At 53.7% G+C, this 281,931-nt stretch overlaps 6 protein-coding genes, 1 long non-coding RNA gene and 1 pseudogene across 26 annotated transcripts; 5 read left to right on the top strand and 3 right to left on the bottom strand.

Moving 5' to 3' along the window:
• Positions 1-31,123: 31,123 nt before the first annotated feature.
• On the bottom strand, positions 31,124-115,849 carry LOC148091583 (uncharacterized). The gene is made up of 3 exons (XR_015715630.1): positions 115,762-115,849; positions 38,572-38,751; positions 31,124-31,792 (listed from the first exon to the last, which is right to left on the bottom strand). It is a non-coding gene; the product is annotated as an uncharacterized LOC148091583 (long non-coding RNA).
• Positions 104,169-107,232, top strand: LOC148091584 (aspartate--tRNA ligase, cytoplasmic pseudogene; annotated as a pseudogene).
• Positions 115,850-122,285: 6,436 nt separating the features above from the next.
• Positions 122,286-135,085, top strand: PPP2R2D (protein phosphatase 2 regulatory subunit Bdelta). 2 transcript variants are annotated; one of them, XM_016204130.2, is made up of 6 exons: positions 122,286-122,410; positions 125,861-126,038; positions 127,555-127,719; positions 129,697-129,866; positions 129,939-130,030; positions 133,540-135,085. In XM_016204130.2, the coding sequence occupies exons 1-6, from the start codon at positions 122,381-122,383 to the stop codon at positions 133,817-133,819; spliced, it is 915 nt and encodes a 304-aa protein (XP_016059616.2). In that variant the 5' UTR covers positions 122,286-122,380; the 3' UTR covers positions 133,820-135,085. The 2 variants fall into 2 exon arrangements, with proteins under 2 accessions (XP_016059616.2, XP_087680131.1); XM_087824005.1 differs by lacking the exon at positions 122,286-122,410 and adding an exon at positions 122,857-122,937.
• A 2,233-nt stretch (positions 135,086-137,318) lies between these two features.
• On the bottom strand, positions 137,319-148,872 carry BNIP3 (BCL2 interacting protein 3). Its single transcript, XM_087824004.1, has 6 exons — positions 148,793-148,872; positions 141,946-142,096; positions 141,356-141,440; positions 139,856-139,962; positions 139,630-139,779; positions 137,319-138,214 (listed from the first exon to the last, which is right to left on the bottom strand). Exons 1-6 carry the CDS (start codon positions 148,836-148,838, stop codon positions 138,169-138,171), a joined length of 585 nt encoding a protein of 194 aa, XP_087680130.1. The 5' UTR covers positions 148,839-148,872; the 3' UTR covers positions 137,319-138,168.
• A 27,793-nt stretch (positions 148,873-176,665) lies between these two features.
• On the top strand, positions 176,666-199,220 carry JAKMIP3 (Janus kinase and microtubule interacting protein 3). 19 transcript variants are annotated; one of them, XM_087824193.1, is made up of 22 exons: positions 176,666-176,800; positions 177,594-178,091; positions 182,659-182,874; positions 184,339-184,458; positions 185,020-185,166; positions 185,958-186,089; positions 187,420-187,455; positions 188,293-188,352; positions 189,663-189,791; positions 189,956-190,084; positions 191,087-191,170; positions 191,434-191,496; positions 192,141-192,239; positions 193,245-193,343; positions 193,440-193,493; positions 195,569-195,634; positions 196,469-196,537; positions 196,626-196,703; positions 197,088-197,291; positions 197,731-197,796; positions 198,372-198,413; positions 199,053-199,220. In XM_087824193.1, exons 1-22 carry the CDS (start codon positions 176,666-176,668, stop codon positions 199,218-199,220), a joined length of 2,694 nt encoding a protein of 897 aa, XP_087680319.1. The 19 variants fall into 19 exon arrangements, with proteins under 19 accessions (XP_087680319.1, XP_087680318.1, XP_087680324.1 ...); XM_087824192.1 differs by having other exon boundaries at positions 193,440-193,499; XM_087824198.1 differs by lacking the exon at positions 199,053-199,220 and having other exon boundaries at positions 184,348-184,458; positions 198,341-198,391.
• Positions 199,221-210,888: 11,668 nt separating this feature from the next.
• On the top strand, positions 210,889-225,085 carry DPYSL4 (dihydropyrimidinase like 4). Its single transcript, XM_087824003.1, has 14 exons — positions 210,889-210,947; positions 213,868-213,956; positions 214,510-214,694; positions 216,649-216,813; positions 217,526-217,587; positions 217,686-217,766; positions 218,628-218,696; positions 219,016-219,136; positions 219,864-220,020; positions 220,311-220,452; positions 221,104-221,274; positions 221,666-221,845; positions 223,318-223,483; positions 224,281-225,085. The coding sequence occupies exons 1-14, from the start codon at positions 210,909-210,911 to the stop codon at positions 224,370-224,372; spliced, it is 1,719 nt and encodes a 572-aa protein (XP_087680129.1). The 5' UTR covers positions 210,889-210,908; the 3' UTR covers positions 224,373-225,085.
• A 1,962-nt stretch (positions 225,086-227,047) lies between these two features.
• On the bottom strand, positions 227,048-259,491 carry STK32C (serine/threonine kinase 32C). Its single transcript, XM_016204124.2, has 12 exons — positions 259,215-259,491; positions 234,272-234,327; positions 233,512-233,663; positions 232,790-232,963; positions 231,879-231,916; positions 231,691-231,780; positions 231,277-231,380; positions 230,581-230,697; positions 229,840-229,965; positions 229,630-229,761; positions 228,185-228,252; positions 227,048-227,202 (listed from the first exon to the last, which is right to left on the bottom strand). Exons 1-12 carry the CDS (start codon positions 259,474-259,476, stop codon positions 227,055-227,057), a joined length of 1,467 nt encoding a protein of 488 aa, XP_016059610.2. The 5' UTR covers positions 259,477-259,491; the 3' UTR covers positions 227,048-227,054.
• Positions 259,492-264,854: 5,363 nt separating this feature from the next.
• LRRC27 (leucine rich repeat containing 27) lies at positions 264,855-279,852 on the top strand. Its single transcript, XM_016204120.2, has 10 exons — positions 264,855-265,096; positions 265,798-265,928; positions 269,212-269,270; positions 269,891-270,043; positions 271,390-271,762; positions 272,719-272,874; positions 275,699-275,795; positions 277,189-277,307; positions 278,175-278,304; positions 279,485-279,852. The coding sequence occupies exons 1-10, from the start codon at positions 264,905-264,907 to the stop codon at positions 279,611-279,613; spliced, it is 1,539 nt and encodes a 512-aa protein (XP_016059606.2). The 5' UTR covers positions 264,855-264,904; the 3' UTR covers positions 279,614-279,852.
• The last annotated feature ends 2,079 nt before the right edge of the window (positions 279,853-281,931 follow it).

The following is a 281,931-nucleotide window of genomic DNA, read 5'->3' as shown; positions in this document are numbered from 1 at the left end:
AGCAGCTGAAGGCCTCGAGGGAATATCTCAGCTGTGGGGGTTCTCACTGAGGACTCTGAGGCCTAAACCCCAGGCTGGATTTCCCAGCCAAGAACACCAGAACTGAGAGAGGTGCCCACATAACATCTGGCTGTGAAAAGCAGCAGGGTTTCTGTCTGCCAGGGAGAGGTGGCTGGAAATGCAGGCACCCAGCTGCCGTTTGACCCAGCGATTCCACTCCTAGGAATGTATCCTAAGAATCCTGAAACATTCATCAGAAAGGATCTATGTACCCCGATGTTCATAGCAGCACAGTTTACAATAACTAAGATCTGGAAACAGCCCAAGTGCCCATCAATAGATGAGTGAATATAAAAGCTGTGGGACATTTACACCATGGAATACTACGCAGCTATAAAGAAGAAGAATCTCGTACCCTTTGGGACAGTATGGATGGTCCTGGAGAATATTATGCTAAGTGAAATAAGCCAGGCAGCGAAAGACAAATATCACATGATCTCGCTTATACGTGGAATCTAAAGAACTTAATAAACTGATGACCAGAATAGATTCAATGACATGGAAGCATAGATGAGACTGACGAATGTCAGAGGGATGAAGGAGGGCGGGTGGGTGGAGCGGGAGAGAGTAACCAAAGAATTTATGTGCATATACGCACAACCCAAGGACACGGACAATGGTGGGGAGAGGGACTGGGGAGGGGGAAGGAACGGGGTGGAACGGGTCATTGGGGAGAAAAAGGGACATCTGTATTATTTTAAACAATAATAAAATTTAAAAAAAGAAAAAGAAATGCAGACACCCTCTTAAAGAGCCAACGCACAAAGTTTCGTGTGCAGCCACTCACCTTGGGGTCCAGTGGAGGAAGGGCAGAGTGGACTGGAGCTGTGTGGGGAGAATCTATGGTTGTGGGCTCTGGAGATAGAGCTCAGAGGGCACCCCTCTGGATTCCTGTGCCCATACTGCAGAGGACATCTTTCTCAGGCAGTTTGCTGCTTTTGCCTGGGACGAGAAGCAGTTGCCTCACCCTGCAGGAAAACCTCTCACCCTACGAAGAGGAGTTTCTATAGCCTGAGGCTCATTAAGAGACTGATAACAACCAGCTGTCCCACCCTGTGGAGTTTCCACAGCCTGAGGCTCATTAAGAGAATCACATTAATCAGCCTGCAGGCTGAGGCAGACCTCAGGGTGCTTTGAGTCTTTGCCTGATCTGCTTCCGGACCCGGGCCTTGGAAGAGCAGACTTTGGTATGCATCTTGGTCCTGTCCAACCTAACCTAGCCCCAGCAGAGGAGACCTCAAGCCAAGGGTTGCTGATAGCTCCAAACAGGATACTCAGGGCCAATCACAAACAGCATCTGACATTGGCCTGCACCAGAGACCCTCCAAAAATACTGAGAATCCTAGAAGGCCTACCTAATGCATAGAAACAAACCCAAACAGGCAGCCAAAATGGGGAGACAAAAAAATAAGCCCCAAATGAAGGAATAAGAGAAGAGTACAGAAAAAGAGCTAAATGAAATGCAGATAAGCAATCTATCAAATACAGAGTTCAGAATACTGATTGTAAGGATGCTCAACAGCATAAAAAAAGATATGTAAACTATGAAATAAATGAAAAATGACATAGCAGAAATAAAGAATACATTGGAAGGAACAAACAGCAGATTAGAGGAAGCTGAGGATCGGATCAGCAAATTAGAAGACAGGGTAGAAAAAATCACTCAAAAAGAAAACAAAAAACAGGAGGTCAGTTTAAGGGAGCTGTGGGACAACATGAAACATAACAATATTCGCATCAGAGGCATGTCAGAGGAGGACAAAAGTAAGCAAAGTTTAGAGAACCTGTTTGAAGAAATAAAATAGACAAAATAGACTTCAAAATGAAGACCATAACGAGAGACAAGAAAGTCACCACATAATACTAAAGGGATTGATCTAGCAAGAGGATATAACCCTGATAAACACATATGCACCTAATATAGGAGCACCTAAATTTATTTTTAAAAAACTTCTAGAGGACTTTAGGGAGAAATCAACCACACGACAGTCATACTAGGGGACTTTAACACCCCACTGATTTCACTGGATAGGCCTTCCAGACAAAAATCAACAAGGAAACTGCGACCCTAAATGACACCCTAAGTCAGATGGATTTAATTGACATTTACAGAACATTCCATCCCAAAGCTGCAGAATATACATTCTCAAGTGCACATGGGTAGATGAGTGGATAAAAAAGCTGTGGTACATTTACACCATGGGATACTATGCACCTATAAAAAAGACGGATCTCGTACCCTTTGGGGCAGCATGGAGGGACCTGGAGAACATTACGCTAAGCAAATAAGCCAGTCAGAGAAAGACAAGTACCACATGATCTCACTCATATGTGGAATGTAATAAACAAAATAAACTGATGAACAAAACAGATCCAGAGACATAGAAGCATGGAACAGACTGAGGGATCTCAGGGGGAAGGTGGGGGTGGGGAGTGGGTGGGGAGAGATTAATCAAAGAACTTATATGTCTATAAGCATAACCCATGGACACAGACATTGTTATGGGGAAGGCCTGGGAGTGGGGTGGATGTGGGGTGGAGGGGATCAGTGGAGGAAAAGGGGGACATCTGTAATACTTTGAACAATAAAGATAAATTTTAAAAAATTAATAAAAGTGGAAAAAAATAAAGTCTTTAGTCTATCTCTTGTACAAGGTAAACAATAAAACTTGGAACTGGGCTGAATTTAATGGCTCAAATTGCTGTTGTTTTATTGTTGTTATTGGGGTTTTTTCACTTAGAGCGACAGTGTGGGGACGACTGTCCCAAGGGCAGACTTTGTTTGACAGGAAGAGTGCACTGTGCTTGGCCGGGTACTTTGCGGCCCTAGAGAGATCCTGGCCCTGGGACCCACGCACCTGCCGGTCACCTTGCCCCGCTCCACCTTTTTCATCTTGGGAACGCGTGCATGGGTCAGGGTCCGGGCTCTGAGGCTGCAGGGTAGCCGCCCGCCCGCCCTCCCTGGAAGCCAAGCTCTGTCCCCAGTACGGCTCCTCTGTACCCGCCTCCGGTGGCCCCAACAGCCTGGCGCTCACCCAGCAGAAGGTCCTGGCAGCCCTGGCGCCGAGGGCTCAGGCCCAGAGCGGCTGGTTCCGAGCGAGCCCAGCAAAGGGCCTCTGGAGGCTGCCGAGCATCTGTGTCTTAATCAACAGCAACAAAAATGTCATTAGTCTGGGTTTGTTGCAGAAACTGTTTCCCGCACAGGCCACGCAGCTGCTGGCGAGGGCACCGTGCGGGGACTGAAAGCGCTGCTCTAAGAACACAACTGGAGCCGGGGCTCTGCGGGCTCCTCCGAGGGGAGGGCCGGTGCTGCGGGATCCACAACGAGGCTGATGGAAGGAGGCTTATGAATAAAAAAGGGGCGATCCCGGGCGGGCGGCGTGGGAGGAAGGCAGGCGCCTTTGAAGCAGAGCCACGGGCCTAATGGCTGCGCTGACTTCCCTCCTCCGCGCGTGGGGCCTCTCAGCTTCGGGAAACCGCGGGTGCGTGCTCGTTAGACACGGGCCTTTGAAACCCGCCCGGCGCTGCCTGCGGCTGAGCGGGCGATCGGGGCGGGTGATGCAGAGGCAACCCCCGTGGGAGGCGTGGGGCCGAAATGCCCCCCGGCCTCCCGGTCCACGCTGGAGCCAGGCCGAGGAGGCGAACTTTGCGCGTGTAAGCGAGGAGGCCGAGAGGGCCCTGGAGGGTGGCGGGTGGGACGGGTCCCCTCAGAGGACACGTCCATATCACTCGGGAGACCCCGAAAGGCCTGTCATCCCCAGGCTTGCTTCTGACTCTTTGATTTCCTCCCGCTGTGAAGAGAGGTTTTGCAGAACACTAAGATCGCCTTCGTTTTTAAGTTGCGGTATTAGAGCTGTCGCCATCAAAAAACCATGACAACTGCTAGAGTTTGAGTAAGTTTGGAAATTTCTCAGAATAAGGATGGCTGGCGATTCAAAGAGCCTGGGGTGGGGAGGAGCAGGGGAAAGAGGGGTGTCCAACCCCTCCCCACCCTCCCATCCCATGACCCCTCCTGGGTGCGCCAGTCTCTCACATCCTGGCAGGTGAGCCCGGGCAGGCGGGCACCTCCTGGGCCAGGGGCAGCCATCCCTGCTCTCTAATGAGCCCCAGAGGACTTCCTAGGCTTCCCTGCCTCAGTGGACCTGCACTCTCACCTGCAGGCACCTCGGTGACAAAGAGCCAGCCTTGGACTCAAACTCTCCCTTCCGATCCCTGGGACTTAGATGAGTCCCTGTGTCTCCCCAAGCCTGTTTCCTCCAGGATAAATGGCCGCTCACTACAAATCCAAGCGACGGGCGCTTCAATTATTTTACACCCCTAAATTTAGATTTTACTAAGTGTTCGTAAAATGGTTTCACTGGAAGGCCCCAGAGCCCAGGCCCTTTTTCAGTTAACTCGAAGACACACTTTTCCCGGCCAGCGTGGCTCAGCGGTTGAGCATCGACCTAGGATCCAGGAGATGGAGGTTCGATTCCCAGTCCGGGCACATGGCCGGGTTGCAGGCTGGATCCCCAGCAGGGTAAGTGCAGAAGGCAGTTGATCGATGACTCTCTCTCGTCATTGATGTTTCTGTCTCTCTCTCCCTCTCCCTTCCTCTCTCTGAAAATCAATAAAAATATATTTTAAAAATATATGTTACAACTCTCTTGATCTACAACTTCACCAGAGTGAAATGCTAACAAGATATTTTTAATCAAAAGCCATCTTAAAATGCATGCATTTCAAAATGGAAAAGCGGTAGTTCATGGAGAATTGCTCTCCGAGTGCTGTAGACATACACTGCGTGTGATTTATGTGTAAAACGCACACGTGGTTTCGCCCTAAGACAAGGGCTGGCTTTTGCACATCTTGATATTGGCTTCACCTTGGCGTCCAGGTGGGGCCATCTAGGTAGCTGGACAACTCTCCTAGAAAGACATGGGAACCTCACAGGTTTTCTTTTGCAGTTGAAATCTGAAATAGGAAAGAATGTGCTTTAATGAATTAGCTCGTTTCAAGGGAAGAGCTTTAACTCTGGAAAATGCACCTGTGTGGACGAGTTCACTGTTTGACCTGCCGGTGCCGTCATTGGAGCGGCTCCCAGCTCGGGCTCAGTGTGTGGCCGGCACGTGCACAGTGAGGGGGACACAGACCCACCGGGGTCTGGAGGGAGGGGGGACAGAGCTGTAAACAGCCAGCATCGCGGGGCCGGAGAGCGGGGGCGGGGCGGGAATAGCCCAGGTGAAGCACCTACAGGGAGCTTCCAGGTGGGCACCGATGGCTCCCCTGCTGCTAATGGAGACTGAAAACAGAAATGAAAAAGGAAATATAAAACTGCTTAAATTTGTGGGTTTAGCGCTAACATCCCGTCTTGCATATTTAGCTATATTTTATATATTTTTTTAAGTTAAGATTTATTGATTCCCTGATTTCTTTTCTGCATGGAAGTGCCTGTGTGTGTGTATGTGAGAGAGAGAGAGACCTGCAGTGATGGGTGGAGAGGGGACCCAGGGGTGGGAGGCATCTCCACCTGGGTTGGCTCGGCCGCTGCTCCTGCGCGTCTCCAGGCCGGTGGCGCTCGCGGGGCCGTGGCTCCCGCAGGCCAGGCTGCAGGGTGGGGCTGCATCTTGGACGCTTTGCTCTGCCTCCTCACAGGCCCTTCTGCGTGATGGTCGGATTGTTTGCCCGCTGCGGTTGGAGACGTGGCTCCTCAGCAGCCTTGGCCCTCCCACCGCCTCCCCTTTCTCCTGCGTCCTGCTCCCAGGATCTGCCTGGGAGCCGGTGGCTCCCAGGACTAATTATCAGAGGCTAAGTCTGATCCGCCCACGCCGGGATCTAATTCCTCATATTAAAAACAAACGCAGCTGATTTTATTACTTGGGGTTCAACTTTAATTGGAAAAAGTGTAGCGTCTGGTCGGCCAGGTCCCTGCAAGACGACAACACTGTCATTTAAAGTCCAGCGGCAACCTCCTGTGTGCTGATGACACCCACCTGCAGCCCCAGGTGAACTAATCAGACTCCCCTTTACACTTTTCAACCCAAAGTGGAAAGTTTTAGGAAACAGATTCGGTCCTGTGGGGTCGGGATGACAGCCACCCGTTCCAGGCACACGCCGACTTTGCACAGCCACCACGCCTCCTTCAATTTCCCTCTGGGGGCTGGAAGAATGGAGGCACAGGGCAGGACCCCGGGGCCCAAATGTCCCCATGCCCAGTCCCCGGGGCGGCCAGGGTTCAGGCGGAGCAGGGGGATCGCCTCCTGTGGTCCTCGGGTCTTCACTGATTAAGTCCCCTCTTCCTTCCTCACCCGGACGGACAGGCAGACATAGCAGAGCCGACACAGCTCCTGTGTGACGAACGCCTGGCCGGGAAGGAGCCCGGGCTGGCACAACTGAGATATAGTGGAGACCTGGAGTCCCCCGGGGGCAGCAATTAAAAGAGGTGTTTGTTCTGGAAAGCCGGTTACGATACTTGGTTCAATAAATACCCGTAAGGGGCAGCGCATCGTCTAGAGCTCCAGCGGCGGGCCGGGCTGTTAACACACGCGAGGCTCGACCCCCGGGAAGCAAAGCTCAGAGGACGGGGACGGGGACGGGGCCGGGGCCGGAGCCGGAGCAAGGCGGTCCGGCCACCAGCATGAGGGTGGGGCAGGGAAAGGCCGCCGGCCCCTGGCGACAGGACTCGGCGTGTTAGCGGAGTCACTCCCGCCGTGAAACCCTTCGCCGCCCTGCTGCCAGCTCCCCGCAGCTGCCTTAGGAGGCCCGGGTTCCAGAATGGACCCCCCACGGCAGCGCCAGGCAGGCAGGCAGCAACCAGCACGCGTGGCTCGCCCTTGAATTACATCTCTAGACACGCGGCGGGCTGCTCCGTGCTGGAGAATACTTTAATAATTACCTGCTTGGAGTCCCAGGGACCCACTGGTAGCCGATCTATTTAAATGTCACACCATTCATCTCGAATGAGAAAACAACACCTCTCAGCACTATTAGTCTTCGGAATTATAGAGCCCGATGGGTGACACTCTGTCATTTTTAAAACCAAATAAGGAAAGGCCATTAAAACACTGGATTTCCTATCATTTGCCTGGCCCGGGTCTCCAAGAGCGCGTCGCCACCATCTGTAAGTGCCACTGGTTGGTGAGTGGCGATGTCACCGTCGTGATGTATGGCTCAATAACGCCGTCCAGCTGGCACGACACATTCTGGGGATCCGGGCCCTGTAACTTAGATCAAAAAAATTATCAAGATAGATAGCATGAGAGGAAGAAAGAAGTGAGCTTTTGATGCGGTGCTAGGAATTCAGTGTTTTGTATTGCTTTTTGCCCACGTGGTGGGAAGGAAGGTGCTGGCACTGTGACGGACCAACGGAGCTCGCAGGCGAGACCACGGTTGGAGTAGAAACCCCGCCCGCAGCTGCCCCTCAGCGGCCCTTCCCCCAGGCAGCTCCCAGAACCAGGAATGTGCACCTCGGTGGGGGCATAGGCCCAGCCCCCCGATGACCGGCTTCCCATGTGCCGAGGACTCTGATCACCGAGGCTCCCTGGTTTGGCGCCTGCTTTCCCCGAGATCTCAGATGGGACCCAGAGTGCCTCTCCCCTTTATGTCCACGCCTGTGGGGTGCTCTGGGATATGAACATGCGCCCCGTTACCCTGGCTGGCTGGCTTTCGCCAACATGCATGTTGCTCACTCTAAACCCCGTTGCAGAGGAGAGCGGTGCGGGCCATTCTCGCTCCACACAAATGTTTCTATGGTGAGCAACAGGAATGCAAACGTGGCTAAACATTGTACTCAGACTGTAAGTGGGTCCAATTAACTTCGGTAAAACACGTTCGCTGCGGTGGAAGTTGCATCTTTGCGATAAAATGCCTGTGGGTCGGTCGCCAGGTAGATTATCGAGCCGGGGTTGTGGGAAGTGTGTTGTGGATCGGATAGTGTGGTTCCACAGTTCCCTTGCCCACCAGGAAACTGGCAATGATGCTGCAGAGAAGTTGGGGAGGGCCTCGGGGTGCAGCCGCAGGGGTGGGGGTGGGGGCGGGGGAGGCACTGCAGCCCCAGGCCCATGACCCTCATCTCCAGTACATCCTTTGGAGAAAAAATATGTGTGTTGACCCCAGACTCAGGAGACCACAGTGTCCCGCTGTATCCCTGGAGGTGCCCTAGCAGCACGCACAGCCTGGCACCGTCCCTCATTACCACGCTTCATTTGTAACCTCGGAGTGACTTCCTCTCTGCCTCTTTTCAAAATTCATAATGAGGGCTCCCTGTACTCTGGTGCCGTTTCCACTGTTCACCTAAAAAATATAAGGTCAAAGTGACAGGCGACAAGTGTTTGTGATCAATGAGAATAGATATTTGGGAAGCGCTGACTCAGCAGAAGCCCGAATACTGTTCCGACTGGGAGACGAGGGGCTCTGATGGGAAAGCAAAGGGAACAGTGGCATCACTAGAAGGCAGGCTTTTCTGGTACCAAAGAGTTAAAATTTTTAAACAGAGATTGTCCCATTAGGGCTGCTTCTACTAAAAGGCATCGGAACCCAATCAAAGTGTCTTTATATAAAGCAAGGCAGAGCTCTTTCTAATTCTGAATCTGGATCTCTGAATATTGAGCTTTCCTAAATCAGGGCATATATTTCTTATATATTTAAATTTATACTTTAAAAAATTCTGACAGTGTACTCAAATCATTTTCCTTACTCAAAGATGAACAAGGAGAAGTAACTTAACCTCGACTAAGTGCATTTTTAACATAAAGCGATTAAATCGTGCCAACGACTCAGTTGCTGTTGGGAAAGGTGACTTCTCTCGCAAGAAGGGGCCAGTATCTCAGGCAATCGAATCAGTTTGGCAGAAGCACAGGCATCTCCTGCATGACAATGACATTTCAGAGGGAACAGAAAAAGCATCACTAAGTGTCGCTCGAATAATCTCGGGCACTGAGAGGTTAACGAGCTGGAGGGCTGAACCTCGGGGAAGGGGTCAGTGCAGGAACCACGCAGTGACCCTGTGTGGGCCGGGGTGGGAGGCCACAGTGTGAAATTAAAGGTGACGCATGCTGCGTTACATCCGAGGGTCAGGCCCACCAAGAACACGGCTGCGGGTGGGCACTGGACACCCCACTTGTCTAGACCCGCAGCCCCGTGCAGCTTCCAGCGCCCCCCTCAGAAGCTGTCATCAAACCGTGTTCAAGAAAGGAAACCGAGGCAGCTCTCAGGAGGCACAGGGCACGTCCGCAGTGCTCTGTCCAGACACCACGTGGCCTAGACTTAGCTGAACCCTGGGCGTTGAAAACCCATCTCCTCCCCGTCTGTATATTGTAAATGCAGCTTTTACAAGATGTATTACCTTGGAAGGGGAAAGCCAATACTTACAATGCTTCAAGGTTCGATTTAAATACTAAAAGTGGTCACGAGCAACCCCAGGGGAATCCAGGTGAAGAATTTGAGCTCTTGTGGACTTTAAGCCTTAAATGTGTTTTCAGCATTTAAAAATAAAAAACACCTCCCTCCCCTCCCCTCTTCTAAAGGTTTCCGCCGGCCCAGACAACTTGCAGCCGGGACTCGGTGACCCGGGGGCCAGGGGGCTCAGCACGGGCCTGGGGAGTCGTGGTCGCATTTATCTGAGGTTTGCAGCCCCATGTCTGCACCAGCATCATGCTCCCCGGCTACGCACTAGGGTGGCCGTGCCTTAGCCAAGGGGGATGGGCGCCGTCCTTCCTGTGTGTCTCACGGGCACCTTCCAGAGGCCCGCCATTGACCTTGCTGACCTTCCCACCCTCTGGTAGCCGCTGAGGTCATCACATCCAGGAGGCGGCTGACTGGAGGTAGGGTTTCCGTGCGGCACCTTTTCTGTGAGGCCGCGGCCCACAGCGAGGGCCTGGCCTCTGAGGGGAGCCCGTGTCTCTGCAGAAGTCACCCTCCTGCTTCCAGGTCTCCTGTCAGAGAGGGAGACATGGGGGTGGGGGACACGGGCTCACAGGCTGGTGGCACCTGGGCACCTGAGCTCCAGCCGAGGGGATCCCTGTGTGTCCACCCAGTGGGGTAGAAATACGTGTCCCTGGACTTCCTTGGAGGCTAATGGCAGGTGGAGGTGGGTGTCAGATACAGAAAGAAGTGATGAGAGGGTCTGTCGTCGGTGACACCACCCAGGGCAGGGGTGGAGACCTGGAGCCTTGCTTATTTAACTTTTCTGTCGTTTCTCTCCACGACATGTTGCAGTTCGGGGTGTACGAGCCTTGAACCCCCTTGTTAAAATTACTCCTAGGAATTTCATTCTTTCGATGCTATTGTGAATGGAGTCCGTTTCCTAATTTCATTTCCAGGCTGTTCAGTGCTCAAATATAGAGAAATGCGGTTTTTAGTCTGACGTTGTGTGGCATTGCTAACTTTATTATTTCCCGTGGTTTTTCCTGAAATCTTTGGTATTTTCTTTATGTGGGACCATGTCACCCTCACACACAGGCAGTTTTGCTTCTTTCCAGTCTTATTGCCTCTAGTTTTGTCGTGTGAGTGGGCAGGCTGGACCCCCCCAGCACTCGGCTGAGCAGCGGTGTTGGGAGGGGAGGTCCTGTCCCGTCCCTCGTCTTAGGGGAAACACTGTGTCTTTCACGCTGAGTCCGATGTGAGCTGAGGGCTTCCAGGGAGCGTCCTTCACCGAGCCTTCTGGTCCCAGTTATCGGATGTCCTTCATCCCGCATAGATGATGGGTTTGCAAAATGCTCTTTCTGCCCATCTACTGAGATGGCCAAGTGGATTTTTTCCTTCATTCTATTAACATGATTCACTTCATTAATTCATCGTTAGATGTTACGCCAACCTTGTAGTGTTGGAACAGATCCCACTTGGCCATCAATCTAGCGAATATGTTACTGGTTTGCTTGCTAGAGCTCTGTGGAGGGTCCCTGCATCTGTATTCATGAGGGATACTGGCCTGCAGTTGCTGGCTAGTCTGACTCTTGTCCCAGCCCGCCGGCCCTGAGATCGCAGCTGATGCCAACGGGCAGGGATTTTGCAACTTCTGCTCCAAATCCAGCCGTCCCTCCAGCAGTGGCGCTGCTGGTAACCACGGCCTGTCCTGACCCGTAACCAGCGAGCCACGGTTCTTACCCAGAGATCAGCGATTTGTCCTAAGTGCCTCTCAGCTGAGTGGAAGAGTTGGGGCGGCTCCCAGGGCACTGCGACGGCTGTTTTGATCATTTTGTCCACGGTATGGTCCCTTTTAGGGGAGGGGGTTCAGAGCCCTCCTCCCTCCACCAAGCCAGAAACCCTTGTCTGACACACATTTCCCCTCTACTTCTGTCCCACTGGCTGAGAGTCAGGACGTTTGGGTTCACAGTAGCCCCCCATCCCCACAAAGGCTACATTCCAAGACCCCCGTGGATGCCTGAAACCTCAGACCCTGTGCTGCATTGTCTGCAGTGTAGCTCCCATGGCTTCTTCCCCATACATCAGATCTACAGCTTGTGTTCTTTCAAAAGAGCCCAGCCCCTTCCCGTGGTGCACGAGGCCCGTGCAGCTGACCTTGGCCTCCTTCTAGGCCTCACAGCCGGTGCCCCCCTCCCCCACCCCGGCTCTCAGCTGCAGCTCTGCTGAGGCCCCACCTCACCCGCTGGGTCCCAACCTCGCAGATCTCCCCTGATGTCATCCAACAGCAGGCTTCCTGGTCACCCCTCAAAAATGGGCGACCTCCCACCGTTGTCCACATCAGCGCCACACTGGCTGTGTCCTGGATTTCAATACAGATTCCACTTCTGTCAGTTTCTCTCTTATTTTGTTTTTCCTAAACTCCCTGATGAGGCTGGAGCCAAAGCTCCCAGCACAACATCGAGACAAAACACGTTGGGACCCTGGCGAGGTTGACTTCCTGATTTGGGGACCAAATGCAAGGGTCACCCTGGTTCTTTTCAGGAAGAAACTAACTGTTCTCATTTGACCTTGTGGGTTTGATGTTCTTCCGGTTGCAGGTTACTCTGTCTGTCGCCTGCATTCCACTATAGGACTGATATCACCACCCCCACCGAAGGGTAACTCGTTTCCCATCCGTCGGAGAACGGCCTCATCAGTCCCAGGGCGCGTGAGTGGACGACCCTGTGCTGGGGAAAGGGCAGACGTGGTCCCCAGTGTGCGAGGAGCCTATCCGCAGGGTCCCACTGAGGACCCAGGTGGCGGGAGCCCACCCACTCACTGTGCAGGCTGAGGCGGGTCTTCAGAGACCTCCGAGGGCCCCCACAGGTCCCCCAAGCCAACCACACACAGGCACCCCCTCCCCAACCACACACAGTCAGTGGTTCTGTTTCAAAGGCCCTCTGAGAGGGGTGGGCTGGAACCAACATCCCGAGTTTTCTTCAGCAGGAAATGAAGGGGAACAGCTGAAAAAACATGAAATTACAAATACACCCAGACATGGGTGGGCCACACACATCTCCCATTCAAGAGGCAATGGCAGGGTGGAGGCCCCTGCCCTGGGTCTTCAGCCTTGAGCCAAGGACAGTCTCCTCAAGGATGTCCTTGTCAGTATCAGGGGGCCGGGGGGACCTATGAGCCTTCCTGGGAAACCTCGTGAGCTGCTGGGATAGGAGGCTGGAGCCTGTCGGTGCCCATGAGGGGCACTCATCCCTGTGGGCACCCTGCCCCAGAGGCCGTCCTGGGCGACAAGGCTGTTAGTACAGCGTCCGGCCCACGCAGAGCCCGGCCTGCTCGGTCGGTACTTATGGCAAAAGCGGCGCCTCTAAGCCGGCGTCCCTGGGCCTTCCTGGGCCTGCTCCCACCTCCCGGCTGGGTGAAGATCGCCTCTGCCCACACACCCCGGCACCATCTGCACCGGGCAGCTGGAGCGGCTCCGCAGGTGATGGCCTCCGCACGCAGCCTGGGAGCCGGCCGTTAAGCCGCTGATTGATCGTCTCCTCGCACGGACCGAGTGACATTGAAACCGCACGAAGCACGCTGGCCGGAAGCCTGAACGGAGCACGTGCCTCCGCTCGGTCCGTTCCCTTTCCTCGCGGCATCCCTGCCCCTGGAACGTCGGGAGCTCCTGGGGGACTAACACGGCACTGCTTTCATTTGGCCAGTGAGCGGTTGGTGCTGTCAGGTGCGGACACTGTGTTTGGAGGTCCCAGCGCAGTTGACATCGGCTCCTGGACCAGGCTGCTCAGAGCAAGACGCCAGCAAGAGGAGACACAGAGCTGGGCCCAGGCAGAGAGGTCAGTTCTATTCCTCTTTTCATTTCTGGCCCGTGCGTGGACTTGTAACTCCTCCTAAAATGGGGGGTCTTATTTTATTTTTTCATACGAACACAACTCATCCCTGCGGTGCTGACAAACTTTAACACCTTGTTTTTCTGCCACGAGCCAAGAACCGCCGGTGATGGCCCATCGAAGCGACGGAGAGTGTGGTGACTCCAAGAGGAACCTGCCTGGGAATGTGACCTGAGCCCCCATATGTTGGGGACCAGAGCAGAGTCGCTGCTGGGTCCCCAAGGAACCCCAGGGGCTCAGAGAACTCACCAGTCTCCCCAGGTTGCACATCCCTGGGGGCCCCTCGGGCAGCCAGGCCACCTATTCTGTCCCCTCACTGGGCTTGGCCCTCTCCTGGGAGCAATAGGCCCAGGGCCTCAAAATATACTCGGTGCTTCCTTGCCCCTCACACAACCTTGTAAAAGTTTTCATCAATAATGGCAACCTCACAAGAAACTGTCTAAACCACAAGACAAATGCAATTGCTGTGAGCCGGGCCGGGGCTGCAGGCGGCGGGAAGGACAGCAGGTCACTGGGTGACCCAGCGGCAGAACGCCCCTGGGGCAGGTGCTTCCAAAGGCCAGACACAGCCTGGCCCTGTCGGGTCCCTTGGCTGGCGCTCTGGGGGTGCCTCCGCCCCCTCCCATGCCCTTCATGCTCAGTCCCCAGACAGAGGGCAGGTGGGTCTCCACCGCCTCAGGAGCAAGTAATGAGGCTGCAAAACCTCCCGCAAGCTCCCAACCTCGCTGAGCCTCACCTTTCCCTTCTGTAAAAAGGCCAAGGTGATGGCACTGGCCCCACAGGGTGTGAGCAAGTCCCCAAGGGCTAGATGAGTGGACAGAGGCGCTGGCGCTCTGGCACGTGGCTTATTTTAACAGACGAGAGTCTGAGGTCAGACAGCAGGCCCCGGGCACACAGCTGCTGACAGCAGGGGGGAGGTGAGTGGGCTCCGCCCGGTTTCAGGCTCTGCACTCGGCCTCCTCCTCGTGACGTGTCTTCCTAAATCCACCAATAAACCTGTTTATGGAGACGCTCTGGGTGAAGAAACCTCCCCCAGGCCAGCAGCGCCCAAGGGTCCCAGGTAGGGCGGTGTGTTCACCGATGTCTGGCGTCCACCGTCACGAGGGGTCCGCTCCTCGTCCTGTGTGCACGTGGGTTTTGTTTTCAGCAGTTTCCCCCATCCGCTGCGCCTCTCCCACCCGCTGTGCTGAGCGCCCTGGAAGGCAGAGCTCATTAGAGATGCTGGGGCCCGGAGGCTGCCAGGAATAGCAAGTGTCTGCCCGCCGAGTGCGTCCTTCAGGCCTCGTCAGAGCAGCCGAGCCGGCCTCATTCATTATTAACTGCGCCGCGACCTAAATAAATCATGGGATCATACTTCACTTAAACGCTGCATGTCACACATGGTGCTCATCAGAGCCCGTAAATGGTTTGAGCACAAAGGGAAAGAGAGATTGTCTTTCAAGTGCACTTACAACCCAGCAACTGCTTGCAGCGAGCACAGCCTGCCCTTGCCAGCGAGAGGCCCCCTTCCCAGCCCATCCCCGAGGCGCTGTGGCCCCACTGTCACCAGGAAGAGACCAACCGGCCCATGCTTCACACGGCGATTAAAAGTGACTCTTTTGCCCGGCCGGGCGTGGCTCAGCGGTTGAGCATCGACCTAGGATCCAGGAGATCAGGGTTCGATTCCCAGTCGGGGCACATGCCCGGGTTGCAGGCTAGGCAGCCGATCCATGACTCTCTCATCCTTGATGTTTCTCTCTCTCTCTCTCCCCCTCCTTTCCTCTCTCTGAAATCAACAGAGATATGTTTAAAAAAAAAAAAGTGACTCTTTTGTGGAATCTAATGAACAAAATAGATCCAGGGACATAGAAGCATGGAACAGACTGACGAACCTCAGAGGGAAGGCGGGGGTGGGTGGGTGGGGAGAGATTAACCAAAGAATTTATATGCTTATATGCACAACGCAGGGACACAGACCATAGTGTGGTGAGGGCTGGGGGGAGGGGTACAGGGGGGAGGGGTCAATGGGGGGAAAAAGGGGGACATCTGTAATACTTTCAACAATAAAGATAAATAAAAATAATAAAAATGATTCTTCTTAATAAATATAATTTCCTATTATTTAGAGTGCATTTGTGACTATGAAAAATTTGTCAGGTTATTGTTGGACATTTACCAAAGAGATCTGTTTAGCCAATAGTTAAATGAAACCAATTACAACCAATCACACATTAGTTAGAATAAATGCTGTTTTGGCTGCTGAGCTCAAAAGCCCTTTTTGGACGTGGGTTTGTGTCAGCTCAGCAACCCCATCCACCCCCGTCCACGCTTCCCTGGGACCACGGAGCCGAGGTGGGTGTAGAACCGGGTAAATGGAGAATCGGTACCGCCGATCGCGCTTTAAACGTTTGCATTTTAGACTTTGTCTCTGCGGCCCACAGAAGAATGGCCCCAAAAGGCGAGGGAGGCAGCTGGCCCAGCCGTCGTTTTCTTCTTGTGAACTTTCTGGCTGGTTCCCATCCCTCCTGCCCCCACCTCAGCCTGCACTGCGAGCAGCTTACAGGAGCCGGAAGATTTTCAGCAAAGTGACCAGCTGACAGTGACCTCGGGCTCCAGCTCAGCAAACTCTGTCCTCAGAGCCACCCTGGGCGGGCATCCAGCAGCGGGTGAGTGATATCAGAGATTCCGCTGTGGGCGAGGCTTTCCATGCCTCTGTGAAGCCCTCGGCCGTGGGCAGGAGAGCCAAGGTGGCCTCGGACATCTCCGAAGAGGTCACCTAAGGTTGCCAAGTGGCCCCAGGAAGACAAGAGAGCCTTCAGACCTTGTGGCTTCCAGGACTTTATTTACTGTCTTTGATGCAGCCGTGGCCCTGGACCTCCCAGGAAGCCCCTCCAGTCACCGACGGGGCCATCGGCTCCCAACGCCACACTCATCACCAGACTGAGACACTGAGGTGATGCCCAGTGACTGCTCCTGCCCCGGCGCCTGAAGACCCCGCCCCGCTAAGGGTGACGTTGCCCAGCAGGGATGGTGTTTGGAAAACCGAGGTGTAAATTCATCTAAGAGTCTTGCCGCGTCTTAAAGGCCCTGGGTTCACAGGGCGACTTCCCTGCCAGCTGCCTTCCCTCTTATCCCAGGGCTGGGACCAGCGCCTGCGCTCGCGGCCCACAGGCTACGGGACGGCGGCCCTGCTGAAACACCGAGGAAATGTCACAGCTTATGGGAGCGAGCTTACCCTTTAAATCGGGGTGATGGGAAAGGTTCTGTCATTTTCCGTACTAAGGTTGTGCCCATTTGCATATTTCTCAGATTTCAGGTAATGATGAGCTGCGATTTGTATTGATGGACAGCATTCTCGGGGGAATGAGGACAGTCCTGAGTGGCCCGGGGCCAGTCCCTCGATGACTGATGCCCCTCCCTGCTTGTCTGACAATCAGCCGCCCCTTAAACTGACGGTGTGTCATCTGAACGGTCATTACTGGAACACTCTCCAGCCCTAAGGCTCTCGACAGCTTTCTTACACAGGCGACCGGCTGCTCGTGTTCTCTCTGCGGTGAAGCGGCGATGCAGGAATCGCAGGTTTGCCTGTTGACCTTGGTGTCGCCCCTGCAGGACACATCGTGAGCCCTGGGTCAGGCAGGGCCCATCATCTCCTGACAGAAGCCAAGCATTCGGGTTGGAACAGACCCTGGGGTGGCCAAGCTCTGGCCACAGGGTCTTTACTGCACCTGTTGTGTCTTCTAAGAGAAAAGACACTGTTTTAGATGCTAAAGCCAGTAAACTTTAGACTAGGCTCAGCCACAGACAGGAAGGCCACTCGCTATGACCTGGACGCACCTTGGAAACGTGGCGCTCAACAAGAGATGCCAGTCACAGGCCGCCACTTAGGACGCCGTTCATACGAAATGCCCAGAAGGGGGACATTCTGGAGGCAGGGAGTAGACTCATGGTTGGCTGGGCATTGGGCCAGGTTGAGGGCAGGGGCAACTAAGGGGTGGGGGTTTCTTTTTGGGGTAATGAAAATGTTCTCTAGCCCAGCCGGGCATAGCTTAGCAGTTGAGCATCGACCTAGGATCCAAGTGATCAAGGTTTGATTCCCAGTCAGGGCACATGCCCGGGTTGTGGGCTGCAGCCGATCAATGACTCTCTCGTCATTGATGTTTCTATCTCTCTCTCCCTCTCCTTTCCTCTCTCTGAAATCAATAAAGATATATTTAAAAAAAAAAAAAATGTTCTAAAATTGACCTGGTGATGTTGACACATACCTGTAAACGTACTAAAAGCCAATGAATTGTACACTTTAAAGTCATGAATCGCATGGCATGAAAATTATATAAATAGATAAAAGCTTTTACAAAAGAAAAATGTGCATGTGTATAATTTTTAAAGAGAAGGCAATTGCAGTATGGAGAGAAAATGGGGTAATTACAGCCAAATACGTCCCTGGAGCTGCTACATTTGAATATTAAGTTTAGAGCTGAGCTTGTTGACCTTCGTGACTCAGAGGGGAGCAATTCTTCCTGTCTGAGTCAAGGAAAAATGCCATGTCACCAGGGAAGTGTCATTTTTTTTCTTGTGCTAAATACTGAGATGAATAGAGAGTCGGATGCCGGGTACCGTCAACAAGAGCAGCTTTGCCGAGGAGACGACGTCTATGCCATCAGTGACCTTGGCCTGTTGTGCAAGGACCCACAGCGTGAAACCAGACCCAATTCTTTTCTGGGGTGAGCCGAGCCAGCCGTCCAGTGTGCATGGGTTTCTCAAATACCAGTCTGAGATGAGAAGCCCTCAAAGTGGGGGTGACACTCAGCCAACATGCCTTCAGGGTGTTGGGGTTCAGGACACGAGGAAGGCAAGGGGCCCCTGGGCCTATACACACAGCCCCCAGCAGGCCTGGGAGCTCCTGCCTCCCCCACACATGGGGACAGACCACACCGGTCCCTCCAGGCCCACAGCCCAGGACACAGGTGTCATCCTGACCCAGAGATTGCACATGGATATCGGGTGAATTTCCCTTTGTTTGCACTCCCATGACGCAAATTCGTGACTGATTTTCAGGAGGAGAGAGAAGGCGGAAGGCAGCCACTATTGAGAAAGCTGCTTTGTATACAATATTGTTGCGACACTGATATTGGCTAACTTTAAAAAGAGAGAGAGAGAGAAAGAAAGAAAAGCAATGGTCACGTTCATCCACATTGACAGTTGAGATCCATAGCTACTGTCAAGTTCCTTGAGACAAAAGCCTTCTCGGGGGCTGGTGTGATGGTACCTTGACCACGGGACACACCATCAAAGCACACTTGCTCTAGGATCAGCGACTTAGACGCCTGGGCTCCGTCCTGTGCAGGACACCGGGCTCCCGACACTGTGTCTGGAGATGCCCGGGGCCAGGCCTGACCTCCAGAGCCAAAGAGCATCCTGGGGACCGGCGCTGGGCGTGTGCCCGCGTCCCTGTGCGCTGTTCAAACATAATAACCCGGTCTCCTGCTAATCTCTCTGAAGAAAAAACAATGTTGCCCTAAGTAAAGCAGAGGCTGAAATTATGAAACACTTGATACAAGACAAAGAGCCTGGGTGCCGCAGGTGTGGGGCGTGATGAAAGACAATGACGGGTTAACACGCCTCGCGGGGAGCGGCCTTCGCGCAGCCCGGCGTCTATTCTGTCCCCCTCAGCGGGCTCTTAAGAGTGGCGCAGCCCCAACTTGTTCTTCCCAACATTTCAGACACAAATAATAGAAGATTTCCAATTAAAAGGGATAATCTCCCTTCAGAAGCAAAAGAGTCAGCACAGTGAATAATTTTTAAAGCTTTGGGGAATATAAAGATTTATCCTATCTCCCCGTAAGCAAACGTCAGCGGCTTTGATTAACAATTAAAAAACAGACGACGGGATGCGGGGAGAAGTTGTAAGACGTGGTCTTTTGTCCGTGATTTTTTTTTTTATCGCTGCTTTTCTGAAATGTTGCCATTAACATAAAACATTATTTCAATTAGTTTTCTGCAAACCCCCAAGTCACAGTCAATACATTTTTACTGATTTAGAAAACACAGACTGGGCACCGCAAAGAAAAACATGGTTACTGAGAAAAACAGCAAATATCTTTAGGCTTCGTGATGCCTAAAACGGTATTTGAAGACTTTATATTGTTGCCATTTAAAATTAGGATACGTATCGGTTCATGATGAGAGCAGCACAAGTATTAGGACTGTTATCTGATCCAACCTGGACTTACACAGATCCACTTAACAATATGTCTAGGGAGAGAGGAACTGACTGTTTGTTCTTCACACTAATTCAGAATTAATATATTTTAAATTTCTGAGCCATTAACTAAAATGGTTCCTCATTTCTACCCTTCATAAAGAATCTGATGGTCCCAGACACAATATGAGCAGGAAACTGGACTCGCAGGAAGCTCTGGAAGACTGCAGAGGAATGAATAGGTCTTAGGTGAGTTTCCTCGAGCTTCTGGTAATTTCCAGGATAGTTTTAGGTAAGAAAGAGAAAGAAGGCAGCTGGCCAAGCACACTATGGAGAAAGGGGCCCCGCGTCCTCTGCAGAAATTCATTATCTGCACCCAAGGGACCTCTGTGGAAATACTCCCTGGCATTTGGTTTCGGCTGTTATCAGGCCTGTCCCTGAGCAGGGTGTATGTCCTACATGAATAATAATACGGCACTCTCCTGGATCAGCGCCATAGCCGACGGGCTCCACTCCCTCCCTGGTTATCACAAACCCGCAGTGAGGGGAGGGCTCCTCCAAATTCTCCTGCCACGGCTGCTTTCCTGATCATTTCCATCCGGTCCTGTGAAGGAGTCTCTTCAGAGCTCCTGCTTCTTGGCAGATGAAATTATCAGGAAGGAAATTCAAGTCCATGATTGAATGAGACAAGTCAAGAACCTGCTAAAACCCTTGTCACGAGCTCTTGCAAAATAGAAGGTTCTGCAATGCCGGGGGCCAAGCAATATTCTCTTATTTATGTTAAATATATAAAGTAACCAGGCCCGGAACCCAAGACGCCACAAAGCTCGGAATGCGAGTCCCCGGGTATCGGGGGCACTAGTTAATTGGGAAAGTGAGAATCTCGGCATTAGGCAGGGTCCACATCAGACCCAGTGAGTGAGAGGAAAGGGCAGAGCTCCTTAAAATTAATGAGCCTGCCCTTTAAGAAGATCTCTGTGGTCAGCATTCCTGCTGGGCGGTGAGGCGCAGGGCGGGACCAGAGTCACCAGGTGCAGGCACTGCGAGTGCCGCCCCCGCCTGAGGATGAACCACTGACAGCTGTGTGCCCGGCGGCTCCGGGCTCCCTGCTCCAAATTGCCTGAGAATTACGCACGGCCAGGTTGGCCAACGTCAGCAGAACCTGTGACCTGGGTGTCAGCACACCCCACCTTCTACAGTGGGCGATGGTCTGAACGCACCAGCCCCTTGCTGCCTCACCTGCACGGGGCAGAGGTCAAGGCCAGGGGCGTTACGTTCAGACTCCCAGACCCATCCCAATGCAAACATGTAAGCGTGCAAAATGCAAATGAGAACAGACTCCCCGAAAGGTCTCTCAGCACCACTTAGCTTGGAGGTTACAAGCTCCGCAGGTTTTAGAGTTCTGCCGGGAATTGGCCCAAACCTTCCCACATTAATTCAATGAGACCGAAGGGAACTCCTTCATTACTGGAGGCAGAGCAGGCTGCTAGGCCCCACGCTCCGGGGAGCATCTTTGTGTGGGGTTTCGAGGAGGACCAGGTCCCCTCCAAGCATAAGGAGAGACCCAGAGAGCCAGAGTCTTGCATTCAGGCCCCTGCACTGTGGCCCAGACCCCACTCCCTCCCACAGCTGATCCTCAGCCGTGACTCAGCTCCCTCCTCCGTGGGGTCCTTAGCGCCCCAGCCCCTCACCTCTGGCCACGGTGAAGGCCCCGGGGGCTACTGTGATGGCTTTGAAGTGGGAGGTCCTACAGGCCCTCACTGCTCCCTCCTCCACTCTGAGCAGCGCCAGGTCACGGGGGATCTCAGGAAACACTGCCCACAGAGCGTCTTTAGCAGACGCACCCTGATTTCTCGGAGTAGCCTGGCCCACATTCCCTGGTGGAGCCCACGCTGACGTCCATCTAATTCACAGCCCATTTTCCAGTTGGGATCAGATCTTTCCATTGCAGAAAACATCCATTGCAGAAACGGCCAACGGGAGCAGAGGAGCCAAGGCCAGGACACGGGTGCCCAGACACATCCTGTGTCGACTGGGGCTCCTCAGCAGGGGCAGAGCGTCTCGTAACAAGCAGGGTGCTCTCTGGAGTTTGAGATCTAAGGGACCGAGCAAGAGAAAATGCTCCTATTTAGAAAGCTGACTCCAGCCTGCTCAGTACATAAAACTAATTTCAGTTGACTACATCACTAATAGCTCCGGAGATTAAGTGCTTACAGAATTCATTGTCATATTTCCTGCACTGGGAGAATGCTGATCCCTGCAGATCTGGGGATCAGCGCGGTTAGTCTCCCGTTCTCCGTCTTGTTCCGTTTCCTCCCCTTGGCCAGGCTGGGGGTCGGTCCTTGGTAGCGTCAGTGTGTGGCTCCAGGATCACGCAGCAACAGTGGCCGCACAGGGGACAAGTACTGACCGACACAGATGGACAGAGCCAGAGAAGTGGACAGAGTGAGCACTGGGGTGTCTCCTCTTACAAGGGCACTAATCCCACCACGGGGACCCACCCTCATGACCTCAACTAACCCAAATCACCTGCCAGAGGCCCCACCTCCAAACACCATCACGTTGAGGGTCTGGGCTTCAACCTATGAGTTCTGGGGACACAATCATTCAGCCCACACAGTGAGGAGAAATCTCTCAGGCAGGGGAACTGCACATGCAAAGTCCCGAGGCAGGTTTCCTGAGCAGAGGTGGAAACGCCAGCAGGGCTTCACGTGGGGAGAGGGGGCTGGAAGGAGCCTGGGGCTGGGGCCAGGGGTCCAGGTCATCTGGGCCTTGGGGCCCTGCAAGTTGAAGGGTTTTATTCTGAAGGCAGCAGGAGTCCATGAGGGTTTACACAGGACGTGGAAGGAGGGACATGTGAGGGACTGAGGTGGCTGCCATGTAAAGGGTTGTAGGTGGGACAAGTGAGACTGGACGCCTGCTGGTAGGTAAGGAAGGCATCCGGGCCACAGAGGATGGTGCCGTGAGGCAGGGGTGAGAAGCTGGAGTGGGGGCAGATTCTGCAGGACGTGGGACTGGTTTGGGCATGGGGAGGACCGTGAGACAGGGTGGAGGGAGACACCACATGGCCATGCTCTTTCCTGAGAAGGCAGCTCCCGGGGGCAGGGGCCTGGTGTGTCCCACGTGCCCAGAGCAGCCAATGGCCGGCACTCAGGCCATATCCAGGAATAACGGCAGAGTTTCATCAGACCATGACCCGGGTGAAGCCTCGCCCGGGACCTGCCACGGCCAGGTCACCCCTGTCCCGACCCGCACCTCCTCCGAGGGCAGAGCTCCGTCCTCCCAGAACCTGACACTTCTTACGCCGTTTCTCCCCAGGGGAGGGACTGTGACCAGGACCAGAGCTCAAGTCCTTTCAAATACACCCCAGCGTTGACTGACAGCCCCCAGCAGCCTTGTCTCCACGGGCGGGGGGAGGCCAGGCTGGCTGAGAGCTGTGACGTCGCTCCTCTCGGATATGCGACTGTAAGTGACCAGCTCAGGCAAGTCTGTCGACGGGAAGTTCAATCCAGTAGCGACACCTCACCGATCCAAGTGTGTGAGGTGGACTGAGCTTCCTGCTCGGGTCACGCAAATCAGCCGCACAGTCCAGCAGGGGGGTAACCCCAGAGAGCAGCGGCCACGGAGCCCACTCTCGAGGAGGCCCCTCCCCTTCCGCGGGCCGCCCCGGCTCCACGCTCCCGTAGATGACCTGCCTGAACCCTCACCCTCGTCTCCGGGGGATGCTGCGGCCAGGCCCAGGCTGTTTCGCGAGAGACGGTGGAGTCTCTGGATGCATCACATATGTGAACGGAAACCCTTGTCGATGACACACTTATATCCAGTGAGAGTCTCGTGCTGGTAAAAGGCTGGTGATCGATGTGGGGCCTGAAGAATACGTTTTATTTCCCTCCCACTTCCACTGCCTGTTTGTTCTAAAGGTTTATAGGTGTAATAAATGTCTAGTGAAATCTTTGACTTGGTACAGAATAATAAATTTACAGATAAAAGATGGGCCGTGCAGGGGCACAGTGCTGCCGTCAATCCCCAGATAACTCATTCATCTTATGTTTCTAAATATTCACGTAAGTGCCTGCATTTGAAGCGGCACCTGTAACGAGCAGAGAGCGTTACCTCCTAAGAGAAAAGCGGAAGACCAGGCTTCCCTCGCGCCGTTTTCTCGGGTCACCCATTGCGATCAGCCCCGCGTACTCCTGGGACTGTTTCTGGGCTCTCCGGGCGGACCCCTCGGCCTGTGCCTCTGTCTTCTCGCCAGGACCGAGCTGCTCGGTCTCTTCGCAAAGGCTTCTGGGAAAGCGGATCTCCAGCTGGTCTGGGCACCGGGGGGCGCAGACGGAGGCCGCTGGAGCCATTTCTCCGCCGGTTATTTATCCCCAGGAGGTGAGACGGTTCCACGTGGGAGGCAGTGACGAATGGATCCCCGCAAAACCCCCGTTCGCGTTAAATCCCATCCTTTCTCTTTGTGATTTGTGGCGGCTCTTGCGCATAATTTTTAAACCGGCCTCAGAACACATCACACTGCCTTTCCGAGGGGCGGGGAGAAGTCTCGCGTGCAGAAGGGTGTTGATGGTGCAGCTTGTGCCGCTGAGTCTCCACTCCGCAGGGGATATGTGACCCTCCACGGCGCAGCCGGGACACCTGGCCCCGCAGGCTCAGAGCCCCCGGTCACGGTGCACCCTGGCGTCTCATCTCCCGTCCCTTCACTTCTAGGAGCAGTTCCGAGTGAAGCTGGCACGTCCCCCGCGTCCTGCCCGAGCTCCGGAGGCGCGTGCACAAGGCCCCTGATCCGTCCCTGTGACTCGGCATGTAATTCCTCAGATGTGTATCCACAAAAACCATCAATGTCCGGACACCAACAATAGCACATGTGATGGAAAAATACATCTGTCAAGACAACTACCCCGTCGGCTGTCTCTTAACCACCACGAACTATAAATGCGCTACATATATTACATCTAATACCATCAAGTACACAAGATTTTTAAAAATGTTTAATTCTGTGGAAAATATAATTAGTTGTACATTTCATATTCATAAAACATATGTGAACTATACTTCCCATCTCCTGTCTTCTCTGAACAGGCCAAGCTACCCCGAGATCCGCGTCATCTCGGCGAAGGGTGGATCCATGCCCTTCGCTATCTGTTTAAAACCTGTCTCCAAACCTTAGTCAACCTTACAATAAGGTACCAGACCCCCCACTCTGCCTCCACTGACCTCCCCACAATATTAGCTCATCTGAAGGGCCACAGCACCGTACTTCAGAAAACCAGCATGTTAAGAACAAACACTAAGAGGCAGTAACAGATTATTTTCAGCATTCTACTAAAATCCATCTTACAAAACTGGTATCTGGAAAATTTGGAAACGAAATCCACAGTGTAGTAATAGATCATATCTAAATTAAATTTTTTAAATGTACAAATTACATTTTATTTTTAAGAAAGGGCTGTTCATCCTTTCACGTATTGCAACCTGGGCTTCTTGGCTGACACAGGTCATTTTGGGGATACACTCTGTTTAGTCGAGAAAACCTTTGGATTACTTCACCTCTAAGTATTTTCTCTTAACACCTATTCTGATTAATAAGTGACAGTGACTAGCAGGTTTATGATCTGTTGGAGTAAACTACCCAACGATGATAGCAAAGGACAAGAGGAAACGAGCACGGGGTTGTGTGAACCTCACGTTTTCTGTGACATGGAATCACACGAACGCGCTGGAGACTGTGACAAGCTGTGGACGCCACGCACAGTCTATGCCCTAGAGGCAGGACGCAATAAAAATAAGTGGATTTGTTATAAAACAAGAGAAAGTCTGACCGGGAATACTCTCCAAGTAGCTCAATAGTCCAGAGGAAAGCAAGAAGGAAGAGACAAAGGCAAAGGGACAAACGAGAGAAACTAGCCGGACGGCAGACTCGGTCAAACCACCTTGCCAATAGTCCCATTTAATGCAGTGGCTTAAACGCTCCCATTAAAAGGCTGAAATTTCCCGGCTGGATGCAGAACAGCAGCAGAATCCAGCTACCTGCCGCTAACACGGCAATCGATTCACGCGCGAGGTGAAGGGACAGAAAGGATGTCACCTGCACGCTGAGCACAGGGACCCATCGTGATATTTCCACAAGGCCGAGGCTGGCTTCTGGGCGGAGGTGTCCCCAGACGCAGCGAGGCCGCGTCCTGAATGACAAAGGGGTTAATTCATCAGGAAGAGAGACGACGCCTAAGGTTTATATTCCTAATAACTGAACTCCAAATGCAAAAAGCAAAACTTGGCAAAACTCAAGATTAAAATAGACAAATCACGAATAATGGGAAAAGTAAAAAAAAATTATTAAGGATACAGAAGATTTGTATCAAACTGATCTACGGAGATAAAATCCAGACCCAGTCTGCCTCCGATGGTTGGGTGGTGGGGGTCGGTGGAGAACAGCAGGAAGACTCCTGGGGTGATAGAAATATTCTAAATTGCGACCGAGTTGTGGGCCACACGGGTGTATGTGTTTATCAAAGCTGATGGAGTGTGCACTTGAGATCTATGCTTTTTTTTTTTTTTTGAGATACATGCATTTAACTGCATGTAAATTACAATACATAGGGTGTCCCAGAAAATGCGCACACACACTTTAATTATAAAGGCAGTGCTTATTAGAATACATTTCATTTTCAACATTGAGCCATCAGCTGTTAAAGTGTATATACATTTTTTGGGACACCCTGTATATGATATAACATGGCAATGAGCAATTGGATAAGGTTTTCTAAAATTCATGGTCGGGGTCTGACTCTGAATCTCTTTCAAATCTGAGTCTCTGTCCCCATAGGGATCCAGGTAACATCACCTCTGTGACATCAGGATTCCTGGTAATGCAAGATTTCTTAAAAAAAAAAACAGTCAATCAGAGAATTACACGCCGTTGGCCCTGGGCTGATGGGTGCTCAGTTCTGCCGAGCAGCCTGATTTTGGCCGCTGACCAGGGACTCCCCCCTCCCCCCACACACCCCTCCCGTCCCTGGGGATCGCAAAAGCAAGTGTCCGTGCCTAAGGTTTGCCTCCAAGCTTCTGAGGCCCATTCTGCAGGGTTGCGGGGGGGTTGTCGACACCTGTGGCTACCGCTGGGCCTGCAGCGACTGTCAGACGCCATTGAATTGTCAACACGTCTCACTTTCAAAGAAAGGCAGAGAAAAAAGGCTCTGAATCGATGGCACGCTGGAACATTTTTTTAAATCAAATGGGCTTTAACATTAACAAAGAGACGGCTGCCAGATGGGTACTAGATTATCAGGGTGATCACTTCCACTGGGACTGTTCCACTCCCAGAGGCGTGCAGCTTAGGGCCAGCTGCCCCCCCCCCCAGTGTCTGTAGGAACAGCTGAGCCTCCCCTGGCCCCTCTTCACACCCATCACCCCTCTGATGTCCGTTATCCAGGCCTGCACCCCCTCCAGGCCCATCCTGCTGGGATGAGGGGCTTTGCTGACCACCCTGTGGTGGGAGGCCCACCTCCCAGAGCCTGCGGACCCCCCATTCCCCAGCACTGTCCCCCTCCTAACTAGACCTCTGCCCCCACCCCAAGCTCCTGGCTGGATGGGAACTGACGATCCTGGTGGCCTGTGCTGCAATCTCCACCTCGGGCCGTTGGCTGAACTCTTCCCACAGGTCATCCAAACGCCTCCGAGCTCTTGTGTTAAAGCTCCTTGCATCTCAAACTCAAGTTGCCCTACACAGCACCCACCTGGCCTGAAGGCCCCTATCAGGCCTGACTTACGTGTGTGCCCACCATTTCCCCAGGCACCATGCTGGGTGTCCTGGGTCCCTCCCCCTCCCCAATGCCAGGTCCCATCTCAGAGTCTGACTCCTGCCCCCTCCCTTGCTACCTGGCACTCATCTCTCCACCTCTCCTCTGGGCCATGACACTGACCCCTGACCACATCCCTCACCCACTCTCTTCTCTCCCCGTCAAGGATGGCCAGATGATCCCTCAGGCGACTCGTCCACCAGCCCAGCTCTGCCCCTCAGCTGTCCCTCCATCTAGACCACTCTCGAAGGCTCCCCGGTCATCACAGAGACCTCTCCCCACCCAGCCTGCTCACCTTCCTCAGTCCCAGGGGAACATGGTTCCGTGTGTCCTTTGAGACACAGTGACATCCCTGAAGCTCCCTCTCACCTGGAACCTGTGCTCGTGTCTGTTTACCCCTCCAAACGGAGCCAGGTCATCCAACAGGGCCTAGCATCAGCCCCCAACTGGGACACATCGAGAGCCAGCGGAAGAGCAAGATTCTGTCCACCACAGACTTCCATGAACATTCCAATTAAGCCGCTTCTTTCCTGGACTCACCTGCACACAGCAAACGATGCGCAGCCAAATTATAAGCTGGTTAAATCAAATGAGTCATGTTTGCAAAGAGCTAGAAATACATCACTAAGAAATATACACACGTCACTAAGAAAAATGGGTTGGCACGCTCCCCGCCTGGAAGGGCACAGAGAGCTGGCCTAGCCAAGGGGTCCCCGCCAGAGGGACCCGGTGGGGGCGCATCTTCCAGGCCGCGTCTCACCACCATGAGGACCAGGGAGGACGTGCCCGCCATCACGTGGTGGCCGCGGCTGAGAATCAGGGGAACACGATCCATCCCCAAATCCCAGCCACGGCAAAGAAAGTGCTCACCTCCCACTTGTTCCCGTAACAGGCAATGGAGGAAATGCGCCGGGTCCAAAGCGGACTTCCCAAGAAAACCCGCATTGTTACATCACCAAGACATCAAAATGCTCCAAACGTCCCCTCAAGGGGAATAATATCGATAAGCTGACATCCCTCAAAACACAGCCTTTGTGTTTGTCGCCCTCTCCGTTTGCTCTGGCCGCCCTCCGGGTCCATAGGTCATTTTCTAGAGCAGCCTGGGCACAGAGTTTGAGGCTGGCCAGTGAGCCGATGCACCGACGTTCATCTGCCTTGTGCGGGGAGCCTGGGGAGACGGTCAGCACAGCCGTCGCCTTGGATGATCTGATCCAGGAAAACCCACCGGGGGACAGACGGGGCTTTAAAAAGTGATTGTTTAAATGAACTTGATATTTTTATTGCAAAAATACATCACAACACGCTTTGAGGTTGAATTTCAGCTCAGAAACCACAAACATCATTCAAATGATTCATGGAGAAGTTAATGACCAACACTGTTGCCTTTTAAATAATCTAATAAGAAACTTATTAATGTTGGGGGAGATGCCGGCTGGGTGCACACGGTGATGTGTTCATTTACTGTAATGAAATAAGCTGGATTCTGTCCGACTTTGTTTTCTTCCAAATCCTACACCGGTGGCATTTTCCTCTGATCCTGGCGTCCCGGCTGGCTCTTTCGCAGCCTGTAATCTGGCTCAGAAGTTCACCTGCAGCCCCTTGCCCTCCCTCCCTGCAGAAGGAGCCCCAGCTGACTGGTCCGGGGGGGCGTCCGGCCGCGCAGGCAGGGGCGGGAGGGACAGGGCGGAGGACAAGCAGGAAGTCCCCGGTCCTGCCTCAGCGACTGGAGGGCCTGGGGCTCCAGCAAGTCCGGGGGCCTGGTTCTGCTGCTCATTAGTGATTTGCTTGCGGCTCAGACCATTGCCTCCTGAGGGGAGGGCGGTTCCATCATCTACTCGGAGCTGCTGTAGCACCTGGCCAGCCACCAGGTCCCTAGGAAAAGCCAAGGACGTACGATGCTCCTGCGTGGACGCCCAGGAGCCAGGGTGGGTGCCGGCTGCCTCACGGGAGGCAGGTCCCCAGGACTGGCCTCCTCCCCATGCAGCCCTGCCCTGGGGCTGCCCCACATGGGCCCCGTCGGCTGTTCTGCACCGCACGTCACTTCCACTGGGGCTGGGAGCTGAGCTATACTGGCCCGTGTGGACGTGTCTGAGACACACTTTGTCCCTCATGAAACCAAAGCAAGTGTCAGTGCCCATGGTTATTCCCTTCAGGGAAGGACACCCGAGAAGCCGTCAACAACTAAATTGATCTCCTTAGAAGCAGGTCTTCAGTGATTGATTAACTTCACCACCACGAAGTTCTAAAATGACACACGGCCAAATTATAAGCTAATTAAATCAAATGAGTCATGTTTTCGAAGAGCTAGAAATATACACACATCGCAACACAGGTATCTAGGAGTGAACATAATGGATTATCTTAGTTAAACGGACGAATGCTGATTTCCTCCAGTGGCTACGAGGATGAAACACACTGGCTCACGTAATTGCTTGCGGTGGTTCTTGGCAATTACACCCACCTGCCCCTCAATTCAAGGGTGCCCTGGGAGCCGCACCCTCTCCCTGCGGGCGAAGCGGGGAGGCCGCCTGTGGGCACCTTCTGTAAGGAGCTTAGACTCCCGGAGAGGACAGTTGGGTAAACGAGAAGCGCCTGGAGGCAAAATGCCATGAACTGAGGAGACAGAGCCAGAGGCAGGGTCCCAGGGCCAGGCACCGACGCAGTAAGTCCCCACTTAACACCGTCCATCAGTGCTTGGAGCTGTGGCCAGATGATATACAGCAGAACCAACTTTATTACAACTAATGGACATGAACTAGAGTCGAGCTCCTTCGCTTCGCATCCACATTGTAACTAAACGATGTTGAATGTAACGACTTTAGCCCTGGCTGGTGTGGCTCAGTGGTTGGAGCTTCGGCCCACACACCGAAGGGCCTCAGGCTCAATTCACGGTCAAGGGCGCGGGCCTGGGCCGCGGGTTCGCTCCCTGTCCCTGGTCAGGGCACACGCGGGAGGCAACCAGTCGATGGGTCTCTCTCACATCAATGTTTCTCTCTCTCCCCCTCTCCCTCCACTCTCTGAAAAGCAATGGAAAAAATATCCTCATGTGAGAGTTTAAAAAAATAAGAAACAATGTTATTTGAGGGCCTGTTGTACCGGAAAACTGGGTCGTTTCCCGTTGCTACTTACAAGGGCAGACTGCACATTTCTGTTTCCGTAGCTGGGGCATTTATCATACAAAACGTGGTGGTCGGTGACCCACAACCTTGGGTCAGGTGGTCTCGCCCTCAGGAAGGCCTCTTACGTCTCCTATGCGGACAGGTGTATGCAGGGAAAGCGAGGCGAGTTATTCCGCACCGCTCAGCACCGATGGTTCTTGAGTTTGCGGGGATGTGGAAAGACGCGTTGTTAGTCCAGACACACACAGTGAAGAGATTCTTCTAGAACCTCGGGAGACAGACCCCGGCTTCCAAGAGCTGCGCCTTCAAAACCGGCACAGAACTGACTTCGGAAGCGTCACAGCCTTAAAGAAAAGTGATCTTGTCACTCCCTGAGGCAAACAGAGGGAAAGTCGGGCCTGCTGGAGGGAGTCCCTGAAATGACGCTGAGAACCAAAGAGTCCTGCACGTGAGGACCACTTGGAGGGAGGGAGGAAAGAAACAGGAGGAATTTCATCCAGTCCTCAGGACGCACACGCTCCGGGAACTCCTGTGCGAATCACGCAGGCAGAGGCGGGCTCCCAGCCGTCACCCCGCCCCCTCCGCCGTCCTTAGGACACGAGGGGGGCGGGGAGAAGTCGCGCTCTGAGCGGCAGGACTGTCACGATATCAGAGGGCCCGGGGCGCTTGTGGAGAGCCTGGGGAAGTTGACCTGCCGACCACTCTGCGCACACACACGTGACAGGATGGGGCTGTCTGCCCGGTGCTGGGGGGACAGGTGACACGGCATGTTCTCCCCGGGCAGCACCGAAGAACTCCAGCTCGGGACGGAGTCACAGGGCGGCCCGGCCCGGCCCGGGGCAGTGTGGCTGGGCCGGGATTTATTATACCAGGGCTGGGCGTTAAGTTTGGTTTGCCGATGAACACACCTTATTTACCTCTCGCCTGTAGTCACAGGTAAATAAGAGAGGGACAGACAGACAGGGAGCGGGACACAGAGAGCAGCCAGGGACCCCGCCCCAGGAGCGCCGAGCTCGCCGGAGGCCAGCTGGATGGTGATAAAACCTGCTGGTTTCCTTCCATTAACCACCTTTGAAGGAGCTGGCAACCTGCAAGGAAAGCCGCTCCCCGGCAGCTCGATTTTAGAGTCTTGTGAGGAATTCCCAGCAGAAATAAAAGTAGGGAGCTTAAAACTTGCAGACGTCGCATTCGAAATGCAGACTGTGAGTCATGCACTTGGAACTAACGAGCCTGCGATAAACGCGGTCCTGGAGCCGACAGAAATGACAGGATGTGCCACACCGCATGAGCCGTCTCCTTCTGAGCCCAGAGCTGACAGTGCCCATAAATGCAGAACTTTCAAAACGCTGACGCCAATCATCACCGAGCGCCTGACAAGTCCTCCGCATAACATCTCTCCTTTCGCTGTGGAAAAAAAATCAAAGGGAGCAGAAATCACCAGAAACCCCAATTATTCTAAATATATGTAACAATTAAAGTCTGACCTCTAGCCCAGATCACGGACATCCCACTGTCTGCAGAGATCTCCCCCCGAATCCTGCAGGAATCTCACCCTCAACACGTGAAAAATAGAGCCACCTCCCCTCCAGTCGATGAGCCCAGACCTCCCCTCCCGAACCGTCTCCACTCCCACGACCTTGACCTGCTCCCGGCCTGACCCTCACAGTCCCCGGGCGCTCACTGGGAAATCGTTCCCGAGGGGCCTGCCCATTAGGTCACTCATCCCCTGCCTCTCCCGGAGAAGGCGGCCCATCCTAAATGACCCTCAGAACCCCTCAAGTTTCTGAGATGTCATCGCCCCCATTCACAGCTGTGACCAAGCCCTGCTGTAGGCACACAGTAGGTGCTTAATAGATGCATAGTGTGTGGCTGAAAGGAAGGCGCTTCCTCTCTGGGTGGGGTTAGGGGGGTCTCTGGGCTCAGTGCATCTCACCTACAGGTGCCCTTGGAATTCCAGTGTCTGGAGCAACTGGGCCAGAGATGCCCTCCCTGCTTAGAAGGGGGGCCAGCTCAAGACCCCAAATCCCTCACGCTGCTCGGAGGAGTCAGAAAGCGCCCAGCAGAGTGAGTGACACGGAACATAAGGACCCCAGTATTGTCTCGGGTTCTTTTTTAATCCAAATTTTCTACACCTCTATTTCTCCAGACCCTCCGTTAGGAGATGACCAAAAATTTAAACACCTGGCAGGTTTATCCCATAGGTCCCTGTAAGTAACTTAAACGTTAACACCATCATTAATTAATCTTTTGGAGCTGTCACAGATAAAGCAGTATCTAATGATTGCAACTCAATTGCATCTTAGTTTTAGCGTGTGCGCCAAGAAATAGGGCTCATCTGCATGTGCATGGAATATATATATTTATGTGTTCAAACAAAGAGAAGCAGAACTGTTGTCAGGAGGTGCCATTCACTTAAGCAGAGTGACTCCAGAAGCATTATTGTGCCTATTTATACATCTAATTTCTCCAGCGTCTAATAAATCTTTCATCTTCCAATTCAAAGGCACAGAGGGAAGGAGCGTGTGGAGTCGAGTCATGTGGACAAAAGTCATATTTGTGGAACTTTTACCGAAGCCCGTGGTGAGGCCCCCGCAGAGTGACCTTCCCCAGAAACGCCCGAGGTGTGCAGCCAGCCTGGCCACAGACCCGGATTCGTCTGCTCGCTCGTTTTTGCTGAAACCAGCAGGAGCCCACACTGACAGACGTAAACCGAGGAGGAGAGGACTGGAGAGTGTGGCCTCACCTGCAGCTGGCTCGTCCAGCCAAGCCCACGCCGCACCCTCCTGCTCCAAACCCAGCGCGTCCCAGCCGGCCTCACGGGAGGGCGTGGGTGCACCCCGGGTTCAGCCAAGCAGAGCCCAGGCCCCTAAAGCAGAGGCGAGCGATCAAGGTGCAGGGCACCATGAGCAGAGGAGAAACTTAAAACTAAAACGCGTTCAAAGCTGGAAACGCTCAGGCTAAGAACCAGTCCAGGAAGAGGGACTCGGGGCCGCCTTGAGGGAGCCTCGCGTCTCGGGCCGGCAGCCAGCGCCGCGCCGGGTTCGCGGGCGGAAATCCTAGGTGAGCTGGCTGCTCTCCCACGGCCTCCGCAGATCTCGTAAGTGAAAAGCAGGACTCTGATGGAAGAGGGGAGGACGCGTTAGGGCAGGGTGTGCGGGACGGTCACGGTGAATCCAGGGCCCCCGCAGCCCACCGGCCGCTTCGGTCTGCCGGAGCAGCACCTGCGGGGACCGGGACCGGCCTCCCCCGGTGTGACGCTGACCGCCCCAGCCCCTCGCTTCCTTCACAACCGCGCTTAGAAACTCTCTTCATGACCAGGGAGCTCATTATAACGTCAGGCCCAAGACACGACTCACCACGAAAAGAATCATAAGACTTACTAATATCGGAAAGAAAGCTTGAAGGATGCACGTGGGAATGTACTGAAGGACGCTGGGCCGGCACGAGGAGGGCAGCCATCCAGATAAAGTCTAATTTATAAAAACTGAGGACTTGGGAGAGATTCCGGGTGCAATATGCCAGCTCGGTCAACTGGGGGCGTAGCTGGGCTCTTGGTCGGTCGGCTCCAGCCGGGCCCTGGGGGAGCTTCTGAATGAAGCTGAGACGCCGGAATTCTGTGCGTCGACGTAAAGCAGGAGACCAACGACTCAGGGAGACAGGACAGTTGGGTCGGAGCAGCTCCTGGTGGCCGACATCAGGTTCGACCCCAGCAGGCTCTGCCCCAGAGGTCGTGTGAGCTGACAACTCGTCCAGAAGGGCGTGGCCACAGCTTGAAGCCGCAGAGCCCTGTTCCCGGGAGAAGCAGTTGGACAGTGTTTTAGCAGAAATCCCCCTACAGCTGTGACAGCCAACCTGGGCTCCGAGGCTGGGGACCAGATGCTAGAGCCTCTCCCGAGGCTGCTGCTCACATTGGCCTCCGAGGACCGTGCGGTGCATTGGGCTGAAGCCCCTCTCTCATGCAGACTGTCATTTCAGATCCTAGAGGTCAGCATGGCTAAGTACATGCTAAAGGAACCAACCTGTGTGTTCTGCAAAGGATATTTTAAAATCTGTCCTAAGATCGTTAGCCGATGCTTAATAAAATAGGACCTGTGAGGTATGTGTTGACTCGACGATTTATTCAATGAAGACTGGGAGTCACATGTGCTGGAAGACGGACACAGAGATGACGGAGCCCTGGGGTTTTCGGGAAGGAAGATCTCTCCACATATGGACCCACACGGGAGTCTGGTCACTGGAGTTGGATGTTGTCCATGTTTTATCTGTGTTCAGACGGGGTTGCAGGGGTCTTGTTTGTCTTGATCCGTCATGGTCACAGGGGACGCGTGCTGGGACAGGAGAGCACCAGGCCAGCTCCGACGGCAGGGGCTGCTTCCCTCTCTCCCAGATCCTCACTGCCTCCGACGTGTCAAGGAACTTAGATATGGAAGTGACGGCTTCGCCTGCATCACTTTGCTGGCACAGAGAATTTAACCATAAGAAACACGGCTCCTCCGCCGAGCAACGTGTTCATTCACTTTGCTGTTTTCCCAGATTGTTGGGTGTTTATAATTAGGCTGTGAAACCATGCAATCACTCAGCCGGTATTTGCTGTTTTAAAAACACACTCATTTTGCATTTTGAAGAAAATGTTCCAGTATACGTAGAAACTATGCAGAATCCTTAACTTAAATCTGAGATGGAGGTGGGGGCACTTTATTTAAAAAAAAAAAAAGCATTGTCTTATTCTAAACAGCTGCTGAGGTGCAGGGTGGATAATAGCTATGATTCAATAAAAGGGGCTTATCTAAATTGCAGACGGCGATAAAATTGAGACTCCACAGATAACTTTTCGCTGCAAAGGTATAGACTAAATGATCTCGTAATATAATAAAGTCACAGGTCCTCTTTGTCTGCAGTTCATATTAAAGATTCACTTGAGATGTGACTGTCAGGCAGGTTTCCCAAAACGTCCCCTCGGGACAGTGAAATTCAATGACACTGGATCATCTACCGGAAATAATAAAAAAAAAAAAGAGACACATTCTTGTCATCCAGAAAGTCCCGAAACTTTGTATTCGAGAATGAATTATTCATTAAAAGTTTTGGGGAAAATCCTGGTGCTGAGAAACCAAGTGTTTAAACAATAGAAGGAGTGATATTTTTATTAACTAGGATGCACCCTTCCTTAGAATTGACTGTGCAATCGAAGCAGTGTGGTCAGGGTCCCAGGAGCAAACCCCACCAGGAGAACGGCCCTGTGGCCTCCCGGGGAGGCTGCCCCCTTGCCTTGGTCTTGGAGACAGGACCAGCCCACCCCAGACCCAGATAGGTACCGAGAAACAGTTTTAGGGCTTTGGGCCGGATCAGATCAATGGGGAAAACTTACAAAGTAGCCTATAGAGTGCTTACAAATGTAGATACATTTTTCTACAGAGAGAGACCTGCCCACATGGAAGCAAGACTTTCCTTCCTGCCAGGTGCCCACCTTGCTGGCAACAGTCTAACAGTCCCTCAACCCACTTATCTCATTCTGCTGGCTTGTTACGTATTTCAACAATGTTTCACACACAAGCAATTCAAAGACATTGCTCCCTTCCCCCAAAAGAACCAGAAAAGAAATAGATCAATAAAATGAATGACCCAAGGCCCGCTCTCCAGAGATGGCCATGGAAGGGTGTGGTGTTCGCCTTCCCCTTTGAACTAGGTGTGTCATTGTTGAGGGACTGGTGTCAAATTGTTCCGAGTCTTCACCCAGAGCACCCTGAGCCCACGGACAGACGGGAAAGCTGGTGGGACCAGAGGCCCGTTCCAGCCCAGGCAGCCTGGCTGTCCCCTGTGCTTTGGTTACGACCAGCTGCTGCATGCCTGTGCATGTGCATAAAGGGACAGGAGGGACGGGTCCCACGAAGGAGAAAAACACATAAATATTCAAACTGCAAGGCCCAGGCAGCACCCATCATGTGCAATGAAATGACCTCCGATGTCTCGCGGCGCTGAGCTGGTCCTGCGCATCCCCTTTAAGCGCGCACTACGCCACAGCTCACAGTTCCTGGACGCTCTGATCTTAGCAAGTTCATGTCATCTTGCAATAACCCCACAAGGCAGGGACCCCGTCATTCCCGTTTCAGAGATGAGAAAACTGGAGCACAGAGCGATGTGCCCCTTTGCCAAGAGCACCCGCCGGTGACCGTGGGGCGGGGGTGCCCTGAGCCCAGCTCCCCCCAGCCCACCGCCCGGCGCCCGTGCTGTCGGAAAAGCACCTGTTCGTATTCTTCTTGCTTTGCTGCCTTCGTGTTTCTGCTCTTTAAATATTTAATCCAGAACTTACTTTGTTTTTGCAATTTGAGGACTGAATTTACCTTTTCCTCCACAAATGTAGTCAGTTGTCCCGGAAGACATTTGTGTGTTGACACCTGTCGCTGCTGACTTTGCCACCACTGCTGGCAATAGCACCTGCCCATGTGACGCACGAGCGAGACCCGGACGTCACTTCTTATGTAGATCAGGCACGATTCCAAAAGATGGGCTGTGGGAACAGAGCCTCCCTTAGTGTGAATTCCATTTGGCCACTGATGTCACTTATGAGAATCCATCTCACGTGCTGTCCAAGCTGCCGACACCCGACTGCCGGCTCCTGAGCATTAGCGGGGTCGACGCAAGGCCCGCAGGCGGCCGTGTGGCGGGCTAACGGCCTCTGTGATTGAACATGGGGGCGGAGGAGCCTATTTTCCCCCCGCTGCAGAGCAGAGTGTACTTACCCCGAGTGTTCTGAGACCAGCCCTCTGAGCTGCCGTTTCCCATTTCCTTACGCGACACACAGTAAGGCCTTGCCATAAGGGACCTCTCTGCCGCCCCCAGGTTCTACCAAATGTCTGTGCCGCTCAGTTTGCATAAACCTAGGCAGCTCTGCCTCCCCGCCTGCTAGGACAGCAGGCCCCGTCTTTGCCCACCAGCGGGGGTGAACTGCTGGGGGTGGCCTCGGGGGGAGCAGGGCCTCTCCATTCCCCCGCTCGGCCACGGCTCCCACCACCAATCCTTTTCTGGGCCCAGGGCAGGCCTCGTTTGCCCCGACCAGGCAGACAGCAGCCTCCCCTTCGAGCTAAGTCGTAAGAATAGGGGCCTCGACCCAACATGACTGCGCCTCTCTCTCTGGGCCCGGGTAGCAGTCTGTGTGTGAGCCTGATGAGGGACCCTGTGCCCTGGCAGAGGTCTGGCGTCTCTGCGTCCACACCCAGGTCAGGACCACCAAGAACCGGTGTGTGTATGTGTGTGCATGTGTCTGTGTGTCAGTGTGAGTGTGATAAGAAACTGAGGCCTACATACATGGTGCAAGCGGGGGAACACAATGACCGCGAGGCCAGCCTGGTATCAGCAAGAGCAGGGACGAGGGCGGGCCGAGAGTGTCCGAGGGAGCGTCCAGTGGGAGGGCGCGGGGATGGGTGCGAAGGGGCCCCAAGTCAGATCAGCGATGAACACAGAAGGGGGCGAGATGCTGGGACCCAGCCCGCCCAGGGGACATGCACACACACCAGCAAAGTTTATGCTCCTCCCAAGACTGAATTTACAACCCGTTCTTTAAAAAGTTTCCGGTTCCATTAGATTGCATGTCTACTAAATTGGGAGCCTAGCGCATCTTAATAGGATTGTAAAGCAGGTAATTGCATGTTTATACATACATTTATAGAAGGAGATTATCAGCACATGTCCGTCAAAACCCTGACTTTGAAAAACAGTTTACGCCCTTAAAGCTGCTTCCACAATCCCATCATGAAGCTGCATCCTTCACGGCCTACAGGCCTTTCTCAAGCTGAACTTAAGAAACCACAGGTGTTTTAATAAAACTTATCCGAACCCCTTGTATTTCATTATGTGAAAATGGGTTTCTCGCCGCCTGTGCTAATTACAGAAATGACACCATTAAGTAGATGTCTTTTGAGCAAATCCAACTGTATCACCTGCGGCTCACTCCACAGAGGAACAGCCAGCTTTCAGCATGGTATACAAAAGGTCGTAGTTCAGAGTCATTCAGACGCCAATTATGCACCGTCTGGCTCATCCCTCGCAGTTTCATGCGGCATAAGATTTGTTATTCTTCGTTTACAGCCTGTTAAACCTGATAAACTGAAATATGGGCTCCCTGGGTCACAAATGAATAGAAGCTACTCTCAGACAAATGAAATGCTCAGAATAGAAATACTTACTGTGCGTGGCTGAGAGGCCTTCATGAACTTGCTCGGGCTGGGGCTCGAGCCTTGTGATGAGCATGCAGGAGCCCACCTGAGCGCCACGTGCTCTGGGCAGCGGGCGGTGAAGGGAGTTTCCAGCCCAACTCGGAGGAGCTGCAGGAGCGTCAGGGTGGAGGCGGAGTTTACCCGCGTCACCTGAAAGGCAGGAAGCAGCTGCGTTTGACAAAGGGCACAAGGCCTCCCACCAGCAGCTGGGAGGCATCTGGAGGCATCTGGACCCCGCGCCGCCTTCCCCTTGCTCATCTGGGGAAGGGAAGGCATTTCCCTCACAGAAAATCCACAAGGTGAGACCCTTATCTAAGAGTGGGAGGTGGGGACCCGGGCGAGGATGGCGGTGCCGAAGGCCAGGCGGAGCACACAGGAAGCCTTCCCCATTGTCCAGCCCAGCACTCACGGAGGAGTCACGAAACCAAGAGACCACGTGGGCATCGTGGGCAGGCCCTGCCCCGTGAGATGCTGGAGCAGAAGGGGCAACCTGGGAGAGCAGGTGGGCGGAGGTGTGACAGGTGTCGGTGGGACACAGGGGGAAGATGTCCTCACACTCGGAGGAATCCGGGGGGAGCTTCATAACGGAGCTGACAGGCGTGCGCCCGCCTCGGCGGCCAGTGCCCCGCGGCTGTCATCCAGAGCTAGGGAGCACAGCTCACGGTCCCAGCATCCATCCCCTCCTCTGCTGCCGGCCGGCGGGTCCAGGGGGCAGGGTCAGAGCAAGCCGTGTCTCTGGGTCAGTCACCCTTCCTGGTCACATGCACTCACACTCCCGTGGGCCCGCAGCCCAAACACGCAGGGGCTCCTGACCCCCCTTGGGAACGAAGTGGTGCCGTGATGAGTGACTGTCCTCGGGACGTCTGTTCCCCCTTCTGGACCTACGTCCCTGAGCTCATGACCATGGTGGGCCCGGGTGTGACTACACAGGATATGGACCTGGCGCTGTTCATGAAGTCCCCACATCTGAGAAGCAGAGAAAAATGCCAAGGACAACCCAAAGCAGACAAGCGGCACGGCAGGAACAGGTCCGTCTCCGCGGGAGGGCGGCCTGCACGCCCCGGGCTCAGTGCCATCCTCGCCCGCGGGCTCACAGTCCCGCCGGTGTGCCCACCCTGGCGGCAGCCTCATTAGCGTGTGAGTCTGATAACCCAGCTCTATTGCAATAAAGGAAACGCCGGTCCCTCGGCCACTTCCCCCGTGATAGAGCCGTTATGCCCAAATCAGTTTCAATTTGCTTTTTAATTGTGTACATTGCTTCTTACTGAAGCTTCCGACTAGAAATATGTGTCTCATTTTATTTCATGTTCTTCAATTGACCCAAACACAAAGGCATTTTTCTTAAATACTAAATGCTCGTGTACCTTTTTAATTAAAGCTTTAAAAGCTCTTAATTAAAACTATAAATCACAGGCAGTGATTTCTACCTAATGTCTCGCAGGCCTCGCGGTTTTCCTTCTGCTTCCACGGTGACCTGCGGGGACAAGGCAGTGAGGGTGACTTTCACATGAAATCGATCGCAGAGCAGCGTCTCTGTCACCCGCCAGGCGTCGGGTGGCCAACGGGGCCTGGGCCACGTTGTTTCCTAACTCTCGCTTCTTCCCTAAGTCCTTAGGCCCCTGCCCCTGCCCCTGGGCGGTGACCCTGAGCAGGAGTGACCCTGAGAGGTGAGTGCCTTCTCGTACACCCTGGGACATGGGGTCCGCTTAGGGGGCTGGGGGTTTGAGTGTCAGAACAAATTCACCATTGATCCACATTTGGGTATGTAAACGAGTGGCTCTCACACCGTCCCACTCTTAGCAGTTTTGAGGTATAATTTGTGTTTGATAAATTACCCGTATTTCAAGTGTACAGTGTGGTCAGTTTTGAAAAATGTGTCATCAAGATGACAAACGTGTCCAGTCCCGCCCCTGACCCCCCAGCCCGGGCTGATCTGCTTTCTGTCGCTGGAAACCCATCTGCATCTCAGAGTTTTCTACAATCAGCATCACAGAGCACTGTCTCCTGACTGGCCGCTTTCGCTCAGGGCAAGTTCGCTGAGGTTCCTCTGCATTGTTTTATTGTCAATAACAGCTCGTTCGGTCCTTATTTCGGAGTAATTTCCATCGACTAGGAACACACTGGTTTTCTTCCTTCGCCTGTTGACCTGAGCTCTCTTAGTTTGGATCATTACTGATGACGCTTCTCTGCAAAGTCACGCACGTTTTATCTGGACGAACACTTTCTGTTTTGGGTGAGTACCTGGGAGCGAAGCAGCTGCTCACGTGGCAGGTGTAGCTTTAACTCTGAGAAGTCACCAAACTGAGCCCCAGGTCCCCGTGTCCTCGCCAGGGCCTGGAATGGCTGCTCTTCACCGCAGACAACCCAGCTGGGTGCAGGGCGGTCTCGGTGTTCACCGTGGCCCCTTCCCTCCCCCACCCGCCCAGCCACGGCGAGCACCTTTGAGGGGAGGTGGGGTCCTTCCAAGAAGGCGTGTTTGGACGGCTGCTTCCTGACTTGACTTTTTGAGGACCAGACTGAGTGGGACGCATGTGGCTATGCCACAGGCATTTTCAGCCACCGGGGGAGGTGGCTGCTGGAGAGCGAGGCCGGGATGTGCAGACCGGGGGTCCTCAGCTTCCCTGGGACCGAGTCACCCCAGACACGGAGCCTCACGTCCCAGGGCCCTAGCAGAGCAGAGTCACTGTCACGGGGGCAGAGCAGGGCTGTGATGGACAAGGGACTTCAATGCAGTTTGCTGTGACCACCCAAAGCTGGCAATGCTCCCACAACGCAGGCGCCGGGCAAACGCTGATGAATCCGCCAGCTGCGCCCTGTGTACGTGCCAGCATGGCTGCTGAGCCCGTGGCCTGGGGAGCCATGGGTTCCCGTGATACTCGGGCCCCGACCACACACGCCGACCCTGCGTCTGTCCCCGGAGCACTGGACTTGCCGCTGAGCTCCCCGCACCTCCCCTCGCCGCCCAGGCACAGTCCCCGGGCCGACTCCCATCTGCTCCTTCAGCTGCCAAAGCGACCTGCCTGGCGGGTGCCCGGGCTGTGACTTCACACCAACGTCGTGTGATTTCAGAGTCGAATCCGAGGCAGGACAGGGGAGCCAGCAGTCAGGAGACACCGGGCTCTCGACTCACCCTCCACGCGGGGAAAATAAATGTCAACCAGGGGGCATCGTGCCCTTGGCCTCTGGCAAGTGGCCAGGAAGCACAGTTCCATATTTCTGAACCCCCAGCACAGGGACGGCAGGGAGTCCTCGCCATCCACTTGGACGGTGGCTGCGGGGCCCGTGGGCAGTTACCTCATGAATCCTGTCGATGTGGACACACAGGCTGGGCCTCTCAGGCCAAAAGGCACCAAAGTTTCTGGGCGTTTCGCTTAAAGTAGAGGCCAATTGAGGTGATCCTTCGACAGGCCTGTGGAAAAGGCCATGTTTACTCACAGCCCCTGAACTGACCACGCTCGCTGCCATTTGGACACGGGGTCACCTTATTGACTGATGGACTGGGAATTAGAACCCAGCGGCGGCCCAGGAATCTGATAGCTCCGTTTGGTTGCTCAGATGACCCCAAACAATGGGTCAGCTGGCTTCCAATAGGCTGTATTAATAATTATGGACAAAGTCACAACCTAGGTGAGATCAACCAAATAATGAGTGAGAAGTGACCCTTCGATCTCTGGCTACTTCCCAGAGTGTAGATCGCCCAGGACGAGAGGCAGCTGGTGAGTGAGCCTGGGCCCGAGGTCCCACAGCCAACACCATGGCGGCTGCCCTGGGACTGGACCTGAACTGGGCATTTTGAGGGGGGAAAATGATTCCTAGAACTTAAAAAACAAAAAGAACCTGCGTTTTAGGAAGTGCCTCCCTGCATCAGTTTTAATAAGCTCCATAAGGGGTTAGACATTAATACGTGGCTCAGTGACCACGGAGCAATGCTCACCACTCTCACTTTCTAGAAACCTTGTCTTTTGACATTCTGCCAGCGTCTTGGCATCTCACGCACAGGGCAGGTGGAGAGAAGGTTCTCTCTGCGTTAACCCTGTGGAAACAGGCCTCATTTGCCCAAAGCTGGACCGGATCCTCAGGCCCACACAACAGCTCAGGGTCCATCCAGGTCAAATCGGAATGGGCCGAAATGTCGGTTTTCAAAGAAATCCGTCAGCAGTTCAAGTGGCGAACTGCCTGCCTGGCGCGGTCACAGCCAGCAGGAGCCCTCCAGGCGGCTCCCAGAGGCCACCGACCGCGCAGCGAGGACCCGGCGCCTCGTGGAGAAGCAGCCCCACCAGCCTCCTCTGCTGAGATCATCAGAATCTACTCCCAGTGCTGCGGAGGGTGAGTCTGCATATTTTTATAGATTTCCTCAAAAGATCTATACCTATTTACATAGGCCACTGGGCGTATAACCCTGTGGAGACTAGAACCAAAAATTTCTAGAAACATCATCTCTAGGAAAGAAACATAAGCCCTCCAAAATCATACGGACAAAACCGACTTGCACGGGAGAATAGAAACGTAGGCGGTATTTGCACTGCCCACCACCACTTATTAATAACAAGAATTACGTTCGGAGTGTTACATTCAAGAGAACAGCGACCACAGGCCTGCGTGTGGCCTGGCTGAGCACGTCCTGTGGTGTGGTCCCGGGCCCAGCTCCCTCCAGCCCACACGCCTGGGCAGGTGGGGCGCTGAGCCCGGGTGACGTTACGGGGTTTCCTCCAGCACCCCTCTGCTCCCACCCCCGAAAGACAAGTGACTGGGAACGTGGTCGCCCATCTTCAGATCGAAAGTCACTGAGATGAGTCCGGCCAGTGTGGCTCAGTGGTTGGGAGCCGGGTCCACCCAGGAATGGGGGTTGTGAATTCTTTGGAGACTGGAAGCCACAGGAGCATCGAGTTTGGGGCCACCCACCCACCTGCTGTCTTGAGCGCTGGTTGTGACCTCCAGTCAGAGGACGTGTCCTGAACTCAGCCGCATACTTTGGGCGGATCCCACAACCATCTTCCTGACCTGGAACCAAATCCCTCTGGGTGACCAAATGCTCTCATTAGGAAGATGGGGCGAGGGGGTGGCCGCCCTGTCCTCTGCCTCCTGCGCACAGGTCACTAGGTATAGTGAGGTTGTCGTTCTGTTCTTGAGGGGAAGCGCGTGACACACAGACAATGCACTGACTTTTTACAAGGTAAAAATAATAAAAATACTTTTTAGAAAATCCCAACGTTGAACGTAGCCGTAGAGCTAAATGCGTCGCTAACGCCCCGTGAGCTGGGCGCGTGCACAGAGCTCCACACCGGGGTGTTCAGATTCGGGCAGAGCGACCAGTAAAAACACCGCCACTGGGAGGGGTCTCCAAGCTCTGGGGGTCACACGCAGGTCGTGGGGGTCTCAGAAAGCCAAGGGCTCCCCTTGGCACAGCGAGAACCTCCTCTTGGTCTCCCCCTTGTAATAGAGCTCGGACCTTACTGCAGACCAAGCACTGTCCCTGCCTCTCTGTGAGACGTGCGGGTTTCGTGCTATATTTAGTTACAGTCACAACAACCCTCCTTGCAAGTCTGTCTGGGGAAAAGTCGAAGGACATTCATTATGCATGAGCTCCATTCGCAGGCTCCTGGGACCAGCACAGGGTCCTCCGCTCCAGCAGCGAGTCGTGGCCGCAGCCAACCTGTGCGAGAGCCCTGATGGGAGAGACTGAATTCCCTCTCCACCAGCATCCGGAGCCAAGGAGGGCCTCAGTGGCCCAGCAGCAGCACCTGCATTTGCATGGGGACATGAGGGTGGGATGGTTGTGACAGTGTGACCCTTGGCTGAGGCCCAGACAGCGAGGAAGCTGTTTTCCTATAAAGTCCTCCTGATGAGGCCTTTTGATTTAACTCCCTACCAGTACACCCCTGGATGGACATTACTTTTAGATGGTTTTTCTCTTTGCTCCATTAGGTACTCTGTTGGCACTAAAACAACAAAGTAATGAGCGATGCCCCCAAGTTTATCAGCTGGGTGACCAAATGTTTCATCCTAAAAGCATCTTGCATGACAAGGATGCTCCTGAGACCCAGGGGTCAGGGGTCACGCGCCTGTTTAACCCACCAGGTTCTGAAAGGGCTGCCCCTCGCCCACCTGACCGATGGGTGGGCTGGCTGCAGGTGCTGGGGTGCCCAGGCCCTCATCTCCCCGGCCCACCTGGGTGCTTTAAGTTATTTCTTTAAAACCAATTTAACTCATGTGTTTTATCATGTGGTGAGAATTTACACAACATTGTATCACTATGTATACACTGTAATTAATACAGTGTATGCAGCGTCTGACACATTGACATTTTCAGGAAACTACCTGCTATGTCGGTCACCATCACCCTCTTCCAGGTCATTCCTCCTGCCCCTTCCAGCAGCTCCTGCCCTTCCTGCCCCCAGGAATCAGCCGGAGGCCAGCTGCGTTTGTGACCCTGACTACCAGGCCCTCTCTCCGGGCATGCTCACCCGCAGGAAACCCATTTCCGACCTCTGAGCAACGTGCTGCTGAGAACTCGGGAGCCCCTGGCACCTGCTTGTGGGGACCCTGTTCCAGAGAACATCAGGCACCGTGTTCTCCCCCCTCACGATGCACAGTCACAGCTCTGCTTCGTGACGACTGCCCCACACATTGCCCGCACACCCTCAAGGTGGGCACTTGGGCAGGCGGGTGGGGCACATTGCCAGTCCCCATCAAAGAGGCTTAAGAAGGTGAACTCGAGGGCTGTTTTGAATGTTTGTTGTGCGGAGGTTTGCACAAGAACTAGTCACTCAGCCTGGCCGGTGACCCTACCCCCTACCCCTCAATCTTTGCCTTTAGAAGCCCTTGACTGAAAGCCATCAGGAGTTGGGGTTTAAGCAATAGCTCCCTGTTCTCCCTACCTGGCACCTTCCAACGAGCGGCACTAATTTCTCCACCGCAGACTCGGGGCTCAGGGTTTGGCTCTGCTGTACGTCGGGTGGGCGGACCCGCTCTGGTTTAGTAACACCCATGTGCATACATGTGCGTCATATGCATATAAATATATACTTACATATGTGAATAGATCTGCTTATGAGTACAGACTTACAAAATCAAAACACAGGATACAGAAACAATTCACAGCCACTGCACGTTCAGATGTGCCAACCTACTAACCCCAACCAGGTTTCTCAGCCTCTCACACTGTGGAAAAACAAAACAAACCAGAAACCCCTCCTCCGGAAGCCGGTCCCGGCTGACGGTCTGTGTTCTCACGTGTCCTGTGGGAACGGCTGGCTACTTTCCCCTTCGTAATGGTTTTTCATTATTGACACTGAGATTAATTTGCCTTACAAGCGTAAAATATTCTACTTCCAAGCAGGTCCCTGTTGATTTTCACAGTCACATCGAGTTTCGTCCACGAGCCATATTGATCTTTCATTATTTTCATATGTTAGAAGTTACCCATAATGTCTTTATGGGCAATAAAGGGCTCCCTGAAACCCTTAATTAGCTTTATTAGTTGTCATTGCAAATTTAGGGTTGTTATTTGAATACTGTCTTATGCAAGGATTAATGCACAGACAAGGTCAATAAATCCCACCTAGTGGCCCCACAAAGGTGAGAAATGAGGAGGAAACAAGGCCTTTCCTTCCAGCTGGGCCCAGATGGTCTTAGAACCCGCCTCCCTCCAGTGGCGCAGGAGCCCAGGAGCTGGTGAAGTTCCCGGGGACGGGGCACTCCCTTCACCCGGCCTCACCTCTGTGTGAGGAGCCGGAAAGCCTGCCACACGGGGATGGGGTCGGGACCAGCCTCCAGGAGCAACAGCAAAGGGACAGTGACTGGATGAGAGTGGCCCTGGACCGGCTGTTACACTTAAGCACTTCACCCTCACCCTGTTTGGGAGGCACTACAATGTCCCGGTTTACAGCTGAGGAAGCAGAGGCACAGCTGGGAAATGGAGAAGCAGGGGTTCAGGACAGGCCTCCCCACCAGCCACACCGCCAGCCGCCCTCCCCGAGTCCATGCAGGGGCCACCTCAGGGTCTCCTCTGTGGCTTTGCCGCTTGGCCCCTGACCAGCAGTGACAAACACTGGGCCACCACCCTCCCGAGAGCCTCAGTGACCCCCACACCCGCTGTGCCCTCCTTCAGAGTCACAAAGCTCCCCACCCCCCGCCCCGAGACTTCCGCTCCAGCTGGGGCTGTGTCACAGCACCTCAGGCCATCGGGAAGGGTCGGGTCCTCTCCAAGAGGAGTGCGCTTCTGGGCCGGTGGGGGGCACAGAGGCCTATCAGACCGAGGAGCCAGGAACCGGTGCACTCTGTAAACCCAGCTGGACCCCACAGGAATCCCCAGCCCCTCCATCGCAGCCGTGTCACATGGTGTCACATGGTGCCGCTCCTGGTTTGCACGGCCACTGCCCGGGCCATCCTGAGACCCCTGCACTCAGGGAGCTGTGAGCTTCATCTTCAGAGTCCCAGCCCCCAGCAGAGAGATGTGCTCACAACAGAAGCTCAACCAATACTCGCATGAATGAACGAACGGCTGACATAGGTCTGACGACCTTGGTGTCCCCGTGCCAGAGGCGCCTCGCCGCCCTTGGCAAGCCGAGCTTCTCTGGGCCTCCCCAGCTTCCACAACCAGGGCGTCTGGAAGAATGCTGGCCCTGGCTGCTGTCAGAAACAAAGCCCGTGCTCCTCTCTCTCCCTATTTATAGACACCTACATTTCCATCACTGCAGCTTCCAGGAGACACCACCGGCAGCACCACCAGGTCCCCTCCTCTCTCCCACGTCCATTTGTATCACAAATCTGCATAAATGCTAAAGCCACCAGCCGGTCTGCTCACCAGCGGCCTCATCAGAATCTCCCGCAGCTGTGCTGCCATCAATCTGCTGGCCCGTTACCAACTTAGACGGGATTGACGTCAGGTGGCGGGGGAGGGGCTGGCCTGGCTCCTGCTCTGACTCCCAGGGGCCTGGACCCCTGGCCAGGAGAGGAGGGGACAGTGGACGAGGGTCACACGTCCAGACAGGGCAGCAGGGAGCTGGGCAGTGCCCTTGCCAGGGGATCTGCCTTCGGAGACGCGGCCGTCTCCCAGGCAACGTGTCCTGAGCGTCAGGCTCTCTCCAGAAGGCAGGTTCCCCGCGGTTTTTATCACATTTTCACAGAGAACATAAACATAATTTTAAGTATTAAACATCTTTAATGTCTTTAATCCTCAGGAAGTGAGTAAACGTCCCCTGTTAATGGGCAGTTTCCTGTAAGGAGCGGATAAAACCATTCTCCTTGGGTTCTCCAAGGACCTGGCTCACTTTCGGGCCACGTCCCCTGCTGTCCCTCTTCCTTCCGAGCCATTTAGTTCCAGCTTCTCGCGTGAAGCCGCTGCAACTGAGCCGAATTCGGATTCCCTTGAGAACAAGGCCCACCGTTACCCGGCCATTTCCTGACTGGAACGTGGGCTCTGATTTCTTTGCCTTTTCAGTTCCAGGTCTTGAAACTGGCTTCGGGAAGCTCTGAGAAGGCAGCTTTGTGGTGACGGGCTCCAGAAGGACGGCCGGCAGAGGGTCTGGAATGGGACCAGCGAGCAGCAGGCGGCCTCCCTGCGGAAATCAGCCGCAGACGGGGGTGGGGCCCGTTTCACAGGCGGCAGAGAGGACACTGTTCTGGCTGCTTCTCCCACGGCCCTGCCGGGGCCCCCTCCCTCCAGAGCAGGGAAGACGAACTGGCGACGATTAGCCGTCCTCCTCTGTCTGCACCCCCCCCCCCCGCTCCTCTGAAGAATGGGGCCCACAGGCCACAAGCCTCGTGCCGAGGGATTCACACCAGCTGTGACATCAGGTGGAAAGAGTCAGTGTCTCTACCAGCCAGTGGCTTCAGAAACAAACACCATCTCCAGACCCTCAGGCCGATCCCGGGTAACGCAGGGGGGTCTTGCCCACCTGTTTACAGTTTCTGCCTCTAAGCAAGGATGACTTGAAAGTTTCTTGGGTTCCTAAAAGCATTTCTCAAGAATGCAATTTCTGAACTGAAATTAGGATCCGTGTAGGAGGAGCCATGGTCCCGCGGCACGGGGGGCCTCAAAGATGATTACGGACCTGGAGAGACAGAGGAGCCTCATCTGAGGCCTCGAACCAACTCAGCCAGGAAATGCCATCGACAAATGGGCCGGCGGGACAACCACACTAAGAGCTGCCACTGAGCAGACTGTGGCCTCTGCATCCGTGCTCTTGGCTGACGTCACATCCACTGTGCCCTGGGACTGGCGATGAAGGCACCTGGCCTCCGTCGTCTGCATCTAGGGCATGTCACTGTCCCTCCCAGGTGCACAGCCTCCTCTGCTCATGCCCCCAGAGCTGGGAGAGGGGCTCACTACCAGTCCTCTGAGCACTAAGGCAGGACCAGGACATCGGGCTGTAAGTCCGTGGTGACGGTCGCCATCTCCACAGCCAGCGCGCCGCACGGGGCGGTGGGCCTGTCCCTGGGCAAAGCTGCTCTGCCGCCCAGGCTGGGGCAGGCATCTCAGAGGAAGTGAGTGTGCGGAGGACAGGCCGGCCCTGGAGCAGGCGCAGGCGTGTTCCCGCTGCGGCCTGAGCTCAGAAACCCTCGGATGAGGGAAGGAGCAGAAGCACCCAGCGCCGGAAGGAGGGAGGGGACAGAGGACGGCCGGTGCTGTGACGCAGAGCACGAAGCAGCCCGTGGAGACAGCCGAACCTCATCCTTCCCAGGACGCTGTGGCTCACGCGTGCACTGGGAACCCTGCTCCCGGCCCCTCCCCCGAGGCCAGGGCTGTGAGGGTGGCCACTCGGTCTGGGGCCCGGTCTACCGGACACGGAGAACAGTGAGTGGTCGCTGAGCGCAGGTCCAAGGGCTCCGTGTCTGTCCTCTCATGGAATCCTCACGACAACCCCAGGTGTGGGATACCACAGTTATTCCCGTTACAGGGGAGGAAACTGAGGCAGTCACCTCAGTGAAACCAGTAGGTGAACCTGGGGTCACCAGGCTCCCCACCCAGAAAGGGTGGGTTTATGGGACCCCTGAGTGGCCACGAGCCGAGAAATCTGGGCCTGGCTACAGACCCCTCCAATTCTGGTGACAATCACAATGGCATTTCCCTGGAACTAGGTTATGTGACTGAAGAAGTGCTCCGCCCCATTTGGAAACTTCCCGGCACAGAGAACCTGCTCACTGCCGCCGCCCTGTCCACAGGCCCGGGGAGAGCCGTGTTGCTGGGCTTCTGTACTTTCTCCTGCGAGCGCCTCCCGTCGGTGGGGCGGAGCGCGTGCGCCATCTGGAAGGCGAGGTTTGCCGCTCAATTACTTCCTGCTCTCTTAAGAACAAACACGCTTTCCCCGGCAGTGTTTCTAAGAAAATGTACTTCCCTTTTTTGAATGTATAATTTTCTTTAGAGTGTCTCTGAAACTCAAATTATGTTTCATCCTTGATCATTTTATCAAAATGATACTGTCATTTCTGTTGCCAAAGGAAAAGAATGACACACACGTGTGATTGGGGGAAGGAAAGAGTCAATGTTGTAAATACAGAAGGTCAACTTAGAAATATCCTGCCCTCCCCATGACCTGCGTGCCAGGGCCACGCAGGGAACTGGACAGCTCCTGGGTGGGAGGCTGAGGGCGAGGGGTCCCCACTCCCCAGTGTGGCTTGAACGTCCAAAGGCAGAATCAGAGTGTAGGGCCCACAGGAGAGAGGCGCCCAGTCAGCAGGGAAGGGCCTGCATGTTTGCAATGATGCCTGAGCCACACTCTGAGGGTGAAGGAGGAATTGGCTGGATGTGGGAGGACAAGGAAAGCTCTTTGGGTAACAGAAATGACGTATGCAAAGGCCCTGGGGCAGAAAAAGAACTGGCGTCGAGTGGTATATGGACCAGGCAAAGCTGAGGGCGATGTGTTTACCCAGAGTAACTGGAGAGGCCGGGAGGTAGGAAAGGTGTTTATTGGATGAGGCTTGGACCAAGAGAAAGCTAAGAGGATGCAGGGAACCAGAAGGAAGGAACAGGGCTTTCCAATCACGCAAACTCAGGGAATTGGAGGCCTTTCAGGAGAGTGGACCTCACTCCCAGGTGATCCCACTCCAGGCACCTCGCCAGGTCAGTGGTTCTTCAGAGCGAGTTCAGAGAGGGCCGGGGCCATTTACCACCGCGGCTGCGAGATTGTGCTCTGAGCCAAAAACACCTAATGGTCCCGGGAACCAAGAGAAAGTCCTGGCGTTAGCATTTTAAGGTTTCCCCAGGAAACAGCAGTGTATGTTTAGGTTTTTTGTTAAACTAATTTTTCTGAATTGTGAGATGACAGTGACTTGATTGATGTTTTGCAAAGGAACTGGGGAAGGGGAGGGGGCTTGCAATTAAGTCGCCCAAGAGCTGCGGCCCTAACTTCCTAATGAGGCGAGGGCTGTCTGCCGCTGTCACTCGGAGGGTTTTTCTTCCCTGCAGATGAAAAGGCCTCCAAATCCCTTTGGAGTGAAAGAAACACAAAAGAGGGGAAAATCTTCAGAAATGCGCAGCACTGCTGTCGCTGTGAACACCACAGAGACACAAAGGGAAATCTTTGGAGAGAGATGTGGAGGGAGGAAGTGCATTGGGGGGCTGGGAAGGGAGTGGGGGCTGAGCGCTGGCCAAGCAGGACACAGTGACCGGCCCTGAAAAGAGCCCAGGCCATGGCTCTGATGTCCGTGGAGCAAAGCCCAGGACCCCAAGTCCTAACATCCCAGAGCCCTGAAAGCCATTATCCTCACTTTTGAGATCCTAGGAGGTATCAGATGCTCCTTCCTTTCCTAATGTCTCCTGCTTCTGTCTACGTCCCTGGCAAGCCCAGGTCCCGTTAATTTTTCCCACCCCTCCCTGCCTCCCAGCCAGCTGCCCGCTGGTCAGTTGTCCCTAACTGCCCCAAATAAATAAGCAAGTGAACTAGTGAGTGGAGGGAAATGCACAGATGCTCGCACTTGGCCTCCCCCGTCTCCATGGGGACCAACCAGGAGGGCGCACAGGCGTGAGAGTTCGAGTCCTGGGGCAGCTGTAACAAATCTCCACAAACTGGGGGCTTAAAGCGACAGGAACTTTTTCTCTCAGCTCTGGGGGCCAGAAGTCAGAAACCCAGGTGTCGGTAGAGCTGTGCTCCCTCTGGGGCTCCAGGGGAGGCTCCTTCCTGCCTCCTCCAGCTCCTGGTGGCCATGGGTGGTCCTGGGGGGTGTCATTCCCACCTCTGCCTCCGTTCGCGTGCCTTCTCCTCTCTGTGTCCATGTATTCTCGTCACCTGAGCGCCACGGGGCTCTCTGGTCGCGGGGCAGTGGCCACAGGACACTGCCCTCACCTTGAAGAGGGCGAGGACACCGGCGCCCGCCCCCACGCCCATCCCAAACCTCATGTGCTCAACCCACGGCCCGGTCGGGTTCAAGCGCCACGAAGGCTTGTTGAGGAAATAACGGGTCGGGGTGCTGAGAGTGAAGCTCTGAGGTCTCAGCCACGGGAAGGTCAACGAGATGGGGGGACGACAGCTGCACATCACGGCTTGTCAGGCTCCCACCCGGGACCTGAGCTGAGCGCCCAGCGTCTGCTGGTCGGGCGGGAACCCAGCTTCAACTCTCATGCGCTCCGTCCCTACAAGAAAGAGGCAGTTCTGTCACCCCTCAGCCCTTCCGCTCGCAGAACAGCCCCTCCACCCCAGTGTCCTCTGCCACGTGGCACCTCACCCACAGCCCTGCACGTGGCCCCCCGTGGCGTGGCTCCCTGCGTGGCCGAGCGTCACGCCACCCTCCCGCCTCTCCCCTCGCGCCCGTGGGAACGGGCTCTTCACTTGGGTTTACGCTTTCAGAGCGTGCGGCCGGGGCTCATCTTCAGCGTCCAGGTGAAAGCGAACTCTCCTAAAAGGAATTCCAATGACTACATTTAAGCATGTTGTTATCTTTTTTCACGTAGGTAACAAAGTCTTTGGCAGAAAAATACATTTTTCAAAAAGGTATACTGCCATTTTTGCCACTTTCCGGTTCCAAATATAATAAAAATTACTTAAGAAAATGTGTCAGAAAGCAGCACGTCCCAGCAACCACACGAACCAGACTTTGACCCCAGGGAGAGTAGATGCACTTTCCTTGCCCCCTGCGCTCAGGATACAAAGCAAGCACGGAGGGGTCCAGAGGTGGGCAGACGGCGGACCAGCCGGGCCACGCTCACGGGAGCATCTTGGATCCCTGCCCCCCACACGAGTGCGGGTTCAGAGACCAGAGACATTTTTTCCCGCTTCAGGGACATTGGCACTAAACTTAGAAGTCGTACAGGAGATGGTCATTTTGAGCTTAAAATACAGAACTTGGGAAGTCTTATATGTCTCCACCCCCCCCACCCCCCCAGGGCCCGCAGCCCACCTTTGGCCACCACACTGTTCACAGAGCCCTGTGGCAAAGTGTCACCCTCCAGACCGGTGTGTGCCCATCAGCAAGACCCCCGGGGTGCTGCCTCCTGGGCAAAGCTGAACATCCTGGAGGTGAGACGCTGGAAATGGCCTCAGTGGTTCTTAGAAAAGATCACAGCAAAGAGCAGCTGGCACGTAGCCACTGGCCCTGGTGCTTCCTGGGAGGAATGCAGGCCTCTCCTTCCTGAGGACAGACACACAGACGACAGCTCTCTCTTGCCGCCGGGCGCGCGTCCCACCGCGGGGTTCCTAGCAGGAGGAAGGGCACACAGCAGGCCCTCGGGAAGCCCTTCTCAATCCCCAAACCTTGCTTTCCTCGTGGCTCCAATGAGATATGGGACCCAGTGACCTGGGTGGCCCCTCCCCGTCCCAGTCCAGTCTGCTGAGTTCTGTCTGGCAGACCTGCCCAGTGTCCCGGAACCCAGTGGCTCCTCATTGTCAGCTCCAGAGTTGACTGGACCGGAGCGGTGTCAGGACTCAGCCCTTTCTCATTCAGAAGCCACCCTGTGAAGCTTTAGGCAAGAACACACGCCCTGCGCTACAGATGCACGGGGGCAGACGGATCTGAAATGACGCCCTGGGACCTTCCCAACAGGACCGGTGACACAAGCACTGGGACCATGGGAGAGTCGGGCTCTTCTGTGGAAGACATGGGCTGAGCTCTTGTGTGAGCAAATTACTTTTAAAATCGCTTGCTACCTAGATAAAAGCCGTGGGTTATCTTTTTGATGCTTTTTGAAATCTGACAAAACTCAGACGCATATTCATCCACTTCAACAAGGGCTCCTGCCCAGCCGGCCTCTCTTCTCTGCTCCAGGAGATGGGAGTCCTTCTCTGTCCTGTTAGCTGGTGGGGTTGTCTTGGTCGGCGCAGGCTGCCATACTAATTAGACCACAGACTGGGTGGCTCTGAAGAACACAGCACATTTCCTCTCAGTTCTGGAGCCTGGAAGTGTGACATCGGGGGGCCAGCATGGCCGGAGCCCGGTGGGGACTCTCTCCCGGGTGTGGAGGAGCCTTCTCGCTGTGTCCTCATGTGGCAGAGCGAGAGGTCATCTCTTCGGTGTCTCTTCTTGTTTTTCTCACATATATCACATAATGAGATGGGCTTAGCTAACACCTCCATCAAGTCACATAATCACCTTTTTGTGTGTGGTAATGACATTTAAGATCTCTCTTCACAACTTTCAAGTGTATGACAGTGTTATTAGCTGTAGTCACCGAGCTGAGTGTTAGATCCCAGAGCTTATCTTTTGTCTCCTCTTATAAGGACACTGCTCCCATCATGAGCACCCCACCCTCATGACCTCATCTAACCCCAATGACCTCCCTGAGACCCCCAACTCTGAATACCATCCCCCTGGGGATTAGGCTTCGACCTATGAATTTTGAAGGGACACATTCAGTCCAGAAAGGTGGTGGTGATTGTTGTTGCTTTACTGCCCTTCCTAGAAGAAGACAGAACTCACCAGGAGCTTGGTAGAGCAGGAAACTTGTCTGAGGTGCTTATTTCCAGGACGTTAACCTGGAACAACCCCTGGGATACAGCAGGTATTCAGTAAGCGGCATGAGGAAAAATGTAGGATGGATGGACGGACAAGTGTTTGGAAGATAGATGGATGGATGGATGGATGGATGGATGGATGGATGGATGGACGGACAAGTGTTTGGAGGATGGATGGGTGGATGAAAGTTCTTATCTCCATTTTAATGCACAACAGGAGTCTCCTGCCTCAATAGCTCCTCGAAATTCTCACCTTTCCCTTCACCCAAGGACCCTGAGCCTGACTGTGGACTTGGTGTTTCCCCTACAGGCTGCGGGCCCTAGCAAACCGCACTCCCCCTCGGGCCTCAGGCTCTCCCGTCTCAGGCCCGCGGTGAAGCTGCTGTTCCCTGTGGGCCCTGCTGAGGATGAACTAACTCCACACTGGCCTGGCCCGCTGGCAGCTTCCCAGAGCACCCAGAGCTCCTGTTTGCCATCTGCTTTGCAAACCCCTTCCCGGGGGCCGCAGACCTGTCTCCCTGAGGCGTGGTACACAGCAATGCTGCTAATCCGTCGACTGCTAAAGCTAACGCCAGGCACTTTGCTGCTTGACTTTGCTCCTCCCGAACCCGCATTAAGGACACAGCCTTGACATGCCTCCTGGCAGCGCTGGTGATTGGCATCTCCTGCCTGAGCCCGGCACCCAACTCTGCTCACACCGGTGAAGCCGGTGAGCGCCTTTGGAGGACACAACGGGCTTACGAGCTTACCAAATCTGTGCCAGGCCCCAGAGGCCGACTCTGCGAGCCACTGTGGTCAGGGTCACGCATCTAACCTCCCACTGTCGATTCTCCCAGCCTCGTGAGCAGTGCACTCCCAGCTGCGGAGCCTGGAGGCCGAGCCGGCCCCCTCTTTCCTATGTAGGTCGCAACACTACCCACTAACTTGAAGTCTTTCTTACTAGTCCAGTCACGTCTTCCAGTGAGGTCCTCATGTTTGGAGGAATCTAATCTCCTCTGAGAGTCCCCGTTTGCTGAAAAGAGGCCAAGGGGCAGTGAGTTCCCATGCACATATTAGCTGCCCGGAGAGCTGCTGGAGCACCCCCGGGGGCGGGAAGGGACTGCCGTGGTCACAGAAGAGTCTGTTCTGGTTCAGCGGGCCTCAGGTCGGATTTACTGCAGCAAGCACCCGAATGTTTCTCACGGGCTCTGGCAGGTTCCAGGTCAGCTGGCATGGTCCCAGATGAGAAGTCCTGGCCTCCATTCTCCAAGATCTTCACCACTGATGCCGGAAGCCAACAGAGGAGCTCCTCCTTCCATGGGGCAGGTGCTGAGCATAGAGCCCAGAGCTGGGAGCTGCAAGGAGGAGCCAGCTGCCCCGGCACTGTGTTCTTTATGTTTCAAGAGAAGCACATGAACTGATAAGCCAGGCCTGCAAAGAAAGTTATTTTTAAAGAAAAACTAAACAGAAACCTTAGACCCACTGGCTTCATCCACACCCATGAAGAATTAACTGCCATGAGAACTGACATCTTTGCAAAAACAAGTAGAAAACCCAACAAAACATATGAAATTCTGTATTCAAATATTGGACAAGATGTAGCAGATAACTGTGATCCTGGAGAGGGAAGAAAGCAGAAGTGAGCTTTATCATTTTCCCGGCCTACAGCCCAAGGCAGTTCCCAGGAAGCTGTCAGGGAGGGTCCCATAGTCTCACTTCTCTCTCAAAGAGGTCACAGCAGCAGCTCGAACATGCGGCAGAGCTCTGGAGGGTCTGTCCAAGAGCAGGGAGCAGGGACCCTGAGCCCTTGGCTGGGCAGTAACTGCACGTGTGTGGGTGAAACTCCACAGGCCAGGGAAGGAGCCACAGGAAAGGAGGAAAGCCACCAGGCTGCACCAACAAGCATACCCGCAGGTCCCTGTGCCTAACGCAGAGAACAGAGGTGCTGGCAGGGGCTCTGCTATGTGCCGTCCCCACCCGGGCCCACCCTGAAGAAGGCACCGTCTCCAAATCATGTCATTGTTGAGCTGGGAGGATTTCACCACCGAAGCAAGTTGAATTTTCAGGGGCAGGAAATGTAATCCACCACGTGCCCAGGAGACAGAACACAGGAGCTGGTGAACCACACAGAAGCCCACCCCAAGTGTCCCCCTCCAGTGACTGGGCAGGGTCCTGGCTCCAGCAGCACAAGCCACTGGCTTTGAGCACCTTCCTCCTGACTTGTGCCTGCTCCCCCCAGATTAACTGAGGACACCACAGCGACCACAACAGCAGCACCTGGATGCAGGAAGCACTCAGCAAATGCTGCCTATTATTGCTTCTCCCTCGAGGGCTGCCCTGCACCTGTCCAGCTCTCAACCCCGATGACCAGCTTTTCACTCAGCAGTCATTTAGGGAAATGCTGGTGACATCGAGAACGTCTGTAAGCTGCCCGTTCTGAGAACAAGTCTCCCTCGGGCGTCCTTGACCAAAGATCCAGGATGCCTGAGGCCCCCCTGCCTCTCAGTTCCCCAAGCCCGGGCTCTGAGCTGCAGGCGAGGCCAGCTGTGCTGGGTCTCAGAGCCAATCTAGCTTTTCAAATACGGCATTCCTTCTAAATATTTTACACCCGGTGAGAGAAGTGGAGATAGATGGAGAGAGGGGGAGACGCAAGGACCTTGAGGAGGGACGTGGTTCCACCTCCCGCTCAGGTGCCAGCCCAGCTCCCAGGCAGCACTTAGCAAATGTCCAAGGGAAGCCCCCGGGAAGGCCCGACATCCCTTCAGCTCCTGCCTGCACATTTCCTATTAAAGGTGCTGAGGCAGGCTCCCTCGGCGCCTCTGCATTTCAGGTTTCCCTCTCCTGCAAGTGGGTCCCAGTACCTGTAACTATTCAAGGCTTTACTTGCTCCTTGACATTTCAAAATGGCCCGAAAAGCGATTAATTCATACAATAAAGTTGGGATAGGACAGGTACCACTTGCCTCCCTGCCACTGCTCAGGCAGAGGGAGTCGGGGCTCAGGAGGGCTGCGGGCGCACGAGGGGGCAGGGCCGCCAGCCGCCCAGGACGGCGGGGTGCAGGCCGTGTGCTCCCCTGCAGTGGGGCCCTCTCAAGCACGCGTCACGTCAGCTCACACATCCGTCCTTGTCGCAATTTCTGATAGAAACGGCTGCGGTCGCTGCAGATCTTTTTTAACCCTTCACCTGAAAATGGTGGTTTATAGTATTTTTTCTCCCTTTTTGTTACAGGCAAAAGAGGCAACGCCTGTAGATCTAGCCACAGGAGTGGGCCGGAACGATGCTTTGAAAAGCGTCCCGAGAAATGGAAGAAATTGAAGACCCCTTTTAAAAACACGCTCTCACTATTTTAGGAAATTGTGCCTTTGGGACGAAGTGGACACATGGCACTGCAGGTAATGGGCCTGTTACCCTGGAGGTGAGGATGCCACCAAGGACAGAGGAGAATTAAAATGTTTTATTCTCAGGAGAATTCCATGATTTTAGAATGTTCTAGGGTTTTAATGCAGCAAGCCTGGACTCTAGCACTCTGGAGGTGACGGAACTAAGTCTCTAACAGCCTCCCCAGCTCTGAGGGGCTCTGTGTCTACTGACGTCACTGCTCAAGGTTAGGGTCACAGGGTATTTGAGCCAGACGTTGGTTTTGGTCCAGGCCCACCAGGTCATTGCCATGTGACCTGGCACCGCATTAACCTTCAGGACTGAATGGCTCAGCTGTGAGCTTGGTGAGGGTCGCGTGAAGACAGCCTGGTGGGTGACTGTGTCTGTGCCGGGTCATCCAGCTGGCCCTGCAGTGTTGGGTGCACTTGGAAGCAGAAGGGGTTCCAAAGGGTTCATCTCAGGTCAGATGACCCCAGAAGTGGACCCCAGACAAGGACCGTGGACAAGTGAGCTATGACCTGAAGATGCAGGGGCCTTGCTCGTGAGCACTCCTGCAGAGGCTGGAGGCCTCTCTCCCAGCTGCATCCCTGGGCCCCGGGCAGCTACTGCGATGAGTCCCGTCCCGATATGGTTCCTAATTGCTGTTGCTGTTACAGGGAAATGTTACTTATTGAAAGCAATCTGGCCAGCGTGCTGAATCTGTGTGTGGCTTTAATAGACCTTTATAACTTCCTCATGAGTTTTCCCAGGTGTTCAGTCACGTTGCCTGCAAACGCATTCGTTTTCTCCTGCTCCATGGGACCCCTGCCCCACCACACGGGCTATCGTGTACATCTTTAAGGTTAGTTTAATGAAAACCATATTGATTTTTGAGCAGCTGTGGGGAAGATGGATTCGAACAGAGGGAAGCTGGAGACGGATCTGACAGCCACAGGGCCTCGTAGCCGGTTAGGACACCGGGCCTGGAGCAGGGGCTGGTGCAGAGACAGAGGGACACGCGTGAGCCAGGACTTAGATGAGGCTCTGCCTGGCATGGACAGGCACCTAACACCCTGCAGGTGCCAAACCTGAAGCACAGGCCTAATTGGCATCGACCAGCAAGTGGCGCCATCTTCCAACGGCTGTTTCACGGTCGTCGGGTCAAGTGATGTGGAAAATGTGGGAAATGAGATGAATTAGCATTCCCCGCTTACAATCGGGTCTCGAAGAAAGGCCTCGAATTACATTAACAGCCGCTTTAATTTCTCCTCTACCTCCACGGCCGGATCCCGAATCAAGGCCCATCCAGGCTCGACTGTGGTCATCAGGTTACACAATGGTGTTGTCACTGCCATAGCAACTCTGCACGGATGGTCTCGGTCGCTTGTCACGGAAGCCACCATCTCTGGTCAGAGGCTCTCTGGAAGTCTGGGGGAAACTGGGGAACTCAATTCAGCCTTCTCTGGCAGCTCAGAAGTGCAACTTTTCCTCCTCGTGCCAAGACTGTGAGGCCAGCCATAGAGGGACAGCCCTCACACTCTGGGTGCCCCCCAAGATGGTGAGGGGACCACAAAAGGCTGAGAGTGACTCTCTATCTGGGGATGGGGAACATCTGGCCTGTGGGCCAAAATCACTTGATCTGCCCTTGCCAAGGCAACTGCAGGGGGGACTCGAAACTCAATAAATCGAGGAGCTTTTTTCATAGCTAATTTTTAAGTTGATAATTTTGTATGGTCTGTGATGTTATAAAGATCCAAATGGCCCTTGACAGAAAAAAGGTTCCCCACCCCTGCACTTTCAGTTTGTCCAGGAAAGGGTGGAGGAGAGCCCTGAGCTATGACCCTGGGACCCTGTGGTCCCCACACCCAAGCCCCATGAGAAGCAGTGGCAGGCATACCCGTGGCCCTTCTTGTCTGACTACGTGGTGGACCTGGACCTCTGCTGGCAGTGACCCTCCCTCCCACGTGGAGACCAATCACTCCAAATGGCACCCCCAAATGGCAGTGACCCTCCCTCCCATGTGGAGACCAATCACTCCAAATGGCACCCCCAAATGATGACAATGAGTCACCCAGGCAGCTAGAGCTCTGATTCCCAGGGAGCTGAGCACATTAGCAACTCGTGCCAGAAGCTAGCAGGAAATATCTCAGGTTGTCTCCCCTCCCATTTCCAAACACAGTGCCATGAGTGGCATGTGGCTGCCGGTGACTCCATGATTAGGCCCCAAGCCTCACATCACCACAGGTGTCCCCTTCCCTGTGATCAGACCGCTGGGGCCAAGTATTCCAGGGAAATATGCCTGGAAATTCACCTGGTCTGCAACGCACAGAATACAAATATCCTCTCACGACAGTCTGTCACCATTCAGATGGGTCAAAATCATAGCTAATAATCACAGATAAGTGAACTGTCAAATTGAAAGTTATTACTGGAAAAAAGGTGCCAGATACATAGCACAAAATGTTAAAATACACCCTACCTTCCACATTCACGCTACCAATTCTAGAAATAATACAATTACACTTTCCCTGAAAGAGTAGCGCTCAGGAGAGGCAAATGGGCACCTCTCACAGCCGCTCCCCCCTCCCCTCCATTAAGCCTTCTTCCCCCAGGATGGACAGGCTGGCGACTGCCTGCAATGACAGGCCGAGAATGAAGAGAATCTGTCTTCACTCTGGAGCCCGCAGCTGTGGACACGCTGCACCTCCGATAGGTGCAGGAATTCATGCGGATTCACGCTCACCCCGTCGCGGTAAGTGTCCCTCCCAATAGCTGCTGTGGGCTCAGAGCACGGGAGCGGGCAGAAACGCCACACACACTTTACATACCACATACACACACACCGCATACACACACACCACACACACCACAGACGCTGCGCACAGACGCACACGCTCGCACTGTACACACATGCTCACCACACCCCTCAGCCAGCGCCTCCCTGCTGACTGTGATGTCAGCTCGGGGCATTTTACAGGTCATAAGTGGAGGTAACCTCCCCTCTCCCTAACTTGCTGAGAGCTTGACCGTGAAAGGCTGTGGACCTTCTGGGCTGATTTTTCCGCGTTAATCGATGTGGCCACAGGTTTCTCCTCTCAGTTTGCTGATGGGGTGGATTACACTGATCTACTCTAAACGCTGGCCCAGCCCTGCACCGGGAACAAATCCCACTCAGTCGTGACCTGTAATTATTCTTAGACATTGTTGGCTTTGGTTTGCTAATATTTTGATGACAATTTTTGTGTCCGAGACGACAAGAGACGTTGGCCAGTAGTTTTCTCTCTTTTTTGGTATTCTGTCTGGTTTTGGAATCGGGGTGCTGTTGGTCTCACGTGATGAGTTGAGAAGCGTCCCTCCTTTTCTGTTTTCTGGAAGGAATCGTGTAAAATTAGTGGTCATCTTTTAGACATTTGGTAGGATTAGCCAGTGAATCGATCGGGGCCTGGAGATTTTATTTGGGGGGAGTATTAATTACAAATTCAATCTCTTCAGTTATCAGAGGGGTGTTCAGGCTGCCTGCTTCATCCTGGCTGAGCTCTGAGTGTGTGATTTTCACGGAATTGGTCCATTTCTTCCCTGCTGCCAAGTCTAAGCGCATCGGGTTGTCGGTAACAGTCCTTCCTCGTCGTTTTAGCGACCGTGGTCTCCGCCGTGACCGTCCTCACTTTGTTCCCATCGTTCGTGATTTGTGTCTCTTCCTCAGTCTTGCTACAGATTTATCAATTTCTTGATGTTTTTTAAGAACCTGATCTTTGTTTCATTACTGCTTTCTACTGTTGTCTTATTTTTGGCGTCACCGATTTCTGCCCTTTATCATGTCTCCCTCCTGCTTGTTTGGGGGTTGCTTTGCCCCCCTTTTTCCAGTTCCCTGCGTTAGGAACTCAGGCTATTAACTGGAGACGTTTCTCGTTCTAACGGAAGCATTTAATGCTGTAACTTCGCGCTCGGCGCTCCGGCATGCTCCATGCATTTGGCTGTGTTTTTGTTCACCTGTTTGGCTTTTGGGTTTCCTTTGAAACGTGCTCTGACCTGTGCGTTTCTCAGAAATGAGTTGACGTCCCCATGTTTAGAGAGTGTCCTGTTGTCTTCCTGGGGTTGATTTTTAGTTTGATGCCTTTATGCCAAAAGCCCCTTCTACCGAAGCTCATGGAAGAGATGCCGTGTGAGGGCGGGGACTCTGCCCACGCACCTGAGCACCTGAGCACCTGGGGTGGTGGCCACACGTGAGGAGGCCTGGGTCCCGGCAACGGGCTCAGGAGAGGTAGGAGGGAGCCCGACTGCCGGTCTCCCACCTGCTGACCCCCGGGCCTCCTGCACCCCCACCAGCCCTGCCCAGGCCCTTTCCCTTCAGGGCACAGCATTCGGGTGCCCAGTGCATGGAGGGTGCCCGTTGCCCATCACTCTGCACTTGCCAGGGTGCCCCAGTGTTTTCAGCCGGTCCACAGGAAGGGGAGGTGCAGGTTCATTAGCCAGCACCTGCCCCGATTCCTGTGGCTGCACCGTGGGTCCAACATGACAAATCGCGGTTATTACCGCCACTGTGGATTGTCAGCGATTAGCAAAAACTGGCCTACCCTTAATTTAATTACCCACCATCTGATGTTTACGAAGATCACTAGCAGTGCTTATTTCTAAAATGAGATGCGCTGTTCCTAATTGTTCACAGTTCCAAAGAAACAGTCAGAGAGCGTTTTTAACCATTAAGAAAATGCTATTTTAAACGATGAACATACTGTATATGTTTGTACTTTAAGAAAACACACTCTGACAGTGTTTGGGGAAATTAGTGAAAATCTACTGATTCCCAGAAGAAAACTAGCTTTAATGGTGCTAGTCAGAGTCTGTGAGCCGTCCCGGGAGGGGCTGCGCACCAGGCTTCAAGCCGCTCTGAGCACCTGCTGACCAGGCCTGGGAGCTGGGGGCCGTGCCCGTCTGTACCCTGATTCCCCCATTCCGCTGGCAGAGGGAAGTGTCCTTCCTCTTCGGGGCACAGCATTCGGGTGCCAGGTGCAGAGGGGGCACCAGACGCACTAACCAAGTGGAAGTCGTGCTCTTTCCCCCATTGCTGGTCACTCTGCACCTGCCAGGACTCCCTGATTCAACAAAGGCAACATGAATTTTGTGCTTTCAGCTGGTCCACAGCTTCTAGAGCAGGCTGGTGCTCAGTGGACACCCACCGGGAGCACCCCCACTCCTGTCAGCTCCCCAAGCTGGGTCATGTGGCTTTGAGGACCCCTGGCATCGCCCACTGGCCAGTGGACCGGGCTTGGGGTCCTGGCCACCCAAGAGCCCCACGATGTGTGTGAACACCTGCAACAGTAAGGGGCCAGGAGCATTTAGGAGACTCACCCTTTTGGCTGGTGAAGCTCTGAGTTCTTTGCTGCGTGAACTCCCTGCTCCTCCCCGCGGCCCCACCAGGAACACTCCCCTTGTCTCTGGGCCCCTATGACATGGGCACAGGTCCTCCAGCCTGGCCACCAGCCCCAGTGAAGCAGCCAGACCTCAAGCAGAGCCAGGCATCACTGGGGGAACCAGACCTGGGAAAGGTGGTGAGGGCAGCCCTGGGATGGCCCCAGGCTGACTCTGCCGTCCACAGGAGGCTGGGGCCCTGGCAGAGCAGCCCGCACTCCCCCCACCCGGTCCTCACTCCAGGCTGTATGCCAGAAGCACCTGGTACTAAAGACCTCCTTGAATGAGAGTGACAGGAGAGGAAGGTGCGAGGACAGTTCTCACACTCGCAAAGGGGCTGCAGCGACTGGGTTGCTATGCCACGTGGCTCTCCCCGAGAAAGGAGTCCACTCATAAATAAAAGAGCTAGCTCTGGTGTCCAGACCGGTTTTATTATCGGTTTAATTTGTCTTCACTGATACAGACATAAATATTGTATGTCCGTCACCTAGTGTTATGACAGTCACGCCCAACTCACTACACACCAACAAAACAGCCCTCACCCCACCCCCCTTATCCCACGCCCCATACCCCACTCCCACTCCACCCCCCACCTCCTCCCACTGGTTTGCACTGTTTCTGGGCTTTCACGTCAACCATATGGAGACACTTGAGAGCAACGGAAGCCCCGGCTCCGCGACTGCCGGGGTCCCAGCAGAGATCCAGGGTAATGGCCAGACCCGACTTCCTCTCCTACCTGCAGTTTCTATTCCAGTTTCCATGGAAACAGTTATCTGAGTGGGCAAAGAAAGGGGAGCAACATTCTTTAAAATAATGACAGTTGAAAAACTTTCATGGGCCTGTGCCTCCTGCTATGGGGGGGTTTCCATGGAAACCCAAGCCACAGACACACTAAATGGAGAGGCGCTAGGTGTCCCCAGCACGGAACCAAGAAGCTCCGGGAGGGTGGCCTCACCACAGCCCTCCCCTAAGGGGTGCCCGCCACTCCCTCAAAGGATGCGGGAGGTTCCCTCCCATGTCACTGACCGCCACCGCCCTCCACGGTGGCCGCGAGGAGCCCCTTCTGCTAACTGCCACATTGGCCAGTCCCTGACCATCACTGAAAACTTATCCTAGTCCTGGAACAATATGGTTTAATATTATTTGATTCTAGAGGGAGCCTCCATGTTGAAAATGTGAAGCCTTTTGAAAACTGGTTTGTAATGTGTGTCAAGCTGTTTATTGCTGTCTACCAGGGACTTCACCAGACACATTTCACTCTCTAAGCTAAGTCCCTAAGTGGCTGAGGGACCTCTGTCCATTTAGCTCCCACCAGTGAACATGCACTAAAAGGGTGAGAAGCTGGCATGACTGCGGCTGCATCCTGGTTCCCACAGACGCCCAGGAGACGCTGTGCCCTCTGTGGGCAGAACAGAGGGCTCAGAGTCCTGGTCATGGCCCAGAATTTCTGAAAATTGGTTTATTTTCATGCTCAAAAAGGAGAGAGAGAGAAAATGTGTGTTAATATTAATGAAACTGTTGCTGTAAAGTCCACAGTGTGCTAGCATGAGTATCGTGATTAAAAATTGACTTCAACTTAGGGCAGCCTGGGAGCTGCATCAAATTTTCATGGGCATGTTGGCCCCCCAGCAAGTCTCCTGGTGTTGACAGTGTTTCCTGGCCTCCTCTCCAGGTTCTGTGGACCTGACCATGGGTCTGGCTGCCTCCCGCTCCCTAAATCAGCCAGGGTCAATATCTGCCAGGCGCCAGCCCGCCTCTTCTGTGCACACATCAATTTGCTGAAATGAATGGTTTCTGTCTGTAAAACCCAAATTACCGTTTCGCTCAAAATAACACTTACAATGTTTGTCTCCCTGATAATGCTAACATCCTCCTTAATAGCCCCTTGGGGGCCACCTAACCCGCCAGGGAGCCAGCAACAGCCTGGGGGGGTGTCCTTGCAGCTGAGGACTTGGCACCGGTGTCCATGTGCTCCCCAGAGGCTGTTGCTTCACCCTCTTGTCGCTGTTATTGCTGACGCAGCCATCTGCCACATGTTCCAGGGGACAGGGCCCTCCTTCATGTGAGAGTGGGCTCTGCCTTCTTTGCGTCTTAAATACTAGAATTTGGTTCATGGAAACGTTGTTTTCTCTTCCCTTGCCCTGTCCCAGAGCTGCATGTGGCATTGCCTAGAGCACACAAGCTGGTGTAGAGGCCACGGTGTGGGGCGCTGAGGCCCAGCAGGTTACAGGCAGGCCAGGCCGGGCCCCGCACAGGAGTTGGAAGGCGTCGGGTCCAGGAGGGAGGCAGAGTCAGCACTCAGCCCGACAGGCTGGGCACCGCTGCACGCCCTGGAGCTCCACTGAGGGGCTTCTGCACAACACAGCACCTCCCCACCAGCTGCCCTGCAGAGCAGGAGCTACTGCAAGGAAAGGAAGGGGGGCCACCCCTTGCTGCCAGCCTGGACGAGACAGCCCCAGGCCCCCACCACCTGGGCCTCCAGAGCCTTTCAGGCTCTTCCCTGCCTCTCACCTCCCATTACAAAAAACCAGCAGTGAGAAGCAGTGCGAGAGAAAGATGAGGAGCTGCTCGGGGTGCAGCTGCCATGTTATTTTAACCTCTGAAGGTGCCACCGTGATCTTACTTCACAGGCATTTTGATTTTTCCAACTGTCAAAATGTCCTACAGAATTATAACTTTAACCCTGGCCCCTAAATAATTCAATGTGCTGACCACAAACAGAAGCGAACGGTGACGTCTCCTTGCCCACTCCTCTGCCAGTCACACTGGTGCGCTACCCGAGGCCACTGCACTGCCGACAGCCAGGGAGGACGGGCCAGGCCAAGTGGACATCGTGCAGCCTACTGTGGAACCTCTCTATGCTTGACGCAGTGGTCCTCAACCAGGGACAATCCCCCCGGGGGACACTTGGCCACAGCATTTTTGGTTGGGGGGAGCATCCAGTGGGTGGAGGCCAAGGATGTGGCCAAACACCCCGCAGAGCACAGGGCGGCCCCACTACAGCATCACCGGGAGAAGGGGCTCCAAACAAACCTGAGGACTTGCCTCTTCTGCCTTCTCGTAGAAATACAGCTCATTTGCATTTCTCTGGAATGAAAGTGTTGTTTAAGCATAAAGAACGTCTGCTCCAGCCCAGCTGGCGTGGCTCAGTGGCTGAGTGTCGACCTAGGATCCAGGAGATCGCGGTTTGATTCCCGGTCAGGGCGCAGGCCCACATTTCGGGCTCGGTCCCCAGCAGGGGGCGTGCGGGAGGCAGCCGATCAATGACTCTCTCATCATTGATGTTTCTCTCTTTCCCTTCCTCTCAGAATCAATTTTTTTTAAAAAAATATATTAAAAATATATATATAAAGAGCCTGCTGGAAGTTTGAGATAACTTCCAGGAAGTTTCTAGAACTAAGAGTGTGGGCATCTGTGCTTTCTGGAAGAATCGGATTGATGGGCAGCACATGCAGGGTGCTGTGTAATTAAATTAGCCCTGTCTGCAGGGTGAACCTGTGAGGACGGAATGTCAATATTTTAATAACTTTCCTTGAGAAATATGGCCGCATTATTCTTTTGGTTCACCTCCAGCGCGCGCCCCATCCCTCCGGAAGGCTGGGCTGAAGGAGTTACGGTTCAGTATTGATCCCCTCTCCCTCCACCCCCGCCCGCGGCGGGCTCGGGGCAGAAATAAGTCCAACTGGGGTCAGGCCACGAGGTGCTTCAAACGCCATGGGGAGCTCTGGGTTTATAATTTCATCTGGGTGACAAGAAAGTTAGGCCACTTTTACCAGTTCAATTTGCTTTAAAATCACTGTGGCAGCGACAGGATGTTTTCAAAACCCAAGAGAACACGCATGCACACATAAATGAAACACACCTATTTACATATGTGCACGCATGCCCACACGTGCACATGTACACCTCCCAGACCCACCAGAATGAGCAGAGAGAACCTGTGACGAAGGCAGTCACACCTCCAGTGAGCCCAGGTGGTGGCCCAGTGCCCAAGCCAGATGCGGCTTGGGGCTGGGACGCCTGGTCCACCTGATAGAGAACAGAGTGCACAGGAGCCCAGGGAGGCTTGCAGGCGGGCTGTGAGCATCTGCTACAGGGCAGGGAGGGAACCTTCCCTGGAGCCACCTCCCTGGGAAAGGGAGGGACCTGGCCACACACACCTGCCCATCCTGGAGCTCTGCTGTGTGACTTCACCCTACAGTCAACAATCCGGCCCTGTGCACTCAAACAGAGGATGGTAGACAGAGCTCCTGTTCACGGTTCTTGCCACAACACAATAAAACTTTTAACACAAGAGTAAAATCAAGAAATATAAACTACAAAAACAGCTCTACTTGAGAAGGGGTCGGGAAACAGAAAGGTGTGTGTGCCACACTCTGTTTCAGCACCAGGAGCAGGTCCTGCCAGCAGACGGAGGGGGTGGAGCTGGCAGCGCATTCTGCTCAGAGGAATAGAGAGGCCCCTGTCCGTCACGGCCCCTGAGGATGGTGGCCTTTGTCTGTAGCTCTGAGTTCTGGTCAGCAGAGTGAGGTGTCCACTTCAGGGCATGGGGACAGGGTAAGATCGAGGGCTTCCAAATACAAGGTAGGTGATGGGTAGGAGGAAGGGTGCTGGTGGGCCAGTAGAAGCCCCTCACAGAACCATCAAGGGGCTGTGAGCTCAGCAGGGACCCTCCCTTGGGGACCCTGTGTCAGCCTGGGTCAAACTGCAATCTTATTGGCTGTGGAGTCATTCACAGCCCACAGTTAAAGTCCCATAAAATGACATGGGGAGTTCTAGAGGAGAGAAAAGTCCGCGGAAATAGGCTTCAAACTATTCAGATCAGAATAATTTTCATAATTAAATAAAATTGAACTTTTGGCTCACGTAAAAGATTAGATCAGATTCCTCATCCCTTAGAAAATCAGGGAGAACCTCATAACAAATACTATAATTATCTGCCAAGACCGATACCCTGATTAAACTATCAGGAGGCCTCCAAAAACTATTTCTTTAATTAGCTAAAGCTGGCGGTATATATTAATATTTCCAGAGATATTTGCATACACTCACAACAGGCAAACCAGGTAGGAGCTGAAATATAATTTTCAAATATTACATTAGAACTACTTTAAAGATTAAATCATGTTACACTGTTTTTTCTATGATTATTAGAGTAGACACTCACGATTTATTACCATAAACTCGCTAATTGAGAAACTGAAAGTGTCTTGCTTTCCTTGCTGAGATGCTTCGATTCCATTTGGAGGCAGGCCCTCTTGGAAGCCAGGAGCCACTGGGTGGAGTCTGGTTTTGAATAATCCTCGTGCCAAACAGTTCAGGGAGGATTGGAAGAAAGTCCACCCTGACATCTCGCTGAACACTCTCTGTTGCCCAGGCCCGTGTGACCACAGCAGGAAAGGCTGTCCGGGCAGCAGTTAGTCTGGGCACAGGTGAGGGCTCAGGAAGCACTGGGTACCTACAGCATAGGAGCAGGAGCACAGGACCTGCCAAGAAGGAAACAGGACACAGTGGACAAGTCTCCCTGAGCCCTGGCCCAGCACGCCTGCCAGGTACCTGCCCAGGGCAGGGAGGACGATTCACAGGTCAGCATCCAAGCCTGAGAGGACAGTGACCTCGGGAGGCCAATGGGCACAGACACTGGGAGGCATCGGACATGGCTGTCACTGCATCACCACGTAGCTCATGGACAACTCCACCTGGGGAGATGCCCACACAGATGTCCCAAAGCCAGCATGCTCATGGTCAACAACACGTGCCCGCGTCCACCCTGGGCGACTTTCTTCACCATGGCTATGATTTAAAAATCAATCAATTGCCAGCAAGAATGGAATATGCTTTGAGGACCAAAGCAGCAATTTCCAAAGGAGCAAAGGCAACACAATCGACAAAAATAATCTCTGTAACAAATGAGGATGGAACAACTAGACATCCACGTGCAAAAAAAGAGAAAAAAAAAAGACGGTAGACACAGACCTTACAGCTTCACAAAAATTACCTCAAAATTGTCCACAGATCTAAGTGTAAGAAGCAAAACTATAACACTCCTAGAAGATAATAACAGAAAAGCTAGATGACCTTGGGTACAGTGATGACTTTTTAGATGCAACACCGAAGGCCTGATCCTGTAAGTTCTCTAAAACTAAACCTAGCACAGGATGTCCAAGATGTTGACGGAGCAAGTTGCGGTAGGACATCACTCAAGGACATAAAAAAAGTGAGTGAGGCACATACAACATTGAGGAATGGAAGGCCAAATGAATCTGTAAACTCGAACCAACTCCACTCAAAATCCCAAAGGCTTTTTCCATGTGAAACTTGTAACATGTGGTCTGAAACATGCAGGAAGTAAAGGTCCAAGAACAGTCGAGGCGGGTCTGTGAAAGACGACCGCGGGCGATCCGGGCTCCCTCTAAAGCCGCTTGAATGACGACGTGGGTCACAAAGGCCCGGGATGGACGCCAGCTCGGCGGAGCAGAAGAGAAAGCTCGGAACCGGGCAGCAGCCCCGCCATCCCCACGCGACAGCGCTTGGTCTCCCTGAGGACGCTGCTGATCACAGGCCTGGATGAGCAAGTCCAGGAGTCGAGCCTTCCTGGTGGAAACGCCTTAGGGCCCTGCCTCTCAACAGGACAGTTATCATTCCAAATGCAGCAAAGGCCTAGTGGCAAAAAGCAAACTGGGAAGAAATGCACAAGACTGTTCTGCACCACAGGGGAAGAAGGGAAACTAAGTCGTGAGGAAGAGACTCTCAAATACGAGCGCATCGAAATGTACGTTTTGGGCATAACAGGCGACATCATAAACAAATTAAAAACAATTAAGGCACAGACTAGGGGGAAATTACTTGCAATTTATGCAACCTGTAAATAATTAGTACCTAGGAAGCGTGATGATTTTCCTACGACTCAATAAGAGAAGGAAAAAGAGCCTCGTAGACCAAACGCGGCGGCTCTGACGAGGCCCCGGGAAGGCAGCCTGCCTGTGACCCGGGCGATGCGGAGGGAAACTGTGCGGCTGGCCCGCACCCAGCAGATGGGCCAGGCCACCAAGGGAGTGCGGGAGGCAGAGGTCTCTAGAGTGCAGGCCTTTCCTCCCCAAGGACAGGGCAGAGCCCCTGACCCTTGGTCCCCCCTTCCAGCAGCAGAAGGTGGACCCCATCACATGAGGGACAGCACCATCCTGAGGGCCTTGTGCCAGTGACCATGGCACAGAGAGCTGGGGGATCTCGGGTCAGGGCAGCATTGCTGACATGCTGACCTGCCCTGGCTGTCCTCCCAGGCCTCCTGTCTCATGAGGTCTCTGAAGTCTGCGACAGGCCATCTTGTGTCTGAACACGTCCCACCAACACCCAGCTGTCCACTCAGAGCAGGGTGGGGATATAAATGTGATCTGTGCTCGGATAAAATACAACAGCAGCATTTGTGTGACCAGCAGGTGTTCTCCTGGGCCCCTGAAACAGGTGTGGTTGCCACACTGGCACCAGGGACGCTGCTGGACACGCTGTGATGCACAGGACAGCCCACGACAAAGGCCCTGGGTGTCAACAGCGCTAAGGCTGAGAACGCAGAGCTACACGCACCTGAGCCCAGGAGGAGCCCGGGAGGAGCCCAACACCAGGCGAACAGCAGACAGAACACTGGCCAGTTCCACACGCAGCCCCCTCAGCAGGCGATGCCGCCCCAAAGAGGGGCGTCGATCCTTGGAGGGGAGAGGGGGAGAAAACCTATTGTGTACCATTCAATTTCTCTCATTTGGGAGAAGTTAATTTATTTTATTTCATTTTCCTCCAGAAGTGGGAAATAGTGGGGAAAGGTTGAAACGACTGCCATCCGTGTGTTTTGACACACACCGACGCCCTGCTCTAGTTTTAAATAACTGCACAGTGCGCTATGATGATGACTGAGCAGGCATCACTTTCAGGGCTGGGCGCCCTCCAGAGAAACGGAGGGGTCATAGCCTAGAGGGCTTCAACTTGATCTAAAATGCTATATTTCTTGGGAGGGAAATAAAGATCAGAAGTAAATAGCAAAAATGTCAACATCTGGAGTGATGGATACACATTGGTATTTCCTGTTTTTCATCTGTAATTTTCCAAAAGTTTTTTTATCTCAGAAGTGTAAAAAATTATACTGAATTATTTACAGATGAAATGACACATCTGGAAATTTTTCACACACACAAAAAAAAATGGGGTGGGGGTGGGAACAGGTGCAAAGCAGTGGGCACCATGAGTTCTTGCAGCAGCTCACCCCAAACTCAGGGGCTGAAAACAGGCAGCATGTATGACCCCATGGTTTCTGCGTTGGGAACTCAGGAGGGCTACCCGGTGCCCCGGCTCAGGTCTGTCCGTGAGGCTGCGTCATCTGACACAAACTGGAGAGTCCGTGTCAGAGAGACTCACTCGGGGGCTGTGTGGGCCTCCCACGCAGACTGCTAGGGGCCCTCCCGGCCTGGCAGCCACCACCCACCCACCCCAAGCGATCCAGGAGCGGGGCTGGGAGGAGCCGAAGGTCCCTTCGGGAGCTGGCATCAGAGGTCACAGGTCACTTCTGCACACTGTGCTGGTTTGCAGGGAGTCACTAAGCCCGGCCCACAGTCAAGGGCATGGAGTTAGCCTCCACCTTTGAAGGGAGGAGTGTCAATGAATTTGTGGGCATATTTTTAAATTATCGAACAGAGGTTCCCTGTCCTTAACCCCAATGGGAGGAAGATGTCAACAGAGGCCTGGGGAGCAAACAGAGGCCAAACTCCATGTGTGTCTCAGCCCCCAGGCCCCCAGGCCATCGCTGAGCCAGGGTGGGACCCTGAGCCACCTTATCATCTCTGGGGCGACTTCACTGGCTTAGTTTGGTCAGCTCATTTGAGAGAAAAAAATCATGTTGCAAAATAACTATTCTTGCAAAACAGGAGCAGGCACCAGTTTTACAAAGTTAGAAATTAAAGGACTGCTCTTTTCTGAGACATATGTTGAGCGGGGAGCTCATTAATCTTCTTTCTGCTCCAGCACTGTAGCAACCTGGCTACTAAATCTTTAAGTCGCTGAACCATTCTTCTTTTATCCCCCGACACAGGGGCCGGGAGAAGCTCAGCCTTCTCCCTGCATCCCCAAGGCAGGCGGCTCAGAGGAGGCGGAGGCCGATACGCTGGAGAGAGGAGGCAGGTCTGATGGGTGTCCCCAGCAGGTGCCCTCGGGGGTCAGGGGCTGGAGCCCGAGCAGAGCTGCTGGCCCGCACCCTGCATGGTGAACAGAAACAGGAAAAGAGAAAGCCACACGGAGGTGGGTTTGCTCATATAACACAGTGGGTTTTATATATCACCCACTGCATTGATTGAGGGGCGACCAAAGCAAAAACAGTTCATTGGAGACAACCCCAAAGACTCAGAAATGCCCAAAGAAGAAGCCAAACCAGTCCCCAGTCTAAGCCGTAGGAAGAAAGCTGGTTACAGCCCAGGGTTACACTCTGTGCGCCACAGGCGGCCCACCTGTTACTGTCTGTTTTCCCTTAATGCGTCCGAGCATGCTTTCAGGTCAGAATCCTGCCTCTGTGCGCATTTCCCACGCCCTGTGCATGTGTGAGAGGGCCTGCTGCTGGCACCTGTCTCCTGCAAACACCCTCGACACACCCCTTCCTGATACCCAGCAGCTGGCGGGCACACCTGAGGGTTAGAGCTGCTGGGCCATGGTCCCTGTTGCCCAGCGGTCCTGGTGAAGGTCCAGCACGGTGTCCACGCCTAAGGGGTCAGCTGCTCTACGACATACCACACTGCTCACCTATCTGTTGCTGCCCATTCAGGTAGCTCCTCCGCTGTCATTATTACAGTCCTGTAACTAACATCCTGTGCAAAAATGATTCCTAACAACTTCTCCAGCACCCACTTCTGGACGTGAACCTGCTGGAGTGGAGTCTGCACCTTTCAAAGGGTGTGACAGGGACAACGGCCTCTGAAGCCTGTGCCACACTGCGGGTCCCCTGCTCTGGCTCACCCTGGATTTCATTCTGTCACTACTGTCACTGTATGTTCACTGTATTTGCTCGATTGCTAATGAAGTCAACATTTTCTAGTGACTGTGGATTTGGGGTTTCTTTCAATAGAGCTGTGAGCAGCTGGAAGAAGCCGAGCCCACTGACCACAGGCAAATTCTCAGTCTCCACATCCTAACATTATCTCAGCTCCTGTCACCTTCAACCATCATCTCTGACAATCAGAAAACAACCGTTACCAAGGCTACCATTCACCAGGTGTTCCCAAATGTCCTCTTAGCCAACAGGCTGTCACTATGAGCCTGCGGACACCATGGAGAAGCGATGGCTTGGCCAGCCACATAGTCACATTGACACTCTCCATCACCCCCACTGCTTTACATCTGTATTATTATCATTACTGTTAAGAATAAAGGGCAACTTCCTAGACACCTAACATTTAACAAGTTCAAATGCCAGGTGCCTGTGAGAGGCAACCAGAATCCCAGGGCGCTTGATCCCCAGGTTGATCCTCAGGTGAGGAACCCTGTGGCTTGAGTCGCCCCCATCTCTGGTTACACAGGAGGCCAGCACGGAGGGCTATGGACAGAGACCCAGCAGCTCAGAGAGAAAGGACAGCGAGGGGCTGCTCTGCGTCTTCATGTATATTCCAGGAACCGCTCCAGTGGAAATGCAGATAAGAACAGAGCTGATTACACTGCCCGTATGAATATTCATCGAGTCACCTGGACTTCCCTGTTAACTGTCGCCTCTCTCCCAGGCTGTGCCTGAAACAAAGCTTCCCTCCTTCTCCAAAGCAGGGAGTTCAGCACTGGTTAGAAAACCAAGGGAAAGCTGCATTTCAATTTCTGGTTTAAAAAAATTGGCTTTAGTAAACGGTGCCATTGGTTTCAGGGTCTCATTTGATCTTTGAATTTAAGTTCCACCTTCAGAATCTAACCTAATACAGTTTCTCTGTGCGACAAAAATGAGGACTGAGAAGCTATTTCACACGAACAGGCATATATTTGACAAGTGCTGAGAGAATACTGTATTTTAAAGGGTTATCACATTAAACTGTAGAGCTGGAGTGTCCTTGGACAAACGTTAAACAGATGTCCAAGTCTGACCAAACATCCGGATGGTTGAGCGCATCTGGATTTTGGTGAAATGTCTATCTAGGCTCCATCATGGTCATCATGGATGGTCAGGACATGCCACAGGCCAGGTTCTCTTCTCGGTAAGCAGAGTGGCATGGCATCCAAGGGGCAGGATGGTAGTGTGGACCCCCTGGGAATGGAGGGAAGGACTCAGGTCAGCAGAGGGGGCTGGAACCAAGACAGCCAAGCCTCACACCCGTGGCCCATCAGAAAGGCTGTGACCTTGGCATATAACCTCAGCACATGACCTCAGCAGTTCCCTGCATCGCAGACCTGTCCACCCATTCACTCCCCTAAGCTGGGAGCAGGTTGTTCCTCGTGGTGGCCAGGCCGGCCACCTCCAGGTCCCTCACACTGTCATCTGTTAGAGCTCCAGGGAGCCAGGGACAAGCTCGGGACATAAATTGGAAGGAATGACCCACAAGCATTACACACACACACACACACACACACAGTCCCGCTGACTGCAGAGAAGATGGAGCACCTCGGAGCCCAGGTAGGAGCCCCAGGGAGTGAGAGAAAGTCGCTGGATGAGAAACATTCTGGAAACAAAACAAAGTGAGAGGTGCAGCAGGGACATTTCTGTGGGCTACAGGCTGGCACAGACGGATGGTGACGATCCCAGGATGATTAATGGTATGATTTGAAACCTAGAAAACTTTAAGACAGACAACAGGTGTGGCTACTTAAGTCACAGCTGGAACACTGCCCCTTCCCTGGCCCATCGCTCTTGGGGGCAGTGAAGGGTGGGTATCTGGTGCCCTGGAAACTGCAGCTGCAGGCTGCTGCTGGGCTCCTGACGAGGGCAGGACTGTGCCTGCGTACCTGAGAGGGCTGTGCTGTCCCCACACCGCCCCACCTCGCTCTCTTTCACCTTTTCATGAAGGTCATCTTCCCAGAGAGTGGCTCCTTCAGGACACAGCTGAGGGTCACATAAACCACCCCAATGCCTGGGGCTCCTCCCTACAGGTGTGGAACCCCATCTCCGTCTCCGAGGAAAACTTTCCTCCTGAGAACCACAGGGACATTTCTCTGGGCTACAGGCTATATGAGAGGGGCCACAAACAGTCCTGAGTGTGCGAGAGGGTATCACACACAGTCCTGGGTGTGTGAGAGGGGCCACTAAGAGGTGTGACCAGAGTCGGGGGGGGGGGCTGGCACTCAGAATGAGACCTACTCAATTGCAATAACCAATAGCTCCAAGTCCCGGTCACCAGCAATCTGCGCATCCAGGAGCCTGGGCAATAGACACATAAAATTACCCATCGCGGTGAGTAATGTAAAGACGAGTGTCCTCAGGAGGTAGGGCAAGAGGATCGGAGTAGAGCAGGAGAGAGAACTGAAAATGCCTCCCTGCCGGCTGTGAGGATGGAGGGAGGCGCCACGGGCTGCAGAGGACTGCGGCCGGCCCACCGCCCACCTCGGCCCGGTGGGGCTCATTTCAGACTCTGACCCCCAGAACTGCGAGAATAAATGTGCATCGTTTTAAGCAACTGGGTGGGTGGTAATTTGTCCCAGCCAGTGAAAGGCAGCTGGTGCACTGTGTCCGTCCATGACTCAAAAGCTCCCTTTCTCTGACACTTTTTGAGTAACCCCTATTAGCTGTCAGAACACTGGGAGTGATCGGGGCCATGTCGCCTGAAGTTCATTAGGTTTTTTTCCAGCCAAAATTATGTCCCAGCTTAGTCTGGAAGCACATTCCACGCTGATCTACATTCTGAGGAGGAAGATCGATCTTTGTAAACTTCGTGGTAACAGGCAGGTCTCAGCGATGAAAGTCATTTAAATTAAGTTATTTATGTGGATGTATGAAGCCAGTGGAATTTCCTGGCAACAAGCTTACAAGCTGGAGATGCAGGCAGCGTGGAGCACTCAGGCTCCGGGGAAGCCAGGGCACTGACTGCATGATGCCACGTCACTCTCCACAAGGTGACAGGCTGGGGGGTCACACAGCGCTCCAAACCCTCATCACGTGCCATCAGCCAAGTTGATAGCATCTCTCACCTGTCCAGGAGCCTCAGATGCCTCCAAATGTAAACAAGCACCAACATTTTGGACCTCTTTTCATTTGCTTAACTTGACAGGTTGGGGAAAATTACTTAGACAAGCCAAAAATGGAAGATGCCTGGACAGAACTCTCACGGCTTCACCGTATCTGTATGTCTCTGAATGCTTCCTTCCCAGCTGCAAGTCCTGCCTATCTCCAGACTCAAAGAGGCTGGTGGGACTGTGGGACCATTGTGCAATCTCAGATTCTTTCCATATTGTGATGGGGCCAACAGCAGGGAGGGTGACAGCAACATGCCAGGGGCAGCCACATCCTGCCACATCCATCTCCACCTTCAGTGAGTGGGTCCCCTGGGTGGCAGAGCTCACGGCCAAGCCACTTGTCTCTCTGGGCTGGGAGGGACGCTGTCCTGCAGCTCCAGCACAGGGTCTGCGGGTGGCTTGGAGGCAGAGACCCCGTGTCCCAAGAGCTTACAACTGTTTCATTGGCCTGCATGAAGATCCCTTGGGTGTTTGGCCATCTGAAGCTGCCATTCTTTCAAATGTCTGGATGTACAAATGTGATCTGGAACTGAAAGAAGAAATCCTGCTCTCCAAGTAGGAAAAAATAGTCACTAAAGAGCTTAAGATAAATAATGAAACACGGCGACCCCTAATGAAGGCACCGACTGCAGTGGCGTTCCCGGGTCCATCTGAGAGGGTGTTTTTAAACGGGAAAGCCCGAGCCGAGCGGAGCCAGCGATCTGGGCAGGTCCGTAAGCCCATCAGCTCAATTCTCTCCCCAGTGACTGGCCCCTTAAATAAATAAAAACAGCTCTGATCCTGAAGCAAATAGAACTATCGATCTCCTTGAGCCGCTGTAACGGAGTTTTCTCAGAGACGTTTCTCTGCACATCCCCTAACGGCCAGTCTGTGAGCCGAGCTGCTCTCAAATAAAAATGTCCACTGGCTTGGTGTGACCTTGAAGAGGAAGGTCAACCCACTTGGGGTGGTTAATGGACAAGAGCTAAGGCCGCCCAGAAGGCTCTGCAAACAGATCTCCGACTAACAGCACCGGCCTGGTGCGCATCTCCCTGGAGCTCCCAGCCCCACCAGCAAAGGTTTAAGATCCACTGGGCGGGCCACCTCCTGTTTGCTGTATCTGCTGAGATGCAAGCCTGTCTCTCAGGAGCCAGGAGGAGATGGCCACCCCACCCCTCTGCTCTGTCCACTGTCAGGGAAGGGTGTCCTCTCCCTGTGTTCACGGGCAAGACCAGTGAGCCCTCAGGCCTCAACCCCATGGGGGAGATAGGCCCCTGGACACGGGCTTCTCCCCGAGTGCTTTCTTCCTCCAAAGACTCACATCATTCTTCTAACAAGCGAAGTTTCCTTTGGTGTCATGTTTGCACAATTTAAAAGCCTCTTCCACATCCACCTGGCCAGCCATGGGAACACTTGCCTGTGTTTAAGCCAGAACCAGGGCCTGAAGGTGCGATGATGACAGACCTGAGACTGCCCCCAATGCCTATTGCCTTGCATGAACATCCTACATGGGACTGTCAAGAGTCACTCTGGTGACATCTGACTCCTGGCACAGTGACTACTGGCATGTGGTCAGCAGCTGGGAACTCACAGCCGCAATCCCAGGTGCACCCTGAATATCACATGACTTTATTTTTCCTACTTTAAATTAGATCTGACTCTAGATGACCCCACCAGGTCGGTGGGAGAGTTGATCTCAGTCATTATCGGGGACCCCCGTCTACTGTCCTGCACACAAAGTTGTGGCGAGACGATGCAGTCCTCCTCCCGGCGGGTTCCACAAAGGTGCCCACTGCCAGAGCCTGGGAAGTTGGTGGCTCTGGCCACATGAGGCCAGCCTGACCCAGATTGTCCAAGGGGGCTGCAGTCCCAGCTTCATGGGAACTGGGATCGTGCCCCTCCTGATGGCCGGCAGTGAAACCTGTGGTGGTGAGACAGCCGACCCAACCTGAGGCACAGTGACAGAGACACGGACACAGAAGTGACCTCTGGGCATGGAGCACAGGGCAGCCAGAGACACAAATAACAGGCGCACATCTCGGAAATCAAATAACACATTCTAGCACAAAGAGGAAATTGTAGAATGACATGTATAATATGTCACTGGCATATTAGCTTTAGACAAACACAAAATAATCTACAGACTGTTACAGATACGCAGCAGTAGTAAAAGCATTTTTAGGGACGCACAGGGTTGATAAGCAGCACACTCGGAATACTGGCTGCCTCTGCGGGGCGAGGGAGGGCGGGCAGGTGGGCTACGCGGGGGACTTCACGTGTGTGTGTCACGCCTTCGTTCCGAAGTTGAGTCACGGGTTGTGGGGTTCGGTATCTGATCCTCTATTTTTTACATGCTTCCAATCTTATAAGTCAAAAGAGTAAAGCGCAGAACAAGAAACAATGCAGTATCGTTTAGCACAAGTTAGCGCAATGGAGGAACGCGTTGCAGGTGCGTGTCGGCGCCCGGACAGCTCCCGGGCTGCAAAGGCGAGAGGCGGCCCCACACTGGGACGGCGGGCTGGGACTGCGGAGGACCGTGGTTTCCGCTTTCTGCCGCATGCCCGTTGACCCCGATACCATTGCACTTATTACTTTTTCAATGTATAAATAAGAGATTTAAATATCTTTAAAAGAACTTTCTAAAAGAAAATTGCCTTCACTCACCCTTTCACCCCTTCTCAACAGGACTTCTGCAAGCCAGCTGTCCCCATCACCCCTGTCTGTCCTCTCCCTCCCTGATCTGCCCCAGCATCTCCTCCAGGGAGCCCTGCACCAGGCCCTTCTGGCATTTCTCTAGACGTGTTTGTCTGTCTTCCCTACCTGTCAGTCCACCCCTCCAGACGCCAACGCCAGCCAGGGTCCTACACAGGAGACTCCTCAGAGGACTCGGCTGTGGGGTAGCGGGGAGGGACAAGCAGGGAGAACTGGGGTACCAGGGGAAGGTCTGACTCTCATGATGGGACAAGGAATGAAGGGCCAACCGGTGGAGGTAGAGGTGGAGGCGGAGGCAGAGGAGTGTGAGATCACCGTGGGGCAAAGCAGCCCACACGAGGAGACCCGTGCCCACAGCTGCCCCATGCCACCCACACCCAGCCATATCCCCAGAACCTAGGACACTGGCTAGCACACAGTCAGCCCCCAAAAATGTTTGCCCTCTCCCGTTGGCTTCATGGGCAGCTTGCTCACCTCCAGGACACTTTCTACCACCCAGTGCTACAGAAAGGGTGACAGATCCCCATGGAAGCCAGATGGACATAGGCCGCGCAGCATCTCATTTGCCCAGCACACGTTCATCTGCGGCAGATTCCACGCTGCCCTGGGCACCCCAGAAAGGACCCACTGGGGAAAGATGCCCTGCCCCACCTGGCTCCAAAGACCTCGGGGCCTCCAGCAGGATTCGAAGTCAGAAAGGGCATTGTCTCCTTGTCTTTCTCCAAACATCCTGGCTGTTCCCCATTGTCTAAGATGACCTTGGGGCTGAGCACACGCTCAGTGGGAGTACTGGTAAGAGCAGGTGCCCCCTGGGGCTACAGGGTCCCTGGAGAGAGCTGAACAGACTTCACTCTGCGTAATGTACACCCACCTTCTTCCAAATGGGAGCTTACAGGGCTCCCGGTAAACACCTGCAGAAATGAGACAATAGCCCCATGGGAAAGAAAAAGGCTGTCAGCGGGGTTCTAGCACCTGGACCCCATAGTGAGGAGATAGTCCAGCCATTAACTCAAGGCACCCACAAAGCATGTCTAGGAACTCCCAGGGGAAAGGTAATAGAACCGCCACCACCCTCTGGAAATGCTTTAGTTTCCCCTGAAATTACCAGGACGTGCCTCCTGGGGAGAGGATAGTGGCTTCCAGCCCCAGCACAGCTCCTGGCAGTAATCAGTCCCAGGCGGCCTCTTGCTGAGATGGTTAAGTCTCCCACTTAGGGGGAAGTCATTCCAAACAACAACAAAAAGATAGTCAGGTGAAGGCAGTAGAGGAGGGAAACTTCATTGCCTACGGGCCTCAGGCCTAGGGGGGCAGCAATCACAGAACTCAGAAGGACAGTGGAGTGGCCTGGCCCCCCCTTGTGCCTTGGCAAGTCTCAGTGATCCTCCTCCTTGAATCTGAGCCCTGGGCCTTTGCTCCCCTCCCTTCTGGACCTGCTTGACCTCCCAGGGCCCTTCTCAGATGAGGAAATGGATTGTGGGCGGAGGAGACAAACCAGACTGGGGTGCTTATGAGTGCAGAGAACCAGGATTGAGTCGACCCAAGTGGGAACCACGCTTCTCTCAACTATAGGGGCTGACATCAACCTTGGGCCAGAGGTGACATCAAACACAGGCTGCTATGACCTTGGGGCCACCACCCTAACTGCTGAATCTCCTCCACTTGGCAAGCATTTCAGTCAAATTACAGAGCACAAACCACCAGAAGTCAACGCTGAATGAGCAGGCCTGGCGTGCGCCCATGTTCCCCCATTAAGAGCCCAGCACCCCTCGCCCACGCCCAGGGACTACCGTGGGGCAGAGATGCACCCCGATGCGCTGACAGGAGGCTATCCGTGCCCCCTGAAGGGTAAGCGCCCTGTGGGCAGGGCGACACTGTCCGCCAGGACCCCAGGCTGCGGCTGGCGGAGGCTGGCGCACCTGGCCAGCGTTCGGCCACCTGCTGCTGCTCGTGTGGTCGCCGCACGCCGTTCCAGGGGTCGTGAAGTACTGTTTCCACGTGGCTTTCACTTGGGTTTCCCTGATGACTGGGGGTGTGCGGGGTTTTCCCTGTGCTTCTTTGCCACCTGTATGTCCACTTTGGTGCAGTGTCTGTTCAAGTGTCTTGCCCTTTTTTAAGCGGGGTTGCTGTTTTGTCTTCCTTTTGTTGAGTTTCAGTGTTGTCTCCACACTCTGCACTCAGTCTCTCGGACATATATGTGATTTGCATTTTCCTTTTCACTTCTTGGTGATCTGTTTTGAAGAGCAAAATGTTTAATGTTCATGAAACTTAACTTATTAATTTTTTAATGGGTCATGCTTTTAGCGCCATATCTAAGGACTCCTGGCTAACCCAAGTTTACGAAAATCTTCTCCTGTGTTCCTCTGGAAATTCTATAGCGCAGCCTCGCATCTGGGTCTGTGGTGTATTCAAGTTCATTTTTAGTTACGGTGCAATGACTGGGTTGAGGGTTTTTTTTTTCTTTTTTGCATCTGGATATCTGACTGTTCAGCACCATTTATAGCAAATGCTCTTCTTTCTCTATTTAACAGCCTCTGCGCTCAGAGGGACTGTTATGACAAATGCCATATTGCATGCAAATGTGTCCGCACGTGGGAATACGGCAAGTAAGTGCCTGATAAATAGCAGCTTTAAAAAATCCCACCTTCTCTGGGTCCCAGAACTTTGCAGGGCAGATGGAATGCATCTCATCTCAGAGCTCTGGGGGCATCCATGCTTGTGGGCTAAGGAGGAAGGCATCTTCCATGTGGTCCTGTGACTGCCCACAGGAGGCTTGCACAGACAGGGAGGTGAGGCTTGGTCCTTGCTGGGCATCTTGAGTGCAGAGAGCAATCCTGAAAGCCTTCCTGTGGGGCGATTAGGAGAGGTAAGGACATCCTTGACCCCCCCCAAGTATATATACAGGGTGGGGCAAAAGTAGCTTTACAGTTGTATGGGCAACACAGAGCTTATTCTTGTATTGTTATTTATTAATTGTTGTATTATTTTCCATACAAACAACTGTAAACCTACTTTTCCCCCAACCTGCATGTATGTGTACACACACACACACACACACAGTGCTTTATAAACACGAGGCCATGTTGTTAGTACCCAGATGGCCATACTTAAAGATTCTTTACTTGGAAAATTTTTATTAATAATTGATTGGGTGATTACCTGGTGCTTTGCCTACTCAGAACACTACTTGCTTTGTGAATAGCACAATTGATTTTGTAAACAGAGCATATTTAAACATAACCTGACAACGGCGATGGTTTATTTGATGTTATCCTTTGAAATTATATTTATCAAGCCTATATCTTTGGCATTTGTAATAGCTACAGCCAAACAAAGTCGTCAAGAGTCAGGGCCAGCCTCCCACTAGGCTTTTAATCTCACCTCCTCCTAGGGGAGGAATAATTAATTCCAAGGATCATATGCCAAAGGCAAAACCTCCTCACAAGTCGCACCTGGGTGGCTGAGAGTCCCCCCAGGTCATCCTTCAGCACCACTAAGGAGCAGGAGTGAAGAGCCCCATTCCAGAGAAAGCTGTGTGTCCAAGCAGTCAACAGCATGCCTGAGGTCCAAAGCGGATGGCCCCAAACAACTGGGAGGATTGTGTCCCTGTCCACCCACAGGACCTGCCTCAGGCCCAGGCCTGGCAGTGACCTGGACTCACGGTTTAACCAGGAGGCTGCAGGGAGCTTGTCCCAACCCAAAGATGAGGTGCTCACCTCCCCTTCCCCAGTACCGCAGGCCTCTAGGGGGTCCCTGATGGGCAACAGCTCAGGTGAGCCCTGGGTCCCTCCCCAAATCAGGAAGCTGTATACATGGGGGCTCAAGGTGCAGGGCTGGGGAGTGGCCTCCTGCCTCAGAGACTACTAGGAAGGTGTGGGGGGCACAGGGCATGGCTGAGACCAAGGAAGAGGGGAGGCCCCTGCCCAGATGATGGGAAGTGGGAGACTCCCGGGGATGGGGAGACCCAGAGCTGCATCCTCCAAAGCTGAGGGAGGGAGGCAAGAGGGAGAACACCCTGCACTAGACCATGGACATCTTGTCCCACAGGAGCATCCACATGAGGCCCAAAACCTGGCATCAACCAGCCCAGAACCAACTTGGGGGCCCCACCCTACATCAGCTAGTCCCTGGGGGAGTTCCTGTCACCAGCTCTGCCTGCCACCCCAAGGACCTCCCCAGGCAACCTGCCTAGTGACTCAGATCCCCTAATGAGGGGATCAGCCATGTCGGAAGCTGTGCATTTGCAGCCACAGACAGCCGCTGAGAGAGAATTTACACTGACACTTGGTAATTGAACCTCCAGGGGCCTCAGCTCTGCATCTTTTTCTCCAGGGGATAATTCCTCTGCTTTCAGAAGTCCAGGAAGCCACCCCCATTATGAATGAAGCCAAGTACCACATCTCCCGCGGTCACCCATCATGCTGAAGAGTCGTTAGCCAGCCACAGAGTGACACTCAAGTTATTAGCATAGCACTCCCATGGTGGCAGCCGTGACATGAGTACCTGGGCTTTCTGCTTTATCACATAGGCAGTCCCCACTGAGGGAGGAATGTGACATCACAGGGAGGTTGAAAGCCTGACTTTCTGACCAGGTGGAGGGCCTGGGAGACAGAGGGAGTGGGGAGATCATAGTATATGTGTGAGACTGATTCAAATAGAGCACTAAAGGCTTTGAGGACCAAACTCCATGTAGAACACCACCATTAGGTCCCAGCTGGCCCCGTGGGTAGCACACATATGAGATAGGTCTGAATAACACTGCAGAGGCTTTGAAATCCAAACTGACTTGGGTGCTACAACACACACAACTCACAGCCTGAACCTAAATGGTCTACTGCCTGCTGAACCAAACATACCAAAATCAACATTCCCCAGAAGATTTTAACAGGACTCAACAGATGCCACTCCCAAAATGACCTAAATGTTAGAATTATCAAAGACTTTAAAACAACTAATACATCCATCCTCCATGAAATAAGAATGAATTCTCATTTAAAATAGGAAGATGTTGCCCTGGCTAGTGTGGCTCAGTCGGTTGGGCATCATCCCAGGCACCAAGAGGGCACAGGTTCAATTCCCTGGTCAGGGCACATGCCCAGGTTGCAGTCTCACTCCCCAGTGTGCGGCATGCAGGAGGTAGTAATCAAAGTTTCTCTCTCACATCAATGTTTTTTTTTCTCTCTCTCTCCCCTTCTCCTTTCCTCTATCTCTAAAAAATAAAATAAAAACATTTTTTTAACATATTTCTCTGTTGACAATAAGGAATTGTCAACAGAGAAATAGAAGCTGTATAATAGAGTCAAAGAGAAATTTTAGAACTTAAAAACATACTCATATCAGAGTAGAGATACAGAGGAGATTGTGGGTAAACCTGAAGACAGAGAAATTATTCAATCTGAACAACAGAGAGAAAAAAGATTGCAAGATAAATAAAAGTCTCAGGACTTTCAAAACGCCTAATCATTTAAGTCCCAGAATGAGAATAAAAATTGGTGCAAATATATATATTTGATAAAATAATGGATGAAACTTCCTAAATTAGGCAAAAGAAAAAAAATTACAGATTCAAGAAGCTTGGTAAGTCTCAGGATAAACTCAAAAATACCATGCCCAGACACATAAAAATCAAACTACTGAAAACCAAAAATAATGAAATAGTATTTAAAGTACCAGAGAAAAGTAACACATTACTCATAGGGGAATAACAGATTGAATGACTGCAGATTTCTCATCAGAAACCACGGAGGCCAGAAGACAGTTGTACAGCTTTTTAAGAGCTGAAAGAAAAGAGCTGTCAACCCAGAGTTCTATACCCAGAGAAGATATCTTTCAGGAATGAGGACAAAATAAAGACATTTTCAAATGAGGGCAAACAAAGAGAATCATCACCAGGAGGCTGCTTTAAAGAAAGAAGGGAGAGAGGAAGGGAAAGAGGCAGGAAGAAAGGGGGCAAGGAGGGAGGGGGAAAAGACAGAGGGAGGGCCTTCCAAACCAGTAAACTCCAGGACCACAGGGCTTCACTGGTGAGTTCAACTGAACGTCTAAGGCAGAAAAAATTCTGCAATCTACAATCTCTTAAAACAACAAAAAAATTAAATTTAAAAAAAAAAACAAAACAGAAAAAGAGCTCTTCCCAACTTCTTTTTGTGAAGCCAGCATTAATTTGATATCAAAACCAGACAAAAAAAGTACAAGAAAACTACAGACCAATATTACTCATATGGACACAAAATGCTCAGTATAATATTGGCAAACTGGACCCAGTGATATATTTTTTAAAGTAATACATCACAACCAACTGTGGTTTATGCTAGGAATGCAAAGTTGATGCAACACTTGTAAATTAATTAATGGAATCCACTATGTTAACAGACCAAAAACTAAAAACAATATGATCATATAGATTGAAGCAGAAAAACATTTGACAAAATTCAACATCTTTTGACTCTCAGAAAGTAGAGAAAAGAACTTCCTTATCTTGATAAAGAGCACTGATCAAAAAAACCCAAATAAACCAAAAAAAAACAAACACCTGTGAATAGCATCTTACTTAGAAATGAAAGACTACATGCTTTTGCTATAATATTGAGAACAAGGCAAGGAAGGAAGTCTCTTTCTTTTGCCATTTCTGTTCAACATTGTACTGTATCATAGCCAATGCACTAAGAAAAATAAATTTAAAAGACATATAGATTAGAAAGGGAAAAATAAAACTGTCCCTACGAACAGATAACATGATTGTCTATGAAGAAAATCCCAAGTAATCTACCAAAACATAAAAATGTCATAGAACCAATACATGAGTTATAAAGCTCCTCACAGAATATAAGGTCATCATATAAAAATCAACTATGTTTCTATATACTAGCAGTGAATGATTAGAAAAGAAAATTTTAAAAGCAATGCCATTTACTATAGTTAAAAAAAAAAAAAGTCTGTAGGCATAAATCTAATAATATAAGTGAACGATCTATAGGCTAAAAATACAAAATGCTGGTGAAAGGAATCAAAGAAGTCATAAGTAAATGGAAAGACATACCATGTCCATGGATTGTCATATTCATTTTAACTAAGATGTCAGTTCTCCCCAAAATGATCTATCTATAAGTTTAATACAATCTCAAACAAAGTCACAGCAGGGTGTTTTATAGACATAGAGACACTTATTTTTAAATTTACATGGAAAAACAAAGGAATCATAATAGACAAAATCTTTTTTAAGAACAACGTTGGTAGACTCATATTGCTGGATTCTGACTTACCCTAAAGTTGCAATGATTAAGACAGTGTAATATTGGTGGAAGGATAGATGCATCAGTCAATTGAACAAAATCGACAGTCCAGAAATATACCCAAACAAATATGATCAACTGATCTTTGACAAAAGTGCAAAGGCAATTCAGTGAAGAAATGATTATCTTTTCAACGACAGTTTCTGGAACTGAACACCCACATGCAAAAAACAAATGGACCTCAATTTATACCTTACACATTACACGAAAATTAACTCAAAATAGATCATAGGCTCAAATGGAATGTGACAAACTATAATACTCTTAAAATAAAACAGGAGAAAAATCTAACTCTTTGGGTTAGGCAAAGAGTTCTTGAATGGGACACCATGATCTGTAAGAAAAAGTTAATGTATTGGACTACATCAAAGTGAAGAATATCTACCTTTGAAAGGCACTCCTGAAGGAATAAAAAGACAAGTCACAGACTGAAAGGACATATTTCAAATCTTATATCTGATAGATGACTTATATCCAGAATATACAAATGATTGTCTATGTCAAAAGAAATCGAACAACCCAGTTTTTTTTAATGGCAGAAGAGTTGAAAGTGTACTTCGTCTAAGAAGATATACAGATGGCAAACAAGCATATGGAATATGGTGTTCTTGCTCTTTCACTGGAAACTGCTCTCCCAAGACCTCATGGGCAGCCACACGGTGTGCGGGTGTCTGCCCAGCACAGCCTCTCTGTCCCCTGTATCCCCAGTTTCTGTCCCTGCACATCAATGCTGGTCACGGAGCACCTGGCAGCAGTCATACAGGAGAAGGTTTACAGCAAGTCAAATGTGTGGCACATGAGCTAGGCAGACTTGCTTAAGTGACTCAAATGGCACTTTCTTCCTTGGCCTTTTCTTGAATGAGCTGGATTTATGAGCTTTGACAAAGTGCATCAGTGAGAAGGCCAAGTTTATAAAACAGTTCCTTCCTTGAAGGACACCGCTGTCCGACCTCCTAACTCTCCATGTTTCATACTCATGCCGCCTTCCCTGCGCCCAGCAGGGGTGAAAGGCTCCCTGGGTGACAGCTGATGGAGGTGCCCACTCCCACTCCTGTCCAGGTGCCACTCCCACAATTTCTTAGATTTCTGGCCAACAACCCCATTGTCTGATGGCACGGGGATGGTTTGCAGCAGGCATGGGGACCTAAAATATATTTTGTTTTGCCTCATGCTCCCAGATCCTTGTGAAGCCAGCAGGTGATAGGAAGCCAGGTCCCAGTTAACCTTCTCTGTGACCAATCAGCCACCCAGTACCACTCTACCCAGACCACCAGTTATCAGCAAGAGCTTTCAGTGTTCCCATAGCACATACATATACACACACACAGTCCAGCTGCCCGCAGGCAAAGGGGCTTGACCTTCACAGCAGGCACTGCAACGCCCATTAACTAGACCCAGACAAGACCTCGGGCTGCAGTCAGCACAGCCTCCCCTTTGTGGCACCTCTCAGCCTCACAATTATCCCTTCCATCTGCATGGCCAGTCCCCAAGGCCGGAACCTGATAGGCCTGGGCCGTGTGTAGACACCCTGTCAGCAGTCCCAGGTTTCCAGTGGTGCCAGTGCAGGCTCTAGACATGAGAGTGACAAGCCTCCGGCTGATTCCAGTGCCCAGCTATAAAATCAGCCGCTGCCTCAAGTCTTCCCAGCTGAGGTCCCAGACATCATAAATAGAAACGAGCCAGCCTCACTATTCCCCATCCAAATCCCTGGCCTTCTGAAGCAGTAAGCATAATGAAATGACTGCTCAGTTCTGGGGTCATTTGTTATGCAGCAGTAGCAACCAAAATGCAGCCTGTGACAGTTTGATTTTTCCATTGTATACAAAAAGCCAAAGTTTTGGACAAGAGGGAGACGTAATCCCACAAAACACAGTTTTCCTGTGCTAATGAGCAAATACTTTCCAAGTCTAAGCCAACTGTTCTAGAGCTTCCTTCTTCCCTGTCCCAAAGAGGAGCGCTGATGGCATTTTCCAGGCTTAGGAAGTCACCGTCCCTTTGCCCAACCTGGCTGTGGCAGGCAGGTGAGTGGCCCTGGTTAACCATCTTGTTTGAAGGCTGCTCTAGACTGACTGGTCACAGGCTGCTGGTGAAGCAAAACCTCTCCGGCAGGTTTCCTCGACAAGTTCCTTTTTGTCCTTCTGTTGCGCCGGGGTCTCAGGCCGCTCTGGGTCGACAAGCCAGCCCACTCCCGAATGTCCTGGCCAGTTCAGCGCAGAGAAGGAGGTGGTGTGAGCAGCCATTTAGCAAAGCAGAGCTTCAGCTGGCATTCAATTTAGAGAATGTTTGTTGCAATAAACACACCAAGATGTGTTTCTTTCAAGGATGTTTGACAGACAATCTCTGGAGGCCATCTTCCCACATCATTTTTCTAGCAAAAACATGGTATTTATGTCTTTATTCTGGAAAGAGATTTACTTTCTTAATAATGGGAATCGGTATCGGCGGGCTGCTGCATGTGAAGTTAATGTTTGCTTTCGCAGCACCGTGCGTGGTGAGGGATTTAATTGACAGCCTGAGCTTCAGCTCCGAGAAGCTGTGGGACATCTGGGAGATGAGAGAAGCGTGTGTTTATAGCCTTAAGGCTACCGGCAATTTGGTAAACATCAGATACGAATAATTTAAATATTTAAGCATTTAATTACTGGAAAATGGGTGGTGTTTTGTTTTATGTTGTGTAGCTTATTGTTTCATAAGTTTTCATTTAAGCATCCGGGAACAGGAGCCAACTTTCTGTCTCTGTTTCTCCCACGCGTTCTTCTCCTAAAAGCGGTGCATCACGCACCCTGGGGAAACTGGATGGGGTCCAGAGCCGAAAGCTACCCTCCGCCGCCGGCGTCAAGAACGAAACTCGCATCCCATGGACACATCCCTCCACTCTCCCCATGGCCCCCAAGAGCGTCGGTGTTCACAAAGCCAGCGACCTCGACCAAGGCACAGACCTTGACCAATCGGGAGGTAAAATCTAACTGCAGTGTGAGTTTTTAAATGTCTTTCTGTATATATCCACAGATACACAATTTAACAAAACTGCACATGCCTCTTTTCTTTCCACTGTTTTACTTTCCACTGTTTTCCACCCTTCACCCCATCAGCCATCCCACCTGCCCCCAGGTAACAATGGTGAAAGGGTCGTAGGGAAGTCTATGTTTTTCTCTTCACTCATATAGACATAAATACATGCTATTTAGGCAAATGCAGGGTGGGGCAAGAGTAGGTTTACAGATATTTGTATGGAAAAATAATACAATAATTAATCAGTAATAATACAAGATAAAACTCTGTGTTTCATGTACTCACAACTGTAAACCTACTTTTGCCCCACCTTGTATACATTTAGAGGGGTTTTGCCTTGTTTGTTCTACAAAAAACGGAGCATGGTATATGCATTTTTCTGAGACTTGCTTTTCTCTCCTAACAAACTCCAAGATGACCACGTGGCTGCGTCTAACTCTTGGCACTCGCTGGCCAGCCCCGCGACTCCCTCCTCAGCCCAGGCACGCGGGTGTCCCCGGGCTTCAACTCTGACGAGGCTCCGCAGAGCGTCCTGGACCAGCAGCCCTCTAGAGTCACGGGTTTCCTTGTACAAGGCAGAGTCCCAGCGAAGCATGGGGTCAAGGAATGCATGTCTTCAGTGCTGACACGACAAAGCAGTGCGAGGAAGCAGCTGTGATCCAGGACGCCCACGGCGACCGCCACCACCATCTCGACAACAGCAGCCAAGAGGGGCAGGCGGCAGGCGGGGCAGAGCCCCTAGCCACACAGCTTACCAGACTCTGGCTGTTGGCACAAAATGCCCCACGTGGGAGCAGTGAGAGCTGAGGTTCCAAACTCATCACAAACGTTAGGTTGCTGTATTCCCTCTGTTATTCCAGGATCCAAACAGATTTATGAGCACAGGTCACGCTACCAGACAGCTTCCAATTCTCACTCTTACAATCTGTCATCGGCTTCACCACCCTCCACATGGGCACCCAGCCCTGCTGGTTCCCTGCAGCGACGCCTACACGAGACCAACTCTCCCAGACCTTGCTGGCTCTATGCCACTGTTGTGCACCTGAACCACCCACGGTTACCAGGGTGGTGCCCAGAGCCAGCTGACCGCCTGTCCTCCAGGCAGGACACCCCACTCCACTATCTGCTTGTTGGGTGATAGCTGAGCTACACTGGGGTGGCGGAGAGGGGCAGGCACAAAAAGACCTCTCATGCACTGCGAGCTGGGAAGGCAGTGATGATGGCCCATGAAGGGGGCGGGAGGGACGGGTTGCCCAGGCTGGGGGTGGGCCTCCCAAGACAGCTGTAGGAGGAAGAGACAGACCAATTCCTGCAAAGTCCTGAGGTGGGAAAGAGGCAACACCTCAGGGGGCTGAAGGGGAAGCCTGGGTGGCTGGAGTTCAGACAGGAAGGCCTCAACCACATGGGCAGGGACCACCAGGGCAGGATGTTCAGCCAGAGGTGACGTTCTCGGCCAGGTACCCCAGCCCTCAAGCAGGTAGAAAAGTCACAGCATGGCCAGTTTCCCTTCAGCCAGCACCTGGGCAGCAGGGAGGATGGCCGCAGTTCCTCCTGGCACAGCCGGCTGGCTCCCCGGCAGTGACCACGGGGCCAGACAGCACCACCCGCCCTCCAGAATTAGCCCACTTAAGATTTCACACACATCATTCTGAACGCTGCACTGACTTTTAAATCCAGTTCCCTCCATGGAATGATAGTAAACAGGGAGGGAGCACAGACACCGAGAACAAAGGTTGCACCGGGAACAGCCAGCCGGGCAGGCAAGGCCACCGCCCTCTGGCCCCCGCTGCCTATTGCTCACCGTTTACACTCCAGAGCAGTTGCCGTTATTTAGAGCAACAGTGAATCCTCCAAAAACCCAGAAAAGCAGCTAAGCAAAAATGAGAGAGTCCAATTGCCATGATTCGGGCCCTGAGGGGAAGACCTGGTCTTAGCTCAGACTCCAGGTAATCAGGCAGGACGCTAACCAGAAGGCAATTCACAGCACTTACGACGCGGCTGCCTGAGCTGCTCATAGGGACAGCGATGGAAAGTGGAAAATCCACAGCCATGCATAGATTACTTTGAACACTACACTGTTTGAGCGGCACTTGGACCCCAGAAGCACTAGGCGAACCAGAGCAATGCTATATCCAGTCTGCACCCCCAACCTGGCCAGGGTCCCCAGGTCTCCCCCTCGTCTGTCCCTGGGTATACCGCCCAGGTTGGCCACAGGGAGTGGGTGGGGTTATTTGAGCCTCTGCACCTTCATCTGACTAACAAGGCTGGTAGCAGCCACCTCACAGCTCATGCTAGCACACAGGAGCCTCCCTGGGGCAGGGCAGGTGTGCACCCTTCTTTCCCGTGTCCAGCCCCACAGGGCTCCCACCACCCACCACCTAAAACAAGTCATCCCAGTCCATTCTCATTCTGAGACTAACATTCACTGTCTGCTGCTTAAAGATTCTAGCTCCATCGAGTGTAAAGCATGACCTAGTCCCATCAGAAGAACTCGGCTGGTTCTGTAAATATTTGGTAGCACCCTGAAAATAGAGTAATTCCCAAATGAAAGCAACAAAGTCAAAAAAAAATCTACATGAAATATTTATTCCATCCAAGTAACTGGTCCCCCAAAGCAGAAAAACACCAAGAGTGGTCTTTAGTTTGAATCTTAGATCATAAGACAAAATAAATGGCTTTTCTATATTTTATAACTCATTTTATTCCCACCGTCACAAACCCTCTGTGGAGCAAAGTCATAATACTAAATAATTAATGGCCACCCACAAAGCCAAAGCTGCCATGAGGGTGTTAATCTTTAGATGATGGAGGCAGAATCGATCCAGCTATAATTTCCAAGGTCTGGAAACACTGGGCCCCTGGCCACCTCCACACGGTCAGTCCAGGCAGGAGGGGCAGGAGGGGCCCAGGGCCCTCTAGTTCGTGGAGCAATCCTGTTGTATGAGCCTCTCTCCCCCAGAGATGCCACCCTGCATAGAAGCCAGTGGGGGAGAGAAGGGATGGGAGGAACAGGGTATAGTGGGGGAGCCTGATCCCCAGAACCAGCCATGCTGCTGGACAGTTCCTGCTCCTCTCGCTATGAGCCCTCAGTTTTATTTCCATGCAGGGTCCCTCCTGCCAGCTCTCCTGCTAAGTGACCAGTGCTTTCCATTTCTCTTAAATCAAGGTTGTGAGATCTACCAGATCTACAATCTGGTTAACCAAAAAATCTTTTTACACTGAGCTGGAGGTCAGAGGTCACTGACCAGCCAGGTGCCCTTGACCCACGTCTATGGCCAAGGACCCCCAGCATGGCCGCTGCACCCGGCAGAAGATGCAAGAAGGTCCTTTTCCTGGAACTGACAGCTCAGCCAACTCCACATTTTAATACAATCATTCAACTATCATGAGTTCACCACTGAAAATGAAAGGGAATGAAAAGAAATGAGGCGGAGGAATGGGGTCCTGCTTCCGACTCTCAGCCTTATCCCACACTCACTGTGTCTGGAGGTACATTGACCCTGGCCAGTCGCCTGACAGCCACTCATGAGAACCTGCCATGTGCCCAGGCTGTGCTGGGCCAGGTAAAGAGAGCCTGTTCACAGCCCTGCCTAGGGAGTTACCTGCCCAGGGGGGCAGGCAGGTAGTCTAGCAGTTGCCACCATCCACCCCTCCTCCGATCCTCTTAAGCCACTGTCCGGAGAACCACCCACAGAAGCCCCAGAGCAGCCCTGGCCAGCTCCTGGGAGCCCAGCTGCTGCCGCCACGTCCCTGAGGCCACAGGAGTTGGGGAAAGACTTCAGACCTGGGCAGCTCAAAGCACTTCCCTGCTTAATAGTCTGAGTGGCTTGTGGGACTGAGATGGTTCAGAAAGGCTAGACCACAGAGGAAAATAAACCCTTGACTTGAAACACTTGGTTTCCATGAAAGAACTATTGTTCTTAAAAGCATTAGTGCTGTCCACGCAAATGACCAAAGGCGGCAGGCCTCAGGAGGAGGCACATGGCTGGCCACACACCACTGGCCACATTCCCCCTCACAGGCCTCTATTACAGGAAAAGCCATTTATTTCACCCACTGAAATGCCTTTGTGACACAAAACACCTGGCCAGGACACACCCCTTCACCTGAGTTCCAGCGCAGGAAGTGGCTGACTGAGTGCCCCTTTTCTGCTGACCTGTAAGGTGGGTGACATTGTCCCCATTCCCACCAGCCTCTGAAGCTCACCCAAGCCCCACTAGTGAGGCGCAGAGCTGGCTGTGTAGCCATCCTCCCGGCCCCTGCAGTCACCTTCTCTAAGGGAGGGGCCCACACAGGCAGAGGCCGGGCCATGACCCTGCCCAGAGCCAGGGCTCTCACACTCAGCCTCCTTCCTGCTTGCCCTGTGTGCAGCCACCCTGCACTCCTGCAGGTGGCAAAGGAAAGCACAGCACCCAAAACACCCAACCTGAGGGGAAGGTGGCGGAGGAGGGGGACACACTGAAAGGCTGGAAAAAGGTTAGGCTTCTGAGACGTCTCTCGAAACACCTGTAGCGGTCTCCGCTGAGACAAAGGCATCATAGCCACGCATCCTATAACCCCACAGCCAGCAGGTAAGGAGACAAGCAATGAGAGAGATGGCAGACACTGTGGCAACAACGTGAATGGGGACCGGGGGGCAGAGTGGGAGAGCTGAGCCTACACCCCACTTAAAGTCGGGGGCCACCAAGGGCCGAGAAGATCCACAGACGTAGGAATCGGAGCCCCTCTAATTCCAGCTTTTCCTGATCGTCATCTGAACAAAGTCATGGCCTTTCAATAGGCTTCTCTCACTCAGCGCACATGCCTGAGATTCAGCTGCTCCGTCTGCACCACCAGCTGCTCCTTCGAGCTGCTGGGGCCTGTCCCACCGCACAGATGTACCACAGCTGCTTATCTCAGCACCACTGGAAGGACATTGGGGTTGTCACCTGTTTTGGGTAATTATGAATAAAACCACTGTAGCCCTGACCAGGTGGCTCAGTTGGCTGGAACATGCCCCTTACACCGAAAGGTTGTGGGTTTGGTTGGTTATGGGTTTGATTTCCGGTCAGGGCACATGCCTAAATTTCGGGTTCAATCCCTGGTCAGGATGCATACGGGAGGTAGTCAGTCGATGTTTCTCATATCGATGTTTCTGTTTCTCTCTCTCTCTTCCTCTCTAAAATCAATTCTTTTAAAAGAGGTATTCTTTAAAAAAAAACAAAAAAACAAGAACACTGTAAATGTTCGTGGACAGGTTTTAAGTAATCATAACTTCTTCTCCAGGGCGTTCCTCCAGGGGTGGGATTACTGCGTTCACTGTAAACGTATCGGTAGCACTGTAAGAGGAGCTGCCTGGCTGTTTTCCGAAACGGCTGCTACTCTGCATCCCGCCCACAGCGGGGAGGCTCCAGGAGCTGCACACTCCCACCAGCACTTGGTATTGTCACCCTCTTTTTGTTTGTTTTTCTTTGTTTTTCAGCCGTTCTAACAGTGCATCTCCTCGTGGTTTTAATTTGCATTTCCCCAATGACTGATGACAGCCAGCATCTTTTCGTGTGCTTATCTGTCATCCATGCATGTTATTTAGCAGAGCATCTGCTCAAATCTTTTGCCCATTTTTTTAAATTACATTGTTTATTTTCTTATTATTGAGTTTTGGAATTTAGTTATATATTCTGAATACAAGCCTTTTTCAGATGCGTGATTTGCAAAGATTTTTCCTGTTTATGTCTTGCCTTTGCCTTGTCGTGACAATACCTTTCACAGGGAAGTTTTTAATTTTGATGATGTTCAGTGTATCAGTGTTTTCTTTTATGATTTGTGCTTTTGGTATAATACCTAAGAAATCTTTACTAAACCCAAGGTCACAAAGACTTTCTCCTATGTTTTCAACTAGAAGGCTTTTTTAGTTATTGCTATAGGTGTTTAAAGTTAAATTTGGGAGCTTGTGGGGATGAAAGAGGCAATAAAGGCAATTAAACTGGGGGTGGGGGAGACTGCCCATCATCAAGTGGGAAAGATCTGGAAAACCACACAAATTTCCTAGATGGTTTAGCTTGTGGACACGCATGTAGTAGTGACTGGACAGGAAATGCAACTGAAGCCAAATAAATAAAATATTTCCTGTAGACAAATACCATCAGAAAATTGGAAAGCAGCTCAATAAAATTACTAAATTTTTCTAAGCCACTGAAAATGAGGGGAGATCCTGGAATGTACTGACAACATAGCCATGTCTGGATGCCTGGTTTTAACTATATCAGATACATTTTTTAAAAATATATATCTTTATTGATTTCAGAAAGAGGAAAAGAGAGGGGGAGAGAGAGAGAGAAACATCAATGATGAGAATCCCCTTCGGCTGCCTCCTGCACGCCCCCTGCTGGAGATCGAGCCCCACAACCCGGGCGTGTGCCCTGACCGGGAATCAAACCTCAATCTCCTGCATCCTAGGTCGAGGCTCAACCACTGAGCCACGCTGGCTGGGCCATCAGATACATTTTTATCCCACGATACTTTACTGACAGGAAATGGATACGGTGACCTCACTGGCACCTCTAGTCCCTGTGCGTCACACAGCAGGGGTGGGCAACCGCCTCATCTCACCAAAGGACATGTTCTCTCAGGAGAGTCAACAGTGACTGATTCACACATGTGACCAGTGACTTCATTGGTGCTTTTTAAAATTTTATTCTGAGTCAATTTAAAAATAAATTTATGTTTAAAAGTTTAAATCACAAAAGGGAAAAAAGATCCCGCTTAAGAACTGCTACCTAGAGAAAAGAACCCAGCTCCACCCTGTAATTAATTAAGGGATTTTAAAAGTAGGGCAGATGAAAAAGAGAGAGAAAACTCAGAAGAAAAAGAAATTCAGGGACAAAAACGATATGAAGACACCTTGGGATGGGAAAGAAGAACAGGAGGCAGCGGGGATGGTGAGAGAGGACAGGAGGGACAGGAACTGGGCATCCACGCCAGACTTTGGGAAAACAGCTACGTCTGTTCCAACAGTTTCGGAAAAGTAACCATTCTCTCCACAACTTATTATGAATTATCAATGTGTAATCAGTCTATTTGCCACAAATGCTAAGATTTTGGCCAAGTATAAGGGAATGATGTAGGTTTTAGAAATGTATTTTGCAGCCCGGAATGTGTCTGCCCGGGTATTATTGAGGCCTTGGCATATTTCCCGGATAATCAGACTGACCCATCCTGTTATTTTTAACTCTGGGGTCCCCATTCCATAGGAGACCTTATTCCATAAAGCCTGAAGGTTACACTGGAAACCAGTGTTAATTTCAGATATGAAAAGGTTCTTTCCATATTGCGTCAGCTTTTGATTTAGTTAAGAGATGTACAGGGAACACACCTGATGAGAACCTCTCTGTCACCAGTATGATCCTCAGCAGCTGACAAATTGAAGCTGCTGCCTGATCTGCGTGAACTCTTGAGATCCGTGTCAGGACACTGCCCTCTGCTGCCCACAGAGCGAATGGCACCCCTGGCCCCACGGCAGGAGGAGGAGCTGGACCCCGCCCACCAGTCTGCACCCCCACCCCCACCCCAGGGCGCCCTAGGCAGCCTGAGCTCCCCCCCCCCCCCCCAGCATGGGGCAGGTCCATGATCTCAGCACCCTTCCCAGAGAAGTGAGTGTAAGGCATGGCCCTGGCTTCACCCTGTCTCCTCGCTCACCTGCTCTGACCTCTCCCAAAAATAGGGGCCAATGAATGGTTCCCTGTACACGCCATGTAGCCCAGGTGTGCGGTGGGCTGTCCATCTAGGTTTGTACAAGTGCCTCTGTAATGTTCACACAACAACAAAATCGCCTAACGAGCAATTTTCTTAGAAGTTACCCATTAAGCCCAGCCGGGCGTGGCTCGGTGGTTAAAGCATCGACCTAGGATCCAGGCAGGGCAGGGCACATGCCCGGGTTGCGGGCTGCAGCCAATCAATGACTCTCTCATCACTGATGTTTCTGTCGCTCTCTCTCCCTCTCCCTTCCTCTCTCTGAAATCAATAAAGCTATATTAAAAATAAAAATAAAATAAAAAAAGAAGTTACCCGTTAAGTGACTGTGTGTGTGTGTGTGTGTGTGCGCGCGCCAGGAGAAGGCGAGAGAGAAAGTCTAAGAGACTGGTTCCTACAATCATGGAGGAGGGCAATTCCCATATCTGCAGAGCGGAGACCTGGGAAGGGCTGATGCTGGCAGAATCCCCTTCCCCGGAGGTCAGTCCTTTCCTTAAGGCCTTCCACTGACTGGGCGTGGCCCACCACATGCTTTGCTCAAGTCTACTGATTTAAATGTTAATCTCAGCCAGGAAACACCTTCACAGCAACATCTAGAATAATGTCTGACCAAATATCTGGGCACTGTGACCCAGCCAAGTTGACACGTGAATTCATCATCACAGGGGCCTTGAACGATGACACCTCCCAAAGAAAAGGCCACAGGAGAGCAAACTCTGTGGTCCCAACCCTGAGGGAATATGGAGTGTGTACAGTTCCTAGGAAGGACGACGAAACCTGAGACTCACCTCCAGGTAAAGAAGGACCATCCGCAGGTGACCAATATTCAGAGGTGGGGGCCCCCAGCAAAGGAATCCACCAGCCCCTTTGGAAACACCCTCCGTGGGCACACATATAGAACTGGCTGTCACACGTAGCACACAAGGTAGCCAATATCGATGTCCTCAGACCTCACCCACTTTAGGGGACAATCTGATGACCAAAGGAAAAATGTCCTGGTCCACTAGATGTTCACTGGGAGGGTGCCAGGCCCAAGAAGGGAACTGGTCCTGGAACCCATCTCCAAGGCAGTCACACCAATTAAAGGAGAAATTTCCAGGAACCTGTGTTTGGTCAGGCGCCGAGGGTTTGACAAGGAGCTCAGTCACGGCTGGGATGGGGCTTGCTTGCAGAAGTTCAGCCAGAAAACTGGGCCTCAGCCAGGACATGTCAACGGGGCCACCCTGCACCTCTCCCCATGTGGTTCCATCAGCCATCGAAGGTGACAGCAGGCCTGACAGGAAGATTCCATCCCAAGCACCTGGTGCTCTCACAATAAAGGGGGATTTTGTTTCCTTAGCTAAACCAAAGGATGAAGCCAATTTCTGCACACTTGGCCAGTTGACAGCTCTCTCCTGGGTGATCTGTGACATATTAGTCTTTTCCCTTAGCTAATTTCATTTCATTTCATTTCTAACACTCCAAGACTGGGAGCCTCAGGCCTAGAACCAGAGCCACAAGGACTTTGCATACAACCAGAGGGAGCTCAGAACAGACCATTAGAGAATGAATAAATGAAGATAAAATCTTCTATTTTTCTTAATTGGTCTAAAAGACACTGTTTGCTTTAGTGTTTAGTGGGTATAAAGTTTCAGTGTTGCAAGATGAAAAAGTGAGAATATACTTAACACAAGCGAACTGTACACTTAAAAACGGTGAAGATGGAAAAAAGGAGCTGCTTGCTCAAAATAATAACAGCAACTGTGTATGGGGGGATTATAGCATGTGGATAAGTGAGGCAGTGAAAGCATCGTCACAGCGACAGGAAGGAGGAACTGGGAACACTCCAAGTGACAGCACCAGGGGTGAATTGCTAGTGTGTTATTTGAAGGTGATTTTAGGTTGGTTTAAAATGTATATTGTAAACCCTGGTGCAGCCACTAAGAGATGTTTTTAAAAGAAAGATGACTGATCTGCTAAGAGAGCAGATAAAATGGAACCATATAAAATGCTCTATTAAAACCAGAGAAGGGAGAAAAAGTGGGAGAGAAAAGAAACAAAGAGCAAAAAGAGAAAAGAAAGCAGTTACAAACACATAGGCATTAATTCAACAATATCAATAATCACTTAAATGTAAATGGCTTAAATATGCCAATTAAAAGCAGAGACTGTCAGAGTGAATTTAAAAAAAAAAAAAAAAAAAGACCTGACTATAAGTTGGCTACAATGAACTCGCCTTAAATATAAAGGGTAGGACAGGTTCAAGGTAAAGGGATGGAGAAAGATATACCAGGGAGTACTAATCAAAAGAAAGCTAGACTGGCTATATTGACTTTAGGTTTCAGAACAAGAAAAATGATCAGGGATAAAGATTATCAGGCATTATATAACAATAAGAGCTCAGTTCTCAGAAGACGACCATCCTGAACTTATGAGCACCTAACAACAGAGCATCGCCACCCATGAGGCAAACAGCAGCAGACTGAAAAGAGAAATTTAAAAACCCTATATTATAGTTCGAGACCTGAACACCACTCTCTCAGTAATTGGCAGGTCCAGCAGCTGAAAATAATAAGGACACAGTTGACTCAACAGCACCATCAATCAACTGGACCTAATGGACGACTATGGGCTGTTACGCCCAGCAACAGCTGGTACACCCTTCTCATACAGAAGTGACGAAGTCAGTCACCTTCCCATATACCAGCAATGAACAGCTAGAATGTGAAATCTGAAAAACAATACAATTTATAATAGCTCCAAAACACTCAAGTACCTAGGTATATACTTAGGGAAGAAAATATTGCAGGATCTATATGCAAAATTCAGAATAAAACCCTAGTGAAAGAAAGCAAAGGTCTAAATAAATGGGGAGATGCTTGTGCTCAAGGAGTATAAGGTTGTGATATTGTTTGGTGTCAGTTCTGCCCAAATTGACCTATAGGTTCAATACAACTCCAAAGCCATTTTGTAAATACTGACAATCTGATTCTAAAGTTTATATGGAAAGACAAAAGATCCAGGAAAAGAAATTCTGAAGGACAAATTTGAATGACTCACCCACCCAATTTCAGGAGCTGTTGTAAAGCTATAGCAATCAAGACAGCATGGCATTGGCAAAAGAACAGACACGCAGATCAATGGAACAGGACGGAAAGCCCAGATACGAACCTACGTAACTGTAGTCACCTGATTTTAACAAAGGAGCAAAGGCAATTCAAAGGAGAAAGGACAGTCTTGTCAACGTATGGAACTGAATAGCTGATCCAAAAAAGGAAAAACCTATATACAGACCTTATACTTTCATACACGCAAAAAAAGTTCAAAATAAATGACTTCTCACAGGCACAGGGTTTCTTTCTGAGGTGATAAAAGTGTCCTGTAATTGGATAGTGGTGACAGTTGCACAAACTTGTAAATATACTAAAAAACACTGAACTGTCCACTTTGAAAGAATGAACTTTGAGCTATGTAATTATATCTCAGTAAAATAAAATTAACTCAAAACAATTCCTAGATCTAAATATAATATGCATAACTATAAAAATTCTAGAGAAAAACCGTAGAAAATCTACGTGAACTTGGGTTTGGTGATGAGTTTTCAGCTACAGCACTAAGAGCATGATTCATAAAAGAAAAAAATTGATAAGCTGGGCCTGATTAAATTTCAAAATTTATACTCTGTGAAAGATGTTAAGAAAATGAAAAAAGTCAAAGAAATGGGGAAAAATATTTGCAAAACACATAAAGGATTTATATTCAAAATATACAAAGAAACACTTAAAACTCAGCGTTATCAAACAAAGCAATTAAAAAGGGATATAAGATCTGAAAAGATGCCTCACCAAAGAAGACAGCACATGAAAAGATGCTAACATCACTTGTAATCAGGAAATTCCAAATTAAAACAAAAACGAGGGTGGGAGGCAAAGGGGGGGTCTTAATATATGGTGATGGGTGAAGATATGACTTTGGGTGGTAGGCACACAGAGCAATATACAGATCTTGTAACACAGAAATCCACACCTGAAACCTATATGTTCCTATTAACCACTGTCACCCCAATAAAAAATGAGAGACCACTGCACACCTATTTGAATGGCTAAAATCCAAAAAACAGAGAATATCAAATGCTGGTGAAGGAAGCGGAACAATAGGAACTCAGACATATTGCTGGTGGATATGCAAAATAGTGCAGCTACTTTAAGGCACCTTGACAGTTTCTTATAAAGCTAAACAAAGTCTTACCAAATAACCCAGCACTTGTACATCTAGGCATTCACCTGATTTGAACACTTTGTCCACACAAAAACTTCGTGAAAAGCTTGTGTGCACAGATGCTCCCTGGATGGACTGATGTAAACGCTGGGCCTTGGGGAAGAGTGAAGGCTGGGAGCTCAGGATGGACCACGGGCTCTGAAGGGGGTTGCCTTTGCCATCCCCACACCCCAGGTGGACTGACCCCATCCGCCTGGCAGGCCCCACAGCCAGCCCCAGGCCATTTCTGAGTCCTGCTGATACCTGAAAGGGACTTGAAAACTCTGCCAAGTTAAGTCCAATGTGACTCATAAGTCGCCAAGGGATGCAGGTGACGGGGAAGGCCTGAGAAGAGGCCACAGTTCTCCCTTTCACTGGGGCTGGCCTGGAGTGAAAGCACAACTTCGCTGAGCTAAACTTCATCGCCTGTTTGCAACACTGGGTCTGGGCAAGGGGCTGGTGGTGGCCACCTCAGGGAGTGAGTGATGAGAAGGGGCTGAAGCCTGACCCCTGGCCCTCTGGCTCCAGGGCCTGGGCAGGCTTCACAGGGCCAGGCCGGCCTATAGCACCCACCCCCCCGGGCACTGGGAAGCATCAAACAGAGGGTATGGGAGAGGGCTCCGTAAATTGCCAAGAACTAAATAAATGCTGGGGTTATTATTATTATTCCTTATCAAATTAACTACCCATATTCCATAATTGCAAAGTGCTTCCGAGTGGAGCAGATCAGGACACCAGAGCTCATTAAAAATTCCAAGCAACGCCACATCATTTTGCTGACCTTTGCATTAATTCTTGCCTTTTCTCTCATTAAATCCTACTCCTAGGGCTGTTATCAGCTCCCTGGTCTCTCCCCTGATTAAATAATGACCCAGGATCACTCACTTCAGTGTTTCCCACTTTCATTACACCGCCAGCCCGAGGCACCCCCACTTCGGGGGGTGTCGGTGACTGTGCCGGCTGATTAGACAGACATCACTAAATCACCCCCGTCCGCATGCACCGACTGTGCCTCACACCAATTATTAAAAGCCTGCAATTTTCAGGGGGAAAAATTCACTTTTACAAATAATTAGGTGGGGATAAGATCTTCCCTGCAGTAAAAGGACACTAATGACTCCCTGTCTTTCAGCCTAATTCTTATCCTGGAGTTTGGGGCAGGACACCAAGTTACAATTTCTGACGGCGGAGAGGAAGCCCTTCCCCTGGTTTCTGCTTTCGAAGTGGGCGCGGCCGCCTCCTTAGCTGTGGGTAAGCAGCCAGACAAGCCTGTCACATAGTGTCTGTCCCCACCCAGCCCCTGCCAATGTCACTCCTCATAGTATTTGATTTAAATGAGAAATACTGGCCCTGATTACTTACGGTGCAAGTACTATAGTACAGGGTTTTTTCAATTGTTATTATGTTTTTATTGATTTCAGAGAGAGGAAGGGAGGGGGGGGAGAGAGAGAGAGAGAGAGAAACATCAATGATGAGAATCATCCATCGGCTGCCTCTTGCACGCCCCCTAATGGGGATCAAGCCTACAACCCGGGCATGTGCCCTGACTGGGAATCGAACTGTGACCTCATGGTTCATGGGTCAATGCTCAACCACTGAGCAACACCAGCCGGGCCACAGTGTAGATTTTAAAATTCGTTTAAAGTTTAAGGTGGGTGAACAACAACAACAAAAATACACAAACCAATTCAAAAATAAGCAAAAGGCTCAAACAGATATTTCTTCAAAAAAGACAGGCAAATGGCCAATAAGCACATGAAAAGCTGTTCAGTATCACTAATCATTAAGGAAATGCACACTAAAACCGCAATGCAATAGAGCCATAACAATGGCTGTCATCAAAACAAGAGGAACACAGAAAGCAGCAAGTGTTGGCGGGATGTGGAGAAACTGGAACCTTCGTGCACCGTGGGTGGGATTGTGAAACGATGCAGCCTCTGGGGAAACAGTATGCAGTTTCCTCAGAAAATCAAAAATAGAACTACCATATGATCCAGCACTCCCACTTCTGGGTATTTATCCAAAAGAATTGAAAGCAGGCACATGAACAATATTGCACACCCATGCTCACAGCAGCCTTACTCAGAACATCCAAAAGGTAGAAGGAGCCCAAGTGTCCAAAATGGATGAGTCGGTGAGCAAAACAGGGTCTATCAGGCAACAGAATATTAGCGGCCTTTAGAGGAAGGAAATCCCGACACATGGATGAGCAAGGGAGGACATTCCGCTGCAACACGGATGGCCGAAGACACTGTGCTCGGTGAAATGAGCGGACACAGGACAGTGCTGTGTGACTCCACTTACAGGAGGCCTCTGGAGGAGTTGAATCCACAGAGACAGAAGTAGGGCGGTGGTGCTGGGGGCTGGGGAGGAAGGAATGCATAATTAGTGTCCAATGGGGACAGAGCTTCAGGTTGGGAAGATTCTGGAAATACATGGGGGTGACGGTCGCTCAGCATTATGAACACACACAATGTCACTGATCTGTACACTTGGAAATGGTGAAAATGGTAAATTTTATGTTGTGTATATTTTACCACAATAAAAAAAAAGTCAAAGTAAAATAAAATGCCCTCAGACATGACATTGAGATCACTCTTAAAAGGTAAAAGCGAGCCCTACGACTAAAATCCAATTCAATTCCCAGACAAAAGCTTCAACCCACTCACCTCTCGGATAAACACCTGAGTAGCTAAAAATGGGGCTTCTCCAACCTGGTGGGAGGGCAGGAGTGGGGGGCTCAGGCTGGCCCAGGCAGGGGTCTGGTGTCTACAGGCCTGCGGGGATCACAACAGCTGGGAGAACCATGGAGAGCCACTCGCCCAAGATCGCCCAGGGGAAAAGTGACAGGGCCTGATGACCACACCAGGCAGAATAACACCTAACTCGGAGCTGCTGCAACTTTCTCCAAATTCAGAGGCAAGTAATCTGGCTGCACCAGGGATCAGGATGCCACATGTAGAAAATATCACTATTCTTTAAAACTGCCAATATTTCACTCTATCAATAATACACTCATGCATTTTAATATAGAAAACACTTCATAAAGGGATCCCCAGGGTGTCAGAGTGCTCCAGGACTCCCAGAATAGAGGGACCCAGGCCAGCCTGAGAAGCAGAGGCTGAGCACTGCCATGCAGGTGGAGGTGGCCAAGGACACAGTTTTCCTCCCACTTACTTGCAGTTAAAGCCGAGGGAGACAACTTCAACATCAGAGAGCTTTACTGCCCCACTTTCTCATGTTCGGAGGCAAACACTGCAGCTGTCACAGTGCTGTCTCTCAGGTCCCCATGGGCCCTGTCCCAGCCCCGCTGCCTCCTGGGCAAGATTACGTGTCCTCTAAGCCCACTACAGGCAGTGACAAGACACCTTTCCCAGCCAGCACTGGAGTCCTTGATGTTCAGCAAATGCACCCAAATTACTCATTTATTGTTATTTATATTATTTATGGAGTCTCCTCTTTCCAGCTCAATTATTTTCTCCTTGATTTAGATATACTGGGCTAAAATGACAAGTGATAAAATGTTGAACACAAAATGAGCTCCAAATTAAAGAGAAATAAATCCTCAGATCTAGTGATCAGAATTTCTAAAACCTATTTGAAATCTGTGTGTTTAAAACATCAGATAATGGAGAGATGTTAGAGAAAAGTAGTAAGTTAATGAGTTATCACTTCCTGTTCCTTAGATAGTCTTCATCACAAAAACCCTGGTGAGATAGATATGAAGCTTGCGGGTCTCGGTGTTTACAACATGGGACACGCACTCTGCCAGCAGGTTGGGTGAAATTCTTTTTTTTTTTTTAACCCTCACCCAAGGATATTTTTTCCATTGCTTTTCAGAGAGAGTGGAAGGGGGAGAGGAGAGAGAAACATCGATGTGAGAGAGACACATCAATTGGTTGTCTCCCGCTCACTGGCCGACCAGGGCCAGGGGTTGATTCTGCAACCGAGGTACATGCCCTTGGCTGGAATTAAACCCAGGACCCTTTAGTCTGCAGGCCTACGCTCCAATCACTGAGCCAAATGGACTAGGGCAGATTGGGTGAGCTTTATCCTGCTGTAAGCTTTATCTTGAGCAAACAAGAGCGCCAGGCTGGCTGAAAAGTGGCCTGATGGGGTGACAGAGCAACCTGGAAGCTGGCCTTGGAAAGGTGGGCTTTGCTCCTGGTTGTGCCAGACACCCTCCATGCCTGGTCCCTGCGCCCTGGCTGAGAAGGGACCCTGGGGGCTGCAGCTCCTTCTGAGAGCGTGTTGGCTGTGCCCTGGCCATCCCACTGCCTTGCACCCTGGCATCTCCCCACCCAGGGAGGCCTGGGCAAGAGTATGAGGTTCCCAGGCCCAGCAGTGGGGCGGGAGATCTCAGAGGCTCTGACCTCCTCCACCAGGTGAAAGCCGAGGAGCTGGCAGAAGGCCTTAACTCCCCAAGTACCTGCCTTCCTAAAAGAAGCGCCTCCTCTCAGTCACACCTGTCTAGTTTCTTCAGGTTTCACTCCTTGGTGCTAAAAAATGGCTTTATTCCCTTGGAGTGCTGGGGATCTAAATGAAATGTGAACCAGATGCACATTTTCCTAGGAGATGGTGGGCTAGTGGCTCTGGCTCACCAGGAACACACCTGCACCCCGGTGCCCGCCCAGCACCGCTCGGCAACACTGCAAGACCAAGCGGCCAGTGAGGGTTCAGCCGCTTCACTTCTCTCGGTTCATCGGACCTGACTGGACGCAAACATGGAAGAGCTCTAAACGCCTCGTCACACACCAAAACTTTTGAAGACTCAGAAGGACGCAGTTTCCTGACACCTGCCCATAACTGCAGTGGAAACCTACCCACGGTGGACATGAGAGCCTAGGGGTGTTTTAACAGGGTCTCCTTCAGAGATGGGAATTTGTTCCCCAGGGCCCAGCCCAGCAGGAAGACCTAGTGCCCGGGAGATTCATGAGACTCGTAAGAAGTGGGCTTTTTTCCCATCAAAGGAGGACAGGCAAGTGCTTCTGTTTGGTCATCTCTGAAACGGTGACAGCTAGAAGATGCCGGCAGAGATGGACAGGGGAGTGAGGAGAAGGAGGAGACATGACTTGGAGAACTGAACCCGAAAGTCCTATAAACTTCAACAACACTGTATCTCATTCTAGGCATCCTCTTGTTAGTTCTGCAGACAAATCAGCAAACATGGAACAAAAATTAAGGTTACCTGGGACAGATGCAACTGGCTCCCAACCCTTTAAAATGAGGCCCAAGACCAGCGTTCAGAGCTGAAGATCCTGTACCACAGATATCTAACTGAATTTGCCGGCTTGGACATTGAAACGGCTTTTAATTGCCGTGAAGCTGTGGAAGAAACTGCTGACACCTTAGTACAGATACCAAAGGACTCCAAGAAAGGTTTCAAACTGAAATTCAGACGGTGAATAGACAATTCCCACGCGAGCCGTTCAAATTCTTGGGGCCCGCTCTAAGGCTCCCGCACTGAAGCATCAGCTGCGCCGGGGGAGCTGGGGGCGCCAAGTGAAGGCCTCGGTGGCCTGCGAAAGGCAACGCGTGGCACAGTTTCCATTCTCCATAAATGCCCGTTGGCTGCAAGACTTTCCATATCATGCCTGACCCAAGGAACCTAACAGTCCAACTCCTCCGACATGTTCCTGAGGGAGAAATGCTGCCAGGAGCTCAAAGAGCACGTGGTCCCCAGCTGCTGAGCGCCTCCCAGAGCCCCCGGGGAGAGGGTTGGAGGCTGTGCGGGCCACCTCCATCCCTGCCCGCCGCAGCCCCAGGCCGGAGGGGCCCGGCTTGGAACCAGGGACTGTGCTGTTGGGGGACTGCACAGTACTCGGCAGACCTCAGCGTGCCCCCGTGATCCCAAACAACTCACTCCCTAAAGGAAGCCACGCTTTACACCTTTTCCAGTAACCCGCTGGCGATCAGGCGCTTAGGTACTTAAAATATGCAGTAGACTAAATGTCTTATCTAAAGTGCCACAGTTACTCTTGGATTAATTCGGTTTAAGTTACTTTAAAAGAGAAGATTTTTATAAATTTGGACATGCTTCAGTAGGAAGTGGTTGAACATTTTCATGAAAAATTCATACGATTATGTTAAAAATTCATACTGCATTACTACAATAAATGTTAACAGTTTTAAACAGTTGAGATTATAAATTTTTTTCTTTTCTACATTACAGTGGCTGCAACATTGTCTTAAGTTTTCAATATTCGAGCTTTTTTTTTTTAAATTCTAACATTGAGATAACACTTTCAGGAAGTATCTGAGATTTTAATGACTGTATACTTGACATATTATGGAAAATTGACAGAAAGTATCAATTCTTAAAAGTTGTGCCCAGAAATCATGTAAAGCAGGTGAGAATACTGGTCAGAAAACATTTGATATAATATTGTATTAAATTGTTAAATTCTAAACCTGAATTTCAATAAAATTTTAAAGCTAAAATAAAATAAAATGAGATCCGAGACCGCCACCTCGTGGCAGGTCTGTCTCATTAGCACTGTTGCCTCGCCTGTAAGTTCCCACTTGACATGGTGTGTGCCTCCCCTCCCCTCTAATTTTATTCACCTGGACGGCAGGTGTGCTCACACCCCCACCCAGCACACACCCCATTCTGCTGGGAGTGGGAGCAGGGTGGTTGGGAGCAGGGTGGTGGGCAGGCAGCCTCAGGGGAGCACCAGTCTTTCCGCCTGGGGAATCCTCACCCCAACCCGCCCCAGTGCACCCATCACTCCCTGAATGCAGGGTGTCACTCCACTCTGGGTTTAAAGGGTGAGGGGCTCAGTGGCTGTCTACACGGCCCTGCAAAAGGATGTTTGCCCCCTTCTCCCCCAGGAGGGTAAAGTAGTGGAGCGGAGGCGGCCACACCACTCCTCCAACCAGGCCTTAGGGAGGCACGGTCCCCCGGTACCTCAGCTCCTACCGCCTGGAGGAGAGAGGCTGCCCACCTGTTTTGCATGATTTCTTTGGGGACAGACCCAGTCCAATTGCAGACACAAGGCTTTGTCTCCCACTGGGCTGCTGCAGTGGCCCCTTCCAGGCAGATGGCACGACCCACCCGTCCTCCAGTCTCTGGGGCAGAGAGGACAGGCACCCCAGGCACAGAGAAACTGTCCCCTCGACCTGCGGGGACTTCTACCCTGGTACCACGGCAGGTTAGGGCACACTTTTACCCAGACACCCCACTGTGCTCACCAGGGAACCCCAACATGGGAAGAGGACTGATCACAAGGGAACAGCAGCAGAGAGCCTGCCTCAGGCCCCAGGGTCAGCTCCCACACCCAGCAGCCTCCTCCATCCTGGGAGTAGGCCTGAGTTCAAAGCTTCCCACAGAGGCTCTGTGACTGCACTCCACTTGGGACCTTGGCCAATGATGCTGTCCCCTCCTGAGCCCCAGGGTTGATGATGGGGCCCAGGAAAGAAAGCAGCAGAGACTGCAGGAAGGGCTGGCTGAGGAAGCACAGCTCCCCTTCTGATCCCCCAGGAGCAGGGATCCTGGGCCCCAGGGTGGCCGGTTCTGGGCCTGGATCTGAGAGTGGAGCTCAGGGCACTGAAGTGAGTTCTCCTTCCTGTAGTGGAGGAGACAACCGCTCCCTGATCCCCGCTGGGACCATTTTCTTGTCCCAGAAACTGGGGAGAAGGGACTGTAGATCCCACTCTACCCCTCTCTCAGCTGACCCAGGCCCTGGGGGTGGGAGGGAGATAGGATTCAGTTTGGAGGGGAGGGATATGAGGAAGCACTCCTGCCTGCTCCAGCTGTGGTGTCAGACTCACAGCCTGGCTGTGCCCTATAAGCCCTGTGGCCTTGAGCAAGGTACTTCCTTTCACTGGGCCTGTTTCCTCACCTTTCCCACTAGGCCAGCTGCACCCCCACCAGCAGCCTCTGCTATTGCCTCCTGAGACTCTGGGTGGGAACAGGGCTCCCTTGGGGCAGGGATGTCCTTGAGTCCTGGCCAAATACACACCCCTAGATGTAACTTCAAGGTGCCCCACAAACAACACAGCCTAATAATGCCCAGCATACACAGCTTAATTTTAAAATCTACTTTAGAGAGGCAGTGTTCTCTTTTCAAAAAAAAAAAGGAAACAAAGGGACCAGCAATCCAGGGGAAGGCTGGGGGAGGGCATCCTGGGTGCTGGGGAGGGGTATGGGTCTGGCCAGAATGAGCAGAGCAGTAAGGAAAGGGGCATCAGCAGAGCACCTGTGTGGGAAAGAGGCTTCTGAAACACTACTACTAAATCTGAAAAATAACTTTTGAATCGGTTTAAAAGGGGAAAACTTCTAATAGTAACTTAGTAAATGTTGAATGGAGTGGAACTTCCCCCAACCTGATAAAGAGCATCTGCAGAGACACTACAGCTGACATCATCCTCGATGGTGAGAACCTCGGTCAGGAACAAAGCAAGGATGTCCCCACTCCTTTCACCACCACACTGGAAGTCCTTGCTCATGCAATAGGACCAGAAAAGGGAATAAAAGGCATGCAGATTGAAAGGAAGACATGACACTGTCTTTGTTCACAGATGGCATGATCATCTATGTAGAGCGCTGATGGGCTCCTGGGCCAGAGCTCAGAAGGCCTGACGGGTGGACCCCAGCTGCTGACCCAGGGTGCTGACCGAGGGTACACGGGGAGGTTTGGCCACCCTTACATGTGTCTGTTCACCTGTGAGATTTCACACCCCTCACAGAAGTGACAACCTCCTCCCGAGAGCCTTCCCTGGCCTGTCCCCAAGCGCCCTCCTGCTTCCCCCTCTTGGCCAGCAGAGGGCAGCAGGCTGCTGAGGAAAGGGGCCAAACCCAGCCTGGACCACAGCCTGTCTGCCGGGTCTCCATCGCCATGTCCACTGTGACAGTGCGGGCTGGGGCCACAACATGACTCCCTGGCTCTGAGGACTCTGTAATGAAAAGAGCTCACATTTAGGTATATGTGACAGTTTCCAGAGCTCCGTTCATCCCTCCTCCTCATCTCATAGCCCTGGTGGCTGGCAGAGCTGTGCAGCAGTTCTACCACCGATGAAGGAACAAACTCCGACAGGCTGGAGAAGAGCAGGGTCTGGAACCTTGTGACCTGGCACATGCCCCCGGGGATGGGGGGGTGGGACGGGACACGTGCTGACACCAGCACGGGCTTGGGGCTAAGCACTCACCCACCAGCTCCCAAAATGGAGGCAACCTGGGGCATACATTATTCATCCAGTTGCACCCCCATTTTAGAGTAATCCCCAGGAGCCTCTGCAGCAGTGTCTGCACCCCAAGTTCATGACCACATGCTGGCACGTGTTTTAGAGCTCAGAGGAGAACCAGTCTTGTGAACTAGGACTGGTCAATCTTGGGTCAGACAGGGAAGGCACATTGTTTTCAGTTGATTCTGGAACTCTGAGTGTTGACTTCATTGCCCTGCGATGCAGCAGCAGCGCTGAAAACGCACCAGGCACCTAGGTTTTCCGCCCCTGTGATGGTGCCTCCTCACCAACTGTCACCCCAACCAGAAAGCAGGCATTCCTAGTAAAGGGGCTCATTGGAAAGGTTCCCCAAGAGAAGAGCTGAACTGACTCCAAGACAAAACCAGGGTGCAGCTTCCCTGGCTGGTAAGCTGGGTGGGGCCCTCTTCCTGGGGCATCTCGAAGTCATCTGATCAATCCAGCAGACACCTCTCCCAGGAGGAGACTCATTGTCTAGCCTTTAAAGTACAAAGACCTTTTTTAAATATACAGAGTTCGTTAGTTACTGAGACAAATGGAGGAAGATTTGACATTTATTACACATAATTTAAATTCAAATCTGTTCCCAATAAAGGAAAATTACAAGACAGTCTGAACTTCATGCCTTCAGTTCTGATCCTTTTGCTGATGTGGGGTTCAAACTGCTTTAGATCGGCCTTAAGTTTATGATTCAGAGAACAAAGCATATTGTGAGTACTGTGAAGCTAGTATTTTTATTTTTGAAATGAATTTACTCCCAACCGTGAATTATTTCTTTCAAAAAAAAAAAACACTTAGAATGAGCAAGTGTTTTTCTCATTTTGAAGTATCTGACATCACATCACTGACGGTGTTCCAAAACAGAAATGCACAGGTGCAGTGAATATCACATTTAGAGAGGAAAGATTTACCCCAGAAGTATGTCCAGATTTCCTCCAGACCCTGGCTGTTCACGGAAACAGAGACTGGGGTCTGGTTGCCTGCAGGCCCGTGACCTCGCTCAGGTGCTGCAAATAAGCAAAGAAAGGGCAGAGAAGCCCCCAGTACTTCTGTGCAGGACTGCAGAGGGAAGCCTGAGCCTGGGGGATACCTGCAGGGCTGGACCACTGGATGAAATGTGATATGCTCTGAAGATTTCCCAAATCACATTTGGGGGTACCTGAGAGCCTCCCATGGAGAGTTCCAGAAGGATGAAGACCACTAGCCCGAGGACCAGGGTTGCTGATACCTGCAGGCCCCAGGCAACCACTGCCTTGCATTCTGGGTCCGGGGCTCACAGCTCCACACACAACCCCCTCTTGCCCCTCCACACCCAGCTGCCTGCACTGAACTGAGCCCAGAGCTGGAATGAAAGGCTCCTGACACACAAGCTCATTTAGGGAGAGCAGATACAGGTGGGAGCGAGGTGGGTCCTGAGGAAGGAGAGGAGGGTGGGGAGAGGGAAGGAGAAAGAAACTGGATACTTCCAAGTCATTGCCAAAAGGCCCTAGTGAAATACACTGGGAACAGTACCAAGAAGGGTGGGTGGAGGCGGCGTCCTGCACCAGGAAATCTGGGAGACACAGGTAAGTGTGGTATGGCCCCCTCAGTGTTATGCAGAAGCTTTAACATCGCCAAGTATTATCTCCATATACATAAAGCTGTAATATTGAATGTATTCAAAATGATGTGATACAAATACAAATGACAATGCAATCTGTGAGAATCTCAAAGGTCATGTGACATTCACATTCCCATAGGGACATTGTCACGCTCTGGTTCACGAACCTACTAACCAAGTTGGGAAATCAGGCCAGACCAGGAGGCCAGGCAGCCCACCAAGAGCCCCTCCCTTCGGCCCACTCAGTAGAAACACCTGCTTCCTTCTCTCAGCCTCCACAGAAGTTCATGTTTATTGAGCCTGTGACCCTCTCCACACTGCCAGGTACAGGTTCAATATAATGAATTCAAAGTGCCTATTTTTCCAGGAGTGACTTCTCCAACGTGGCTCAGGGCTCACCTTGAGTCACTGTAGCAAATGAATCAGTCACAAGGGTCTTGATGCTTCCCGCAGCCATCCTCCCATTACCCCCACACAGACGGATCCTGGGAGGGGTGTAGCCGGTTCAGCTCACGGGCCATGGCATGAGGGTGTTTTTCTGGCAAAGAGGGTATAGTTCAGGCAGAGCAAGTGCTGGGGTTCTCCCCGTGGCTTACCCACGCCATGGAGGGGGGTCTGGAGTGTCATCTCCCCTTGTTTTGTTTTATAACACCTGGGCCACAGCCTTGAGATTACACCTGATCTTCGATTCTGAGTGATTGTGAAGCCTTGGGAAAGTTACTTAATCTCTCTAAGCCTCAGTTTCCTCATCTGAAAACGAGTCGATGGTAGAGTTTTGTGAACATTAAATGATACACATGTAAAGTGTTCAGGGCTGTTCCAGACTCTGAGAGAGCATTGGTGGGGCTGCTGAGAGTACAGACCGGGTCCCTCATGCTTGGACCTGCCAGCCCTCAGGAGGTGCCCCTTTGCTGAAGCACAGGCAAGATTTGTCCTCAACTGCTCACACACAGCCACCGCCAATGCGTCGCCCTTAGTTGGTGATTGAACTAAGCGCCTAGATGCACAGACAGCAAAGACAGCAAGATGAATGAGTGGTTACAAGTCTGTTTATTTCACACACGCACACTGTACTCGTTTTCTTCAGCTGCCCTAAGAATTACCACAACTTAATGGTTTCAGACAGGCCCATCTATCCTCACAGTTCTGGAGGTCAGAATGGGCTCAAGATGGCTCACCTGGCTCTCTGCCTAGGCTGAAATCATGGCACCTATAGGTGGGGATGTGCTGCTTTCTGGAAGCTCTGGGAACAAGTCTACATCCAAGCTCTCAGCTGAATTCAGTCCTGGATGGTTCGTTGTAGGACTAAGGTCCCATTTCTGGCTGGCTCTCAGCCACGGCTGGGCTTTGCTCCTGGAGGCTGTCCGAGTCCCTTCTAATGCTTTCCATGTGGCCCCTCCAGTAACAGCAGGTCACGTTCCTCACACACTCTGCATCTCTCTGACTACAGCTGGAGAAGATGCTGTGCTTTTTTAAGTGCTCCTATGATTAGACCGGCACACACAATCCCAGGTAATCTCCCTACATAAAAATCTGTAAACTTAATTATACCTGAAAAAGCCCTTTGGCCACATCACGTAATATCACCCTTTGTTTTTTACCTTCCTTCCTCCCCTTCCTTCATCAGTTGGAGAAAAATTCAGGGATCCAATCCTTTTTTTCAGGTGTAAAGAAAAAAGATGTGATGAAGTTTAATGCCTTGTTGAACTCCAGCAGTAAGGAGGCAGCAGGTTATCAAGAGTCAGGAGTGTTTGTAGCAGCTTGATTCATAACACCAAAACTTGGAAGTAATCAAGACGTCCTTCTGCTGAATGGATATGTACACTGTGGTCCATCCAGATGCCGGGGAGGAAGGATGATCCTGTACCCTTCAAGGTTCTTCCGGCTGGACTGATAATCAAGTTAACATGAGGCAGATTAGAGGGAGAAAAACAAATTAAAGTTTAATAACATGTATGCCTCCTGTACACTTAGGAGAGAACCACAGACACTGAGTTACTTGCCAAAATGGCAAAAGCCATCACCTTAAATACTACCTTCAGCTAAAGGCAAAAAATGTTAAGGGTGGAGATCAGTTCGGGAGGTTACCAGGAAAAGTAGGGGAAACAAGGCTGTTACGCACATTTAAGTCCCTGAATAGTGTAGGCAGGCCGGGTCCAGTGAGGGAGACACCCTTACAGATGGAGATTTCCCTCACAATTGTAATGTCCTTTACAAAGAGTAACTTCTAACCTTTGGTAGGTTTACAGAGTTTCTGCCAGGTCTGCTGTTTCTTTTTTTTCCTTTTTTTTTTTTTTTTGGTTAATCCTCACCGAGGAGTGAGAATATTTTTTTCATTGATTTTTTAGAAAGAGCGGAAGGGAGGGGGGAGGGGAGAGAGAAGAGAGAGAGAAACATCGATGTGAGAGAGACACACAGACTGGTTGCCTCCCTGAACGTGCCCACATTGGGGGCCAGGATCGAACCTGCAACCCAGGTACATGCCCTTGACTGGGAATCGAACCCTCTACCCTCCGGGGAGCAGGCTGACGCTCTAACCACTGAGCCAAGCCAGCCAGTACAGGTCTGCTATTTCTTAAAATTAGCCAGCCTAAAATAATCAAAATCCCAAAGTGGCATATTTTGGAGTGGCAAATCCTGGTCCCCTTCACAGACAATGGACTATTATTCAGAGATAAGAAGAATTTTTTTTAAATCAAGCCATGAAAAGTTATGGGGGAACCTTAAATGCGTATTACTAAGTGAAAGAAACCACCTATAAGACATGCTGGAAAAAGTAAAACCATGGAGACAGTAAAAAGATCAGTGGTGGCCAGGGGTTGGGGAGTAGGAGGGATGAACTGGTGGAGCACAGAGGATTTTTAAGGCAGTAAAAATACTCATATGACATATAATTAGATAGATACATATCTCTATATCTAGGGTACACCTATGACAGCTCTGAGCCAGCTACTAAATCTGAACTTGAAAACAATCCACACTTGATATTTTAAATGGTACGTCGTCACTGAAATCTAAATAAAGAATTTTTTTTAAAGATGTGCAAGGAAGAACAACTGTGATTTCTTTCAAATATTTAAAGGTAAAGAAAGGCAGCTGACTATTTTCAGGAATAAGTTACTTTTGTTTATGATTGTTAATTTAACGGTAGCTAGTTAACTAAAGAAGGCTGAACTACAACTACCTTGCCATCATTTCAAAAAGCATCTTTCACGCACATCAACGCGCCCGCACGAGCCTGACGCCTCACTCGCTCGGTCCACTGCTGAGCGCAGGACGGCCGCGCCCGCGGGTCGGAAAGGCGGCGACGGGCCTCTCCCTGCCCGTCTGCACGGCGAGCCCGCGCCCGCCGCCCGCCGCCCCCCGCGCTCTCGGGACCCGCCCCGCGCCCCGCAGGCTCCGCGGCCGGTCACCCCGGGCCCCGCCTGCAGCCACCCGCGGTCCCTCCGGCGCGCGCCCCGCGGGCGCACCCGCCCACACCTCCGCTCCTCGAGGGCGGCAGGTCCTCCCGAGCCCGCCTCCCAGGGCGGCACCCCGTCCCCCGGGGGGCGCTGTGCTCGGCCGCCTTCCGTCCGCCCTCCCTCCCGGCTGCGCTCACCTGGGGCTCCCAGGTGCCGTCTAAGGTGAACCCGCTCCCCGGGGCTGCGGCGGCGTCGGAGCAGCCGGACGCGCCGGCCCGCAGGAGGCGCGCGCCGCGGGAGCCGACGCTCCGCCCACCCCCTCGGCGCGCGCTCCCATTGGCTGCTCCGCCGAAGGACCGCGCTCCCATTGGCTGGGCTGGGGCCTCCTGGCGCCCTCCCGTGACCCCGAGACAGGCTTGCGACGGGGGACCGCCCCGCGTTGGCCTTCAGAACACCGCCGGGCCCCGGGCTCGCGGCTCCGTGGCCCTGGCTTCCCATGGCCTCCCCGTAGCGCCCTCTTCCGGGCCCTTGGCGCCACACAGGGGAGCTCGCGCAGGCGCAGTCAGCGCGGCCTGGCACGGCAGCCCCCGGCAGCCCCCGCGGCCGCAGGCCCCGCCCCGCCCCGCCCCGCCCGGCGCAGCAGAGCTGCAGGCGGCCCCGCCCGCGGCCGCGGAGGAGGCGGAGGGGGATGACGTCATTGATCAGGGCGACGGACATTGGGCGCCATTTTGAAAAGGGGGGGGAAATCTGGCGGCGGCGGCGGCGGCGGCCGGGCTGAGGTGCTGGGGCGGCAGCTGCGCGCCCGCGGCTTCCTTCGTCCGCCGCCGCCTCGGCGCCCGCCCGCCCGCGCGCGCCCGCCGGCCGGCCGGCCATGGCAGGTGAGTGCCCGTGCAGGCTGGGGGCGCGGGGCGTGTGGCGGTGCGGGGGGCGCGGGCGGGACCGCGCGGTCTGACGTGCCCGGTGTGTCCGCAGGGGCCGGAGGCGGCGGCTGCCCCGCGGGCGGCAACGACTTGCAGTGGTGTTTCTCGCAGGTCAAGGGAGCCATCGACGAGGACGTGGCGGAAGGTAAGGCCGCTCCCTCCCCGCGTCCCCTCCCCGCTCGCGGCCCTCGGGACCCGGTGTCGTGGCCGCCCCGGGAGCGTGCGCGCCGAGGGCCGGTCCGCAGACCGCGGGCGGCCCCGCGAGCCGTGCGAGGAGCCCAAGGTCACGGCGCCTGCTCGCCGCTCGGGTCTTCGGCGCCGGTTCCGGGCTCTTCCCAGCGCAGGTGGCTGCCGCCTGCATCTGGGAACTGGAAGTCATCGCAGAAACGGGGGGCTCAGGAAACGAGACTGGGGCGACTTCGGAGGAGCGGGCGTGGGTGCGGGCCGCGCTGGGCCGGTCGGGACGGGGTCTCGTCACCTGTGGGTCCCGGGCCTGCGGGTGGGAGTTTCACGGTCCCCTCCCCCCGGGGACGCCTGGCGGATCTCCCGCGCGGAGTCGGCTGGCCCCGAAGGAGCCCGGGCACCGAGGCTTAAGGCTGCTTGTCAGAAACTCGGAAGTTTAATTACAGCCACATAGTGACTTTTTGTCTTTCACACAAAAAGACAGCTTTTTTGCCCCACGAAACGGACAGCCTCTGGTCGGGCGTCCGGTCGCCTCTCCTGCTCGGCCTCTCCCGCGACCTCCTGCACCTTCGGTCCGAGACCCTGGGCCCCACCGGGCCAGCGGTACCCAGAGTATTGAGCAGGCAAACTCTGCTCTGAGAAACCTGTGAAGATGCGCGTGGTTTGAGATTACAGCTGGGGACTTTACATAACCTAAGTAGCTTGTTCCTGTTTCTTTTATATGCATTTATAGGATACATGCCTTTTTTTCATTGTGCATGTGCCAAGTGGGTGACAGTGAAACTTACTCCAAATTTCTATCAGGAGTAAAGCAAAACCTGTTTTTTTTTAGGGGTAGAGAGTTGGAAGAACTTAATGCCTATCTTAATTTATGGATTCTTCCCTTTTTTAAAGAAGTTATTGTTGACAAACTGAATAAAATAAAAGTTAACTCTAAAATGATGTGTTTTAAGTGTGATGTTATAGTTTGAAAATCCGCTGTCCTTTAAAAAGTCTTGACAAATATTTTGTTCTCTGAATTAAACTGATTGGAAATTTTTGCGGTTTTAAGTAAAATTTTGAACACATCTAAAAGTTTGATGTTTGAGGGTTTTGTGGTTGGTTTTTTTTTGTAATAAAAAGCTTTGTAGTAATTACCCACATACTTTTTTCATTGATTTGAGAGAGAGAGGAAGGGAAAGGAGAGAGAGGAAACATCGATTGCCTGCCTCCTGCACACACCCCACCGGGGATCAAGCCCCCAGCCTAGGCCTGTGGCCCTGACCTGGAACCGAACAGGTGACCTCTCGGGTGTGCCTGAGGACACCCAACCCAGGCCAGGGCTCTGTTCCTTGATTTTAAAAGTCTGTTGTTTTAATGGAAATTTCTGGGTTTGGTGTGTGTCTGCCATTTTTCAGGTCTGAAGGCCCTTTCTGAACCTCAGCTTGCTTGTCTAGAAATTGGGTTGGAAGATTTTCATTAAGATCAAATATTGTGCAGTGCTTTTGTTACCTGTAAATTGTTGCAAATGTTGGGCACAACTCTCATGTATTTTAAGGTGTTTTGTTGTGGCTATATTTAAATATAAAAAGAGCACTTCTTGTTTTTTCCTGACATCTTTCCTATCTCTCTACTCACCCCAGATCCTTCCCATTGCACCTGATCTCTCGTCTTTCTGCTCTACCCTTTGGAAGAGGTCTGGAGTTTTAAAATTATTATTATACGTTTGAATTTCAAAGAGCATTTCCTTGTTGTGTCTCCTTTCTTTTAGCACACTGCTGTTCTTATAGGGACCTTGCAGGGTTGTAGTGGCTTCCTGCCCCCAATTACGTCCTGGGGCTGCCACCAGGGGCCAGCTGGATACTGTGTCCAGTGCCTGCTCCTCTCTGCCAGGCAGCTGGCTTCATAGGCTGTTGTGAGGCACATCAGGTTAATGCCTGGGCTGTGCTTGGTCAGAGTGGCACCTGGCCGTCACTGTAATGAAACCATTGTTACTAGGTGGTAGCTCTCTGGGGCATGATTGACGCATTGTCCCTCTTTCCTCCAAGTTCCTTTGTTTTGGGTTTCCTATTATAAACATGCTGATCCTAAGCTGTGGGTTCATGTTTCAGGTGGAGCTGCTTTGGACCCATACGCACTTCTGTGTGCAGGAGGCACTTTTTAGCTGGAGGGTTTCCCAGTGGGTCATTTTTTTAAGGACTCCATGTGTTTGACCCATGAGGACTTCTCTCCTGGCTTGATCCTTTCAGAGAGAAACCCTGGGGATGGTGGAAATGATTCACTCCTGTTGGCCAGCATTTGGGACACAAGAGTGGGAGTAGCTGTGTGTTCTCACCTATCAGGATGGGGTAAGCTTGGGGGCCCAGCAGTTCTGCACAGACTTGCAGACATCTCCTAGTTGAGACCTTGATCAGTCCCCACTCCTCTGGCCGCAGCTCCCCCTACTAGTTGCTCTGTGGACGAGGCCTCTTCCGTTTCTTTCTGCCACCTTGGTGAGGTTGGGAGGGAAAGGAGATGAGCAGCTGTACACAGTCCATCACACTGACTCAGAGTCTCAGGTGGATGCTTAGGGGCTGCTGAGCACACTCCATGGTGTTTGAGGGTGATGTAGACACTAGCAAGTTCTACATCAGCCTGGCGTGTCTCACAGCAGAGTGCCTCGGCACAGGCTGCCTACACATCTTAGAGGAGCGTCACTCGGGTCGTGCGAACAGGTCTGGTGCCACCCGGATGATGGCTAGGGGTGCTGTCTGTGCTGTGCTCAGGGCTCTTCACCTCGCAGACAGAAAGCAACAGAAGTGAGGCATCACGCGGTACACGGTAGTTTATAAATGCCCAGCTTGGTGCCCGCCGTCAGTGTCATACTTACACTTTTCCTATCACTCTAGTTTTATAAAGTAGTATGCATAAGATTAAATTCATGTGGGTAATTTAAATCTTATTGGCTTTGTAATTTTCTTAGTATTTAGTTTGCAGTTATTTTTATTTTAGGTCTCTTCTAAGCTATTTCTCATTTTAAGTTTATGCAGATTTACGTAGGTTAATGAAAATAACTTCTCACCACTGACAGTTATGGGAAATTCTCTTTTAAAAGATTCAGTCCAGCCCTGTCTGGTGTGGTTCAATTGGTTGGGCATCATCTGGTACACTCAAAGGTTGCTGGTTTGATTCCCAGTCAGGGCATATAACTGGATTTTGGGCTAGATCCCTGGTAGGGGGCGTGCAGGAGGCAGCAGACCAATCGATGTATCACTGTCACAGCAATGTGTCTCTCCCCCTCCCATCCTTCACCCCTCCCCAAAAACCAACTTTAAAAGATGATTTTAAAAAATAAAAGAGCCCGGCCAGGCATGGCTCAGCGGTTGAGCATCGACCTAGGATCCAGGCAATCGGGGTTCGATTCCCGGTCAGGGCACATGCCCAGGTTGCGGGCTGCAGCCGGTCAATGACTCTCTCATCATTGATGTTTCTGTCTGTCTGTCTCTCCCTCTCCCTTCCTCTCTCTGAAATCAATAAAGATATATTTAAAAAATAATAATAATAATAAAATAAAAGATTCAGTCCATTTTAATTAAGTTTGAAAATCCAGGTGACAGAGCTAGAATACCATTAATTATATGGTACACCCCCTGGGTATAAATGGCATAGATTTAGTCCCTTTTAGTCCAATACAGAATGTTTCAGTCTCATTTAAGCAAATTAGGTTATTTTGAATAATTTAGTTTAAAAACTGACACATCTAACAAGAAGCCTAATCCTTTTCCCAAGTCTAACTGAAGATTTTTTTAAGAGAAAAGAAATCCCAGGAAATAGAATTCAGTATATTTTTATAAGTCAGTCAACAGTGCCATTGCAATAAGAAATCACATAATTCTTTGATGAAAGTACTTGTGCATACCTCTAAGAGTTGTATTATTTTGTGGCCACTTTGGGGGCAGTCTTCAAGTGATTTAAATATTGGGGTCTGTTTCTGGTGTAGACATCGTATCTGACATCTGTTCAGCAGTGTGTCTTTAAGCACCCCGACTTCAGTGGCCCTGCGCCCCAAGCGGTCACTGGCATTTGCCAATGGACACGCCCTTGGAGCTGGTGCCCCAGCAGCAGGAATGGTTTGAAGTGAACTAGTCTTTCCTCAGAGCAGCCAGAGAGATGAGGTTTTCTGGGGCATTTGACAAAGATTGAGTCTCGCTGTGGTCATAGAACCAGCTATTGCGGCCGCTTGAGAGACCACACCCACACCTTGGTCATTGTTCAGTCAGCACTCAGGCAGGAACTGCAGGGGAAACTGTTTCCTCCAGAGTCCATCCAGGAGTGTATTTCTTCCAGCACTTGGCATGTTTTCTGTACCCCATGGGCTTTTACCCCTAGAGATTGATGTCCAAGGTCTTCGTGTTGATAGTGTCAGAAATCTCAGTTTCTGACCAACAGTGTCTCAATAGGTAATGGCATTGTCATTATCAGCAGTGGTGACTTTATCCAGACAATGGAGTAGAACTTGTACTGTCTGTAATGTCATTTTGTAAGAAGCCAACAAAAATTACTTCATAAAAATTACAATGTGTCTGTTAATATTATGTAACAATCAGATTTATTTTAAAAGTTAATATTAGGCATGCATTATACATTAGGCAACAGTCTCCTAGGACCAGATTTTTGTTTACAATATTAATTTTCCAAATTTCTACCCTACATCCTTACATTAAGACAACCAGTCTAGATAAATCCTGGTGTACCAGGGACCAGGCATTACACTTCAGAAAAACCATAAATTCACACATGCTGTCAGCTCTGGGCTTCAGAACCGGTAAGTGACTGCTTGTTAATTACAAGTTTCCCATGAAAGTTTGGCTTTATCCAGGGAGAGAGTTTTATGTGTGTTTATCTCTCTTTTGACCCTTCTTATTGATTTTTTATACTCACTGTGGCTTCTCTCACAATTGTAATCTGGTAAATTGCCTCTGTATTTTATTGACAGCTGACATCATCTCAACTGTTGAATTTAATTACTCTGGAGATCTTCTTGCAACAGGAGACAAGGGTGGCAGAGTTGTTATTTTTCAGCGGGAACAAGAGGTCAGTAGTTTACAATCCACACTCCCAATGAAATCAGTCAACCCTTCTGATATCACTCTAACCATGTAGAATCTTCTTTCCAAAATTATCTCTGGGTATCTGTGTTTCAGCTCACTGTCATCCAGCCCCGATCAAGTCCCCACGCCCTCATTTTAGGGGAGAAAGAGAGTCTTTTCCTTCCATGTTACTTCCAAATCAAACTTGATTCTCTACCTTCCCAGAGTTGGTCATTATTTCGACGAAAGCGTACATCTTCCCAAGCATGGTTTCAGCTTTGACTATAGCGTAGAGAATTGTTTGTTGTTTGTTTTTAAAAATGTGCATGATAGGCCTCTTACTACAGGTATTTAATTATGTATGGGCATTTCCCATGCCGGCTCCACTCATGTGTTGTAGCTGCTGAGTGGTGCTCATTACATGGCCCTGCCATTTAGCAGTCCCCATCTCTGGTGTGGTCAATTGATAGTACTAACATTTTCCCTGCCCTGTTCTTGTTCATTAAAACAGCTTTATGTTTCCTTGCAGAATAAAAGCCGCCCTCATTCTAGGGGGGAATATAATGTTTACAGTACCTTTCAAAGTCATGAACCAGAGTTTGACTATTTGAAAAGTCTAGAAATTGAGGAAAAAATTAATAAAATTAGGTGGTTACCACAACAGAATGCTGCTCATTTTCTACTCTCTACAAATGGTAAGAGCTTTTGTTTCTAATGGATATTTGATTTAGGATTTTATTTAACTTTCTGTGTGTAGGTTCTTTTTTATTTTAACCTATTCCCAAAGCTATTTCTGCTTTAAACTTTGCAGGGAGGGTAATTATTAGCTAGGAAACAAGTGATAGGTTGAAAACTCAAAGGATGTGCACATACACATGCTCCTTCCCCTAGTACCACATACTTAAAAAAGGAAAAGAAACCCCTCAGCAGGTGGACAAAGCACCAGTGTTACTCTCCCCATTTTTAGCTCTGACATCGTTCCTTATGTAGGAAACTAGTGTTCACCCATAATTGGAAATACACACTTTTCTAGTCTAATACCCAACTAATAGTGGTGCATGATAATATGGTTTTTCTTTTAATATGGAGAATGAGGTTTTTATTTTCAGATAAAACTATTAAATTATGGAAAATAAGTGAACGGGATAAAAGAGCAGAAGGTTATAACTTGAAAGATGAAGATGGACGACTTCGAGACCCATTTAGAATTACAGCACTGCGGGTATACATTCCGTTTTCTTTAAACTATCAGTACTTTTCATAAATTGATCAAGAATAATGCCTAAGTCAGCTGTTATCTGCCTTCTTGATTCAGAAAGTTACATGTAATAATACAGTCGTTGTACGTATACATGTTAGAAATGAGATTCCTCTTTCACAAGAGCGAAAGTCACACATTATCTTAAGAAAATACAGTAATACTGAAGAAAAGACTCCGATTTAATTCCACAACAGGAATCTTTCTAAATGTATCAACTGCCTTTCACTATATAGGTTTAGAATAGCACATGGCAGAGTTGATGACCTCCTGAGGTGACATAGCACAGGTTGCAAATTGAAAGATGACCTATGGGCCACCAAGATGAATTTAAGGGGGTTTTAGTTGGATTTCCTCTGAGTTAACTAAGGCAGGTCTAATACCTCAGAATTCTTGCCTGTTGGTCCATGAGCATCATTACCTTTTTTGTTGAATTTACCACTTCCTTTTTGGTGCCCCTGGGTACATTAAGAAATGGCCATATTTCATCAGTTCTGATACCTAGATTTTTTTTCACATTTTTAACCTCTATGAAGTTGAGTAAAACTTAAAATCTCAGTGTCTTATAATTGGCCTGGGGATGAACACCATGGATAGTATCTTAAATGTGATGAAATGTAGTGAAGGATGTAAAACACATTCATCGTGGCTGGCATGCCTCGTGTGACACCAGGAAGTGCCACTGTGGACAGGACGGTGCAGGAAGGCAGGCATCCAAGGTAGTGCGGATGGTCCCCAAAACAGAGCTGCCTCATGTGTTTGAAAACATGTTCAATTGTTTATGAGTTGAAGGCTGGTAGTGCACACATTCAGACTGTAGCTGAGGCTCTGCAGAGAGGGACGTTGTTGCAGGACATTCCCCACACTCCCCACTGTAGTGACACTGGACAGTGTGTGTATCTGTAATGCCATTCCTCAGTTCTCCTGTGCTGGGTGCTGGGGTAGTGGGCGCACAGGGCAGAGCCCAAGCCCAGCAGCAAAGGCAGTACCACTGCAGTTAGGAAAACTGGGATGTGATCGCGTGAGCATTGCCAAGGAGACATGCAGGATGGGACGGTCATAAGACCTCTTACGTCGATAGTGTTGCCGTGTTTCCAGGGAGTTGAGACCAGGAAGGCTGTGTAATATGCTCAAATCGAATTTACAGAACTCTAATTTGAACCAGAATGTGATCCAGACAATGCCTTCTGTTGCCCCTGCAGCTGCTTTTGCATCCATGGTTCATGATAGTGTAGATGGTCCCTGTTTGTGACAGTGACATGAGGGTACAGTCACCAATGTGAGCCGCTCGCTTAAACTGTCAAGTGTAATAGAGGGGAGCAGGATGGGGCTTTGTGGGGTGTACTTTCTCCTGCCCCAGCCTGTCCCCAGTGCTGCCATCCACCTGAGCACACCACCTTCTCTTAGGACACAGTTTTCTCCTGACCATGCCTGCTCGCCACACAAGATGCCCACTTGGCTGTTATGGAAAAACTATAGGTCTTACTAGGTCCAATCTTGGTTTTATTCAAGGCTGCTGTTATGTGCTTATAGCCTGAATAAAACATGGAATCAGTGGTTGGTGAAGCATATGAGAAGAGCGGCTTCCACATAAACTGCTCTTATCAAAGGAGGGGTAAGGGGTCACAGGCTGGGTTGTCTAAACTTAACTGGGTAAGAGTGAGATCTGTTGATTTTCTTAAATTTTCTTTTCCTCTTAAATTATTTTAGTGTCAAAAAATGGGTTTAATTAGAGGAAGGTGTCTTCTCTTGTAAGTATTCATTCACCCTGTGTTTTGATTATTAGAGATATACCTGTTGGAGGGGTATGCCAGGCCTGTCCCAAACTGAGTAGGACTGACACTTCCCACTCTAGAGAAAGCAGGTGTGTGGTCAGCACTTAACTGGTTAAAGTGAGGGAAGTCTTTCTGTGTCTAAAGAATTTTGGCCAGAGAAGACTAAATTGACAGATTTCCTTCTGGTCTTTCTGGCACTTCCTTTTGGTTTTGAATTACAAAAGTAACAAAAAGAATAAAGCACTAATTTTTGTTAGATTTTAAAGCTCCTCCTTTCCTGCTAGATGTCAATGATGTTGGGCCTTTTTTCTCTTTGTCACATGTGGACACTGTTAGCCACGACTGCACCATTCCCTTGGGCTGTGGCCCTTCCTGTTGTCCTTCACTTGGCAAACTCTCCACCGTTTCCATTTTGGTGTAGGTGTCCTGTTCCCTGGAAAGCCTTCCCTGACTCATCACAGAGGTGGGGTTGCTGTGCCCCTTTTTAAAAACCTTTTATTGAAGTATAATATGCACAGCAGAAAATGCCTTTGCCATGTAAGCAAACAGCCCCGTGAACACACAAGTGCAGCCAGTGCCAAACTAAGAAATGGCACCTCCCCTCTCCCAGGGCCCCTCCTGTGCACTCCTCCAGCCCTGCGCCCCTCCATGGCATGTAGTGTGTGCTTGTTGAGCAGCAGGCCACTAGTGGAGAGAAAGAGAAGGCCCATGCCCCCAGTCTGCTACCAGGAGAGCAGACAGGGAGGGTCCGGCTGAGCCTCCCATGAAGACTTGGCTGACTGGCAGCTTGTAGCCACAGGGACAGACAGGACAGTGAAGCCACATCATTAGGCATCAGAGCCCTGGAAGCAGTTTGTTTAGGTGCTAGTTTAATCTTTTCTTCCGTAAGAAAGTTTCAACCTTGGTGGCAGCCAGGAGAAGCAGCTTGAAATAGACAACCTCCCATGTTGTAGCCTATTTCCACAGCTCTGTCACTTGCTATTTTGGGTATTACTTGTATAAAACTGTCACTTCACAGTGAATGGTGATTTGTCCCTTTTGTTATCTACTATGTGTTCTGATTACATACTGCTGTGGTCTTGTTTTGAATTCCTGTTTCCTTCCATTTTTAGGTCCCAATATTGAAGCCCATGGACCTCATGGTAGAAGCAAGTCCGCGACGAATTTTTGCAAATGCTCACACATACCATATAAATTCCATTTCCGTAAACAGTGATCATGAAACGTATCTTTCTGCAGATGACCTGAGAATTAACCTGTGGCATTTAGAGATCACAGATAGAAGCTTTAGTATCCTTCATCGGGCGGGTCTCGCACTTTCCTAGGCTTATTCTTCAATAGGGAGCTCTCAGCGATTTACCCGCCTCTAGCCCTTGCTGCCTAATAGCCAGGGTTGTAAGTTCTCTGTGGTTTAAAGTGTTTCTCCCTTAAAATGCAACCACTTCCTACCTTTGGGAAAAATTTTCTCTCTGATGGGCATCACCTCAAGTCCATTGCCTTCCTGGTTGAATCGTAAGCAGTTTTATGAAGTGTACATTTGAAAGTTCAGCGTTGCTTTTGGTGGGGATGGGAGCTAAACTGCCTAATAGAAAATACTGGCCTTGGTTAAAATGATGTTTAATTACCCAACCTGAGAAGTGACTGATCATGGAAGAATTCTATTTTAGAAGATGAGCTGTTTAAGGAATAGTCAAAAATTCATCTTTTAAGTGATATATGCTACTATTTAGGATAGAAATCTAAATATTACTGTCTAATCACACATTTTAAGTTACTGATTTCTCTAGAAAATGAGGGCCTTATGAAATGTACGTATCAAGTAGCTTCAGTCACATTTTTCCACGTTTTGGAGTGCTGGCCGGCTGCCCACAGCAGTCTTGACTACTCTCCTGAGGCTTGGGGTTTGGCATGTGCTTGTCCAGCCTTTTACTCATGTAAACCTCATGAAATGAAGAGGATATGACTTTAAATTCTAGCATTTCACACTTAATTTTTATTAGTTGTTGCCTTTACTTGACTTGGTGGTTTACTTCATGTGGTTACTTAGTTTATGAAACTCCAACAGACAGTGCTGAGGTCTCCGGTGCTGCTCATCTGTGGCCCTGGTTGTTTCTCCAGCCTGACTGCTGCTGCCCCAGGCTTGCTGGGAGCTCTTCTCTGGCACTCACCACTGCGTGCCCTGGGAACTTCCCTGGGTCCCCACCATGCACATCCCCAGGGTGTCTGCCACACTGTCTGGTGTCCATGCCTTGAGTTGTGCTGTCACCTAGGTGTCAATTTCTCAATTGTTAATGGTGGCAGCACAGGTCTGGTCCCTACAGCTCCGACTCGGCCCAGAGCCAGCTTCTGCTCTTCTTTCACTTGAGGGATGGCTGTACTTGGCGACCTACTATGTGATGCTGGGTATGTCAGATACTTGGGAAAACAGAATCTTTTGGAATTTGGAAGTGTGTGTGTGTGTGTAGTTATTTATGGGTAGAGCATGGGATTTTTGTGTAGGTGGGTGCTTGCTTTTCTCATTTACATCATTAAATCTGTGTGATCTGTATGAAGGCTTCATAGAACATCCACAGCAGCCACAGGAGGAAAGCAGCCCTGGTGAGAGAGTATCTGTGTGTCTCCAGCCCCCATTGGGCCCATTACCCTAGTCTGATTATTGCTTCAGTATGGATCATCTTACTGGAGGGCTGCTGGATACAGTGTGTAATCGCCTCACAGCTAATCTCTTAATCCTCACTGCGGGGGTACTTTCTTGGCTGTGGACTAACTAAAACCGCCCAGCGCTCTGCCTTAACTGCGCTTCCAGACATCGTGGACATCAAGCCCACGAACATGGAGGAGCTGACAGAGGTGATCACTGCGGCTGAGTTCCACCCTCACCAGTGCAACGTGTTTGTGTACAGCAGCAGCAAGGGGACCATCCGGCTGTGCGACATGCGCTCCTCGGCCCTGTGCGACCGACACTCTAAGTGTAAGTGCTGCCTGTTGGAAAGAGCTCATTTAAATCCTGTGTCCAGACTCTGGAGTGTGTACAAAGTTTTCTTCTCTTGCCCCCATGCCCGGGCACACGTGCGGCCACCTTGGTTCAGTCGGTCATGGACCACTGCCAAGAAGCAGTGGACTGGACCACAAGGTCTTGCTTCCTGGAAGTGTGGTGGGGCCACTGTAGGTTTGCTCTGCCCAGAGACTCGGTGCATCATTGAAGGGCTCCAGGCTGGGCATCTGAGAACCATCTGCTGCCTCCACCTCTGTGCATGGGACCAGGGCTAGGGCTGCCAGGTGCATTTGTCCTGTGACCCTTCTCAGCCATCAGCAGCTGTGCTGGACTGGCAGCCAGTCCCTCGGGAAAGTCAAGCACTTTCATCCCAAGCCTTGACTCTCCTAGGTGAAGGAAGTTGTGGTTTTGTTTTATTTTTACCCATCAAAGAATAGGCCCAACTTTATAGAAAATCAGTGTGCATGTCATGGGGATGTGATGTATGCTATGGACACTTTGCTGGAGGATTCTCAAGTGTGCCCCAGTAAAACGTCCTGTTCAAGACAACACCTTGACATTCATCTCGACACTGTTTTTCAGTGAAGCCCATTCCTGGTCTTTCAGTCTGGAGTGCCTCCCACATCAGTGTATGAGCAGCCAGAGTGCCTAACGTTAATGTGCTCAGTCACCTCTCTGCCCTATTCTCTTTTTTTGAGGCTGAAGTGTGTTTTAAATAATTCTGTGCTCTTTGTAGAATTCCCAGTGAAGAGTGGGTCTTAGAACACGTGGCCACTGTCAAGGTAACACTTGAATGAACAGTTTCAGATTCCAAGAGTTTTGTCACCAAAGTAATTTATTTGACTAGATGCTTGGTATTGCCACCAGCTTGCTTAAAATTAACTTCAGCCCTGTCCAGTGTGGCTCAGATGGTTGGGCATCGTCCCGTGCACCGAAAGGTGGCCAGTTCAATTCCTGGTCAGGGCACGTGCCCAAGTTTTGAGCTTGATCCCCAGTAGGGGGAGTACAGGAAGGAGCCAGTCAGTGTTTTGCTCTCATGTCAGTGTTTCCCTCTCCAATTCCTCTCTGTCTAAAAATCAATTTTTTAAAATCTAAAAAAAATTTTAACTTAAAATACAGAACCAACAAACATACAAGTCCTTATTTTTTTTAAAAAAGGCAGCTTAAAATGAAAAGGTGTGCCAACCTCCTTGCCCAAAGTTGGCTGAACCTAAGGCATGGCAGTACCTAGGGCTCAGGTTCAGGGTGCAGCCTCCACGACCACACAGGTGAAAGGCTGTGGACTTACTGCTGAGAAAGCCGAACTGGGAGACAGGTCTGCCAAGGAAGATCAGGATCTTTCTGAAAGTAGTGATCCCGTTTTGTCATTGTAGATCGTGACCATTGAGTAGTGAAAACAAACCTCGTGGCAGGTGAGCCATGCTGGTTATTAAAATTTGCACCATGGCGTACCTAGATGGAGGTTGTGGTCACTCAGCAGAAGAAGTGGGGCATTTTCTCAGCCACCCTGAGTGTAGCACCTGCATTCTCTCATGATGTCGTTTCTGTCTTCCAAAGATAGGGACAGGGCAAGGCTAGAGCCTTGCTAGAGCCTGGTGCCACAAGAATGCAGAGATATCCGTGCAGTAACGGCCTCTAGTCGGCGCAGGGTCCTTAACCAGGACTCATGTCAGCGTGTCCTGGGGAGCTTTTCTAGGTAGTAGCTGAGGCCTCACCCATGGAGACGCTGGTCCCGAGTCTGGGTGAAATCAGGGCCCATGCTTCTGATGCTGCCTCTTGTCACCCACTGGCACTGGAGTGTCCTGCCTAAACATCTTAAGCACAGAAGTCGAACACCAGAAAACATCCGGAGATTGGAAGCTTGAGCAGTGTCGGGGCCTAAGTCCTGCCAGGACTTCAAAATGACTTGTTGTCCAGTTTCTAAACAGAAGCTAAAAACATTGTGTTTTTCAGTTTTTGAAGAACCTGAAGACCCCAGCAGTAGATCTTTCTTCTCAGAAATAATTTCTTCCATCTCCGATGTGAAATTCAGCCATAGTGGTCGGTACATGATGACCCGAGACTACCTGTCGGTGAAGGTCTGGGATCTCAACATGGAAAGCCGGCCCGTGGAGACCCACCAGGTGAGGCCGCTGCACGAGGACACGCCACACCTCACACGTGACACTCTCTAACAATCCTGTGATCTCATTAAGGTCCATGAGTACCTTCGAAGCAAGCTGTGTTCTCTGTACGAAAATGACTGCATCTTCGACAAGTTTGAGTGCTGCTGGAATGGTCCAGACAGGTAAGCCTGCATCAAGACTGACCGCCACCCAGGCTTGTCTCCCTTGGGTGTCCTCGGGCCCAGCGGGTGGCTTCCAGAGACAGACGGAGAGCTGGGGCAAGCGGCGTGGAGGATGCTGACAGGCTTGGCTTTCCAAGGCATTTCTCTGGTGACATGCTCGAGATGAGGAAAACAGGATGTCTGAGCCGATTATTTTATAATCGATGTCTGCTTGCTTATTTTATAATTCTTTTTATGTTTAGACAGTAAGTGTGGTACTAGGTTCATGTTGATGGTTTTTTAAATGTTTAGTGAATGATGATTTCATATCTTTTAATATTTCCAAGGTGAGTGAAAAGGGAGTAGGGAGGTCATTTACTAGGAGGTGTGTGGATAGCCACAGTTAAGGTTTCCTTTTCGTCTAGAGAGCAGCAGCAGAAAATACCCTCAGAGCTACTGTTTGTCACGCTTCGACAAAGAGTCGAGGTGGCCAGGGTGAAATCCTGATTTAATTTATAATGTGACAGCTCTGGTTCCTCGGTAGTTTATTTTGTGCACATTCTTTAAAGACAGTAATACTAGTATTACTGAGGGTTATATCTTTATACAAAAAATTCAGTTTCAGCCCGGCCAGGCGTGGCTCAGCGGTTGAGCATTGACCTAGGATCCAGGCGATCGGGGTTCGATTCCCGGTCAGGGCACATGCCCGGGTTGTGGGCTCTATCAGTGACTCTCTATGTTTCTATCTCTCTCTCTCCCTCTCCTTTTCTCTCTCTGAAATCAATAAAGATATATTTAAAAAAAAAAAAATTCAGTTTCAGATGATAGCAGAAGATCATCTTTAATAGTACTTTGTGTCACGTAGTGCTCCTGGCAGTAAGGGACTGGCAGACATTCTGAAAAACTTCGGCACAAACAGCAAAATCCCTGGATGTGACACCATACATCTCCTTACGTGCACAGTTGAGCTCACAAGGGAGGGAAGTCTCACAAGGGCCAGAAATGAAGAGGGAGCCAGGACCCCACTGCTCAGCTTGTACAGCCCAGGAGCGGTGCAGTCACGCCATGGGCCCACGCAGACTGGACATTGAAACGGGCCCTCATGGGTTATGGAAAAGGCATCTGTCTGCGTTCAGATGGGTTCCAGGGGAATTTGTCTGAGACGTTGGATTGGGGTGGATAAAAATCCTGAGGTTTGTGACCATGAGTGTGTCCTCCGTCACAGCGATGAGGAGTTTGTATCTGCACTGGCTGCTTGATCTACTGAGGGAGAGGTGTTCTGGGCATCTGCAGGAGCAACCAGCTTCAGCTCTGGGCTTGTACCCAGCTTACCCATCATGTCTCCTCTTAGTGTTTCATGGTTGCTGGCTGAGGACATGAAACTCCTGGGTCAGAGACAGAGGACTTGTTCCTCATGGCACAGCAAAGCAGCATGAGCTTTGTGTTGGCCTTGGTTCCTCAGTCCCACAGGAGTGACACCAGGGGCCCAGGCAGATGCCACGCAAGCAGTGGACTGCGTCACAGCCAGTGCACACTGAGCTTTTTCTAGCAAGTGGTAAACAAGCCTACACTTGGGCCATTGCAGACACAACCCTGAGAAGTGGACCAAGTGGAGAGCACTCAAGGACCACATTCTTGGCAAACCCATTGAGAACATGCAGGGGCACCCGGCACCCATGGCGGAAGGCCTCTGCGGGTGCACCCAGGGCTCAGGGTTTCCTCGAGCTACAGTCGGTGCACATGAGCTCACAGGTGAAACCTACCACGCCACTGCAAGTACGTCAGAGACTTCACCTCAGAGAACTGAGATACTGAAATCAGACGTTCCAGAGTATAATGCCAGAAATACTTACAGATTAAAGGAAGGAGGCAAACGTGAACAGGCACAAGACAAAAATGGCTTAGGAGGTACGGACAAGAATGAAACAGAGCTTCTAGAAATGACAAGTGCAGTAGTTGAAAGTCGCTGTGTAGAGTAAAAACCACATGTACCTCGCAGATGGTCTCAGGGAGACACTGAGCACAGACAGCAAGCTGCACGAATACACATGGTTTGATGCTTGTGTGACATTTAGGACACACAGGACAGTGTATGTCTAAGTTATGTAACTCTTCAGACTATAGATGCATACAGGATGGTGCACCCTGATCTTGAGTGATTGTGCCACCGGGGACACAGTAGGATATAACTGTCAGCAGTGGCTGGTGGGTACATGGATGTTCTTGTATATTCTTTATGCTTTTTGGTATATCTGAGTTAATGAAAAATCTATTTAAATAACCCATCCCCGGATACTTCCAAAAGCTTTCCGCTAACATTACTTGTTCTTTCATTTTCTCAAATACTCCCCTGCCTTTCTGCCTGGAAGCTTCTGTTGAGGGGTGGAGTGAAGTGCAGGAGGCCCCTTTCCTTGTGCCCGCGCCATGCTGCTGAGCGACCCTGCCTTATGCTCTAGATTGTCTAGAGAACAGACAGCCGCTCCTAGGAGTCCACTTAGGCCTGCTTCCGGCAGAGTTCCTGCAGCTGGAGTAAACACAGCTAGCGGGAGTGATTTTTCTCCTGATTTTACCTTTTTTTTCTGTTGTGAAGTTGTAGATGAGGTTAACCAGACAGTAAAGTATTTACTGATCCACAGCCAGGATCAACCTTGAAACCTGTAAATGAAACATCAGGCTTCCCTCTCATGGTGCCTTGAGGATCAGCCGCTCCTCATGCAGTGACGAGGGTGGGTGGGTGTCGGAGGAGGAAGGCTGCAGAAGTGGCAGAGATCCTGGTCTTGTCCTGCTCGGAGAAATCAGAACAACTTTGAACACATCTCATCCAGAACTGGATCATTCTAAAGCCAGGTCTCAAGTCATGGCAACATTCACTGTCGTCCAGCCCTTTTCCTCTTGATTTCTAGAAAAAGACTAGATGTTTTTACCAGTATAATAGAATGTATTATGATGATGTGTGATTCACTGAAAGCCGTCAGGGTTAATTCTGAAGAAATAGTATTGCCGCATCAAGAATTTATTGTGAAATGAGGCTCTAAATCTCTCCCCTCTTCTCCCAGTCATTTTTCCTAATTTTACTTGTTGCTTTCTGTGGAAAAACATTTCGAAATTAATGAATTAATAACGCATCTTTGATCAACTTTGAATCGCTGACACAGCCCGGAAGTTAAGACTTGAAAGTAAATGACACTGCTATTCATGACTGGGGCAGATGATGTGTAGTGGAGTTGGTTTGTTTTTTACCTTTTTTGGAAATGCATTAATGTAATTAAAATATGAAATTTATTACTTTTTTATTCTGTAACATTTATTTTTACTGACACGATTATATATATATATGGAGTTCAGTAAGAAATTCTCACTGCGTTTCTCTCCTGATCATGATTACTTTTCATGTATTGTTTCTAAGAATTGTTCTGTATGTAGCCCAGGGGTACCAGAAAGTGACCACAGGCTGGGCTTGTGCTGGGTCCAGTGCTGTGGCGGGGCATCAAGTCCTGCTGGCTTACACATGCTTCTCTCTGTTGGCACAGTGCAATCATGACGGGGTCCTACAACAACTTCTTCAGGATGTTTGACAGAAACAGTCGGAGGGACGTGACCCTGGAAGCTTCCAGAGAGAACAGCAAGCCTCGAGCCAGTCTGAAGCCTCGGAGGGTGTGTCCAGGCGGGAAGCGGAAGAAGGACGAGATCAGTGTGGACAGTCTGGACTTCAATAAGAAGATTCTGCACACGGCCTGGCACCCCGCCGACAACATTATTGCCGTGGCTGCCACCAACAACCTGTACATATTCCAGGACAAAGCCAACTAGGACGCTTGCACAGGTGTCATCCTGCACAGCTAGGCCCGGCGCTTTCTGTTGGGGTGGGCTGTCCGCTCTGTGGAGCACAGGGGTGCACGCCCTGTTTCCTTCCTAGACGAGCCCGTGTACACGGGGTCAGGGGGCCCGTGGGGGTCACTGCGCAAGCGAAGAACCCAGTTGGTGCAGACTGATGGACAGAGCTCAATAAAGGCCATTACAATAAATGTATTTATTTAAATCTGAGCCGTCCTTTCCACTTTATAGACCAAAAAATGAATACCCAAGAGAAAACTTGTCACTCATCCCTCTACTGTCAGCTGGGGCTCTCGTGCAACTGTGCCGACCGCCCAGGGCTACTGGCCAAGCAGGCTCAGGCCGCTTGACCCACACACACCTTCTAGTGTAGCCACCTAATAAAAGCAACACGCTATACAAAGTATTTTTAATCCAGACCTAAGGGTCGCCTTTTTCTTTGGTCGCAGATGATGAGGTTGCACAGAATCGTGCTTCAGAACACCCTGAAACCTTGTCCTTTGTGGGCAGGGTGGTGGGACCTGTGAAGTACAGCGTGTGCCTGTCCCAAGCTTCCTAACTTTGCTTGTTTCTGTAGAAATAGTACCTCTGCCACACCAGGTAAGGTCCAGGGACACCTTAACTCACCGCTGAGAAAGCAAATTGCAAGGAACTGACTGGACTTGCTGCTATGAGATGAACACCAGGTTCCACGCCTCTCGGCTTCATAGGGGTTGAAAATGCTCGTGATTGCTTTTGTTAAAACAGTAGGGATGAGGGGTTGCTGTCACAGCTCGCTCACACTGCATAAGCCGGCAAAACCAACCTCAGTTACAAGGTGAGGCCACCAGCATTCCCAGGACAAAAGCCATACAACTAACCACACAGTGCTGGGGCCACGCTGCCACTGGTTCTCACACCTGAGCCCAAAGCTGTGGCGGGGAGGGAAGCCAGGCTCACGAACACTGGAAACAGGTGTGTTTTGATTACTAATGAAACACAAATGCTTTTGCTCACTACCCTGAATAACAATGCCACTTTAGTTCATGTTGAGTTAGAAATTGAGAAGCTAAAAGTACATTTATTTTTTAAAAAATGCTTATACTGTCTATCAGTTGTGACCTGGTTTATAAATCTGAGATGTGGAACAGTTGTTGAAGCATTAGCCATCCCTGGTCCTTTAAAAAAGTTCTAGTAAAATAGGGTTGTATATATTTCCACTATCTTGATCAAAAAGTTTAATAAATTTTCAATTTTAAATGATTTGCACTTTGTATTTGGACACCTTTTCTGTCTTTTCTTTAAAATGTATTTCTCACCAAGTAGAAAGCCAGGCTTCTGTGTCTTGGAGGGGACAGAGCAGGAGGTGCAGGCTGCAGGCATCACTTCAGCTGCGGGTCTGGGGACACTTTAGCTGGCTCAGGAGCCGCTGTTCCTGTGCGTCCTTACCCCCACCGGGGCACTGGCACTGCTCAAAGGGGCTAGTCACATGGGAGCCACACTCAAAGCCTCTAGGAGTTTCTCTCTGTTGTCCCTGTTATGCCTGATTCCAGTTAAGCCTTTTTCTCATCAGGGAAAATCCTATGATTTTCAGACTTGGATTTATTTAGTTTATATTCTTAACTTCTGAAATAACCTTTGTTTTCTAGAACTTGCCCTACTCTCCTATTTAGAGACATTTTATCTGTTCCTGAAAGTTAATTCTGTGGGTGTTCTCGTTGCTAAGGATGCTGTGCTTGTTTTACTGGAGGCTTGAAAGCTCAGCTCTGTAAGTTGGTAACCTGGATTTGTGTAGCTGAGTGGCGGCAACAGGGGCGACTTGCCTGACACCAAAGGGTCCCCGGCAAAGATAGGCCATCCCGAGGAATGGTCTGCCCTTCCCAGTAGGTCTCTGCACCTCACAGCTTGGTGGGTGCGTGGGTGGGTCCAAGGGGTGGGTTGCAGCAGCCAGTCTGAGCAGCCTGCACCACTTTCTCCCAAGCAGCCGAGTCTAGGGTGGGGAACAGGTGGCACCTCCCCCAGGAGACTGACCATCCGAGGACTGGGCTGTTCTAAAACTCCCTGCCAGTGACTGTCTTCTCTGCTGGGGACAGACACTCTTGACAATAGCTTAGGAATCACTGGTGTCAGTTGTTGACCGCCCCCCTTTTTTGAGGAAGCAGGTAGTACCCCGTTGTGTGGAAGTGCCACAGCTTCTTCAACCTGCATCCTTTGCCAGGAGCTTCAGCTGTAGCACATGTTTGTACTTATATCCTATTATAGATACTGTAGATCCTTGTGCACAGCCATTTCCAAGTTTTGAGATTTGAGTTCAGGGTTAATTCCCTGAAGTGGGTTTCAGGTCATGGGGAATGTACAGGTGGTCATTTTTCAAGGTACTGCCCAGGTTCCCTCCAGAGAGCTGTCCCCATATGCATCTCTTGTGACAAAAGCGTTACAGCACAGTCTGCAAACGCAGAGCCTGGGTAGTGCCAATGTCAATCGGGGAACTGCATTTAAAAGCAGCAAATGTTCTCGCTTTTTAAGATCCAAAACGTTTGGATTGTGTTAAACACTGTGCTGTGTACTTGTTCCTCAGTGAGCAGAAGGTCTACTTGAAAAAGCTCAATTACAACACTACTCTACCTGAAAGACAAAAGACAAAAATACACATACACCCACAAATATGTACACACCTGAAGCAAACAGTCCACTGGAAGACGCAGCAATGGGAAACGCCTCATTTATGAAAACGCTCTCAGCCCAGTTCACTAAGAACTCAATGCCATCAGTGACAGGGACAGGAGCAACTGCCTGTCAAGGGTCCAACTGCCTCACAGTTCAGATGACAATGGGGCAGCTCACTAGCTCTTTAAGAAGTGTTAATTCTGAGGACACTGACCTCTCCTGGCCCGTTGCTGAGGGCAATGCCAAGGTCATGAAACTAAACAGAAGCCTAGGACAGACCCCCATTTCCCTGGAAAGACACACACTTGCTGATTCAACATGACCTCAGAGACTCAGAGGGTACATGACAAAGACTTCGGATGCCATTCAGCCAGCCATCTCCCAATGATGGGCTGTGCAATTGTCCACTTCCAAGGTAATTGTTTCAATATAAACAAATTTTTTTTTTTCCAAATCCTCACCGGAGGATATTTTTTCCATTGGTCTTCAGAGAGCGGAAATAAGGGAGGAAGTGGGGGGGGGGGGGGGAGAAACACTGATATGAGACACAGCGATTGGTTGCCTCCTGCATTCGCCCCAACTGGGGCCAGGGATTGAAACCTGCAACCCAGGTACGTGCCATCGACAGAGAATTGCTGACAAACTCACCACTGAGCCAAACGGGCCAGGGCACAAACAAAGATTTTAAAAAATGAAACTGTTACGTTTATTTTAACATAGCTGCATTTAGTGTGGAAAAGTGAAACAAATACAGGACAGCATAAACGGTGGTATACCAGAGGCAGCCTTTAAAAAACCATGCTAGAGAGAAAATAAAGAACTCAGACAATGGGGAGTATGCCAGTTTAATCATAAAGCTTTTATGGTGTTTCCTTTTAAACCATATATAAATACAGTAATTTCTGAAGGATTTGGCAAAGATTTAGTTTTGTACTTCCAGTCTTTTAAAGTAGACACAGATTTGCTTAGAATGAAGCTGAATCTCAGAGCACGCAAAAATGAACACAAGCCTAAATTCAGCAATCCAGAGTGGGAATGAGGAAGGTGCGTTAGCAGGTGTCTTAGGCACGTCATCCACGTGGTCACTAGTCACAGACCCTGCCCCGCACGCAGGCCAGTATCTGCGCTGCACAGGGCCCGACATGTGCCCCAGACCCTATCAACACATGACTCAGAAAACTAGCACTGAAGCGTGGTCTTCAGGAGACACCTGCATCCTGTACTGAAGTCCTACAACGGTGTCAATGTAAGGCCACATGTTTATTTGGGATAAACCCTTTATGGAGTCACTTGAAAAACATCATTCATTCTTTCGAAATAGGGAGAATTTTAACTGAATTAAGGTTACAGGTAATTTTTATTAAAATACTACATACATCATGACTAGCATGGTAAAATTATTTATCCTTATTTATACTCAGGTATTTATAATATCAAAGAAAAGTTACATTATTCCAGTAGTATTAGTATGACATGCTCATTGATCCCACAGGTACGGTTGGTTCTAGGTTAGTGTGGTTTCAGTGTCTATCCACGTCTCACTAAATCGGGCACACAGCATTTACAGAACAAATCAACACCGCATCCAGCCACCAAGGCAGGACAGCGCCTCAGTGAGCCACGTCGCAAGCTCCAGTATGAATCCCACTCCTTTGTGAAAAGCCAATTCCAATTCCTCATCAGAAGGTGCTGGTGGAGGTGGTCAGCCGCCGCCCAATGTAGATCCTGAGCAGAAAAGTAACAGCGGTGAGTGCAGGCCCAGGACTCCACGGCCGAAAGGGGCTAGCCCTGCTGTCCTAGCGTCAGCTCAGACTGGCTGCACGATTACCTAGTGGTCTCTTCCCACCAGTGTGCACCCTACAATCACCTCATTAGCAAATTCCAAGCATATCCCCAGTGCAGTGCGCCCTCAACACCTGCATAAAGGAGACTCACCAACCTTCATGTTTCCACTACAGTCAAGGGATGCAACAGCCCTTTTATTTTTAAGCTGATCCAGCAACAGCCTGCTGGAGAAAGTCACCACCCTGGTAATGGCCACCAACCTCACAGAGACCATGGAGGAGGAGGGTGTGACTCTAGGAAAGTGGGACAGACCTTTAGGAGCCTAGCAGGCCGTGGCAAATGGTAAAGAGGGGAATGGAGAGGGGAGCCCCGAGGAGTCTGGGGTTAAGCATGGAAGGAAGGATGCAGGGCAGCCACCAGGTGGGAGCTGGCTGCAGACACCACCCTGAAATGAAGGTCCTACCTTCAAAATCTGAGGTGCTAGTTCTGGAGAAAGCTCCAGAAATCACTGCATATAAACACCCAGGTGAGTCTGACCCTGAAAAGCACTGGCCACAATAAATCTGGACATGCTGACATCAAGGAGCCCACCCAGGAAGTCATTCCCACAGGCAGAACTATAGTCTAGGGTTCCGAGGTCAAGGAAAGCAACCCCACTCTCACCTCCAAGGCTACCGGTTTCATAGAAAATGGGCTCTGAACTCCAGTCTGTCTCAGACTCAAGCCCTCCCACCAAGTGGCACCAGCCTAAATCAGAAGCTGTCTTGCCCATCCAATCTGTCCAGTAAGCTGCAGCCAGAGCACCGTCGCCCAGCAGGATGAGTGAGGCCACCAACCCAGGACAGAGGCTGGGGACGAGCCAGAGAGAAGAGCAGCCTCAGCTCCCCAGATTCATGCCCAGTGCCTCAGGGCTGTCTGGGTTGAAGGTCCTTATTGTCAGTAGCTGAACTTGTGTTTTCTGCATCGTTGGTGTGAGAACCCAGAGAATGAGGGCCTTGCTGTCCTGCAGGAGGTGTGGGTGACGGCACCTCCTCTCTGCAGTAGAAAGGGGCGTTTAGAGTGCACACACAGTGGGCACTAAGGAGAGACCGGTTGTCTGCACCTGCACTTCGCACAGGTAAGGCAGCCAGCATGTGTACCACCTGCGTGCTCTTGCCTGGGCTGGCAGCATCAATGCCAGGCTGGCCTGCGGGGCAGGAGGAGGGGTTTCCAGGGTGACGAACGGTGATCACATGGGCATGTTTGCTTACACAGTTACATAAGCTGTGACTTATGACCTATTATTTCAGTACAACCTTTAAAACCAAGTCGCTGAGACCTAGAACCGCCCAGGCAGGCCATACAGGGTCACTTACCCCAACCCAATGGCCAGCAGGTGCGAGAGCAGCAGAGACGGAAGGAAGACTTTGAGAAACTCAGCCGAAAAGACACCCCCCTTCTTCATGACACTCGTGTTCCTCATGCTGAGGGTGGCCGTGCGCTTCGGATGCCTGAACAGGAACTCCCTGTGGAGGGAAGAGCTGTGAGCTCACTGGCATGCTCCACCTCAAAGATCGTTCATGATGCTCAAAACAGACTCACTTGGGGGGAATGTTTTCCGGCCGACTTGACCAGTCCCAAATCCAGTCTGAGTTTTTCTTTAGGATGCTTTCAACTTCTTTCCTTCTCTCAATGTAATCTTCCTCAGACTGAGAGAAAGTGAATGTTAAAAGCAGACCAACCATCACACCCACACCAGAGAGCATCGCCTACTGCCCGACATCAGACCAAAGGCTGAGCTCAGAGCCGGGTCCACAGGCGGAGGGTGGGCCATGGGGCTGCATCTCATACTCTTCCCCCTTTATAGACAGAGAGGCACTAAGGTCAAAGTCCCAACTGTGAGATCTGGTGGCAGGATGAGCTGCAAACACTGTCCCAAGGATACTGTCCCGAGGGCAGAGACACCCAAAGATGCTGACCTCAGTGCTGTCACAACAGAAGGAAACGAAAACTCAGGCCGAGCAGTGGCTCAGTAACGGACACTGCAGAGCAAACAGTGTAAGAGAAAGCTGCTCTCGCGTGAAGTGGCAGAGGAAAGCCAAACTCACAGCCCCGTGATCCCAGTTACATTTTTTTTTAAATTATATAACACAATACACTAATTAAAGAGAACTTTAAAAAGTAGAATTTATAGGTGTTTTGCATTAAAAAAAAAAAAAAAAAGTCTGTACCTGAGCATAAAATCCCTTTTTAAAGTCCCCCAAAAAAATTGCTGAACATTTTAGAAATACTCCAGAATGCAGTTACCAAAGCCAACCAGACGTCCAGGGGCATCCCAGCTGGGCACTGACCCGAGTGTCTGGGGCAGGCACTCCTGCTGGAAGCCGCCTTTGGTGTCAGACAAAGCCTGAGGTACAGAACTCTCTCGTCCTTCTGAAGGAGACCGGCTGGGAGGGAGAGAACTAAGTGCTGGAAGAAGTACCCAAGGGGGCATTTCCTATGTGCCGAGCTGGCCCCATGTGCTGCCTCGGCCACCAACACATCTGCTAGGGCTGTTACCCTGCACTTATTTTCACAGCAAAGCTTAGCCCTGACATGTTAGAACTGGGACTGTGGGCTGAAATAACCAGCCTGGTCAGCTTCTAACTCTAAACCACCCAAGTACCTATCAGTTAGCCTGGCCTAACAGTAGTTTCTGGACCAACTGCAGTGCCCAATGATGAAGGCCTATCAGCATTTCGACCACAGTGGCAGAGGTGCCTGAGCGGCCTGTAGATAATGCGGCTCTCTGCAAATATTAAAACCCACTCACAGCCCAATCTATAGCCAAGACGACAAAAACCACCTACTAATGACCCCAGTCACCATTCCCACTCCAGGCCACAGGTATATGAAGCAGAGGGCCCCATCCAGTGTCCTACCTAAAGTCGTACGCACTTCCTCTGGTCGGCTCAGTGTGAGCCTGAGTGTTAGAGATGCCCTCACCCCAAACATTCCAAAAAAAGGCAGAAGGCACCCCCAAAGTCAGACGTTTCTCTACCAGGTCCCACTGCAGACTGACTGCAGAACAGACCACACACTACACACCCATCCCAGGCCTACCTGAGAGCTGTTCTTTTCTCCAATGCTATGGCTGTCTGTCTCAGACGCTCGGTTCGTATCTTGCGGGGTCTGTGAGCGAGGCGGGCTAGGAAATGGTGTGAATGCGAGTGGGGAAAACAGAATATGTTAACATTCGCTCTCCATCAGGAGAAGCAGAGCCCCGCAGACAGGGGCGATCCAGTGAGGAGCACCTTCCTTTACCACTGGCACCAGGCCACGGCCAGACCCATCTCCCACCTTTCAGCCGAGCTTAACAAGCATCAACTAGCCAGTGCTGCGAGGGGGGCTGTCACCCACTGGCTTTAAGGTCTGTTACACAGTCTCAGAGAGCACCTAGCCTTTGATCTCGGACTCAGCCATGCTGTCTGGAGTCACCCCGGCTATGCGGAGGACATCGGCTCAAGACAAAGCTACTAGAGGCGAGGGGGCAGAAGCAGGGGGAGGAGACAGAATGGTGTCCACCCCTGGCTGCATCGTGGTCCCTGCTCCCACCAGAGAACAAGTGGCTGCTGTCTAAGGGAACCGGCACCACAGCTGAGCCTGCTTGCTCCTAGTACGGCAGCACTGTGACACGCATGGTCTGCACCCACCTGTCGCAGTGAGAACTCTTGGAGCTGCTCCGTCCAGACTCATGCTGGGCATCCAGCAGGATTTTCTCCATGTCACCATTATAAATAGAAACAGAGGCTGGCACACTGCTCCCGTTCCCATTACTGCTAAAGTGCAGTTCCACCCAGGAGCCTGAGGGGACAAAACAAGGACAGTTTTGTTGAATTTCTACCCATTCGGCCACCCAGTCCTAACAACCAGACAACCCTTCCATTTCCAAGAGGAGCTGGGGACACACAAGCAGCATGGCCTTGAACAGCACCCATTCCTGGCTCTTGCAGCAGAGCAGCTGGTCTGGCCTCACCCTCCTGAGGACCCGAGGCTCACTCCAAGAACCAGGACACGTGTCTGCAGCCAGCAGAGTCCAAATGACACGAATGCTTTTTTGCACTCAACTTTTAGAAGAAAAAGGGTGTCAACAAAAGCTTAAGAGATTTTTAAATGTAAGGTTTAAACTATCTCTTTTCAACTTATTCCCACACCAGCAGGACATTCTGACCCTAAGGTCCCACGAATTTCATGTACTATACTTGCCGCTGTCTTTATTTACATCAGAAGCCAGAGGAATACACTCTGGATACAACAAAGGTGATTTCTGACTGAGTTTGATTAAGCAGAGCAAGATTTCCCTCAAGTCACCTGGCCGAGTCCTCACAGGGAGTGAGCTCAGGATTTCCATCTTGAACTAAAAATTGATGTTATAAATCCCAAACAGAGTCTACCCAGATAGACAGATTTTATAGATTCAGAGAACTGCCATCTGCTTACCAAATATAACACAAAAACAGCTCCCACCCCAAGTACAAAATCCTCAAGTGAAGTCATTACTTTCAGCAAAGCTCCATCTCCTGCAGCCCAGCATTTGGAGTGAACTGGGAGAACTCAACCCCACCGCTGAGCCGGTGCATGTGGTAGTGGTGCACAAACGGTGCTCAGGGCTGTGCGCCCAGGATGACTGGGTGTGGACACAGAGGGGCATACTGGCTGAGTGAGGCATGGTGAGGAAGGGCTCTTGGTTTTTGCCTGTGTGTATGTCAGGGGCTTGACAGTTGGGAGAGCTGAAAGATGGAAATAGTTTGGCACGTCCCACAAAAGGGCAGGAAAGAGCCCTCGACAAAGAGAGCTGTCCTGCAAGTGCTGCCAGGGGGGTCCCACTTGGCTGAAGCTAAGACAGCCACAGGTGTGAGGGCAGAAAGCCAGGAGGGCAAGGACCCAAGAGCAACTCCTGGGGTTTGCACCTGAGGGGCCACCAAGTGAACACAGATTCATCCGTGTGGTTGTTGCACCCAGAAGCTCACTGCCCGGCCACGCCATCATCTAGCTACTCCGTGATACATGTGCCTTGCATCCACTGTGGGCAGCTCTAAGTAACGCTTCCATAAACATCCTTCTAAACTTCATGGTGGCCATGTTCTCGTCTCAGCTGGAGACACACCCAGGGGTGGGATTACTGGGCCGAAAGGTGGTAATGTGTTCAGTGTTACAGAACCGCCATGCTCTCTGGGCAGAGCCGCTGCAGCTGTGCCAGCATGATCAGCAGCCACCTCAAACTTGGCCTCATCAGTCTTTACACTCAGCCATTGGGGGAGGGGAGGAGAGAGGGCCCTGTGTGGGTTAATTTGCATTTCTCTGATTTGTAATGAGGTTGAACATGTTTCCTTGGTTACTAGCCATTAAGATAACATCTTTTTAGTTGCTCAAAACTCTGTTTTCTATAGAGTTGTCCATCTTTCTGTCTGTAGCAGTTCAATATTCAAGACACCAGTCTTTCTCCATCTGAATGTGTTGCAAGTAACTTAGACTGTGGCTTGTATTTTTACCCAACATCTGATGAACATAAACTCTTGGTTTTAATTCAGATTCTCGATCTCTTTCTAACCTGAGGTCATGAAGACAGTCTACTGTATTATTTCCAAGAAGCTGTGCTGTTCTTACACGCATTCAGACCTAGGTTCAGTGAACCTGGAAGTAATCTGTGTGTGTGATCTGACCCGGGTTAGGTTATTCTATTCACTGACAAGGGAGCCTCTGCTTCTCCCTCTGCTCAGAGCTGCTTCCTATCAGCAGTCAAGATGGAAACACTCACTGACCCAGGACAGTTCTCTATTTTGTGCCCTAATTCTGTGTATCTCCACCACATCTATTTGTTACTAGATCACTGTAGTGGCACAAGGAGGACGAGTAGAATAGGCAAAATGAAAGCAGACTACAGAAGACTGAAAAATCCATGTTCTAGGAAAACTTAACGAACTAATTACACTACAATAATCACCACCCAGAGGTGAAGGGACTGAGCAGCTTGTCCTAAACCACAGGCTGCACCCGGCTGCTACACTGCTTTCCCACACACTGAGTGGCTCCTCCTTAGAGGAGTGCCACTAACCCTCAGTAGCCTCTATATCATGTTAATCAGAAAAAGGCACATCAGGACACCAGCCTCCCAGTCCACTGCTAACAAAATGATCACTCAGATTTTCAACTTAACACATGACTTTCCTCCCTAGCCTCTCTGATCACCTCGTCATGAACACAGCAGGAGGCTAGCATCTGTCTTGGAGCCAGGCCACTTGGCCTCTGCTCTGAGCAGAGGCTACAGTGACTTCAGAGACTTCCCCACACCTCCATGCCAGATACAGCTCATCGAACTGCGTCAGCAAGGCTGCTGACCGTTTTCCAAGTGCTCTGATGCCCCCCACCCCCAAGCATCATTACAAAAACTCAAGCCCTCCTTCCCTGGGACTCAAAGTAACACTCAGCCAACTAGCACGCCAGCTCTGGCCCATGGCATGGAACAGTACCATGGGCCCCATGCTGGGCATCAGTTCCACTTCTCTAGGTTCAACAGGTTAGTCGGACTCTGGGCCTGGCTCAATGCACTGGACCAAGCTAAACCGCTGCCCGGAGCACTTACGGTGTCTGAGGTAAATGGAGTCTAGACATGTGGTGTCTTTTTTGATACCATTTCTGACACAAGTGTGAGGGTTTCCACACCAATAACCAATTCTCCAATACCAACTGGCTGTAACCGTTCAAGTCAATGCTGCCACTACATGCAGTTGGTGTCAGATCCCACAAGTTAAAAGACTTAGTCCCACAGGACTGCCCTCACATTATACACCAGGCACGAATGGGATACCAGGCGTCCTGCACTTCTGCCTGGCAGACCACAAATTCAAAGGTTCCTACCATACCACACACACACACACACACACACACACACACACACTTACCAGAAGTCACAGAACTCAGGAAAACACTTTACTGACGTTTACCCATTTATTAGAAAGTACACAACTCAGGAGCAGCCAACTGGAGGAGACATGCAGGGGCCTCTCCCTGTGCACCACCCTCCCAGTTCAAAGGTTTCATAACCCAATCTCCAGCCCTCACTGGAGGAGGTGGGAACTTAAGTTTCCACCCTCTGATCACATAGTTTGTCTTTCCACCAGCATCCTGAGCTATCCGGGACCTCACCAGTCACCTCATGAGTAGACTCCTATGTCCAACAGGGGCTCCCTACAAAAGGGGCTTTTAATGAACAGCAAAGACACTCTTTTCATTCAAGAAATCCCAAGGTTTTTAGAGCTCTGTGTTAGCAAACAGAGAGAGTACTAAATAAACATCCTTAAATGAGATATCATTTACATATGGTATCATATTACTTTCAGGTATGTATGTATTTTTATTATACCTCAAGGGCCAACTCAGGGCTCCATGGAGACAAGTATATGTTTTTTAGAATCATCTCATAGACAGTCCTAAACATCCTTGAGAAAAAAAATCCCATTCTGGACTGTCTGCAGCAAAAGCTTTGGGTCCAAAAGCTGTATCCCAAGGAATGACTCAGTGAAGGACAAGAGTTTTATTATTGACCTGCAACAATTGTGTAGGAAAACACTCCTTGGAAAATGCAGAGAATGTATGCTATGAACATACATCTTGCAGGAAAGATGAGGTTACAGTTGCTTCATAACCTTTGAAAATTTCCTCAGAGTTGAAAACCTAACAAATAACTGGCATAATCAGGCCTCGGAAGAAACAGGTGCTGTTGCTGACCAAGGCAGGCTCTCATTCCTAGCTCCAGCCCTCCTGCTTGCCTTCCCACACTCCTGCTTGTAATTTACGCTACCGAGACATACTGCAAGTCAAACTCTGACCAAGGTGATGAGATTAAATGTCCACCAGCTCCAGCCTCTACTGGGACAGACCCCAGAGAATGGAGCTCCACTGCCCTACACACATCCCAGGTGCACCCAATGGAGCCCTACAAGGCCACCCAGCACCCTAGCCCAAGGTAACATCCCAACAGTGGCTAAAGAGAATCACTCGTGGAGCATTCCACTGTTTCCCAGAAGCCCACTGCACTCCGCAAATTCTGATTGGAATGCGGGGGCAGAACCCAGCAAATATATTTTGAAAAAGCTACAACGGTAGCCAGGATTTAAAATGACTGGCTAGGGAAATGACGAAGTATCCAAACCACTACCCTATAAGACAGTGGGATCAGTGTTAGAACAGAGGGGTGCTGGAGAAGGCCTGGCACCCTAGAGAGAAAGCCTGAGGCAGAGCAGCTAAGGGGGAAGGGGGACTACCACGCTAGTCACAGGGGGCTTCTTCCCTGGGAGAGGCAGGACCGGAATAAGGCACTTGATTGAAAAGTGATTCTGACCATAAAGCCAACTGGGATTTTTCCTAAACTTTTGTCGCTTGCTCACTGGGGCCTGATTGTGACCATCTGTGAAATGGAGGGACTGGACTTGGATTTAATGTCTCAAACCCTTTTATGCTCTCAAACTGCATGATACTAAATTCCCCTCAAAGAAATCATTAGTTCTCTCTTCATACACCTTAGTCCACAGTGAGTCCCCATGAAGAGGTGGGGCTGTCTCCCCGCAAAGGCCGGGCACCCTCCTGGAGGATGCACTCAGGCGCAGCTCTGCCTGAAGAGGGGCCTCCTGGGAAGGAAGCCATGCACCTCCCCTCCCCCATCCTATGCAAACCTCCGCACAAAATCCGAACCCCCTCCTGCAGTTTTGCAGTTGTGAATCTATGGAGAAATAAGCCGAGCATCTCGCAAGTCAACAGCTCTAACTGGAATGGAGCAGGGGCTGAAAGGGGGAAAACATTTGGTCCCAGCCAATACAAGCGAGGAGGAAAGTGCTGTTGTTTGTGGGTTTGGCTACTCAGTCCTCGTCAGAGGTAAACAAGAGGGAACCAAATCAAATCAGAGCAGAGGACAAGCCAGGGGTTCACATTTCCAGGGCAGCTGCCCTTCCCCGTGGCTCCTCCCACAGACTGGAAAGTGGCGAGTGCCCCGCCGCACGTACTCAGGAGAGAATGGCCCAAAGAACCCTTACCAGGAGTTTCCACTCACTGTGTAACCACCTTTTTATAGAATAAACAAAACAGAAAAACGAATCTTTTAATTCGTAAGCTGGCGATTTTGCATTGCCAGTGACTCAGCAGTTCGGTATCAATCTGGGGAGGGTGACCTGAGCCCCTCAGGAGCACTAGGAACCTTGAAAACTAAATCCGAACCAGTAACTAAAATCCAGTGTTAGCAATTAAGTGGTCTGATAATTAGTAAAGGGGTGCTTGTAAGGCAAGGAGTTAAGACACGCTTGGATCTTCTGTGAGGAGAGACAGAAAAGATTAATCCCTTCAAACAAAAGTCAACTTCAAAATTTACAGAGATTACGGGTGTGTGTTTTTTTCAATGTGGGTGTAGTTTTTAAACACATGTTATATAATGTATTGGATTAATTATGAACTAATTTAGTTCACACACTTTATCTGAATTAAGGATTTTGAAATCCACTCTCGAAGGTTTAAACAGTCCACCCAAAGCTTAAATTACTCGCTCATTTTGCTTAGTTAACTCTTGCTTCAGAGAAGGAGAAGGTGGCCGGCCACCAAGCCCCTCCTCCCACCCCCAGGCCTCGGGGTCAGGGGATGGGCCCAAAGGAACGAGGCCCAGGGGGCGGCCTTCGGGCTGCCGACGACCCAGCCGCGCCCGGAGGCGACGCGGCCCGAGTGCGGGGTCCGAGACCCGCGGGCGCGGGGCCCTGGGCACGGTGCTGGTAGCACTGCGCGGGCTGCAGTACGGAGCTGAAGGAACCGGTCCTCCTGCTTCTGCACCCACGAATCCATTCTGAGCTTTATTTTGGAGCCATTTTCTAGGGCAAGTGGGACTTGGAACTTGAAAAACCCTGTCCACGCGCCTACACCATTTTTTAAACGCTGCCCACCTCTTGCCCTGCGAAGAGCAGCCGTGGACGGGAGCCGGCGGCGCCTGGCCTTCCCCCTAGCGAGTCCTAAGCGTCCCTAGGACAGAGCTGCTCGTGGCGGGAACGGAAGCCCGTGCAATTCAGCTTAACGTTTGACGTCTGCTCGCCGCAACCAGCCCTGGCCTGAACTCCCGAACACGAGCTGCAACACGGCCTTCAGGACGCCGCGGCACTTCCCCGGGCCCGGTGCCGCAGGTTAGGCTTCTTGGTGGCATCCGACCCGTGTCCAGACAGCCCACCGGGAGCTAGCCCCGCGGGCGGACCAGCCGCGGCCCAGACAGGGCTCCCCACCAGGGCTCCCACGTCCCGGTGGCCCCCGCCCGGCTGCCCAGCCAGGCCTCCCCGGGGGCCCAGCGCAGACCCCCGCCCACGGGCAGCGAGCGGCCCCGTGCCCGCCTCGCCGAGCCCCCGAAGTGGGCGGCTGCTCGGGGCCCCCAGGCGCAACCGCGGCTCCCTCTCCCGTGCCGGGGCCCGGCCTCCCCGCAGGCTCTGCCCTCCCCAGTGCGCCGCCCCGGCCCCGGCCCCGGCCCCGGCGGCTCACCCTGCAGGCTCTCCTCCTGCAGTCCGGGGCTCCCGCTCTGCGACATGGCGCCGGAGGGAGGGCGCTGCGGCCGGCGGGAGGGTCGGGGGCTGGGGGCGGGGGGCGGGTTGGTTGAGAGTCGGGCGCTCGGAAGCAACTGACGGGAGCCGAGAAAGGATCGCGGGGCCCCGGAGGTCAAACACCGTCAGCCCAGGGCCCCGACTGACTGACGCGAGCCGACGGACGCACCGCAGATAAGCGGCGGATAAGCGACGGCGTCGCCCATTGGCCACAGGGAGAAGCCTGCGCGTGCGCGGGGGCGCGGGGCGCGTGCGGCGCGTGCAGCGCGTGCGCGCGGTGGCTCAGAGGCGTTGTCCGAGGTTCGGAGCGCGCATGCGCAGTTGGGATGGTAGAAACGGGTCGCGGGTGCGTGGGGCGGGGCCTGACGATCAGTGCTCTCCTACGCAAGCGCGGGGCGGGGCCGGGCCTTGGAATGAGGGGCGGCCCCAAGGCGGGGGCGGAGCTAATCTGCTGGGGGCGGGCCGCCGTTCACTGGACCGGGCTTGGCAGGTCCAACCGGTCCCGGCTCCCTGCAGGCCGAGCGGGCGGCGGACAAGCGTCCAGCAGGCGGACGTGCGCGGAGTGCAAGTGCGCACGGCGGCGGTGACACTGAGGCCCGCAGGGCCACCTGTAAAGTTGCCTGAGGGTTTACTGTCCTCCCTCCAGCCCTGTAGGCGGTGAAGAGGAGAGATCGAGATGGCCCCAGGGGCTTGTAGGTGGCCTGCAGGTGGAACCAGGCGGGCCGAGACATCTGTGAAGACAGAACTGCCACGCACCCCGCTGTCACCAGCCCGAGAGGCCAGCCCTCACCTGCAGGGACAGCCATACCCCAGCCCCTCACCTGCAGCGACCAGCCCACACCCCAGCCCCTCACCTGCAGCGACCACCCCACACCCCAGCCCCTCATCTGCAGGGACGAGCCCACACCCCAGCCCCTCACCTGCAGCGACCAGCCCACACCCCAGCCCCTCACCTGCAGCGACCAGCCAGGAGGCAGCCTGCTAGAAGTCAGTCTTGCAGGAGGTCAGACCAGTGTGTGGACAAAAAGGGGCCACATGCTAACCAGACAAGCTCGGGGGAGGCCTGCGTGGGGGCCTTGCAAACTCAGAGCCCTAAAGTAACTACAAAGGATGGTCTGAAATTAAAACCTTTTAACTAAAGGCAGTTTATGGCAGGTATTCCTGTCCTAGGCTAGAATCTTCCCTGACAAAAGTCAATCTTCACCTTAACTGAGCCTTTTATTGTCTTTTGCATCTACCAAAGCTTACCTTTGAAATGTCTGGATAATCCCCTTTTCCAGACCCCCCTCAGGGCACAACCAACGCACCAAGGCAGGGACCATAAATCCTCTCACTGTTATCACCGTAATTGTTGATTTTTAAGTATCCTGTACCTACCTATGTAAAAGATGTATGCGTCTATCATTCTACTTTCCATCCAATACCTGAGGTCCCCCCTCCCCTGCTTTACTTTCTCCCATCTCCCTAATCTATCACCCACTTATGTAACCCACTTATGTCTCCTCCTTTGACTGTAAGCTATAAAATAAGGTGCAAAGCTACCATTTCCCTGAGCATTATCTCAATCCGTTGAGATTCTGCCTCCCGGCAATTTCACAGGTGACTTCCGTCCAACTTTCAGAGCAAGGACTTCCTTGTTATTTCCAGGCTGAGGTCAAATAGTGAGATTTTTTTTACCAGTTCAGTCTGTGAGGTCTGTACAAACCCCGATATTAACATCAGCTCACTCATGATACCACATTAAGAAATAAAACATTGGACCAAAAATAATTTAATAGGCATTTATGACATAAAACGCACACCAAAACAAACTTAGTAGGATGGCAAAGGGGGGAGGGGTCCTGTGTTTATGAATCAGTGCATAGAGAACATTCATTGATTCTTGTCTGCTCAACACCTGAAGCCCTACTCAGTGCCTGCCTTTCTGACTTTATCTATAGAAACAAATACCAGATGGAGCTCCTGGCCTCCCTCCCAGCTGCGGGCTGAGGAGCAGCGCTCAGATCCAGGAGGAGCTGGGGCAGCAGCAGGCTCCAGCCGTGGGTGGTACCAGTGTTTCTATTTCATGCAGTAGTTGGTTCACCCACCGGCCCAGCTGTGCATCTGATCCCAGCTGCCCTGGCTCCGGAGCTGTCCTTCATTCCTGCCTCTGTATCAGGGACTCGGGCCTTCCTAACCGATACTGGGAGCCTTCCAATACCCCTTCAGCAATTCCTTTTCTGCTTCCATCAGCCCAGTTGGCTTCCATTATACTCACAGCTAAGACACTTCCATGGTAAAGGGAACTCACCTGCAGCCTACGGTGAACACCACAGTTAACAGTGACATGCTAGTGATGGTCCTCTTGGTCAGCAACGTGCCGGGTGCCTGACATTAGCACTGGTGTAGGGATCTGAGGCAATGCCATAGAAATGAAAATTTTAAAACATGGAAAAGGGAGAGGCCAGACTGCCACTGCTGACCTGCCCGCATCCCAACGCAGGGCAGGCCTGGCATTTGGTAAGTGTTCTGGTAGCAGCTGTTAATCAAATCAATGAATTGACAGAAAATGGTAAAATTGTTTACCTAGAAAATTCAAGACAATCAATGGAGAAAGTCTTTGAACAAGTAAAAATTTAATACATCTTTGTTATAAGGTAAGTACATACAAATCAATGGCTTTCTTCAATGTTAGCAGTGACCAGACTTAAAATGGACAGCATCTCTCCTCTCTCTTTCTCTCTCTCTCCCCCTTTCTCTCTCCAAAATCAATCAATAAATAGTTTTTTTTTTAAAAAGGAAAGCATCTCATAACAGCAACAACAAAAATATCTAAGGATAAATGTAGGAAATGTTTAAGACATTAAAATTTTTCAGTTTTGCAGGAAGATATGAAAAGACATTAGTAATGATAGTAAAAACATAGCATGTTTATTGGTTTTATTTCCATCACCATCTGCCTCCAGTGTGTCCTGTTCAGAGGTGGAAGAGCATATCCCCCTATACACTCTTCCACCTCTACCCCCCAACACACACGCACACTATCACCACACTGTTGTCTGTGTCATTGAGTTCTTTCTCTATTTTGTTTCCTTTTTTGCTCACTCCCTTCCCACCCCCCCAGAACCCTCCTTCCCCACATGTTTACTGTTTAAAGAGAAACCATAGAACCTGGCCGGCTGGGTAGCTCAGCTGGTTAAAGCATAGTCCCAATTTGCCAAGGTCTATGGGTTCAACCCCCGGTCAGGGCACATATAAGAATCAACCAATGATGCATAAATAAGTGGAACAACAAATCTTTCTCTACCCCCCCATCAATAGATAAAAATTTTTAAAATAAATAAATAAAAACCTTCCTTTTTGTACAACCCCTAGAAGCGCCTTTCATTGCTGGATGGGTTGCTGCCTGGTTCATGAGTTGATTGTAAACCAATTAGATCTCCAAATGTACTCAATTGGAATTTGTGTTTTAACACCTTAAGGGGAAAGGCCCGGAGCATCGGGAGAGCTAAGACCTCCACCTTGTTGTGGACCCCACAAAGCTCTGAGCACCTGGCACATATGACCCCCTGTAACCCTCACAACCACCCGGGCAGGTAGGCTGGGCTACTGTTCTTTTTTTACAAGCAGGGGGTACGTTTTACTGAAGTAAAGGGAATTTGTGTGACTCAGACTGGAAGGATACCTCCATCCACAGGATAGGCCAAGGCTCAGCATGTGGAATGTGTAAATGTCCGGTAGGACTCAATGAACCACAAACAGCCCGGTGATAAGTGGACAAAGAACGAACACACACAAAACTTAAACGGCCTGTGAACGTATGAAAAGATGCTCAGCTGGAGGATAGGGTATGGGCCTAGGGTTGTCTAGGGACTGCCTGGGGTCCCCAGAAAGGTGAGCATAGGCGGGAGATACTGACCTGAGTGGGCAGCAGCAGCCACAGTCACAGCACTGGGACTGCAGGTGAGAGAGGCCCAACATTTCGGGAGCCTCCAGCGCCAGCCGAGGCAGCCCCAGGGGACAGTGCTTGTGGATCACCTCCCACCCCGTAGTGCAAGGGCAGCTAAGACCTTCCCCTGAGTGGCCCCTGGGAGGCCAGAGCTGCGTCTGGGCAGGCAGGCCATGCAGGGGAGAGAAGCAGCTTGCCCCCCAGTCACACGCAGCTTTCCTGGGTGCAGCCTCGAGCTGGTGGAGGGTTTGATGGTTACACTGGCCAGGGTACAATAATTACTGCCCACCCCGCCCCCCAGACCTGAGTGAAAGGGGGACATCTCTGATCTAGAAGTGACTAGAAAAGTCTCCTGCCCCAGGGAGAGGAATGATCAGAGTGTTTTGTTTCCCTGGTGACCGGTAAGGCTGTGTGAGTGCGTGGGGACATTATTCAAATGACCAGCATTGTCCATCATCTCCGTGAGGGAAGGATGACGGATTGTTTTTCCACCTTCTCAGGGACTCTCAGTCCTGGCCCAGCCGGCCTGGGGACCGCCTGCTGACTGGGGACCACCTGCTGACGGCTCATGCTGTTCCGCTTCCCTCGATCTTTCAGGAAAACAGGAGCTTTTCTGCGAATTCCCAGTGATGTCTGTTCTATGCCCAGGCTATTTTTAGGAGTCGCGTGATGAAATATTTAGAATTGTCAACAAAGTGCTTGCGCTGCCTCCAGTGTGTCCTGTTCCTGTCCCCGCTGGTTAAGGAGCAGGATCCTCTCCAAAGGAAAGGGTGTCAGACGAGAGCCTGCCCTGCACCCGCCTGAAATGGTCAAAACAGGAAGCAGCTCCTGCCAGAGCCCGGTGGCTGTCCCCACGGCAGCCAGCGCCCGCGGCCACGTTTGTTTGTGCTCATATGTGAAGCAATAGCTCAGCTGCTCTGCGAGGCGATTGCAGAACAGCCTGTGTGTTCTAACCAGCACGGTGGCATGGGAACACACGCCGAGCAAACACTGTCATGCGACCGGTCACGTGGTGGCTGTGGGGCAGGCTGGCTGTGGGGAGCAGGGCAGCGGCTCTGGAGCCAGCAGTAAGCCCAGTGGCTCCAACAGCAGCTTCAGGGCCCAGAGCTGGGCTCCTGTGCCTGAGTCAGTACTGGGACCCTTGGGAAAGAGGCTGTAGGGGCTGGGGAGGCCCTGGCAGGAGCTGAGCTGGTTCTCCAATGCCCTGAGCTCACTCCTGATGGCTCCCAGGCCCTGGCCTCCCACAGCCAGCTCAGCAGCTGCCCTGTGAGCAGCCAGGTAGCCTCCAGCCATCACCTGAATGGGCAACGCATAGTCTGGTCTTGAAGGGAGGGGCTGCAGGTAGCAGATGGGAGTGAGACAGGCTAGTAAGCCAGGAAGAATGGAATGGGGAAACTGAGGCAGAATATTAAACAGCCAAGCAGTTTACGGCCATCTAGTAAATTACAAAATCCTATCTTCCCTAACCGAGGCCACTTAAGAGTAAATGGTTTACACTTCTCCTCAACCGCAAGGTAAATAGCTTAAATCACCCTACTCAGGGAGACAGGTAGCGGAAATCCAGTTAGTGCCATTTGGGTCAACCACACCCAAGGATGGATGAACTTAGGGGGACTGAAACCCTCAAGACAGCCCTGCTGGTGTGGCTCAGCAGTTGAGTATTGATCAGGAGGTCACAGTTCTATTTCCAGTCAGGGCACATGCCCTGGTTGCCAACTCAGTCCCCAGTAGGGAGAGTGCAGGAGGCAGCCAATCAATGACTCTCATCATTGATGTTTCTGTCTCTCTCTCCCTCTCCCTCTCTCTGAAATCAATAACAACATATTTTTTTTAAAAAAAAACATCAAGACAAAGGACCCAGGGGCAGGTCCCCCAGGCACCATGCCCATAGTCAGAGTCAGAAATTGGGAAGGGCCACGTCCTTTTTTTTTTTTTTTTTTTTTTAAGGGCCACGTTTTTTAGCTCAAGGCAGAGCACAGGTTCACATTTACAGCCCCTAATGATAATTAGCCACTGGTGTTTGCACCTTTGTCTAGGTCCTTCTTGAGGACCAGAGTGGGTGAGCTGCTTGGAAAAGACCCTTTCTGCCCCTGCGATTGGTAGCTGAGGGCTGGGTGGGCCAGGAGCTCAGAGGGATGGGGGGACACTTTTCTTCTAGCCACAAACAGGAGCTGGGCTTGGATAAGGGCAGGATTCACCCCATAGCCCATCAGCCTTCTGGCGATTCCGGTTCAGTCCTGGACACGCCTTTTGCAAACATGGCCACTTGGGTCCACCATCTGTCATCCTCAGAGAGCACTCTGGCCCAACAGCCCTGACTGGCGGATGGATGGACATGTGTCTATCTGCATCAGCTCTCTCCTCCATCTCTCCTCTTCCCATTTCCACGTCCACCACCCCAATTAAGATCTTAATTTGTCTTCTTTTATTTTTCCTTATGGCCCCAACCTTCTGGAACCCACTGCCAGAGGCATCTGTCTGCAAGGTAGCTCCAAGCTCTGTCTGCCTCCAACATCTTGGAATGAAGGCAAGCTCCCACCCCTGTCTGGCCTGTGCGTGTGGCCACCCCATCCATGGCTATCTGTTTCCCAGCCTGACAGTCATACTCTGCTCACCGCTGGGCCCAGGGCGCCCTGCTGGGTATTTCCCCCACTTCAGGCACCGATTTTATTCATCAACATTAATGCCTCAAGAGAAGGAAAGGAAAGCAGCTGCTCAAAGGGCTCCCACCCAGAACAGAAAAGCTGCTCCGCCCTTTCTGCCCTTTCTCCACAGGAGTGCCTTTTCCGATAGCCCACCTCCCAGGGCCCTGCATTCTAGCCCAATCCCTGCAAGGTCCTGCCCAGTGCTCTGCCCAGCGGCTCACAGAAAGTCACTCTTGCCTGTGATAACCCGGCCTCGCCCCGAGCCCCCTTAGTGTCAGCCTCTGGGAGAAAAGGTGACCTCCGTCCACCCTGCCCTGCTGCCCTGGTCTTCCCTGGGGAGGGAGCTTGCTGGCAGACCTCCTCTGTCCCCACGCAGGTGGCCCTTGGGGTCCCCTGGACTCTGCTGTGGTGCTCTCAGGAACTGGAGTCAACCTCGCCTGCTGGCCTGGCCTGCCTCTGGGAGGAGCCGGTGTGTCCCGAGGGGGCCAGGACCCACTCTGCTAAACTCCCCAGCCTGCGGCCTTTGGAAGGAGTGGTGGGAGGACTTCAGGAGAGTCCCTCCGGCTCCATCCACTGCTTGGGGCAAAGCAGAGGGCTGGGCACCTGCCTGCAGGAGTTAAACAAAGAGACAGGGAGACAGGGAGAGAGAGTTCTAGGGCCACCCTGCTGTTTCCTCTGAAACGGAGATAATAATAACAATAACAACAATAATAATAGCTACTTCACATAATTCTGGTGAGGATGAGAGAGAGTAATACATGTAACTTGCTGGGAACACAGCAAATGACAATGATGATAATATGGGGACACTGATGAGGACAGTGTCCTGAATTTCATGAGTTGCCTTTGGATCTGCCTGTCCTGGATTATAAGATTCATACTCCATAGCAGGCTGGACAATGTTTTTTAAAGATTGCTGCTCAGGCCCTAGCCAGTTTGGCTCAGTGGTTAGTGTCAGCCTTCAGATGGAAGGGTCCCGGGTTTGATTTCGGCCAAAGGCGCATATCTTGGTTGCAGGCTCAATCTCTGGCCCGGGGGTGGGGGTGTGTGGAAGGCAACCAATGTGTGTGAGTGTGTGTCTCTCTTCTTTCTACTCTCTCTGAAAAGCAATGGAAAAAATATCCTCAGGTGAGGATTTAAAAAAAAAGATAGCTGCTCAGTAAGCCCCACCCTCACCCACTGTGTGGCCCCAGGCTGCTTGGTGTGGTTTTAGCCTGAGCATCTGATAAGGTGTCTGATGATCAGGTATTTAGTGAACCAGAGATTCTTCTCAGGCAGCTGCCTTTGTGATTTAAATCTGAGAGCTATAAATGAGTAATGCCTGGAAAAGATGGCAGGGGAGTGAGTGGAAGCTACACTGACACTCTCCCAGGACCAAACTGGAATTACAACTAAAATATAGAAAAGCCATCCTGAATAATCACCTGCAACTACAGACGAGCTGGAGAGCACACTCATAACCAAGGAGGAAAGGGGGAGACCACATAGAGACGGGTAGGAAGTTCAGAGGTGTGAGAGGGCTGGCTGGGCTCCCACAGGCAGCAGCTGAAGGCCTCGAGGGAAGATCTCAGCTGTGGGGGGTTCCCACTGCGGACTCTGGGGCCTAAACCCTAGAAAGGTGCCCACATAACATCTGGCTGTGAAAAGCAGCAGGGTTTCTCTCTGCCAGGGAGAGGTGGCTGGAAATGCAGGCCCCCACCATTAAAGAGCCAATGCACAAAGTTTCATGTGCAGTCGCTGACCTTGGGCTCCAGCACAGGGAGGGCAGAGTGGACTGGAACTGTGTGGGAAGAATCTAGGGTTGTGGAGATAGAGCTCAGAGGGCACCCTTCTGGATTCCTGTAATGAGTCATTCCCCTACACTGTAGAGGACATTTTTCTCAGGCCGACATTTACCTTCCAAGCAGCTTTTACCTGAGGGGGAAGCAATTGCCTCACCCTACTGGAAAACCTCTCACCCTACCCAGTGGACTTTCTACAGCCTGAGGCTTATGCAGAGACTGAAAACAATCAGCCTTCCCACCCTGAGGAGTTTCTACAGCCTGAGGCTCATTAAGAGAATCACATTAATCAGCCTGCAGGCAGAGACAGACCTCAGGGTGCTTTGAGTCTTTGCCTGATCTGCTTCTGGACCCGGGCCTTGGAAAAGCAGACTTTGGTGTGCATCTTGGTCCTGCCCAAATGTGCCCAGCCTCAACATAGGGGACCTCAAGCTATGGGTTGTTGATAGCTCCAAACAGGGTACTCAGGGCCAATCACAAACTGCGTCTGACATTGGCCTGCACCAGAGACCCTCCAAAAAGACAGAGTCCTAGCAGGCCTACCTAATACATAGAAACAAACATAAATAGGCAGCCAAAATGGGGAGAGAAAAAAACAAGCCCCAAATGAAAGAACAAGAGAAGTCTCCAGAAAAAGAGCTAAATGAAATGGAGATAAGCAATCTATCAGATATAGAGTTTAGAATATTAATTGTAAAGCTGCTCAACAGCATGAAAAAAGATATGGAAACTATTAAAAATGACCAGTCAGAAATGAAGAATGACATAGCAGAAATAAAGAATACGTTGGAAGGAATAAACAGCAGATTAGAGGAAGTTGAGGATCAGATCAGTGAATTAAAAGACAGGGTAGAAAAAAATCACTCAATCAGAGATCCAAAAAGAAAAAATTAAAAACCAGGAGGAGTTTAAGGGAACTGTGGGACAATATGAAACGTAACAATATTCACATCAGAGGCATGCCAGAAGAGGCCAAAAGTAAGCAAAGGTTAGAGAACCTATTTGAAGAAATAATGGCACCCCCTCCCCAGGCCTTCACCCCGTTATTGACTGTGTCCATGGGTTATACATATATGCATATAACTTCTTTGGTTAATCTCTTCCCACCCTCCACCCCCCTTCCCTCTTTCCTCTGAGACATGATCGTCTGTTGCATGAGTCAATGTCTCTGGATCTATTTATTTTGTCAGATTCTTTTGTTCATTAGCTTCTTCTTAAAGAAGACCCTTCAACTTTTCCTGTAGTGCTGGTCTGGTGGTGATGAACTCCTTTAGCTTTTTCTTATCTGTGAAGCTCTTTATCTGACCTTCTATTCTAAATGATAGCTTTGCTGGGTAGAGCAATCTTGGTTGTAGTTCCATGTTTTTCATCACTTTGAATATTTCTTGCCACTCCCTTCTGGCCTGAGAGGTTTCTGTTGACAAGTCAGCTGACAGTCGTATGGGTGCCCCCTTGTAGGTAACTAACTGCTTTTCTCTTGCTGCTTTTAAGATTCTCTCTTTGTCTTTAACCTTTGGCATTTTAATTATGATGTGTCTTGCTGTGGGCCTCTCTGGGTTCCTCTTGTTTGGGACTCTGTGCTTCCTGGACTTGTAAGTCGATTTCTTTCCCCAGGTAGGGGAAGTTTTCTGTCATTATTTTTTCAAATAGGTTTTCAATTCCTTGGTCTCTCTTCCCTTCTGGCACCCCAATAATACGAATGTTGGGCCTCTTGAAGTTGTCCCAGAGGCTCCTTATACTATCATCATATTTATGGATTCTTTTTTCTTTTTGCTCTTCTGGTTGGGTGTTTTTTGTTTCCTCATGTTCCAAATTGCTGATTTGATTCTCAGCGTCCTCTACTCTACTGTTGGTTGATTCCCTGTAAATTATTCTTCACTTCGGTTCCTGTAGCCTTCATTTCAAATTGGTACTTTATTATGTTATCGATTTTCTCAGTTATTTCCCTAATAGTCAGCTTAAACATCCTTGTAAACAAAATTCTGAACTCTGTATCTGTTAGCTTGCTTGGATCTATTTCAGTTAATTCCTCTTCTAGAGATTTCTTCTGTTCTTTCCTTTGTGACATGTTTCTTTGCCTCCACATTTTGGCTGCTTCCAGGTGTTTGTTTCTATGTATTAGGTAGAGCTTCTATGTCTCCTGGAATTGGTGGAGTGGCTTTGTGTAGTACGTGTCCTGTAGGGTCCAGTGGCTCAGCCTCCCCAGTTACCTGAGCTGGGCCTTCTAGGTGCTCCCCTGTGTGGGCTGTGTGCACTGTCCTGTTGTAGTTGAGCCTTGGTTGCTGTTGGTGTCACTGGGAGGAATTGACGCCCTGGCCAATCGGCTATGAGGACCAGCTGCAACTATAGCCGAAGAGCTGCTGTGCTGGAGACACCCCTATGGATCAGGATTTACTTCAGTGGGGCTTTGGTGTTCACCAAGTGCACCCCTTGAGTGTGTCACTTGTGTATGTGGTAGGGTTGTAATCCAGTGTGGTCATCTGACCACCAGGTGCACTGTCTCTGGGGCCTCCCGGGAGGTGCAAAGTCAGCCTGTGCCAGTGCCTTGCCCAGGGCCACCCAACAAACCATAGTTGGCTGCTCCTTGTGCTGGGCTCGAAGGTGCCCAGGAGAGGCCGAGCTATGACCCAATGCAGCTGCAGCTAGTGCCAGGCCTGGGGCCACTTATCAAGCCTCATGGGGCAGCTGCTGCTTGTTTGAGAGATTTTAGGAAAGTCCTAAGCATGGGGCTCGAGAGGCCACTTGCACAGAAAAGCCCCTGGAAATGGCCTGGATGAGCTGCAGGTGGGGAGGGGCGGGGCCTCCGGGAATCACGGGGCGGGGCCAACGGTGTGAGTCAGGTGCTGGCGACTCAAACATGGCGCCTGCTGCCGGCTGTATTCGGGGAGGACTCGCCACAGGAGCCATGGCCTCCGCCAGCCCTTCTGCCTGGGAGGAAGCCGCCCTCCGCCTCTCGCCCGGATCTCAGGCAGGTTAGTTCCTCCCGAGTGTCCCGGGTCCTTTCAGGCTGCTCCCGGCGCTGGGCTCAGAGGGAGCGTCCGAGTGAGTCTGTGCGCGGCCCTTTGAGAGGAGCTGCTGGGGCTCCCGCGGCCTCCACGACCCTCAGGGACAGTCCCCGCTGGTTTCACAGCCCGAAGCTATGGGGACGTCTCTTCCCGGCCCTGGAGCCCTGGGCTGGGGGCTGGATGTGGGGCTGGGACCCTCCCTTCTCCGGGAAACTTCTACCACAGAGATTCCCTCCCGGGTTTACCCCGCGGCACCGGGTGTGAGCCCGCAACCGCGTCTCCGAGATTCAGCCCGATCCGCCGGCGTCTGCGCCCCTCCTACCGCTCTCGGTGCTGCTTCAGCTCCCTGGTTGCGGGGCTTCTGTGCAGCCAGATCTCAGGAGGCTCTGAGTGATGGTGGTTCTGTATTTTAGTTGTGATTTTGATGTGGTTGCGGGAGGCGGCGGGCGCAGCTGTGACCTGCGCCGCCATCTTGTTTCTCGCCCGGACCATTTCTCAATCGCTCAGATTTTGCGTCTCAGCAATTGTTGTCAGTTTGGTTCAGATAAACTCATAAAAACTGTCTACAAACTTGGATGTTCTTGCATCACCCACAGTTTTGGTGCCCGGGTTTGCCCAACACTCTGTGCTGGTGGCACTTTGAATGCTGCTGCTCCTGAAAATGAAAATAATATTAAAATGTCAAACTTTGTTTCCCCCAGCCCATCCCACAGCCACCCTTTCTCTTCTGTGGCACCGAGGAGGCCAGCACACCAGTGGCCCCAGTGTGATCCACGAGGACATTGGTGACATAAGGGAAAAGGGAGACTCTGGAGGGTCCCGCAGGAGGTGTGGGAGAAGAGACCTTGCGTCTCCCCTGTGAGCACAGGGGGTGAAGGGGTGGGAGGTGGGGATTCAGAAGAAAGGGCTCCAGTGCCCTGAATGCCATGCCCCTGGCCATCTTCTCACTTCAGACCCGCATCACTGGGGAAGCACCAGCCAAGGCCCATCCTGATCGGCCTCCATGGAAATGAGGCTCCGACACCCACTGGCACACCTCGCCCTCTCCTGAGGGAATTACAAGGCCATCAAGTCGCTCAGGTCCTACAATGACCCCATTCCCACCAGCAGCTTCCAAACCAGGCTGTGCAACAGCATCTCCTATAAGCTCTGTCAAGTGGTAAATCCCAGGTCCCACCCCAGACCTGTGGGTTCTTGGGAACTGGGATGATAAGTCAGAGTTTTATTTTTTATCTTTTAAAAATATTTTTTTATTGATTTTAGAGAGAGAGGAAAGAAGAGGGAGAGAAAGAGAGAAAGGCATTGATATGAAAGAGAAACATCGATCGGCTGCCTCCCAGAGGCACCCCAACTGGGGACGAACTCACAACTCCACAACCTGGGTATATGTCCCAACTGGGAATCGAACTGGTGACCTTTTGGTGCATGAGATGACATTCAACCAACTGAGCCACACAGGCCAGGGCAGGACCCATTGTTTTAAACACAGTTCCAGTGATTCGGGAAGCTGCCCCATGATTTTACATCATAATCAGTCTTTCTGTGTCTCACTCCCTCAGATTACTCAGATACTTTGGTGGAGTAATCTCCAAGGGTTTCCTAGCATGTGACATGTCACTGGGGAGTGACATGGGCACAGTCAGGGCAGGATGCCCACTGTGAGATCTGATGTGAGAAATGCAGAGGTCACAGGAGCACAAAGTGTCAGTGCTGGTGGCTCAAACGATGACTCTCTGAGGACTTCCATCACAGAACGCATCAGGAGCAGCCCATGTCACAAGGGCCTAGGTGTCACAACACACACAGGTGACATCCACGTAAGAGCCCAGGGGAGGATGTCTCCTGGAGTGTATTGACTGTGCAGGAGGAGCTGAAGTGTGAGAGGGGCTTTGAATATCTCTCGTCTCTTTTCCCCTACCCAGGCCTCCTGTGTGGCCTCCTGGCCATCAAGGAACCAGCCGTGTGTGGGGCATGAGTGACAATCCAATCATCGCCTTTCTGTCCCATTCATTCATATTGGTCCAAGGACTGTCCTCAGATCTATTACTGCAGCTGTCAGGAATGGTTACAGGGAAGCTTCCTCCCTCAGAGATCAGGGGTCCACTCCCTGGCTCACCCCCGCCCCCTGCTGTCCAAGATGCAGGAGGCTGTGTGTGCAGGAATGTTGAGGGCCGTTTGATTCATAGTAAACCCAAACTGGAAAGAGCAGAGGTGGGCCCTCAATGGGAGAACGGAGAAACAAGCCGTGGAAAGTTTATATAAGCAATAATATCCAGCAGCAACTCAGAGAAAACTACTGATATACCCTATAGTGTGGAAGGCTTACCCCAACAACATGCTGTGTGATTGCATTAAATGCACTTCCAGGCTGAACGAATCTGTGGTGGGAAATACCAGAAGGAATGGTTGGCCTGGGCGTGAGGTGCATGACTGACTCGGGAGGGGCATCAGGACACCCTGGGGATGTCCTGTGTCTTGATGGGGGTTTGTGCTACACAAATGAACCCCAGTGGCAAAGCCCACCGATCTGTACACTAAAATCTGAGCCTTTCTCTGACTCCTAACTTTATCTCCCTGTCCCGAAGAATGAAGCTAGGAAAATTATTGAGCTCCAGGGGGTGACACGTGTGTTGCAGCGCTCAGGGGTGCCGTGTACTGTCTGCAACTTACTTTGAAGTGCATCAAAAGTAAGATGGATTGAGGGATGGAGCGAGGGGTGCAGAGATGGTCTAGGTAGTGGATATGTGCATGTTCACATACAACTCTTCCAACTTACTCATATGTTTGGAAATTCTCACAATAAAATGGGAAAAAGGAGTGAAGGGAAATGCAGAGTTCCTTTAAGTATTGAGCTCTGTTCCAGAGGGAAAGAAATGTGCTTGTAAGATGTCATGAGCGACTGCACGGAAAGTGTGCAAATCAAGATAAGCTTTTCTGGGGACAAAGAAGTAGGGGGAGTATGCATAGTCTAGACGTCTAGAGGTGTGAGGGGGTGTCTGGGAAACAATGGAAAAGGGAAGTCCCGCCAGTGGCCACCTTGGAGCAATAGTGTGGTATCCACTCACTCAGGAGGAGGGTCAGCTGAGACCCTTGTCTACATGGATGATCAGGAACTTTGAAGGCCTCGCTTTGGAGTGTTGGGATAGGAGGTCTGGGGCAAGAGTATGGGGATGGAAAGGCCTTTGTGAACAAATGGGCCCAGGTGTGAAAATGTCTGTGTTCTGTGTGCATGCTCACAGTGTGCTCCTGCTGACGAGGAGTCCTTGACAGTCTGGGCAGAAGGTACAGTCTGCAGGGGTCGCCAGCTGTCTTCTGCAGTCATCCAGGTCTTTGCACAGAAAGCTCATGAAATTGTCGGATGGCATCGTGGGTGATTATGCATAATCTCTAACACTGATCTCCCTGCCCCGGGCCCACCTGCCACTGCTGAGTCTGTCAGCAGCTGAGACCAACATGGGGCTGCACTGTGGTACTGAGCCCTTGGGACCAGCCAGCCATGTGGTTGCAAATTGATCCCATTGGACGTCATTGGAATAGACACTCTTCCTAGCTGTGGGTTTCCTTCCCTGCCCACCAGCTTCCACAAGGAGCCCCATCGGGGACTCGCTGAGCGTTTCCTCACTTTACACTAACACATCTGCTGCCGCCTCTGACCAAGGAACCAAAGAAGGCGGCTGACATGGTGGGACTTACAAGTCTACCCTGCGTCCATCCTCAGAGGACAGGGAAGGCCCGATGGCCTGTTTAAAGGTGCCCCAGGGTGCCAGTTGAGGCGTACTGTGCGATCAGATATGTTCTTAACCAGCAATCAATAAACAGTACTGGTTTTCCTGTGGCCAGAAGGCACAGGTCCAGAACATGGGATAAAAGTGGAGGAGGCACCCCTCCCTGTCACACTGAAGGGTCCCACTTGCAGGACTTTTTACTCTGTGCCCATAACTTTGGAATCGGCTGGTTTTTAAGTCTTGGTATAGAAGCAATACGTTCCACGAGGGAACATTTTACCCTGTACACAGGTTTTCATAAAACCACATTTACCCCTCCTGTGGCACATTTATTAAATCGACTCATTTAACTCCTCCAGCAACTCTGGGGAGTGGGTGTGGGTTTCTCCCCACCTTGTGATGAATGCCCAGACCTGGAGCACCCAGCAGTGGTGGGGCTGGGATCCCCGCCAGAGGCCACGGCTCAGAGGCGGATTTGGGGATCTGATTCCGGGGCAGCCGTAGGATTTGCTGGATCCGAATCTGCAGGAGCATTTCTCTCCCACCAGGGAGGTGGAGGCAGCATTTGGAGACAGGAAGCCAAGAGTTAATGGTTGAAACGCACGTGCAGCTTTGCGGGGCTGCTTCATAGCTGCTGACATCCAGCGAGAAACGTGGGTGAGTAATTCTTAGCATGACGGAGCACCATTCCCGGGTGGGCCGGCGCCCCGCGCCCCGCGGCTCCGGGCGCGGCTCCGCGCGCGTGGCCCGCTCCCCGCCCTGCGCCCTGCGCCCTGCGCACGGCGCGCAGCAGCCGGGTTATTTTCAGCAGCCGCGCGCTCAGATCCTCGCAGCCCGCAAACCTGCTCCAGAAAAGAACGCGATGAGCAGAAAAGGAAGAGGTGGGGTTGGGGTGTCGCGGAGCCGCGCCGGGCGGCAGGGAGTGTCGGGGGAGGGCCTGGGTTTGGGGCGTCCGCCCGCCGTGACGCGCGGCCCCCCGCCCGCCGCAGCGCCACTGCAATGGCCGAGCGGGACCGTCGGACGCCGCAGCCTGCCCGCGGGAAGCCTCGGTGAGCAGCCGCCGGCGGCCCGGTCCCCGGCCCCGGTCCCCTCGCGCCACCGCATCCTGGCCGAGCCTCTGCGCTCCCCGCGCCTGGCACCGTGCGCCCCGGGCTCGGGCGCTCTGCTGGGCGCGATGGCCTTGGGTGGCCTGGAGATGTCCGAGGGTGGTCCGGAGGTGGCCCGAGGGTGGTCCGGGATGGCCCCGAGGTGGCCCGGAGGCGGCAGAGCGACGTCCTGCCCGCGTGGCGTCCGGGGCCAGGGTCCCTCTACCTCCCCAGGTCCTCACGGCCCCACCTCGCCCGAGCTCCTCTCCCCCGAACCCCTGCGGGGCTGCGGGCTCACAGGCCTGGCGGGGCCGCAGCCGGTGGCGCAGGTGCTCGGGCCCCAGGAGGCCGGAAACTTGGGCGTTTCTGTGTCGCCCGTAGGAAGGCGCGGCCCCTGCGGGGGGTTATTTTTATATTTTGGGGTCCAGTTTTGTAATCTCAGGTGCTCCGGTTTCCGGGGTGGCAGAGTGGCTGTCGGATGCTGACACCCATTGGAAGCCACAAAAGGGTTTGACTGGGATCAGGAGTCAGAGAGCCGGCACGGGGCCTCACCGCTTTCCCAGAAAAAAACCTGCTTGCCTTTGACCTTGCCTCTGGGGAGGGGCAGTGGGAATTTTAGCAGTTCCTTCCTGCTCTGCTTGTGGATGCTGATCCCACATTCCCTTCCTGCAGCGAGGGAGGCGTGAAAGGCTCTCTCTGTTGCAGGCTGTCTGCAAATCTAAGGAGCAGGGTGGTGACGGGCAGAGCCAGGCTCTGACTTGAGGAGAGCAGGACGTCAGAAATGCCCCTTTGCCTAGGCTGCCAGTGAGGAGCAGATGCTGCTGGGCCCTGGGAGAACCTGCTGAGGGTCGCCTTGGGGAGGGTGGAGTCAAGAGGCACCAGGCCCTGTGTGTGGGTGTGTGTGTGGGGGGGGGGGGCCTAGAATGAAAAATGGGTGCACAGGACCCTCCCAGCTCCTTCAGTATTCTTCTGAAATCTGATTTGTGCCCATGAGTTAAGACTCGCTTTGGCAGGGACCTGAGATATTTTCTCCCCACATTAGTGGCAAGTACACAGAGCCCTGCAACTCTCCCTGCGAACTTCACTATAAAGAAAAGGACTTCCCTCTAGAGTGTTTCCAGGGTTTGTCACCAGAATGCAGGAGGTAGGTGGTGGCTCTCAGGAGGAAGAACCGGGCCCAAAGCAGGCCATCTTTGGCCCTGGTGCCTGGGGACCCACAGCGCCTGCAGGGCTGCCTGGGATAGGCGCTGCTCATTGTCTGTAAAGAACACAGGACCCTCTTGGGGTCCTGGCCACTGACTGGGAAGGAAATAAACAGCCCACCTCTCACTCCTGACCTCGGCACGCCTGCTTTCTCCCAAAAATAATATGGTTGGAAAAAAGGAATTATTGTGTTAGTGCGTTTCAGTTGAGGGCTGGTAAAGATATAATTTCAATTTTTTAAAAATTTTATTGATTGATTTGAGAGAGAGAGAGAAAAGGAGAGAGAGAGAGAGAGAGAAAAACATCGATTTGTTGTTCCATTTATTTATGCGTTTATTGGTGGACTGTTACATACATGTACTCTGACCGGGGATCAAACTCCCAACCTTGGAACATCAGGACAACACTCTAACCAACTTAGCTACCTGCCAGAGCCTTAGTTTCTATTTTAATTGGGATTTGCAGGCAAACTGCTGCATCCTGTGTACGTTTATTGTTTCAGGACTTTGTGTTGAGACATGACTGGCATTTATCATCCATACTGATGCCACCTGCTGGGAACCAGGTTCAGAAAGGGAGAGAGGCAGCAGACAGATGGTCGGTGGTTGGTGCAGTTCAGATGCCCAGAGCCATAAGCAAGAGCCTGTAGCCATCCGTTCCCAGGCCTGGTTCCCCAGGAGCCACACGCAGGGGGACTGCCTTTCCTGGTGGCAGTTGGTGGCATCATGGTCAACAAGTTCCAGGGTTCAGCTCAGTACAAGTTTGCTTTCATGATATTTGCAAGATCTAGGAGATTGTGAACAATGCATAATAAACAGTTATTATTAAAAAGGAAAGCTGAGAGAGGAAAGAGTGATGATAAAAAGTCACCCGTTTCATGGCACCTGCTCTATGCCGGGCACAGCTCTGATTTTGCTGTTTGTGTAAGGTTCGTGGGTATCACCCTGTAGGGAGAATGTACTGCAGGAGACCCCAGAGAGGCCTGAGAGTGCCCATGAGTCTGGTGGAGGTGATGCCACCTCTGGGAAGCAGGCTTGGGCCATGTTCTCAAGGAGCCTGCAAGGGAGGAAATGATAATATCAGAGAACCATCTACAAATGAGGAGCCTGAGACTGGAGAGGGGAAGGGCTTTGTTCAAGCTGAAAAGTCATTGTAGGACCTGTGTCTCTCAGTTATCATCCTGGGACCCAAGGGGCATCCTCTGGGCCTGGATCTTACCCTAGGCCTGTGTCCTCAGCTCTGCCCTGCCCCTCAGCTCTGAAAACCCTCCTCCCAGCAGAGCAGCCCAGGCCAGCCCTCCACACTCACCGGCTACCTGGAGGAGGCCTCTTAGGTCAGCACAAGGTCTGTGCACGCCAGGTAGGCCACCCCCACTCCCTCCCTGGCACTGGGCTGCAGCCAGCCAAGATGACCCGCTGGCTGAGTCTGTCTGCTGTCTGGTTTGATGGCTCCTCACATTGGTCATTACGGTGTTAGAAACGATTAACCAAACCAGGACTTGAAGAGTCGCTCACATCAGCTTTACTTGGCTCATCCTGCAAACGGCCCTTCTCGCAGGCAAGCTTTGTGATCATTTACTTCTTAGTGTGGCTGTGCATTTGGCCCCTCTGCTGCTCGGGGTGTGACAGGCGTTTGGTTTTCTTCCCTTGCATCTGTGTTACATTGTATAAAGCCTTTGTATGGCATCTTTTGTGTTCTAAACAGGGATTCTGCCAGCTTGCAGTTTCTAATCCAAGGTTTTCTAGGTTGGGGTCCTTGGTGTAAAATCACCGGCAATACAGATCATTGCAGGAGAACAGGGCTCAGCTGGGCTGCCCCAAAGCACTTCTTTCCGGGAGAGCCCACAGGCACAGGTCTTCACGGGGTCTGGGGCTTTTGTGCCAACTGTGAAGAGGTAGCATGCCAGCCATTGTCCTCGAACATTGGTGGGGTTCCTCTGAGACCTCAGATGGATATGCCCTTCTTCAGAGAAGATTGCATTTGCTCCTGCCTGGCAACTGGGGCACCTAGTTGGCAACCACTTTAGAACCAGCTCCCAGGATTTTTTCCCTTGTTCCACTCACCTGCAGGGGTGCAGATCAATATTCCAGGCCCTGCCAGAGGTTAGGGGCTAGTTGCCAGATGTGGGAGCAGGTGAGGTGTCAGCAGGTAGGGTGTGGGGCAGGTGAGATCTGCATGATTCTAGACCAGAGCCACCACTGGGCAGTCCAACAAATGGACCAGTCCCTGCAGGGCTGGCGCCAAAAGCCAAGTCATGAGTCAGGAGAGCAGCGTTGGCTGGTAGTGTAGACTGAGGTGGGGTCACCACCCAGTTCCAGTGGAAGGCGTGGCCAGTGAGCTGAAGTCAGGAATAGAATCCATATAGGGGCAGCACCGTGGACAGCGCCCAGAGGCCTTTCACAGGGCATGGGGGCGACTGCTCTTCACTGCAGAGGCTTCTCCTGCCTCCCAGGGCCTGGGCGGGAGGGTGCTGCGCTCCCAGGTGTGCCTGAGGAAGGCAGCTGGCCCCTCCAGGTGCACCAGATGGCACTGGCTGCTTTGGGGGCTCATTAAGGCAGGTTTCTGAGGACTCCTGGGTCTATTGTGTACGTTTTATTTCTCCAGGAGCCAGAGCATGGAGATTCTGGCAGCTGGACTCTTAACTGGGAGGTCAACAGAAAATTCTTTCTTCAACAGGAGTGGTTCATTAGTGACAAAAATGTCCCCTGCAATGTCACGCAGAGTGACACCGTATTCCTCTTAGGCCACCGTGTAGTTTGTCTTGATAACGACCCTCAGAGAAATTGGTTTGAGAAATGGCATGAATCAATTAAAACTCAGTGTCTTTCTTTCCCTCAATATTTGGGAGGAAATGAAAGCAAAGCTGGCTTTGCCAAAAAGCCTGTAGGCGTCAATGAAATCGGATTAGAAGTGAGGACCTAGGGACAGCATGGGTGTTGGAAAGCTGACCCACCGTGGGGCCGGGGCAGGTGCCGCCAGCACCCCCCCCCCCCCCGGGCGCCATGTGAATTGCCATGCTCCAAACTTTTAATTAATGCCTGATCTCACTTCACCCTCTCTCTCTTTTTTTTCTCCACCCTAAAATTCTGTGTGAACTTGGGAACTTGGCCAGTGGAAGGCTAATGATCTGCTCCCTCATCCTCAGTCCCAGCAGAGCCTGCAGCCCACTGTGGTCCCCCTGAGTTGTCAGACCACTGGTGGGAGGGACCCCATCATTGGCTTTCTTCCCTTGCAAGTCCTGGCCCTCCCACCCCTTTTCCCCTCAGGTCTTGTTCAAATAGCCACTGGTGGAGTTGCCACCACCTCTGTCCCTTACACTGCCCACAGCGCATGCGCATAATTCAAACCTAAGTTTGCAGTTCAGTGACATCAACTCTGGTGCTCTGGGGACCTGTCCTGCCCTTGTCTGTGGGTCTGTGGTCAGCTAGTGCCTGTCTTCCCAAGAGTTTACTGGAGAGTCAGGAAGTCTGAGTCCAGTGTGGCCTTGTCCTGCTGGGCAGTGGGGTCTGGGCTACTGATCTCCCCTCCGAGACCAGGTTTCTCCTGTGAAAAATGGGACTGCTGCCTGCAGGAGGCAACCCCAGCAGGTGGTTTCTAACATCCACATCTGACTTGTTTAATCACAGCTGTCGCCATTGCCTTCTCCCCTACTTTGTGTACAGAGAAGCCCTTTGAAACACAATGTCTGCTACCCTGGCCATCCCCCAGACAGGCCCCAGATAGTAGACCTCACAATCTGAAAGGGGCTGATGACTCCTGGGGAGGAGCTGGGGCCACTCAGTTCTTCCAGACCCGGTGCCACCCATGGGGCTCACAGTGATTCCTAGCACACCTCCCAGGCTCTGCTCCCCTTACATGCAGAGACGCTGACCGGGTCATGACTGGAGCCCTCTGTCTCGAGCTGACAGAGAGGTGAGGGTATAAAAAGCCGTGAGAGGACAGAGGGACTGTCCTTCAAAAGAAGAGGCAAGGCCCTGAGGTTCTGCTGACTCCTCTCCCCCTGGCCTGTCTGGACTCGGCGTGCTTCTCTCTGCGGGCGTGGCTCTCGAAGGACTCAACTGTGGTCAAGGCTCGGCTGGCATTAGAATCCATGCCAGCACCCCCGGGGCTGGTCACTGCCTGTGCCAGCTCGAGAGCAGATGTTTTGGGTGGCAGCCCTGTACCGGCTGACTCTCCAGGGCTTTGTGGTGGCTGAAGACTTTCTGATTTAGGGAAAACTCCTCTGTGCCTAAGTGATGCCATGTGTGTCTGGTCTGGGCCTTGTCCCAGAGCCTGTGGCCTCGCCAGGCAGGTGGGCTCCACAGCCTGAGGGCACAAAGCCATCATGCAGTGGGTGGGTACAGGCTCCCGAAGGCTTCCTCGTGGGAGGAGAGACCTTGCTGAGCTGGAAGGATGTGACTGGAGGGGCTGGTAGAAGAGCAGGTGGCGTGGTCTACAGGTCGGGCCACTGTCTAGTGAGTGAGCTACTCGGCATCTGTGAGAGGATCTTCTGTGTGTAACTCGGGCCCATGTTTCCTAAGTTTTGGTCTGTTTAAGGTCTACTCAGGGTCTCTCGATGTCAGATAAATGTACATGGCTGCCCCTCATCGGCAGTGGCAGCTGGCTGTCTTGAATTCAGGATATAACACTGTATACTTAGTAGCTGGAAGCTGAAGTCTTTATGCAAACGGGATCCAGGGCTACGCTGTGGCACCGCCGTCTCCCAGTGCCTGAGCGTTGGCAGGTCTGTCCCACCTGGCACAGGGGCAGGTCTGAAGGCTGCGGCCTGCCCTGTGACAAGAGAATGGGAGGGTCAGCATAGCCTTGGGCATGGCCATGCAGGACCTCTGCCTCACCTCCTGCGGAAAAGCAGACTGCATCCCTTCTCCTGGCTGTTGGGGTGAAGTGAGCCTGGTGTTGTCTCAGTATTGATGCCCAAGGACCCCAGGCTTTGCAAGATGTTCTGGAAGAGACCGCGCCTAGCTCAGCAGAGCCAGTGTCGCCCAGTGAAGGTGATGGTGCTCGGGACCCTGCTTGATGACCCAGCTGGCCTTTCCTGGGGGCCCTCCTGGTGAATTGTGGGGCTATAGTGGGCCCACCACCCATGTCTGATGGTGTGTCCACTCCTCTCCTGACTGATACCGCCTTGTTGGGTGTGTCAAGTTCGAGTGAGACCAGGCACAGCATGTTCAGATGGGTGCCTGACCCCCAGTACAGGCTCAGAGATCGAACCCCCAATCAGGATGACGCTCTAATCAGCTGAGATACCCAGCCAGGGCCTGTTGAGCCTTTTGTCCCCTCACAGGCACTTGTCTCTTCCTCTCCCTCTCGGGGCAAGCTTGTAGGACCCCTGGGCTGGGACAAGGGCAGCCGTGCCCTGTGTGTTTAACCCCATGAAAGGGATGTTATCTCCGTTCTAGCCTGGGACAACTGTGCACCTTTCTCTGCCCAGCATGAATGCGGTGTATTCTTAGCTGTGGCTTTGGGTTAAATGCGCCGATTAGCTCAGGGCACAATGGTGCTGTGTTCACAGTGTGCACCGCGGTGCACGATACAGGGAGATGGGGTGACATCCCAAGGAGAGGACTGTGATTGGGGCCTCTTCCTGGCTAGGTGGGAGTCCTGCAGGATGCTGAGTTCAAACACCTGACCTTGCCATGGTGAGCTTTCCTCTGCAGGCTCCCCGGTGCTGCCGGAGCCCGTGGGACAGAGTGGGCAGGTCTCCCGTCCTCACAATGAAGCATCGTCACCAGTATCGACTTTGCTTAGCAACTATGCCTACCGGAAGACGTCCCCCAAAATAGGAGTGTGCATTAGAAGTCTTCAATATGAGCCAAAATTTGCCAAAACTCGTATTTCTTCTTGGAGGGAGGCCATTTCATTGAGGATGAAGTGGAATGATTGACTTGTCCAAGTCAGGAGGGACCTTGAAAATACCAATGTCCATCACTTTCTAAGTAAAGATGGGGTTTTATTCAGTAACCATGGCTACAGAGGGACAATCAGGCAGTCCTTCTGGGGAGGAAGGCCAGTGGGTTCCAGCCCTGATGTATCTGTCACCTCCAGTGGCTCTGGTTGCTGCCTTCTCATGCCTGGAGGACCCCTCAGGATGTCTGACCTCAAGGACTGCACTGAGGTAGCCTTGTCCTCAGCTGCAACAGTGGCCTCCAATGGACATGGCAGCCTCCAATTTGTTTCAGGACGGAGGCAGGTGGGCAATGGGGCTAGGTTCAGAGCAGGGGCCCTGCGGCCAGCTCCCAGGCTCCATGGCCGCACCCCTCGTATTGGCCATGCTGACCCATGGGAGTCAGACTTCTAGAAGAAAGCTGACTGTACCTCAGAGAATCAGAAGGCAGTTGGAAGTTGACTGTTTTTAAGTTTTTTTTGTGTGTGTCAAGGTAGAGCTACTGTTTAAAAAGTAAATGGCATTGCTGGCGGGGTATCACAAAGGTATCTGAGTGGCTTTCTGCTTCACGCAGTCCTGGAGTGCTGTGTGGACGGGCTGAGTTCTCTCCAGCTCAGTTTACAGGGGAGGTGGGGGGAGGGAGAGAGGGCAGTCAGGGTGTGAGAAAAAGCAGCAGAAACCCGGAGCTGTGAACCCCCCTGGAGTGTGTGTGTGAGGGGTGTCGTCTCAGGCCCAGAATTCCTGATTTTCATGCCACTTGGGGTGAGACAAAACCTGCAGAAGGTGAAGGGAGCCTCGACCAAGACCCAGCATAGAGCTGGAACCCTCAAAGGGTGGGCTAGAAACACCCACACACCAAGGGGCCACCAAGTGCCTTGTCTGCCCCTCCGGGGAAACATTTTAGGGACACTGTGAAGAGCCACCTCTGGGCCGCTCCCAAGCCTGAGGCTTGAAATGGAAATGATGTGATCAGAATCTCCCAGCCAGGAGGAGTGGTGAGCAGGTCACAGGGGGTCCCGGGCGGGGGTGTGGGGCAGGCACAGGCCAGCTCTGGAGAGACCAGGAGAGAACAGTACAGCTATTCTATCAGTCCCAGAAAAAGCGGTTGATAAATGGCAACACCCATTCCCAAACTTTAAAAGAATGTGCACTTATCAAACTTGGATACAGATAAATGCCCTAATGATAAAAGGAATCTATGAAAATCCTGTAGCCAACTGATACCTGCAGGGGGACCCACTAGAAGCATTTTTCTTCAAGAAAGAAATGAGAGAGCCCAGCCGGGCGTGGCTCAGCAGTTGAGCGTCGACCTGGGATCCAGGTGATCGGGGTTCGATTCCTGGTCAGGGCAAATGCCCAGTTGCGGGCTCGATCAATGACTCTCTCATCATTGATGTTTCTATCTCTCTCCCTCTCCTTCCTCTCTCTGAAATCAATAAAGATATATTTAAAAAAAAAGAAAAAAAGAAATGAGAGAAAGATGCTAATTTTCATTGCTTCTGCTTAACTGTGTGCTGGAGGCCTAGCCCAGCATAGGAACGTAGGGGAAATGAAAGAAAATATAGAGATTGGAAAGGAGGAAACAGCTGCCTTCTCCAGAGAAGGTCCACATGAGCTGTGAGATTTCATCAAGCTGCTGGCGCTGGTCAATGTAGAAAAATCAACAGCTTTCCTATGTACCAGCTTTTTCCTAGTTATGGTAAAGAAAAGGCAACAATTACACACAAAGATGCTGTGCGTGATTGTAGCACACACATCAGGCACCCAAGTAAACACATCAAAAGTTGTGCAAAACCTTTTGGAGAAAATGGTACAACTTCATTGAAAGACACGAAGTCCTGAACAGCTGGAGAACTAGACTAGAGGGCCCAACACCCAAGACACGTCGGTCCCTCCCCGTTAATCTGACAATTCCAGTCAGAATCCAAATGGGGTTTTCACAGCATGGGACAAGCTGATGTAGATGCATAAATGGTCAAAAAAGCCAAATTGGAGGAATCAGGACGAGATGAGCCCTACCAGATGCGAAGACTTCAACACGGCACAACAAACAGTGTGATACTGGGGCAGGATTCACGAGAGACCATTTCAGTGGACAGACGGTTTCGTGTCCCCTAGAAACGGGAGGAGGCCAAGCCCGCATCGTCAGACCAGCGGAGCCGGCTCCTCGCTGCGGGGGGCGCACACGGGTTTTCCACATAGGAAGACCCGAGTTGTTCTAACTCAGATGCAGCCCAGTTTCTGTGCTGGGCAAGGCCAGTCTTGTTCTCCTGATGAAATCAGACCTGCGGGACGCTCCTTGCCCTCCAGCTGGAAACCCTACAGGACCTGCGTCTTCCAGGGCGCTGATCAGGTTGCCCCATGCATCTTGCGGTTTATCATGGAATTCGGCTGGGTAGTGCCTGTGCCCACCAATCGCACGAGAGGCTCTGGTCTTATTTGTCTAATGGGTTTATACGTTTTCACTCTTTGGAGTTAAATGGACACCAGTCTCTTCTATCACCTCACCATTTAAAATGGAGCAGAGGCTCATTCATACTGTTGACTTATAGCTGCACAAAGCCCAGGGGAATTCTCTAAGGAGGAGAGGACCCGCCCGAGTGATCTCCTGAAGCGGCCAGACACAGGGCAAGTGAGTGGGCAGGGTGTCAGCACTGCAAGGTCCTTATTTGTCCTTTCACTTGGGCATGTGGCCACACCACCCGAGTCAGGCTTCCCCCTCGCGGGCACACAGAGGAGCGCAGCTTCCAGGACCCCATCTAGGGTGCTTCCTTTACCCACATGCAGAGCGGACGGCTTCCTTCCCCACCAGCAGCTGTCCATGCAGCCTCCCAGTGGACAGGAGCTGGGCGTTCCTGAGCAGCCCGTCTGGGCGTGGCATTTTCATGCATGGGGGAGCTGGTGATCCTGCCACAAGCATCTGCTCAGAGATGTGGCTGGCCCTCCCCTGGATGCAGTCACAGCGTGGTGAATTCCATCTGAAAAGTGAAGGCTCAGTTTGCTGAGTCACAGAGCCCTCGGAGCCGACTGCACAGCTGCACCCAGTCGTGGACAAGCTGAGATTCACCGGGTCACCAGGAAAATGGGTGAGGAGAGCACAGACTGGCAGGGTTTGAGAACGTGTTTCTTTTGTGAATGATCAGAGGCTTTGCTTTTTTCAGGGTGGGCTGAGGTCCTTCTGCACAGGTTTGTTCCAGCTGAACTTGCGTCTATATTTAGAATGCATTGATGTTGGCCGGGGAGTTGACAGCAGAGGACCGTGTCACCTCAAGTGTGCAGGCTCTCACAGGAAGATGCTCGGTGCCCTCTGTGTCTGGGCTCCCGCCTGTGGGGGGCGCTGTCCTGCTCCCTCTGGGCAGCATTGCTCATCTTGAGCTGGTTGTTTCTGTGGTGCCATATTCCAGGCTGGAGCTTGTCTGGCAGCCATGGGGGTGGGCGTGGGTGCTCGGCTGGGGCTGCACTTAGTGCTGGGTGGGGTGGGCACCGGACGGCGGCGCAGCGGGAGGCCCCACTGGCTCCCGGTTCTCAGTGGGGGGCGGGGAGGGATGGGTGGGACTGCCAGGGCCTTGTTTCCTCTTTTGAACCTGGCCAGCTTATGGCTTGTGTCTTCATCTCCCCTGTGGGGGGATGCTGTCTTCTCTTTAAAACCTAACCAAGAACCACAGGGTGCCCATTGGCATCACTCTTTACCCAGGGAACTCCAATGTTTTAGGGAAATAGCAGCTTATTGACTGATCCCCAGCACTTTTTAAAAAAGAAGCGGTTGTTATTACACCATGCCTCAGTTTCCCCAGTTGTTCAGAGAAAATGGGGCTGGCAGGGTTGTGGAAAGGATACCTCGGGTAACATGGTGATAAACAAATAATCCTGCTGCTGACCGAGATGTAAATGAGATTTGCTAAGAAAACGTGTCAGTGGGGGGAAGACAAGGGTGCCCACTCTGGCCTCTGGCCCCACCGTGGGTCACAAGTGCCAGACAACCAGGACCAACACACAGGAGGGTTGTGGGCTCGATCCCCAGTAGCGGGCTTGCAGGAGGCAACTGATCGATGTTTCTCTCTCATCGATGTTTCTAGCTCTCCCTCTCCCTTCCTCTCTCTCTAAAATCAATAAAAACATTAAAAAAATAAAAAAACAAGATCAGAGTCATAGATTTGAGAATAGTCTCGGTAGATCTATGGCTTTGAACGGATCAGCAGTGAAATGCTACCTTAGTCCCCGGGGAACTGTGTGACAGAACAGGCAGAGAGTAAATGCGTCTGCATGTGGGTCCCTGTCAAGGGTGCTGATGGAGGGCCGCCAGCCTCTGCCATCTGGGTCTGGCCTGCAGTCAGGCCAGCGTCCTCAGGGCAGGTGAGAGGTTGGCCTAGCCCTCACCTGCGTCCACTGGCCCCTGAGCTCAGGCCTGAGGCTGGCTGCTCACCCAGGTGTGCTTTCCCTCCAGGTGAGTGAGAAAATGTAGCAGAGCGGCAGCGAGGCAACACCTGCCCCAGCTTGGCGTGGACAGCCCAGCCCAGACAGGCGGCCTGCCCCTGGTGCCCCTCAGGCCACCCTCACCATGTCCAAGAAGGGCATGGGCAGCCGAGGTAAGGGGGACAGGGCCGAGGTCCTTGCCGCGCTGCAGGCCGCCAACGAGGAGCTGCGGGCCAAGCTCACGGACATTCAGATAGAGCTGCAGCAGGAGAAGAGCAAGGTGGGCTTCCCATACCCCCTCCCCGTTCCCTCCCCACCTCCCTCGGGTCAGCGCAGTCCTGGGCGTAGCCAGGTCCCTTTGGAAGTGCCCACCCAGTTGGTCCTGGGTCCCCGGGCCTCTCCAGGCAGCTGGGAAGGACAGACAGTGCTCAGGAGGGGACAGTGGGTGGGCACCGTGAGGGCCACCACCCACAAGTGAGCACTGGGACACAGATGGGGCCCCAAGGGAACAGCCCTGGCTGTCAGCACAAGCCCAGGACCTCATCAAGTGGAACCATCCCCCTGGTGTGTTTAGAGTGGCACTGAACCCAGATATACCGGGCCCAGCATGGCCCCTTGGCTGGTTGAAGGCAACACTGGCTCTGGGCTTAGAGCTGCCAAGTTTGGGGAGCAGCGTGGTGGCCAAGCCTTGGCATCTTGTGCTGATTTTCCTCCCCGCTCTCCCTCCCTGCTGCAAAGCCCACCACCCCACCACCCCAATACACGATACATGGTGCATGACTTTTCCTCTCTGCTGATTCCCATCCAAGGAATTTTATGTCGTCCGTTAGGCGGGAAGGTGGACCTGGGTGTCTAGATCTGACCTTCCAGCCCAAGTTCTCCTGTGACACCTGCGGGTGCCGAGACATGCTCCCGCCACGAGGCCCGGTTCCATTTCAGCCTCATCTTAAGGAGACATTCTCAAATGGAGGCAACACCCAGCGTGCAAACAAAACTTTGTGAAATTAGTGTCCAGGCTTCGGCCAGGGCAGAGATCGCTCCGGGGCGACCCCAGCCTCGCTCCTGTCTTGCAGGTCAGCCGGGTGGAGAGAGAGAAGAACCAGGAGCTGAGGCAGGTGCGCGAACACGAGCAGCACAAGAACGCCGTCCTGGTCACGGAGCTCAAGACCAAGCTGCACGAGGAGAAGATGAAGGAGCTGCAGGCCGTGCGCGAGACGCTGCTGCGCCAGCACGAGGCCGAGCTGCTGCGCGTCATCAAGATCAAGGACAACGAGAACCAGCGGCTGCAGGCGCTGCTGCACGCCCTGCGGGACGGCGGCCCTGACAAGGCCAAGACCGGGCTGCTCTCGGAGGCCAAGGAGGAGGCCAAGAAGGGCTTCGAGGTGGAGAAGGTGAAAATGCAGCAGGAAATCTTGGAGCTCAAGGGGGCCAAGCGGCAGGTGGAGGAGGCGCTGACCATGGTCATGCAGGCGGACAAGATCAAGGCCGCGGAGATCCGGAGCGTGTACCACCTGCACCAGGAAGAGATTTCCCGCATCAAGAAGGAGTGCGAGCGAGAGATCCGCAGGCTGGTACGTGGGCTGCAGGTGGCGAGCGGGGAGGGGCGGTGAAGGCGGGGAGGGGGGATGGGGGGTGCGTGGGGGGCCTGTTTCTGGGCGTAGGCTCTCATACCATGACTGTTGGGCTTGGGGACTCCAGGACAGGAGGATGCCAGGATAGGTCAGAAGGGACAGCTGTCAGGCAGAGGTCCTCTCTCTGCCCCTCTCCCACCAGCTTCCTGTGTCTAGTTTGGGCCAGAACAGGACTTTTGCAAGTTAGTGTCGCATCCCCTCACCCCCAGCAGCAGTTATGGAAGCCTCCCCTTCCTAGAGTCCAGGGTAGGCTGCAAGCCAAGCAGGGCTAGTGTTCTGCTGGCACGAGTCACTTCCCTCACTGTCAGGCTCTGCAGTCTGTCCAGCTCATTGGATCTAGAGAGGTGAGACCATAAGGGCACGGGGTGGTGGCCATCCTGAGGCCGTCCTGATGTTCCTGTGCCTGGTGCATGCTCTGAGGCTGGACCGAATGAAGTTGCTATCTTGCAGGTCAGACATGGGCATCTGTGCATCCCGTAGTTAGAGACCGTGTCCCCTGGAAGGCCCCCCAGAGCCAGTGTTCTCAGAGCCCCAGGGATGGGGAGTTGGAGAATATTTAGGGATCCCAAGAGACTGCACCAGTTCTCATCCCTTGGAGCTGGGACATCCTTGGTGATTTGGGGAAATGGAGGTCAGCATTAGAGGTGTGCCCCATATCCCCATGTCCCCATGTGCAAGTCATCAGGACCCGGCTGGCTCTGCTGCTGATGACACCCGGGACCCTGAATACCCCTTCTCGGGACACAGCATGGCTCTGCACCCAGGCCACATGTCCCTTCTTCCCTGGGGCTCTGGTTTCCAAAGATGCCTCCAGACTGTGCTGTCACCTTGAACTTCCCAGACGGCCTGGACATTCCTCAAGGAGCTCAGACAACCCTCAAGCATTCCTAGAAGAGGAGACAGAATCCTTGTTTCTTTTCTTGCTTATTTCAGCTTCCACATTTTCCCCTATAGAATCAACAATCAATTTGGGGACTTTCCTTTATTTACCATTTCAGTGTTCTTTCCCAGAATCAACCCAGGAGAAGGCAGGTCCTCAGGGCCATTTCTGGCCAAATTTTCACTCAAAGTGGAAGGAAGGAGTGGGTTTGTTCATACTTGCCTGGCTCTGATGTCCTCTGTGAGCTCAGCCAGGTCTTCTCCCCAGCCACATCTAGCTGATGATGGCTCTGAGGACAGGGCTGTGATGGGCATGGAAGGGGGTCACTCCGGGCCCTGGAGCAGTGCGGGCACATCCATACTGTGTTATCAAATCTGAGAGGGATGTTTGCTGTGCACAAGGTTACTGCACGCTTGGTGCATTTGCTAAAATCAAGCTCAAAGTGTTATTAAAATTCTATATTTCTAATTACCACTTTCTCATAAAAATCTGAGGTGTATAATATTACCCCTTCCTCACCCTGTTGCCTAAATGACAGCTAGTTAAAGTAGAATCCTAGCCAATACAGTACTTAAGCCCCATAAGAAGGTTGCTGCTGGCGGGGGGGGGGGGGGGGGGGGGGGGCGGGGGGGGCGGCTGGCTTGCTTTTTGGCACTTTTGTTTCCAGGAGAGACTTGCTTCAGGTGAGTGATAGGCAGTATGTGCAAGGTCCTCCCTCTGATGGAAACTTGCAGAGTCTGGGCAGGAGTTTGTAGAAACAGCTTTAGCATGTGGGTCCCCATGACTCCTGGACAATTCTTCCATTTTTCTGAAAATCACTGATGGCAAATTCCTGCTGCCTGCACCAGCCACCACCAGACCCTTTCTTGTTTATCTGCTGGAGCAGGTGTGCACACCTGCACCGTGCAAGGTGAGGGAGAGCCGAGCTGAGGCCCCACCCCCAAGGAGCTGCTGTGCACAGGTTTCCTGCTTGGGGTCCCCAGGTGGGAGCTGCCACAGCTCTGCGATGCCACACTCACGTGGTGATGGTGCCCGTGTGGCCAGGGGTGGTGGTGATTCAGCACTGTGGGGCAGTGGGTCCACCATGTCCATGTGCTTTGTGACCGGGGATGTTTGTAAATGCAGCTTCCCAGGCTCCAGCCAGAGGCTCTGGTCTGTGCCTCTGAGCTGAGCACACTCTGTGCTGGGGGTGAGTCAAGATGTGCAGAGGACACCTTCTCCCCTCTGTCAGGGTGATCCTCCCGGCCCAGCATCTTCCACACACCTCTCCCTAGGGACCCGTCTCCAAAGGACTTCCCTCCCACTTCCATAAACCTTCTGTAACTGGGGGTGAAGGGCTGGGGCAGGAAGTTTGTGGCAGCGAGAAGGGGGATGGAAGCCTGGAAATGAAATGAAAATGATTAAGGACAGGAAGGTGGAAAATCGGTGGTGGTTATTGCTCACCAGTCAGGCGTGGCCCACTCCACCACAGCTACGATCCTAAACAAGAGCGAAGTATTGGAGGCTGTTGAGGGATCTGCTTCATTGAGGGCAAGGAGACTAACAAAGATTCGAGAAGGGCCTGCATCAGACATGAAGAGCCTTCTAATGACCTGGATTGAAGACCAGACACAAACACGTATCCCTCTCAGCACCACGACAACTGAGGCCAAAGCAAAAAGTTTGTGACGTTGAAAGAATAGGCTGGCCCAGCCGGGCGTGGCTCAGCGGTTGAGCGTTGACCTTAGGATCCAGGCAATCAGGGTTTGATTCCCGGTCAGGGCATGTGCCCGGGTTGCAGGCTGCAGCCGATCAATGGTTCTCTCATCATTGATGTTTCTATCTCTCCCTTTCCTTTCCTCTCTCTGAAATCAATAAAGATATATTTTTTAAAAAAGAAAGAACAGGCTGGATCCAACTACAGTGTTGAATTACTGCCAGCTCTGGGTGGCTGAAACCACTCAAGAACTGTTGTTCATGCCATAACGTGAAAGCGAGTGAGGAGTCTGTGAGTGCTGACGTGAAGGCAGCTGAGGAAGTTTTGGAAACTCTAGATAAGCTGACTATGGAGGAAAATTACTTTCCAGAGCAAATATTCGATATGGATGAAGCCTCCCTATTCTGGAAATGGATGTCTGAGAGGACTCTCTTCCATAAGGAGGCCAGGCCCAGGCCGGGTTTCAAGGCCTTTAAGGACCGGATAACAGTCTGGCTTGGTGGCAATGTTACAGGCTACAGATCGAAACCCCTTATGACCCGGCACAGTGAGAACCAAGGGCCTTCAAGCATTTCAATCAGTGCACACTGACAGTGTCCTGCCGGAGCAATGAGAAGTCATGGAGTACCCCGCTCCTCTTCCAAGAAGCCCTCCCGAATGGCTATACCAGCAGAAGTACTGTTGGGAGAGTTACACACCTTCAAGATCTGGTTATGGACATCCTCCTTTCGTTGGTGATCTTCATCATGGAGATGCTGCATGCTGGAGACCCTGGGCTTTAGGATGACACCCTGGGAGACATTCATTGATCTTTTTTAAAAAATATGTTTTTATTGGTTTCAGAGAGAGGAAGGGAGAGGGAGAGAGATAGAACATCAGTGATGAGAGAGAGAGTCGCTGCCTCCTGAACGCCCCTACTGGGGATCAAGCCCGAAACCCGAGCATGTGTCCTGACCCGGAATCGAAGCGTGACCTCCTGATTCATAGGTCGACATTCAACCACTGAGCCATGCTGGTTGGATGACACTCACTGACCTTAAAGTGAGTTTCCCATCATTAAAAAATCAATCCTGCCCTTTGCTTTGTGGGAAGATCACAACACCCCCCAGCTGGATGACCATCTAACTTGGCTGCATTATGCGACTCAGGGAGGTCAGCTTCTGGTCCAACCCATCCTCTGAAGTAGGTGATTTAAGTGGGATGTGTGAGCAGACTGATTTTCTTGTTTCCTGATGAAAGAATGATGTTTCTAAAGTCTCTGTGTGAGAGTGGGAATGTCAGGCCACAGGATATAGCTGCGCATTAATCTGATTTTCTGTTCACTGGCCTCTCTGTTTTCACTAATTGACTGTGTTGCCTCTGCATGTCTATGAGTTCCAGTAAATGGGAATTTAGCAATTAAGGATTTCCTTTTTTTTCTGTTCAGTTCACCACTTGCCCATGAATTCTATGATCTGGGCTAATTAGACACCTCATCTCTTTGTTTCAAAAGCTGACTTCAGCAGATGGCTGATTTATTAGCTTATTGTAACCTTAAACATCACGCAAAGCAACGAGACATCCTATCCTGCTCATGTCTGGAAATGCATTTTAAACTGAGTCTTCTTGCAAAATGAAGCTCCATTTGTAATGATGCCCATGGCACCCACGTCTGTGTGTCTGAAGAGCAGGCAGTGGTGGGGTTGGTTCTGCCCTCCCCTCCGAGGGAGGCCCACCTTTGGCCTCGGATGCACCTTTGGCAGCCTGGAAGAGGGGCTGGGAGGCAGGTGGCTTCTCGCAGCTGTTAGGAGGTTGATCTCTGCAATTTAGGGAGGGGGGAGGGCTGCCGCGTGGGGGGGGACCCCTCCTGATGCTTGTGCATTCCGCCTGTTGCTATGGTAACAGATCTGCACCCTGCCTGCCTGTGTGATTGTGTTCTGTTCTCCTTGTAGATGGAGGAGATAAAATTTAAGGACAGAGCAGTCTTCGTGCTGGAGAGAGAGTTAGGGGTTCAAGCCGGGCATGCTCAGAGACTGCAGCTCCAAAAAGAGGCTCTAGATGAGCAGCTGTCCCAGGTCAAAGAGGCTGATCGGCACCTGGGCAGCCCCAGACGGGAACTTCCTTATGCAAGCGGTGCAGGAGACGCCTCAGACCACTCAGGAAGCCCTGTAAGCACCTCCCCGCCTCGCCCGCCCACCCAGAGCCCCAGAGACCCGCCGCACACGCCTGCGGCTGCGTGTCCCTGTGAGGAAGCTGCCCTGGGAGCCAGAGTCCATGTCCAGAGCCAGAGCCCGAGCCCGAGCCCTCGCCTTCCCACACTTGGGACGCCAACCGTGCCTGTAGCCTGTCAGCCAGACCCTGGGCCCCTCAGCTTTCTGGCTCAGCTGAGAGGGCAGATAGACTTAGCCCTCCTTCCTTGCCAATGTAGTGTATAGCCCTGCCTTCACGTGGTACCCCTGCCGTGGACCCCCGAGGCTTTGGGCTTCCCACTGAGCCCACCTGAGCCACTGGGCCCCCAGGTTAAGGGTCCCTGGTACTGACTGGTGCTGGCCTTGTCCCGGGCTGGTGGGCTATGCAGCTGAACTCCTTCCCTCTCCAAGCACAGCTTTGCCTTCTGCTGGGAAGGCCGGCTCCCTGCTCCCCTCATCCTGAACTTGGCCCTTGTGTAGTGATTTCCACCACTCACATCACCCATTGCCTTCCCACCTGCTTTCCATGTAACCATGACACCCTTCTGCTCCTCCCTGGCCCGCCAGGACGGCACAGGGCCAACAGCTGCCTGGCCGTGACACCATCATCTCCTCATTGCCACTCCTCATTCAGAGCCCTCTGGGTGGTCCTGGGAAGTCGGGGTGGGGGTCTAAATTCCACGGACCCCCCATGTGGTCCATCTGGGTCGGCCCCTAGCCTCTCCTGCACCTGCTGAATGAGGAATCATTCCTCCGTCCTTTTGGACACGGGTTTGCTTTAGGACAAAACCGTGTGTGAGCTGAGCCAGCCCTAAGATAGTGACATTTCCAGGATAGAAAGTGACATTTGATAATCCTATTAGACATGGCTGAACTGAGTTAGACAGCGCCTGCCCTGGCACTATATCCGATAGATTGTGCGAACCCCAGAGACTCTCACACTGGATTAAAATGTCACAGATTTTTGCCCAAAGTTTCAGTGATTCCAAAGTGACCTTTTGGAAACATAATCATGGGAAACCAGCTTTCAAGAGTCTTAAGTCAAATGTCGGTCCCTGTGCTCACATTATAATACCAGCAGAGTGACTTCCCGCCTGCACCGCAGGGCAGACCCCTCCTGAGGTGCAGACGGCAGTGTCTGAGGAGTGCATGGGGCTGGGCCAGTGCTTTCTGGGTTCACTGTGGGTCGGGGTGCCTGCACTTGCTTGCTCTCGCCCTCCACATTTGCATTTTCTGGACATTTCTGCTCCTGCATTCTGTCCCATCTCGCAGTTTGCCGCCACGGTGCTCCAGCCCCTAGGAGGGTCCCCTCACCCACCACCAATCAGGAGTCTCGGGCCATCATGACTCGGAAGTGCTCTGGTTGTTGCCGTGTGTTGAGATTTGCAAAAGTTTCTGCACCTGCGTCTATGAACGGTTATTTGCAGTTGATTTCTGTTTTAGGAACAGCAGTTGGATGAAAAGGACGCTCGGCGCTTCCAACTTAAAATTGCAGAGCTGAGCGCCATCATTCGGAAACTCGAGGACCGGAACGCCTTGCTGTCGGAAGAGAGGAACGAGCTGGTGAGCGCTGCAAGGCCGCAGCAGGGCTGGTCCCGTGCGCTTAGGGCTGCAGCTCGGGGGGAGCTGGCTGTCAGTCCATTTCCAAGCTTCCTCATGGAAAGGAGTGATGGTGATAAGGATGGGGCTTGTGTCCGGACAGCCCTCTTGGCTGTTTCCAATAAAACTTTGTTAACAAAACCATGTTGAGGGCCAGATGTGGGCCTTAGACGCTGGTTGCCTGACCCCTACTCCATATTGTTGGGCAAAAGTATCCCCAGTTCTGCACATTTTCTGGGAAGTGTGAGGACCTCATCCTTCGGTAGCACTGTCACCATCAGTCCTTTTCTTCCCACCCGCTTTTCATGTAGACTGAGATTTCTGAGTGGCTTGTCCCCCCGGGGTGAGAGCTTCTCAATGCGTCCTGAGGGGTCCTGGTACCACAGCTCTTTCCCAATGCAACTCTGACCCTTCACTGCCTCCCAAGCTTGTTCTGCTCAGTTTGCGTATTCCGTAGGGTGACCTGCTGGTTCTCTGTCACAACTGAAAAAAAAACACACGCTCAGAATTAATTTTGTCTTTCAGCTAAAGCGTTTAAGAGAAGCTGAAAGTCAGTACAAGCCACTGCTGGATAAAAACAAACGCCTCTCTCGGAAAAATGAGAGTCTGTCTCACACGCTACGTCGAATAGAAAACAAGTTAAAATTCGTCACACAGGAGAACATGGAAATGGTAAGGGACCCTGAGGTGTCTATCAGCCAGCAGGAGGGTAACCATGACAACCTCTCCTGCTTCCTGCCACATGATTTGACAAAATACGGGGCCCCCTGGCTCTGGCTTCAGCTTTTGTCCTCACTTGAGGACAGAAACTACCAGGGCTTTAGATAAGAGTCTGGGTGCTTGAGGGCAAGGTGTCACCTGCCTGGGAGTGACAGGGAGTAAGCAGGGAAGACACTGAGAGATCACATCCCCCACCCCCAGGCCACCTTCCAACTCAGAGCACCTGATGCAGAGATGGTGGGAGCCCAGGACACTGGGTGTGAGAGAGAAAGGAACAAACAGGCTGGGTACGGGGCACAGACCAGGGGGCCAAGGGGAACTCCACTCCTGCTGCTGCCACTAAGAGGATGGGAGGTGATTGCCTGGTGTCTTGGTTGTTCCTTCTGGCCCTGAGGGATCCAGAGGCCGTGAGTAAGAGTTTATCCAAAGAGTAACTCAGCAATGTGGGGGAAGGGGGAGGAGTGCCTCCATACGCCCCTCTGCAGAACTATGGTGGGGTGTGAACTGGCATGGACAGTTCACATGATCTCATCTTGGGGAACAAAGTGTCCCCATGGGCACTGAGCCAGGCTTCACAGCCCCTCTCCCTCTTTGGGAATCATCCAAGACTCAGCCTTGGTTTCCCTGGGCTCTGCAGCCAGGCTGCTCCAAGGCCTGAGCAGAGAGCAGGAAGACCCTGACTTCCCATCACCAGTAGGACCACCCCTCTCTGCCCTTGTGACATGGTCTGGTTGGTTTTTCAGAGACAGAGAGCCGGGATCATAAGGAGACCCAGTTCCTTAAACGACCTGGATCAGAGTCAAGATGAAAGAGAAATTGACTTCTTGAAACTCCAAATCGTGGAGCAGCAGAACCTCATAGATGAGCTTTCCAAGGTGACCAGGCGCCGGGCGTCACCACAGGGTCATCCAGCTCCTTTCCCCTCCCTGCTGCCCCCCAGAGGTTACACCCCTTGCCCATCGCCCCTGAGGGTCTGCCCCAGAGGCGCCCCACAGGATCTGGGGGTTGTTTGTCTTCCTGACTCCTCCCTGGGTTCATCTTGAGCTGGGCCCCTGCCCCGTGGTCACATTGGAGGTGGCCTTTCTTGTTTCTTCTCATCTTTTTGGAGACCAGGGGTTTCAGGAGCCACACCATCACCAGTGTTAGGCTCTGGGCCACAGTGACCACAACCAGGAGCTTAAAACAAGTCTCTTACTCCCTCCCAGTTCTGGAGGCCAGAGCCCAAAATCAAAGTGCTGGCAGGGCCGTGGTTCCTCTGAAGTGTGAGGGGAGGAAGCTTCTGGTGGCCCCTTGGCCCTGTCACTCCAGTGTCTGCCTGTCTTCATGGGCCTTCTCTCTGTGTCTCTCCTCTTATAAGGACATTTGCCCACCCTAAGTCAAGAATGGCCTCATCTCAAGACCCCTAACTTAGTCCCATCTGCAAAGACCCTATTTCCATAGAAGGTCACAGTCCCAGATTCTGGGGACTAGGATGTGGACACATCTTTTTGGGGACCCCACCTGACGGTCTATACTGCCCTGTTCCTGTGGCCCTGACACCCCTTCATGAAACTCTTCTCCAATTACCCTGATTTGGGGGGTGTTCTGCTTATTGTTGGGACCCCAACTGACTCCATGGTCAGGTCCTTTCAGGACGAGCTGCCTTGGTCATTCTGTGTCCTCAGAAGCAGGAGGGAAAACAGCGTCCCTCTCTGTCGCTGGTGTGGCATGTGGCCAGAAGTGCTGGCCTGCCTTGTTTCGATATGTAACATCGCCTCCAAAATTACAGGAGATGGGACAGAGAGCTGCCTGCTCCTGCGGGCTGTGGGATGGGACCTCGCCCATGCAGCCCTCCCTGACTGTCCCTGAGACTGGAGCTCTTATCTTGCTCAGTGACCCAGTGATTGTCAATCCCACAGTTATAAGGACTTACAGGGGGACAGGAAAGGGAAGAATCAATACAAGTGCATGTTATTCCAGTTTCAAAAGGCCAGTTTGCCCTGAACGGAGGGCCCTGGCTGCTTCTGAGGGTCATGGGGTCATGGGGCCCTGGGGGGATCAGCTGAGGGAGAGAGGACCAACCATTAGGGTGGAGTAAGACCAACCCTTCCAGGGCAGAGGGACCCAGGCAATGCTGCAGTCAGGAAGCAGCAGAGGTTTGGGGGGCACAGGGCTTTGGGGGCAGGCCTGCTCTCTGATTCTCCAGACTGCTGCCCTCTCTTCTAGACCCTGGAAACCGCTGGCTATGTGAAGAGCGTGTTAGTAAGTACCACTCAGCACTGTCTGTCCTCACACCCTTTCTACTAGCTTGTCCCTGGGACCCCACCTGTGCCCATGTCTCCTTCTAGGCCAGACAGAAGTGGCCGTGCCAGCATCCGGGTGGATTTTGTGGCCACAGTGCTACCTGCCCCGAGGCTTTGCCTTGGTGACTGAGAATGTCCATCCATCATGGGGGTCACACGTGCCCTCTTGGCCTGTGGTGGCACCCAGCTCTGCTCAGTATTGAGTTACTTATTCAAGCAGAGGTCAGAGGGCTCCCCTCTCTGGGGCCCTTCTCCCCACGGTGGGTTTCCCAGCCCTGCCAGTATGGACCCACAGTCTGGGCCTGGTTGGTTCAGTCATGGTCACAAATATGCAGCCTAGCTCCCCGGAGAGAAGCTGGTCACTGATCTCCTTACACGTTCATGGGGTCCATGTCCACATGTGTGGGCTGCACATCTGTAGACATTAGCTCAGAGGATGCAGGGGGCGGGCTCATCCATCCTCTCGAGTCCCATTTCTGTGCATGCCACCAAGTCCTCCCTTACCCCCCCTCAATCGACCACAGCCGTGAAAGAAGCTGGGGGACCGTTGAATGTGTGAGCTGAGGCACCCAAACAGGTGGTCACTCCATCAGCCCGGGAGTGGAGACGAGCCGTCCTCACCTGCACACTCCCTGCGCAGGGCCACGAGGCTCAGCGTGTTTATGACGGTGTGGACAGTGCACCAGTGGAAGTCCTCTGCATTCACTCAAATGACAACACAGGGCGTTCCTTGTGCATTTGAAACCAATAGAGCTGTGCAATTACTCAAAGGAATCTCTTCAACTGGTTTCTGCAGGAGCGCGACAAGCTTCTGAGATTCCGGAAGCAGAGGAAGAAGATGGCCAAGCTCCCCAAGGTGAGTGAGGGTGTTGCCTAGACGCACATGAAACGTGTCTTTTAAAAGCCACTTAAGAGGCCTGAACCTCTTCGTTTGGGAGTGAAAAGAAAATGATTTTATTATTTCTAAAAATGGCTCCTGTGAAATAACCCAAGCAGGACCCAAAATAAATATTCTGTTCATAGTTTTAAATTTAGAAATCCAGTTCAGTGGTTAGAGTGTCAGCCCAAGGACTGAAGGGTCCCGGGTTCGATTCTGATTGTAGGCTAGATCTCCGGCCCCAGGGCACATGTGGGAGGCAACCAATCGATTATGTCTCTCTCACATCGATGTTTCTCTCTCTCTTTCTCTCCCCTCCCTTCCACTCTCTCTAAAAAGCAATGGAAAAAATATCCTTGGGTGAAAATGTTTTAAAAAGTTAGAAATCCAGCCTTATTTCTTTTAGATTTCCAAGGGAAGATATGAACTCATGACAATAATAAGGAGGGGGAGGGGAGGGGAAGGGGGAGGGGGGGAGGGGCCTGCCTGGGACTCTGGCCCAGAGCCTGACAGCAGGTTTTAGCCTTGTGGATGGGCTGGGGGAGGTTCACTCTCCCCACCTGGGCCCTTTGGCTGGTGCTTCGGTGAAACAAGAAGAGGGACAGGCTAGGGAATCAGGAGTCATCAGTGGGCAGGATGGGCTTGGGGGCCGAGGACAGGGCATTGGTTGATGAATTGGCCCCCACGCACTCCAGCCTCGGTGGCCAGTGGACTGTCCATCAGCTGGAACACAGGGCCCCGGGGGAGGGGCACCGGGTTGTGAATGTAAAAGTTCAGCTGTGGAGCATCCCTCAGGCAGGGCCCTCACATAACTGGGGAAGGACCAGCTTTTGCTCTTGTTTTTTCTTTTATTCTAATCTGCCGAGGATGATACTTTGAAAATACAACAAAAATGAATTACTAGGCAAGTGGCCATGTGCTGAAAGCTGGGCCAGTGCTCACTGTTAGTCTCCTGTGTCATGTCACCTGCACAGTGGCATCGAGTGCCGCTGTCCTGGGACTTGCAGAGCTGGTTCCCATGGCCGTGCTCAATCCCCACCACAGAGGTGGACCACCTCTCTGCACACCTCTAGCCCCCTGCACTCTGCCCTTTGCCAGCCTCGCTTCCAGAAGGACCACATGACGACCCCCTTGCCCTGAGGTTGGGAAGCCGATATGGAGCCTGGGGTGCGGCTGTGCAGCTGGCCTACAGCTGGGCAGCTGAGGAGCTGGTGGGAGTGGCTCAGAGACCCATGGGGACTGGTAACTCAGCCTGGCTGGGTTTGGACTAACACTACCTTTGTCCAAAGCCGGTTGTAGTGGAGACCTTCTTTGGATACGATGAAGAGGCTTCCCTGGAATCTGATGGCTCTTCCATATCCTATCAAACCGACAGGACAGACCAAACCCCGTGCACCCCAGAAGATGACCTGGAGGAGGTAACAGGGCTGGCAGGGGCAAGGTCAGTGCTGGCGGGCCAGTGGAAGCCCAGCTGGGCCCTGGCCTCAGCTACCCACTCTGTTTCCACCCCAGGGGCTCAGACTCACCTCCCTGGGGCACCAGGTAGAGGCCCAGCACTAATGCTGTCTGTGTGCTTCTCCAGGGCATGGCCAAGGAGGAGACGGAGCTACGGTTCCGGCAGCTGACCATGGAGTACCAGGCCCTGCAGCGCGCGTATGCCCTGCTGCAGGAGCAGGTCGGAGGGACGCTGGACGCAGAGCGAGAAGTTAAGGTCTAACTGACTTCCACTCCAGTGGGCACCTCCCCGCTTGACCCTGGCCACGGCAGGGACATAGGCATCGCCTTACCTTCCTGCCCGGGGTCCTTTTCTCCCACAGTCCACCTGGCTGGGCTGGGACCTGCCAGAGCAGCGCTGGGCTCAGGGGTGCTGATGAACCTCTAGGGAGCGCTTTTGCTTTGCAGTGCTTTTAGGGAGTTGTCCCCTAACAGAGGCACAGAGGTGAGGGAGAGCCAGCATTTGAGCTCAGGTTTTGAAATTTGCTGAGATTATTCATTCATCCAACACACGCTGAGCTCAGATGCTGTGCCCACCTGCTGCCCCTTAGGGAGAGAGGAAGCCCCGAGTTGAGGGACCCCGAGGCTCTGTGCCCAGCTGGCTCCATATGCTCTCTCATCCATTTGCCCTGGAAAGTGTTCCCAGGGGAGCAGGAGTGCCCAAGGACATAAAGCGCCCTATGGTTCAGACCCCAAGGGTAATTAATTCAGAGGAGGGTGGCTGGGACCCTTGGAAGCCCACGTGGCACTTAGGGGGCTGGTTTTGTAAACAAGGGACAGGTCCTGAAAAAGAGGGAACCCAGGGCCAGCAAAGGGTGCTATGTCTGAAGGGAAGGCGCCGTGAGGGCTCTGGGCGGGCGATCACTTTGCAGGCCCCTCTTTGTGTGGTCGGCACTGTCATCCAGGAACTGGAACAAGCCCTAGCCAGCACCCAGCAGGCCCAGGGGTCCTTGTTGGCCATCCACCCTACAACAGACAATTTCCCCTAACAGCCCCTCAAAATGAATCACAGATCACCCCAGTAACGGAGTGAGGTCGCTCGCTTCAAATAAGCCTTGAAGTTCTTCCTTCCTTGTGGAGCATCCTTGCAAAGCTGCTAACTGCCACTTCACTAGCTGAACCAGCAGGTCAACAGACCTCCGAATCTCCAAATCTCCGTCGCGCCTGCGTGTCCTGGCTCTTAGAGAAAATTTGATGTCTCTCTCCTCCCGCCCCACAGACCCGTGAGCAGCTCCAAGCAGAAGTGCAGAGAGCGCAGACGCAGATAGAGGACCTAGAGAAGGCCCTGGCTGAGGAGGGGCAGGTGAGCGTGTCCACGTGGTGGCATGTGGGTCCGACCGAAGCAGGGCTGTCCCCTCCTGCTCTCTATCCAGGACCTTCAAGAAAATGGGTGATGTCATGGGTTGTCATTAGCTGCGTGACAGTTGTCATGAGGGGGCTGCTTCAGAGGCTGGGTGTTGCGTCCTTCTGTTGAACCCTCTGCTCCGCTGAATCGTGACTTAACTGTTGGATTTATGCTTTTACCCAGCAGTGTATTTATTCCTCCATGTCCATTCCATTTTCAAGGATATGAAGTGGATCGAAGAGAAGCAAGCCCTATATCGGAGAAACCAAGAGCTTGTGGAGAAGGTGCGCTGACCTGTCGGAGAGTCTGTCCAGTTCCCTGGGAAAAGCAAGATTGCTCTGCGCCCAGCAAGCGTGCAGGGCTCTGCAGTGCTTGACAGGAGCCGCTGCTGGCCCCCCTGAGGGCCTTCTGTGCTTCTCACTCCTGTGGGCTCCACCCCACCCCGGCCTCCAGGGGCAACCGGGAAGGAGGCGCCTGGGCCTGGGTGGAGCCCTGAGCCTGTAGCAGCTTCTCCATCCGTGTTTGGCGGTGCTGACGGTTCTGTGGTTGGCGATGGTTAGAACTCGGAGTTAGGGCTAGGTTGGAGAAGGGGCTCATGGTACAGAGGACTGCAGGCTGTAGGCCGTTGGCCAGATTAGACCTGGGTAGTTGGTGGCCATCCTGAGTGTTCAGACAATGTCCCTCCAGCCCTGGCCAGCCTAGGATTCAAGGGTGCACCTGGCCCTGAAGTCCCCTCCCCAAATTAGCCAAGGGGCAGGACTCACCCAGGCTCACTAGGGTGGACCCACATGGACTCAGGCTGGAGTGAGGCCTCTGGGCCAGGCTCTCAGGCAAGTGGCCATCCCCATGGACAGCGAGCAGCTGTCAGGAAAGCCAGGGAGTTGACCTCTCATGACCTCCAGTGTCTCGTCTATCTTTTCTGTTACAGATTAAACAAATGGAGGCACAAGAAGCTCGGTTAAAACATGACGTCCAGGATGCGAGAGACCAGAACGAGCTGCTGGAATTCCGGATCCTGGAACTGGAGGTGCGCCGTGGACACGGGAGCTAGGCGTGAGCAGAGGCGCCTGAGTGGGCTTGCCCACAGAGCTGGTTTGATGGGGGCTGAGCAGGCCCCTCACACAGCCTTCCTGACATATGACCCCAAAAGGCCGAGTTGGAAAGGATGCATCTCTTTGTATGAGGGTGCCATGCAGTGACCAGCCACCCTCCCTGCCAGGGCAACTGGGACATGTGATCCACCTCTGAGGCAGGGAGGCAGTGACCCTGGCTGCTGTCCTCCCTGCTGGCCACCCGCACACAGCTCCAGGGCCCCCCTTGGGTCCTGGCCACCTTCAGAACACCTGGCAACAAGGAGGTCATGGCCCTAGCTGGCAGGATGACCACCCTATTGTGTAACACTGTGACCCATCTTTGATCTGTTTCTCTGTACCCTCATGTCCACTGTCCTGTTTCCTGGCAACCCTGCATCCCTGCACACCCAAGGTGTAGGGTGTAGAGTATGGGGTCCCCACTTGCCCACCGAGGAAGCAGGTTGATCAAGTCCAGATGGAGTCACTCCTCAGGGTCCCCCTTCCACCTCCCTGGGGTGGCAGGAAGACTGTGCAGCTGCCCCGTGTGTGACCGTCCCCTTGACCTCCCGGGCTCCTGCATCTGGTCCTGTATAAGGATGTGGCAGCACCAGCCACTGTCCTGGGGATTGCTCCAGCCAGGCCTGCGGAGGACACTGCTCCCCAAGTGTCCTGACAGTCCTTTGGGGTTCGTGGTGGGTGAGCAAGTCGTCCTGAGGGCCCACCTGGGCTGGGAGCTCCAGCTTCTTTGCTCATCTGCACAGGGGCCACCTTCTTGGGCAAATCCACTGAGGTTTCAGCCACTGCTACGGCCAAGGTTTCATTACACAAATGTTGTGTTGACCACATTTGGTGGCCTCTGTGGCTTTACTGTGTTCCCTGGGCTGTCCCCAGCACAGCCTCCATGGAGGGAGGAGACGGGAGGGACCAGCGGCCCATGCCCAGCCTTGCTCTCTGTCTAGGAGAGGGAGAGGAAGTCACCTGCCATCAACTTCCACCACACCCCCTTCGTGGACGGCAAGAGCCCCCTCCAAGCGTACTGTGAGGCGGAAGGCGTGACGGTAACCCCCTGCCCCAACTGTGCCCCAAGTGTGCCCACCCCTGCCCTGTCCACCTGGTGCTCACCTCCCACGTGTCCCTCATATGTTTGCCTCCAGGACATCCAGGTCACAGAGCTGATGAAGAAGCTGGACATCTTGGGGGACAACGCCGTAAGTGTATGTTGCTCTCCTGATTTGTGCATGCCTCCTCATGCCGTGGTCCGGGGTCCCTGCGAGCCCCCTGTGGTCCTGCCACAGGCCTCCCTGCCCAGCCACACCCTCCTTGGGACCAGAGCTGCTCGAGATGGGCCCCAGACATTTGGGAGAAATTCTGTTCCTTTCTCATGTTGCTCCTGTGCCCGTGTGGGTGGCGACCAGCATTCAGAAGCAGAGGGGCTTGGGCCTCTGCTCCGCCAGGTGGGAAGCCCACACCCAGTTCCTCAGCAGAGATACTTCTAGCCACGTGACCTCAGTTCCTGAAATCCCTCTCAGTCTTTAACTCTTCCAGACCCTTCCTGGGATGGGCTGTGGCTCTGTGGCATGCCTTAGACACCCAGACTCAGGATCCTCACTACTTGGTTTTGGAGGGTGGGCAGAACCCATAAATAATTCTCAAGTCTCATTTAGGGCAGATTTCCAATTTCTACAGCAAAGCCCTGGAAGGAATCCTAATTACTGAGGGGACAAAGTGACTGAACACCTTCATCCCAGCCTCCAGCCTCCGTCCATCCATCCATCCATCCATCCATCCATCCATCCATCCATCCATCCATCCATCCATCCATCCATCATCTACCCTCCACCCTCTGTCCATCCATCCATCCATCCATCCATCCATCCATCCATCCATCCATCCATCTATCCATCTATCCGTCCGTCCATCTATCCATCCATCCTCCATCCTCTGTCCATCCACCCATCCATCTTCCATCCATCCGTCCTCCGTCTCCCCTGTCCATCTACCATCCTGTCTCCTCTGTTCCGCACCCTCCTTCCTCTGTTCATCCATCTCCCACCCATCTCCAGCCAACTCCACCCATCATCCTGCGCTTGCTGAGTCCTCTGCTCAATGGGTGGATTGACTGTACTAGGTGGGAGCCCCGCTACACACCCCAGAACTCTGCCCCCCAAGTTATACTGACAAACGCACTGTCTATAGCTGTCCTAAGGCAATTTGGGCTCGCTACCCTGGTCACTGCTCTCAAGAAAGAGTGAGACAGTCAGATCAGTGCACTTCCACAGTAGGTGGAGGAAAAAAGAAACAAACGTATACAAATACACACACACACATTCTTACCCACAAGCACATACCAAAACCCAGGCATTCATGCAGCCTGCTCAGTTTCCCCAGAGGCAGGAGGGATGAGGGGCACCTGGCCCCAGCCCCATGCTTGAGTTGAGGGTGCAGCATGCCCCCATGGACAGAGCCTGCCTCTGGGCCTATATCAGTTGGCCACTACCCCCCACCCTGTGCTGACTGTGGTATTGGGATGACAAGAGACCCCTGCCTTTAGGGAGCTCCCACTGCAGAGGGAGTCATGGACACCCCAGCTCCCACCGTGGTACTGATAAAGGTGGCAGCTGGGGTCTGAGCAGTGCCCACACATGTGCCCACATTCTCTGAGGATGCTCACTGACCCCACAGCTAGACGCACCTCTCCTGGAGGGACCACCCGGGTGGGCTTCTTGGAATAAGATAACATGCAGAAAAAAGGCAGAAACACCAGGGATGGGGACCATTTCACAGCCATGAATGTTTGACCTTTGCTCCACATTTGTAAGTGGTGTTTTAATAATTTAGGGCTGCACGTGCAAAGAGCTGACTTTAAACAAAGATGGGGACATAGGCACAGTGGGGACACATTTATTGCTGCCAGCCTGCTTGATGTGCTGCCACCTGTTTCATTCTGCCTCGTGGGCTAATTTAGACCATCATGGTTACCAGCAGTGAGAGGACAAGAGAGGAGAGAAAGGAGAGCGCACCCAGAGTGAACAGGGCCAAGAGTAGAGGATGTCAGAGATTCCTGGGAGGGCGTTTAGTAAAAGCTTCCTTAGCTGTGGCCCTAGCTCCCACTCTGCGTCTGGTCAATCAGCCCCACTAAACACCCACCATTGAGGCCCACTGTGCAGCCACCATTCTGCCCCACCATGCACCCCTCATTCAGCCCCACCATGCACCCATCACTCATCCCAGCTGCCCAGGATGGCCCTGCCCCTGACTATATGTGTATTCTGCTTTGACACAGAACCTGACCAATGAAGAGCAAGTGGTTGTCATACAAGCCAGGACAGTCCTGACCTTGGCGGAAAAGGTAATGTGGTTGTGTGGATGCTCCTGGGAGGGGCTGGGCTCCCAGCAGGTCTCCTTCTCTGTGCTCAGCTCAGAGAAAATGCTCTTTCTGGGAGGAGGAAGTGGGGGTGGTGGTGTGTGTGCTAATTCTGTTGCCTTGGAAAGTCTGGGACATGCATAAGTCAAAATGCACCCACCATGCATGTTTGCAAATGACAGATTCCGCTAGACCTTGCCACAATGCCAGCTCTGCCTCGGTTTCCCCCCGAAGGCTGGAGATGTGGTGGGTCTGTAAAACCATCAGCATTCTATTTGACTTGCCAAGACCCTCCTGTGGGGACCGCCCAGCTGACCCGAGCTCCCCATACCCAGCTTCCCTGCTCCTAAGGCCACCAGCCTGCTCCTGGTCCCACACACAGCCCCAACCTGCCCGGTACACCGTAGGCTGGCTGTCAGCACGTCCCCCTACAGGCCTCCAACAGGAAGGGGAAGGAATGTTCCAGAGAATAAGGGTTCAGGGGCCGGGACTGGGGAGAACAGGCCCCCCTTCCACATCTCCTGCAGAACTCGCAGGGACATGTGCTCCTGCTGCCCTCAGCTAACATCCCTTTTGTCCCTGGGGAAGGGCTAAGGAACAGACTCCCTGGAGACCAGGCAGGCTGGGGAGGCCTGTCCTGCACGCTGGGCACATGGAGATCAGGGAGATCACAGTGCCAGCCCAGCCCCTACTGCTGGCAAGGGCAAAGCTATCCCTGCCAGGCCTCCCTCCCTCCTTCCCCGGGGTGTTTCCATGGAGTGGGGGTGGGATGGGGATGGTCACCAGAGGGTCACAGTCACCTACTCTGTTTGTGTCCAGTGGCTCCAGCAGATTGAAGAGACAGAGTCAGCCCTGCAGCGGAAGATGGTCGACCTGGAGAGTGAGAAGGTTGGTGGGCGTCTCGCCATGTGGCCTTCACCGTGGCATCACCAGGTCGGATCCCCGAGAACGAGACCCAGGTCCTCTTGTGTTTCAGGAGCTGTTCAGTAAGCAGAAGGGCTACCTGGATGAGGAGCTGGACTACAGGAAGCAGGCCTTGGACCAGGCTCACAAGGTAGGAGAAATTCGCTGCTGAGCCCCTGGGGTTGGGGCACTGCCCTTCCTCCTTCCTTGGGACTCAGAAGCCCAGGTCTGGCGAAGCTTGTGAGCCCAGGAAGAAGCCTTCCCTCCACTGTTTTTTCCTTGGGGACGCCTGCCCACCCGCCTGCCCCCCTGGACTGTCACCGCACTCTGGGCTCATGTATCTGCCAATCGCATTTTCCTGACATTATAAATCATGTAGAGGGCCGTGCTCCTGGGCCCTGGTGGCCACACTCTAGAGCATCATTATAGCCAGTCCAGGAGGAAAGAGTGCCCTTTGCAGTGGCAGGAACTGTAACACCGAGGGACGGGGTACCTGCCCCCACCGGGCAAGACTAACCTCTCCCCTCCCACCCAGCACATCCTGGAGTTGGAGGCCATGCTGTTCGACGCCCTGCAGCAGGAGGCAGGGGCTAAGGTGGCTGAGCTGCTGTCGGAGGAGGAGCGGGAGAAGCTCAAGGTGGCGGTGGAGCAGTGGAAGCGCCAGGTCATGAGCGAGCTGCGTGAGCGGGATGCCCAGATCCTGCGGGAGCGCATGGAGCTCCTGCAGCTGGCACAACAGGTGCGGGCGGGGGTTGGGGGAGATGGTGCCATGAACATGCCCTCTAGTAGCCACACCTCAATGACCGTACCCTCCCATGGCCACATCCTTGAGGAGCCTCCTGCCAGATCACCCTTCCCCTTCAGACTAGCCTCCTGGGCCACACTGTCCAGGTCTCTGGGTGCACATTCCCTCTCCTGGGATCCCTGACTGCGGGCTAAGGGGGTGGTGAAGGTGCCATCTGGGGAGCAGCAGCTCGTGGGCTGGAGAGCAGCCCCTCACAGCGCAGAGGTTTGAAGACAGGGCCTTGTTAGCATGACCGTGGGGCCCACGTCCAGCAGGGCAGCTGCTCTGTGACGTTTGTGCACCAAGTCTCTGAGTGAAACCTTGAAAGCCTTTTTCCCACGTGGTTTCCCAGATGCTCTGACTATTGAAGACTCTCCTCCTTTTACCATTGCAGAGAATTAAAGAGTTAGAAGAAAGAATAGAGGCTCAGAAGAGGCAAATAAAGGAACTGGAGGAAAAGGTAAAATAAACGCACATTTCAGGGCTTGCTTGTACTTTATCACTTGTAATGGGGCTGAGACCAAATATTGTCAGGAGTGCTGTACATGCCCTGCCTCCACAGACTTCGTCAGTATTATCAGCCAATGACACTGTCACTGTCAGCCCTGGTGACAGGTCCATCTGGCTGGTCCCACCCCACAGAGGAGGAAACTGAGTCCCTGAGAAGCGAGGTGACCAGCAGAGGCCTGCTTGTGCTGGGGATGCACCAGACACGCCTCCCAACTGTCACCCACAGCCCTGCCTCTGGCCTGTGCAAGGTCCTCCAGGGCATATCTCTATGTGGTGGCAGCACCGTCACTCAGTCCCAGGCCGTCCCCACAGCCCCTCAGGCATCAGCCTTAAACCCTGGACACCAGCACACCAGGGTTGCTCCTTACCCGGCCACTCCCCCCACCCCCCCGTCTTGTTCTGTCTGTGACTGCACAGTATTTCTTGCCAGATGTGCTACAAACTCTCTTTTTTCTTTCTTCTCTCCATGTCTCCACCTTCCCCTCCCTTTTCAGTTTCTATTTTTGTTCTTATTTTTCTCCTTAGCTTTCATTCTGTGGTCATAGCTCGCCTGGGCACTTTTACATGGTGAGTAGGTCATCAGCTGGAGTTTTCGGGCAAGGGCCCACTCTGCCCCCTGCCTGCCCGGGAGCTGCGGGGCAGCCCAGGACCCTCAGTCCCCCGCACTGGGGCCAGGATGCAGAGGGGCCTGCCATTGTCGGAGGGCACAGGGCACTCGCCTTTCTTGACAAGGAAGGAGGGCAAGGACCCTTCTCATGGGACCACTGCAGTGGAGGGATGAACGTGCCCCAAATGCCTTGCAGCTCCGTGTTTTTCTGCGTCTGGGGCATCAGTGTTGACAGAGCACAGTTGTCCCGTTGTTTGTCCTTCCCCTTGGTATCGGGTACAAGCTTGGGTCACACTGGAGATCCAGCCAGAGAAGTCAGCTTCCCTGACTGCTGGCCCATTCACAGCATTAATCATGCTGAGCTGTGGTGCCATCCCCACAGTTTTCAGACCACGGCCACATGTGGGAGCTGGCCACTGCCTCTCCTGAAACAAGATGAGAGGACTAGTCGGTCTCTGTCCCAGGTCCCACCCTTCACAGGGTGCCCAGAGAGGACCCTTCCCTGGAAGTGTGGTCGCCCTTTCCCGAGGCCTCACCCCTGCAGCCCCTTCCTGTCACTGAGCTGCCTCCTTTACGTGTCCATGTCTCTGTTCTTCCAGCCCCCAGAGGAGCCAGACCCTGTTCTTCCAGCTGGACTAGACAGCAGCGGGTGTCTGGGTGGCAAAATGAGACTGCCTGTGTCATCCCTGCAGACCCAGGAGGACCTTGTCTGTGTGGACCCCCTCCCGTCAAGGAAGAGGCAGAGAGGGGGGCTCGAGTTGCTCTGAGCGGGCGGCTGTTCACCCTGATGAGCCAGAGTTAGAACTCATTTCCTGACTGGGCTCCTCTGGAAGAGGCCTGGTCTTCGCTGCTGGACCCTGGGGTCCCTCCTTGGGATGCAGCCTCTCAACCCCAGTTCCAGGGATGCTCCCCTGCTGCGAGGTCAGGGTGTGTCCCCAAGCCTGCACACCCTCCCCTCCTGGTTCCTGTAGTAGCTGTTACATGATCTATGAAGTGGATTCTCAGAAAAACGCAGGTGCCCCACACAACGACAGAATGAAGGCTGTGGCCACAACAGTGACCTGTGTCCCGGGAAACCAGAACAGTTGCCCGGGATGACCCGAGGATGATCTCCCTATGCCACCACAGGTGGGCTACAGTGACGCTCACTGGGGTCTCAAGCACTTACTGATGGATACACACAATGTCCTCCCATGTTTATGATGCTGTCATCTCGTGAGCACAGATGGGACTGTGGCTGCTGGGCCATTCCATGCCATCACCGTGGCCTCGACCCCGCCCAGAACGTGAAGGCTGAGGTCCTGCTGTGAGCCTTGGCCGGGAGCCTGGTGGGACTGAGCATGTTGACGGGAGGTGGACGAGATGGACAGAGGTCTCACCTCAGAGATCCTGGTGGCCACCTCCAACAGCACAGCACAGACCCCACGGAGGCCTGGGTGCCCGTCACCACCCGCTCAAGACCCACAGGCTGCAGGGAGCAGAGTGTGGTTGAAGCTGCCCTGTCCAGAACTCTGCCCTTCACACTCAAGGGCTGGTGCCCCAGCAAGGGGACGGCAGTGCACCTGGGAATGTGACGAGGGAGCTGGACACTGAGGTGGCGAGCAGGTAAGGCAGGCCACTGGTCCATGGGGACGGCACTTCCCTCCCAACTGCTTGGGGCCCTCACGGGGCCCTGACCTCCCTCTGACCTGCAGGATTCTGCCTCATCTGATTCTGCCCAGTCCAGTGTGGCTCCTTTTAAATGTGGGTCAGTTTGCTGGGACACTCTTCTGTATCTATATGGATGGGTGGGGCCAGATAGGGGAGCTCCCTCCCCATCACCACCCCTGGACCAGGTCTGATCCCTAGAGGGCTTCTATGTTGGGGCTCCTCAACTGTCTCCTCCTCAGCCTAGACCCAGGACACCCCCCAGGCCAGCCAAGGCCTCCCCAAGAACCGTGTGAATGTGCCAGGAACTGTCCTGAGTTCCAAGTGTGGCCTCATTTCCACTCTGCGGTGAAGAGCTTTTGAAAGGCCTTTGCCATTCCTGCTCCAGCCCCCACTGGGTCTTAGCTTGCCCTGCCCACCCCATCCTGCTGCCCTCGGAAACTTAGAAAAGAGAAAGCCGCCTACATTATCTTATGGAGCCATCCTCCTCTCTAACCCCAACTCCCAGCTTGGTGGGGCATCCTGTGCGACCCCAGATGCACTCATGTGATTGGCCGAGCATCACAGCCACCTGGCCCATGTCACCCCTTCTCCCTGCCCCAGAGCCAGGAGGCAGTGCAAACATGGATCCCTGGGGAGGGAGGAGGGTCAGGACAGGGAGTGAGGTGGGTGAGGTAAGGCTCTGGTGCAGGGTGAGCCAATTCTGGTTTCCGAGTCTGTAGGGCGGCAACAGTGACCATCACAGCACCTCCTGTGAGCAAACAGCAGGCACTGTTGTCATCATAGAAAAGGGGTGAGAGCCAAGCAGAAGCAGAGGCAGAGGCCAGACCTTGGAGGGAGGAATATCTAAGACTGCCACCTGTTTATCCAGAAAGGGTCGGTGAGGTTTTCTTCATGTCTCCTGCAGCACTTCTGCATTACGTTCCCTAGAGAGGCAGGCAATTAGGCTGAAAGGAGACCCCAGGCACAGGCAGTGTCTGGTCCCCCAGGGTGCACAGCACAGCCTCAGGCTAACAAGGTCCCTCTAGAGGCTTATGATGGAACGAGCGAGACCTGCCTGGTCTCGCCTGGGTCCCTGAGACACCCCGAGGGCCACACGAGGGCGCTCAAACCCAAACACATGTGCTCAGGGTGCCTCTCAGGAAAACTAGTGCATTCTGATCAGTTAAGTGCCGAGCACCGGTGCCTGGAAAGGACAGTCCACAGTCACTGCCTGGCCTCAAAGGTCACCCATGGGGGGAGCAGTGGATACCACACATCACAGGGTCACACGCCTGTATGGAAACACGATGCCCAGAGTCCCAGGAGAGGCCCCATGGCGGCTGGGTGGCTTCTGTCCGGTGGCCACCACTCCCCAGCCTCCCCTTGAGCCAACCCCAGCTCTTGGCATTTGGTGCACAGTTTCGGTGGAAGCATGTGATTGTTCCTCCCTTGTCCCCTCCTCTTTTTGATCTAAATCCCTTCTGCTTGGCTGGATCATGTCCCACTCTATGGTCAGTCCCCGACACCACAACCCCATGTCACCACACACTGGGAGGCAGGGAGCAACCCTGTGGCTAGCTGGCATGCCTGGTCCCCATTGCACCTGGGAGTAGGCTGGGTCCACAGGGGCGCGTCCCCCCAGCTCGGGGGGCTGGAAGCTGGAGATGTGGGAGATAAACTGTCAGCAGACCCAGATTTACAGCTCCTGGCAGAGCGGGCCCTGAATGTCAATGAGCAGCCCCCTCCTCCAAGCCCGGTGGCAGTTGTTCCTGCAGGCGGCCCAGAGAGGATGGCTGTGGTGTCATTTGAAATCCAGGGATAAGCTGCTGTTGTTCAGACCATGTCCACAGTTAGTGAGCATCGTGCATGCAGGGAAGAGGAACCTAAAAGTGCCTTCATGTTCTCCAACATAACCCAACAGGACCTCTGTCTTAATTGTATATATTGTTTTTTAAAAAAGAACTAAATGTGTTTCCTCATAGGCGCTTCACCTGCGCATGGACAGCTTGCTCTTTGAGGCCATTCGTCCGGGGCAGGCTGAGCTCAGGGGAGAGCTGTCCCCAGGCACTGCCTGTCGTCTTGGGAGTAGGGGTGGGGGAGCGTGCTGAGATGAGGGAGCCCCCAGATGCCAGGCACTGACAGGGCCCTGCTGAGCGCCCGGCAAAGCTCCCCCCAGGCAGCCAGCCCTGGCAGGGCCACTTCGTCAGCCTCGGCAGCAGCTCCTGTGAAAGTGAGGCTTTCAGAGCTGAGGTCTGCACGTGCTTGTCTGGATGGCAGGTGGCGGGCTGTGCGACGTCCCACTGCGTGGGGCCACGGGGGAGACACTGTGTTTGCTTTTCAGAATTGGTTGTCTGCTGGCCTGTGAGGCCGCTGCAGCCCCTACGCCTCCCCCTCGCTGGTCCCCATCACGGAGTTTCCTCCACCTTCGCCGTCTTGGTGCACAGAAGCGTCCTGGTCCTGACCCTGGCTCAGGCCGCCCCGGGTCGGGAGTGGCCCCTTTGTTATTTGTTCTTTATAAAGTCTGTGGATGCAGTGACTTCCAGCCATGCGACCCTGCCCCATCACTGCCCTCCCCTGAGAGGTCACCACCATCCCCGACCCTGGGGCAGCGCCCTGTGTCGGGCTTTGTGGTAGACACATATGTTTCTAAAGGTATAATTTGTATTGTTTCTCAAGTCTTTATAAAGAGAGACATGGTGTTTTGCATGTCTTTCGGCCATGCCTTCTACACTTGATGTCACTATGCCAAGATTCACCCGTATTGTGTCAACATGTAGTGTTTGTGGCACCATCGCGCGGCTTCCCCCCTCTGACGGACACTTGGGTTTGCTCTGGTGGATGGTGCTTCCTGAATATTCTTGTAAAGCCTGTGAGTGTGCAGGACAGGGGTGTCTTCTGGGCGCCTGTCTACCTGGGAGTCGGAACCCTGGGTCACACAGCAGGATGCTCGACCTCACCAGATACTATGAACGAAGCCTTTTCTGTTCATGTCGGGTTTGAAGCGAGTTACCCTTGCTCTTTGTTTAGAATCCCTCTGTCTCTGCTGTATGGCTAAGGTTTCCTTCTAATGTCACTGAGAGATTTGCAGAGTCTAGGACAGAGTGGAGTAACTGTGTGATGCTGAGGGTTTCCCCTCCCCCTCAATGCTCTGTTGTCTAATCCAGCCTTTGGGGCAGCAGCTCCTCGCCCGGGGCAGCTGGCTGGTGATAGAAAACGGCAGCTATCTTGGTTGGAGCAGTAATGGATCTTTTTACTGGCACAACCACAAGGCCATTAGAGAAGTCAGTGTCAGAAAAGACAGCTGGCCATCCCCTGATGGGGCCATAGGAGCTGCTGCCTGTAACCCAGACAGGAAACACAACCAGGCACCAGTGGAGAGCAGGCAAAGTGTGCCTGTGTGTGTGTGTGCGTGTGTGTGTGTGTGTGTGTGTGCATTTGTGTGGTCAGGCAGAGGCCCAGGAGCCTAGTGCCCACACTGGCTGAGGGACTGTCCAGTACACGGACGAGATCAAGCCTCCATCTCTGCAGGAGGCACACGGCTGAGCTGGCTTCTAAACCCCCTTCCGGCCATTACCTGGAGGGCATGGCCCTGATCCTGATAAGTTCTGGGTTGATGTGGACTTGGTGGGATCCTATGTGCTCAGGTGGTCGGAAGATGGGGAATACACTCAGTGCCAGCCTGGGCCCCTGTGCCATGACCACTCGCCCCATGTCCACTTCTGGAAATGTCCCCTGCCCCACCCTGACCCCTAGGTGTGGCCCTCACTGCAATGGTCCTGAAAACCAGAGCTGGGGGCTTGTGTGGGGTCATGGGAACAGAGGTCAGGCACTCTTTTTTTTTTTTTTAATATATCTTTATTGATTTCAGAGAGAGGAAAGGAGAGAGAGGGAGAGAGAGAGATAGAAACATCAATGATGAGAGAATCATTGATCGGCTGCCTCCTGCACGCCCCCGACTAGGGATCCAGCCTGCAACCCGGGCATGTGCCCTGACCGGGAATTGAACCCCGATTGCCTGGATCCTAGGCCAACGCTCCACTGCTGAGCTATGCCCGGCTGGGCGAGGAGAGGCACTCTTGATGCCCGGTGAGGTGGGAGTGCTGGGCGGAGGAGTGGTCAAGGCCGGAGGACACCACTACCCAGTGTCCCCAGGCCCCAGGGAAGAGGTGGGCACACTGATGGGGCTCACTGTGGGACCATTCTGGAATCGATGGTCATGGCTGAGGTCAAGCCTCAGGTCTCTAATTCCCAGGTTACTGGGAGAAAAAGCCAGTAAGCAGGCCGTTATGCTCATATAGTTACTTTCTATAAAATACTTGTTAATGGAAGATGTTTTTGGAGACCCATGAACACAATTTCATAGAAATGGCTCTCATACAGGAGTGAACCTGAGTCACCTTGAGGGTGTGTTAACCTGAGATCACAGCCCAGCCCAGGGCACCTGGTTCCCCGGGGCAGGGCAGCCCAGAATCTGCATTCCTAATGAGCCCAGGAGATGCTGAGGCCACAGGTGCTGGGACCTGCTCTGAGAACTCTGGAGTTTCCAGTGGGAGGGTCCTCCATAGGTGCCTTTAACCTTTCCTTGGGTCAAGTTGTGAGGAGACCTGTTTTTCATGACATTGCTCTGTTTGAATTTTCTTAGTCAGTTCTGCTCTGCCCTGGGGTTTCCACTCCTTCCAAGCCCCTTTCCAACAAGGCTGCAGTCTCTGCCAGATGACCAGTTTTTCAGACAAACAGAACTGATGTAGGAAGGTTGTTCAAGCCCATTCTCCATTGTCCCTGAAGCTGATGACATCTGTTTGTGTGGGGATCTGGGACACAGGAAGTAGGGGCGGTGCTTGGGGGCAGAGAGCAAAGATCTGAGCCACCAGGTCTCACCAGGCCAAGTAAGTGTCTGTGGAATTGGGCCCTCGCCCAGCTGGACCTCAGCCTGCTCACCCTGTGTGGGTACCCGGGCTAGCTTGTCTTATGTGCGCTTCTGGAACCCCAGCGAAGCCATGGGGCTGGGCCTTCCGTGCACTCGCCACCTGCACTGGCCTCTGCTCCAGGCGGCTCCTCCAACCCCGAAGGTGCTCACCTCCTGCGCCAGCAGCTTCCTGTTTCCCGACAGTCAGATCTCAGTGGGAAGTCCCAACACAAACACAGACGGCGGGGCCTGTTCCTCCGGCTCTATTTTGACAGAAATCAGAATGTTGTTTCCTGATCCATATGTATGAGTCCGTTTCCACGTGTTACTGATGGGCATTCTGCTTCCTCAGCTCTTAACGAGGTTCTGACGTCTTCATGCTGGGCCGGGGCCCGCATCAAAACGCCCGCTGCCAGCAGCCCCCGCGTCCCTCCGCTGCTCATCTGGTGCTATGAATGAACCCTGTTCACGGCTTGGTTAGCAGCTATTCCCGCATTTCATCACCTGTCCTCAGTGCGGTCCCTGTGCAAACGGCATCACAGCCGCACTCTCCGAAAAGGAGAGTCAGGCTCTGGTTGTTGGTAGCTGTTCCTACCAGGACACCACCCATCGCAGGGCAATTGCCTGCCCACGGACCTCTACTTGGGGGACTGTCGGCGTACTTAGAAGTTAGGTTAAGAAACCCAGACAAAAAACCCACAAATCCTCAGCTTGTCCTGGATTAGAAACCTGTGGAGTTTCTAATACCTGTGACCTCAGGGCTCCACCTCTGCCCCCCCCCCCCCCCCCCCGCTCTTACTCCTGCCACCCCAGGGGCTGATCCAGGCCCACTCTCCTTCCTAACTTGTTCCAAATATTACACATGTAAAAGAGTTGCTACCTCACACAGGCCCTTTCTAATAATGAGAAGAAATGAAAATTGGGTAGGAACATGGGCAGCTGCCCCGGGCATTGCAAGGAAAGTTGAGGCCACATGAGCACACAGACCCACCTTTGTGGCCCCACGACCTCCCGGGAAGGGTCGTTCACATCTCCTGGGCAGAGGCTCAGATGTGGCCCCGTGGCCCCATGGGACTTCTCCAGACCTTCCCCATTATGCATGTGTCCCCACGAGTGCCTCGGGTGTCTCACGCTAAAATAAAGCTTTTGTCTTCACTCTTTTTCAGAGGAAACCGCACGTGGGTGAAGCCAGTTTTAGTGTGATCTCCCTTCCGGCCGAGGGCTCGGGTCCACAGCCCAGGGACACCTCCCAGCGCGTGGATGCAGCCCCACGTCCAGTACTTCTCCTGTGGGCCTCACCCCTGGATGTTCTAAGGTGTTGCTTTTGGTGCTGAAGAAGTTGCAGAGGGTGTGTGTTTCTCTGTGTGTGTGTGTGTATATGTACGTGTGCATGTGCACACATACACGTGCTCAACCAGAAGACCATCCGCAGGAATCTTCCTCTTTGGGGCGCTTAGAAGTCGACACACTGGGCAGTCAGCCGTGCAGCCCGGTGAGCATGTAACTCACAATGTCACGTAAAGGAAAACAAACCGCATCACAGAGAGGCTGGCGGGAGGGCGACTGCATTGTCTGGAAGTGTTAGGTTCATTTTATATTTGCGTCGGAGGAAATGTTCAACTCTGTTGCAGATGACAGTGGCGGCCGATTCCCTAGGCTGAAATCGGGAGAAGCTTATAGGATCAAGCATGTGCTTTCCTGGGTGAGGGCAGGACTCTGCTGGGCCGGGCACTCGCTATTCACCACTTGTGCGAGAAGGACCTGTCTTTGTTGTCACTAAGGCCACACTTACTTGTTCACTGGGACAAGACCTGGGCCAGTTCACTGCTTCCCTGGCTGAGCCTGGTGTTGGGGTTTGTTTCTCACATCAGAAATCTTGTTGGATCTTCCGTGCAGTTTTGTCTCGCCTGCTAATGACTGCACTGTCCTGGCACATCCGTTGTGCTCAGAACCGAATGGTGCAATAGTCTGGCATTAATAGAGGCCTCCACGGACTTATGGATGAACAGATCAAAGTGGGAGGGACTGTGCGACCCAGGCATCCAGAGACACCCCAGAAGTCCACGCACTCTTCTGGGGTCCCGCCCTGTGCACACCTGTACAGGAGCAGCCATCATGAGGGTGGCCATTCAGGATCTAAAGATACGCATTTGAAACCCAAAGTCACATCCCTGTCTCCTTGGACTGTCACGGCTTTGCGTGTTGTTCTTATGTCTGGAGTACTTCATACACCACCCCACCCACCCCAGACACTCTTAATCACAGCTTGTCATTTTTAAAAGGGCACACTCTACAGGAGAGAGAAGCATGTAAGTATGCACCAATGCTTACAAAGTCTTTATTGTTTATATGCAAAAAGTGTACATAAGAGAGGGAAAACAGCTCCATGGATATTTTAAACAATATTCCAAGTACCAGACAGCATCTGCATCCCCGCCATCTTCCCAAAAGCACACGCTTAGCTGCAGTGTCCATTTTCCTCTTTAGACATCACTGCTTTTCATTGTGTGTCAGAGGCACCTATATCCATCTGATTACAGAATCCAGCATTTCAGGACTGGGCTTTTGCCAGAAAGGCAAAATAGGAGCGTTTGTCACTGATTCCTGTTGGTCCAGTGAGCATTGGGAGAATTCAAGTGTTTTAAATATGGTGCATTTTCTAAGTCCTTGAGTATGCCTTTTATTCAAGACTGGTGAGCTCTTCAGACGGGAACTCTGCATAGAAATGCATCACTCCATAGAGGACCAAGAGGAGGGATCCTGAGGTGTTGCCAGAAATGCTGGCTGTGTAACCAAGACGTCAACATGTGCGCAGCGTAGCAGCTCTCCCACGTCACACTGTGGGCACACCCTGGAACAGCACTGTTTCCTTTGTCTAGACCAGAGCCCCATGTGAGTCACAGCTTCCTGTTGAAGCATATGTGTACACCTCATTTCCACAGTCTGGGGTGCCAGCTGCTGAAGGATTGTGGCCCTTCCTTAAAGTACTCTGCCCGGCGGACCCTGAGCCTTCAGGACACCCCGCGTGCCTTACCTGGCTTGTGAACACCAACTCTGGAGGTCAGGAAGGAGGGTGTGCAGGAATGGGTTTGAGGCACTGTCACATTAACCTGCATTTGCCATCACCCCATCATCAAAACCTTAAGGTGGGCTGTGTGTTTTAACACAGTAATGGACTTATGTTTAGGCTCAGGAAAAATCAAGTTGTAAATATATGTATCAAATCATATATTTGTTTACTGTATATTTTTTGAAAGCTTTATTGTACATTTATGCAAAAACGAATTAGGACTTGTTTCCTCATGGCAATGTGCCAGCCAGTGTTTGCGTTCCCTGAAAAACTCCTCAATAGCACATTCGAAACATGCGATCTGGCCAGTGCTAAACAGCATTCACGGGCCTGAAGTAGCTTTGTATGGTGATTAACCACAAAATTTTGCACATATTTTTGTATTGTGATTCCTACGATGTATAGCAGAGAATTTTTACTCATTTGTAATTTATTGTACAGTTTTAATAAAAATTGTTATAAATCTTAGAATATCAGTGTTCTCCTGCTCACAAGGTATTAAAGTTAGGCTATGTTAGCCACTTCTGTGTTCCGTGTCCATTTGGAACGACAATACCTCCTTCCACATCAAGAAGGGAACCTGGGCCTGCACTGGGGAGGGGCAGCAGGCATCTCACCTGCAGCCTCACCCTAAACCATGGAAAATCACCTGGAGGACAGGCTCTGACTTCAGAGGCACTGGACAGCACCTGCCGAGGTAAGCCACCCACCGTGGAGGCCTCCTCCTGTAGCCGTTTATCAAGTGAGAACTGTTTATTGGGAGAGAAAATTCAAATAATTTAGAGAAGTGGAAGAATTTCTTCGAATGAATGAGAACAATTGGAAGCAGATTTGCATTGCGGAACATGGCGCGCAGGTGAGTAAAGGGCACACAGGTGAGTAAGGACACTTTATTGGTCACTTTGGGGAGTGGAAACCGGGAGGGGTGAGGGGTTAGGAGAGCGCTGACTTGGCTCTGCCCACATGCTTATGCCCCGCAGGGGACTCAAGTGCTTCAGTGTCCTGCCGCGACTCTCACCCTCCGAACTTATACTTTCAAGTGCTGGCTGTGCTAACAGGATTCCACCGAGTGGCAGCCTCTCCCTGTGACCCTGGACGAGCTGAGAGCACCCTCTCCCCAACACCTTGAACTCGGCTTTGAGAGCTGCCAGGGTGGGCACCTCGTCCTCACCACCCTCGGGGCCTCCCAGCCTGGCCTGGGATCCCCCACAGGGCGGAAACTGGCTGGGGTTCTCATAGACCATGGTTTTTCCTGTGCCTTCCAGTAGGTGGAGCGGGAGGTGGGAACACACTCGCGCCCCAGGCGGGCAGCCACGCTGGGCTGGGACAGAGCGCGGGCCCTGAGGCCAGGCCAGGCGCGCTCAGCACTCCCTGCGTGGACAGCGCCAGTTCCACCCGGCCCCGGAGGCTGGGGGGGGCTGGGGGGGCGGGGCGGGGTGAGGGCGAGGCCCAGGTCCGCCTAGTCCACACGCAGCGCCCAGACCCCGCAGCAGGAGCCTTCGGGACCGACCACCGTCCCTTCTCTGCTCCCACCATGGCCACAAGCCCGCCACAGGAGCCCTCGCAGCCTCTGCCCGCGCGCCTGGGCACGCGGGGCGCAGGCAGCCCTCGGTCCTGGCTCAAGCCCGGCCGGGTCTGCTGCGTGGAGGACGCCCTTGGGAACAAGACGCTGCAGCTGGAAGCGCTGGGTGGCGGCTGCCGGGGCCCTTGGGCCGGAGAGCTCTGCAGCGGGCCACGCGGCGACGGGGAGGGCCCGGGGAGCCGGGAGAGGACAGTGGGGAGGCCGCAGCAGGGGTGCCAGAGCAGCCCTAGGGCGCCCAGGCCGCGGCCCACGGCAGGTAGTGGTCGCAGGGCGGAGGCTGCGGGAGGCAGGGCCAGTGGGAGGGGCTGTGGGTCCCGCACAGCTAGAGAAGCCCCGCACCCCCGTGGGAAGGCCGCCCGGGCGTGGGCGGAGGGTGCATCCTCCCCCCAACCCCTTCAGCTCCTCCCAGCGGACCGGTGAGCAGAGGCGGGGCCTCTCCCCACCTGACTGGTTGACTCAGGGTCTGGGGCGCCCCCCCCCCAACCCCCAAGCTCCTTCCAGGGTCTCCGTTTCTGGCTCCCTGGTTCTGGGCCTCTGGTCGGTCCTGGGCTCTGGGTAGCTGTCTCTTCCTCTGTGTCTCTCTCCGTCTCGCTGTCTCTATCTTTCTGTGTGTCTTTCCAGCCTGTCCCCTCCCTCCTGCTCCCAAACTTCGTGCGCCGGTCTTGGAGCAGCCTCGCGGGGAGGTGTCCCCTCCGCCTGATCCCGGGGCCAGTGTGCAGCCCCGCGCTCCGGCCCAGGCCCGGGCTATCCTCGAATGAGCTCGGCTTTGGCCAGAGACACCTTCCTGGACAGAGTCCGGCTGCCGGAGCGCCGCGGCCAGAGCTCGAGGTTGGGATCCATCCAACACCAGGAGGCCTTGGGTGTCTCAGGTCACCAAGCAATTGGCGGCGGGCCCTTGGGTGGCCTGGCAAGACGTTGGCTGACCTCTCCCACCCTCCTTAGGGGCTCAGACTTCAAACAGACGCGGACAAGCATCTGTTGCCACCCTCTCCCCCTCTGCACCGTGCGCGTCGGGCGGGCGGGCCTGCAGCCAACAGGGGGCCCGGGACCCGGTAGCGGAGGGGGAGGGAGGGAGCGGAGCTCCTCAGGGGCGTGGCCGAGGTCGGGGCGTGGCCTGAGGCCGGGGCGGGGCCTGAGGCTGGGGGCGGGGCCGGGAACCGGAGCGGCGGGCCTGGAGCGCTTTACTCGGACACCCGGCGCCCCCACGTCCACGCCGGGCTCTGCGCGTCCCCCCGCCCGGCTCAAGCGGCCCCCGCCCGAGTAGGAGAATGTCCTTCCAAGGCAAGAAGAGCATCCCCCGGATCACGGTGAGCCCCGCTCCTGGGCCCGCTCCCCCGCACCCTCTGCCCACCGCCCGGGAGGGGCTTCGCCCCCAGACCCCGGGGTGGACCTTCCCACCCCCGGCCAGCCCCCTGGTCTCCGTGTCCAGCCCCCGCGCAAGCCCCTGTCCGGGCCCTGGCCCTTCCTGCGCCTCCGGGGGCCGGGGGTCTCCGCGAGCGCCGCGCGACCTCCTTACGAGCTGGGCGCTCCGCCCCGGCCCCGCTGGCTTCCCCGGACCTCCTCCGAGTCTGGGGAGGGCGCGGGGTCCGGCCCTGCTCTCCAAGGCGCAGATGCGCCTCCCTCCCCGGGTGGCCGGGCGGCGGGGCGGCGGATTCGGTCTTCGACTCTGCCTCCAGCGGGGGGTGGGACGCGGCCCTTTGTTGGCACCGTCCGCCCGGCCCCGGGCTCGGAGATGCTGCCCCCGCGCAGGAGCCCCCAGGCCGCGCCGCGCCCCGAGCCCTTGTTCCGAGACAAAGCGACTCAGCCCGAACCCCCTCCGCGGTTCCGGGGTTCGAAGACCCCGGGGGAAGCGAGCTCACTAGTGGCGGAGCGGGCGCCTCCCCGTCCTAGGGGCGCAGAGACCCCCTAACACCCACGCGCTCGGGTGCGGGAGGCCAGACAATCGGCCCCGGCTGCTGGGAGACAAAGCCGCGCCCCCGGGCGCCTGGAGCCCGCGGAGGGAGGGAGGCGGGGAGGCGCCTGGGCGCCAGCTGGCCCGCGGCTGGCCCGGGGCTTCCCACCCAACTCTGGACTTGGCTTTGGTCGGACGGCGGTGGGGTCTCTGGGGTTGCCGGCTCACTTCCTGAGACACTCGGGGAGAAAGGAGCCCCCTCCTCCTGATGCGGGAAGCCTGGGGGGGGGGACTGTCTGGGGGAGGGGGTAGGAGTGGAGTTGAAGGGGGAGGGGCAGGAAGACCCCTTCCCAGGGGTGGGTCTTGGGAAAGGCTGCTGGTGTAGGGGACCTTTCACCCCATCCTGAGCATCCCACCCCGTCCCAACTGCATTTCCCTCTTGGTTCCAAACCCAGGAAGGTTCCCAGAGTCTGAGTCCAAATACATGCAAACTGGGGCCCGGGAGGAGGGATGGAGCAGGGGACTCAGAGCACAAGTCTCCTCCTAACTGAGGGGTGATATGTGAATTTCATATCACTTTTACAAAGCAAGAAATATTTTTTAGCCAATTAAAATGAAAGACTATTCTTAGCTCTGGGCTTTATGGGGAGGGGGGCTGCCTTTGGCTGGGACAGAGTTTGTCAGCCCTTTTGTAGATTAAGGTGGTGGTTTTACCTTTAATCAATTATGCACAAGCACTTAGGTGTCAGTAAGAACAGAGTAAACTAATGAGGCTCATAAGTAATGAATTATTTACCGTCTTGGTAGGCTCTTAGCTCTCACTGACCGCAGCCCATGGCTTGTCCTCTTGGCATCAGGCTGCTGGTGTGTAAGGAGCCAGAGGCCCTGGCTGGAGCCCTGGCCTGGCCTCCGGGTGGGCACCGAGGTCAGACCTCCCCTGAAGTGTAGCCGTCTTTCCCACCCACCACGGGGGCCTGAGGAAAAGTGCTGCAGGCTTGGACCCCATCCCATCAGTCTACACTCTGCTTCTCTGCCACTCTCCCTGAGGTCAGACCGTCACCCCGACGGCCACCACCCCACACTTTCTCCCGCCGTTTGGTGGGATGCTTAGAAGGGTTTATGGCTGCCGAGCACTGAATCAGCCCCTGCCCAGTGTCCCAGCTTCCTGCTGTGGGGCGGACCCACGGAGAGCTGGCCTCAGCTCTCGCTCCCTGACGCTTTGTTCACCCATTTGGGATGCCTCCAGGCAGCACCAGCACCTGTGGTCACCCCAGTGCCTTCCTGGCCCTTCACCCATGGCCTCTCCCATCAGCAGCCTCTCTAGGGTCCATCTCTCTTCCTGGTCCACGGCCCCTCCTCTCACTTGGACAATCTCAAAAGCCACCCAAGCGATGGTCCTGTTTCCACTGGTTAAACACCAGGATCTACATTCTGTGCAGAGCCAACGTAATCTCTTTAAAACATCCACCAGACCATGCTTAAACCCTGCTGAAGGCCCCCCAGTGGCAGCCCAGCACCCCCCCACCAACCCTGGGCCTCTCACTCCTCCTCTCAGAAGTTTCCAGCCCCCCCACTTCCTCTCCTGTTTTATATTAACTCAAGCCTTTTCCAGCTGCAGGGCCTTTGCATGGACTGCGGGGCCTCCAGTTTCAGCCCCTCAGACAGGCCCTTCCCCCTCCCGAAGCAGCCACACCTCCTCCCCCACCATCCATCATGTCATCCCCTTTGTCCTCTTGTGATTGTCACAGTCTGATGGCCTCTCCTGTGATTTCTCTGAGGCAGTGGGGGGAGGGGAGGGGACTCAAAGCGGAGGGCAGACCTTCCCACCCCGCCCGGCGCAGTCTGGTGGGACTTTGCTCACCTCTGACCCCAGCCTGGGTATTGAATTAGGTGATAAACTTGAAGATGTAAATATAAAGCCAGTTCCCCATTCATCCTTGTACCTTTGTGGGGAGGGCAGACTGCTGGCCAGTGGGGGGGGAGACTGTGGCTGCCTGGGGGGGGGGCCTCTTAGAATAAGGGGGCCTGAGGGGCCAGTGCGGGTGGGGAGCTGTCGGAGAGGCTGTGCTGGGGCTGCTGTGGAGGGGCCTGTGGGGGGCTCTGCGGAGTAGGAGGGTCTGGGCGGGCGCAGGGCCCTTAGGAGTGGGTAGGGCTGCCACCGCCTATAGCTGCCTCTGTCCCACCCTCTCGGATGGTAAATGGCTTTTCTGTTGGGTTTTACGTGTACAGATTGTGCCCGAATGTTGCAGTAGTAAATCCAGAGTGAAACATTGTACCAAAGATGTTGGGTAACTCGGTTTGGAGAAAACGTACCGCTTTTTTTTTGTTTGGAATAGAGTGACCGCCTTCTGATCAAAGGTGGGAAGGTGGTGAACGATGACCAGTCCTTCTACGCGGATTTGTATGTGGAAGACGGTTTGATAAAGTAAGTTTCTGCCAAAAGGGCCTTCACAAGTCACAGTGTGCACACTGGCTGCACATTACCCAGGGCAAACGTCTAGTCTTGTGAGATCCACGTCAGTGTCTTTTCCGAAACCTCACTCCCTGCAAGCAGCTCTGGCCCAGGCCTTGAGCGACAGGGCTCTTGCCAGTTAGTCCTAAAGCCTCGGAAAACAGGCCCGTGGTGTCCACATTTCTTGCACCCTCACAGCCTTGGAACGATTCAGGGCTCACAGCAGGTGCTTCATAAATACTTACTGACCATACCTATTAGCTTCTCCAGCCGCTAGTCACTGAAGGGCAAGTGGACACCTCAGAGGACACCACGAGGGCCATGACGTGCACACAGGGCTGTTTTGGCCATTTCACAGGGTGTCTCGCTCCCTGTCTCCAGGACTCCAGTCGAGCCTTGGCCATGTGGCCTCTTCCTCAAGGACAGGAGCCCAAACCCCAGCTCCCCCCTGCTCCCCCGCGTTGCTGGGGAGCCTGTTCATGTTCCGACCCAGGCTCTTTCTGACGTCTCTCTCTGTTGCTTTCAGACAAATTGGAGAAAACCTCATTGTTCCTGGGGGCATCAGAACCATCGACGCCCATGGCCTGTTGGTCCTTCCAGGGGGAGTTGACGTCCACACGAGGCTGCAGATGCCTGTCCTGGGCATGACTCCGGCTGATGACTTCTGCCAGGGCACCAAGGCCGCCCTTGCGGGAGGGACCACCATGATACGTGAGTGTCCGCAGGGCAGGTGGCGTCCGTCCCCCCCTCAGTGCTCTGGCCAGGTGTATGTGTTGCGGGAAGCGTTCTGTGCGGTGGGTCTTTTCTCAGTTCCATGTCCCCTCTACCCTATCCCGATGGCCGGAGCCCTGGGGCACCGTCCCTTGTCATCCCTCCTTCTCATGCTGGTCCCTTGCCTGGCCAGCTCTGGGGCGCTCCCGGGATTCCGTGGGAGCAAATGGATGCGGGCCCGGTTACTTATTTCCTGGGAAGCCAGCGGCCGGCCAGGGACCAGGTTTGGAAAACTCAGATGCTTTGGACAAGCAAAGGGCTGTGTCACCTGAAATGTAAGACACGCTTGCTCCTGAGCCTCATGCCGCTGAAGCTTGGGTTGCAGCAAGCACCTGCCTGTGCCAAGAGGAGTTAAAGACGGACGCTGTGCTTTTAGAAAAACGATGACAAGAACTTACTGTTACCCTGTCAACCACCACCAGGGGCACCATTTCTTTAAGCTGGCTCTGTGCCAGGCACGAGCACCCTCCCGATGGGCTTCAGCTCACATGCTATCCTCATAAACCCCTCTGAGCTGGGAGGAGGAGCCCATGTGACAGCTTGCACGGTGAACCTGCTCTCAGCAAGCTCAGGAGCCAGAACAAGACAGCAGGCCCGGCCCCTCCTCTCACAGCCTTGAATGCCGAGTACAGACGTGCCTGCCAGAGACCAGGTCTCGCAGACCAGGTTGAACCCTGGCTCCACTGGGCTCTAGCTTCGTGACCTCAGGTGACAGCCGGCTTGTACAAGTCTCACTTTCCTAATCCATAAGGCAGGCGGAGGAAGAGGCGAGCTTGTGAGCATAGGTGTCGTGTTGTGCCCGGCGCACGGGGAATGCTCAGTGACTGCCGTGACTGCTGCCACCAGGAAAGACCGCACTGAGGACTGTGGGCTACTTCACCAGTGACATTTAGCCACTGTCAAAATCATGGCTTGGTTTGGTTTACTCAACTACGAAGTGAAAAAAAACCTTTGGTGGCCCATCTTTTAGTTGGACTCAGAAGACTGGTCATTTCAGGCCATTGCTCATGTCGGTCACTGGTGGCCCCTGCTGGCCGGGACACCTTCGTGGCTGATGTCACCTGCTCATGCCAATGCCGAGGCATCAGACAAGCTGTGAAGTGTCCCCGTGAGGAAGGAGAGATCTTGCAGGCTGGGGCTGACTTCTGTCGAGCCATCTGCGTCCTCTACCTGCCAGCACCAGGCTGGAGCTGTGAATGGCCCGTGGGAGGGGCAGGCACCCACTCCCCCAGGGTCCTGGCTTCTCCATCTGAGCTGTGAAGCACAGGGGCCCACATGGGTATGCTGGAGGAAGGCACAGCGCCTGCCTGTACCCCCGGGTGTGTGCCTTCCGTTGGCCACCATGTTCCCAGCTCTTTCCCTCACCCAGGGGAGGCTGTGAGCAGGGTTTGGGTCTTGGATTCGAGGCTGGCGGGGGAGGCGGTGTGACAGTGCAGTGGCTGTGTGCACTCCCAGGTTCCCCAGGGGATGGGCGGGATGGGTGGCACTGATGAGGGTGTGTGCGGTCTGGAAAGCCCAAGGGAAGCCAGCCCCACCCGCTGTTCTGGGCAGGCTCCTAGGTCCAGCGCTGTAGGCTTCCTGACCTCCAGGTGCTCCTGTGTTAGAGGCTAAGACCCTTAGCTTCCGCTCGTGCTCTTGGGCTGTGATGTGTGCATCGGAGAGGGGGGCGGGTTGAACCTGGACTTTGTCTCCCAGCTCAGAGAGAGGCTGAGGAGGTAGGACTGATGCCTCTCTGGACAAAACTGATGGGCAAGTTTACAGCAGGGTCAGCCCCCAGTTAAGGTGCCTGTGGCCTCTCCTCTGTTCCTGATCTCTTGGTAATGTGACCTCCTTGGAGGTCAAGGTCGTTCTGGTTTCTGGGTTGGGGGCTCGGCTGACTGCATTGTCCCCACAGTGGACCACGTGTTCCCTGACGTGGGTGTGAGCCTGCTGGCGGCCTACGAGCAGTGGCGGGAGCGCGCAGATGCCGGGGCATGCTGCGACTACTCCCTGCATGTGGACATCCCCCGCTGGCACGAGAGCATCAGGGAGGAGCTGGAGGCCCTGGTCAAGGACAAGGGTGAGCGGCCCGCAGGACTGAGGGTGGCTGCCAGCATGCAGACAGGCGCCTGGGCTTCCCTGGTCTCGGTGGGAAGCCCCTTCCCTGGCCCCACTGTGCTGGACTCTGCATTCGTCTGACCCCAGGGCAGGTAGCCAGGAGTTGGGGAAAGTTGGACAAGGGTCGCTCGAGGGTCTGTTCTACTTCCAAAGGATCCAGATCTGCCTCCCAGGCCTGAGGGACATGTCCTGTAGCTGTCCTGTCACCTCAGTTCCCTTGCCTCTTGGTCGTGGGTGGAGGAAAAACCATCACCCTATTGCTGCCTGTGCTGATGACAGGCCAGTCCGTCATCAAGGGTTACATTTTTTTTATTAAAAGTTCTAAAGCTAAAACCACATCAAGGTTTCATAGTGGATTTGACAAAAATTAGATGAAGTTAAGGAGGGGGGAGGAGGTCCTGAGGGGGGTCGTGGGGTTTCACCTGCATTTGCTGCTGGGTCCTTGATCCCAGCGCGTGAGGTGCAGGTAAGGGGAGCTGGGCAGGCTCTGTCCTTTATCACCACTTGTTGGTAGGTGTATGTGGGACTGGTGCCAAGTGCCACTGTGCCAGCTGGGAGATGGCCATGGGAGAGGGCCACCTGCCCCGGCCCCTCTGGAGATGAGGGGGCAGGGGAGACCCCCAGGCATCACCCCTGGCAGCCGAGCGTCTCACCTGTCCCTGCATCACCTCCAGGTGTGAACTCCTTCCTGGTCTTCATGGCGTACAAGGACAGATGCCAGTGCACCGATGGCCAGGTAAGGGCTGGTGCCCAGAGGGGGGGACAGGCAGATGCCTCTGGGGCCGCTGCCAGGAGAGACGCAGCCCCACATGGCTCGTGGACCTCTCCCCCCAGATGTATGAGATCTTCAGCATCATTCGGGACCTGGGAGCCTTGGCCCAAGTGCACGCAGAGAACGGGGACATCGTGGAGGAGGTGCGGGCTGGGCTGCCCGGGGCAAGGCGAGGGGCGAGGGGCACGGGTGATTCCTGGACCCCAGGATGTGAGCACTTAACCTCACAAACCCCAAGGGAGGGAATACTGACCATATTGAGTAGGTAGTTTGCCCAGGGTCAAAGGTCAAGCAAGCGGGGTGTTAGGGCACCTGGGGGGCTTTTTGCTGCAACAGATTTTCCCATGGTCATCACACTTATCAGAAATTCCCCCAAACCAAGACGTTGCTATGTGGGGGGGTGACTGAGATGGGGGGTGCCATGCCTCCTGGCCCCATGGGTGGTGGCCCCCCGGGGAGCTGGCCTTGGTTTTCCTTCTGACCAGAGAGCGCACATGTGGGATCAGTGCCTGCCCTTCAATCTCACCCCAGGTGGCGCTGAGCCCACCTGCCGTCCCCGTAGGTCCTGGAACTGTGAGGTGGGCACCCACGACCTCTGGGCCATGCACTTGGCTTTTTTCTCCTCACGCCTTTGGTGTCCTCTCAGGTGCAGGCGCTGTGGGGCACCTGGGAGGTTCAGGGGCTCCTCTGGACCTGCGGGGAGGTCCGCCCACCTGACTGTGCAGAGCCCCCAGTGCACACCCAGCCTGTGGGGTCATCTCAGCCCCATTGTTGGGAGCCCTGGGACTTTGGATGTGTCCCTTGCTCTCTCCAAGCCCCATCCCCTCACCTGTAGTTCAGGGAGCTGCAGTCACTCCTCTCCTGCATTTGAGTCTCTGGTTGGTGATGCTGGGGGCCCAGACTCAGCTCGGGGAGCCCCTGGATGGTGAGCCTCCCACCCTTGCTGAGGCTCCCGGGCTCTGGTGCACCGGGGTGGAAACGTGGCACCTTGCTGGTTTCTTCAGGAGCAGAAGCGGTTGCTGGAGCTTGGCATCACCGGCCCCGAGGGCCATGTGCTCAGCCACCCCGAGGAGGTAGGTGCTGTGCCCGCCAAGGGCACCCTGCATTGACCGCACCCCAGATGCCACCTTCCTCTGGGGGTGGGTCTTGGCTGTATGGCCAGGCAGGGCTGTGGTCACGCTGTCCAAAGCTGCCCGCCACCAGGCACATGTCCGCTGTGACTATTGGTTACCCTCAGCCTGGTGCTTGAGGCTGAGAAGGCCCTGGGAGCTGCACGGGTCAGCCCTAGCCCCAGTCGGGGGCCCTCGCCCACCCAGGGGTGCCCCCTGGGCCCAGGATCTGTGTGTGGAGAGGCCCCAGGGCCCTCGAATGGCCTGAGGTACCCGTCCCCAGGTGGAGGCAGAGGCTGTGTACCGTGCTGTCACCATCGCCAAGCAGGCCAACTGCCCCCTGTACGTCACCAAAGTGATGAGCAAGAGCGCAGCTGACGTGGTCGCCCGGGCCAAGCGCAGGGGTGAGTGCCGGGCCTGGGCCCCAGTGCGACCCCAGGGTCTGGCGGGGCTCAGGGGTCATGCTCTCGGCTTCCTGGGAGCTTGGCTGGCTTCACGGGGGCTCAGCATGGGACACATGTGACTGAGAAGCAGGCTGCCATGCAGCCTGGCCTCCTTGTCAGGGGGCCTGGGGGGGTGGCCGTGTGGCCTGCAGGAGATGCAGGGCCAGTCGCTGTGTGGCTGGAGGGGCGAGTCTCCCATCTTGTTGGAGCACAGCTAGTCACCAGGGGGCCTTAACATAAAAAGTGGGGCCTGTTGGCCTTGCAATGAGTGACAACTGTGCTGTGGGGGGTGGGGAACCTGATTTTATGTGCAACAGAACCTTGCCCAGCTGACCACCCAGAGCCCCACATTACTGTTCTCTGGGCATGTCTGTGCTTCCAGGAGTTGAATGCATGTCCTGAGACCTGGGGTGCCCACAGAGCACCCACACAGCTGGAGGCAGGGGGGTACATAAGAAGAACTTGTGTCTGTGCCGACAGGCAGGGGGTGGGCAGGGAGTTTGTGGGGTCTCACTCCAGCCGGTGGCCCAGTGGAGTGCCCAGCAGGCCTGACCTCCAGCAGCAGTGTGAGGGGGACAAGCTATGCAGGGTTGGGAAATGGGGGGCAGTGCGGTGCCCAGGCCTCCACCCTGCTTGGGTCCTGGGGGACATGCAGGCTGGTGGGTGCTTCTCACGGGCCTCAATGCAGGGGTGGTCGTGTTCGGGGAGCCCATCACCGCCAGCCTGGGCACTGACGGCTCACATTACTGGAGCAAGAACTGGGCAAAAGCCGCGGCCTTCGTCACTTCCCCCCCCATCAACCCGGACCTCACCACTGCAGACCACCTCACCTCCCTGCTTTCCAGGTAAGGAGCTGCTCAGGTGGCCCCAGGTTGGTCTGTGTGCTGCACGCCGGGCATGACCTCGGCCTGCTGGCAGCTCCAGGACTCGCCCGCACAAACCCTGGGCCTCGCCTCCCATCAGAGCGTCCACCGTCATTGCCCTGCCCATCCCCACACTGAGGCACCAGCGCCGCCCACACAGACAACCTCTGGCCCTGCGGGTGCGCTGGCCTGCGTGGGGGTGAAGCTGAGTTGCCTTGGCTGACTCAGGAAGGCCAGGCCCCTCTGGGTTCCCCTGACCCGCTTGTTCCCAGCGGGGACCTCCAGGTGACCGGCAGTGCCCACTGCACCTTCACCACTGCCCAGAAGGCTGTCGGCAAAGACAACTTCACCCTCATTCCTGAGGGCACCAACGGGGCGGAGGAGCGCCTGTCGGTGGTCTGGGAGAAGTGCGTGGTGAGTCCGAGGGCCTGGGCGCCGTCCCCACAACCTGGAGCCGGCTGCTTGGGATCTGCTGGCTCATCAGAGCGGGAAGCACTTACATCTTGTGGAATAGTCGAGTGTGTGGTCCCCAGTGGGTCCACCCCTCAGCCCTGTGTCCAGGGCTCCCCCGGGAGAAGACCCCATCAGCCAGGCCCTCCCCTCCGATTCTCACGTTGCATCTATACAGACAGCTGAGGGCGAGCAGGGCCCCTTCCCGATGGCATTACCCTCTGCAGTGCTAGTCTCACAGGTGCCTGTGAGCTCAGGCTTCCACCTCACTCAGAAAGCCCTCTGTCCCTGTAACCCCCAAGCTCAGCCCTTCTCTGGGCCAAGGCCCAGATCCCAGCTTCCCTCGCAGCCCTGCTTCCCCAGGCCCCTGGCCACTCAGGGAAATGGTCACGTCCCTCAGGAGACACAGACGTGGAAGCTTCTCCATTTATTTACGCACAAAGTGAGCACAGAGACCAGGCTTTGGGCACAGGAAGGGTGAGACCAGATGGCTGGCGGAGATGGATCCAATTCACATGCCCTGGGAGTGCGGGCTGGGTGCTGCCCACTGCCTGGGGGGTGGGGCACGGTCCCCATGAAGCTCTGGACTTATCAGTTCACCTTCTTGCTTCCCAGGCCTCAGGGAAAATGGACGAGAATGAGTTTGTTGCCGTGACCAGTACAAATGCAGCCAAAATCTTCAATTTTTACCCAAGGAAGGGGCGAGTGGCTGTGGGCTCCGATGCCGACCTGGTTATATGGAACCCTAAGGCCACGAAAATCATCTCTGCCAAGAGCCACAACCTGGTGAGAGAAGCCAGGTCCCCGAGTCAGGGTCAGGTTGGGATTGGGGCCTGGCAGCCTTCCCGGGGGCTCCAGGATGGCCCTCCGGGACAGCTCTGCCCATCTCAGTGGGGACATGTGGCTGGGACATCTGTCTAGAGATTGCGGCAGTGTCACGTGCCTGCCGGCCTTGGCAAGTTACATAGTGCAGGCTCACCCCCATGCCCTTTGTCCTTCTAAGAAACAAGACTCAGGGACAGACATGGGAGGTGGCAACCAGTTCCTGCTGGTTCTGGCCCAGCCGAGTTGACTGCATCCCATCAGAGGTCAAGCATGGGCCCACAGCCCCTGGGGACGCTGGCAGCCCGAGGGGTGTCTTGGGGGTAGTGCCGGACCCTCGGCCCTGTCTCCCCAGAACGTCGAGTACAACATTTTTGAGGGTGTCGAGTGCCGAGGAGCCCCCGCGGTGGTCATCAGCCAGGGCAGGGTGGTCCTGGAGGACGGGCACCTGTTCGTCACTCCGGGCGCCGGGCGCTTCATTCCTCGGAAGACGTTCCCCGACTTCGTCTACAAGAGGATCAAAGCTCGCAATCGGGTAAGGCCCAAGCCCACGTGCAAGCGTCAAGTCCTTGGGCCCTCCGCTCGCTCCTGATCAGCCCTGCCCCCCGCCTGGCAGTCAGGAAAGCAAACAGGCTTGCTCCGGGGCTGGGTTCCCGGGAGTGGCTCTGCACGTTTATTTTCCAAGTGACCCATGACTGTGCAAAGCCCGGAGAGAGGGAAATAAAGTCATGAGTGGCACCTCCCCAAGTAAAGCACTGTTACCTCGAAAGCAGGGACCCTCCCAGGTTTCTCCGTGAGCAGATGTGCACATCGGTAACTAGGGCGTGAAGCTTCCACGGCTCCTGTGAACTTGGGCGTCACGAGCACTTTTCCTAGCCTTTACCTTCTCTTCCCACGACCCTGTGTCTGCTGAGTGGGCCAGGTCCCACGTGGCATGCGGTGGTTCCTGTGTGCATATGCACGCAGACGCGTGCACACAGGCACACTGGAAGGATGTCTGAACTGAGAATGAGCTGCCTGGGAGCCGTCCCTTGGGGTGGGGGTGACATCTGCTCTAACTCAAGCTGTCAGGGCCCTGCAGCTGCTCCTGGGACCTGACCTTGACCTCAGAACACCGCCCCTCCTCCAAGTGAGTCAAGAGGTAGTATCCCAGCCACAAGCTAGGTGTCCCCATCACTCTTGCACCCCAAGCAGTGGAGTCTGGGGTACAGTTTGTGAGATGCAGACCCAGCCTCATGTACAGCCAGGCACACAGAGATGACATCTGAGGCTCAGACAGGTGATGGGCTCCCAGTCATATACCTGGGGCGATGGGATGGGGGCTGGACTCAGGCTTGAGTCTTTGTGACCCAACACCCCACAGTGGCTCTGTCTGGCCCTGTGCCTCTGCCTGAGAGGAACCCCCAGGGCAGGATCTCATCGGCAGTCTCCCAGGGCTGGGCTCAGGCCCTGCAGTCATGGGTCTAAACCACGCATCCTGGGGGAGGCGCCAGCCAAAGCACAAGCACATCTGAAAGTTTTATGTCAATCCATGGTCCAGTTGTCCATCGTGGTGGCTACTGGGAAGTTCCTCTGACTTTGGGGGTCATTTTCAGGGGGACCCAGGGCCTCCGTCTCAGGGCTTCCTATGGGCCAGAGTGGGGGCTGTGCTGGGGCCACAGGGTGATGGGTACTGAGGAGGCAGAGACTATGTTGGGGCTGGTTTCCAATTCCAAACGCAGCCTCCTCTATGGGGCTGCCCTTGTCTGAGCAGATCTCCTGCAGCTCGGCACGGCCACCGGCCTCAGGGGAGAGAAGTGTGTGTGCACACCTGTGTGTAAGTAGGAGGGAGGGGAAGGAGGCAGGTGTCCGTGCATGCAGGTGGACACTCCATTGGCAGGGAGCCCCAGAGCTCCAGAGCCCAGTGAGGGGGACCCACAGAGCAGAGTGGTCAGGCTCGGCAGGAACCCCCTTCCCTCTAGCTGTCGGCGGCTCAGCCCCCTCACGCCCGGCTCCCTTGACCCGCAGCTGGCGGAGATCCACGGTGTGCCCCGAGGCCTCTATGATGGGCCGGTCCATGAGGTGATGGTGCCAGCCAAGCCTGGGGGCGGCAGCCAGGCCCGCGCATCCTGCCCAGGGAAGATCTCAGTGCCACCTGTTCGAAACCTGCACCAGTCGGGGTTCAGCTTGTCTGGTGAGTTGAGCCTCACTGGTGGGTGAAGACCATTGCCCTGAGAGGGACCCAGGGGTGTGAGGCCTGCCGAGGAAGCCCCTTCCTGCCCCAGTATGTGCCCCGGAGCTGTCACTCTGAGCCCACAGTGAGCAAGGGATGCCCAGCCTCTGTGGAACCTGAATACCATGTGGGAGTCCAGCTGCTCCAGCCCATCACAGCCCCGCCACCATATGTGAAGCACGGGAAGAAAGGGGTCTTCTGGGACATGCTGTGATGCTGCCAGACTCACGCCTCTGGTCAGGGTGCCTTCCAGAAGCACTGAGCCCCAGGTTCTCCCTGCAAGCCAGAGCCAGACCTCCCCCTTTCCAGCCCTTGAATGGGGCTTGCCTGCCCCTTGATGTCTTGTCTCATGCTCCCTCTTGGGGAGGTGATGGCAGTCCCTGCTCACCTCCTGGGGACATAGGGCCAGGGGAAGGTCCCTTTTGAAATCTGTATTATCTTAAAAGCTGGGGACAGGCTTCTTGGGGGGACTGTGTGCAGGGTGGCCTGAGACCCACTAGAGGGACTAGGCAAACTGGCCTATGCTCCAGACAGGCTTCCCAGAGGGTCGACCTTGACCTCCACTCTCCTGCCTACAGTAAACCCTGGCCTTACTGTCCTATGCATCCAAGGCCTTGCTGACAGGAGCACCTGCCTGGTCACCTGATCTCCCCACCACGGCCATCTGGGGATTGTCAGGGACCCTTGATGTGGGTGGGGCTTTTGATGGGGCCCCATCTGGGACCCCTCCCCACCCTCATTTCACGCCTTTTCTGCAGGATCTCAGGCAGACGACCACATTGCCAGACGCACGGCCCAGAAGATCATGGCGCCCCCTGGGGGACGTTCCAACATCACCTCGCTGTCCTAGAAGTCACCGCTCAGGGTGTGGTCAAGCTGGTGGGCGCACGGTGTGGGGACCGCTCACCCTGTTAGTTTTCCCTTTGTTGAACTGACTTTGAAAGGTGCTTCCCTTCCCCTCCCCAGAAACTCCTTTGGAGGAGCGCAGGTCCTGTGACCAGGGCTGAATCTGGGGAGGTGTCACTGCCGGGGCGGCTCAGGTTGCCTGGGCCTGGGGGCTAGGTGCCTCATGAGGGCAGGGCTGTGGGAAACCCTGGGGCCTCACCACTCACAGGCTAAGGGGCTGGGGCTTGCCCCTCCTCCTGTGTGCTCGCCGCCCCTCGATGCCCGGCGGCCGCCTGCCTCCCTGTGGAGCTGCAGCCTGTGCCCAGGCCCCCGGCCTCCAGCCCGTCCCAGCCCCCCCCGCAAGGGAGCAGCGCCCGTGAGCTGAGCCCCGCCGGGGCTGCTGTACTTCAGGGACCAGTTGGGAACTGAGCGCGGTGCGTTTGTAGACTCTTCCAAGGACCAAACCTCCGCCTTTGTAGTCGCCCATCTTCAGGGGAATTTTAGGACCTTTAGCTAGGATGCCCTCCTTGTTACTAACTGTGCATCCCAGTAGTTTATTAGAGCAGCAGTTTTGTGCGGTGAGGACCACTGTAGCCAGGACTCTGCATGCCACCACAGCCCAGACCACTGTCACCAGTCTGATGGGGACTGGCTCAATTAAAGGCGTCTGGGTTGGAAGCTACCCCAACTTCTCTGCCCCCTGCACCGTCCCCCAATGAGTGGGTTATGCGCCAACCCCCTGGGACTCTCTTGCTGGCCCTTAGCCTGGCATTGTGCCAGCTGTGGAGCTGGACCTCAGGACCACCCACAGGGACAATACTGCTCAGCCTGGGCTGGGAAGGGACATCGCTGGGTCTGAGTGGTAGGGACAGATTCCCCTCAGGAAACGGGGCCTGGGAACCATGCTCCTGAGCCCAAGCCTGCAGGTCAGGGACAGCCAGAGGGTCAGAGGAACAAGATTGGACTGGGAGGACCTCTATCCACATTCTGACCAGACGAGCCCAAGCCACAAGCAGAAGGTTGGCGGAAGCTGCATGGCCGTGAGCTCATGCCTCCAGCAAGCAGCCGTCGCCTGACACCCCCATCCACAGACGCACACAGCCTGGGCCCTGCCCCGGTCAAGGCAGCGCAGCCCAGGGTTTCCATCCAGACCCTGAGGCTAGGATGCCTAAGGCCTTCCAGAAGGAACTGTTGGGCTGGCCTCCTCGCCTCAGCCTCTTTCTCATAAAGATGGTTCTAGTTCTGTACCCCAGCTGTTGAATAGTCGTAGAAGGGGTCTTCTCCCCACCCCCACCCAGAGCAGGATGGTCATGGTCACGGAGAAGACAAGCCAGGAAGGTCAGGTTGGCCCAGGGCAGCTCCATCTGTCCTGCTGGTCCCATCAAGTTCCCGGGGCTTCCTCTGGCTGAGCTGTTTGGTCAGTGCAGCCTCCAAACAGATTCCTGGGGCTCCACCGAGGCTGATGTCCACTACACCGTGTCCCCCTTCCCACTACACTGTGTCCCCTGCCCCAGTGAGAGCCTGGGCAATCATGGAGCCAGACACACCCTCATCTCTGCCACCTACAAGGGGAAACAGGTTTGCTGTCCCTTGGGGTCTCAGAAACGCACACAGGTTTACACATTTATACAAAACCCCAGACCTCCCTCCCCCTTCTTGCCTCTGACATCACCAGGTCACTTCCACCTCTGGATTCTGGCTTTCTGGGGTGACTGGGCCCAGGTCTCCCAGGTGGGCACACGAGCGGTGTGAACAGCAATCCCCGCACCCCAGTAGGGGGTGGCAAGACTCCTCTCTGCCCTGTGCGCCAACACCTCCGCCTGGCTCAGCCGGCTCCTCAGGATGGATGGTCACAGTCTTTGTCCTTCCACAGCCTTGCCCACTGCCCAGCAGGCGCCACCTCTGCCACAGCCATATGGCTCCAGGGTGGAGACAGGCACCCACCCCAGAGTGGGGGGACTGGGGTGCAGAGGGCTCTGCCCTGCCCAAGCCTCCCAACCCCTGGACAAACGCTCCCTGTGAACCGCAGGACCACTCAGCAGGCACAGAACATGGAAAACACTGACTCTGAATATTGTAATTCTCAGAGGTGAAAATATACAGAAACACCGCAGAAAGTGCCAGAACAGTTTGTATTTATAAAACATCCTCACCTTCCCACCCACAATCCTCCCCCTTGATGTACAAGAACTGTGGATCCTGGGCCACCCTCAAGCTCCGGGTAGCAGGCTCACAGATGGCAGGGCCGGGCGACCAGGCCTATGTACAGCCAAGAGGTGGTGAGAGGCGAGAGCGCCTGTCCCACCGTGCGGCCTGGCCTCTGTGACCTCCCAGTGAGTGGGTCAGGCGGCCACCAGGACCATCAGGTAGTGATCAGAGCATCCCAGGTGGTCCTGCACTCCTGGTCCACCACTCGGCTGCACTGACAGCCTCTTGTCACCATGTCCCTCCAAGAGCCCAATGGCAGCTCGGTGGTTTGGCTGGAAATGGGCCAAGGCAACAGCACTCCGCCAGCCTGGGCCTGTGCTTGGACGAGCGGGGCTGCTCAGTGGGAACGCTGACACTTGGCCTCCTCCCGGTCGCCCTGTCCCTCCTGCGGACTTGAGTTCCCAGTGCAGCCTGAGTTACCCCTCAGGGCAGCGGGCTCCTAGCTGCTCCCCGCTGAGGGGCAGATGGAGCCGCACCCGGGCAGGGCCGGGCTCGCCGCCTCACCATCAGCCAAGGCCTCACCATCCACAGGCAGGGCCTCGGGCGTGGGCAGGGCCTCCCTCGCCAGGTCCTGGCTCCTCTTCAGCCTGGTGGGGAAGCACAGGGAGGGCTTCGTGCAGCCTCACCAGCAGCCCAGGGCCAGCTGTCTGAGCACTCCAGAATGTGTCCCTGGCTCAGGGGTCCCCGAATGTGCACCAGGTGCCAGGGAATCTCCTGGACAGGCTGACCTGGTAGGGAGCTGATGGCTGTGGGGCAGGTCACAGGCCAGGTGGGTTGGGGGCACTCAGCCCAGTAGTACTCTCTGACTATGGGCCATGGGGCTGGGAGCAGCAAGGCTGGTGGGTCTCAGTTCATTTCCAACCAGAAGCTAAAAGGAGGCCTCATTTAAGTGTAAGTTCTGGGATCAACAATTTCGGGCTTTTCAAAGAGCTTGGCCAAGTCCCATTCTTACCCAGGCCTCTAACCTCCAGGATGGTGGTCAGTGTCCTACACCAGTGCCCACATGTCATCCTGGTCACTGAAGTAGCTCAGAGCACTGAACAATCCTGCTCACCTTCCTGGCCAGAGCTGAGAGCCACTTCCTCCAGGAAGCCCTCTGTGCCTCACCCTGCCACTCCTTCTCCTGGGCCAGCTATTTGTGGCCTACTGTATTTCCCTGCCAGCCAGCTATGGCCTTTCTGTCCCACAGTCCCTGGCACTCAGGAAATGTTTGCTGAATGAGTGAATGACTGACTGAGGGAGGCAGCTGATGTGCAGAAGCCGTGCAGGAGCCACCGGCCCTCATTTGGGAAGTCCACTGAGTGTCTGTCTCCCAGGAGATTCTGGCCATTGACCCCAGTTTAGGACTGAAAGTTCTAGAGGAGTCCCTCCTGCATGGACCTCCCCCACCCCCACCCAGGGCCAATGCTTGGACCTCCCAGGAGGATGGGGCCAGGCTTCCCAGGCCCACTGATGCCTTGTGGCTGCTAGGCTCAAGACTTGTGTGGCCAAGAAAACCCTGGCCCATTTCCCCAAACTCCTCTCTGCCCCCATCACCGCCCCCACACACACACACATATACACACTCACTTTTCTCTGTTAAAAATCACAAAGTCTTGCTGGATCGCATCAAGGCAGTCCTGAAGGTAGTCATTCTCCTGTTAGAATAAATACTGGATGTCATCAGGTTCCCTCACATCCCCTCAGGTGGGGTCCCTTCCACCCTGGTCTGCTTGTCTTGTGGTCTGTCCCTGTGCCTTTCATCCAAAGTCTGAACTATGCCCCTAGGCAGCCAGAGCACCTGGGAATTTGCACCTCCCACTTGACTCTTAGCCAGCAACCGAAGGATTTTCTGTACAGAAGCCCAGCTCTGTCTCAGGGTGGATGCTGACATGGAAGGCAGTATCCATGTGACCAGACTTAGTGGGAGACCACACCTGGCTTGGCTCCCTCCCCTCGCCCACTTCCTACCGGGTCCTCCAGGCCACTTATCACTTGTGCACAGAATCCCATCCCAGGGTCTGCTTCGGGAGAACCTGCGCTAAGATGGTTGTCACAAGGGCTGCCCCAAGAAGCAGAATCTCAGGACAGGACCTGAGTTGGGTCCCACACTGGCCAGATAAACAAGGAACCCATCACTGGTGCCATGTTGAATGTGAGTTGGGAGGGTTCCAGGGAAAGGGCATGCTGGCCACCCCAGCAGCTCTGGCATTGGGGACAGATGGGGAAGTAGTCATATGGACGTGGGTCTGCTTGGTCATTGCTGGGCACTGGGGATGCATGAACAAGCGACAGCCGTGGGTCACTGTGAGAGCAGCATGATTTCAGAGAAGGCTGGACCACCAGGCCTGGGAAGTCCTGCATCACAGCCGAGGCCCTGATAGGGAAGGCCCTGGGCTCAGGCACCTGGGAGGAGCCGGCTCAGTGGGTGCACCTGCATTAGGGGTCCACCCCTGCAGGAGAAGAGCAGCAACCCCCCCGCCCCCGGGGCTGCAACCACGCAGGGGCCTTGGAAGACAGTCTTCGCCCCTCAGGATGTGCCTCTGCCTCCCCTCCGAGCTTCAGAACAACAGCCCGTCACTGACAGCATGGCGGAGGGGGCGGTTTTGAGCCTGCGGGGCTGAGATGCTGGGCGTGGCTGGGAGGCTGTGGATGGGGGTGGGGCACAGGCCATACGCTGGACAAGGAGACTTGGGGTCTAGTTCCCTGGGAAGAGCCTGGGAGTCGGTTCTCATTCCACTCAAAGAAGGAAGTGAGAGGCTCAGAAAGGAAGTGAGGGGCTCAGTGGGGAAGTGAGGGGCTCAGAGAGGAAGTGAGGGGCTCAGTGGGGAAGTGAGGGGCTCAGAGAGGAAGTGAGGGGCTCAGAGAAGCTGCAGGACTCGGGAGCAGATGGGGCTGGGGTGGAAAAGGTGGGAGGAAGGTCGCAGGACTTTGGAGGACCATCTGCAGGATGTTCAAGGTGGAGACTTGCCCGGGTCTGTCGGGATGCTGTGACGCAGTGGAGAGGACCCCGACTCCCCAAGCCCCGCACTCACAGACTGGGGACTGTCCCTGCTGCTGTCCCGGGACCTGTTCTTGGCCAGCCGCTTCTTCTTCTTGTGCAGTGGCCTGGACTCCAGGATCATCTCCTCCAGCTCGAAGGTGGGGTCGCAGTGCAGGCGACCTTTCTGTGAAGAGACAGGGAGGTGAGCTCATCCGGTGCCACCCTGGAGCCCCTGCCCAGGCCGGCCGTCCTGCAGGCTTACGTTGGGTACAAAACCTGGCTCCACCTTCTTCTTGCTCAGGTCGTCCCACAGCACATTGGCCAGTGACGGGGTCACCTTCATGTCCTGGAGGCTGGAGACACGGTGCTTGGGGTTCACAGTGAGGAGCTGGAACAAGGCCCATGTCAGACGGTGCCCGGCCCGAAGCCCTGGGGGACCAGGCCCAGCACTCGCTGGGGGAAGAGCCTGCCCAGGCCAGGGCACCCGGGCAGGTCTCACCAGAAGACCCAAGGTTTGGAAATTCAGGGTCTCAAGGGTCAGGCAAGCCACCTGGGCAGCGCGGTAATGTGGCCAAGGCCAAGGACATGTGGCGCCTGCAGGGATGTTCTGCTGAGATTCGCCAGCAGGTGGCGACCTGGGCCTGGCTAACTGAAGGGCAGCCGGGAGACAGTAACTACCACCATCCCAGTCCCATGAGGTTGGGGGGGGGCGGTGGTGGCCATACTAGGCTTCACCAGGCCTGGGGCTTGGCACAAGGATCATCCCCACTCCCCACCTGAGCTTCTGGGGGCCAAGGTCCCACCTGTCAACCACCTGGGCAGGTTATGGGAAGAGTTCTGTGGGGCAAAAGCTGGGTGAACAGGCTCCATTAGGGACCCAGAGAGGCCTCTGGCTGCCTGGCTACAACTCCAGGGTCAAAAGTCTCCACACCACACACCCTTGGGACAGGAGGCTCAGCTCAGCCCGTGTGCCTGGTGGCCCTGCGCTCTGGGAGGGGCTCACCTTCCGCAGCAGGGCCACCATTTCCTTGGACCAGGAGGGGACGTACTGGACACTCACAGTGCTGAACAGCTGCACCAGGGACTCCATGGCGTCGCTCGAGTGGATGTCGTAGGGCCTCTGGGCAAAGGAGGCGGCACTGTACCAGTGCCTCACAGGTGACCTGGAGCACCCGGCAGCACCCACCCCGACGCAGGCACAGCCTGACCACTGCCCCTCCCAGGAACAGCCAGAGGAGAAGCAGGTGCCTGGGCCAGGCCACATCTCCACCAAGGAACTGACCAGAAGAGGCCACTGATCAGGCCCAGAAGGAAGCACATCCAGCCCCAGGGCCTGGCCAGGTGGGTGGGCCCTGGAGGGCTGGGAGGGGCTGCCTCCCTCCGGGGAAGCACATCTCCTACCAGGGGGCGGGGAAGGGCAGTTCCAGGCCCAATTCCCGGAGGCCAGTGCACAGGCCCCCCCACCGGCCGGAAACCCCAGCGACTCCCCTCCCGTACTCGCTCAGGCATTGTGCACCCACCCAGAGAGCATGGGTGGCTAAAAGCTGTGTCCTCGCTGATGGAAAGAGAGCACAGGTGTCCCTGAGCACCTGGGGTGGGGCAGCCGAGTCCCTCCCAGGGCACCTGGGCCACCCCTGGGGGTGAGGGTGCAGGCAGCTTGGGGTCTGGGGCTGAGCCTGCAGGCTGAGGAGCTTCATACCCATCCACGCAGCAGCTCGTAGGCCATCACCCCCACCGACCACCAGTCCACCTCGAAGGAGTAGCCGGTCCCACCGTTGACGAAAGACTGGAAGATCTCCGGAGCTTTCCAGAAAGGGAAGGAGATGCTGAGCATCTCTGACCCATGGGCCCTAGCACTGGCACCTTAAGATGGAGACTGAGACCAGGCTGCCACCAGAGCTGACCTAGAGGCCACCCTCAGCTGTCATCCTTCCCCACAGACCACCAGGTCCCACAGCCTGGTCACTTAGTAGGTCACTTCGTCTTCTGCACCAGTCAGACACAGCTGTTGTGTACACTGACTGCTGTGTGCCCGTAGGGAAGTGACCTGCCCCACCAGCCACAGCCGACTGGGAGGCGGTGGGCTGGCAGGTGGGCGCGGGGCCACGCTCACCCATGTACGGCTTGGTCCCGGCTAGCGCGGTCGCCCTCTCCCCGTCCTTTATAATGGTGGCGATGTTGAAGTCGGTCAGGTGCGCGTGTCCTGCGAGGAGAGAGCACGGCGAGGCTGTCCAAAGGGCCAGAGATGCGTCCTGAGGACAGGGGTGCTCCTGCCCTCGCTGGCCTCAAGCTCCTGCTCACCTTGCTCATCCAGCAGAATGTTGTCGGGCTTGACGTCTCTGCAGAAAGAGCAGAAAGTGGGGAGAAATCCTTCCTGCTCCTGCCTGTAACCCCTGGCAGGGCTGGGGGCTCCCCTGAGGGACCTCCAGCCGGCAGAGGCCCAAGAGGCGCAAGATAGTAAGACTCGAGGGCCTAAAGCCCCCTCCCCACCTGGCAACATTCAGACAGAGCCGGGCAGACCGGCCATCCTGGTCCTTGGGAAGCCGTCTCCAGCCCCACCTTCTGGACCAGACAGCAGGGAAAAGCCCATCCCTGGACACAGAGGGAGCCAAGGCCTCTAGAGGACAGAAGCAGGACCTGGGAGCCCTGACTCCCCAGGCACACCCTCTCCCAGAGCCCTGAGCTACACAGAACTGTGGGCTGGGGCCTTGGCAGACCTGACCTCCAGGCACTTACTAAATGTTTGCTGTCTGAATCATGACCAGGGTCCCCCCGGGCAGAAGTGCTGAAATCACAGCTGTTTGACTTTATAATAAACCACATAGTGGGGGTTTTCTTTTTTGTCCTGTGAATGCAGTTTCATCTCCTCAATTTCATCTGCTTTAAGCTAATGTTAACATTAGTTTGAATTCCCCAGAGACATGGCAGATGGACAAATGGGATCCTGCAGTTAAGCAGAACAGGTGAATGCCACCCCAATGCAGCCAGGCCCCGGAATCCAGGGATCCAAGGGCTCTGTGTGCCCAGCCCAGCTGGGGCTGCTGGCGTAGGATCCACCCCCAGGTGGACATCAGAGATGCAGCTGTGGGGCTGGCCTTGGAGCCACACCTGGGGGCAGGCCTGCGGGCAAGTGTGGGGCGGGCAGAGCAGAAAGGAGCTGTCAGGGTCTTCTGGAGGGTGGCACCCTGCCGGCGGAGTGTCCCTGCACACACCTGTGGATGATATGCTGGCTGCGCAGGTAGTCGAGGGCCAGCGCCATCTCGCAGATGTACAGCCTCACGGTGTCCTCGGAGAACTGGACATTCTGCTGCAGGTGGTAGCGCAGGTCCCCGCCCAGCAGCAGGTCCACCACCATAAACATGTCCTCTTCGTCCTGGAAGGAGTACCTGAGGGCGCGGGGGGAGGACCCAGCACATGCATGGCTGGGGGTCATCCCCCAACCCACCCGCACTCCATAGGAGCAGGGTCCCCTCTCTCCAGCTCTGTGAGCAGCCCGGCTGCCCAGGGCCCTCAGGAACCATGCCCCATCTGTGAACACATTAGGGAGCACAGACCCCCCCAAGAAGAGGCTGTTGGGGGATTCAGGAGCACTCCCAGGGAAGGAGGGTGACTCCCTGTGGCCTGCAGGTCCCCACCTCCTGGGGCTGGTTTTGGGGCTCATTTTGTGGAAGAAACTCAGTCAGGCCCCCAAACTCTCCCCCATTGACTTTTTGCCAGAAACTCCATGGGTCACAGGCCTCTTTTGTGGGAGAGCCTAGGCTTCTGGGAGGGTGCAGTGGACACCTGGGAAAGGGGACTGTGAGTGGACAGGGAGAGGACGGGAGGTGGGTGCCAGGTGTCCCAGGGTCAGGCGAGCAGGGAGCAGTGGGAGGCACCCAGGGCAGGAGAGGGGCAGGTCCAGGGGCGTCTGCTGCGGGGCGCAGGGCGGGCTCACCAGAGGTTCACCAGGAAGACGTGCTCAATCTCCTGCAGGATCTCCAGCTCCCGGAACACGTTGCGGACCTCATCCCGCTCGATGCACTGCTGCTTGCTCATGTACTTCATGGCGTACATCTTCTCCGTGTCTCGCTTCTGCACGATGCACACCTGGAGGCCACAGGGCGCGTCAGCACGGCCACCCCAGCTCCCATTCCAGCCGCCACAGGCTTGACTTCGAAGTGACTGGATGTAAATCTTTGGAGGGACACGTCTCCTGTGCACAGGCACCTTCCTAGCGCAGGCAAGACCCAGCCCAGAGCATGGTGGTCAGGCGCCCATAGGCCTGCACTGGTGCCGACGCCCCACATCAGCCAGGACCTGGGCTGCACAGCCAGCTGTGTGCCCCATTCAGGTGGCAGAGAGACCTCATAAGGACAGGTAACCCAGAGCCATTTCTAAGGGTCTCCATAGCCTTCAGTCTCCAAGTCTTCAAGGCGCAGGGGCCAGGAGAGGTGGAAGATTCTGGAACTCGAGGTCCCAGGTGCCTCACCCAAAGGCAGGAGGCCTGGAACTGACTGGACATCTCAATGGGCATCACTGTCTCCAGCCAAACCTGCTGGATCTGACTCTTTGGTGAAACCCACCGGCCCTTGCCTAGCAGAGCGTCCTGGGAAACGAAGGTACTTTCATCCGAAGAGTTTATCAGTGTTATTTATAATGAGACTTCCCAACAACCTTAACATCCAGCAACCTGCCCCTCAAAGGCCCTGCCTTACCTTGCCGAAGCTGCCCTTCCCGATGGCCCGCAGGATCTGGAAGTGGTCAAAGTTCACTGTAGAAAAAACAGAGGGACACCAGGTGAGGAGACAAGAAGGCCCAGTGCTCCAGCCCCCGGCAGAGCTGCACCGACGTCCCCCCACCGCTGCAGGGAGCCCCCTGCAGAGCCCAGTTCACCCCCATCGACAGACAGAATGACATGAGTGGAGCCCTCAGCTTCAGTCCCAGGTGTCCAGGGGACCTCCATGAAGGTTACCCCCAACCAACAAAGACCCACAAATAGAATAGGAGGTACTGGGACTCTCAGGGCCACCCAGAACCTCGAAGGCAGGGCTCCCACCCTCCTGCCGAGTCTCTTGGGGGGGGGGTTATTTGCCCTGAGGGGTCACTGGATGTTCTTGAGGGGATCCTGCCCCTGCCTCATGATTAATCGCTGGAAACTGCCTCTCCAAGGGGTGGTCCACAGAGCCTGTGAGAAACAGCATGAGTTCTTATTTCTGTTGCCTTTTTGGACAGAATTGGACAATGAGCCCCTCCCGGAGAAAGGGGTCCTTGGAAATTACTGCCTTCCAATGAGCCCAGGAAGAGGGGCCTGCACAGCCCACAGGACCCACCCCTCTGCCTTGGCTCAGGCCCCCCGCTTTGCACAGATGCCTGAGGTCAGCCTCCAGCCAGAGCCACGGCTGACTTTCGGGGGTGAAGTGGCTCTGCAGGGCTGCCGCATTCTTAAGTGTGACTTCTGCTGTATAACGCTGCAGGTGCACGCTCCCCTGTGTTGGACACCTCCAAAATTGCAGGGTAGGTGAAAGGAAATGGTAATTCAACCCAATGTCCCCCCCCCCCCAAGATCCCTGCATCTCTGCCAGGAGCCAGGAGCTGCAGGAAGCCTGTCAGTCTGTGTGTCCCACCCGCAGGAAGATGGCACAGCCCGAGCTCAGCCTCCGTGGACCCTGCTGCTGCGCAGCCTTCTGGGTGCTGCCACAGGCTCCCCTTGGTGCACATAAATATTTAAAACCAGCGGTTTAAGAATAATTATTCTTTCAGGAGGCTTTTATTTTGCAGAGTTGGAAGCACAGTGTTGAAATGAAAATAGGTCATCCTAATGCAGCCGACTGACAATGGGTTTTCTTTCCCCAGGGTTGACACACACAAACCGTCCCCACTGCCTGGCCTTGCAGAGCCCAGGCCACATCCTTCCAAGGCCACATCCTTCCAAGGGCTGCTGCTTATTCTGGGTCACTGAACTGAGCCCCGAGATCCCGGAACCACCTCCTCACGACTTGTCTGAGCGCTCAGCCCAAAGCCCAGACAGAGCCCCCAAGGGGACATCTAATGATGTTCTGGATTGTGTCACCCAATTCCAGCAGCCAGCTCCCAGGAAAAGCCAGGGAGCAATTTCTAGGTGCTGTCAAGGCTCCCATGGCCTCAGTCCCAGGGAGGCTGATGCAGACCCTTCCTGGTTTCCTGGAGACCGTGCCGTGAACGGTCCTATTGTGACACAGGAGCCCTGGCCCTGTCGCATTTGGCTCTACGTGGACTGCATCATGGTCCTGCAGGCTCAGGAAGGATGTTTTCAGGCTCAGGTACGAAGGTAGGCTGGAGGGAGCAAGGAGCAGGCGAAGCAGGATGTCTGCAGGACCTCAACGCTGCTGTTACAGTTACCACAAATTTCAGGGAAAATGTCTGTAAGGTTTGAGCACTTTTTCCTGAAAAATAGAGCTATGATGTGCTCTTCCTCGAGCCCTGACCCACTGGAATTCAGCATCCGGGGCTCGGGACAGCTCTGAGCCCCAGGGGTAAAGCCCTGAGCCCCAGGGAGGTTGGGGCAGAGCAGTCCTTTCACAAGCCAGGCTCTTCTCAAAACAGACAAGTTGCCCCCAAGGACAGCAAGAGGGAAGGTGGGCCCTGGGAGAGTAAAAATAGGGCTGCTGCGGAGCCATGAGTCACCGCTATTGTTACTGGTGACACAATGAGGGCTTCCCCCGCAGCCCTGGAGGGCCACCCTGCTCCTGACCTCTCCTCCCAGGTCTTCATGCCTTCGGGGCCTGGGAAGTGGGTGCCCCAGAAAGTCCGCAGGAGCCGCGGGGAAGGTGAGCCGCCCACTGCCACAGGGCAAGCCCTGGGCAAGGCTGGACCCGAACCCGCCCAACCTTTCCCACGCAGCCTGCCTCCCCTGGTCATCTAGGGGAGCATCCTGGGGAGAACCCTCCCTTCGTGCCCAGGAGAAAGCTGTAATGGTAAATCCAATGGCGAAGTTGGTTGGATTCTGTCATACATCCAATGACCCTGGAAACTCTGGAAGAAAGTCATCGCCTGGCTCTGGCCTGCCCTCTGCTGATCTTGTTCTAGGTCCTGCCCGGGCTCCTTGCAGGCAACACAGGGCCCACGCCACCTCCTTGGGACACGCAGACCAGACCCCCTGTGTAAACAGGACGCCTGCACGCAGAGGGGGAGGTAAAAGATGGTCACCTCAAAGACACACTGGGGCCCTGACCTGCTCACCACCTGCCCCCCGAGACTACGGGTCTTCCAGGAGCCAACACCCCACAGGTGGCGGTGGCAGGCACCATGAATGGGCACTCTGAGAAGCCCGAGCGCCCTTATCACTTTTACTACTCAGAGCAACGCAGTGAGGGGTGAACATGCCCACTTTACAGGTCAGAAAACTGAGCTGAGAGTCCCACAGAGTCTTGGTAAAGGACTTTAGGGCCCTCAGGGCAGGAGAAAGGATGGAGTTCTCCTGAACTTTAACCCCCTCACAGGGACCTTGACCCAGAGTTTCCTTTGTCCCTGAGGATGTCTTGAGACCTCTGGGCAGGAAGATCAAGTGTCAGAGTGGGAAAGAAGGTGTTCCCTCTGGCTTCTGACTATGACTATTTAGCCCCTAGGAGGCGGGAACCTGGTGGTGGCTGAGCATCGAGCATGATGTGTGCTGCCCACCGGTCTGGGAAGACCCACCCAGGCACCTGTCACCTAGTCAGGGCAGGTGCCAGCCCCTGTTGACAGACATCTGTGCCCGAGTCCTCCTGGGGCCCTGGCGCCCTGGCTTAGTCTCATGAGGTGGAGGGCAGCTTCTCAGCGGTCCAGCCAGCCACCTGAGCTAGAAGGAGCCTGGGGAGGGGTCTCTGTCCTCAGCTGGCATCACAGCCTGGCCAGCACCCCTGCCCTGCAGGATCCTGCTGTTCCCTCTATCTGGGACACTTCTGCACCCACTCCCCTCCTGGCCACCCTGCACCGTCAGAGTGCTTATCACACCACCCCATGCCTGCTTGCTTATCTGTGTCCCCAACCATGGGCCCCCAGGCAGCCCTGAGCCTGCACCACTGAGGCCCCTTCCCAGCACAGTCCAGCCAGAGGGCAGGAGCAAGTCCAGCACCCTGTCAGTTCTGAGAAATAGACACAGCCTGGACATGCACCAGGCAAGAGACAGAGCTGAGGCCTCTGGGGCCTTGGTTCTAGAACAATCCTATCTTCTGGAATGCACCCGGAGCCAGCAGGCGTAGATGCCTCCTCTCCCCAGGCTGGACTCTGGGAGACCCTGGGAGACCACCCCCAAGTCTGTTTAGTGACAACTTCCCAGACTACCACTGTTTATCCCAGATCCTGTCTCATCTAAAACAGCCTGGAATTGTGTTCCGGGGTTTCAGAATGACAGCCGGAAACGTTCATAAATTAGTGATTAAGGAAACAGCCAGATCAATGCAGTATCTCCGGCCGGCTGAGGCCCAGCTCTTCCTGGTCCTCGTGTTTGAGTGGGTTCACTGCCCAGCTGCAGGCCTGGCAGACGCATCCCACCTGCAGCCTTTACGCTTTGCTGGGATCCCGACAATTTCTGAGCTGTGGGAGGAGATGTGGCCTTTGGCTGCTACCGGCTGAGCCAGATCTGTGTGTGTGTGTGTGAGACTCAGGCAGTCCTGTAAGCTGCTGTGGGAGCAGAAAGGGTGTTGGGGAAAATGTGTGGAGGCGAGCATGGGGCCTCGCATGGGGCCTCACAGCCACTTATCACCCCCACTGCCCTGCTAAGAGCTGCCTCCTCCCTGCATATGCTCCCTATTGGGCCTCTGGCTGGCTGACGGATTGATTTATCCCCAAAGGCACCAAGGCTGCTTCTGAGCTAATAAGAGTGCACAGTGTCTCCCCCATGTGTCAGCTTAGCAATCAAGAGCTCCCAGGCCCCAGGCTGTCACTGTGCCCCTCTACCTGGGAGTATCCCCTACCTGGAAGCGCCTCTCTACCTGGGAGCACCCCTCTCCTCACCTTGCAGAGGAGTGGCAGCCTGAGTCACCCACCCTGGGGAATTCACCATCACTGACATCCTGTGTATCCAATGAAGCCTCACCAATATCAGCTACTGTCTGCTCAGCCTTCCAAGGCTTTCAAACAAATCAATGCGACACTGACTGTGATCACCGATGGCCTAGCCCACAGCGCAGCCTCCCATTAAGAGAGAAGCTACTGTCCTGAAAGGTGCTCTGAGGGTCTGACTCCAAGGGAGTCCCTGGCAGATCCATGTTGGGGTGACTGTGGTGGCATTTGGGGGTGCAGCAAAGTACCCCTGCAGCCCCAAGCCCTCTCCCTGCACCCAGGGCAGGCTCGTGAGCAAGTGAGGCGTGAATGAGCGACGGGCAAATCGCAAACCCTGCTGCCCTGCCCTGACCCAGCTCCAGGCCAGCTGGGCTCCCCCCTCCCGGGCAGACTCCTGAGTGGACACAAGCCTCAGTTACTTAATTGCTGAGACTATGAAATGCTGAGAACATGGGATGAGTCCAAATGTTTGTAAGATAAGGGAGCATGTTTAGGCTGGAATCAAGGATGGACCCATGGAGAGAGCGGCGTCAGTCTCCAGCCCTGAGGGTCATCAGGCAGGAGAGGGCTGGACGAGGAGAGCAGAGGTAGGAGGCATGGTGGGGCTAAGACCCCACAACCCAGCACTGCCCCCCCACAACAGCCTGCCCTGCCGCAAGAAGCCCAACCACCCCTGGGTTCTCAGATGCTGCCAGGCTGGGACTCTGGGGACAAGAGGACTCCTGTGGTCCCAGGGCCCGAGGGAGAGGGACGGCCCACATGGTGGGGGTTCTGCCTGCCTGGGGACCGGCTGTAGCCAATGCAGCCTGTGTCACACAGGGCAGCTGCTCAGTCCCATCCTGCATTTGGGCAAATAGAAGCCAGGCAGCAGCGTTCAGGAAAACTCACTATTTTAAATTCTGCCTCATGGTGAGCAGGTGGTTTTATTTCAGACCTTTTGTTTGAAAAGATATTTGCATATGTTTTTATGGGAAGTCGATATTTAAAGATTAATAAATCACGCAGCTGTTGGCTTTGCAGGAAGTGCATGTTGACAAAGCCCTTTCCAGGCTGTGGAGGCCGCACCTCCGGCTGACATTTGCCCAACACTGGCGACAGAGCCGGCCTGTCCCCTGCCCCTTGCCAGACAGAGCCTCGCCCAAGTCCTCATGCCTCAGGCACTGTCCTGTCTGGTGGCTAAACTTGGGAAAAAGCAAACGGGAGCAAGGAGGGCCCTGAGACATCCCCAGTCCCCTGCGTTCACAGATGGGGCCTCTCTTCCTCAGGGCGACCGCAGGCCGGGACCCGCACAAAGGCTGCCATGTCCTCCCCCGCAGCGCTGGCCAGGGCTGAGTCTCTAGAGGACATCGGCTGCAGAGAGGGGGCAGCTGCACCTCAGAGGAAGGAAAGCCAGAGGCGACAGCCATGACGGGGACCCTAAGATTTCAACTGAATTGCTGGGCTCCAGGCCACCCCACTTCCTGCAGCATCTCTCGGGCTCAGTCGGTCTGGTCTCTTCCCCATCGAAGTCCCTCCAACAAACCCTTCCACGAGAGACACGCCAGCCCCCAACCAGAGCCCCCCCCTCCCCCCCGCACCCTGGGAGGAAGGGACACTGTTCTAACTCCTGTGGAGTAAGAGGCTTCAGGGAAATCCCAGCCGCCCCCCCATTCTCCCTGGGGCTCCGGCCTCCCACTCTGGGTGGGAAGCAGAGACGACAGGCCCGCAGGCTGGGAGGGACCCGGGAGCAGCCCTGAGCCAGGACTCCGTGCTGCTGCTCCAGCCAGCGCCCGAGGCCTTGCTCAGCCCTTCTCTGCGAGCCTGGGCAGTCTTTTTGATGAAGAGTGTTCTGGTCACTGATTTTTCCAGTTCACAGGAAATTAGGAGGCAGATGTACCGCTAGAAAACAGCAGGAAAAATGTTCAGGGAAAGATTTAAGGAGGAGATTTTTAAGGAGAGTCATGAGGTGCCAAAAAGCTGAGCCTTTGGGGCTTGGCTTGTGTTGGCCTCGTGGAGCCTACACACTCAGCCCTCCGGGAATCGCCGGCACAGGACGGCGACCTTCACCCTGAGCTGGTTCCGAGGCAGTTAGGTGGGGTCCTGTGTGTCTCTGAGAATGGCACACACACAAAGCTCGCAGTGTTCCTGCTCCTGGCTTGGTTTCCTGGGCGACCCAGACAGGGCCCCCGGTCCCCACGGTGCAGAGCAAACATCCTGTCTCCAGGGTAACAGCGGAGATGCCCGCTCCCTCCTGCAGCTCCACAGGCTGAACTACCCTGGAGAAGCGGTGAGTCTCTTTCAGGCCAATGAATAGAATTAGGGGAAGGCATTCTTTGGAGGGGGAGCATAAGACTCCTGCCCTCTTTCATGTTTCTAAAAATAGGAGTCAGAAGGACTGAGCTGCCCGGAAATCTGCATTCCCGAGGGAGCTTGGGTTTGCGGTTTCCTGAATGAGCGTCCTGGCCAGGCTACAAAGCCACAAGACGATGGGACAGGGTGGCCTACTCGGCTCTCCCCAAAGTCGCTGGGGAGAAAGCCAGGGCCGACCCTGCGTCCAGAGGCAGAGCACAGCAACAGTCACAGAACTCAAGTCCAGGCCCACAGTGTTCCCCATGCAGGGTGGAGGCCAGGCTGGGGGCTCGCTGGGAACACACACAGGCTGCTGGACCTTCGGGGACATTGGGGTCCAGCCTCTCCCGCCATCTGAGCAGGTTTCTTCTTCTGGGGAGACCTCGGAGTCTGAAGAACCAGGCCGTCCTCCAGCCTGCAGCCTCTGCTGGACTGCACCAAGGGGTCACAGAGAGCTGGGTGGCCTGCTGGCCTGTGGACCCTTGGGTCTCACACATACAATGAATCCAAAAGAGTTCTAGGAAAAAAATGGGTGATGAATTTATTTGTAACTCTGGAATGAGAGAGGCCTTTCCAAGTTAAAAACAAACCTCAGAAGCTACCAAAGGACTCTATCAGATGGGTAGATCTCACCACATAAAAAGCGTAAGACTTTTGCATAGAGGAAAAATAAACGAATTTTTAAAAAATCAAAATACTACATCTGGGAAAAGGCATTTGCAACAAATACAACAAATGAGAGTACAACTCCTTTAATTCCAAGAAACCGATACAAATTAGTAAGAAAGCCAATAGAAAAGACAGAGGCCCAAAGGGCAGATCACTAGAGACAGTAAATCAGACGTGACACTGTGCCCACTTCCCTCCCAACGCGCACATGTCAGTCAACATAACAAGGAGACACCAGTGTGACTTTCCCAAGTAAAGGCCTGGTTCCACACGGTGCTGGAGGCGGCTGGGCAGGCGTGGGGCCGAGCCCTCTGGGAAGCTGTCAGCACCGGTGGTCCACGGTCAGGGCGCCCTGCTTTTTAGGGCGATGATGCCACTGCTGGGAAGCTCCACAATTGATACACACACAAAAATTCATCAACATCAACACCCGGTGACACTCACAACTTACAATTCAAAATCAAAACAGTCCCAAGACAACCCAGGTATGTGGTACAAGGGGCTAGCCACATAGCCCATTACAGCCGTAAAATGGAATATTGTATCGACATTAAACACCAGGCAGATTTATGTGCCAACAGGAAAATACCCCAAAGAGGCACTGGGACGTTTTGTAGCAGTAGGAATACCCCGTGTATGGAGATCCCTGTCCTGTAGACGAAAGACTGCATGGGGAGCACACGTGTAGACATAGGCACATGTGTAGACACGGGCACACATGTGACAGGCCCTCAGGTTCCACTGTCCGCTGCTCTGGACTGTCCTACTGTTGGAACCTTGTACATGATTCCTGTTTTATGCCAACAGGGATTACCTGGGCGTGAGATTGTGGGATATCTTCTGTTTTCTTCCTATGCTTCTCTATTTTTTTTTAAAGCCTGATAAATGAGATTCAAAAATAGATAGCCCCGCTGTTCTTAATTTATGTTGCCCCACCTCCCCCTCTGGGTAAAAGAAATCCGTTTTGCCAACTCTTGTCTTAATGGGCCTAGACCAATGTTTCTCAGGCTTCACATGAGCACCTTTTTTATAAAATAACAAAATATCCTCACTTAGCCCCAAGGATATGATCCTGGCCTCAGTCTGCAAAACCTGGAAACGCTATCCAGGAAACTGAAACCTGACTCTGAGAAAATGGCTTCAAGGAGATGACCGCTCAGACGGGAAGTTTCCACTTTGCAGCTGGTGACACGGTTTTTGTCAGCCACCTGCCACCAAAAGCAGAAGCTTCTGCCCAAACTGGAAGCCCTTCAGAACTGGCTCAGGGGGCAGAGACACCCCCATACCCCTCAGGAGAAACTGAGATGTCAGGGCCCCTCCCACGCAGGCCCTGCAGCCCCCGAAAGGCAGAGGCATCTGAGGGGGGCTGGAGGAGAGAGCACCCTCCCCGCCCAAGAGGAATTCGTGTCTCCGGGGAAGGTCCCGCCCCCACCCTCCACCCGCTGGGAGGGGGGATCCGTGCTGCGGGCCACGCTCTGCCTCCCCGCCCGGCGAGGCTCGGCCACCGTCCGCACACCCACAGCGCCGCCACATGTGGGCGGCGGGAGGCGCTAACCACGTGGCACCGGCCCGCCGGGCTCAGGAGGAGCTGAGGCTGCACTTAAAATACCCCGAGCACCGCTTCGGAGGCGCCGATCGCGGCTCCCTCGGCTCTGCAGAACCACCCACCACGGAGCTCCAGAAAACAGCAGACTCACACCATCCCCTCCCTGGCCGCACGTCCCCAGGCAGAGCCAGAGCACCAGCAGGGCAGAAAAGGCGCCCGTGTCGCCTTCTCCAGGTGCCAGGACTGGCAGCCTCCACGCAGAGCCCACTGTCCTCCCCTCTCTGAGCAGCTTCCTGGCGGTTTCCTCCCGGGGGGGGCGGTGGGGGCGGCCACCCAGCCTGTACCTGCCCGGCAGCCCTGCTGCTCGGTTAACTGATGGTCACAAGCTTCCCCACTTAAGGAAGCAAAGTCAGTGGCTGTTAGGAAAAGAGAGCAAACAGCATTCTGATCACTCCGCTGCCCCGATGCGACCAGGGGCGATCAGTTTAATGTCCTAGCCACCAGCCGCCGCTCTTCTAGGCACTGAGCCAGCGGAGTGATTCTACTGTGTCCTATTTGTCGCCAGAGGGAAAGGAAGGAGCGGTGCTCCTGGAACGAGGCACAGGATGGGTAAAGTGACAACCCACTGGTACAATCCAATGGAGGAGGGCAGGCCATCTTCAGCCCCGGTGCCTCCTCCTGGGGCCAAGTTTTGAAGAGGCCGACCTGCGCTGGGTTCCCCGGGCCAAGGGACCCCACACCCTCTGCTCCCCCACAAAGGGCCACTGACCGGTCACACAGACACCCCACCGTGCCACTACCTGGCTGCAGACACCAGGGGAGAGAGGGTGGGAGCCATGGGAAGGGGCGGAGCAGGACGAGGCCTCCGCTAAAGGGCTACACCTGGTCCTCTGAGCCCGCGTTGCCCTGAGCTCTCAGGGACTGTAGCCCGTGGGGCAGCCCCAGAAAGAAAGGCCTTCCCTTCACCCAATGCCGAGTGACTGGCGGGCCAGTGGCCTCGGGACAACACAGGTGAGCCAGGGGGAGAACTCAGTCCGGCAGAGCAGACCTGCCCGCAGGTTCTACCAGAAAACAGAAAATGTCACTGCGGCACGCAGGCTCCGAAACTCCACAGCTGCGACTGAGCCCGTGTCGGAGGGTGGGGGGGACACTTCCCTCGCAGTGGGATCAAGTGCAGGCAGTGTCCAGGCATTCACCTGGGACGGAGGCTCTGCCGGAGGGGATAATGGGCGTCTTGGTGGGCGGCTCCGGGCCGTGGGGAAGGGCCTGGCCTTCAGGAGGGGCCCCCGGTGCTCCGTGGGAGCACAGGAGGTCCGCAAGGGGAGCAGTTTTTGCAAATCTGCGGCAGGGTGGGCGGGAATGAGAAGATAGCTGTCCCCAGGAGCTGGAGGAGCCAGGAGGATCCAGTGTCTGCTGAAGAGCCGTAGGCCACGGGAGGGGAGAGGAGGGCACATGGGGCTGTCATGGAGATGGCTGTAGCAGTGCCACAGGGAGGGAGTGAACTGATAAGGCTGAGGCGGCAGCCTGGCTCTGCTGCCAGGTGACTGAAACCACCAGCTGTCACCGCCCACCTCCCCTCCCCACGGCCCCAGATGGCTCCCACTCTTCCCACACTCTGCAGGAAGCCCACTCCCAGACTTCTCCTAGTGTCCACCACCCCGCCCCGCCCCGCCCCACCCCACCCCCACCACAGCTGAGGTCCAGGGGCTGCAAAGGAGAAGGGGGCTCAGAGGTGACGGGGGAGCCGAGAGAACTCGACCAAACAGCGCCCCCTGCCTGTGTGGCTGCAGAGTGTGGTCTCCCTGTCACAGATTCTCCCAATTCTGGGACTTGCTGCCAAGGCCCTGGGGGTGTCCACAGCTCGGCCCCCACTGGCCAACTGAAGGGAGGCATCTCATGGATGCAGGGACACGGCGGCACAGAGGCTTCCACCAAACAGGCTCGAGAACACCAGCCCGCACGCCTGCTACCCGGAGGGTCTGCAGGGCCCGGGGGGAGCAGGCCAGCGAGTGGCAGCTCACAGCGGAGAACCCGGGAAGGGGCAGCCCCAGGCCACAGAGCCATCCCAAGCACACACCGCGCTCACCCCAGGGGCCTTTTCCACACAGGTAGGCGGCAGGAGGGCTGCAGCCCAGACCACCTGCCCCAGAGACGGGGGGTGAGCCCAGGTCACACAGACCTGTGGCGCTGCGTGAGGGGTGAGCCCGACACCACCCCTCCAGGCCTCTGCGTTCAAATGTGGGGAGATGGACAACAAACAATTAACAGACGGGAAATAGAAAGAATAGCAGATCGCAGACTCAAACACATCAATTCATACATTCAAGTAAACGGATTAACCACCTGAAAAGCAGACATTTTCAGGCTGGACTTTAAGAAGCAAGGCTCGACTATAAGCTATTTAAGAAAGAACCGCTTCCCACTCAAAGATACAGCTGGGGCGAAAACAAATGTATCCCGCAGGCACGAATCGAAAGAAAGGTAAGTGGCCTGGTTAATATCAAACAGACTTCCAGGCAAGGAGTAGCACCAGCGATAAAGAGGGACATTTCATTACGATAAGAGGTTGAAGTCCCGGGAGAGACCTCGCTACCCTATGTGTGAACGCAGCCGGGAACGGGCGAGGTGCGGGAGGCGCAACCAGACAGAACGCAGGGCAGAGCCGGGCCAGCCCGCAAGCTGGGTCAGTTCTCTCCTTGCCGGCGTAGCTGAGAAAAAGAGAGACACAAAACACTCCTATCGGGAGTAAAAGGGAGGCATCCCTGCAAACGGTAACGGGAAAATAACGACTTTATGCCAACCGATTGGACAGCTTAGATGAAACGGACAAATGGCATTCTGCGAAAGACACAAATAACCAGCACTCACATGAAAATAATGCGCGGCCTGAAGCCCCCCACCTATTAAAGAAACTGGATGTGCGTGGAAACCTTCCGCAAAAGCTCCAGGCTCCGGTGGCTTCACTCGGGAATTCTGGCAGGCATTTAAGGGCGAAATAGCACCAGCCTCGAGTAGACTTTCTCAGAAAACAGGGGAGAAGGGGACTCCTCCAGCTGTGCTGCGGGCCCGGCCTAGTCCGACACCAAACCCAGACCAGGAGGTTACGAGCACAGAAAGCCCGGAGCAATGTCCCGAATGAGCACAGATGCGAAGCTCACTGGTGAAGCCTGAGCAACACAAGGTTGGTCCGCTGTTCAAAAGCCAGTCGCTGAGGCTGCCCACGCCGGCTGAAGGGAGGCGGGAAAGCCCGCGACCACCTCCACGGGTGCAGGGAAAGCTTCCGACAAAATGCGGCAACCGCTAGCGATTTAAAAACAAAACGCCGCACACAGGGAAGAGGAGACTTTCTCAGGCTGATGAGGAATCTTTGGTTTGATGTAGTCCCATATGTTTATTTTTTCTTTTGTTTCTCTTGCCCTGGGAGATGTATCAGTGAAAAGTCCACTGCATGGGATGTCTGTGACTTTACTGCCTATGTTTTCTCCCAGGATTTTTATGGTTTCGTGACTTACATTTAAGTCTTTTATCCATTTTGATGAGGAATCTTGGGAAAAGCTCAGCTGACGTTATGCTTGGCGGTGAAATAGCGAAGGTTCCCTCTGAGATCGGGAAAGAGGCGAGGCGTCTGCTGCCTCCGCGGCTGCTCGCCATGGCGTCCGGGACGCTAGACAGCGCGGCGACTGTGCGACAAGTAAGAACTAACAACGCCTTTACTCAGAAGTGACGGACTGTGCCATAGGAAACCCTCGGAAATCTACAGAGAAGATACTGGAGCAGGTGATTTCAGCAAGGTCTTAGGACACAGTCAATATGCAACCATTTATTTTAAAAATATAAAATATGTAGGGATAAATTAAAATGTGCAACCCCTGCGCGGTGACGACCATGAAGCGTGCTGACAGAGAGGAAGGCACAATCAATGCGATGACAGAACAAATGTCACGAATTGATCAGTAGTCTCGATGCAATCCCAATCCATCTCTCAGCCAGCTTCTCTTAGGAAATGACAACGGACTCTAACATATTCGTGGAACTGCGACATCTGGAATTGTCTAAACAATTCAAAAGGAAACACCACGTCGGAGGCAAGCACATCTGCTTTCAAGATTTGCTAGAAAGACAGACATATACAGGGTGTCCTAAAAATGCATACACACTATACACACTTTGAATAATTATTAACTCCAATAGGTTAAATCTGGGGAAAAAAAGAAAAGAAACATCAATTGAGCTATCAGCTGTTAAAGTGTGTATACATTTTTTGAGGGACACCCTATAGATCAATGAAACAGAGTGGAGTCCAGAAAAAACACACCCATGGTTACAGGTTCAACTGACTTTCAAGAAAGGTACCGAGGCATTTCAATGGGGAAGGAGAGTCATTTCAGCACGTGGATGGACCCTTACTTCACATCAATACAAAAATCAGCTTGGAATGGAATATAAACAAAAATGAACAGTGAAGACTATGAAAATTCTAGAAGAAAACAAAGGAGAAGATCTTTATGACCATGAGTTGGGCAAATATTTCCTAGAGAAGACACAAACAGAACAAACCATAAGGAAGGAATTGATGAAATCGAGACTTCATCAAAACTAAAAGCTCCTTTTCCAAAATCAGCATGAAGAGCTGAAAGGGAAGGAGGGCTACGCAGACCGGGCTCCAGCGGCCGCGGGCTGGCCCAGCGCACAGCGGGGCTGACCGCAAGGGGTGCGGGAGCCTCCCAGGGTGATGGGAATAGTCCACATTCGACTGCAGTGCTGGTTGTATGACTGCACATCTGTCAAAACTCACTGAATCACATCCTTAACATTGATGAAGTTTATTTTACGTAAATTACACTTTCATAAAACGGATTTTTTTTCTTTTATTTTTAAAGTTTATGGGCTCAGTTGCCTCCCATATACACTCCGACCAGAGATTGAACTCGCAACCTGGGTATGTGCCCTGCCCAGGAATCGAACCCGCAACTTTCAGTGTACAGGATGACACTCCAACCAACTGAGCCACACCAGCCAGGGCTAACAGTGATTTTTTTCCCCCCATTGCTTTTTAGAGAGAGTGGAAGGGGGAGAGAGAGAGAAACATTAATGCGAAAGAGACACATTGATGGGTTGACTTCTGCACATGCCCCGACCAGGGCCGGGGATCGAACCTGCAACCAGGTATGTGCACTTGAGCAGAATCAAGCCCAGGACCCTTCAGTCCACAGGCTGATGCTCTAACCACTGAGCCAAACCTGCTAGGGCTAAAACTGATTTTTAAAATGAACTATTTCTATTCCCGGCCTTGGACATCTGACCCACAGCCTCTCTTTCTGTGGAGTCCAGAGTGAGCAGGACGTCGCCTTGCCCTCACGGCTCTCCCTCGCCCTGAGAGCGATGCACTCGGCCGGGAGCTCGCTGTCTAACACCAAATGGAGACGGAGCCTGCGCTTGGAGCCGGAGAAACCACCGGAGAGTACGTGGTAATTAACGGAGACTTTCTGAACCTTTCAATTAACTCAGTCAGCAGATGAGCAAACGTGTCTTCTCTGGAGTATTGTACTTTCTTTTAATTAAAAGGAATCTGAGTTCACTTTGTAAAAGTTTCTCGAGAGCCCAGTGGACATGCCCATATGGGTCCAAAGCCAGGAACTCTTGGCTCTGGGTGACAACTGTCCCCTCCACTTTCTCAGCCAATGATGCTTTTACTCCAAGGCCACACTTGTGACCTGAAGATTTGTCACCCCAGCAAGAGGGCAGGGCTTGGCTCTCCAAGGCCAGGAACCCTCAGAGCAGGATGCCTGCCCTCGCCCTCGCCCTCGCCCTCGCCCTCGCCCTCGGAAGTGATGAGGGTGGTAAGGCAGCTGAACAAACTTTACCTGCCAGCCCCAATGCAGCTCTGAGACCCACCTGCCCACGGCTCTGTCTGTGGAAGGCCGAGGGCCCTGCATTCTGAGCCACACCCAGCTGAGGTCCCGGAACTGCCCCACGAACAGTAACTGCCCCAGGGGGCACCAGGACCCTCTAAGGAGGCAGGGCCCTCCCTGGACATGAGACCCCCCCCTGCTGGTCGGCCAGCGTCTGGGCTCCTGTCAGACATGCATTTCATAACCGGCTCACACACCAACTTTCCAGCCTAATTCAGGGAAAGGCTCTCTGGATGGTGGCGCCTGCTGCTGCCAAAACTCATCCATCGCATGTGGCCTGAAGGAAGGTACAGCCAGCCTCTGCATCTCCTTCCAACAGCCTGGGCAGCGCCCTGCCTCCCCCACTGACCCCACAGCTGTTCCTGACTGTCCCAAAGCTCAGCCTCTGGACCCGTCCCTTGGAGTATCCAGCCTGCGCTCTCCACTCTGATAGCCTGGAACAGATGGCTCGTCCATCAGAGAAGGTGGAACCGGCAAGGACAGGTGGAAGCCAGGGTCTGACCGTCCAAATGGCCACAGGCTCCTGTTGCGCAGAGGTGGGGCCACCCTGTGCCTGGTTCCCCAGTGCCAAGGCCTTTGCCACTTGACGGAAAGCTCTGCTGAAGGGGTGAGACTGTCTGGGAGCCACAGAAGCAACTCAGCACTGTGCCCCGCAGGCCAGATTCTTCTGAGGGAGAGTTAGGACTTGGGGAGGTCTCTCTCTCTCTCTCTGAGATCTGGCCAACTGCTCTCCCCTAAGCTGGCCCTTCTGTGGGAGAGGCAGGAGGAAAGACATCAGCCCCCAAACCGCACCCCTTCTCACATCACACTGACAAGGCCCCACTACCTGGAAACAGCACCAGAGCCCCCACTGGGAAGAGCAAAGCAGGCCAGGCCGGGGGGTGGGGGCCAGGGTGGGGGGCACAATTTTATTTGTTTTTTATTATTATTTTAAAATCCTCACCTGAGGACATGCTTAGAGAGAGGATGGGGGTAGGGGTGGAGAGAGACAGAGAAACATCAATCGGCGTCTCCCATAAGAGCCCCGACTGGGGACTGAACCCGCAGCGTATGACTGCTCTGGCCGACAGCTGTGGGCAGATGGCCTAGGCCGCTCTCAGGCCAGAGCAGGTGGGGCGGGGGTTGGAGTCAGAACTTGTTGAATGTTCTGGATCTGAAACATCTGTGAGACACACAGGGGGTGGTGTCAAGTCTGAGATGGACAGAAAAGTCTGGAATGTGGGAGGCAGGTCCCGGCTGGAGATTCAAATTAGGGAATCACTGGCATATGGATGACATTTGAAGCCTGAGATCGCTGATGCGTGAGTGTAGCGAGAAGAGAAAGCAGCGGGAAGGGGCCCGAGGTGTCAGCGTCACGGAGTCGGGAGAGGAGGACATCAGGGCAGTGGGCGTCCTGGAAGTGACGGGAAGATAGGGGACCAAGGAGGGGGTCCAGGGTGACCAGTCTGCCATGGGCCAACGATGAGGAAGGCTGAGAACTGGGCATTGGACTTAGCAACGTGAAAAAGGCCCCACAAGAACTTCGGGGCCGCGGGGACAAATCCTGACTCCAGTGAGGAAGGGCTGGAAGCAGCAAGGACCAAGTGCTTTCGAGGAGTTTTGCTACAAACAGGGAGCAGAGGAACAGGGACATGGCATCAGGCACAGGCTTCGCAACAAGGGAAATAAAGTGTGTTGTTTACTCACTCCACGCCCTCACGTTGAATGCCTTCTGAATGCCTGCGTGACGCTCCCCACTGGGGACACACACGCATGGCTCATTCCCACCCACCCTCGGGAGCTGGTGGGTGACGTGTCAACATTAAACGTGAGCTAAGCGCAGCACAGAGCTCACAGCTGAGCCCCCGAGGCCCTAGCCTGCTGCGCTCCCTCTGGGGCGGTACCTTGGACAGCTCTCCACGTCACCTGAGCTGCTGAAAGGGCCTCCAGTGGATGCCACCAGGACAGAGAGCCAACGTCCTACGCCCTACAGATGGGAGCAGGTGTCCCGGGCAGGGAAGGGCCCTGGCCTGGGCCTGGGGACACTTCCTAGAAGTTGGGACTCTGGGCCTGGAGTTGAGAGGCGCATGGGGGACACTGGAGCACACAGGGGCAGGGAGGGCAGATAGGCATTACAGGCAGAGGTCACTCTGGCACAGGGAGTAGGGACAAGGGCACATGTGTGCACAGTTACAGGCAATCTGGGGCCACTGGAGCACAGTCTGCACCCTGGGACTCCAAGTTCCCAGAACCAGATCTGCATCACACTCGCCTCCGAGCGTAGGCCTGGGAGCAGTGTCCACCCCCAGTTCTCTCTCTCCTTCTACCCCAAGTGCCCAGCACCTGTCTGCACCACGCCCAGCTTTGCCAGCTTGGGGGATAGTCTTCATCAGTCAAGTCGGTGTTCTCTGCACATTCTAACTGCTGAGGGCTTCGGGATCCAAGTGATGGAGGAAAAAGACTTCCTAAAGTAATAAAAATGTATGTATTCACCGACCAATTCTGGGTCACACAGCACCCTCTGCAAGAGCCACCATGGAGAAGAATGCCCTGGGGTGTCCCTTCTCAGCACCCGTGGCCCTGCATGTCCGCTCCAGCCCACTGCTTCCCCACCTACTGCTCTGTCTCAGCTCCTGCTGCCCTGACACCTTACAGGCCTGACGGTGGGGCCCACCCCTGGGTTCCAGCTACCAAGTGCAATTCAACTGCCACAGCCTTTGAGCCACGGCAGCCCCACAGGAGCAGATCACCACTGGGGCCTGGGGCCTGGGGCCTGACCCTTTCTTCAGCATGTGGTTCCCTCGCTTTCCTTGCATCTCCTTTCCTTCCGCTCGATCTTTTTCCTTCCCCCCTCTCTGTCATGGGCTAGCTTTGCAATTATTCTCTCTGCCTGAGGAGCTAAAATATGGTTTCAGAAACTCAAGTTGACTTTGATACTTAGAAGACAAAGAACGAAAAAAAAGAATTAGTGACAGCCCAAGCAAACATGACCCCAGGGCAGCCACAGGGGATCGGATCCCACAGCGGAAATCCTGCTCTCCCGCTGCAGAGACCTGGGGGTGGGCAGCAGCCCTGCGACTGCAGAGGACCTTTGTGATCATTTAAAATATGTCCACAGATTCTTTGACACCCCTGCCAAAGGGTGGAGCCTAATTCCCTCCCTGTGAGTGTGGGCTGGGCATAGTAATGTTTCCGACACAGAATAAGGTGGCCGTTACAGTGCGTGACTTCAGAGGCTGGGTCCTAAACTCACCGGATCACAGGGAGTCCAGTGCCGTGTTGTGAGGTCACACAAGCAACCCTCAGAGAGGTTCCTTGGTAAGTAACTGAGGCCTCCAGCCTCAAGCCACGTCAGGGACCTGGCTTGGGAGCGGGTCGTCCAGCCCCAGTTGAACCTTTGGATGAACGGCAGCCCTGCTGCAACCAGACTGCAACCTCAAGAGGGACCCTGCACCAGACCCACCCGATGAGCTGCTCCTGAATGAGCAACTCACAGGAACCATGGGGTGGCGTTTGTTGTTTTAGGCCACTATGTTCTGGGGTAATTTGTTAAGCAGGATAGGCAACTAAGAGAGTAGCCAAAAGCGGGAACTGAGACTGTAGGAGTGACTCCTGGGGGGCCCTCCCCAGCCCCCAGGCCTTTCCAACTTCAGGCTGACCTCCCCACCCACATGGTGATATACAAGGAAGAACTGAGGTCACACGTGAACAGGCCCCAACGCCTGGCCATGCCATCTATTTCTTGCTTTGGTGACAAGTCCCGCCTTGTGCATACAAGTTTGAAGAGTCATGATGTGAATGCTGAAGGCAAAGAGACCTTTCTGAAGTCAGCTTTTAAGTCTCTGTGAGAAACTGTGTGCTCAGCTCCTATTTTTAATAATTGGAGGCAACACTGACTCCCACCCACACCATCCCCTCGGCTTCAGAACTTAAATAACATCAAGCAGGGTTTTCACGATCAACACGGGCCTGCGCCTGAGCTGGCAGCGCACAGAGACCAACGGTGGGTGCCTGTGTCACGTTTGGGGGAACGGAGGGAGATGAGGGATGACCTCAAGCTGGATGGAGCCAGGCTACAGCGACCCTTGGGCCTGCTCTGTCCTCAGCCATGCTGATTTCAGTCAGATGCCTTGGTTTTAAAAATAATAGATTTTAGGTCAATGAGAAAAACATTTTTGATGAAGCAGGCATCCCAGTTTTAAAATAACAATAATTTCATTAATTACAGCTTCTCCCAAATTGTCTCTAATTTTGATCATTAAAACCATTCAGCATTTTGGACCAACTGGTGTTCGGGGAGCAGAATGGAGACCAGCATCGCCTCCAGGGCACCTGGCCAGTGTGTGCCCACTCCCTGGGTGGGAAGGAGGCGCTGGCTCTGAGCTTCCTACCAACGAAGGAACCGGGACCATGGTCACAGGGTGCAGGCCTTTAACATAAGAACCAATGGGCTCCAGAGAGCCCCAAAGAGCTGGCCTGGGGCCTCCCAAGGTGGACCCTGACTAGTGTGGCAGAGAGCACCCCATCAGCACCCCGCAGCAAGTCCCAGGGGTATGGGGGCTGGAGCTGTGATGTCTCAGCGCAGGTTGGTGGGAAGACAAGCTCTGGAACAAAGCGATAGGTGACCGCAAGTGGGGAGTGTCGTCCAAGCTCAGAGCCAGTGGCAGAAAGTTTGAAATGAACCGACCACACCCATCATGCATCAGGGCCAGTGCCAAGGCGACCAAGTCCGGTGGGCTTCTGCCCTCACTCGGCAATTACACCTGCTGTGTATGCTAAGCCCTCCCTACTCGAGTGCGTCCATAGGCCAGCAGCTCGGAAGTGCGGAGTCCCGGGCCCCACCCCATTTCTCAGGGTTCCAGGGGCTGGGGGCCCACTGCGGTCGGAGGAGCCGCTTGGAGCGGGCCTGACCCTTTTCTGTGGCTTTGCCTAACCAGACCACCTCAGAGCGCCATCCTCAGAGAGAAGCCCTCAACAGAATTAACTCCAGTGAGTTCTTGCAGCTCCTCTCCACTGGGTAGTTACATTTTAAAAAGAAAACCAGCTTATTTTTAGCATTTTAAAACTTAGAACCAGATGGATAGGCATGCAGAGCTGACATTTGTTACATAAAGAAGTATGACAGGAGGTCCCAAGTCCATTTTAGACCAGCCTCGTCAGCCACAGGGAGAGAAACACACCAGACTCCACGGCTTCCCAAAGGTCCCCCTGGATCAGCCTGCGCTTCACGGGGAGCCCAGGAAAGAATGCACACGGTGGGCTGGACTACATGCCCTCTCCCCAACTGGAACCCAAACCCCACCCCCACACCAGGGGCCCCTGCACTGTTTCTCCCACTGGTAAAGGACCTCAGCCTCTGCAGCCACCAGGCTTCTAGCCACCAAAGCAAATGTGTGGTGGAGGAGGGGATGAACTGCCACTGGCCCACGCCTGGCCCACATGGAGGGCACCCTCCCTCCCACCCCTCTTTTCAGGGTCAGCAGGGAAGGAAAAAGGCACCTGTTAAAACTCAAGTCCACGCCCCACTGGACAAAGACTTAGTAAGCTGGGGCTAGACCAACTCTGGGAACTCCGGCCCCATCAGCACTAGGGGGTCAGCCACATGTGGGCTCAGCACCACCATATCCCTCCACCCTACAGGGTCTGGGCAAAGCAACACGGAACAAAGCATCACCTGGAAGTAGCCAGATAGTTATTCTCTGTAGGTGACATGACTGACCACCCACAAGAACTAAGAAAAAAGCTCAGGAACCAAGGCAGAGTGGCCACAGACAGGGCGAGTACTGTTAGTAAGGTTTCCTCCATACCAGCTCCAACCCGCGTGAAACGTGATGGGCAGAAAGATCCCCTCCACAGGTCAGCAAAAACAAGCAACTCACACACAATAGGAATACATTTTTAAATTCAGAAACAGCCCAAATGTGCTCAGCTTAGGAAAGTGCAGGACTCGCAGGAGGAAAACATTCTCATCCTATATCAAATGTTTGTCTAAACTGAAATCTGCGAGATAAAAAGTGAAACCACCGAAGCAGGGGAAGAACACGCAGGTGGAGATTTCCAAATTGAATTATTTCCACCTGTGCCTGGGAACCCGCTTCAGAAACACGACACCAAGGCAGGAAACTGCCAGAGCGAAGACACTGATGGATCTGACCACACGGACATTAAACACATCCGCACCAGAAACGAAAGCAAAGCAGGGGCTAGCGGCCCTACCAGGTACATGATGAACGCGTGGGGGTGCTGTTGGGGGGCAGCCTCCACGTACTTGGAACAGTGAGAAACAGGCAGCAAACATCCCAGTTTTGCCCGGGAAGTGCTGGCCAAGGCGGGTGCCAGCAACTCAGAAAAGCACAGGTGACCAACCTCAGACACTGGAGGTGTTCATACAACCTCTTTACCTTCCAGGTTGTCAGAAAATGTAAACGCCACCAACACCCACAGTTGGCAGGGACTCGGGAAAAGTATTTTCATGGGGGCAGAGAGAAGCAAACACTGGGCTCCCTTCCTGGCCGCCCCTTTCTCTCTGCTCAGTGGTTTATTCACGTTTCCTTGCCTACTCTCTGTCCCTGCTTCCCCGTTTGTCCTGTCACCCCACACTTGCGGCAGCCACGTCTGTGTAACTAGCTGTCTAACCAGCACCCAGGACAGCGGCTGGCTCATGGCAGGAGCTGGGCAGGTGTATCCAGCTACTTTACAGGGGCTCTCCTGTGACGTGGCAATGTCATTTCTAGGAATTTATCCTAAGGAAATAAGGCCAAGTGAGCAAAGATGAACAGAGAAAGACGTTCGTTGTTAAATTGTTTATGGTATTTATAAAGTGGAAACACCCAGATGTCCTACAATAGGGAGTTAAGTAAATAGCATTATATCTACACAGACGAGAGCTACAAAGCAGTGGTTCTCAGCCCTGACTGCCCATCAAAATCACCAGGGGCGGGGCTTAAAGATGCCCTGACGCCTGAGCTCCCCCTCCCCACCCAGCAAATTCAGTCCAAGTTTCGGGGGGCGGGGCCCATGGAGTCCGAGTCACAGCCAGGATTGTTGTAAATTTAGCCAAGCAACGCTGCAGATCGACAAGACGTCCGCAACGTATTGCTAAGTAAAAGAGCAGGTTATTACAAAACCATATATGGAGCACGATCCCATTTCTGCATCAAAGAAAACGGTGTCTTTCTGCGTGGCTGCGACTGAGGACGTTCCTCGAAAAAGGCTGGGAAGATGTACACAGACACCTTCTCTCGAGCTGACTTACAGATGTCCTGGTTTTCCTATGTAGGACAATTTTAGGAAAAACAGGAAACTATCAAATCCTTCCAAATTTACACATTTGAAAATTCTATAACTACGAAAAACAAAGGCTTGTTTTTAATTGTAAGAAAGGTGACCTGAGAGCCAGGCAGCCCTCCTGCCCCCAGCCGGCCCGCGCACCCGCACCGGGCCAGGCTCTGTGCAGCCTGCTCAGGTTCTCACGCCCAGTCTCCCTGGGCGAAGGCACACTTTCTCAGCGGTCAGGCCCTCCCGGCGAGCAAGCCCGTGCCACCTTAGGTGTGAGACGAGCCGGGGCTGCTGAGAAGGGCCGGTGCCCCAGGTTCCCCAGCTGCTCAGCAGGAAGGTGCTGAAGCCCCTTCTAGCACAGGGGTCGCCCAGACAGAGAGACGTGACGGGCTCGTCCAAAACCACAGCTCTGGGGCAGAGCATCAGAAGAAATTCTGGTCCCCAAGCAAGTTCAGTCCCTAAAACAAACTGTCCCCAGAAGTCAGGGAGGGGCAGATGGGAGGAGGGAGCTGAGGGGAGAGGAAAAGTTGGCCCATGGTTCTGGGGTGAGAAAGAGGCACAGAGAGTCCTCAACACGCCCCCAACCCCTACCAGGTAAGGACAATGGCTCTAGACGCCACAGGACTGGCAGGGATGGAGGACATTTGAGATTTTTCATATCACAACGATGTTTCTTAGTTGGAATTTATTTACCTCGCACTTTGTTAAGTTGCCCTCTTATTTCTTTTTTCCTATTCTCTGCCTACCAAATTTGATATATTAACTGGGTGTTTTAATATTTTAAAAAGTCATCAGAAGGTTTCACGTTGCCATAGCAACTGTGCAGTCCCAGTAGCTGCGAGTCACCAGCGCCACATCGTCACCTCTTTAAGCCCGCTCCCCAGTGGGGTCGGGGAAGTCCTGGGACGCAGTCTGGAGGGGATGGGTGACCTGACACTCAAGCCTGGAGAAGAGGTGGGCTCGGGGGGCACGACTACCCTCCTGAAAGACGTTCCTCCCTCCTTTCCAAACCCCACCTTTCCATCCAAATAAGCCCAGGGCCTTCATGCTAAGAGCTGCACAATGCTCTCTCTGCAGACACGGCTATGACTCCTGAGTTGTAGGTGCCCTGATGGTGACACGCAATCGTGGAATAAACGTGGAACAAAGTGGCCACCCACCCAGGTAACATCCGCAGTCACAGAGCCCGGGGACAGGTTTGGCCTCCCGATCTCAAATGTTCAGTTTGGGGCTGGGGCCACCATGCCCAGCGATGAGCATGTGACGGAGGGTCACATGTCCTCAAAAGCCAGCACCTGTAGCCAACATCAGTTACCCACCCCCCACAAGCCCAGACAGCTGGTGCCTAGGCCATCCTTCCACAGGCAAATCAGGGGCGAGGCGGACGGACGCGTTAATTCTCGAATCAGGTTGTGAGCACCGTGGAGGTTCCGTGTTCTTTTTGCCTTTTTAACGACCCTTGAATTCTGAAACGTAACACACTGAGCACGTGGAAAAATCCTACCTCGCCAAGCCCTGCTTTAGTTCCACATCAGCCTCTCCACCTCTGGCTCGGAGAGCACAGAGCGAAGGCTCAAGAGAGTGGCCCGCTTTCGGCTGGCACCAGCAGACGCTGAAATCAGATGAATTTCTCAGATGTGTTCTCATCCTGCAGTAAGAAGCTAAACGTAAATCTGCTCCCTGATTAGTTCCTAATTCTCTCTGGGCTTTCTTTACTTGGAACGTTTACGCTAAAAACAAAAACATATAACATGAAACATTCACAGCAGTGGGTTCTGCTGTCCCCAAGTTCAGAACACAATGAAAGCCAGCCCCAGATCACACTGAGCCCGCGTTGCTGGTCCTTAATGCCCATCCTGGAGCGCAGGCAACCATCACCCCCCCCTGCTGGGTGGCCGGCCCCGCCCCCACCCCAGCACAACAGCGGGCTCCCCATGACTCCCTCTGACCATGGCTGGCACAGGGCCTGCACACTCACCAACATCGGCCTGAGGTCGGGCTACTGTAATTTCCTATAATGCTTAAATTATTTATCAGAAATAAGTAGCTTGGGCTCTCAGGCTGAGCTGTGCTCTAAAATTATAAAAGACCCATCATACTCTGCAGGCTGCCTACAAATGAAAAAACGCAGATTTCAACTATTTTAGGAAAATGTCAAAAAACATCATATGTGTCATTACTGTATCATTTAAATGATCTGTGTGGCATCTGTAGAAAAGGGCTGTATGTGAATGTGTCACAGTGCCCCACAGGCGGACACCACACGGCCACCTTCCCTGCAGGTGCTAAGTCAAAGGTTCCCGGTGTCCAGCAGGGCCTCGGGAGGTGTGTCCGGATGGACTGCTACCTGTCACCTGCTTTCCACCAGCACCAACCTCCCTACGGCCACTCAAGCGACACCTGTACTCGGTGGGTAGCTTTATCTGCAGGAGGACATGAGAGAAAAGCAGTTTCCCTGAGGCGTCCAGGAAGGCAAGGCCATCTCTAACGCACATCCGAATGCAAAGGTTGGGCATGCTGGGGGCCACTGGCCTGTCCCCCTGGAGACTGAGAGTGCGGGCCAGGGGCCCCCAGCCACCTGTGGGGCACGCACCTCCCCTGCACGCGGGGCACAATGCGGGTGCGGGGTGATGAACCGAGGCGCACACAGCCCCTAACAGGAAAACGAACAGCCCTGGGAACAGCGGGAGGCGCCGCGCCTAAGCCAGGAGCCGCCACTGGACACGTAGGAGGCAGGCGGCGCCCTGGACACGCGTGGGCACCGGAGGCACGGTCGGCCAGTTTCCTCGGAAACCAAGCGGGACGCCTTCCCATCCGGTGGCCACGGTGTCTGGATGCGAGGGGGTCCTGCCGCCGCGGCCCTCCCGCCAGAGCGCGTGGGGCGCCCAGCGCGGCTCGGAGTCCCGGCCCTGCGGCCGAACTCACCGTCCTCTTTGTCGTCAAACACGGGCCTCCGCGCTGGGGCCGCGGACATGGACGTGCTCATCCGCTTCTTCCACTTGCTCCAGGCGAACAGGGGGCGCGGCTGCGCGCGGGCATCGCCCGCGTCCCGGGCTCGAGGCTGGCCCGCCGCGGGCGGCTGCGGGGCCGGGGGCGCGTCGGGGCCGGCGGGGCGCGCGCGGCCGGGGGGCGGCGAGCCGGGGGGCGCTGAGGCGCAGCTGCCCCTGCGCTCCGCGCCGCTCCTCATCGCCAGGCCGGGGTGCGCGCCGCGGCCAGAGCGCGGGGCATGGCCCGCCCGCCGGGCTGGGCGCGGGAGCGGGAGCGGCTGGCGGCGGCCGCGCGGGGAGCCCGGCCTCGGCGCCGGCGGGTCCGGGAGGCGGTGCGGGCTCCGCGGCCAGAGAGCGCGCGGGGGCGGGGGCGGGGCCGGGGCGGGGCCGGCGGGAAAGGGACCGGGTGAAGCCGCGCGCGGGGGGCGGAGACGGGGCGGGACTGGGGCGGGGAACGGCGCGCGGCGCCCCGTATCCGCCGATCACTTTGGGTGGGGCCAGTTCCTCAAGGACCCCGGGGCCGCGGCCCCGACCGGGCGGTGGGGACAACGGTGAGGGAGGAAAGGCCGCGGTCCCCTCGGAGTAGCCGGGAGGCCTCCAAAGGATGGAGTCCCGGGAACCGGGAAGCTCCGCCCGGCCAGGCGGCGGAGACTCCGAGGTCCCGCTGGGCCTCCCCACCCCGCGCTTCGTGAACAAAGCCGCCCTCGGACTGTCGCCGCTGGATCTGGGGGACTTTACACGCCAGCCCGCGGCTCTGCGCTTCTCGGGACGCACCGAGGCCGGGCGGCGCTCAGGACCGACCGCCTCGCGGTGCCGGACCCGGTGCGGACCCCACCCTGGGGTGGCCCGTGGCTCGCGAGACTGCGCCCCGGGAGGGATGGGGGGCAGGCGGGGCTGGTGCGCGAGCGCGTCCCCAGGCGGCGGCCCAGGGCCTGACTGCGCCCCGCTCGCACGCGCGGTCGTGCCCCGGGTGGCGGCGGCGCTGAGCACGTGCACCCGCGCTCTCCGCGTCCCCTTGGCCGGGGCCTTGGTCCGCTTCCCAACGCGGCTGCCAGGGCACCGGCGCTGAACCGGACCCCAGGACGGCCTGGGGGTCGCGTGCCTGAGCTGCCCAGGGGCCTGGCCCTGCCCATGTCGGACAGGGGCCTGAGGGCTGACCGCCGGACGTCCCCCGGCCTTTGGCGCGTTTGGGGGACGCGAGGCGCGGTCTGGCGCCGTGCGCCTTCGCCCCTGCCCGCGCCGCCAGGTGAGATCGCCTATCGCCCTGCGCCCAACACTTTGTCACGGAAGAACCGTTTTCTGTTACGGGCTGTTTGCCTGACTTTCGGAAGCCTTCGCCTCCTTAAGTTCTGTCTTCTGGGCCAGGCCACGGGCCGGCCATTCCTTCCTGCCCCGTGAGGTCCCGGAGGGCCTTCTGCCGCCCCAGGGTGAGAGCCCAGTCCCCACTCGGGCGATGCAGGGTCACCGCCGCCTCTCCCTCCGGGCACATCGTCAGCACCCTGGGCTCTGCCACGGTGTGGGAGCTACATTTGCGCCCCCTCTTTGAAATTCATTGTGGCTGCTCCACCTGCTTGCCCCACGAAATGTGAGCAGAGGTGAACTATGGGCCATACATCACTAGGGGACCACCTGCCCAGCAGCCCGGGACATGGAAGGCGAGGGAGAGATCACCCTGATGAGCCACTGAGATGTGGGGTTAGTTTTACTGCAGCCCCAGGTAGGACGGCCCCACCCACCACCTGCTGCAGGTCCCCAGCCTGGCTGACACGCTGGCATGGGTCTCCAGTTAAATTTCAGGAGCACGGAGACAAGCTCCCAGCCCCAGGACTGGGCTCAGCCTTCTGAGCCCCCGCAGCGCTCTGTCCTGGGCTCCCTCTGAGAACTGCCACGTCCGGGGAGGCACATGGAAGGCACTCAGCTCGCGCCTGCAGGGAGGAGCCACTGTAGGGTGCCACCAGCCCACACCTCCCTCCGCCTCTGGGGCTGGTCACTTCTGCTAGCCAGACCTCAGAGAGCCAGGACCTCAGGGTCCCCATCCAGTTGCTGTGACACAGAGTAGCCCAGAGCCATCCCCTGGGGTTACTGTCCTCTCAGAAGCACCGAGTGCTGGCGCTAAGTTAAAATTAAACCTTGGGATCTGCCCAGTGGCTGGTCAAGGACAAGGGCCACGTGGGCAGGAGAGATGGGGGGGTCCTTCCCCCCTTACTTCTGAGGCAATCCTATCCCAATTCTCCTGCAGTCTTCAGAAAGAAGGGCCAATCCAGCTCTGCTTCTAGCTTCCTGCAGTTGTCCCAATTCTCTTTTTAACACAGACTTCCGTCTTCCCGTCTCCCCGCTTCATCTGTGAGGCGACGAAGCTGAGGCCACTCTGCAACACATTTGCGTCCACAGCCTCCCCTGCAGAGGTGGCACTGTTGTGCTTCCAAGGTCAGGGGTGTGGGTCTCTGCAGGAACCAGTCAGGCCTGTGCCTCAGATGGACTCGCACCCCCTACCCGGGCAGCTGACACCAGTGGAAAGGTGCTGAGCTCGGAGCCGAGAGGTTGGGTGAGTGGGCCTGGCAGGATGGAGACAAGGGGACATCATGCAGCCTGTCTGACAAGTGTGGAGGCCTCTGCACTCCAGGGAGGCCGGGCCCAGGCCAGGGGCCAGCGGACATCGTGGTTGGTGCAGTTTTCATCAGATTGTGAACCTGCTGGTTCTCCACAAGGATCCCCACGGAGAACTCACTTCTCTGCTTTAGAGTCTTGCTGTAGGGGAAGGATCCCCACCTTCTTTTTTATAAATTTTTTTTATGTTATATCTCTATTGATTTCAGAGAGAGATAGAAACACCAACGATGAGTCACTGGGGATGGAGCCCGCAACCCGGGCATGTGCCCTGATCGGGAATAGAACCTCGATCTCCTGGATCCTAGGTTGATGTTCAACCTCTGAGCCATGCCTGCCCGGGCAGGATCCCCACCTTCTTGTGCTCCCCTTAGGTGTCTGTGGAGACTCGGGGCCACCCTGGGGACCCTCCACAGATCCAGAGGCTGTTTTGGGCTGCTGCGACCTCCCTGCTCCTCTGTCTCCCCTGTAAGATCAGGGCGACGACCCCACCTCCTGGCATAATCGAGATGAGCCCTGGCCGTTGGCCGGCCTGTCTGGCACTGTGCCCTGCATCTCATGGTGTTACTCAGAGCTCACGGCCATGCACCAACAGCCTTTTCATGACGCCCCACATCACAGAGGAGTGAAGCAGGCCTGTGAGGCAAGTCACCGCTGAGCTCACTGCCATAAGCTTGGGAATGACACTGTTCACGTCCCGTAAACAACTCACCCAGGCCCAGGCATGGCAGGAGCAGGTGTTAGGAGCCCCCCCCACCCCAGTAGATGGGCGACACATGCCTGGTGCCGCCCCCTCACTGGACTAACTCTTCCTTTGCTTTGTAACAATTGGTGGCACGTAAACGTCCTGAGTGTGCAAATGTGACACCTATAAGCAGTTACCCACCTCACCAGCACCCACCCTCAGGGAGACCAGGTCAGATGTCTGGCCTCCCCAACTGTGAGGTGATAAATGTGATCGTTGTAAGCGATTTGTTACAACAGCAACTGGAAACAGATACACTAGTGTTAAGATACATTGTTTTTACCCTGTTACTTGCGAACTTCAAGATGATGAAAATTAGACAGATGCCCTGAAAAATAATGATCTTACAGGCCAATCTGTTCAAGCAAGCGTTTGTGTTCTGAAAGCTTTTAGTTTGATGCTGAACATGAAAGCATTTAATATATTTGACTTTCCTGTTGTGTATTAGATATTTTCTGTCTTTGTAGTTGAGGTTTCTTAAAAAGCTGCTTCATCTGTCACTGCTGCTTTCTCCTCAATGAGAGAATGTGCTCTGCTTACCAGAAATTATTGAAACGTGACTGTGGCCTGTGATTTGGGGAACACGCCTTTCCCACAGGTCTCCTAACTGAGCCACAGGAGGCATTTTGAGTGAGGTTGGGGGGTGAGGGGCAGAAGTGAGGCAGCAGCCCTAATATTTTTACACCTGGAAGGGCAGGGCAGGGGCCCAGGTGTGGCTGGGGCTCACTGTCCTCACTGGCGGGAGGAAGGAGGGCAGCTTTCCGCCTCTCCAACCCCTGAGAGAGGCCTGCGTGGCTCAGTGAGGACTGGTGCCACTTCTGCAGGACACCCACTTGGCCGATGCGCCCTGGGGTTCCGGCTGGAGCTCAGGGCGTCCAGCCTGCAGCAGGTCACCCGTCCCCAGTTTACCTCCAACTTCCCCTGCCTACCACGCCCTGCGCCCACGCGGGGAGAGCTGCAGGCGAGGTGCCTGTGCCCGCTGCCGCTGGGCCCGCACCCTGTGACCCTGGAGGACCCAGTTCTGCCACTGAGGCACCAAGTTAAACACGGGCGGGCTTTCGAGTTCTAGCCACCGGGGCAGCCGTCCTGAAAAGCGACCTTTCCCGAGCGTTTGGGCGGCTGTCCTCAGGGGCCCCATGTCCTCAGGCCCAGCTCGCTCGCGCCACCCCGCGGACATCCCCTCGTGCGCCGTGACTCCCCGGGCTTCGGCACACTCGTCCCCCGCGTCAGGAACGCCCAGCAACCGCTCTCTCGGGGTCGCCCACAGCCTGGCCGAGGCCGTCGCGGGCGGCGGGCGGGCGCCGGGACCCGACTGAGCGCCGCCGCGGCCCCCGCCCCCGCGCGCGCGCACCCACCGTCGGCGCGGCGTGGCGCCTGCGGGCCCCCGTAGGGCAGGCGTCTCCATGGCGACCGCGTGGGCTCGGCCGCCCGCATTGTTGGGCTGCACCTCCCGGCGCTCGCGGCGCCCCGGTGTGTTAGTGGGGGGAGCGCGGCAGGTGACACGGGGAGGGCGGCGCAGGGGCGGCGGGGGGCGCAGGGAGCGCGGAGCTCGCGGGCAGAGCGGGCGGGCAGCGGACGGAAGGCAGCGCCCTGTGCAGGCTGCGCGCCCCGCGCGGGCCGTGGGGCCGCGATGGGGAAACGGAGGCAGGGCGCGCTGGGCTCCTGCAGCAGCCTGGCGACCCCGCGGAGCCCGCCCGCTCATTTTATGTCCCGGCGCTTCGCTCTGGTTTTCAGACATTTTCCCAGCTGGACGGTCCGCGGGAGGCTGGGGGCCCCTCCCCCACAGCTCGTGGGAGACTCGGAAAAGCACTGAGCAGGGAGAGCCCGGCCCCCCCGAGCTCGCCGCGCGCCGCCCCCACTCCTGGGCAGCTTGACCTTCAGGCGGTCCCTTAACTCCCCGTTTTATGGCAGGAGGGTGTCGTTTGCGGACTTGGAAGCTTCAGGTTTTCCTCCCTATTTTTGCGTTTGGAGTGAAAATTGCCTCTCAAAACTCCGCGCCACGGAGTGGGGAGCACAACATTCTTACCTGAACCTTCTTGTATCCCAGGAATTATTTATTTATTCATTTATTTCACAAATTTAAAAGTCAAATTTACGATATTGTTTATTTAAAACGAGGGTTTTGCAGGTGAGACCATGGCAGAGGCGCCCACCCGCCCGGCCTGCCAGCGTGGCCCTGTTCCTGACTGTGGTTGTGTCCCTGCCTGTCTCCAGGTGACTCCAGACCCAGGGGCATGAGCGGTGGCCCTGGAGGACTGCTTCCTCCCAGCTGACCGATGGAGGGGACCGGCCCTGGGACCGCTGACCCCGACAGGGGTGCGGCTCAGGCTGGGAGCCCGCCTGGCTCCCCCTCCAGAGACGTTCACAAGAGTGTTGCTGGGGTCATCTTTTCTTCCTCGCCAGTCCTAGACTTGAGTCAAAGGGGTCTTCACCATTTAGGAGACTTCCTTAAAATTCCCACCCTTAAAGTAAGTGGGGCGTGTCTCGGGGTTTTACAAATGCACTGTGTAGACATAAATGAACAGCTCACCGCCGAGCTTCTACCTGTCGGCTTCTTTTCAGGAGAGAAATTCTAGAAGACAGAGGAGGGTTAACTCAGGGCTTTTTGTGCTGCTCACGACAAACAAGAAATTCAGGCCCGGGGACCAGCCAATGGGAATACCTTGTAGGGATTGTTCTAGTGTGGCTGCTGATCACAGGTGACACGCAGCAGACAGCTCAGGGTGTGTGTCCGTTAGTTATTTCCTTTGGATGTGTCCCTGGGACCAGACGTGGCCGTGGCCGTGGCCGTGGCCGTGGCCGTGGCCGTGCCTTCACTGGGCGGAGTTCCCATGGGGCCCAGGAGGGAGAGGTGTGATGTCCACTCTTGGGAGTGAGTGTGGAGTTAGGGGTGTTGTAGAAGTGGCACGTGCTCACGGTGGCATGTGAAGCGGCGTCTTCAGGTCGGAACACGCCCTCAGCTCCAACTCTGGTGCCCGGGGCCTGGCGATTCTCACGGTTAGTCTCGTGTCTACTGATTAAACTACTTAAGGTAAAATATTGTGGTTTTTCTTCTAACTTGATACATGTGATCACAGTGGCTAGTAGCTCTTTTGGAAATGCTTTTAGGATGTGTCATGTTTTAAAACTCAGTTGGTTGACAAAACGCGATCTTTTCTTTCCCCGGCAGCAATTGCACCTTCAGAGAAATGCCCTCTGCACAATCCCAGGAGACTTCTTCCAGCTGCTGCCGAACCTCACATGGCTGGACCTGCGGCACAACAGGATCCAGGAGCTTCCTCCTGGGATTGGCTCTCACAGGCAAGTTGCGCTCAGGGTCAGACTTAAAGCCTCCATCCCTTTAAAATGTCCGAGTGCCTGCTCTGTTGCTGTCTGTCGGCTCCTTCTCCTGGTTGAATTCTGACTTCAGAATAGAATCGTTTAATGGTGTTTTTGAGTCAGGCTAAGAGGTGCGATGCTGAGTGTACAAATGCATGTAACTATCTTCGAAACGCAGGACACTTGCTAGCACAGAGGGCGCCAGTGGTCATAGTACCTTTGCTGGACTGGCCGTGTGGGTTTTGCAGCGTCTGGTTCTGTGTCTGATTTGTTGTGTGAAGCTGCCTGAAGGGTCCGAAATACAGAAAACCCTGGGCTCCTGTGGGCCCTGTGTGCCAGTGCCTTGTCCTTAGGAACAAGAACTTCTTCCTATTTGGAGAACTGAATGTGTGCCCTCCTGCCGCACCCCTACTGCGCTGACTCCAGGGATTCCCAGCACCCCCACTTCCAGGACAAATGCCACTCCTCCCTCTCCGCTTGTCACCTGGGCCCTCCCCAGCAGCTGGCCATCAGCTGGCATCCTCATTGCCTCCCGGAGCCATGCTCACCATGAGATCCCGTCCCCTCCTGGCCCCTCCACCTTCTGTACACAGTCTTCCTGCCGGTATTTCTTAACCTTCAAAACCTTCCAAGAAACATTTCAGGCTCTCCTTCTGTGTCAGTGCATCCGGGCAAGGAAAGCACATGCAAAGGCCCTGGGGTAGGCATGTGCTGGAGATGTGAGGGACCAAGGAAGGCCAGTGTGGTGGTGCAACAGAGGACGGGACAAGTGGTAAAAGACACGTTTAAAGAGAGTCGGCCAAGGTCGTAGGCCAAAGTTGCTGTTTTGTATTTCATTTTGAAAGAGGGTTTGAGTGGATTCGGGTAGAATTTGACTTGGCTTTCAGATCACTATACGGAGGGGCAAGAGCGGCATCAGTGAGGCCACTTAGGGGGCCACTGCTGCAGTCCATGAGAGGGGTGCTGCTAGGCGAGGCTGGACACTGCAGAGCTGCAGCCGGACTCGGGAGCCGGGGTTCAGGTTGGATATGGGTGTGGAAGGAAGAGGGGTGTGCTAGGGTGACCCCCAGTTCTGACACGAGTAACTGTGCGCAGAAGCCAGGAGGCCACTGTGAAACAGCGGAGCACAGGTCTGCAGCAGGCCCTTCACTTACCTGAGTATAGCTCACCATTTTTAAAAGCAGTTTTTAAGGAGTGAGTATTCTGTCACATGTAACAGTAAGGGAAAATGTCTCTGATCCTTGGTGCCATCTCCTGCTCTTTGAGGAAGCAGTGAATGTTTAATGATGAGCTGGCATCTCCAGCAGGATGGAGGCAGAGCTAGGAGCCCTCTCCCTGGAGCCCTGGGGGACGGTGGGGTCTGTGGAGCAGATCACCTGCTGAGAGCCGTGTCCCTGGTCGCATAGAGCTGTGTCCTTGGCTCCAACCAGGGCAGACGCACCTGCAGAGCCAGGTCTACAGCTGGTTGTGTGACAAGTGGCTGAGTGTTCTCTGGGCTGCTGCTCCTTTTTCCTCACAGCCGATCCAAGTGACCTCCCGAGTCCTTGGAGCTCCCTCGTGGTTCAGGGCGGCCCGGGGAGGCCTTGTTCTTCACAAGGTCATCTTCTGTGTTTAGGATAATTTAGTGCTTTTGGTCCTTAGCATTAGCACAGTTCTGGAGAGCAATTCCTACTCAAAAGGTAAAAATAAAGTGTATTCCCCTAAACACAATTTTTCTTCTAAAATAAGTACACAGATCTCAAATTTTGGACTCTTTGATTTTGTCAGCAAAAGCCAGCTGCTTGATGTTGTTTAAGATGTAATTTTGCATGTGATTCATAACCCGCTACATCATTAAAATTGGAGCAGACTGCTGAAGACCTGAAACACATTAATTATAAATTTTAGGTGATTATGGACTTATTAAAAGCCTTCAACTTGCCACAAAGCCTAATGAAAACAATCTGGAGTGGGTGTTCCCTCTCTGTGTCGGAGGCGTGAGCTTGCCGGCAGGGCAGGAGATTAGAAGTGGACGTCGGCCATGTGCCCCTTCGGCAGGTGGCTCCATTCAGTCTGTGGATGGCTATGTCAGGGGAAAGTCTGTGAGATGAAATAATGGATTAGCGATGGTTGTCATTTAAAGTGTGCACAGAATATTTTAATGTGTTATTATATAAGGCGGAAAAAGCCCTGATACCCTTTCAGGTCAATAGTTGGTTACCACGCTCCAGCCCCCAAACCAGCCAGCAGCAACAACGTTCTGGGTGCTGCCAGGTGGGGCCCTTTGCCGCCCGCAGTTCTGTTGAGGAGCCTCAGGAAGCACAGATGCTCCCCAGTGGCTGTTTCACATCAGCAGAAGTAAAGCATTTCCAGGAGAGTAAATAGAAAGGAAATCATCAGGCCCCTGGGCTGAAGATACTGATCAGCGACGGTATTTCCTGTCCTTTTACACCAGATTTCAGCTGGTGACCCCTGAGAAGGGAAAGGCAAAGGGAAAGTGCCGTTAATATGTGGCACAGTCTTATTTCAAGTGAAAATCGGGAGGCAGAGGCAGAGCTGTGGCTGGGGTTTGGAATGAACTGGTGATTTCTCCATCAGCATTGAACCAATACATTGCTATTCCGTGCCTTTAAGTACCCTATGTCTGTGATCTCTTTTGTGCTAAATTTTACAAGTAATGTTAATAGATGTCAAATACGGGGAGAAACACCCCGAAACCAGGTTTCCGTGTTTTGGGACTCCCTCGAGCCCCGAGTACGTGAATTACCATCTCTTAGGGTGACACAACGTGCAGGGCAAGTCTCCCTGACGTCCTTGGGTGCAGAAAACCTTCTTGCAGAGCACCTGGAAGCGCTGGGACCCCTCACCACACACCGCAGGAACCCCATGTGTGGGGAGCCCGTCACTGGGCACCAGCAGCCTGGGGACTGGTTCTCAGCTGGAAGAGTTTGCCCCCTTCCACGCTCACTTGGCAATGTCTGCCCTTTCTGTGATTGTCACAGCTGACGGGGGGCTGGGGTACTGGCACCTTGTGGGGACAGGCCTGGATGCTGCTATAACCACCCCGCAGGCACAGGACAGTCTCCCAGTCAAGAAGTGCCTGGCCCGGATGTCAGCAGTGCTGGGCGAGAGCTTGGCCCAGATGCCGAGACAGTTGACCGTGCATGTGGTCACTGTCTGTAGTATTGTCCCCTTAAAGAGAAGACAAATGAAATGTGGTTTAGTTTAGGGATCGTTATTTGATTTTCTATGTTTTAAATGATATATATTTTGTTTTGTTTTAAAGGTATTTGAAAACTTTGCTTTTAGAAAGAAATCCTATCAAAATGTTACCTGTGGAGCTGGGTAAGGGTTAAAATAATAAAATAAAGGGTGATTTAAAAAGCGGGCTTGTGAGGTTGCTATTTGGTTTTTTAATAACTTCTGTTTTATTGACATTCCATATTTGTTGAGTCATTTTACTATATTTTTCTTTATTTAAGTATGGTTTTATTTCATTTCTTTGAACATGTTTATAACAACTGCTTTGAATTTTTTGTCTGCTAAATCCAACATGTGGGCCTTCTCAAAGACAGTTTCTATTGGCTTCTTGTTTCCTGAGTATAAGTCACATTTTACTTTTCTTTGCATGCTTTATTTTTTGTTGTTGTTGCTGAAAACAGGCATTTTGGATAATATAGCAGCTTTGTATGGTGATTTATACCAGAAGACTGTTGTTGCTGCTTCTGTTTGTTTATTTTACTTTATTTAATTTTGTAACCAGACTGGTCTTAATCTATGGAACCTGTCTTCCCTGTAGAGTTTTATGGGGTTTTTTAAAAGCAAATCTCAGACATCTGTCGTATCATTTTACCCAGAATTCTCAATAGGATTTCCCCCCCCAATGCGCAAAGAGTTACTGCCATCTCCTGTTTTCGTTGCACAGGAGAGTGTGTGAAATGCTGATGGTTCTTCCTCTTTGTCAGGGAACGTGACTACGCTGAGAGCTCTGAACCTGAGAGACTGCCCTCTGCAGTTCCCACCTCAGCTAGTGGTGCAGGAAGGCCCAGCCTCCATCCTGACCTTCCTGCGAGCCTGTGCATCCCAGCTCTCCTCCCCCCAAGACCCAGCTTCTCAAGGTTTGTAGGACAATTATTATGAAAAGCTGCATTAAAACGGAAATGAATGCTTTTTAAAATCAGGGCCCAGGCTCCTCTTCTCTTGAATCACGTCCTGAGGAATATAGGAGCCTCACATGTCCCCGCTGGACTCTCACAGCACCTGGTTCACACTCAGGTCTCCTCACTGACCAGTGGAACTGTGTCTTTCCCTGGCTCCATGCTCACGGGTTTGCATCCTCAGTGCCCATGATGGAGGCTGTTGGAGGGGTTGGGGTAAAAGTTCACAGGGATGAATTTAACAAAACAGTCCTCACCCCCAAGCATCATCAGGTAGCTATTTCAAGAATTGCTTGGTTATGTAAACTATTTTTCTTTAAAAACACCAATCCTGAGCATGTAGCTGTTGGGAGCATGTAGCATTGGGAGTGTGCTATCTGGTGCACGCTTGTGTTGTGTCCTGTGTGGCACCGGTGTGTCTCACTCAGCCACCCTTGGGGTCCCACAGGAGACCCAGGCCATGGGGTCATGCAGGGCACACACAGTAATGACAGCATTTGACATCAAAGCCTTTACCCATTTCATATTCTGAGCTCTCCTCCTGGACATTGTGTTTAGAGAAAGGCTTTTTCTTAAAAAAAAAAATTGCAAACCGCTGATATTGAAAACTATTTTGTAGAATTTAATGTTTTAATAAGTAATAAACATTTAGAGTCATTGTCGTTCTTAATACCTTTCAACCCCGTTGAGGTTTTTGTTTTTTACATTGAAGTCTGTACCTGTTTAATACAATAGACAGACGATTGACAAGAAAAAAGGCAGAAAATACATAAATAGATTAGGCTTGAAAGGCTGAAAATGAATTCACATCTTACAAGTAGCTTACAGTGGTCAAAGCTGTGTAAATGCATCTACGGACACACAGGGTGGGTGAGGCTACATGCCTGGGAAGGATGTGTGGCCAGAGCCCGTTAGGGTGTCGGTCCCGCTGTAACGAGGTCTCATGGGCCAGGCGACCCCCGTCTCTGGGACACTGTGGCTCCAACGCCTAATGCGGGACCTGGTTAAGACAGTGGATGAATCCATTTCAGGCCAATTTGCGCTGAAATAACTTACCTAGAGCTGGAGATAAAAATTTCTGAAAGTCAATGAAAGTATTGCCAGATGAAAACAGCAGGCATGTGGGCTAAATGTTGATTAAAAATAAAGATAACCAAAAGATGCGGGTAGGAAGCAGAAAAGTATCTTTACTTACATGAGTTTACATGGACTGTGAGAGCCTGGTCGGAGGGAGTGGCCTAGGTCTGCTTGAGTCTTGGGGCCGGGGCTGCAGCGGAGCCAACTGAATCGGGATTTTATTTTACTAGGGATTTCACCCACTAAAATGAACCTCAGTCAGCTGCCGCATCCCCTGCTGGACCTACCTGGAGAATGTGCATCCAAGAGAGAAATCACGAATTCTCAGGGGCCCAAGGAGACCAGGTTCAGAGAAATGGGGGACCCGTTCCCACCTGTTGAGAAACTGGACCTGAGTGAGCTGAGGCGGGTGGCCGATTCCTGGGAAGAGTGGCCGAGCGAGGAGGAGATCAGGCGCTTCTGGAGGCTGCGGCAGGAGATCGTGGAGAAGGAGCAGGCGGACGTTCTGGAGAACCAGCTCCTGGCGGCGGAGCTGCCCCCAAACCTCCGGGCCATGCTGCGCACCCGGGGCGAGGCGCGCCCCAGCCCCACACGCATCCGCAGGTACGATTCCGAAGCCAAGGGGCGTCATCTGGTCTTTGCAAAGTTGAAAACTACTTTGCAACTGTCTTTTAAAACATCAGGGAGATGTGTGTCCACATTGCCGGTCACTGGTTATGCAGTGGTCCCAGCCTGGCTTCAGGTTAAAGTCACCCTAGCACGGCTCCAAGGAGGTGGCTACGTGAGAGAAAAGCCCAAATCCTGTGGGTCTGAGTGTGTGTGTATAAGCGTATGGTCTGTGTATAGTGTATTGTAGTGTGTGCTGTTGTGCGGCATGTGTGGCACGTCTGTATGTCATGTACATATGTTGAGTGTGCATATGTGTGATGTGTGTGGTGTGTGTGATGTGTGCACATGATGTGTGTGATGTGTTGTGTGTGCGTGGTGTGTGTGATGCGTGTGCATGGTGTGTGTGTGGTGTCTGTGTGTGGTGTGTGAGAAGGCTGGGGTTGAGTAATGAAAACACTGGAAACCTTCAATCTCCAGGAAAGGTGTCCCGTGTTCATTGCACTTTTCTTTCACTTGTTCTGTAGGCTTGAAAATTTTCAAAATAAAAAATGTTAAAGTGTTACTAACTGATCGTAACTGTGGAGGTGCTGGAAGCACCTAATTCAGCTAGATTTCTGCAGTAGCCTGGCTAGACTCAGCCTTGTGACAGTCTCAGTCCTGTGTCACCCACTCAAAGGCAAGACTGTTCTAAGCTATTTAGAAGCCTCCTCCTTCCGTTTATCACCCAGGCCACTCGGGAAGCCTATCAGAGCCCACAGCCCTGGGGTTACCTGACGGCTTGGGGGTGGGAGTGGAGGGCCGTGCCGTCGGTGGCCCTGTCAGCCGGCCCAGCGTGCAGTGGCCCAGAAGCCCTGCTCTCAGACTGCGTGTTTTCTAACATGTGTCTTCCAGGTGTGTGCTCAACGCAGGGTTTTGTTAGACATTCAGCTGAAAACCTTGTATAATTCCAGAAAGAAGACACCCTCCTTCAAGGGCTCCCTGCCTGGCCTGGCGTCGGCGCACCCAGCGGCGACGGCGACGCAGGGAGCAGGGCTGCTGGGGGAGAGGCGCACCGTGGCCCTCAGGGAGCTGCGGGAGAAGCAGGAGCTGACGGAGCAGCGCAGGAGGTGAGGCTCGGGCTCCGGGGCCCACAGGCCCAGCGCCGGCCGCGGGCCGCCTTCCCGTAAGCGGCCTGTGTTCTCTGCGCTGCTTCCCTGCGGGGGGCGGTCTGGGGAGGGCGGCCCCCTGCTCCTGCTTCCTGTCCTTTCCTCGGCCTTACTCTCCCGTAATCCGCCCCTCCTTTCAGCGGCCTGGCTGCCAGGCCTTTTCTAAAGAACGTTATTTTAAAGTAACATGCTTGTCCCTTCACTCCCACCCCTGCCTCACTGGGGCTGCTGTTGCTGCGGTCACCCTGAGCTCGCCATGTCCTCTGTCCTCCAGCTCTGCTGATCGCCCGTCTTCCTGGTGCTTTGGGCCCTGGGAGGCCGGCTGGCATGGGCCTCGTCCACAGTGCCCGGGGACCCCTCACCTCCTGGTTGGGTTTGGCCTGTGGGGGGTCCCAGCAGGAGGTCGGAGAGAAGGGGGAGCAGGAGGACAGCACCTTCATTCCCCCCGCCCCGCCCCATGAGTGCCACCTGGGCCTGGCCAGGTCCCTCACAGTGGCCAACTCCACGCTTCTCATTCCTGGGTTCCTCCGGGCAGCCACTCCGGGGTGGCTACAGCCCCGCTGTCTCCCGCCCCGCTGTCTCCCGCACTGCCCCGGGGCCCTCTGCCCCTCCCCGGTGAGTAGCCCGTTGTGAATAAACCCTGCTGAACCACCCGTGAGTGTGTCTTCTCTCGGGCCCTGATGGATGCAGACTGTCACGAACCCAGTTCTGATGGCGCACGGCTGTCCTCCTGCCACCAGACCTACTTTCTGGTCGGTTTCTTTTCCTTCAGTGAAAGGGTGGGGGATGTCTGGCCCTCAGAACTGGTCATGGCACACCATGTCCCTGCCCCTGGGCTGTCACCCTGATGGCAGGGATGCAGCCCAGGACAGCAAGGCTCAGACTCTGGGGCGTGGTCTGGGCTGCTCCTGGGGTTATGCTGGTCTTTAGCCATAGCTGTCCACAGTCACCCCCACGAAATCCCCCCAAAGTGTCCCTTAGCTGGAGTCCAGGCTGCAGGGGTTGGAAGCCACCTGCCGCTCCACCTTGGGGCCCAGGTGTGGACCAAGCACAGGCGGCTTGGCAGGGCAGCTCTGTAGGGCGAGGCAGTCTGTCTGAGCCAGAGGTGCCCCCAACCACCCCTGACCACCAAGGGTGCCTGCCCCCCACACTGTGTTGGCCCCCCCTGCACCTCCCTTCTCTGGGTCTAGCCAGGCCCCACCCCTCATGCCTTGCTTCTGCCTTTTCCCTGATTTCAGTTCCTAAAACCAGCCTCAGGCACCTGCCTCTGGACTCCTTAGAGAGGCACTTCTGCCCTTGTTTTCATGTGAGTCCCCCCCCAGCCACCTTCCCCCTTCTTGGCCAGACTTGATGGCGATGCACAGGGTGGGGAGGTGGTATGGTGGGTGCGGGCACTTGGGGTAGCCAGGCCATCACAGGTGGGCTCGGCGTGCCCAGGACACGGCACACTCTGTGGAAGTAAGATCTCAAGCACCAAGGGCAAGTGCAAACTCTCTTCTTGGTTTCTCTGCCTTGGGCCCTGGTGACATTCTGTGACCACAGTGGTGCCAGTGTGGGAGGCCTGTTCTGTGGCTTAGACTCCTGGTGGACCTGGTTGTCTGCGCACGTGGCTCCTAAGAATTTTACCCCGTGAGTCTCAAGAAGGCATCCCTTCCATCCCGTTTCGGAGAAGTATGGACGTGAGGACGGATTGCCTCGTCTGGGAAGGCGGCACCTGAGGTCACAAAGTCACAGCTCTAGGCGGGACTGCTGAGTGGAGGACCAGGGAGTGTAGCTCAGCTCGGGGCAGGAGAGCCATCAGGGGCAGGGACAGAAAGCAGCCTAGGCGGGGAGGCCTCTGCAAGGTGCGGGGAGTGCCTGGCCCTCACCAGGCTCTGACAGCAAAGCACAGCTGACAGCCCAGCCCCGTGCCTCACGGGAGCCTGGGAAGGGTGTAGTCAGGTCCCACCAGCACCTGATCCCAGGGAGCACCAAGCACAGGTGCGGGCCCTCACAGGGGCAGCTGGGCAGAGCCCAGGAAGGCCCTGAGGATGGAAGAGCCCATGACACAGGCAGGTGGGAGAGGCCGGGGGCCATCTGCTGAGAGGGGAGACAAGGGGCGAGATTTGGGGGTGGGTGGTGAGGTGTGCCGACTACCAGAAGCTATGAAAGACCCAGGAAATAGTTCACACAGGCAGATGGAGACCTGGGCCAGGCGAGGTGTCCCATTGACCCCATCCCATCTCCAAAGCCATAAGCTGTCTCTAAGCTGTGGGCAGTGACTCACCTTGGGTATGACTGCGGGGAGATCACGGTGCAGTGGGTGACACCATGCCAACATGGAGCCCATCCTGCCAAAGCATGCTGAGGGCATGGCCATGTCACAGGTGAGGGGACTGAGGAAAGACACGTGCTCACTCTATACAGTGAAACTCAAGTGTCTAAGAGGAAGTTGACTTTTCAGTGGCTCTTTCAAATCTTATGGTGACTGGTGAGTGCCTGAAGGCCTTGGATGCCGGGGCTCGTGGCCACAGCCCTGGCCTGGCCATCTGATGTCTCACCTGGCAGGGGTTCGGGGAGGGCCTGGCTTGTGCTTGGGACAGATTGGATGTGCCCAGCTCTCCTTAGGGTGCATTTCAGAAGCCGCCCCAAATGCTGTGCATGTCAGGCTAGTGTCTGCCCTCTGGACGTCGGATGGACCAGAAGTAAAGGGCTTTTATGTGAAGCTTTAAAACTGACAGCAGAAATCCTTTAAGTTTTGCAACTGCTTTTAACCATGACTGATATGACTGTGTCTTTTCTCCAGAGATAGAAGAGTTCTGCAGGAGTGGCGAGAGCAAGCCCAGACGATGAAGAGGAGGAAGGAGGAACTCGGCAAACTCCTGCCTCCAAAACGGACACTGGTATGCAGTGCTGGGCGGGAGGTGGGGCTGCAGTGACAACGTGACAGCCATAGGGCACTGCCAGCAGCTCGCACGGTTGAGTGCTCTGTGCTCGCACACATCCTGTTCAGGCCTGCGATGCAGCGGATGCTGCCAAGGTCCCCCTTTCACAGGGGAACCCGGAGGCCCTCAGGCCCCAGAGTAGGGAGATGGGGCTGGGCTCAGTGAACCTGGTGGTCTGTGCTCTGAACTGTCAGGAGTTGAGTGTGTCCACAGGCATCTGGCTCGGTCTCTTTGTCCTTGGTCCTCTCAGCTTCGGGGAGGTCAGTCACCTTGGAAGCCAAGAAGTGGTGGTTCAGGAGCCCCATGCCCTCAGTTCCCAAGGCTGGGGCCGCCGGCTCCCATGTCATGCGTGGCACCCAGCACCCGTCTTCCCTTTTCTTTCCCAAACCTTGTGAGGGTCTGAGCCCAGACAAGGACAGGGCGACTGCAGGCCTGGATGTGCCGGCTTTCTTATCTCCTGCGAGCAGTGAGGCGTGTGAGCTTTTGAACTTAGTCATGATGTTCCTTCAGTTCTTTCATTAAGGAATGTCCCCTGTGTGGGACCCCACAGGGCCAGGGTTGCCTCTGTGCCCCCCCAGTCTGGGGGAAGGCGCCCTGAGCTGCTGTCCACCTCACAGCCAGGTGGCCTCTCTGACTGGCAGGGCTCTGTTTCTATTTTAAGTTCATCTTGAACTAACTTTGAGCAACAGGAAAACTGCAGGGACAGTGTGAGCCCCCACATGTCCCTCCCTGCTCCCCGAGTACTTACACCTACACCTACACCACCACAGACGTGCTCCAGTAGGGAGTGGATGGCAGGACGGCACTGTTAATGAAAGAAAAACCAAATCCAGCACATTCTCTGCACACCCCTGCTATGGCCCAGGGCCACGTCCCGAGGGGCGGTTCAGGAAGCTCCTGATGTGGCAGCACAGGATGGGCAGGTGTCTGGCAGGGCGAGGGCAAGGGAGCTCCAACCAGACAGTGATAACAGAGGCTTTCTGACTATTTGTCATTTATATTTTAGCTTGAAACTTAGAGATTTAAAAACATGGTCATGTCTGCATGAAAGACTTGGACCTATTGCAGAACGTGTGTTTTCTGTGTGTTGTGCTGAGAAAATTTCCAGTGGGTGTCACCAGGTCGCTGCGGGAGCCTTCTGAGCCTGGTCCCTGCTCTGTACCTGGCCCTTCACCCCAGGCGACAGGATGTCCAGCCTGAGGCCGACAGCTGAGGCCAAGGCTGGGTGGGTGACCAGTGTAGGGACTGCTGTTCTCTGACAGCCGTTTATCAGTCTCCTCATGGACAGTTGTCTGTGCTCACAGCGGTGTCTTTGTGGATTGCTGAGAACATCTTGTTAACGTTTTCCTAGGTGACATCCAAGATTCCCTTTGCCACAGATCTGATAGACAGTGAGAAAACGCCAGTGAATCCACCTGGAAAAAGGGGACAAAGCAAAGAGAAGTCACTGCAAGCAAGAAATGAGCTGAGGTTGGTTCTGGGGGGTGTTGATGCTTCCAGGGCTCAGCTCCCTTATCCTTCCCACCCCGCCCTGGTTCAGAGGCCTTGGTTCCCACCAGCATCTAATGAGCAGAGGTCCAGACATGTTGGGGTTCAGGTAGAACAATAGCCTGAAGGATGGGTCCCCACCCTCAGGAGCTGCTGTATCCGCCGTACTTGTCATCCCTCACCCCCAATGTCCACGCAACCCCTAGGGACCCTTCCCCACATGGAACAGCAGCTGTGTTCCATGGAGCAGGGGCCCCAGGTTTCTTTGGTTTCCCCCGCTGTCTCTTTGCTGGCATGCCTTCTTAGCCCCAGCACGCCGAGGTGGGACTGCGCCCTCCCCATGGTGGCCGGTGACTCCCGCGAGAGTCTCAGGCCTCTTTCTGCCACTCTGCATGTCAGTATGTGTAAATCAAAGGATATGAACCCAAAGCCCTGATGCTAACAGAGCGAATATATTTAAAATTCTCATTTAATTCAGTGTTCCTCTGATTGAGGATTTACTAAAACTGTGTTTTTGACATGAAAACAGACACACTCTTCATCATGTGGCACATTGTGCAGTGTCCTAAATGTGTCATATCTTAATTAATTTGAAGTTTTTAAAAGACAGTGTGTATTCCAGCAGCTTTTAACTAAGCGGAAGGGTTGGGAGAGTCGCCCAGGCCTGTCTGTGAGCTGGCTCCTGGACAGAGGGGCGAGTGGCCTCTGGTGGCCTCATCGTCGCCACGCATCATGATGGTGTACAAGCCCAAGAACTATGATTTGGCCTGGAGGGAAAAAAGGTTCCTTCTCCTCTATCGGAGGAGGCATTGCTAAGAGCAGCCTGAGCGTGGCCCTGGGTCTCTGCAGTGCCGTCCACGAGGGGGAGTTAGAGGGAAGGCTGAGAGAGCACATCCGACAAATGCACGAACCGAGGAAAGCATTTCGAGGGACCGCGCCTTTCGAGGAGATAAGGAAGGCGACAGAGGATCTGAAGATTGTAAGTATTTGTCCGCTTCATTTAAAAATAAATTGTTTTGTTAAAAATGGAAGGGAACTTGCTATGCCTTTTCAGAGCACGAATTCGCTAACGTTGTGGGATGGGAGGCATTCGTGTGCCTTCCAGAATCACTTGGTCTAAGGGTAAGAAAATGTTTTTGCCACGTGGAAGCCCTCAGCTGCGTTGTCCCGCCTGGTGGCCTCTGCAGCAGCTTCCAGTTCATCAGCGGAGCGGGACAGGGGTGTGCCTGGGGGTCGTCACCTGAGGGCTTGTGCCAGGGAGCTTGGCGGGGCCATGCGGGCTGCTGCTGGGCCACAGGCTGACGCTCCCAGTGTCTGTGTAGGGTCTCGGCGACAGGTATGTAGAAAGTAAAGTGAATGTTTTTAATTCCACAAAGAACACAATCATTTTAGGAAAGAAAATGTAACCAGGGGATAAGCAGCAAATAATGTTTGCGGCTCTTGAGGATGTAAACCCCAAGTGTCAGTTTACCGGCTGTGATGGGTCTGCTCCCAGGGACGGGCCTGGGCTGCAGGTGGAGCCCAGGTTATGCCCCAGGAGACGGAGCTGAGGGTGGAGGTGAGGGCAGTGAGGACAGGCCCTCCTTGTGACAGGAAGGTCCTGGCACTGTAGACACAGTACCAGTGGCCAGCTTTTCCAGGCAGAGGCAGGAAAGAGCCTGCTCCTTGATGCTGGCCACTTGCCACCCAAGGGCCACCTGCCTCATTCTCCATGTCACCTCCATCTGGCCTAACAGATGGGCCGGGGACAGGGCATTTGGAGCAGAGCCCACACCTGCTTCCAGGCTCGGGGATTCCCTCCACCTTAGGCAGCCTGGGTCCTGTTTCTGTGTCTGTGGGATGAGGTGGCAGTCTCGGCCCCACCTCCCAGGGCAGGAGTGAGTCTCAGGTGGGATTGCAGTTGGGGTGGTGCCAGCTATGGTGACATGAGCAGGAGCATGGTTTCTCCCTTATCCCTTCCTTGACTAGCAGTTATTCATACAGCTATGTGAAGGACACCTGGGTGGACCCTGGGGGGAGGTCACCTTGGGGAAGGTCAAGCAATGAGTAGGCCTCTGGGGACGTGGCTCTGGGGCCCTCCAGGGGACAGTGTATCTGAATAGAGACAGGATGACCCCTGCCCGCCAGGCTAACTTTGCCCTTTTCTTTCCTCCCTCAAGGCCAGAAAGCTGCAGGATGAAGTCATGAAACTGAGCAAGAGCCATGGGTACCCTGCCTTCCCTGGGGACCATCCACTGTGCCTGCCAGCATTGCATCCTCAGAATATGTTTTCAAACACGAAATATTAAGCATCTGAGAATGATTGCAAATACTATGAGAGAGCTCCGCGTGCTCTGACAAACATCTCCAGCCGAGAAGTCGGCTCGGCACTTGGTTGTCTTCCTCGGGTGCCATCTCGGGTGTGCTGGGGTCTCAGGGTCCACATTCTCCCAGTGGCTCACTGCGCACACAGCCTGTTGTTTTTATCTGAGCTGCCTTTTCTGAGGCCGTGAAAGGTTTCAGCTGCATTAAAAGGAAGAGAATACTGGAAACCAGCCACACCACTTTCATTTCTAGCCATGGTCGCAAGTATAACTGTAGCTTCCTCGACTCAGTTATTTCCATGCAGGGGAGACCAGCTCACCCCATTCCTGCCAGGTCAGAAGTCCACCGCCACGAGGGGCTCTGGGTGAGCTCTCCCTCCTCCGGCCAGCGGTGTCTCCTTTGACGTTCACCCTTCCTGGTGGCAGACCCCACAGCCTGCACACGAGACAGTGAAATCCAGCTGGGGCACACCCCTGCCCCTGAAGGCTGCCCAGACACCCCCCCCCCCCAATCCAGATCAGCCCTGAACTCAGCGCTCTCTCACACAGGCTAATCAGTTCCGTCTGACCCAGTGTCTTGCTCTTGGGAAGGGAAGCCAGGACCCTAGCTCAGCACTGGCCACTCCCTTTGCTCCAGCTCTGGGGCCTTCATCAGCCCTGTGCTCTCTGGGTTGGGTGTTTTCCAGCTGCTATGGGGGTTCCCTGCTCAGCCTGCCCAGGGGTCCAACTCCAGTCATGTCACTCTTTTTAGAAATCCCTTTGCTCCAAGAATCTTAGAAACGGGGTACGGGTCAAAGTCACTGTCACATGGTTAAAAAGGAAAAGCTGAGAGAAATGTCCAGTGGTAGCATCCCGCAGGACGGCAAGTATGTTTGGTTTTACTCCCGCCAGTATCATATTTGTTACTTTTGCTGGTTTGTCCCAGTTGCAGTGATTCCATTTTTTTCCTTGTTAACCTCAAGTGGTGTGTATTTTTTATTCTATTAGTGACAATCCTTTTACCTTCTCTCCCAATCAGGCAGGTATTGTCAATGTCAGCTCTCCTCCCCGCTTCCCCAACCCCCTCCTTTCATGTCCTTCCCTAGGCCTTTACAGTGTTCTCACCCCCCCCCCAGTTACCTAATGCTATGTGACAAGCCACTTAGGGGCCTGAGGGCTCCCCCACATGCCTCTCCTCATGGTCCCTCTGCAGGGAGCTCAGGGCTCAAAGTGCAGAATGTGAGCTTCCAGAGGTTCCTCAGGCTTAAGCCATGAATGAGCCCAGCACCCTTCCCTCTGCCTCAGCACTGTGACCCACGTTGCCCTGCAGGTGGCGCCTGGGGCACACCACCGCTGCCATAGCCACGCAGGACTGGGGAGGCGTCCTGGCCCACATGCCCAGGCTCTGTGGGTTCTCCGACTCTCACAAAACAGCTGAGTTTCTGGCCAAGGAGTTTGAATCAATGTGGGGAGATTTCTCCTCTCGCCCACATTAGGACATCAGTGGCCGACTGCAAACCAGGTCAAACGAGGGCCTGGACAGGTGCCTGGGAGCCTTTGGAGGAAACGTCACAAATACACTCTGCCCCCAGGATTTCTCAGTGACACACCACTTAGGGTGCTCTCACTTGTGTTCTTTGTCATGGAGAACAGATGTAAGGAAGAAACAGCCAGCTGCTCAGAATAAGGGCTTCTTATGAACTGTTTTGAAGCTAAAGTAATTATTTGGGAAAAGAGTGCCCCACCCTAAAAATGCTCTTGCTCAGATGCTGCAAACACAGGGCTCTCGGATCTGGGCCTGACGGGAATTCGGGACCACTGACAAGTGCTGCCCCCACTCACAGGGGATGTAACAAGGCACCGGTTATGGGGTGCGTGGGGCAACTTTCTAGGAGGCACCAGCCACCTACCAGGGCCCTTGAGCAACTCCACTGGCCCCGGTGAAATACCAGTGGGGGTGGGTGCTGCACAGGGATGTAGTACATGTTTGCTGCTCCAGCCCAGCCCCGACCATGGCCCAGGGCTTGAGGATCCTACTGCTGGTCCAGCTACAGGGGAGAACTGTGATGGTAGTGGTGGTGGTGGTGGTAGTGGTGATGGTGGTGGTTATGACGGTGATGCCTGGGGGGGAAGCCTGATTGGTTCATGCACCCCACTCTGCCCTGGACCTAGGATGGTGCTAGCACGTGTTAATGGGTGCTAACCAGGCCACAGTTCTCAAGGGCCTCATCTTGTTCTCTCCCAGCAAATGCCCAGCATGAGACCGCCTGTGAGGTGGCCTGGGTCCAAGCAATAGGGCCCATCCTGACCCTCACACCTGTGGC

The sequence above is a fragment of the Miniopterus natalensis genome, chromosome 14 (assembly GCF_054644295.1).
Source record: "Miniopterus natalensis isolate mMinNat1 chromosome 14, mMinNat1.hap1, whole genome shotgun sequence".
In the NCBI taxonomy this organism is placed as follows: Eukaryota; Metazoa; Chordata; class Mammalia; order Chiroptera; family Miniopteridae; genus Miniopterus; species Miniopterus natalensis.
This window is presented reverse-complemented; position numbering and strand designations above follow the sequence as displayed.

Coding starts and splice junctions, on each gene's coding strand:
- STK32C (XM_016204124.2), bottom strand. CDS start 259,476: ATGAGGAGCGGCGCGGAGCGCAGGGGCAGCTGCGCCTCAGCGCCCCCC. Junction 233,664..234,271: donor GGAAGGGCAGCTTCGGCAAG/GTAAGGCAGGGC, acceptor TGTGGCCTCCAG/GTGTGCATCGTGCAGAAGCG. Junction 229,762..229,839: donor AGCCAGGTTTTGTACCCAAC/GTAAGCCTGCAG, acceptor GTCTCTTCACAG/AAAGGTCGCCTGCACTGCGA.
- LRRC27 (XM_016204120.2), top strand. CDS start 264,905: ATGGAGGGGACCGGCCCTGGGACCGCTGACCCCGACAGGGGTGCGGCT. Junction 272,875..275,698: donor CTGACGGAGCAGCGCAGGAG/GTGAGGCTCGGG, acceptor TCTTTTCTCCAG/AGATAGAAGAGTTCTGCAGG. Junction 277,308..278,174: donor CAAGCAAGAAATGAGCTGAG/GTTGGTTCTGGG, acceptor GGGTCTCTGCAG/TGCCGTCCACGAGGGGGAGT.
- JAKMIP3 (XM_087824192.1), top strand. CDS start 176,666: ATGTCCAAGAAGGGCATGGGCAGCCGAGGTAAGGGGGACAGGGCCGAG. Junction 189,792..189,955: donor CAGAAGATGACCTGGAGGAG/GTAACAGGGCTG, acceptor GTGCTTCTCCAG/GGCATGGCCAAGGAGGAGAC. Junction 193,344..193,439: donor GTGAGGCGGAAGGCGTGACG/GTAACCCCCTGC, acceptor GTTTGCCTCCAG/GACATCCAGGTCACAGAGCT.
- BNIP3 (XM_087824004.1), bottom strand. CDS start 148,838: ATGTCGCAGAGCGGGAGCCCCGGACTGCAGGAGGAGAGCCTGCAGG. Junction 141,441..141,945: donor AAGAGTTCTCACTGCGACAG/GTGGGTGCAGAC, acceptor ACCATTTCCTAG/CCCGCCTCGCTCACAGACCC. Junction 139,963..141,355: donor GAGAAAAGAACAGCTCTCAG/GTAGGCCTGGGA, acceptor ACTTTCTCTCAG/TCTGAGGAAGATTACATTGA.
- DPYSL4 (XM_087824003.1), top strand. CDS start 210,909: ATGTCCTTCCAAGGCAAGAAGAGCATCCCCCGGATCACG. Junction 220,021..220,310: donor CTCACCTCCCTGCTTTCCAG/GTAAGGAGCTGC, acceptor GCTTGTTCCCAG/CGGGGACCTCCAGGTGACCG. Junction 220,453..221,103: donor TGGTCTGGGAGAAGTGCGTG/GTGAGTCCGAGG, acceptor CTTGCTTCCCAG/GCCTCAGGGAAAATGGACGA.
- PPP2R2D (XM_016204130.2), top strand. CDS start 122,381: ATGCTGCTCATTTTCTACTCTCTACAAATG. Junction 129,867..129,938: donor GGCCCGTGGAGACCCACCAG/GTGAGGCCGCTG, acceptor GATCTCATTAAG/GTCCATGAGTACCTTCGAAG. Junction 130,031..133,539: donor TGCTGGAATGGTCCAGACAG/GTAAGCCTGCAT, acceptor CTGTTGGCACAG/TGCAATCATGACGGGGTCCT.